General features: G+C 40.0%; 2 protein-coding genes across 3 annotated transcripts; one reads left to right on the top strand and one right to left on the bottom strand.

The window, feature by feature from the left end:
- Positions 1–93,672: 93,672 nt before the first annotated feature.
- On the top strand, positions 93,673–219,236 carry LOC119711757 (cytochrome P450 7B1). Of its 2 annotated transcripts, none has more exons than XM_038162296.1 (6): positions 93,673–94,221; positions 196,935–197,086; positions 203,380–203,976; positions 204,420–204,626; positions 210,664–210,842; positions 214,809–219,236. In XM_038162296.1, the coding sequence occupies exons 1-6, from the start codon at positions 93,770–93,772 to the stop codon at positions 215,103–215,105; spliced, it is 1,884 nt and encodes a 627-aa protein (XP_038018224.1). In that variant the 5' UTR covers positions 93,673–93,769; the 3' UTR covers positions 215,106–219,236. The 2 variants fall into 2 exon arrangements, with proteins under 2 accessions (XP_038018224.1, XP_038018229.1); XM_038162301.1 differs by having other exon boundaries at positions 93,743–94,221; positions 196,935–197,071.
- Positions 219,237–226,469: 7,233 nt separating this feature from the next.
- On the bottom strand, positions 226,470–227,654 carry BHLHE22 (basic helix-loop-helix family member e22). Its single transcript, XM_038129859.1, is given in 2 exon segments — positions 226,470–227,173; positions 227,175–227,654. Coding segments are annotated over 2 exon segments (900 nt in total). The 5' UTR covers positions 227,517–227,654; the 3' UTR covers positions 226,470–226,615.
- Between the last annotated feature and the right edge of the window lie 60,704 nt (positions 227,655–288,358).

Genomic DNA, 288,358 nt, shown 5'->3' with positions numbered 1-288,358 from the left:
GACTCCGTTTTTTGATGACACTTGAAAGTCAAAATATTTCAGGAATACTTCATCAGTCTATTGAGAATAGCTTATTTTTAAAGCAATCTCTATGGGTCAGTTACCTTGACTGAAGCCTGAGAAACTAGGCAACACCCTGGAAAAATAGAAAACCCTTTCCAGTGATATTGAACCCATGAGTTTTAGGGAATGAAAATAGGGATTTGTCACTGGAGTGTATTCCAGCAGTGCTCCCTTTCTGAATAGGAAAGTTATTTGGCTTAGCTTTAATTCAATCAGTATTTGTCTTTCAGGTACTTCATAGAAGTCAAGTGAGGGCTTGCAGCACTCTTAAATCACATTTTTGTTGTCTTTTGTCCCAGCATCCATGTGAGGCATGCGAGGAGCTGACACGTTGGTGTCTGTACTTTGACCTCTGCCATGGCCTGTTTTGAGGTCACGGACTCCCTGTTGGCAACATGTGGGACCACACCAAAGCCCAGCCATGCTCGCACTGGCAGCTGCACTCACTTTCCCATGAAACTTGGGGCGTTGGAGACAGCAATATGAGCATCTCTCCAGCATCAGGATGTAGAAAGAACATTCATTCGAACCCACAAGATCAGAAGCATTCCTGGTTTACTACATTTAGAGGTCAAATGCAAAAACATCCCGGGTTTAGGAAAAGGGATGAGCGGCAGTACCTTAATTAAAGACTTAGGGAACAGGATTGTGCTGGAAACTTTAGGCCAAGCAAGGCATCAAACTTGGTTTTCCACAATGGTGGGCTACTCCCTGACATGACATTTCTCCCTTGATTTACAAGTGATGTGTAAATAGAAGTAAAACAAAAAAAACCAGAAATGTTTATTTTTGAAATGCACACATCTTCACACCAAGGGGAATTCTCTGTTATTTCTTGTTCTTGGTTTTATAAATTTAGGGGGTAATAGCACCAAATTCTACCTTTTTTATCCATGAGAAAGTTATTGCTGGCTTCAGGTTCAGTATCCTTATCTCAAACTTTTACAAAGTGTGAGGCTAAGGAGGTAAAACTTAATACCAGAAAAGAAAAAAAAATTACTTTCCTGTAGACTCATGTGTTTGAAGCTACCAGAAATGTGGTATTTTTAATGTTCTTGAAGAGAGAGATTTCTGAGCAGAGGTAAGTGAGGTGCCAGAGGTGAGTTAGCTCCAAACTTGGTCCTGCATGGAGAAATCACCACTCCTTGCACAGTTGCATGTGTGGGTGCACACATGTGCATACACACATGTGCACACAGACACATATTGTGCATTTTTTCTCTTTCATATTTCAAGCCAAAGACCAGTTTGTTTTCATAAGTTTGTTTTCATAAGTTTTTTCATTAAAAATTAGTAATAAGTTCATTTAAAATGACAGTATCTGGATTTGGTGAGGCAAGGGTGAAGTGTACGCTCTCAGTCACAGAAGAAAGCCTTTTCATTAAAAATAACTGTAGTTATATTTGTCTCAGCCTTTTCCCTTTAGTAACAGTTTAAAAAAAAGAAAATGAAAACAATTCCTCTTGAAGACAATTGAACCTGACACAAAAGACTGTAAAAGCTTGAAAGATGGTCTGATGTGGAAATACATATTTCAACAAATTGTAAATTGTGCATTATACACTCAATGAATAATTGTGGTCTATTTACCAAATATGAATATAGACAATTGTTAATGTACTATCATGTCAGTCCATGTGACAGAGGCATTATATTGATACAAAAATGCACTTTGAAGAAACAGAACCGAAGAAAGAAATACTTGCTGCTGTTCAAGCATTAATAAGAGCTGTTTTAGTGTTGTTAGAGAATGGAAGAAGTCATGTTCTGAGATGACTGCAACTTTTCAGATTTCTTTCCCTAAATGTATATTATAAATCTTCCACATATGATGTGTTGTTATCTTGTCTGTCTCTTTTTCTAATTCTGTCTTTTGATGTCATTTTAAAATGGCTAGGGGAATGTTTTGAAGGCTTGCAAAAAAAAAAAAAAAAGACACTAAAAAAGAAAACAACAAACCTGCTCTCATTTCCAAGACAAGTCTTGCTATGAAGTCTCAGGAATCAGCTTGGGTGAGTTATTGCAAATCCTTTAAGAAAACGGGACTACATGGGCTACAATAGCTCTATTTAAAACAGAAAATCTACTCTGTGTGTGTGTATGTGTGTGTGTGTGTGTGTGTGTGTGTGTGTGTGCAGGCAAACATGGCATTCAGGAGAGTGAAATGAAATGAGCCAGAAACTTCTCACATTTTCCTGGCATCTGTGGCGTGTCGCCATATGAGAACCATATGACTGCTGGCAGATTGGCATGTCAGCTCAAGCATGTACAACTTGACCTCACGGAGCTCTGTGTTTATCAGTTTATAACAGGAATATTGATACAATTTTAGCTGCAGTCTTTCTGTGCAAGGACACTTCATCCTTTCACAGTCCTAATTCTCCTTTGCTAAAATGACAGCACCTTGTTTTTGAAGTTGCTTTTCCACTTGGGGAAAAAAAAAATCAAAGGCGGCAGAAGACAGCAGAAAGCTGTTCTGTGTGCCAGAATGATGTTTCATTCATTGTTTTGTTAACTGTGAAGTCCTTAGTGGAGTTTGTCACGGGATTGCCTGGCTGACTTGTGCTGTCTTTGAGGCTGAAAAGCACAGCAGTATTAGAAACAGAGGTGGAGGCAAAAATCTGGAATGTTGTTAAAGCTACAAGTTATTGCTGAAGTATATCTGCACAGAGCTGTCCCCGTGTTTATTCACTCAGAAGAAGGATAAAAGGATAGTACATAAAAATGTGTATGAGCAGTTTTTCACCTCAGATTTGCTTTCCCGATCTCCAAATGAGTGGAATGTAAGCATATATGTAGTTGTTGCATTACATATGTGCAATTAAATATTAGAATCATGTACATAATATAAAATCTGAGACAAACAGCTCTCCATCCAGAATGAGAAACTGGATATATGCGTAATCATAAATCTGAGTTTGCTGCAAAAATTCAGATGTCATACAAACTTATCTGGCTGTTTATGGCAGGTGAGAGCTGGTAACAGTGAAATGGTGTAGGTACAATCAAACCATGACCTAGATTGGAGACAGAAATAAGACGTACAGAGGGTACTCTTGACCGTATGATTTGGTTTAAACTACCTTGGTCACCACCATTTCCTTCAAGAATAAGAGTATATCTTACATCCTAAAGGACTTAAACATACACTTGCACTATGACTTGTTCCACTTAGCAGTGTGGAAAGATGATGTACTGAACATGCATCGCTTCACATTAGAGCCTGAAACTGCACTCACGCCATCCTTCAGAAACAGTGTTATTCATATCTGCTCAAGCTTCCTTGAAGGTCAAGCTTTAAACTGCTGTGATTTTCTAATTTTCTCTATACTGGCAACTTAATTAGAATCTCATCAGAGAAGATTCTAGGACTGACATTAAAACTTCCTCACCCACTGTCTTGATGGGAAACATTATAGAGACAAGTACTGCAATACTAGTTTTTTTTGTAAGGATTGGCACGAAGGGTAGGTGGAAAAGCAGTGAAGAACACCGTTAGATAATAAATTAGATAACATTCTGAAGACAAAAAAGAAAATGTAGGGTAATTTTACTTCTTTAATTTAAAAAAAACCCCTAGAAACAGAAAGAAAGTGAGATCTAAAATTTCACTTTCCCCAGAGACTAACTATAGGACTATATGACATACAAAGAAACATCCTGCCACATGCAGCTATATATTCCTGTAAGACTCTGTATAACTCAAATATGCAATTTGCAGTGATCAAAATTGCCATTTCTAATCTCCTTGAGAAAATCTATCAGAAAATCTAAAATATTTGGATGTATTTTCCAGAATACATTCAACAGTCTTTTCATGCTGATGGATTGGAAGAAAGACTAAAATAGAAATAAAAAAGGGAGGGAAAATGGCTGTGTTCTGCTGAAAATGGAGAGCCATTTATTTCTAGTTTGTTTTGGCAGGTGATGTTTGGCCAGCAAATCTAATATTGTGGTAAGGCCAAACGTTTTTGAGTTTACCCATCTGTAACCTCCACACAAGCTACAAAATTTAAAAAAATTCAAAGTTTCAGAATCTTTTATGCATGATGAACTCTGATTTAGTTTTCATTATCATCTGTAGTCTGAATCTCTGCTGATAGCTTGAGAAAACTTGCCATATCAAATTACCACAAAAAGATGTCCAGCCTATGGAAATGAACAATGAGCAGCATCCATTTGACAATTGTCTCTTACGTTGGTTGAGATATATTCTGTCAAAAGCACCACCAGAGATCAATGATGACATTTAAAGAGGCAAAGTGCATACTTGGAAAAGACTATTGAAAATAAAAGATTATCCCAAACTCTCATGGATGTGCCAGTTCATGAATTTATACACATGTTTTCACTGTTGCTCATTTATACTCAGAGTTGAACACATTGATGTTCATGGATGGGGTAAACTCTCCACAAAATATATATATATGGGTTAGGGATAATTTTCCTCTATTAGGCAAAAAAAAAAAAAAAAATCATCCGTATTTTCAGCCAGACGTATCATGCTTATTTTATGCATAATTTATCATTTTAAATGGTAGCAAAAATACTTAGAGAAGTAGAAAGAATCAGAAGTGTGTTTGTCATCCATGATGGTGGTATGCATGCTCAAGGAAAGGTAAATTCACTTCTGAGAATTGAGCTCATCTTAAGCCATGGGCAACAGCAATTAAATTGTCATCATCTGGAGAGAATAACATAAATCTGCACAAAACAATTTAATAGATCTTACTGTCATTACGGTATAAACTTGAATAAATGGTAGATTTATACATGAACAAGCAAAGCCTCTCATCATTAAATAGTAGTTAGTGTAAGTGGACCAGTCAAGCTGTTTGTGCCTTTTTGTTTCTTTTCAAAGAATTGTAGTGGGGGTGCCTAAGCATATGATTCAGAAGGGAGGGAAAATCATTTACTACAGCATGTGGACAGGTTTGAGTGAGAGCAGATTTCCATGCAGGAATGAAATACGAGCCAGGGAAAACACCCCTTTTTGAACACACTCACAAGGCCTGATTACATGGCCCACAGCTGGAGTTAATCCAGATTCCTGTTTAATTAAATAGTAGCAGGCATTCTGCTGCCTTACATCAAAATGCAAAAGGATGCAGGTGAAATGCAAGATGTGACACCCGCATCTTCTCATTGCTCCTGAGAAAATATAAGATTTATTTTAATGAAAATCTATTCACTGTGCAGGACAAATTTTAAGTGCACAGGGTGAATTCTAACTGCATAGAGAAATGGATGTGATAAAGTGATGGCTTGGTACTGACATATTATATTTTGTTATTGAATAAACTCCCTATGAAATAACCTGTTCTATAATTTGTTGTGAGACCATCCTGTTCTGGGCTTGCATTATTAACCTGTTTCTGAAATAGAATGATCTAAACTTTTTTTTTTCCTTTCATAGGGATAAGAATAAAACCTTCAGCTGAAGGATGTCCATATAAGAAATGATCTCATTATATACTGTGCCATTTTAAAGCTGGGAACTTAGTGTAGTATCTATCCTTTAGCATCTATATAACTAAATTCATTTTTTTTCACGGGTGAGAGTTGAAATTTCATCAGTCTTTGGGGAGCAGGAACTCATCCATATGCAGGTCAAGTGAGATGTAACAGGTAGCATCCAAGGTTAAAGGTGTGACAGAAGCAAACAGGTAACAACTTTCTTACAAACTTAAAATAATATGCATGTTGTACTTCTCCCTAAACAGATTTTCTTTATTATTCTGTAAATTTATGACACAAGTATACTGAATTCATTGGATGACAGAGGCTGTCTGATTCAAAAACAGAGATTCAGGGAAAGACAGAACATGTATATTTGCTGTCATTGAAGAATACATTTTTCTCCAGTGTATCATCTCGTGTAAGAAACAATAAAGATACACATTATGGGGTTCTGCATTTTTACAGCACCATATGGTAAATATGGATAACATCCTCAATGAAATAACAATGGCAACAACCACTACCCTCTTGGTTTTCTCCTGTCAAGAAACATAAGTGTTGAGTTGGCTTTGTTATTTGGCTGAAGTCAACAGCAAAGAAAACTGTTGACCATGGACAGCAAAGAGCTGCTGGCTCATTGGGGAGAAAGATGACTATTGGGGTGGTAGGCAAAAAGTGGAGGTTAGAGAAGCAACATTTTCCCCACAAACACAGTTGTTCCAGTCTTTAAAAAAATATATATTTCTATGCTTTTCTTTAAAAATATAAAATGGAAGCAATAAATGAACCTGAATTGCAGATAACCGTGATCAAAGTATAAAACATTTCTGTGCCTATTGAGGCAATTCCATCACATTATATTAGAATAAATTATTTTCTAACAGTATGAGTGCTACTATCTTAAAGAAGGAGCTACACTGATTGCCTGCTCATTTTGGCTAGCACATTATTTCCAGTGCAGGAGATGGCTTAATATGCATTTTTAAACCTTGCTGTAACATGTAAGAGGCCAACTAGATGGGCAGCTGGTCTGATGTAGCATGGTTATTCCTATATTCCTTATGATGGTTCTTAACTTTGTGTCTGTTTTACCATTATCCTTCTCATAATTTAGACACATTCTTGAGCACATAAAAATGCATTCTTTATTTCACACACCTTAGGTGCCCCTATCCCATTGCCCTCAGTGCCTCCTGTCACAGTCTGAACACACCTCCTCTCCCTAGAGTCCCTCCCTTAACTCTTGACACCTTTCAACTCTGTGAAACAACATTTAAAGATCAGCCTAAAGGATAAATTATTCATTCATTTTCATCATTCTCTGCACCTTAATTCCATGGGCTTGCCACTGTAGCAGACTTGGCAGGGATGCAAAGAATGCCAATAAATGTATTCAAAGTCTCCTAATATCTAGAAAACAGAGCAACAAACAATTCAGAGGAAGAAGACGGCTGCTCTAAATTCTGCTGAACATACTGCAAAAATCTTTCCAAGGTAGGTACCTGTCTGTTTTCACCCAGCCTTGATTGGCCTCTTTTTCTTCTCTGTTTTTTGACCCCAGGGTTATATCCCTCTTCACACACCTGGAAGAGAATCCTCAGAAGTGATGTTTTGCTTCAGGTTTCCTCTCCCAGGCAGCTCTTGGGGGCCAGGGTACAGCTGGCCTTAGCTTGCACTACCCCACTGCTCCTGGCTCCCATGCCAACCTCCCTGATGTTCCTGGCGATGGAGCTGTGTTGGAAACAGGCTTCTGGGCACTGTGCTCTGGGCAGTGTGTGCTAGGATACAAACCACAGGTAAATCATGTGCTCTATAAAATGAAGCACTTCCATCCAAGAGTAGAGGGACATCATCTCCATTTTCTTGCCAACCACATCGCAGCCTGTGCAATACATTTACTTTATGACATTTCAAAAGGGCAAGGATCTGCCATCACAGCTGCTTCATCTATATGCATTTTGTGTGTGTTCCATACATGCATAGCGGGTCTGCAGGGCTCCCAAGAAATCCTACAGGGCTCCCATGCTGGGATCATCACCCCTGCGAGATGGTGGGGTTTTTTGGCATAAGGATACAGATCACATCCCTCCTGCAGGAAGGCAGGAGAGGCTGGGATGCCCCAGACTGGTAAAGATGCTGTCCCATAGCTCAGTCCTACATCCTGGTGCTACTGGGATCACCCTGTCTAGTTTGTGTTTTCTCATTGCATCATAATTGTTTTATATTTAGGTTTTGTTCTCTCTCTCTCTGCTTTTTTTTTTTCTTGCTTCTTCAGACTATATTTGACCATCTTTACCTCTCTCCATGTATTACTTTTACTTGTTTCTTTTTCCTGCAATGGTCTTATTTTTCCAGATCTTTATAGCCACATTTCTGCCCAAAACAGAGAACCCAATTATTAAGGGAAACAAGCTCTAACTTGAAACCTAGTTTCTGTTTTTTTCAAAATGGACTTTCCACTTCTCATGGCAATTTCCTTCCTTCACTCAAATCCAGTATTAAAAATTGTTGGAAACATTAGCCAAACATGATTTAAAAGAAACGTTTTAATAAAATGTCATTTGGGTTTTGAATGACAGAGCAAGACTGTGTGTATGATATACTATAGAAAGCTTTAAACAGCAGTATATTATGCAAAAAAGTAACAGCTATTCTTTCTGAAGGTGCCATTTATCAGCATCTGAGGAGGTTATTTAAGTGAGTAGTTTAACAAACACGAACTAAATTGTAATGTTTATCAGCTGTCCTGTTTAACTCTAAACAACATAGAAGAAGATGGCTCTTAAAAATGAAATGGACATCAATCAATACACATTGCCAGTTTACACGAGAGGTGATATATAGCCCTGTAGAAACAATGCCTGTGAGAAGTGCTGCTGGGGGTCACTTTACCAGGCAAAGGAGAGAGGCTGAATCATACACCTTGGGCAGGCACAGACAAGCACTCTGTCATTTTAATAATGCTCTCATTGCAGAAAGTTTCACCAGTTATGGCCATGATGCTTAATTGCCCTCATTTATCTCCCTAATAAGTGATGTCATTGAGTTAGAGCTGTTGAACATATACAACTGGCAAGTCAGTAAGTAAACCTGCTATCCACACCCACTGAGGAGAGGGGGAGGATAAATGGGAGTAAGAAATGCAGCAAGCCCTTAAAACTATACATAGTGAAATTTAGAACAGCAAAGCAGATATTTTATTGTCTTATTTCTCTACATGTCTGAGACCATCCACATTTTTGAGAACTAAAAAGATGAAAATACATACACAGAAACCCCAAATTCTCTAAGTATAGAAGCAAAACTGTTTGTACTGACGGCTTGAGAGTTTAGGGGATGACAGCTCTCCTTTGGTCCTGCTGCATCTTCATATAGGTAGAAATAGCTGCAAGTCTGCACTGTGGATCAGTCACTGAATAGAAAAAAAAAAAGTGCTTTCAGCTCCATATTTTCATTCCTAGCAAGGTTTTAGTTTTGAATGATGTAGATGAATGAAAGCAATGAAAAGAAAAAAGCAAACAAAAAGCCCCCCAAATGGCTTTACTCAAGCTGAGTGGACAAATAGGCAAAAACCTCAGATACATTCTTAGCAGTGAGTCTGCGTTATCTCCATAGGGTACAAATCACTGCCATTTCCAAGTCTTTATCTCCCTTGCAGAGGTTACCACCTGCTGCATTTCCAGGAGGTCTGGATGGTGTTGCCGTGGCCTGGCCAGGGGCCGTCAGTACTGCTGTGCTTAGGCAGGATGATCTGTGAGCATGCAGGAAATGTGTCCAAGGTGGCTGCAGTTTTGTTTGTTTACTTGCTCGTTCTCCTATATTTCTAGGTGAGGAAACTTTCTCTGAAAGGAATCTGTTCTGACAGAGCTCATCTTTCGGGGCCAGTCTGGAGTTTCTTCTCATCTCAGATCTGCTCCTTAATGGGGGAAAAATATGAGAGGGCTGCTAATATCCTTCTTAGAATTCCTCTTTTACCAGTCTCAGGAATTAAAGGGCTGGAGTTTAACAATTAAGAAAAGTTGTTTAGTCTCTGTTAACCTCTGTGTCTACAAGGGCAGAGAGCAGCAGGACTTTACAAGTCTGAGCAGGCTAAAAGTGGTCATGCAAGATGATGGGAGTCTTGGGGAGTCCTGTGCTGCTTCATGCAGGAAATTAGGTGATTATTGGAAATAACTTCCTGGGAATTGCTAGGAAAGCATAAAGGGAGTGAGGGAGACTGAGCATGAGCAGGGAAAAGCCAAGGGGCTTCTGCAGGGCCAGAATTAGGTAAGAGCCTACAAGAGAAAATGAGAGATAGAGCAGGGGAAGACCAATGACCTGCAGCAAAGCCAGTCTCCTCAGGCTGCTCCTTTCTCAGAACAGTTTGTTTCTCTTTCTATTATTCCATCCTTTTCCAAACTGGGGAAAATGATTTTTAAAAATGCTTCCTGTTTATGGCATGGCTTTAGATTTTTTTTAAGGTCTTGCACCTCTATCTGGAGCACTTAAACTGCCTGTGGGCAGATAGCTTGCCACCGCAGCGCCGAGAGACTTCCTCAGCAGAGTTCACAACTGCGGCTAACAGTTTGGGTGGTTCTACTAAAAATACATTACACCTGGAGATACTTGATGACTCTTTTCCCAGAGCTGATGAAAATTACTGTTACTTTTTTGAAGGGAATTTTCAGGAAGTGTTAAATGTATCTATAATAAGAGGAGTTGGCTTTAAACGTAATATTCACCACAGCTTTGAACTGTTGGTAAATCCAGTTTGCTTCCTACAATATCCCCACATTTCTTTATGGAAATAACTTCACACTGTTGGAATCTGTGAGAAGGAAGGTGATATGGGTCATGAAATTATACCAGATTTTAATTTCTACTGTATGAAATTCATAGTGTGCAGGATCTCAAACAGCAGCTACCAAGTTAGATTGTATTCTTAATATAGACTCTCAAACTCTTTTATGATTAAATGTTGACTTTTCCTACATGAAAGCACAAAAGGTTGATGCTGTGTGGGAAGTTCAAGGTACACAGATTACAGGGTGTAAAAATAAGGATAAAAAGGATTTTTTTATTTATTTTAGAGTCCTTTAAAAATGTTGGAAAAATGTTCCAGGCCATTTCAAAACCAGTGTTTTTGAAATGTTGTTAGCATGATGAACTATTACAAAAATTATGGGATAAAATCTTTGTTTTCACTGGTGTTAAACAAAATTGTAAACCAAGAACTAATTATTACAAACCCACAAACTCAAATTTGTGTTTAAAAATGATGAAGAAAAATACTTCTGTTTGCTCCAGTATACCTTTAAAGCATTTTAATATTCCTAAATGAACAATTTGGTAAAAATAATGCAACTTAATGAAATGTTTGAATTTTACTGTCACAAATTTTTAAGAATTTCAAACAGTTGTCATTGGTAGGGACAGGCGCTTGGTCTGTGATGGGCTAGGGATTTACTAGGACCAGAAGACTACAGTAAAAATAGGAAATAAAGACAGGAAAGAAAAAACAAAAAACACCTCTACTGTGCAAGTCAGAAAGTAGTGGAAAATGGAAATGCCATGAAGATAGACTTGGGGCATTGACCACCTCTCTAGGACGCCTGTTCCAGTGTCTGACCACCCTCCCAGTAAAGAAATGCTTCCAGTGTCCAGTCTGACCCTCCCCATTGGCAGCTTTGAATCATTCCCGTGTCCTCTCTCACTGAAAAAAGGGATCCACGCTCCGCTCTTCACTTCCCCTCCTCAGGAAGCTGGAGGGAGCCACACCTCAGCCTCCTTTTGTCCTCCAAAGCAGACAAACCCAAAGTCTCAACTCTTCCTCATGGCCTTTCAACACTCACACCAGCTTGGCTGACCTCCTATGGGCTCATTCAGGAACCTTTACATCCTTCTTAAATTATGGAACCCAGAACTCCAGAGAGTATTCAAGGTTTCTCATGTCTGTGCCTTTTGGGTTTTTTTTTCTACTCAATTTGCTGATAATATAAAATAATAAAGGAGCAAATTTTTAATAAGCTATGATCAAGGTATGTTTTAAACTAAAGGACCTTTTAGAAATCAATAGGGTTTATTTGCTGAGTTTCAGTGAAGTTGTTCATGATGCCTAAGTAAATATCACACGGCAATATTAGTAAAACCAAGGAGGATATTATTTAAATCAAAATATAGATATATACCAAACAAAATGATTCAAAGAAAGCTGCTTTGAGTGATATCAGGGTAATGATGTTGTAAAACATTATTCCTGACTGGTAACCTTATCTTTCACACCCTTTGCAGATATCCAAGATGCCATATTAAGACAGTTTTAAAAATAAATAATTTTTTCTACTTCCTGATTTGAAGGGCTTTTCATCAGAGCATAAATTCAGTATAAAAAATTTAAAAAAAACTTTGCAATTTTTCTGCAAAATTAAACACTGCTATCTGAACCATTGAGAGAAATATATTTACATATTTCAGGCTAAAGATCTTTTGTAAATGTTTAGTTACCACATTCAAACCTTTCAACACTTCCCCCGAAATCACATTATTCTCATGAAGATACAACAAGAAGTCAAAGAATGAAATGTAAAAAGCTCCACTTCAGTAATATGAAGGTTGTGAAAAGAGCTGACAGCATCCAGGAAGCTCAAAGTTACAGCTGACAGCCTGTCCTTAACTCATGCTGTGTGAAAAAAGCAAATGGCTCTAATGCATATTAGCTGAGCCCAAAGTTTGAACCCCTAAGCCCATCCCTCCTTCTCTATTTGAGTTATGGGAGCTGTTGCTTTGAGGTCTGATTTTCAAACTTGGCTTCAGTGTTGCTGTTCGAAGTGCATGGCACTTAAACACACAGCATAAATCTTTGCTCAAAGGCTCTGTTTTGTCCAGGCACCTGCCACTGCAGCAGCCAGGATGCAAGGTGTTAGTTACAAAAACATCAGTGTGTTTCTGCAGGCTTTGAGGACTTCACCAAAGGCACAACAGCTTGCTGTACACCTTTTCAGAAAACATTTGTTTGACACGCCTTCTACCTTTTACCCTGGCTGTGGTTTATTGGCCTTGTATGCGTTTCTGACTTGTGACGCTCAAAAAGGGTAAATTTAACAAGTGCACCATGTATGTTTACAACCTCTGTGGAAAGCAGAGATGATCCATCTGCGAAATCTGTTTCTTTCTAGGAGGTGGTTGACACCTGGGACAGAGAGAACTCTTCCTACACTGGCTCCGTTCCCAAAGTCAGCACTGGTGACTCTGGTTGGGGGAAATAGCTGCATTTCAGCATGCTATGTAGCCAGCACAAAGGAAGCAGGACAGACTTCCACTCATGACTTAGGAATTTTTAGTGTAGAAACAGGTTCCTTGAAAACTGAGTAAAGCAGCTTTTGCAAGGACACAGCCTAAGAAATCTCTCTTGCCCTTCCTAATATACCACCAAGAACAGTTTCAGCTAAAAAAGAAACACATTTTCAATCTGTTTAAGTCCTGCTACACCTATTAAAAATAGAGCTCAAGACTAGACAAGATGGACAAAAGTCTGTGTTTATCTTCTAGAATTTCCTTTGTTCAAACCAGCGATCAAAAATTCAGTACCTGAAACCCATAAATCTGAAGGATTCCACGTAGGTCAGTATAAGTAAGGTGTCTATGGGATTCTGAGGATTACTTTCTCTGAATGCTCCTTTTCTTCAGTGTTGCTCCCAAGGTACTGTGCACTGGTGTTGCAGTGCACTTGTATTGCAGATTAATCTGAGCAGGTTCCATAAGAGTGAGCTTTGACAGTGTTCACGGGTTCTTGTTCACCTTCCTGCCTGTTCCTGACAATGTCTCCTTAGGAAGCCTGAGCTCAAACCACTAGTGGAAGGTGCTGGTAGAATAATAATAATAATAATAATAATAATAATAATAATAATAATAATAATAATAATAATAATAATAATAATTTTAAAAACCCAAACCAACCAGCCCCCAGACCAGAGAAGGTACTTAAAAGAATTAGAACATCTGAGATAAAAAGGTGTAGCAAACTTGACAGTCTGTCAGTAGAAGTCTGAGCTGATAAAGCCAGCAGTTTGTTGAAATGTAACGGCCTTCTACTAAAATGCTAGGAGAGTAACAAGGCACCCATGCAAGGAAAAAAAAGAAAAAAGCTGAATGAACATTTTAATTAACTCATGTGCAATTTTAATTAAAAACATAATGTGTCAGGAAAATGAATAATGCCTTGGGGCAATAAAATAGCTAGATTTTCTGTTCAGTCTTCTGCTTCATATCTTTTATGGAAGGAGGATATTATTGTTAAAATAAAAAAAAACACTCCTTCCAGCCTCCTGCCCCCTTCTCCACACACATCTAACAAGACCACTTATTGTAACAAAACCCAAAGGTGTGGACAAAAGGAGCAGGATTAAATCAGAGCATGGTAGAAGATATGCTGTGCTACCATCATGTTGGTTGTGTCACTCTTCTGGCTTTTAACAGAAAAATTTCGACCTTCAATTTCAAAGTCGCTGTTTTGGTCTTAATAAAATATGCTCAGAAAATGTGGATGCCCTTTTTTTTTTGTGTGAAAAATTGAAATATTTTAATATTATCAGGCTTGGATGAAAAGCAGCAATCTCCATCCTTAACAGATGAAGCATTTTAAGCCATTGGGATTCTATCACCTGAGATACCAATAATCACATGACTTTTTAAATGTGAAAAAATAAGGCTTTCAAATATTAGAAAGGAAAAGAAATAAAATAAAGCACCTGGAAAAAAAGTTGAGGAAAAGTTAACTTTCCCCAAATGGAAAATGTATAATGTCCAAACCCATTTATTTATTTTCTTTGCCCAGATACCACTCACTGAAAGAGATTTGAAATTCTAGCAGCTATAGCATAGCCTGGGGCAAAGGCAGGGTCACAAGCACCATCATGTAACACATTTTAAAGGCTGTCAGAGATGTTTCTTCAGTCTCTGTGTCCTCAGCAGTCCCAGAGTCACTGGTTTGCTGCAGGGACTTGCTACCTGGTCATACCTTTTCTGTGGCTCACATCATTCTGACCGTAAATCACATCTAAACTGTGAGAAGGCTGTTTGCCTTAATATGCTCTGAAAGCATATGAAGCATTGTGTGCAAAAACTCCTGGGCCACATCCAGTCTGCAGCATGTTTTGCACGACTCCGGTCTCATAGGCTTCCATGGGAAGTCCTGACAGCCAGGATCTCCTCTAACCCACCCCCCTGCCCACTGCCTGCTCCATGTGTATTCAAGACCCTCACAGGAAACAATTTTTTCCTAATATCTAATATAAACCTACCCTCTGCCCGTTTAAAGCTATTTCCTCTTGTCTTATCACTACACGTTCTTGTAAAATGTCCCTCTCCTGTTGGCTCATAGCCCCTTTAGATACTGGAAGGTACTAGGAAATCCCCAGCCTCTTCTCCAGGCTGAACAGCCCCAACTCTGCCAGCCTGTCCTCATAAGACAGGTGTTCCATCCCTCATGGCCCTTCTCCGAACTTGCTCCAACAGGTCTGCATCCTTCTGATGTTGGTTGCCCCAGAGCTGGACAGAGTCCTCCAAGTGGGGTCTTGCAAGAGCAGAATAGATGATGTTGATCATCTCCCTCGATGTGCTGGCCATGTAGAGGTGGTTTTAAGGTGTGTTTTAATTCTCATTTTCCTGTTTTGATTTTGATTCATAATGAGTTCCACTAATTTCCCCAAGCCAAGTCTGTTTTGCCCATGACAGTAAACAGTGAGTGATCTCTCCCTGCCCTAACCTCAACTCATGGGCCTTTTGTTATATTTTCTCTCACCTCTCCAGCTGAGGAGGGGAGCAACAGAACATCTTTGGTGGGTACCAGGCATCCAGCCAGAGTTAAACCACCAGATCGTGCTTCTTCTGGTGCAGCCCAGGAATGTTCAAGGACAAACAGATGCAGTTTATTTCCTCCCCAGGGCAGAGGGTGGTGGGAGGCTGGTCTTCTGCCTCTGGGGTTGCACTGGTGTCAGCTGCACCCTCAAGCATTAGCACATCACAGCTCACAGGCCAAACTCAAGAGAGATCAGCCAAGCTTTAGTTTTCAGTCATCCAGAAAATAGTGGAAGGCTTGCTGCAGCAGCATGCAGGAATTAGAAATTTAACAAACAGGAGGTAACAATCAGCCAAACAGGAGCCTCTGCCTCTGAGGTCATTTCATTTAGAGTGTGTATATGTTTACATTTCCATAAATCACTGAAATTCCTGAGTGCAATGCTGTAATGTTTTCCAGAGCCTGAGGGAAATATCTAAACTGATTTTAGCTCTACAGAGGATTCATTTTCAAGAATGTTTTTTAAATGCCTCCTCAGACCTGTTAATTGTCTTTTCCCCTTTTTGTTTCCCACCAAATTTTAGGCCTTAGCTAATAAATAAACAAACAATATAATTCCAGGTTGCATGCACTATTGCTGAACAAATGCATTTTAACAATATGCCTGCCATTTATCCTTGCTTCTCATAAACAAGCTTGCTTTTGTCATGGCAGGAGTGCCCACCATAAGAGTTAATTTATGCAAATTCTGGATAATATTCAAGTTGAATTCTCTTCTTTCCCTTTCTTTTTCCCCCAGTCATTCACTTGATTCTAAGACTGTCATTCACTGAAGGAATAATAAAACAGCATTTGATTTAGGAGAGCAATCACAGTTCATGTTTCAAATCCTGAATATTCACAATAAGCTGAGACAAATTATTACAGAATTATTCATTAAATTGCTTTGAATAACAAATATATGTTGTGGAATTACAGTCTAAATGCAGACTTTCACAAAAAAAGCAAATACAGTAAAATGATTTAAATAAGTTCTTCAGTGCTGACTAGGGTTTAGATTGCTGTACCCTTGGATCCTGTAAGCAGCAAGTTCCTTTGTAATCTATCCCCTTGGTTTCAAGGGGATGATCAGTACTGATTCAATCTGCAATATAAAAATTTTGCCATGAAAAGGCCCAACAATAGAAAAGAAGAATATTTTGACAGCTTGGTGCAGTACCTTTGTTTCTGGCCATAGGCAGAAGGACCTGAAAAGATGTGCTTACTCTCACGAGCTGTAAAGCAAATTTTTTCTTTGTATCTTGAGTCTGTTTATAGGCTTACACCAAGTGCTGTGAAGACTTACACCAAGACTGTGAAAACCATGTCCTTAGGTGAGCTGATCTGCGTATATAAGAGACATGCTACCTCTGGTAACAGCAGCTACAGGGATTTGTACAGCCTGAACTAAGCAGGCAGGGACTGAGCACAGGCTCCAGAAGGCTAATTCTAGATACTGCCTACCAGTTACTTTCTCTAAATTCCTACTTAAACCACTTTGGTTAAAAACTATTTAAACCATTTATTTGTATTTTGCTTAGTAAGGATTTGTTTGCATCAAAACTGGAGCCAAAATTCAGTTGGTCACATTTGTTTTGGTAGAAGTCCACATGGGGACACTGCTGCAATAAATCTGCCTGCTTTTGAGACAGATCAGGATTGAAATGTTATAAAAGTAGAGCTAGTTGCAAAATCAGGGTTTTTTACTCACCTCATGAAAAGGTAAAGGTATTTACAATTAGTCTGCAGCACAATGAAACACAGTGGTCTTGCAGGTTCCAGCAGCAAGCTCTGTCCATCCCTTTCAAATTTCCCTGTGTGACAAATACACATTGTCAAGAAAAAAAAAACAACAACAAAACTTTTCAAAAATTCAGAGGAATGAGGTTGGCATCGATCATTGATGATCTCTGTTGCAGATGCAAAGATAATTAATGTAATCTAGCACATCTTGAGGTAAACTAATGTGCATACAGATATAAACAACAATTCCAATCTTTTAAAGAGCGCAAAGCTGGTGCTTATTAAAACAGTTCATAATCATTCCTATTTCAAGTTCTGCATAAGAATGTGCTGTAATGAGGAATTTAAAATTTTCTAATTAGACATGATTTTATAAAACACACAGATAATTAAAATGGTGAGGATTACACAAAGAAGGATGAGAAAACACTGTAAACCAGACAGAAAAGAAGAAAAAGGGTGTAAATAAGGAAAAAAAAAACAACCATGAAACACCACTGTTGTATCAAATTTATCCTGCAAAATTTGTAGTGTACTGGAGTTTCAGGTTTCACAGTGCAAAAAGCTACTATCAAACATTTTTATAAGGTTATGCCAGCATAGGTAGATTCATACTGACAATTTTATTTGATTAAAGGATGCTTACTAAGCCTTGGAGTTTATTTTCATAAGTTTTAGCACTTCAGAACAGGAAATTGAGGTCTATAGACCACTGCTGTTAAAACTGATCAAAACACATAGATAATAGTTCCTAGCTGTAGAGCCATTGCAGAGCTATTTACCCTGATTTGTATTCAGTGAGAGATTGGAACAAATAAAAAAATGTTTTCAATATAATTTAAAGAAGGAGGGTGATGTTGTTCTGCTAAAAGACAGGAAAGGGGTAAGAAGTTAACTCTACAGTGAGCAATTCTTTCTCTTCCACTACCCAGTGTGGGTGCCAGGTGGGATGCTGAAGGCTTGTTTATTCCCCAGCAATGCACAGAAAACGCTCTACAAAACAGTCTGTTTCAGGATGAAGGTGACAGAAGATGACCAGCCCTTGTTAGCAGGATGCATTTGCACCCCAAGAGAAGAGTGGTCCTATTTCCTTCTTTTTAAGGCATTTAGGAAGATAAGTTCATTTTGCCTTTGTAGAGTTAACAGAGACATTTTTAAACACTTGGGAATGAAGCTTTAGCTGGGGCACTCATTTTGTTTTGTGTTGTCACTCAACCAGCTGATTTTCCACAACGGTTTAAGCAATTTCCAGATTGTAACAGGGGATGCCACACATGAGATAGATACTGAGCAAGTGCCTCTCCAAAGAGTCGCTGCATTTCCAAATGCTCCATACCAGTGGGAGAAATTCAAGGAAGTACATATGTTGCTTCTAGCTTCCACAATATTTTGGGTGTGACTGACTAGACTCATATGTTCCCATATTTCACCAGCAGATAAGTATTGGACTCAGAAACAATTCCACCCCATCAATATGAAAGTGATGTGTGAAGCCAAGAATGTTATTACTTAAGATCTTGCCAACTACCCTTGATCAATAGATGAAGGTCAAAAACATAAAACTATTTCTGATCAACCAGTTCTAGCTGCATAGCTGGGAAATTGTTTATTATTTAGGAGCTAATCTGCATGTATAAAGGCGCAGTGTTCCTTTTACTGATAAATAAATATCCATCAATGTTGCAAGTGATAATGTTTATTTTGTGAGGATTTATCGTCTTGACTAAATCTATGACTGATAGCAAACAGAAAGCATTCAAAACTCATCCCAAAGTCAACTTGCTGAGCAAAGAGATGTTAGTATGATGTTCTGTGGCGCTTGTTCAGCAAAAAACCCTGATATGTTGCAACAGATAAAAATCTTTCTCCTTCCTCTTGCAAATAAAGATAGAAAAGCTTGCTTTGAAAGAAGTCTGAAATTTGGCTAACAAAGACAATAATAGCTAAACTAGAACTTCTTGAAAGAAACTAAAATGATATGGAGGAAAAAATTCTTTCCTTTTTCAGACCATAGCCGATAAAAAGTAGAGACATTTGACATTACAACAATTTTACTTTTGACACGGATGTAGAATTTCATGAAGCAAAGCCACCTGCAAGTTACTACTGACTTGCCACTTTCTTTTCTCCTTTCTTTATCTATACACAGAAAGGATGTCTCTGGTTTCTGGCACTTTTATCTTAAGCTTCAACAAGAATATAGCTCCTTTAAGGATCTGGTACTGATGCTAGTTAAAGTGTAAGGAGTGGCAAAGACCACAGGTTTCTACATGTGCAGTTTGAAGGATTGATGTACATGTTCGAAGGATTGTCTCACTTGCAGTGGTCACATATTTTAGTTTGTCATAGTTTGTTTAGTTTAGTTTGTTATGTGTGTGACCACACCAAACTCCAGCACAGAGTGCAGAAATACCATCAGCTTCTGTTCCAGCATGATTTTATCAGGGATGCTTTCTCATGTCATCCGTCTTCCTCAGAGAAGGGAAGTAAAGTTTCAAAGAAAAAAATTGGATTGCCTGCTCTGCTTCTCTACTTGGCTCTGCAAATGCTGCAGCAGAGAAGATGGGAGTGTCCACACCATGGTCCTGTTAAAGTTGGTTTTGTGTCTTCACACTTCATTTGGGGTCAATCACACGTGCATGCTGGTGGACAGTGAGGCTTGCTCAGTCCTCAGGGTTAGAGGTAGGATTAGTTTGAACCAAAACGGCTCCATACAGACAACAAAGAATGATTTTTAGCAAATAATCAATGTCCAATTTTTTTCTGACAGCTTGGCAATGGGGGAGCTTTTGCTTTGAAGGCACAGAGCTGGAAATAGCATTATGCACATTTATGATGTATGGTTTTGATCAAAACTCAGATAAGAAAATCATTCCTTTACATAACCTTCATGACCTTCGGATTTGTCAAAATTGCAGGAATTTATGGACATTGAAATTTTCTGAGGTACTGAGGTAAGGTGATATTTGCCTTGGCTCAGCAGGCTTTGATATGAAGTAACTTGAGGTGTGGAAGAGTGGTCCAAGAATGCCGTAGTTCATTCTGTCATAGCATGTGGATTCTCATTTTTTATTTCTTTATTAACAGAGTCTTTCTGCCTAAAGGGGTAGAACAGACATCTGTATCATGTATCTACTTCCTCTTCTTGTTGCTGAGCTGTGTCTACAATGGCCTTTTAGCAATCCAGGCCAGGTTTCAGTGGCTTGCTATTTCAACATGCCTTGGTCTAAAAGCAAGTGCCAGAGAGCACCCCGAGAGCCATAGTTATATGCTCTCCAGCTTTCAAAACAAACACTAGAGGCTTTAATCCCTAGAACTGAGAGATGCCTCCCTTGAACAGTGGCCATCCAGTTTGACTTCTATGTACAGATGTGCAAGGCTGACAATGACAAAATCCTCCCTTTATCAAGAGATGCAAAATATCTCTATATCCAATTGATATTAGAAGCTGCTCAGAGATTTTTGACTGATGGATCAAGGAAAAAAACATCCTAAGATAGAAAATGGAAGATAGAAAAGGCAAAGATGTGTGATAAACTGCAGTTCTCATAACTTTATGGTTTATTATATTAAGCAGTGTGTGTTTATGTGGTAGGAAGAGCACAAAAATATCATCCCTCTGTAAAACATTGTTCTGAAATACTTTACCTGAGAATTTCATCAGGGTCGGTGAGACCTAAATAAACCCCAAGATGCAACCAGCTCATTTGTGTCTTGCACTTTAACATTACAACAGCAAGTGCTTTTGATAGTTTTATTTTTTAAAACAAAAGGTGAGTGAATTCTTGTTTCTTCTCATCCAAATGCCAAAGATTCATGAATCAAGCTTTGTTCAAGGTGAACAATAATTTCAAATTTGTTTTTTTCCTTAGTGCACATCTGATCTGTTCCCATCAAAATTCATTCTTCAGATGTCTCTTCCTGCTTTTTCCCAGTAGACAGCTTAATTTGGAATATGCTTTGAAAGGTTTTCACACTATAGATGGGCTATTGGGAGCTTTAGAAGGTAAGACCTGATTATTGAATATCCTTAGATAATGTGTCAGCTCTACATGGAGAAGAAGGAAAAAAATAGCAAAAATCTAATTTGTAAGTAGAGACACTGGCAAGGATTATCTAAAAAAATAAAAATGTTGAGTCTTGGACATCCAAAGTCCTAATTTCCCACTGTAAGCAAAACAGGACTCTGTTTTTCAGCAGAACAGAGAAGCTGGCTTTCACCACTGCTGCAGTCCCCAGCTGCAGAGGTGTGAAATGTTTACTTAGAAAGTGCAATTTTTCACAAACCACAATGTAAAAACATTCATACCTATGGGAAAACCCCATTTCCATACATGTGTGAATGTATCTAAACATCGTTAATTCCATCCACTGCATCAGCTGCAAGAATATTTCCTAGACTGACCTCTTTCCCTATGTCTCACTTTCAGCTTTGTCCTCATGGGTGAATTCTGATGTGGTTCCCTGTTGCTTCTGTTCCCATCAGGACCTCCTGGTCTTGCGTACCATCCCACCACAGTGTGGCCCTTCTCCTTCCCAGTTCCATCTACCCTGGGGCCATGAGGACTTTCTCCATCCCTAATTCAAATAGTTCTAAGTGCAGGCAAAAAGATTTTAAGAGGCAAAAACTGGTTCAAGTGCAGTAAAACCGGTGTCCTACTCATCTGTTTGCTTGAGACCTTTGGAGAGCAATGACAACCCAACTGGCCTTGGATTATCCCTTCAGAGCCACATTTCACCTGATAATTAAGTTAAACAACTAGTTATTCCTATAGCCAGAACACATGAACAGGATGATAAGGGAAGACTGATTTATGGTCACTTGGTATCTGAAAGGTGTAGCATTCTATTTAACAAATAGTATTCCTCTAGATTAGAAAACATCATAAACACATTGGAAAGCCTTCAGCCCAGACCCATCCACCACATGTATTTTTTTACCATTTTAATTTAGCTATCTGTTTTGGATTACATAAATAAAAAAAAATGAATTCAGTATTTTCTTTCTAAAATAAATCAATTCTGCTACATTGGAATTACCGATTAGATTGAGCATTAGGGAATGTATAAAACTGCATCTTTAACAGACACGACAACATTTCTCAATGAGAATCAAGCAGTTTGCAGTGACCTTCATGTTGATCAGTGGGGGGTCAGTACTGGCATTAAATCATTTTGATTCACAGATGAGATCAACATATTCATATTTGTTTGCCAAATGTGTATTTTAATTTAAGCTTCCTCTGATTGATGCATGTAATTTATGCTGCTTAGAACTAAGGCATCATATTTTTCTTTTTTCCTAACTAACCGGGGGAGACTTTCTTGGAAACAGATAAAGGAAAGAGTCCAGTAATTTGTAGCAATGTGACTACAGCCACACATGTTCTAGAATTAATGTTCTTCATTAGGGTGAGGAGTATCAGCTGTATATATACATCAGGATTTTAATTAACTTGGTCCCCACAACAGGACACATGATTCAAACTGTTTTTCCTTTATTTCATATTAGATAAAAAAAACCCCTAAAACCAACATGATGTAAAGTTAAAACAGAAAAACAACAAAAAAACCAACCCCATGCACATGCAACAATAAGAAACAAAATCTAAGAGTTTTAGTCAAGGTCAAGAATATTTCTGTAAGTCAGAGTTAATCCTCAGGAATAACTTGGCACTGACAATGCACAGAGCAGTGCTCTGACTGAGAGATTACCAGTTCTACCTACCCTGTGTAGCCTCACACAAGGGTAGTGACTCATTCATGGGATTGTTTACATCTTTTTAATGTATTTTTGGGATGGACACAATTTCATTTACAAGTGACTTGTAATTGGCTACAAAGACTGCAATCACCCTGTACGCTGACAGATGGGCTGCCTTTTAAGTGAGTCCTGAACACACTGTCCAGGGGAAAATGCTTCTTACACTGCAAATGGCTGGTTCACACTTCTCCTGACCTCTCTGTAGCCAGACTGATGACTAAAGCTGTCCCTGTGTTGGACAGGGACACCTTTCAGTAACCAGGTTGTTCAAGGCCCCATCCAACCTGGCCTTGAACATCTCCAGGGATGGGGCATCCACAACTTCTCTGGGCAATCTGTTTCAGTGCCTTACCACTCTCACAGTAAAGAATTTCTTCCTAATATTTTATCTGAACCTATGCTTGCTCATTTTAAAGCCCCTACCCTTTGTTTAGCTGCAGGCATGTTTGCATACATGGGTATTCAAGAGAGAGAAACAGATAAACTCACATGCAGTCCCATACGCGCCTCCCAGAGTGCACATACTGCTGGTTGGAGGAGACAAAGTCATGGAGAAGCTCCTTGGTCACCAAATGCAAGGATTTGCTTTTGAGGCTCTCTGGTCTTGTATCAGCACCAGAGAAGGCACTTTCTTCTCTGCAAAGATGATTTTTATCCTTTCAATAGAAATTGCTATTGTGCTAGAGGATTCTCACTAGCCAGGCACTAACATTGAATTAGCTTAATTTGCGCAATATGTGTAATATTGTTGGTTGGGAGCCAAGGCAAGGTAAGCTGAACTGTGGCACCTTTTATGATTTGTAAAACAGCCCATGTTTGAACACAAAAGTCAGCACCGGTGTGGCTGTGATCCTCACCTCTAAATAAACTGTGTTGGAATTGTATCCCAACACCATTTATTTAATTAAAGAAATTCAAAAGACATGGACAAAGTGTTCATGCAGCTCAATCTTTTGGAGTTAATTTTGGCATAATTTTTGCCTTCTGACACAAATTCAAACTGGAGTCTGAATTTTGATTACATACCTCCTACCCTATCTATTTTAGATATCCAAAATGTAGTATGAGCGACTAATATCCTAAATTCTTTATACAATCAACAGAAGAGCTATATTGCTGAAAAGAGACAGACCTAATGCTAAAATTAGGACAGATTCCCATAGGTCTGAACCAGTGGAAAATAGATACACTGCAGAGAAATGTGAAGGATCCTAATATGCTGACAAAATATCCTAGGGATCTTGGCAGAGAGTCTTAAAGAATATAATCCTGCTAAAATTCTTTGTTTGCTACTTTCCAGTAAATCTTTTTTATTTGTGTCTAGTATCTTAAATTGTCCTGTTAACCAGAATAATAGAAAAGACAATTTTTATCTGGTCTGGAGACTCTGGAGGCAGCTGATACTTTAAATCTTTGCATTTCGGATAAGATAACACATATTATAAGGACAACAAATTTCACACAATTATGTTTCACTATGTTACAGTGATTTAGAATATCATTTCAGATTATTAGCTTTTTTTTAATAATTAGGCATTTTGCTATTATAGCACACATTTTCAGTTGATAATAAAAGAAAAGCTATTTATTTTGGCTTTAACACAAAGATGTTTGAAGCCTCTATGAGAACACAACACTCTCCATTTTATTCTAGAGGAATAATGTTATTGTTTTGGTGGTAAGAAGAAAGGGGGTTATGTCTGTTATATAATAAATCAAAACGCTACAGTAAACCTACAGTACATCTAGAAATGTATGCCTGGAAGCAGATCTGGCAGACAAAATCCAGGTTGCACAGCCCCTTTGTTTATGAAAATCACAGGTCATCAAAATCATCACCTGCCTATTATCAAAGCCATTTATCAGCTGATTATTCCCATACCATTATTCCTTGCACCGTTCTATCCACCACTAATTTGGAGATCTTGACAAATATTTTTTTTAAAAAAAAGCTCACGCTGTCTCTGCAGGTTGGTCGGATGAGCTCTCTCTTGTACATCAGAAAGCTGACTACTTTCCAACAACTTGATTTCACAAATGGAGAAACAGCATCTGTTTTCCTGCAGCTCCACATATGGCTCTCACTGTTGCTGCGTGGAGCTAAAGCAGGTAGTCCCCACGAGCACAGCCTTTGGGAGCCCTGCAGCCCCCTGGGACCGGCCACCGCCGCTCGGCTGCCAGGGACATGGGTTCCCCAGGCACCTGGAACCCTGCACTTCCTCAGCATATGCAAAACATCCCTCCCAGCCTCAGCCTGTGGGGGAAAATACTCAAACACGTGTTTAGGACTCCTATGCTGGTCTGTTTGGTGTGGCGATTTCAGTGTGTTTAGTCCAAGGCATGATTGCTCAAGGACTTTAGAAAATGTCTAGCTGTCATCAGTGGAGCATGAGGGGACCTGAAATAATTTGCAGACAGAGGGGTCTGTGCATGTGGAGAAAGGAAACAGAGCAGCTATGCTAGAATTAAGATTAAATGCATGTACTTTTTTCTGCATGGCACACGAGTATTTTTGGCTCTGTAATATATCCAGCAGATCTTGATGGTCCATTCAGGAGTTTGAACCTGAAGTCAAATAAAAATATCAAGTTTTTTTTTTTTTGTTGTTTTTTTTTTCCTCCTTTTCAGAGGCTTTTTGTGCTTGTGAAGGTCAAGGGACTGGCAGTGTCAGAAATTGAATTTCTGAATACATCCACAGTCCAGGTATATTTCAGACAGATGCTCTCATTCTCAGACTGCCCTGCCAATGACCTTAACCCTGATTTGGAAGGACAACTCAATCTACTATAAAGAGGAGAGGTGATTTAGTCTCCAGCCATGCTGACAGAGTCTTGGACCTCTCTGAGCACAGTTTGTCATTTGTGCTGAAACATCAGATCATTTGGTAATGTGAACTATCTCCCACCAGCGATTAAACTGAGACTAATTACTCTTCTTTCCCTCTAAAATCTGGCTCTGAATAATCCCAGTGATAAAATTTTTCTCTCTGTATTTTCCATCTCCATAACAAAATGCAATGCATAACTATCTATTTAACCATCTATCTATACTATTGTTTCCAAGTATTCAAGGCCAGACACAAGAAAAGACAAGACAATTTTCTATGGCCATTGCTGGAGACTGCATTATATCAGGTTAGAGCTTAACAAAAATCTGATTTGTTCAAAACTGTCATTCCTTTCTTCAGAGCATTTATCCACGTCTCCAAACCTACCAACTGATCCTTAAAATCTGAAAAGCAATTTGGGTCAAATCTAACATGGGTAAATAATTGTAAACCCTCTGGTGAGGTGCCATCTCAGCTCGTGGCATAAGAAAATCATGGTCCAGGAGAAATGCTGGCATAAGGCAGCAGCAAAGCATCTTTAAAAGAAAATAGCACAAGCTTGGAAGCCAGATGCAGTCCATCTTTGGGGCAGGAGGAAGTAAAGGCCATGGTTATAGTCCCCACAGGAAAAGGACTGCCAGCAGCACCTCAGGAATGACCTCAGACAGGGCCAGCAGGTGGGGCTGGAGAAGGTGAATGTAGTCAAGTAAGAGATTAAGAAAGAGTGAACATGAAGAGAAAGTGGAAAGGAAAGGGAACACAGAAGAAAAAAGGAAAGCAGAGGACTTAAAGCCAGTGAGAGGATGGATACGGGGAAAGATAGTGTCAAATGAGCTATTTGGAAAATCAGACAACAACTCTGATCTCTTACATCAGCTGAAGGCCAAACAAAGCTCAACGTGATTTTGTTTGATGCAGGCAAAATAAACATCCCATTACTGAAATCTGTGACAGGCTACAGCATTATTCCACTCTCCTGTGGCAGGAAAGAGCTGCTAGTGTTTAGCCAGTCAGGGTAGACATCAGACTGTGAGGGACAGGGAGAAAGAGAAATGCCAGCTACGCTGCTATTTTGCAGGACAGTAAAACTCTTAATTTTCAGTAAGGTGAGGAGCTGAGAGAAAGTAGATCTTCCCATGGTTCCATGACAAAAAGACAGCTGTATTGATTTGCTTGACTTCTTGTGGCTTTAATCGTGCCCTAAATTAAATGTGTGTTGTGAAGAAAATGCATTCTCTGCAGAACTGAGGCAGGTGAAGAGTCCACTATTCCCTGAACTCAGAGGAAAAGACAAGTTCAGGTTTCAGGGGGGTCACACTCTCTTGTATTTAGGAGGTGTCAGAGTTTTCCTATCAGTATGTAGCTATCTGGGTACTTCATTTGGAAAAATACCAGGACCCACACTGAAACTGGAAGGTCAGGAGGGAAACAGAGTCCTGGCATGTTCTGTGCCTGCCACAGACAGGAGATGTGGCAATCAAGCCATGGGTGTCTGCTTCGCATGGCTGCTGAATATCTTCCAATGAACTGAAATACTGACACATGGAAAATTGTTGGAGCCATTGAATAGTTACCTTCAGCGCTTGGAAAGTCAATGCACTGTATAGTAAATACAGAAATCCAGTGCTTTCCAGAGAATTTGCAGAATGGCACAAATGATTGTTGTACTGCTGCCCTGTAAGTGCTGAAGTTTCTGTTTATTTAAAAACCTCCAATGTGAACATATTATTGAAGACACATTTTTATTTGCTTTGTGGTAGAGATGGAAAAGGGAGACCATTGTTTCCGTCAGGCTTGTTTCTTTTCCCTCTTTGAAAAGAAAATATCCAGGTCCAGTCAAATATAACAACAGCTTCTAGGAAAAACATTGACATATAAACCGTGTAAAAACAGGCACTGTGAAAATTTTAAAAATCTGATTCATCTTTCAGCACTGAGGTCTGTGTTTTCAGGTTGATTCAGGCTTAAATGTAACACTTCATTTCAGTTAGTGAAATGCTGTGGCTTTATTTGAAAAGAACAAAATTTCTCCCTTAGAGAGCAGTAAATTTTCAAAGTCCTTGCAGTTTGTTCTTTGCAGATGGATGAAAAAAGGAGGGAATCCACCTCAGAAATTATTAGAATACTGTCATAGTATCATTCATCTTGGCAAAAGTTGACTGAGCAGATGATGAAGATCCACTTAACTTGGACTCAATCAAAGGTTTTGCTATTTTCATTTCACAGGCCAGATGTAGCTCATCACCAGTTGGAGCTGATTTCAGAAGAGGTGTTAGAGTTTGCTGGTCCAAGAGACGATCTGATCCAGGCATCAAAGGGAGCCACGAGAGAAGCGTGTACTCTCCCCCTGCTTGCAATTGTCTGCGGTGCCGCCTGCTCACTCCTGGCAGCCCCACGCCACCATCCCAGGGCAAGGGCTCCTGCATGCCGCTCTGCAGCCTTCCCTCCTCACCCCAGTCACCGTCCTGCTGGCACACAGCTAAAGAGCACAGCCTTGGTGCCTGCGCAAAAGTCAGAAGGAATTGATAATAAACACAATCCTGTGTGCTGGGAAAATCAGGAGCCAGCTTCCCGCTGTGTGTTCGCTTGACTCACCCACACCCATACGCTGAGCAAGGAGGTAGCTCTCTCTCACTTCTCCTTTTAAACTTTTTCATTCTTTTGTGGGGAATGCATTCTACCTTATCTGGGCAGCATCTGTTGCTTGGTCTTTCTGACCTGTGCCAGAAGCTTTGCTAGTCAAAAATTACTGAAATGCTTTATTGTGATGCCCACAGCATTCAAGATGCAAAAGGTTGATCAGTACTCCAGCAGGATGAAAAAAGTGTGTGTCTTACCTTTTCTTAGTCCTAAAAGAAAGAGTGCACCTGAAACACATTATTTATTCCTACTCTCTCCTATTTCTATCACTGATTCTAATCAGAGTTCAGTACATTTCTTGAAAACAAAAGCCCTTGCAAGCAGTGATAAATAGAGAATGTCAATTGCTGTGCTATTCATGCAGGAGAGCTTTTTTTTTTTGACTGTCATTCAGCTTCATAAGGAGGGTCCTTCTAAGACACTGTGAACCTAACTAGAATTTCTGTGGGGTTTACATTTTTCCTGATGCTTCACACAGGGTGACTTTTATCTCTCTCATAGATTTTCTGTGAATGGGTCATGGGAGTCTGAGACCTCTTTATAAAACATTTATTAGGTGTTTATATAAAGCACTAGCGACCTAAAGCTTTCTATCGGATAATGTTTCTACTACTTCAGTCTCTGACTGGATAATCTTTAAAGGGCTCTAACCAGCAAAACAGGAAAACTTCATTAGGATGTTGCAATCAAAGCAGTTGAAATCATTGTTTGGGTTTTCCAGCATATTTCCAGCACAGATTTATGCTGGAGTCAAAAACTGTAGTCCAGCTGCAGACTTTAAAAAATTAAAACTTTGCCTGGTTATGAAAACAGGCTTAATAATTTTTTTTACAATAAAGACTATTCAAATCCACCTACTCCACATGTGTGAATGGGTGAACGAATTGAAATTCCCATTGTAACAATATATTATAGAGTATTAGAATAACAAATATATGTATCAATGTTAGAAAAGATAGGCTGTCACTTTTGTGCTTCTCTTTTCACATTTCTTCATTTTCTTCCTAATCATCATGCCAATGACAGCAACGAAAAAAATTAAAAAAAAAAACCAAAAAAAACCACCAAGCCACCGTTGCCCCAGCAATCACCATTTGGAACATTTTCATAAATGTTCTTTTCAAGACATGCCCTACTTAATGAAATAGATGCCTGAAATCATGCATACTTCAATGTATTTCCTTTTCACATTCCTTCTGGACGTGTATTTATATGCCAACTCGTCTTCATAAATTTCAGACTGGCCTTATAATAGCACAAATTAATGATGCCACTAGAAAAGAACTCAGCTGCTTTCAAAGGAGCAATAATCATGTCAGAGGTGCAGTTGGCATGAAGATGATTGAGTTGCACCTCTTCTCTGAGATATTTTCAGGGATGAATCATCCCTTACATAACGTATAGCAATGGACAAATTTTCCATGTTACTCTGATACCTCATGCCATCACATTTAATTGTGTAACAGTCAGTCACTACTGCATAAATTTGCCTCCTCAATGATTTGTTGTAAGACCATGGTAGACGTATTTTCAGTAAGCTGATCTGAGATTTCAGGAGACGCGTCTGACACTGCACTGGATTGCAGAAGCTGCAGGACAGTGATACACCTTTCTGGAGACAAACTCTCCTTCTGACTTTTTGATGTGAGCTAATTGGAACTCCTCTCTTGAACATTAACTCCTCCATTGTGAACAATTAAATGGGAAAATTAAAGACAATAAAAAGTCACTTTACTCTAAATAAAAGGTCCTTATTACACACTTTGCCTAACAGACTTTTTCATATCCTCATATATCAAAATTTTGCTTTACTGCTTGCGACATTTTCCAGGCTATGCCTTGCAGCTTTCTTTAAGAGAAGTTTAGATTAATTATTCATCTAATATTGCAAGCTAAATACACTCACCAAAAGCCAAATGCTCTTTCTGTACCACAGTGCAGCTACAGCATTCTGATGTGACACAGACTATTATCAGACTTACAAGTTGGTCTGCTAAAGCATTCTTTGGCTTACTGAATATTTAATAAGCCAGAGTTCATTTTACACAATGAATATTTTTACTGATCTTTTTCATTGTGGTCTCTGGTGAAGAATGAAAATACACAGAAGAAGTTTAAATCAATCATTTTATATTAATTAGCTGTTATTCAGGTGGGGTTCCATACCTGAAAAGGCCACAACTATTGACCTTCCTCAGAGAAATGTTTTTAAGAGGAAACTGTAGATCTGGCATGGTGCATCAGGCTGCTGTTTCACACAGTGCTTCACAGCGTATGGAATGCTCATCAAACACCTTCTCTTCAGGGCTGACAACGTCTCACATCAGCTCAGCCTGTGACACCCCAGTATGCCAGGGAGTTGTGATGTGTTTATATCTACATTGACTCTTACCTTACTGAGGCCAATTCATTCTGTTTAAGTTTGGATGTGTCACTGAAGTGCCTAAGTTAACAGCCTAGGTGCCCTACAACTTAGGTTGATCAAGTTTTGTGCTGGTGCATTGAGATTTCATGCCCTTGAACTCTTCCCTTCCCTTGTCTCTCTTGCCTCAGTGAGGTGCCAAAGGCTACATGGGATAAATGAAATTAAAATTTGATGACATTCTGAAAAATAAAAAAAATGTAAGACCCTGTAACTATTAAAGGAGAATACCTGCTAACAATTGAAATACCAGATAAAATCTCCTCTGATTAGGAGGACAATTGATTGGGTTTTACTAACTGATATTTCAAAATCTTCAACAGATACCTTTTATCAGAGGTATGGGGATACACAGATATGTTATCTAACATATTCCACCCTGTGGACACCTCCATGAGAGATCACAGGTATTAACTAGTTCTGGTAGACATTTACTCTGGGATAATGATTTTAACATAAGCCTTTGCTGAATGAGTTCTGCACAGAGTTCAAGAGAGGGCTTATCTAACCCACAGCAATGTTGAAGAAGGGAAAATATACAAAAGAGTTACACAAGATCTCAGCAAACCTAAGTTGTTTAATGTACATGGGACCATATGTCAAATATTTTTTATATTACTCTGGATTAGCAGAGAGCATCAAAGGTGAATGCTGGTTACAAAAGACATCTGACAGCAATTCAGGCTACATAAAATAAAATGCAATCAAGTAAACAGCTTCTTCACTTTTAAGTTGTTCCCAAAGTAATAGAAAATTGTCTCAGCTGGCCATATTCCTTTGGTAGTTTGCCCACAAAAACAATTTGATAACAATTGCTGCAAATGGTTGGACAATATTTTTCTAAAAAACTATTACTTGAAGAAAACGAATCACACTTCTACAAATTACCAAAATGACTTTACATTTTCTGTTTAAATAACTTGATATTCATTTCCCTGCTTTTCCTTCTTTCTCAGTGTCCTTCTAGTGCAGTCTGGTCCCAGCTGATGGAAGGATTGTGTATTCGCATACTTCTGTGAATAAAACTAATTTTTTAAAGCAATAAATTAGAACGGGGTTCTGGATTTTCACTGTAATGCTTTTGCCTCTGTACTGAGGTAGTGAAACTGAATAACTTTCTATTTTTATGTCTTAGTGGATGTTACTGTGCACAGAAAACTTTGTAACTTCTAAATAAAGTAAATGAATGAATGAATAAATAAATAAATAAAATGAATTTGCTGGCTTTTAGGGCATTTCTTGGCAATACAATCAATCTTCCATCCATTTTTCTTTTTAGAAAGAAATGGCAACTTTTTAAAAGAAAAATCAAAGAAAAGACAACATGATTTAAGGTCTGGATTCACACACAATTTTCTTTGGGGTAAGGATGAGGAAAGACACAGAGCCTGAATGACAGCTACATTATCAGATGTGTGAAATGGGCTCCTCTTGCTAGACTCTCTCAACCCAACTGTTAACCTCCCATTGCACAGAGATTCAAACTGGTATGTAAACAAAGCATGGGTTATTTGTTTCACGTATCCTCTCTTCTCGGACAATCTATTTCTTTGCTTTGGAATATATTTTTGATCTCTATAGTCTGTCAGTTTAACCAATATGTTAAAAGAAATTTGTAATAGCCTCTTTGCATAGAGTTACCAAAGTTTCAGGTGCTTTATTTCCTTTGTTTACAAATATTGTCATACTAAATCCAAATACACAGCACTGTGCCAGATGCTAAGAAGAAAATGAACTCTGTCCCGGACAAAACTAGAACATTCAATAAAAAGAACAAAACATAAGGCTCTTTGGCAATCCAGCCTCTTCACATGGCCTGAAAGACATCGAGTATTTCTACCCCCAGTTTGTGGAAGCCTGAACAAACTGGTAAGCTGGCATTGAGGATCTGATACAAAGGGCCCAGTGTTTATAATATTAATCAGGTTTTGAACATTCCAAACTTATTTTAGGGCCTTAAACTAGAATGTCTTCTTTTGGCAACATATCAGCTACATTTATTTAAGCAAAAGTGTATGTAAAATTGTTATTCGAGAATTGGAAAGGATTGCTTCTTTTTCTCTTTCCAAAGAAAATTTGCATTGAGTCTATAATGTGAGCCTTATTCAAATGAGCTGGTTTTATTTCCATGGAGAAATAAAATTTTCTGTGAATATTTGTCACAAAGTAGGTATTGTCCCCACTGTGGTGGACTGACCTTGGCTTGAGGTGCCCACCAAGTTGCTCTATCATTCTGCTCCCTGGCTGGGATGAAGGTGGGGAGAAAATAAGATGGAAAGTTTGTGGGTCAAGATAAGGACAAGGAGATTGCTCAGCAATTGCCATCATGGGCAAAACAGACTTGACTTGGGGAAAATTAATTTAATTTATTACCAGTCAAATCAGAGTTGGGTAATGAGAAATAAAAACTAAATCTTCAAACTCCTTCTCTCCACCCCTCCCTTCTCACCATGCTTAACTTCACTCCTGATTTCTTTGCCTCCTCCCCCTCAGTGACACAGGGGGATGGGAGCTGCAGTTAGTTTATCACACACTGTCTCTGCTCCTTCCTCCTCACTCTCTGCTCCTGCTCAAGCATGGCATCACTCCCATTGGAGACAGATCTCCCTGAACTTCTTCAACATCAGTCCTTCCCACAGGCTCTTCACAAACTGCTCCAGTGTGGGTCCTCAGGAGGTCTTGCCCATGAACCTGCTCCAGCATGGACTCCTCTCTCCACAGAGCTACAGGTCCTGCCAGTACCCTGCTCCAGTGGGGCTTCCCATGGGGTCACAGCCAAATCCGGGTACATCTGTTGGCTCCATGGTGGGGTCCTCTGTGAGCTGTAGGTGGATCTCTGCTACTCCATGGACCTCCATGTGCTGTGTGGGCACACCTTGCCTCACCATGGGCTGTCAGTGGGCTGCAGGGGAATCTCAGCTCCAGCACCTGGACACCTCCTGCCTCCCCTTCTTCACTAACCTTGGGGTCTGCAGAGATGTTACTCTCACATAATCTTACTCCTTACTCTCCAGCCGTTCCTACTCCGTGGTTTGCTTTTCCCCTTTGTTAAACAGGTTATCCCAGAGGTGCTGCCAACATCACTGATTGGCCTTGGCCAGCTGCAGGTCCATCCTGGCATTGGCTTCACTGGACATGAGGGAAGCTTCTAGCAGCTTCCCACAGAAGCCACCCCAGTAACCCCCTTGTAACCAAAACTTTGTCATGCAAACCCAATACATGCCCAGTACATGTCAAAATAAAACTGCTGCTATATAAGGCTTACAGGACTCAAAAACCACCCAGTTGTTTGAGTTTTTTTTCAATTGAAGGCTAGAACTCAGATAGTACGGCACCGAGTTTTTTGAATTAGGTTTTTGTTAGAGATATGACTCTAACAGCTGGGTAGATAGCTGCTTTTAATCATATTATTCTCACAACTTGTGTCAGCATTGCCTAGAGCCACAGAAAGCTGCTCAGTATTGTAGAGTTTCTAGTAAACAAAAATCAGTGTAAAATGTGAACAAAGCTACACCAATGCAGATTTAGGCAAAAGGAAATGGGCAAGGGTAAACTGCTACTTCCACTTTACCCTCTGGTCTGCAAATTAGAGAGGGCAATGGATGCAACATTGCAGGGGGCACCACTGATGGACAGAGGTGGATGTGATTTACAGAAGCAAAGGTAAATGGAGGTGGGGGAAATGTAGTAGCAGGGAAGATGAAGAAGCCAGATCCCAGCTGCTGTGTAACCATAGGCAACTACATGGACTCATAGGGAATTTCAAAGGTGCCAGCACAACAGTCTTTGGGGTCTGCCAAAGAGCCAGATGCTGGTGCAGAGTGAATATTTTAGACTGTTTGCCATACTGTTTTCAGAATTCTACCTGATCGTCTTCCCATCTCCTTTGGAAAACCCAGTGGTATGTTAATTATCAGCTTCATAAAAGAAAAAATACCCACAGTAAGTTAATGAGTTTACCGAACTTTTGCTTAAATGCAAGACAAAAAAAGGACACGGTTAGAGTGTGTTAAAATTCATAGGCAATGTATAATATTCATGGCCTCTTTGATTAAAAATGAAATTCCTTCTTTTTGTAACACCCAGGGATTTTCATTAAAGCAAAATGAAGATCTTAACTGCAGCAACTAAAAGCAGCAGCTGGCGCTGAAGCTGGTAGAGCTATATGGCCTGTGACGTGTTCTTTCCCTACTTCTCACCTCTAGTGAGGCAGCACATATCTTCCCCATCTTCCTTTCTTCTGAAAACCCTCTGACCACTGGAGAAATATGAGAGTCCTGTAATAATTTGTGGTTAAGTTGTTCTGATGGGAAGGGTAAACTGAAGGTATAGATTTAAAATTGGTAGATGCCTGTCTGTTGATTAGATATAACTGTGTTTTTATTTCCTTCTCTCCTCCAGAGGATATAAAACCAGTCACCTGTCAACCCAATCCAGCAATGAAATTCAGCAGCCTATTGTCCCAATCACTGCTTTCAATCACTCTAAACGGTCTCCAGAGACAATCATTATTATAGGACATGTTCCTAAGAGTAGATAAATGGAGCTCAACCTGCCAGCCTGCATAGGGAAAGATGGACAGTCTTGGCCAAAAATATGAAAGGGCCTGGAGCTTTATTGACATTTACATCAAAAATAGTTAGCAATGAAAGCAGCTGTTGTGGAGAGCTTTCACCACAACGTGTTTGGAATATGCTGTGAATTGAAATACAGACCTCCTGACAAGCAATTTACCTTCTGTCATTCTCCATGTGCTTGCAGCATTACTGGGTACTTGCTGTGATAGCCCACTTAAAGCTGCACATGTGTACAGTTTGGATGAAAGATTAACTGCAATTTGAGGCAGGAAGCAACGAATTGTGGAGTGTCATTCATAATGGCCGACATTGTCATCTGCAGGGTGACACCACAGCAAGAAGGTGCCTCTGTTGTGATGAGCTTATAGATTCAGATGTCATTCATCCTAATGAAGATCTGCCTACAGTTCTAATAAGCAGAGTGTGAGACAGCTCAGGATTATAAGCATTAATCTGCCTTGTTTGTTGACATTAACATGATGACTAAAATGCCATTATGCAAGAAATTCTTTCGAAAGCTATTAAAAAGGGGCAATCTTAAAAGGAGTATTACAGCCCAGAACAAAATATGTGCTAGGAGTTAATTTGCACGTTTACTGTTTTTATTTTCTACGCTGTATTGATTTCTTTTCTCCTCTAAATAGCTTAGGCTGCACAAAATTTTTTTGTATTTCAGGAGCATAGTACCACTTACTGTAGCTGAAATACAACCCACACACTGGTTTCCCCTAATGCAAAAAGTAAATCCATTAACCCCTGGAGCTGATGGCAGATTATGTTAAATACAAATAACAATGCAATCAATATTTACCTGATATTTTGTGAAAATAACAAACCCAAATCATGCCAAGCACACTTAAAAGGAAGACTTGTGATAATATTTAATTTAAATAATTGACCTAATATATAAGTAGATTGGATTTTCTTTTCAGGCACAGAAATAAGCCATTTCAAACTGATGTGGTGCTCTTGACTATGGGGGTCAATGGAGAACTGCCAAGGCTGATTTTTCCAAAGACATCAAAACTCTTACAAGTCATTATCAACTGGAATTGAAATAAATCTGTGTGTAAATCTCTGTTTAAGGAAGGCTAGAAGAAGGATATTAAGGATTTTGATCTTTATCCCTGCAGAAGTAGATGACATACATAAAAATGGATGTATGCCTGTCTTCTCAACTAAGCTTAAATGAAAACTGTATTCACTAGCAAAATCCAGACAGCAATTTAATATATGCAGATATGGCATAAGATATTTTCTTTCTAGCTGCACCTAAGAGACCCAGGGGACAGGTTTAAAAAGGACCATGATGCAGATGGGGGACCCCTTTGCACTTACAGATGCTTCAGCATTTTTTAAATTTACATCTAGTTCTTAAAATCAACTTGAAAATTCTTAATTTTTAATTTATCTAAGACACATTTCAACAGAACATATATATTTTTGCTGTCTGGATGTGGAACAAATTACACTCAGCAGTAGGAGATTTGGATTGGGGGTGGGTCAGTAAAAAATCTTCTAAAAAGGTTAATCGAAATCTACTGGCAGCTGTTACCTTTGTAAGGTGTCAGTGGAGGGTAAGGTGAAAGATTTATCTTGACATATGTTTGCCCATATATCAACGGATACAGGTGAAGCAATTTAAAAACCAGGAGGATCTGGGAGTCAAGCTGAGGGCCAAGGAAACTATGGACTCCATCTTCTCAGTCTTTTGTATCTTTTGAAATGGACAACACCAAATAGTCATATCTAGCAGAGTTTAAGAAGAGAAGAGTGGAAAGTGAATCCATGTTATGTATGGGACCACTGCTGGGAAGCTGCTTCTAATGAGAGCTGGGGCGTGGAAGGCTTATTGCAATTCTGTGAATTAGTGACTGAAAACGACATGCAACAGCATGGATTTTCATTTTCCCTTTGCACAAGGTTTTTTTTTTTTTTTTTGCTAATGAGTCAGGACAGCCTTAGAAAGGTCCTTTTGTTACACTAATCTAAGCACATCTAAACTGAAAACTACAATTACCTAAAGCTGCATTTATTTCATAGGAGATGCAGCTTCCTTTGGTAGGTAAAAGAAGTTTCTGTTTAAGGTGAAGGGTAAACTGCCCATTTGTGGTTTATAGTTTTTGGCCTGCAGGTCAAGTCTAGTATGGCATCTAAAAATCACAGAGGCCTTCAGGTAGGGAAGACACTGGGCTCCAAATGCAGTAAGTGGAATGAGTCAGAAGTCTTGGAGAGGGGCTTAAAAGGGACACAGCTCAAAGCAAGGAGCTGAGAGAAGTCATGGCACAACATTTTAAGCCCAGACAACTAAGGGAACACCATAGATAGAAATGATCTGAAGCATCAGGTTACAGAGGTCTGTAATGAAAGCAGGGATCTGATCTCCTTTCAAACAGTGAAACTTAGCACAGGTTTATTAAATTACAGGATCAAATGAAGGTGGCACTTACCTTCTCCCCTATTTCTGGGGAAGAGTAGAAGCTGGCAAATGTGAGGCTTAGGTCCATCACATTTCCTTCATTTGATGGATCCCTAAATTACCGCTTTTGTTTGGTCAGGGCTTTTGTTGTGGACTTCAGTCTCACTGTGCATGCTTGGGCTTTTTCTTAGCAGGTGAGACCACCATTTCAAATGAGGGGTTTGTGCTGTATGGGCTGAGCTGCCAGGCACAAAGATCCCTTGTGCCAGGGACTAGCAGGAGGACAATGGGGAGAGCCTAGGGGGAGACAGGGGCTGGCCCCTTTCTGCCCCCTCAAGGTCTAGGTGGGCTACTGAAGAGTCTGAAACACAGGGCTGCACTCATACAGAGGCATCCAGGGCTGCTCCTTGTCTTCTCCATCCCTACGCAGTGTGACTCCCCTGGCAGCACTGCCAGGCAGTCCCCACTGGCTGTTTCAGCAGGGTGGGACTTCTGGTTCAGCCGGAATAACTCCCTGACATATTTCTGACTAGAGATATGCTCAGTCCCGAGGGGAACGTACCTCGGAGAGCAGCTGCTTGCTGCTCATCCTACCCCCTGCACCAGCTGCACATCTCCAGAGCACCAGATGCACACAGAAGCTCTCATGGTGTCTATGCAGTGATCTGAACATTTTCAGTACTGAACAATTTTCCTGTTCTATTTGAACAGGACTACTATTCATTTCTTAAGCCTGTGTCAGGCTGATGAGGACAGCACACAGCTACAATTTCAAGTCTCCCTGAGAGAATCTCCCTCTTGCAAAACACTGTGTTCCTTCATGGTGGTTACTTGGCTGTTCAGTATCCCAGATGTAAGAGTGAAATACCAGCTGTAAGGGCACTTCTAGACCTTTTGAAAACTATCTCACAGAATTTTTAGGGTTGGAAAGGACCTCTGGAAATCATCTCATCCAAGCCTCCTACCAAGGCAGGGTCACCCAGAGCAGGTGACACAGGAATGCCTCCAAGTGGGACTTGAATATCTCCGGAGCGACATGACCACATTTCCACAACCTCCCTGGGCAGCTCATTCCAGTGCTCTGCCACCCTCAGTGTAAAGAAATTCTTCCTATTGAAATGGATCTTCTCATGATTTAGTTTTCTCATGATTTAGTTTTGCTCCTTGTCCTGTCACTGGGCACCACTGAAGAGAGGCTGGTACCATCCTATTCCCAACCACCTTTGAAATATTTATAGGCAGTGATGAGATCCTCTCTCAGTCTTCTATGGACTTAACAGGCCCTTCATCCAGCAGAGTCACAGGATCTCAATTCATTGTGAATAGTAGCTATAGATTCAAAAGATTCAGATATTTTCAGAACCACATGTTGGAAATTTTATTTTTAGTTTATCACATATTTGTAATCAAAAAAGCTTTTGAAATGTGTACACGCTTCACATTTGTTTGTTTATTTGCTTCCAAGGAACAAAAAGAAACATTCCAGCATTCCCAAAACAGCTGAGATCTGGAATGAAATGTTTCTCTTCTGGGAAGAAGTGACATTTTTTTATTTACTGGTAGAATCTAGCTGTCCAGAAATGTCCTCAAGTTTTAGGCATAGAAGAACTGAGTCTGCAAGAGCAGTATTCTGACTACACTTTTAATTCTGAACTCTGAGAGCAAAAACACAGCTGATTTATTAGACACTTCTAGAAATGTGAGTTAATTATTGGCAGCTAACTACAGATTTTGGCAGCATGAATTTCCCACAGATCAGACTGACTGAGGAGGTGTGAACAGGTTAATAATATCCAAATAATTGATTACTTTCCATATTTAAAATAAGAGAGTGGAACATTTCTATAAGGCAAAGAAAAATGATAGCTGAAAGTGTGAGGAGAATTTGAAGGAGAGATTAAAAAAAAGCTAAACGGAGCAGGACATTTTTAAAAATAAAAGTAGATAAAATATGAAAGTATATGTTTTTTAACAGACCCATGGTATTTTTAACTGAGAGTTTAATCTGTTTTGAATTAATTCACTGAATAAAATCATTGCCTTTTCTAAGCAAATCCTGATGCAGTTTTCACAGAGCTTGGCAAAATTTTGATCAGATCACTTGTGTCTTTAATTAGGTCTTGTGCTGGGAAGAAGCTGACTGTGACTTCAGGGGTCAAGATGAAGCATCTTATTTTTAAGAGAGAATAATAGTGGGTCATCGAACTGCTGGGTAAGTGTTCAAAAGGCAGGACTATTTGACTGCCCATGAAGTTTCTATTTGGATCTAGGAGTACATCAGAAAAAAATTCCATAAACCTGGATGAAAAATCATTAAAGTTTGTTGTAAGGTTAAGGGAGGGCTGCTTAACCAGATGACCTCCAGGAGTCCCTTCCAACCTCAGCCATTCTGTGGGTCTGTGAGTCTTTGAAGCAACCAAGAAAATTCTTCTGGTGAGCAGACTGATCTCACAGAAATTCTGCAAGGGCTTTCAGTCTCTATTTTAATTTTTTCACATTAGAGAAATGTACTGGCCTTGATAATGGCAGGGAAGAAAACCAAAACTAAGGGTTTGAAAATTGTTTATTTTCCCACAAGTATTAGGAGGACCAGCCAAATGAATGCACTAGAGAATTTTTTTTTCTCTTTTCAAACTGCATTAACTTTCAGCCAGAGCTATGTTGGATTATTTCTAGCTCAGAAGCTGGACCTACTTTTGCCTCTTCTAACACTGTCATTAAACAGTAACACTATCTGGCAGCAACAAACAGCACACAATAAGTCTAAGATTATCCAACAGCACACACAGCTGAGAACATTCAAAACCAGCTGGCAAATGTTTGGAGTAACTCCAGATTCTCATAGTTGTCTTCCTTAATGCAGGCAAAGGTAACAAATGTGTGAGAGGGGCCAAAGATCTCTGGTTTGCTCCCATGCTGTGTTTTAGCCATCAACTCAGAATATTCTGTAGTTCTGTGAAATTGATTATTGGGTTAGCTTTGCTGACAAGGACACACAGCAATTTTCTTTCCTTAAACTCCTTGAATTCTGTTGAATTTCAGCCAACGATTGAAGAAAGTTTGGAAAAACCAACATCGATGAGCACAGCGTGTGACAGAAAGGAAATGTTCTTCCTACGTATCTTATCAAAATCTTGCAAACTGTGTGTGACTTTTCTTCATTCTGCTCAAAGGACCACGTAAAACCAGTCCTCCAAACCTGAAGTCTTGGCTTATTGCCACAAGAAAAATCCAGACTCAGAAAAACAAGTCCTTAAGCAAAGGACTTGTCACTTTCATACAGTTCTTGCAGGAGAAGGGAAGACTTCAGACAGGCATTGCCTGACACTAAAACTTGTTTCTCTGCCTTGTGGTAAATCTGTGCTTGATACACAAATATGGGTGTCCCCATGCTTCCCTCTCACTTGAGACTGCTCATTGCTTGGAGCTGCAGCTCAAATCAGCAACTGGAAGAAAGGCTGGATTGCCTCAAACACACCAAGGACGGGCAGTCCCTGCTCTGTAGTGCAGCAGCTCGCTGCTCCACATGACACTGGTAAAAGAAAAATTGTGAATGGTGTATTATTATGTATTTCTACTATTTCTAATTGTCTTCTAAAGGAAGGCATGTTTTTGAGATCAAGCACAGCTGCTTCTCCCCCATCTCCCCAGCCTCACCAAGTTCCTCCCACAGACTTGGGAGAAGCAGGAATCACATACCCAGTGAAATATCAAGGTAATCAGGTATTGTGAGCATCTGCCCTTTGGTCAGTATGTTTTCTCTGCGAGTAGGTAGATGTGGACATAATTTTCTGGGTAAGTTCAGCAGTGAAATGTTAAGAAAGTGTAGGTGAAGTCCTGCAGCTCTTGTTCTCAGAGCTCTAAAGAGCAGATTTAAAATGTTCCCTGGTTAGGGAGGTCTTGCTGCTCTGAAGTGAGGTGTTCTGTTCAGCCTGGCTTCAGGCCCTTTGTGGAGACCATCTGTGTCCCTTTCTGAGGACAGTTTGGGCAGAAGCTGCTGATTTCTGTGGGGGTAACACCCCACTAGGAGTCATGGGGCAAAAGAAGAAGTGCTTCTTCTTTCGATTTGTGCTTTCTCTGGACTCTAAGTATGATCAAGAGCCTTAGCATCTCCACTGGCAAGGGCTCTGAGAGGAGCTGTGTGTTGCAAGACAGAGAAAAAGATAAACTACTGCTTAATATTCATAGTACGGCAGGACCCAGGAGCCTAAGTCAGCCTCAGGGCTCCCTTGTGCTAACCTTCATTCAAACACTCTTTGTCCTTTATCCTATTTACCTGTTAAAAGGTCTCCTCTCCTGTTTTTAGCTTTTTACAACTTTGTTTGATTTTTAAAAATTTCTTTCTCAGGGGCTTGTCACCTCTTTCTTTGTTTTGTTTCTGAAAATCAGTAGAGAAAATAGAAAAAAATATTTAAGGTAATGTGTTTCCTGGATTTTATTTGGTGACTAAGTTTCAAAGAACAAAAGAACACCCTCTGCTAGGGAAAATTTCCTTTGAGATCTTCCTTTTTTTTTTTTTTTTGTAATAGGAAACTGTTTGAATGAGCAGCGATTTTTGATTCTTTTTAAAGGCATTTTCTGAATAAACAATTTTAGTTGGAAATTTTTGCTTGACTCCCTTACGACATTGAGAGTATTGGTTGCAAAACTTACCCTCTGAACTAATGAATAACTTATTAATCTGTTTTGCAAACTTATCTTCATTCTCATTTTGTAACTTGGCTATGTCCATGGACAGCTGAGGGCTGCTTCATTGCAGGTATATGTTGCCCCAAGTCTGAGTAAGGAACTGGAGGAGACAAAACTGCAAGGTGAAAGGGCAAGTTATAAATTTGGCTGAGACATCCAAGGAAACATCATTTCCAGGCTTTCATCCCGAGGTACCGATGTGCAGACTGAGAAAAAACTTGATTGCAGTGAAACCAGCCAGCTCCACTGTGCTCCAATTTGATTATTGCCATAGATTGTCAAGTCTTTAGGAAGAAAACTGTAAAGTCCAGCACTGTTGAAGGAGCAGCTGACAGTCTGTACTGTCCATAACCCTGTCATGGCTGAGGAGCTGCAGGTCCCTGTTTGCATGCAGTGAGACAGAGATGACACTGCAGTGCCTCCTTCCGTGCCTGGCCCCTCCTGCTCTGGGGTCAGAGTTTGCTGCTATTTTATGAGTTGAGCAAACAGATTGAGCAGCAGCTCTGGATGGCAAGGAGCCACCAGGAGCCCACTCTCTGTGAGAACTGACCCAGTGAGGGCTGGAGGGCTGGGAAAACCCTTGTGATGAATCCACCAAAAGATTGACTTTCCAGCTGCATCATTCTCCTCCCCCTCAATCTTGTCCTGTGTCCCCTTTGATCCAGACCCCTGGTGTTTCAGAACAGGCTGGGTCTCTCCTGTACAATGAGGCAGAGCCAGGACCCAGGCATAAATGACTAATGACAGCAAATGGGGTGGGGCAGGATCTGGGTTTCAAAGTTAAGCTCTGAGATAAGGGAAGTTCTGGTCATTTAAGCAAACAAACTTTGGATGAGTAAGGAAAGTTCTGGGGTGAATAAATGGATGAATAAATAAACAGATAAAGAGCCTGTGTGAAGTTTTAAATATAGTCAGCTGCTCTATAAAAAACAGGAAGCCTTCAAAATATGGGAGAAAGAGGCATTTGTTTCTGGTATGCAGAAAAAAAAAGAGCCTTGACACTTTTATTTCCACTCCTGGTGCACAGGAGTGTAGGAGCAGGTTTTTGCTCTAATGAGACCAGGGTTCAATCTGTAGCCTGAGCAAGTCCTGGTGGATGAAGGGTAGAGCTCTGTGTGTGTTAAGATGAAGGCCAAATCAAGCCTCAGCACTACTGAGATCATTCCATTTCCTCTTCTTACCCCTTGCTTTTTTTTTTTTTTTTCTTAATTAACTTTTCTTGAACAGAAATACTTTCAAGCAGCAGGACTGACTAAAATAGCTCTGAGTGAAGGAGTTTGAAGGAGTATGGAAAAAGAGAGGTATCTACATTTATCTGCTTTTGCATTTCACTGGTCTGGTTCCAGTTCAAGTTCAAGTTCAGTGTTTCCCAGTTTCTCATCCATGTAAGAGAAGGCAGTCCTCACATAAAGATATTTTAAATATCTTATTGATATAGACCTGATATAGACATATAGATATGCCATTTCTGATATGAAATTACATATTTTTTGTTTGCTTATTTATTCACAAGAAGCGCAAATAAAAACCTAAATTGTAAGTGTACTGCACTAAGAAAGCCCAAGAATCTCTTTAACAATATTTGCAAGTGTTTCCATGTGAAGAAAAGTTTATGAAATGTGTTTAAATATTTATGGAATGTTAAAAATGAGGCATTAATTGGCAAACAACTTAATTAAAATGCTTTCTCGAGTAATTAGGAGCAAATACCTTCCTCTCTATTTTGCATACCATTTGTCTTATTCTCTGTTTGATAAAGCCTGCCTGTCAGTCAAACTTTGCTGCAGGTAATTTTTTAGCTCTGTGGGGAAAATCTTCAAAAATTACATCTGAATTTAAAATATTTTTATTATCATTTTTGTCTAACAAATTCTCCTTTTTACTTCATCTCCTATATGTCCCAGTAAAGCATCATCCTGGGAATTTAGGGCCTGAAGATGAAATTCTGCATCAAGGCATTACTGAGTTTCCAAAAATGCTCTCCTGAGAACAAACTGAATCAATCTAGAATCAACAAACAGTGCAGTTAATTAATGAGTACACCATAAGGGAGCTTTTTTAAACAATGTTGACTGCTGCTGCCTCAGGACCAATAGCACCAGAAGTTATTGCTGGTTTCAAAGAAGTGATTCTTAGGGTTCCCCCAAGGCACCTTTTGCTTACATTAGCTATTTACTACAACTTTTCCTCTTATTTGCACCCTAGGGAAAGTATACTTATTTGCTAAATTACTTTTTAAGTGATGCTTCTTCATGCCAGTAGCCTGAGGTATATGAGGGAAGATGCTACAGCATAAATAATAGCAGAAACTGAGCTGCTTTAAAGCAAAGTGCAAAGAAAACCCCTGAGCTGGACAACATCCAAGTTCTTCCAAGCCAAGCTGAACCTGGAGGGAGGGGTAGAGCCCCAGGGGCCAGCTGCACACCCAGCCAGCTGTGTGTCACCAGGGGTCACAAACCCACAGAAGTCCCCACGCGGAGCAGAGCACTTTGGAGAATCAGAATGGGATAATGGAGAAAATCCCCCAGATTTCCAGACGCTACAAACCAGAGCAGCTGAATCAGTCCTGGTAGATTGATGCAAGTTTGCACCAGGTGAAATCGTGGCCAGCAGATTGTCTCCAACAACAACCAAAATGAATGGAATATTCCAACTACAGCCTTCCACATTAAAAAATCCAAACAACAAAACATTAAAAGTGGGACTGCATTTTTTTGAGGTCACACTGCTACATTATGGTGAAGCAATGACAACTTTTCTTGTGCAACTTGTGGAATTTCCCTTTCAGGCCATTCCGTAGGAGGAGAAAAAAAAAATATCTAAAGTAGGAGGCTGTGTTTACCAAACACCCTTCAGAACATAAGCCGGGTAGATCATCATGTTCTTGCAAAATTATGTTTTCTTATCACAGCTATGTGATAAGAGCTTAAAATTGTTATTAAGTAGGGTCAAACTATCACTGGCCTGGGATAAAGTTGTATTTGTGTGTAGCCAGTTTCAGACATTGGATGAATTACTGAAACTCCTTTGTAAAGATGCTGGGTGGCAATTATCCTTACCCCAGCCATGGCTGGAGCTCTTATAAATGTAACAACATCTGTCATTCACACAGTTTAAAATGTCCCATGAAAACATTGTGTAGAAATATTAATCTGAATCTAAATGGAGGCATTATATATTAATAAGTCCAAGAGACTGTACAAGCATTGGTTATAGCAATAGTCAGTTGGTATTACTGATGGGATCTTGCTGGAAGGTATTTCCAGCCTTTTCATGCTTTTAGTAACATTTACTGACGAATTACCACCGCCATAAATATTTCAGTGGGGATTCACTGGTGTAATGTAATCTCTAAAAGTCAGGAATAACTGAAGTTCAGGTTTGTTCCTGCTATAGGATTTTGGCCAGATTTTTGCAGGACCAAGGAAAGTGTGATCATGAGCAGAATGGGGTGAAGTTTGAGAAACCTTTGTGTTTCTGGAGGGCTTGCTTTGCAAAGGATTCCAGCAGACTGGAAAAGAAAGGATCCTGAAAATTGCTGCCTTTGTTCCCAGAGAAGAAAAAATGAAGTCTGTGCCAGGAGGGCAAGTGCAATCTAAACCCAGGAAGTTAAACTCAGTCATTTAATTCTCTTATGTTTATGTCTGGTTTTGTTAATTTCCTGTAAATTTGAAGGGACTTTGCAGCACAGGCATCATGACGGGGTTTGACCCGAGCAAAAACTATCTGCTGGAAGGGAAAGACCTCTTGCCACAGAGGCTCAAGCACATGGCACGTGAGCCTTGTGCAGCTGGCAGCTGGGCATGGGGGTGCTGGGGATGCTGTTTCTTTGGAGCTCCTCCTGGCATTGCCATTTATTTATTCTTTGGGTTCCACTTTCCCCAAGTGAGCGGCTTCACCTAGGGACCGTGACCAGAGCTGGGGTGTGAGGTGGCCCCAGACTCTCATCTCAGTGGTGCTCCAGCAGATTTGGCTGCAGGGAAATGTTGACAAAATGTTGCCATTCCTTGATGCTGTTTTGGAGTTAATTTTGCTTACTTCAGATGGCAGTCACTTTGGTCTTGATATAAGGGAAAAATTTTAATTGTATTTTTGATGTTAAAAAATTATATCTGATTAAAAACAAAAACCATATCCATAGATTGTTTCAATGTGAAAGAAAAATGGATTCAAATGGATAGTGAGGTGGGAAGCTGAAGTCCTTCTATAAAAAACAAGCAGGAAAACCACATCAGATTTGTACTGTAACTAGTCAAAGTTCTGATTTCAGCAGGCTCTCAGAGCACCTTTATGAAGTAACTTGTGCATGCTGTTTTATATTTCTCAGTAATAAATGTTGCTCCTCACCCCAAAACTCAAATATAAATGTTTATCACACATAAAGGACATGACTTTAGATTAGGAGTGTTTATACAGAGCCTTTTCATAAACGACATTTTTTGTACCAAATAGAAACAACAGCAATTCACATTTGGCATTGATGCATTGAATACTACCCCAGTAAAAAAAACCAAACAAACAAACAAACAAAGCACTGGATCATTTCTATACCTGTTTCTTGATATGTAGTTAAAAATCTACCTAATACATATGTGTTAGATAGCAAAAAAATGGAGATATCTGAAAAGATTGGAGGGTTCCCAGTTATCTTGTGTAATATTGTATTAATATGAGCCCCTAAAATCCTGGGGCTGCTTTTTTCTCTTTTCCTTGCAAAAGTGATTGTTAATATCTGCTTTTTGTGCGTGTGTATGTCCTTGTATCCTTTTTGTTTGTGTTCTGTGTATCAGGTGAAGTACAGTACTGCCTGACTGTCGTGATGACCAAAACCCAGGACTGAGCTAACAAATGATGGTTCTTATTTCTACAGATTAAGTATTGTAACAACAACAGAAATGTCTGTTCATCTCATGATATAATTTCATAGAAGTAAGTCTAGGAAGTGGAACTCTGACAATATGAATCAAGATGGTGTGGTGAAGAAAATGTTGTATAATGACCTGTACATACACTACACATTTAGTTTTTTTAGTTTTTTCTATGGAGCAGCCAACCACCAGTGCAAGGCACTGGGCTTGATCCTTCAGAGTGGATGGGAAGGGGTCAGCTATATTCAGTTCAATTATCAAATTACTCAAAATTCCTAGTATGTGAAGAAAATGGTTAGAAACATTCTTTCTGGCATCCCCTGCTCTCCTGTCTAGTCTATTTATAACAGCATTCCCACCCCAACATGTCCAGCCTTCTGTAGTGAATATGATATACTCATGTTCCCAAATCCTTGCCTTCTCTCCTACTGGAGATGGGAGCCTGTCACCTCTTTTATAATGACTACAATAAGTTGGCTTTTGTCGGGGATGGGAGCGGGTACTTCAGACAAAGTTTGTCAGAGAAGCCCAGCCATTGAGCCATGAGTTGCAGAGTGGACCCCTTGCTTTCTAAATTCCTTCTCAGAGAGGAGTCTGGGGGCAGCTGGATCTAATCTTAGCTCCAAAGTTTGCTAATGGTTTAAGTAACCATGTTCTACCAGATTATAGATGGCAAATCATATATATTTATATAAAATTAATTGTTTATTATGGCAAATAATTATCCCAAATGTCTTAATCAGGACTATTTACAGCACAGTATAAAACCTAGAACTACTAATAGTGTATAGTATAGGATAGCATATTGCACTGTATCACAGCAATGATATTAAAGCTAGCAAAAAGAAACAAGTTTTAAGTAGAGATTGATGTAATTCATCATGCCAATGCTGGTGGACAGATGTCTTTTTCTTAACCTTGGGGAGAAAACATGTGGGGTATCCCCTACCCAAGGAAAGAATCTCTACACACTCCAAAGGGAAATAGGACATGGTCTGAGTTGCTTGAGCACATTCCAGGGCAGAGCATCCTGCTACATTTGTTCCCAGTGCTACAAGCGGCATTTTTGTGCTTCTGTCAGGCTGTGTTATTTGGCTTATGGTAATTGTAAAGCCTTGGAAAAGTTTTTACTTATCATGCATCTTGGACAGCTGATTCAAGTTAGTTTGTAGTAGATTTGGTTCTCAAAATTACCCCTCCTTTTACAGGGTTATTCTCCTCCCTGATGATCTTACTGACAAACTGTCTAACAACTACCAGTAGATCTTGCTTGCACCATCCACTCCAGAAATGTCTGTTCTCTGTCCCCACTAACTCTATCTGGCATACAAGATCCATCTAAGGGTTCTTGAAAAGTTTAGAATAAGACATTGTTATAACCCTGCATACCTACAGGCAGTTTCTGGGTATATTTCAGTACAAATACTTGGTAGGGCCTAATGATAGCTCTCTCTGGATAGCTCTACCTTCAAAACATTTAGAAAAGTGTGGCACTCTCCATATCTTCATGGTGAAGATCTCAGCCAGAAAAGAGAAAAACGTAGACTTTTGAATCTGCAGGCCAGGGATCCAAAAGTTAGGTATGATGCTGGATCCAGTTCCAGATTGATAGTGACTCACAACTTTTGGAGTGCCTAAGGATGTGGGTCTTGACTGAATGAAAACTTTGGGTACTCTAGAAGTACTGACGTAGTACGAACTCATTTAACCAGTTCAAAATCTCCAAAAATTTGTTGAAGAGTTGTCTTTGAACAGCAGGTTTTATGACAGATCAAGCACTGTCTATGCATGCAGCTTGATAAATCAGGCTTCATCTAGCCTCCCCCAGCTGCCACAGACCTTCATAAAAAATATGGACAAAATGAAATCTGTATTGTGACTAATTTGACAGGTGGTTGTGAATCCACACATCTCCTGGATCAAGCTTGTATAAAGGGTTGATTCTGTTGTGAAGATGGTTGTTGTGAAGGAATGTGCAGTCTCTGACCTGTTCATGGTAAAGTCTAGAAAAAATATTTTCACATTTTTTGATATCAGTTTGTCTGAATTCATGGAAGATGATGTCTACTTTAAGCTGTTAGGTGAAATATCATATTTGAATTACCAATGGAAGTGCATATGAGTATTGACACACAGCTCATCTCTAACTATGAAATTCCTGAAAAACCTGAGCTACCAAGCATCAAGATATTTCTGGAACATGTATCATCATTTCCTATATTGTGGAAAGGAGATTTACAATGCTGGATCTGTAGGGGATATTGTGCCAACAGAGTATGGGAATGCTAATTTCCATGTATTCCTCTGCTATATTCAAAGAGTTTGGGTGATGCTCTTGCTGTGTAAGCAGTTCTTTTTTTTTTTTTTTCCCTTGTACAATACCAGAATGCTTAAGCATTATAGCTGCAAGAGTTTGAAATGCTGTTTGCAAGTCTAACTGTTTCAAAGTAGCCCTGAGGGGATGGAAAACAAATATTCCCTTAACCTTCATTCTAATTATATCAGTCATTAAAATACAGGGAACAAAGAACAAGGTTTATTAAAATTCCCTTCTGTTGATAGCTCTTCTTTATAGTGTGGTTCATACCAGCAGATGTTTAGAGGAAGCATCTTTGTGGAAGAGAGGAATAGTATGCTTATGAATTGTGATCACTTAACCAAATATTTTAAAATATTCTGATACTCCCTATGATCTTTTATAGTATATGCTGAGGAGTTAAGAATGCATTTTCATTACAGTTATCTCTGTGGTTGTCCAGCTTTGCACAGTCCATTAAATATAAAATGCTGATGAAATAACAGTGTTTGATACTTGTTGATTAAGATCCAGAACTGGCATTGTATGCTCTGAAGATAAGCAGAAAGAATAGAAATGGCTGTTTTCAACTGAAGACCTAATATCCCTTTGCTATGAGAACTCTTGATTCTGTAATCATAAATTAATTAAGTTAATTCTGAGATTATTAATACAACTGGCATCTACTTCAAACGATGAAGCCATCTGCTTTTATAGGGGCTTTGGAGAGGTACAGACTTCTGCTCAACATAATTTACTTTCTTCATAGGACTTTTCTTCTTCCCTGCAGTGCAAGTTTCAGAGTGGGCTTCAGAGCATATGCCCCTATCCTGAGTTTGTGCCCAAGGTGACTGGTCCCCTGTGTTCAACATGCTCATACTCTGCCTTGGAAAGATTGGTCTCAGGTTGTCTGGTGATCAATAGAAATGAACAGAAGAACAGGAATATTCTGGTTTTTAGCCAAAATTTTAACCTGAGTGGATATTTTTCTGCAATTTAAGTGGTATTTTATGATGACAACTAGAACAGGAGGATGATGTCAATTTTTATTACAGAAATTTCATGTGGAACGATTTCTTGGATTCATCTTTCCCTTTTTACTTCCTAAATGATAATAGCTTTTTTATACTTAAGAGTTTTAAAAATCCTTAAACTTCAACATTTATTTTCAGGGTACTTTCTGTTTTCTTTCATTTTTGCATTCATAATTGACAGAAATGAAAATTGACTATCATAAAGCTCTAAAAACTGCTTAAATATTTTTAAGCAGTATGTTTTTCTGCAAAAATGGAAGCTTAGTATGGTGCTTCTAGTCTGATATAGAGAGTAACAGTTCATTTTTTTTCTTGTTGTTCATGCCACAAGGCCTCCAACTCATTTACAGGATGACTCTGGTACAAGCAAAATGAAGTAGTCAGAGCAATCAGCATGGGACCAAGGGGCTCCAGCTCTCAGAGAGGTGCTGCATTGCACATCCCTGCTGCACACCACTTGTCTACCTTTGTAGGGAAATACATGTTGCTTTTGATGGACATGATGATGATAGCATATGCTATTGATGCAGTCCTCCTAAGTTGGGGAATTCTAACACATAAACCAGGTTACTGTGGCTTGTATGAAATTCAGGTCACACCTGACACAAGAAAGACAAAGGAGATGACTTCTGGGAAGCTTCATGTCCCAGCAGTAAAAGAGAGAGCAAGAACAAGCTCCTTAAGTTGAGTTACCAAAGCTCCATGGCATGCAAGTGTCAGCTGGTATCCTGAACTCTGTCATGTTTCGTGGCTGTGAGGATGAAGACCATTCGGAGTGAAAAGAGTACAACAAGAGCAGCAAGCATAGGGCTGAAGGTATGAAAACAAATGTTCAGGGAGCAGGTGGGAAGCAATGGGGGCCAAGCACCTTAACCCCACTTAAGCATGTCAAATGCTCCAGCAGCAGAAGGCAGCTGTAACCAGAGTGGATCCTGAGGCAGCTCAGAGCTACTGCAGTGACAGGTAGATCCCTTATCACTGGGGTATATGCTATGACTGCCAGAGTATTTCTGTTACAATTGAAAAATCTGCTTTATTCAATAAAAAAAGTTTAAATCATTTCCTCAGTTGTGCCTATGCTACAGGTAAGGATTGAGCCGCTGAGCTACCTCCTACAGAGGTATATTGAAAGAGAAATGACCAGAAAGTAGTTTCAGTAGCTAACCCTACAGAGTTCTTGAGTAAATTTAACTTACTTCATTTAAGAGAATAGTGTTGACTGCTTCCTCTTTTATTTCTTCATCTGAACCTGCTTTCCTTTGGTAAAAGAAAGACAATAACTGAGTCTATATTTCTATTTTAAAGATAAAACAACGGATCAGGTAATACTAGTATGTCCAGAGGACTTGCTTCTGAAGAGTCTTTCATTGCCTTACAAGAGAGAATTCTCAATCATTCATGAGTAATGCCACCAGGCAAACCGGCTGGTTTGCAGCAGATCTGCTGGGCTTTGTGTCTTCTGCCTCTACAATCCACCCCTTGCTTTTTTCTAAGGAAAAAGTAAAAGAAAAAGCAGAGGAAAAAATTTGGTTCTGGCAGATTTCTATTTTGCTGAACTGCATATTTAGTATATAATACATGGAACAACACAAGTACCTTCCCACCAAAATCCATATGAAGTGCTCCTAACTTCCAAAAGTCAAAGTCTGAGTAAGTGGAAAAAGGTAAAAGCCCTACAGAAGCATCCAAAACTAAGGAAAAAGTGTCATGAAGACAAAATGCCTGAGCTCATCAATATACAAAATTTGCCTTCAGGAATAGGTTTTCACAACTTGTTGAATAACAAGGAAAGAATATTTGTTTTTTTTAAAAAATAAGTCTTAGATTATCCAAGTGATAACACAGACAGCAGTACCCTCAGTTCTAGATGGAGCAGAATAAACATGTTTACTCTGCACATTGCATTACAGAGGTTTACAGAGTGACTTGACCTTTCCAGTTGAGGAGGCTAATTCCTCAAAGGTAGATTTCCACAGACACATCCTTAATGATGAAAAAAACCACCCCAAGCCCCAAAAAATATATTTAAAAACCCTAAAGAAATTGTAACTATTTTTTCTCCTGAGGCTGTCATGCAAATAAGGTTTTCAGTGGGCTGCTATTTTACATTTAAGCTAAATATGTAAGGGTCACAAACCACTGGTTCAGATTTGGTTCTGTGATACTGTAAATGCATGTAAATGCTTTCTATTTACACTTGTACCAGGAAAAACAACAGAGGGGTTTGCTTCTTGCTCGATTTTATGGAAGCAACATGCAGGAAGTCATGAATAGTCTGCTTTTATTTCTGAAATGCACTTTCACTTTGCTTTGAGTCTTACATTAAAAAAAACCCACTTCGACAGTTAAAAAAATCATTAACAACCCCCAAATAGTCCAGTATTGCATGTATTTTGGAAAATGAATATGGCCTAATTAAAAATATAGAGGTAAAAGCACCAGTTGCATTCAGTATTTGCCAGCAGGCAATGTTATTGCATGCAGAAAATTGACTAGTATACCCAATATAAATTATTGATGCACTCATATTGACTTATTCTGACTCTGATGAATAGAAAATGTGACACTATTGTAATGTGCATATTGTATTAATAACATAACTAATCAAAGATAATTTTTAACAAACTATGACATAAGGCCCTAAATTATTGATGGAGAACAGTTTAGAGATGGTTAGTGCATTAGTTGAATGTGCTCATTTCACTGACCATTTGGCCTGGTCCCATCTGCCACAAGTTAGCTTCCTCAGCTCTCTAGTACCCATTCAGGTGCATTTGGAGCAGCTGGGATATTAGTTCTCTATGGAGAAATAAGATCTCACCATGACTCGCCAATGCTCCCTGCAGTTCCATGCTCCCCAGCAGCCTCTTCAACAATAGGACAAGGCCCTTCTCAGTTCCAGGTCTAATAATTTAATCCCATAAAACAATGTAACTTAGTCCCTGAGAGAGTCCAATCTTATTAATAAAAAATGCAGGCATACAATTTACATTGTTATGGTGACATTCCTCAATATTGCTTTTTTTTTCATTCTGTCAAAAGCTGCTTAATAAAGAAAAGACTTATTCAAGGAACTAATGTGGCCATTTGAGGTAATTGGCCTAGGGTTATGGCATGAAAATTAGGAAAAAAGTGGAGGCAGTGGTGGGAGGGATGTGAGAATTAGGGGAGTTACTCTATTAAAGGAGATTGTTTCTTTAATTCTTCACTTTGTGGAATAGTAACAACAACAACAAGAACAACAACAAACAAAACAAGCCAGCCCCAGAATACGGATTTCAAAACAATAAATGCTCACTTTTAATCCATTTACATTTAAACATGCTAGAATTAAAAAAGCCATGTACTATTACCATCTTTTAGCAATCCATTGACAGGGAACAAGGACAATATTGTGGCTCAAAGCACTGAAAGAAGTGTCTCCCCATGACTTTTATTGAAGTTTTGTGGTACAAATCAGCCATTGTATCATGCAGTATTGCAGACTGTGTCCATATCCACAGATGTTTTCAGTTAGAAGTTGCTCTTTGTTGTTAACACTGAAATACTATCTCATGAGGAATGTCAAGGAGAAGCAAATGGTTGGAAGCTTAAAGAAAACATTACCTGATGGCAAGAATCTTTTGAAAGAAAATACTTTTCATACCAACCTTCACCAGGGGTGGTGGGAAATGACACTTGCTAGCACACAGCTCTGTAAACCTTCCAGAGCTCCCTTCCACCCTGCTGATTTTCTGCTGTATAATGCCTGAGAAAGTCTACATTTTCTGAGATCAGTTTCTAGACTAGAAAAGTTCTCTTTGTGCTAGAAGATTTGCCATGCTCCCACATGGTCTTCCAGGCTGAATCAGCTGTCCCACCTAAGCAGCACTCTGTAATGCTTATAATGCCTCTCTGCCTTAGGTAATATCCTGAGGGCTAAGTGGGCTTCAGCAATTGCTAGCAGCAATCAAGGCATGAGTCAGAGGATGAAGCCAGCTTCTGAATGAACAAAAAGATATGTCAAAGCATTATTTGAATAATGTTGCCAAAATGTCCTTATTTTTGATTTTCCATAATCAGAGAGTGTACCACTTTATTTGTTTTTCCTTTAGGTAGACTGCAATTTACTGTCACCACTGAAACAGAATGAGGTAGGTCTGAAAAAGCAGGGGAATTTCAGGAAGTATTCATATAGCAAACCACTGTTTACTGTAATAACAGGGTCCTGGCAGACAGGGATGAAAAGTATCTGGATTTTTCATGTGGTTCCTGAAAATCAAGGGAGTGTTTCTGTCTCTACCCTCAGGTCACTTGCCTTATCTGTCTCTGAAAAAAGGTAAGAAAGACTTCTCCAGGGCTAAGTTTTTGGTCCTAGTCATAGGTGACATAATTAAGGACAACTGAGAAATATCACTTCCCTGCTCTGGTAGGATTTCTCTCATGTGACTGACATATAACAAGGGATGCTGTGATGAAGTTTCCAGCTCTGTGGCACACAGTGAGGATTTCTGTGGCTCTCCATCTCAGTCATTTGCTGGGGGAATGCTTGGGAACTTCCAAGAACCCAAACTAGTCTATTTCCCTTTTACTGATGAAAACACCACATTTGGTTTCCCATCCTTGCCCGACGTGACTAACCCTCAGGACTCAAAAAAGCACTTCTGAAGAACTGTTTTCTCCAAAGGATTTCAGGCATATAAAAAAGAGAAGTTTTTTTTTCCCCTGTCTTTTTAAATGATACAAGAAGACTGTGCCCATGAGAAAGCAGTAGCCTAAAATTTTTGCTCAATAATGTTCTCACAGGTTGAACACGGCTGTGATACCAGTATGTGATTTTTAGGAAACATAGCACGAAGTACAGAAGGGACAAAAACGTGTTTTCCTACTGCTGCTGGCAAAAGGAGTACTTATTTTGGTATTCTAACTGCTAGAGAGCATATGATCTCCAACTGTTTCTTCCAGAAGAATTAAAAATTGTCAAGTGGCATTCTGCCTTCTTTCTGCATTTCATGGAAACAGCTGGCTAAACTTCTGCGCTCCGTCATCCTTCTGCTGGAGCCTGGTTTTTAGTCACTGGCTTGCTTTTTTGCCCATCTATTTAAACATTGTTTACACCTTAATAATTAGGGCAGAGTAAGACATTCTTCAAGGTTTTGAAAATGGAGCACAAAAATTGTGCAGTAAATTTATCAAAACCCACTTTAAAAAAGACTGAGATCTGACACTCCTGGTGTAAGTCAAATGATTTATCCATATTAAATCCCTGTACAATTTAATCCCCGTAAAATTTCACAAATTCACAACATGAACAGTCTAATTCACAAAAAGAAGCCATAAAATAAGTTTGTAGAGTGTTTTTCCTGATCTATGCATTTTATGATAAATTTAGTTGTTCCCATGTCAGAGAAAATTGTGCCTCTGTCTGCATGCTGCATCCTCGCTGAGGAATTCAGTTAGCTTTGCACTGAGGACAGAAAGCAGAAGTTTACGTTGTACCATGCAACATCTCAGAGACTGCAGTGTTACAGGCCATAAAACATCATGAAAAAAAAGGTAAAGCGTAAGCAATGTCTCACCTATGTAGAGCAAACAATGCAGAGTTAAAGATATCCCAGGGAAGGATTTATTTACCCACAAAGACTGTCCAAATTAAGGCACCAGAACCTAATTAGAAACAATAGTTGAAGTGCTCTGCCCTGCCAGTATGGGGAATATGAGCAGTCAAAATTTCACTGGTGGTCTCAACTGCCCTTCCCACTCACACAGTGGTGGCAAAACCATCTTGCCCCTCAGCATTCCATTGCTTGAGGATGGTACATTAAAAAGGTATGACTAAAAGTCTGATGTGGTTTTATATGGAGATTTCTAAACCTCTCCAAATGTTTTCTGGAGGGACTTGGGTTTCATTGGCTATAGTTACATTATAATGAGCATATGGACACAAGCCCAGGCTGTGACATGCGCAATCCACGAGCTTCAGTGTTTGTGGAGAGAAAGCCTGATTCCACCTCCTCCTGTACAGAGAAGCCACGTCTCTCCTGCCTGCAGTGTGAAGTGCCTTTGTGCAGTTGTCCCAGTCACCAGCCTGGACACACAATGCCTTCCAGCGACAGCACCTTGCTGAATTTGGGAAGTGAAGCTGTGCTGGGGTCATTGAAAGAGCCAATACCATGGGTAGTAAGGACTGAAGAGGGGCAACAGGCAGCCCAAGGTGGCTGCAGGGAGGTGGGAAGGGTGCTGTGCCCTTGGTGATGCTCCGGCCCATGCCCTGCTGAGCCACTGTCTCTGGCTCCAGTGGAAGTGACACCTCCCACTAAGGTTGCTTGCTGCCAGACCTGCAAGTCAGAGTGCTAATAGCAGGGAGAAATACAGTTCCCTCTTTTCAAATTGATAAATGTGGTGTTTCCTCCTGCTAAGTAGCATACAATTATTTGAACTTCTACTTCAAAAGCTTTTGAAAATATGAAAGGGCCACCTATTTATTTGGTCAATAGAGGTGCAAACTTAAAAGGAAGTCAAGCTTTTGTTTGTGTGCTATGCCCAGTTTGCTCATCTAGAAAGGTGATGCATAGCTATTGAGGGTGTGTCTGAAGAATGGTTTCTTTGGCACTGCATAAAAATATATATATGCATGAAATGTATTGAAACAAGAATATATATACAGTTAGTGCAATCTCAAATGACTGATTTGTTTTAATGAAATCCAACTCCTCACAAGACTGCCCTAGAACTATATAATGATTTGAAGGGCTAATGCTTGCACTGGGATGTTTACATCAGCAAACAAATCTGGGAAATAAATGTATCCATTTGTCTGCCTTGCAGGGATATTCCTGAGGAGGCAGCTGCACACTGTTTGGTTTCATTGTGTTGTTTTGGTTTTAACCAGCTTGGCTTTCTTTTCAGCCATGCTGCAGGACAGGAAGGCTCCATTTCAGCAGTAAAAATGTTTCCTTTTAGCCAAAAAAATAAACATGTCAACTCCACAAGAGAATGTGCAAGACTACACAGTGCAGCTCTGTTTATAGTAGGATGGACTACAGCAGTTGAGACTTGGTCTTAACTTCCCTTCTGAGTTCCACCCTGAAAGCCCCCTGTAACACCAAGGTGGGTTTTGGTGTGGTAGCCTCGCTGAAGTCACTAAAAACCCATTTGCCAAGTTTAAGTTTCCCAAAAATATTAAACATGAGATCATCGTGTGGATATAAATTCTTCAGAGACAGCTGAAATTAACTGCTCAAATAAATCCTTCACTAATTTAAATACAACTGAGAAAATCAACACTCAAAATGACCAAATAAAAACATCGGGAAATCTTAAGTGGATGATGAGATACATTCAGCAGATAAATTATGTATGCCATTTAAGGACCAAGCTTCAGACTTTAGTGGGGAACAAGAAGGAAAGTATCAGAAATATAACAGGTAGAAATGTAAATTCATTTTTAAATTGAGATTATGTATTTGAAATTCAACAAATTTGATGGTTAGCCTCAAGAATCCCCCCTTTTAGGAATAGTTACACTGATCAGTCATATGCAACAAATGAAGGAAGCAAGAGCTATAGGCAGCTGAGAATGTTGCTATCTGACTTCCTTTTGATACCAGCTAAGGTGACTGAAACAACTTGGTTCCCAGAAAGGAGTCTAATAATAAATCCTACTTTCAAGTAGCTGTTTCACCAACCCCATATGAGGGCAAATCTTGGAAATGAGATTCCACATCTGTAAAGACACATATAACTGCTATTATATATATATATATCTCATCTTTTTGACTCCGTCAAATGATAAACCTTTCTCTCCTTTATCAGTCTTCCGAAATGGGTGAAATAAGTAGAGAAAAAGACAAACAAATTCTTACTTTTCACTTAGAAATTGGAGACTGCCCCCATTCTTTGCTTCCATTACTTCACATGAAGATGCACCTGTGCAAAAACTGTTAAATTTTCAAAGGATATCTAGGCTAGCAGGTGCTTAATCTAATTTTTATTTCAAATTTTAAGATGTTTTGAAGAGAGAGAGAGAGATCCTAAACCCCTTCTAAAACCACTCAAGATGGTGACAAGAAAGAGGCTTTTCTATAGAGCTAGCTTAGATATAGAATCTAACTTTTAGTGGCTTAAGTTAAATGAGATAAATCCCATCCCCTGCAAAGCTGTGCTGCCAATTGCAGCTAAATAAATACTCTGTCTAAAACCACCACTGTGAAGATGAACTGGTATTCGGAATATATAGGTCTCTTTACTGTTTCTTCTTCTCACAAATATAATCACTGTACCTGCCAACCTGGGAGATGTGTATGTGTATATATATATATATATATATATATATACATATATATATGTATTTCCCACTTTGTGTCTAACTACCATTACTGCTAGTAGGAGATGTACATGGTTATTGAGAGCACAATATACCTGAGTTTCAAGTACCTGAATTATTTTTACTTTGCATGGAAATATTATTAGCTGTAATGAGAATTCAGGATTCAATGAAATTGAGGTAGCTTAATGGTAAGAATTTTGTGCAGTTTTACAATCTGATTAACTTAAAGTATCTCAACTTATAGCTTTTTCAAGCAGACATAATGGACCTTATTCAATAGTTTGCTGAATCAGATGTTACTTTCAAAGAAATATTACCATTTTTCTAAAAATAAAAGGTTGTGTTTCTATGTGTTACTGTTGGGTTTATTCCTTTTCTTCCTGTGAAAGGAATTTCTGATACATCCCTGAAATTATTTTATTAATGTTTTTATTTCACTGAAATCAATATAGCCTGTAGAACTAGCTCCCCTGTGTTCAGGCTTTCATATGTATATTATGATAGTAGTAGTGCAGAAACATTTTAGCTCCCATAAACATGATCTGGCAAAAATAACATAATTTACAAACCATGGCTTTTTAGGAACCAGGAAAGCCATAATCTTGAGGGCTGAGGCACTGAAGAATGGACCTCCTAAACCTGCTTTGTCACTAACTCATCACATTGTTTCAAGCAGCTTGTCACTCCTTTGCTTCAGGGTTTTTATCTTTGAAATCCAGGCAGCGATACCCGTATGGCAGGACAAGCCTTGAGCTACCTGCTCGAAAAAGCTGTGGGAAAAAGCTTAGCTGGTGTTTCTCCAGTGCACTGTCCATGCCTCTCCCCATGAGAAGGGTGCAGTCTTTGTTTTGTGTGCAGAAGCGAGATGAAGTTTATGGAAATGGCCTTGGCATGGCTGTGTAAGGGCACACGCTGGGCATGCTTTGCTCCTCTGGGAGAGCTGCACCAAGCATAGCAAGGCAGATTTGGGAACACTCCATTTGGTGATTGTATTAATTCAGAGTTTTTCCTAGGTGCAGTTTTATGCTCAAAATGGGATTAAGCAGTCTCAAGTGAAAAAAAAAAAAAAAAACCAAACATAGTATTAGGAAGACCACTCAGGATTTTGATGTTTGGGTTTGGTTTTTTTTGGGTTTTTTTTTTCCACATATTGTGCATATGTATACACACACACATTTGTGTGTATTTGAAATACCTAATAAAGAAATCGTCCTTTCTCATTTCCATGTTAAATTTCAAACTCAATACTTGTCATGGTACCAATGTAGGAGGGTATGAGGAGCCAGGAAAGTGTCTTGCACATGTGATGACTTGTAGTATGCTGCATTCAGCTGCATAGTTGTCTATCTAGGTGAACTCAAGCAGCCTAAACAGTAATTTTCTAGTCCAAACCAGCTGAACCTGAACACAGCACTTCCTCTCTTCTGCAAAACATTGTTTAGGAAGGTGTAGAGTACTGTCCTTTGGAAATATTTATCTTTCCACAGAGTATACAGGGGTCTAAATGATCATTTTATTTTACAATTAAGGAATAAGTTACAGTAGCATTGACAAAATGAAACCAGTTTTTAGGTTGCTCAAAAATATTTAAAACATAAAAATTATGTGCAAGCTGTAAATATACAGAGAAGATCTAAATACATAATTAATTTTCAGCCCCATAAAAAACAAGGCTGTTAATGTTATGGAATAGCTGTGGTTAATTTTGAATGCCTGGTTTTTGATAGAAAACACAGATATTGCAGGTGCTGGCATGAAACACTGAGATTTATGATGGAGGGTGTGTCATGTATGAAACCTACAGTCACTGAACATACTGGTATCCTAAGCAGAAATACTAGGCCAAACAAATGACTAACATGTTAGGAATGACAAAAATCTGCCATCTCACCCTATCAGCATCTCACCACTTTTTTTAGTGCTGCTATTTCATATCAAACAGAAAGCCTATGGAATGTAGAAGATAAAAGAAAAAAAATTTGAAAGAATAAAATTATTCAGAAAACATCAGGACAGGGCAAACTTGTAGTGAAATTTCTACTCATTTTTCCAGCTGTGATAGAGCTACTTAAAAATCCAAAACCCACGTAACTGAAAAAAAAAAAATTGAGACGTTGTAACCCTTTCCTTCTTCTGCATTACCTGTACAAAAGACTGAATTCTGTAGTCCACACTCCAAGTTTTGTCTGGGTAAGTAGGAAGGATCACATGTGGACATCGCTCGCCAAGCAGCACTTTTTACTGATGAGTATAGAAGGTTGATTGTGCCATTTAAGTCTGTCAATTCTCAGACTATGTATCAGAAAGAAAAACTCACCTGGGACTGAAATGATAAAACCACTGAAATCCAATACAGAATGAAGAAGTTTGAAAAAAGCCAAGAAGAAAGTATTGTGGTGAGTGCTTTAACTGCAGCAAGTGCCAAACGGCAACATGACTGAAATAGTTTAGAGATCATTCCGTGACTCTTGGTGCTTGAACAAGTTTAGGGGTATTTTGGACTGTGATTCAGAAAGTCATGTCTTATTCATATCTAGAGAAGCCACCAGAGCTGTTCTGCCCTCACTTGCAATGCTGCTGTTAGCCCTACCTTTGGATTTCCTTCACTTGATTATGTGAGTTTTTCTTTGTCTCATTGCCACATATATTGAGAATTTTATTGTTGCAAACAGTTGTCATCAAAAATGATGATTTGTGGAATGTTTGGGTGATATTCAGGGTCCCCTTATGTTATTTGTGTCCATTTTGGAGTCGGCCATAGCCTGTGAAGCTTCATGCACGTTTGGAGAAAGTCACTTTCCTATTGTCCCTGTGCCATACATACATATAGATGTGTATATGTTTTTGAAAACTAGAGCTTTTAGTGATTGGCTCAGCTAACACCATCCTTAACAAGCTTGTTTTAGTCTATTACTTCAAATTAATTTTTTAAGACTAGAGCATTAGAGAGGATGTCTGCTGGGGCTACAGCTGGAAAGAGAAGTCTGAGGACTAGTTTATGAAATAAAAACAGCACATAAGGGAAGAAAATTGCCTAAAGGAAACATACTGCTGTTCGAGGCAGGCAAGAGGTGGGAGGCAACCTTGTTAAAAAAAAAAAAAAAAAAAAGCAAAAACAAATGAATAAACAAAACCCCCAAAACAAAACAAAAAATATGGGAAAAATATCCAGACCCTCTGAGAATTGCTGGTAAGAAACCCTCAAAATTTGCAAATGTTTTAGGGTTTGCATCCTTCCTGCTGACAGATATACACTGGGGAGGTGAGGCACAAAGGCTGCTGCTGTCATCTCTTTTGTACCTGCACCCTTTTAATGCATCTGGTATGGCACATGGCAGGGAAATACAATTTTGAGTTCAGCTTTGTGCACCCATTAAATTTTGCCAGTCAAATTGCAATTTCCTGAAACATTCCCCGAAATAGAGAAGTTCTATTTGTAAAATAGAAAAGACTAAAGAAGCAGATAGACAAGCAGGAGACTGTCATAAACACTCTAAGACTGTATATGCTGGTTCCTCCTCTTCCTCTTCCTCTTCCTCTTCCTCTTCCTCTTCCTCTTCCTCTTCCTCTTCCTCTTCCCCTTCCCCTTCCCCTTCCCCTTCCCCTTCATTTGCTTTTCTGTTTCCTCTTCCTTTCTTTTTTTGGACTTTGAAAGCTCACCTTTTAAGTAATATCTGCAAAGTAAATTATTTCTTAAAGAAAACAAAAATTCTTCTGTGTCTCAAAGTTCTGGAGCTTAATGGAAACACTGTTCAATATCATGAAGTTGTTGGGTTTTTTTAACTCTGTTGGGCACATTTCTGGTCATTTGCCAGGATTTGTTTAGATCTGAAATATCCAACTTTCAAATTTACACCTTCATCCTCATGCTAAATTTGTTTTCTGTCTTTAATAAGTTTCCCACTAATTTAGCTAATACGCATCAGGCATGTCATTCTTACCAGATTAAAACCACTAATTAAGACTGAACAACCATTAATATGCCCCTCCTGGGTAACTCTATTCTGAAGCAAATTACAGGCAGTTTGAACTTACACTGTCAAAAATTAGATATGAAATCTGATACCATCAAAAGGACCCAAAACTGGTAAGATTCCTATTTTACTCGGACAAAGAAGCACTCCTAGAAAAACAAAACCTGTGAAGCTAAAGAAATCCTTTGTGGGAGAATCAGACAATCTGAGGAATCCCATATTGGCTCCGTAGGTTTGTGCATACATGCACACATGTACAGTTACCTTAAATGTGTCCTACTCTCTCTCCCAAAAGTAAATTGGGAATAAGTCAAACAGTTTGCTGTCAATTGAATGATCTTTACATTTAACTTTTCCTCTTAAAAAATGCTGTGTTCAAAGCAGGACAGAAATATTATTTTCCTAAACATATTTAAGAAAAATAATGCTGAAAATTGCCACTTTATCAATTTTTTAGATTATGCTTGACAATGTAATTGCTACTAAACATCCTCTTTCCAGACACCCCCCCCCAAAAAGATGTACATTTGAGGATACAAAATGTCATTGAAATGCTGAGAACAAAAATATTTCAAACTGCTCTGTTGCTAGCAGAGTATGGCTATAGCAAAACACATACTAGTGAGTTGGAATCATATCATCCTGAGCATCTGCACTACTCCTCCTTGGAGAGTGCATACTAATCATCTCTCTTCATGGTCAGTAACCACATAAGGACAACACCAGACGATGCCAGTGGTTTTGGTCCTGTAGCATTTATATGCTTTCCTGCAAAGATAGTCATGCCAGATAATATTCGTCAACCTTGTCTTTGGTCTTCTCTCTTGATTGAGGCAGATGTTTATTTTCCATCTGCACTATATGTCAGTGCAACTGCAGCCTTCATCTGGCAAAGGGTGCCTGTAATATTATGAGGCCATCGCATAAGCTGCTGGAAAGATTACTCTTGTGAATAAAATCAGTTTATGGCTAAAAACATTTATTCTTCATTTTGATAAGCCCTTAACAAATGAAAATTTGCTTCCTTACACTTTTGCCAAGCATAGGACCATGTTTATTTCTAGCTATATGGGTCACGAAGGATTCCCAGCTGTTAGATAGAGTCAGTTGTGCATTGCTGCACTCAACAACATCTGTTTCACAAAAACAGTATCCAGCTTTTAGCGCTCAAATGGAGGTTATACCATATGCCAGCAGACCACTTAGTTTTTACCTTGGGAACCAACTTTACACTAGTCAAGGTAACAGAGGAAGTACTGAGTATTTAAATGCTACCAGGCTTCAGTCACATCTTCATGTGCTCTTGTCATTTCCAACTATATATAGTAAAATTAGTTCCAAGCATATACTGCAAGCTGTTCCTCTGTTTAATTATTAACTGGAAGAAAGTTTGTTTGCAAAACAGTTGAAATGTTTTTTGTGATAGACTCTGATGTTGAAAGTGGTGCCATAAGATGCTTCTGCAAATACAGAACCTTGTTAAAATGTCAAATAATATCAGCTATCAACAAAAGCAGATCAGGCTGAATACCCTTTAACTACTGAGCAGGATGTTAAAAAGCCATACTACCGTGGAACTCTTCAGAGCCTCACAAACCATTCAAAATGTCTGGCGGTGTTATACTACCAGGATGTTTTCGATTATGATTTATGTTGTGCTACCAACTGTCTGCTTTCCTCTCATTTGGTTTTAATCACTTAATGACTCTCTAGAAATAAAGTTTTAAAAATATGTATTTTTGACAGCAACAGATAAATTAGGTTAAAGGGAATGCTTCTGATGGGTGAATCACTCTCTCAGGAGAATACCAAATAATTTTATGCCTTTAATGGTAGCAGGAGGATGGTTATTCCTGGTAAAAATGGCATTACATTATATTGCATTCAGTGATACAGTAAAGCAGATTTGTTTGCTGATGATTCATTTCTATTATAAATGTTTTGTTGCAAAATACATTCCTTAATGCCCAGTAAGGTGTTTACAATAACACGTGGATTAAATTTGGTATGTACTCCAGACCAGCTACAATACTCCCATTATAACTGATTCTACCAAACCATGTCACTGAAAATGTGAATTATGCCAGTGAAATGAATTTGTTAGATTTTGTTAACACAGACAATATTTCCTTCTATGTAATTCAGTCGACTGCAGTGGAATTATTCTTTACTGAAATAATACAAAGAGCCAGTCATGGTGCTACAGATCAGTTTACTCCAAGTCCCACGCTTAGTTTGTAAAACTTCAGAATAAGTAGAATCAAGATGCACTAAGAAACTGCTTATATCTATCTCTCTGCCATGACACAAACAAGTAAGTGACAGATTCATATCACCAAATAGGTTGTGTTCTGACAACTTTCAGGAGAATAGTAATAAATTCACTTGATCCATTGTATCTCTTCTGTGAACATCACAGGTACACAGTACAAGTTGTATCTGTAGCCTGGCTTAGGCTTGTCTCTTTACTTACCTTCTGAGCTTTGCTATGAACATGCCTCAAGCCCCTTTGGTTCATTTCTGCCATTCATGCTTTTATTTTGGATGAAAATGATGTGGTGTTCACATGCTGATATGGAGTTTACATCCTGCTATGCAGCAAGGTATAGACAGAAAAGCAACCACCTCCAACAACAGATGCTCTAAGTTACATACTACAGAAAATGCAAGAACATGACAAATCCATGCTTTGGGAAATGGGTCAATAAATATACAAAAGAAAAACCAAAATTCTAGGTATGCCAAGACATAATTTATTCTTAGAATTCAGGGGATTTGTTCCCAAAAGGGACACCAACAAAGAAAGACTTCCAGGACAGATGACAACCTTGGAGGCTGCAGATTTATGAATGGGATGATGTAATCTCATGGTTTAATTTTCATATCATTTGCAAAAAACACATATTGATGCTTCGGAGAAATAGCATTGGAAGAAAAATAAGATTTCCTAGTTTTTAAATTCAGGCTAAGTACGTGATAGATTGAAATTTTCCCAGATAGCTAGGTCCAAAGTGGTTTAGCAAAATTAAAACCAGAGAAGTGACATCCACTTATATTGCATCAGGACTTGACCTCTAACCTACATTTTCTTTGTTGTTTCTTTTTGTTTATTTTGCTCACTGTGGTCAGGTGTCGAACTGATCTATACCTGCAAAAACATTTACTTAAATCATGGGTGGAAAATTGAGTTTTCAAACCTGTTTTCTGTTTCCAAACCTTTAAGAAATCATCCAACTAAGAATAATTTACTCAAAGGACAGTATGAAACACTTCATGCATTATAAAACCCCAACAAATCCTTGAAATGATCAGTTCTTTTCATTTATGATAGAAAAATTCCTCTTTCCTTATATTTTGAATATTCTTTTTCCTATCTTCATCAACATTTAGTTCTTTGGGACATTGATGCGCTTCTGCAAGTGCATTCATGCCTATGTTTGGCTAATTCTGTACTGCAAATAGTACCAGTTTAGTTTGTTTTTTCCCCAAGGGCTAAAAATTACTGAGGCTTTGGGTTTCTCATTTTCATCACCAGTAATTGTCTAAATAGTCACACCCTCCATAAATTACAACAAGGAGTTTATTTTAAAATAAAGCGACCTTTGCAGAAATGAATGGTACACTTTCATACTTTAGAGATTTCATCCTAGAATGCACCTTATCTTCCAAAGAAGATGAGAAATGCTAGTGTTTCTAGTTTTAAGTTTTCAGAAATGTAGAAGTTGCTGGAAAATTTTCCCTTCTATTTACTATTATTTGGCATCCAGCTGTTTTGAATTGTAGGCCCTTGCTCTTGGGAAGCAAGAGGATTCCTGGGTATGAAAATAAAATGGAAAATCTAGGGTGCTGTGAATATTGCTTTTCCAAATGAAACAAAACCAAAAATTGTTCACTCCTCAATTCATGACCTTATCACATTTCTTGCAATATTTCTGACCAATCATGTTGACCTTATAACAGTAACCCTGTACAGAGAATATACGGAGATGCTCTTGTGCCATTTGATTAGACATTAAAGCTGATTTATTCCAAACATTGAAACTTTGCACTTTCCTCCTAGTGAATCGTTGCCAGGAACAATACTCTGTGCCCCTTTTCAGACCCTTCATTTCCACAACACATCTGTACAGCCTTGCTCCACATGAGAAGAACTTCATGGGGACTTTGAAGGCCCATCTTTGGCCTGGAGTGTCTGCCCTGCTGCTGCTGTAAAGCCACAATGTCTTCACAGCTAGCAGCTATAAAGAGACACTTTTCATTTGTCATCAGTAGACACAAAATGTCCATGTTGAATCTGTGAGTCTCACCAAATCCTTGGTCCTAGACTCCCATTTTGCAGAGTCTACTTCCCACAGCTTCAGCAGGTTGGTAGAAGAGCAGCAGGTATGTAACATTTCCAGGTCAGAGTGGTAAGAAAAATTCTTTCTCAACCTTTTGGTGGTTCCACTGTCCCATTCTATTCTCTTTATACATTTCATCTACAAAATCAATGATGAGTGGCACCATCTGCTTCTGACTCCCCATTAACTCTTGGCCATCTATTCTTTTTTGGTTTTGTACTTCTGCTTCATGAACCTTTCCTCTTTCCCCCATTTAAAACTCTACATTGGTTTTATTTAAGCTCTCCCTAAGCCTACAAGTTTGGTAAGCAATTCTGAAAAAATATATTAAAAAAACCAAGCTGGTTTTCCAGGTGGGTTTTCCCAAGCTCTCACAGCTCCCATTCAAGTAAAGTTTTTACAGTTACATCTGTGCAAACACTGAAAACAAATACACTGTAATGGCACGGAGCTGAAGGAAGTTAAGTGCACCTCTCCACCTGCCAAGGCCCAGATGTGGGAAATAACACAGCACAAAGATCCCAAATACTAGGACACAGCAAAATTATAGCTACAGAAAGCTTTGGTACTACGTTAGTTTAATTTCTTAAAGCATAATCTTTTCTGCAACCATTGTTTTCCCATTCCTGCTGCAAGCAGTTTTAGCACCAAGCATGAAGTAAGATTTATAACATCACTAAAAATGGAAATGAGCAAAATGTTTGTCTGCAAAGAAGAATGTCCGTCATTAAGATAGACCATAAGGAGAGATGTTTGCATCTATTACCATAGATAGGTAGGACATAACTTACAGCAGGACTTACTGTCTTACAGAGTTTGGATGTTTATTAAGAGAGCAAAAAAATAAAAGTCTGTTTTCTGAAATTTTACAGATTTTCTAATCTCCATCCAATCCCCAAATGAGGCCAGTAACAGTCACTCTTAATGTTTTTCTCTTCATAAAAGCCTCTTCTTTACTATCACTAAGTGATCCCATGTGGCACATAAAGGCAGTGTAGTTTCTTAAAGATGTTTCTCAAATAGAGAAATCCCCAGTTAGTTCTAGATGCTTGTATCTACCAGACAGGCACCAACTGATATTAACTAGAGAAGGAGAAAGCCTGGAAGGCTTCTGGGATGTACTGGACTCTGTACATCGCCTCATACCAGGTCAGACCACAGTTCATTCTATCCAGTATGTGTTCTTTAATAATGCTAGAGCATGGACATCTCAACATTCCCTTCAAACACACTCCCATTTTGTACAGTATTACACACTTTACGGGCTGGACATGCCAGCCACATCTTTCCACTTTAACAACCCTATTTTTACACCTATGTACAGTCTCTGATATCCTTGAAATGAGCTCTACACCTTAAATACCATGCAAAAAAATCATGTCCTTTTGTTTTGCTGCCTGGTTATGCACTTTTTCTGATAATGGAGAGAGGCATCTACTAGTTGTTCCCAGTTCTTCATCTCCATGTTTGTGACTTTACAGACTCGTCCTCAAACTGTCCTTTTGGAAAAGGACAGAAAATTCCAGAAAATTCCAGACTGAGCGGACTTGAGTCTGTTTAATCTCTGTTCATGAAGGAATCCTTTCTATGTACTTCTGATCACACTCTTCTTCGGCTGTATCCTTCCTGATATGGAAGGAACCAGCAGCATGCAGAACTCATGGGACACACAGGGATTCAAAACTGCATAATGATCTTTCTGATTTGTTTTTGATTCCTTTCCCAATATTTTCTAACAATCTATAAGGTATTTTTTACTGCCTTTGACTAATAAGCTTAAATCTTCATACCCACAATGAGTGAGGATCTCTTTGCTGAGCAGTAATAGCTAAATGAAAGCCTCTCACTGTGTATGCATAGTTGATGATTGTTTTCCCATGTGCATTATTTGATGCTTATGGATATTGAATTTCCTATATTATTCTTAGTCATTCAGTACCACGAGACCCTTTTGTAACTCCTTGTAGACATTTACTGCCATAAATGACGTTGAATCATCTGCACTTCATCATCCCTCTTTCCAGATTATTTATAATTCCAACAGAAGAGGCCTCAGCCTCTTCTCCAGCCTCTAAAAGAGTCTCCCTGCAAGACTGCCATGGCATTCTCTCCTCATCGGGATTCTTGATACTTATTTCTACAACTTGTTCCTTGAACAGAAAAGTTCCTGTACAAGATCCTGTGTGTCCTCTTCTAGAGCAGCCATCAACACAGAGAATTCACCCAGATTTTTTCCTATAGCATTTTGATTCTTGACCACTCTATTCATATTTGAGTAATTTTGCAGCCCTCAGAAGTTGTTTCACAAATTTCTTCTCTGTTACAACAAACATTCTTGGTATTGCTTTTATACTTTTATCAGACTGTTTTCAATATTTTCTTTTGCTATCTTTATTAGTGTTTACATTCACAATGATAGAATTTATGCTTTAATTTTTTTCCCCTTTCTGGACCCTTGGTGAGAAGAATGATTCTTGCAACTTGAAAAATGTCTTCTATTCCTAACTGCCTTTCCTATCATGTTCTTCTTCCCTGATTCTTTTCCAGACCTTCAGGACAACTTATGTCTTGGTGCACATAAGTTTGTTTATAAGTTAACAATTATAATTATATAAAAAATAATTCAGAAAGGCAGGGAATCTGTAGAGCAATAGGAAAGTAATTGACTTATAAAATTACAAAATTGCAGATGTAAGTAAGAATGTAGATAGTACTACAATATACATGTTCCTTTTAGAGGCTACCAATCTCTGGATGAATGGAAAAGAGCAAATGAAAACATAAAAATGCCTTGCATTTACCTTGTGACAGCACAGACAGTTTACATCTGCCAAATTCTGATTGGTGATAAGGTCATGTATCCTTTGATTTCTGTAGGAAAAATTCTGTTTGATTTTTTTTTTAACTACACTTTAAGTATTATCAAGGGGAAATAATTTGTTGGGCTAGAAAGAATGAAATCCTGTGCTTAATATAAATAAGCATTTATAAGTATTTTTTTTCTTAATTTACAGTAGCTGGAAGAATTGGACACAACAGGTGCTTAGATTCCAAGTATAAGGCTTTGTTTCTGTTATGTTAATTTTTTTAAAGGAGATATTTATCAAGTTGCAATGTAGATTTCAATCATCTCTGTCAGTGGAGGATAGTGGAAATTGAGGAAATATGAACAGAAAATGTGTAGGAAAAGTACAGCAAATACCTTCCCATAGACACAGATGTGTCTGAGTTACACGACTCTTTAGTTTGCCCCAACAGCTGACTTACTGTGATGTTTTTTCTGTGTTTGTTCCTAACCACATTTTTTAACCTTTTGCTCTTTTCCTGTGACTACGTAAATGTTTCATATATGACAGAATAGTGTTGTAACTTATCAGCAAGAGATTAATATTGACATAGGACCATATTCCACAAATAACAAACTGATACAAGAAAGGCTATTTAATAGTGTACCATTAAATGTGCATTGAAATATGGCCTTATTTTAGTGGATACTGTAGAACCAGGCAAGTATTCTCCATTTGTATTTAGCTCAGAAGTTACCTGTCTTTGTTTGAAAAAGCAGAATGCTGTAGAGAAAGGGATTGTGTACCTAAAATCTTGTAATTTTCTCAATGACTTTCCTCAATGGCCATTTCTCAGCTGTTCTGATGGGAGATGTTACTGATGCCGGCAAACTGACTTGTGAAATCTCTGTAGGTAGTGATCAGCAATAATTCTGTCACTTGTTTTCTTGGCAATTTTGGAGGATGTTGGTCCTCCCACTGCCAAAAGACTTAAGACTATGTAATATTTTATTTGTCTTCATCTTCTCTGGAAAGTTTGAGACTGAGTTTTTCTTCCAGTCTTCATATTGCTGTTGTCATCTAAATGAACCTCTAAAGTCCATATTTAGTTGGTGAAAACTTTCTGTTTGGGTTTTATTGCTTAATGTTCTCCTGAATCCAGTTTTCCTGAACAATAACGTAATAAAAAATGTGGTCCTTGTTGCTTCTTAGGTGTAAGGGCTGTATAATCTCAAAAAATTTGGACATCTGCAGTAACTCATGGCTATATCTGGGATAGTTTTTCTTGGCTTCTTCAGTGATCAAGAGAAAAGGAGAATGTGTTTGACCATTCTCTGACATCTGCTTTATGATGGGATGGATCACAACTTGAAAGAGGACGTCCCTCTGTCAAAAACAAAGGGGTCAAAGCAAGGAACTCATTTATAGAGTCTCCTTGGCAGATATCTGTATGGTTGAAAGCATCCCACTCAGTGTGGGCTGCCACTTTTTTCAGAGTTGAAAAGTTTAAATTGTTGTAGAATTTCAGAGATGTAATACTTCAAGCCAGCTGAATCCTGGGCAGCATCAAAAGCAGCATGGCCAGCAGGACAGAGGAGGTGGTTCTCCCCCTCTATTCTGCTCTTGTGAGGTCTCACGTGAAGTTCTGAGCACAGTTCCAGTGACCCCAACATAAGGACACAAATATTGGAGCAACTCCAGAGGAGAGCCACAAAGTTGATAAGAGGACTGGAGCACCTCCCTTACAAAGGCTGAGGAAGTTTGGGCTCTTCAGCTTGGAGAAGAGAAGGTTGCATGAAGGCCTCACTGTTACCTTCCATTATCTAAAGCAGCCTACTGGGAAAGCAAAGAGGGACTCTTCTTCAGGAGCTGGAGCAATGGGACAAAGACCAATGGGTACAAATTGAAAGACGACAAATTTAGGTTCAATATTAGGAAGAAATTTCTCACTGTGAGGTTGGCTAGACAATGTACCAGGTTGCCCTGGGAGATGGTGGGTGTCCCAGCCCTAGCAATATTCAAAGACAGGTTGGATAAGACCTTGAGCAACCTGGTCTAGTGAGGCGTCCCTACACGTGGAAGTGGGGGGACTAGATGATCCTTAAAGTCCATTCCAATCCCTTAACATTCTATGTTTGTATGATTCTATGATTAACAAAAGCAGCTGAAGGAGAATATACAGTACTTGAAAATCTGTTCTCTTACCTCCAGCTCACTGATTTGAATGCAGACTGAGAGTGCTCACAGTCTAACAGCTGTTCAGTGACCTATGTGACATGCTTTGAATCTTCACATTTAGCTTTTGCAAAGTCCTAAAAATAACCTTCTTTTTGCTATCTGTTTGCTACATTGCCACTGCCTGGGTGCTTGGTGTGTCCGCTCAGGCATGTTAAACATGCTTATTTGTACCTCCTTGAAAACAAGCTCTTTAGGTAGTTATTATGTTAAATGCAGGAATAAGGGGAAGAATACAGATTTATCTGGTCATGACAGCAAACTCTGTTGTCTAGAGCTATTACCAACCAGTAAAGTACCAGTCAAAATAGTGGGAGACAGGAGCTTCCTAAACACAGAATTGCACTTCAGCTCTCCACTGTCCTGATATCATTTTTTAAAGCAAATTAAGACCTTTTTCCTAATTTTGAAAATATTTCATGGTTTAACCCCAAGTTGCATCAAATTTGTATCTATGAATCCTGCTGACAGCTAAGCTCTTGTGAGACTACACTGACCAGAAAGCTGAGAGTGAAGCTGGGGACACAGTGTTCTCTGTTCAGGACATCTGGCTAAAGAACAACATCTCAGAGGAAAACAACATTAGGAAATGTTTCAAAAGGCCACGGGAAATCCTTTCAGTCTCAAAAACTAAAATATACAATTTATCTTTGTTACATTTTCATTACACAAGAACACTTTCACTTTCTGCATGTCAAATTCTTATCTGAGAAAACCATACCCCAACACAGTTTTGGTCTCAGATGCTTTGGAGATTCCCTGAATACCTCTTTGCACTTTGCTACTGCAAATGCCTTCATATAATGCCAGGACTTCTGTGAGTGGTATAAAACTCTGAAACATACAGAACAGAGAGTGTTTTCCTTCTCAGGACCACAGCCATTGAGAGGGAAGGCGGTATGATTGTACCAGGACCTGCTGGTTGAGGCAGACATGAGTGAAAGTAAAGACAAGTGCCAGAGAAGTTAGTCAGATTTCTTTTTTCCTCATGGCAAGGCACATGCCAGCCCCTGGTGCCTCAGGTTATTTGGGGAAGACAGTAGTCTTGCTGCATCTTGAAGAGGTTTACATTAACCTCTCTTCAATTTCCAGGGGATGTTACTATGTGCCTGGCAGGACTAGAAGCCAGTAAAAGGATTAAAAATGCAACTTTCCTTGAAACATTAATGCAAAATCTGTATCTGCCTAGTTGAATGCCTAAATTACTTAGGCTTTCTGAGGATTATATAACTATACATTTTCCATATTCAGCACTGTTTCAAGATTTCCTGAAAAGGCTGGCTATCTGGAGCCCACAACACAGAAACATTAATATATTAATAGTATCTGTTTGTGCAACTGAGAAAGTAAGCTGCAGAGTGTTATTCAATCAAGTGATATTAGACAAGTCAGAAAACACTTGCAGTACCATTTTAAAATGCTTTGATTGTTAGTGTTTGTAATGCAATGGCATTGCCACTAAATCCCTGCTACATATTCACACCACTCACATACAGACAATCTGGGGACCCCGTAGGGGTTCAAGGGCTGTTTTCTGTAGGCAGTAAGACTTCACAGGTATTCACATTGGTTTTGTTGTCTTGGGTCTGCAACTGATTATTAAAGGAAAGAAAAAGGTCTCTTAAACCCCCCATTATTGGTGTTATGCCATTCACCACAGGTTCCCAGCCCTTTCATTAGTGCAGAGACTCACAAGCAGTGAATGTGAAGTTTGTAACAGCTGCAGGGGTAGATTTCACAGAGCAAAAGTAGGAAGGAGGAGATGACGGAAACTCCAGAAATCTATGTAATAAAAATGTTTCCAACCATAACCTTAAAATAATAACTATGCTGTTCATCAGGCATTACAGTCAATAGCTCATGCTCTGTCCCACTGCATCATACACTTGCATCCCACTGGTAATGACTTGTTCTTTGAATTGCAATTAACCTATTTAAGACCAATTAAGAAACAGATCTTGAATAGGCCTGCAGTATTACAGCTCAGTACTCACAGAAGATGACAATGATGTTTTAATTAAATATGGGAGCAAAAGGTCTCAAACTGAAGCTTACAGCTAACTAAGCAGCAGTCATTTGGTTAGTGAACAGGCAAGGAGCTTTATGGTCTCCTTCCACATGGTTCAGCCTCCATAGCTCTCAAGTTTGCTTAAGGCTAAATAGCTTTCCTAATCTATTATTGCACAGAAGAAGTCCCTCCCGCCCCCATTTTCCAGATCACAGTTTGGTATCTTTTAACAGGCTATGATAATCCTTTGGTTTTTGCAGGGCAAGAGTATTGCTGATAAAGTGATTTCATTTAGGCAAATTAACTCTGTTAGTTACATGAAAGATTGAACACTGTTATCTTATGCTAGTATGTGCAAAGTCTCATAAGTGCAAAATACACATTAAGGGCCAATTTTGCATGAAAAACTCCTGATAGTATAAGAGCTGGTTAATATTTCTGAATTATTAAGTCTGACAGCATAATCATGCTTTTTTGTTGTTTAGGCTGTTGATACCAGATGTTTAATGCACAATAAAATGTAATAGTGTAATAGGAGGCATTTTAAGGAAGTGCAATTTTGGAAAATGCAGAAACTACTTGGGGTAATTTAAAGCATAAAAACAGATGTTGGAATTTGGAGCTGTTTTAGTTCTACATAAAGTGGAAGCCTTCCTTTATAAACCTGTAGGTATTCCCAATCATTTGCTTTTCTCCCTGGCACGGCTGTGGCTGGGAAGTCAGGTCCGAGTGCTGAAGTGCTGGTTCTCACCCTCACACAATGTTCAACCCCGCGCCTTGGCTGCGGTCACCGAGAACCGGGTGGGGGGATTGCTCCCACTGGGACAGGGCTGATTGCTCTGCACCTGCTGGTTGTTTAGCACATGGAGACCGCACGACTGAATGAAAAGCTTGACTTCTGTGTTCTTCCCGGTGTAGTATTGGATTCTAAGAAAGTCTTGCAGGTGCTTTCTGGGACACCAGATTAGAATTTGAATGTGTTACCAAACTGGTTATAAAAACTGGCTGAATTTCGACCACATGATGCTTTTTGTTAACTAAATTGAGTTTATCAAAAAACCTGTACAATAGGTTAGAACACATATATTATTTAAAATATACTTCATTAAATATATGCATATTCAATGAGTTGCACATTAAATACTAACTTAATATAGAAACAACAGACAGTAATGAGTGCTGATCAGTATTTTGGGATTGTTGAGTCTAATAACATAACCATGCTTCCCTTCTCCTTGCTGCTTCTTTTGGCACCAGATGTTTTAAGCACAGTAAAATAGAACCTTAATATTCTCTGTAATTAATGGGTGAAAGCACAGGAATATATACAGGCACGTTGTGTTTCTATTAAGATGTTGTCACATAATTTATGAGACAAAACAGATGTTCCTTTAAACAATTTTAACTTGGTGTGCCTGGAATTCCCCTTGAGAAATGAGAAATTGTGGGAATTTTTCATGACATTAAAGAATGAGTTTCATACTTTAAAAATAATTGTTATCATACACAGCCAGAAACATTGTCCCAGCAAGAGCCATTCCAGTTTGATTATATATCTCCGTGTGCATTTCAGGATGTCCAGATCAAATGAGGGAAAGAGTTTACTTTCAGTAGATTAGGTCTGTTCTTATTTCTTACTATTTAACATCTTGTTTTGTTTTCTTTTCTCCTTTATCCTTTTTGTTTCTTTGTTTGTTTGTTTTGGTTTTGAAAGTCAGTGCTTCTTGTTGCCTCCAGTAAGCTCTGTCAGATCAGCTTTGACAACCATCTGAACACAACTGGTATTCCAAGTGTCTTCAGTGGCTCTGATTTTCAGAGAACAGCTGCTGAGAGCTCTCTAATGACTGGGGTTTTTGAGGGCTTCACAAGACAACCACCCAAAAGAAAGCAAGCAGATAGGCCTTTGTTCAAATAGGGTTTGGGGTCATTCACTTAATGGAACAGTGCATTACATCTTCAAAGACCTTGCAAGTATTTTTCAGCAGAATATCTTTCACAAGTGAAGAAATTATTTTCAACCCATGCAAAAGTGTGGAAAAAATGAAAGAAGGCAGTGAGAAGCTGCACAAATAGAAGCTAGGCTCAAATCGGAACTCAGGGCTCAGACATTCCATGAGACTCTTGAATCTTTTTTATTTATCTCATATGAGCTGAAGGGGAATATCCATCTGTGAATACATGCTTAGTCCATGACAAAGGAAAGTTTAATTACCCCACCTCATTCCATGGTGAAAAAAGAAGCTTAGATGGTGCACAACAATATTCCTCCTTGGAATGGTCTTTGAATCCCATGTTTAGGCCTCTCCATCACAATTTATAAAATACATAAGTAGCTAATCAATGTATTTGCTGTAATTTACTAAATTAGGATAAATTTCCATTGACCTATCTTTTCATCACTGGTGCCCCCAAGCTTCAAAGGACATGACCAAAGGCTGCTGCCATGTGGTCTAGATCATTAAGCAGGACAGTAGGAAGGGTTACTGAGGGTTACTTGGTCAGCACTGTTCCACAGCAAAGCAAAGATTCAGGGACAGATACTAGTTCTAAGATTGCTGCACCATCTAATTTCGAATTAAAACGAAGTTCCCTAATCTTTCATTGCACAATCTGGTAATATGTTTTGTAAACAGATGTGTAGTAGACAGATGTTTTGTTTCACAACCAACTGAGAAAACCAGACTCTGGCATGTAGTAAATAAACAGATGAAATATTAGCTTTTGAATTGCTTCTTTCAGGAATACCAGCCTGAAAGTATTGGTGGATCCTTGTGTCTTCTCCTTTCTCTTTTGGAAAACAGGTGAACTTCTCTGTTGCCAGCACATGCAAAAGGAAAGCAGAGGCCATCCACTCTCCAGTGTGTACACCACTAGTTTAGCTTGTACAAATATGATTTTAAAAAGAAAAAAATCAAAACTGTGGAGTTTTTGTGCAAAACAACACTAATTTGTAAACACGAATTTGTAAACATTAATTGCAGGGGGAAGTACAAAGAATAGTACCTTCATTTGGACCAATAACACTCACCTCTCAAAATCCTACTAATTCATCACAGGATTGCAACAGTTTTTCCTGTTTCCAGTCACTCAGCAGGGTCTGGTCAAGTTTTATGAGAATTTCAGTTGATACATTTGAGAAATTCTCTTTTTGATTTTTTCTGGGGGGAAAAAAATGAAAAATTAATTTGTGGATTTAACATTTGCTTCCCTCATTTTTAGTAATCCTGGATAGTTAGGATGTTGGAAACATCCTTCTGCTATGCCTCCATATGGCCAAAATTAAAAATGAACAGCTGTCAAAAGTAACTTACTATTTAATGAAGAACCAGAACACCAGAAGAAAAAAAATGTAATCTTTGTTCTTTTTTTATGCTACATACTTATTTCTCCTGGCAGACTGGTCAGCTGAGTAATGTTTGCATTAAATTGCATGACTCCCAAAGTGTCAGTGAATTACATGAAATTACCAAAACAGAGGAAATAAATATTTTTTGAAATTTGCACACATTCATATGTATATATTTATTTGCACAACATAGTAATTATTTAATATGATAAAGATTCCCTATCCAAAGTTCGGGACTGCTGGAAATAACTCACAGAGGGTTACTGTAATATGGAAAATTCTTGAAAAGCATGGAATTTTTTCAAGTGGTTTTCTCTCTTTTTAAAGAAAAAAAAAATTAAGAGAAAAAAACCAAACTAACAGTCTTATATCTAACAATAAGCCCCATGCAAATCAATGGGTTAGGATGGAAACTCCCCTCAGGAGCAAAGAACACTAAAAATACTTAGCCTGAAACTGAAGTGATGATGATCCCTTTGCTTGGAGAAGCATGTCAGTCTAACATAAGTGTTCTCTGCAGCTTCCCTAACCCCAGCTGTACTTTTCAAGGATACAGATGACTCTGATGATAAGCCAGGCTGGCTCTGCAGAGCACTTTGTTCATTCCCCAAAAGATCTGCTGCTCGAGGACTTGGTGTCAAGATAACTTACCTTGCTTTGCTTGCTATGCCCTGGGAGACTGAAAAGAACTCCTACTCCCAAGAGCTTTCATAAGAGATGTGTTTTTTAAAAGTCTGTTTAAAGTCAGGTGGTTTTGTCTGTTTCCCTGCAAGAGGACTGTTCCTGACAGTATTTATTTATTTCCAGAAGGTTTAGGTCAACTTGCCTACTGTATTGATCATACAGGCATATCCTGATCTCAGTTAGGCTGGAGTAAAGCAGTTTAAATCATTCCAGATTTAAACTAGCACAACGATGCTTAGAATACAGCATATAGTTTTGTTGTATGTGAGCTAGTTTCGTCACATTTGCTTGGAGAGCTACATCTGGGGAAATGTGAGAATTCTTCAGTGTTATCATCATAATTTGTGCATTGCACACAGATTCTGTTTCGCTGTTGTTGTGTTGTTCATATATGACACAGTCACAACCAACCATGGAGGAAACCCTTCACAAAAATTAAACTTCCACATTTCTCTTTGATTGTAAAGCGTTTAAAAATTAGCATGCTTGAGGATTATACATGTTAACAAGACTGTAGGCAGTGTTGGTTTAGAAATTGACAGCTAAAACACTAATCAGTTATTAAAAATTCACTTTTCTTTAACAGAACCAAAATTTAATGACAAATCTCCCTCCCTTGGAAAACAAGCAAACAAACAAACAAGCATGTTTGCACATTGAATATGAAGCTGAGGTGAGAGAATAAATGGTTTGCGTCAAACTTACTGTCAGGAGGAGGAAGACACTTTATCAGAGCGACAGTTCAACCAGCTACGAACAAAGGTTGTCTTGTTCAAGAGCAGATTTTGAACACGTTGTTCCAGAACAAATGATGCTACGAGACAACAAAACAAGGAATTAAACAAGACACATAGGAGCAAGGGGAGCAGGTAAACAAGTGAAATGGAAATACAAAAAGACTGAGTGACAATTTTGGGGAGAATGGAAAAGTACTGCTGGCAGTCAACCAGGGTGGGATTCAGTTCCATACTTAAATACCTTAAACTTCTTTTGCAGGCATTTACATCTGCTTTTCAGTGTCCACTTGGTGCTTACTGAAGAGCTATGCTGAGTGGAGCCCTGAACTAATGATGCTAGTGCCTGTTCATTCAAGGATAGTTGTTACCATTGACCATAGGGAGTTTAACTATCTGCCTTATCAGTAGACACCTACTGATATTCCCTTTTGCCCATTAAAACAACTTAAGTGTCCTGATCTTGAACACAATAGGCTATGTTGAACTGGCAGATGATGATGTGGCTCAGGAGCCACACTGAGATCTGACACTGGAAGCCCGGCAAACATTACATTAACTGGAGGAAAGAAGTGGATGGAGTAGGAAGCTTTAACCTTGAGAATGGCTGAAAGCACGTAGGAACTGTGTCTCCTTCTCTTCCTCTCCACCCTACACTGAATTGGGAGAAAAATCAGGTGAGGTAGCCCACACTAAAGACACTGAAAGGGATATCATAATGTCCATTTAGCGTGGTTTCAATTTACATAAGCAGATATATTCCAGTTCATATATATAGGCATGTCAACCCTTAGAAGTATTTGTGCTGCTAGGTATTAAGAAAACAACAACAACAACAACAAATCAAATCTAATATAATTAATATAGGGAAAAAAAGAGTAATTTTTAAATCTTAGTGGTATTCCTGTTTCTTATATCTCATCTGCAGCAGTGGCTGTGAGAATAAGGGAATGATACACATTCAGAGGCTGATGGTAAACAGAGAAGATAGTCCTCAAGGTTCTTCATTAGCAAAGAATACATCACATTTCCAGATAGCCCTTTTGCTGTACATGCTAGGCCATCTGCTCATGAGGCTTTTGGTTTCATTTCAGGCACAACTGGCTTCAGCCCACCTCTAGCAGTGAATAAAAAGAAAGTTTCTAAAAAATGAATTACTGTCCCAAAACACAAATCACTTTTTGCAAATGTTGTGATAAAGTTTCCAAGCAATGCAAAGTGGGCTACCATATGTGCAAACCTCTGTGGGCTGGTGAGGAGGGAGACATTCTCACTGTAGCTCTCTTGGCCATGTAAATTTTCATTTTAATATACCAGTATCAAAATCTATTTGTTCTTCATTTTTGTTAGTCACTACTGGAGAAATGCTTTTGTTCAGTTTAAATATCCAGGCTTAACAACTGTTTTTCTTTTTCAAATCAGAATGGTAATTTCAGTAATCCTAAGAATGCAGCAAAAAGGACACACATTGTATTACTTATTTAGTTATTTATGGACATTTTTTTCTGTGGCTTCTCACTTGAAACAGGACCATCATCAACTCAGGATCAGGCCAGACAGCTGCTCAAAATCTCCACGGGTGATAAACTGATTTCTCTCTACAACTTCTACCACTGCTGCATTACTCTTCTGCTTCGTGAAACCAACCCCAAGCCACAGCTTGAGTTTACTGTTTGCTTTCAATAAAACAAAACACAAAAGTGTTTTGTTTTGTATTATTGGAAGCAAAGCCTGTAAGAACAATTCAAGCATCAGATCACTTGATCAACAAAAGTCAGGTAGAACCTAAGGGACACAGACAGGCTCACTGGAACGAAAGACTTCTTCTGCATGCAGCACTTATTGATAATCCCATGCCACAAGCATTTCCATCCTGTGAATGGTATCAGAAGGGATTGTCAGAGACAATAAACTATCTGGTTTTGACCTGGTGTTAGTTACTGCTTTTCAAAATGCCATACATCTAAAAGAGAGGCTGACTGAGGCAGTGGAGATGTTTGGCATCAATACTCTGCCTGTCACAGGAAAGACAGCAGGGCACTGCTGGGTCCGTGCTGTTGAGTATTACCAGTAACCTGTCTTAAAAGGCATTTCCTGAGTGTTTTGGCAGTGTTAAGCAATCACTGCTTTATAAGTTTACACCAAAAAAATTGACATAGGTGATTTAAGCTACCCATATAGTAATCTGTACATAATTAAAAATGGCATTTGTGGTTCATCAGTGGCCTCCTGATACTGGAAGAGCAGGTGTTTTGTTGACATTTTAAGATCAGGATGATCTTTGAGTTTGTAATTCTCTCTCAGTGCTATAGCCTGCTGACTGCCGTGCCAAACTGCAGCACTCAGGAGCCTTTTAGCAAGGGAGGAGGACAGTGCAGGCTGGGCTTGGGAAAGACACTTGACTTGTTTTGACTGGTTTGAGTAATCTGGAATCTAGTTCCATGTTTTGTTGAACCTATATTACCTCTTGGTCAAAACAAGCACTATCTGTGCGAGGCAGCTGTTTATAGAGGTGTAACATCAAATAAATCAGTGGACTTGGACTGCTCAGTCTAAGCTGAAGAACTGAGGCTCTTGACCCTTTGGATCAATCTGAACAGCCCAGTGGCTGAAGCACTTTGTCAGGGAAGACAACTCCTTCTGGACAGCACTGTTTGCTGAGATGCGTGAAAAGTCTAGCATTGCTATGACCCATGATATTGCCTTTTCATGGAGAACTTCAGCCTTGGGTGACACTGATCTGGCATATTTCCCAAGCATAATGCTGGACCAGACCCAAAGATTTAAAGTGGAGCTGAGGCACCCAGCCCTCAGGCTGGAGCAGCTCTTTGCCAAGATGTTAGAGCCAAAATACAGGTACACTTTGGACTCACATGCTCAAAGCTAAGTGTGACGACAAAAAGGTCGTCACCTTTCAAGGTGAAGGCTAAGGGTCATGAGTTTAGCAGGATCAGATATTTCTAACTCCAGTCATTATTACACATTAACAGGACCTATAAATGCAAATGAAGGGGGGTTATCAATAGGGTAAAAATAACAACAATCAATTGGGTTGTAATCAATAGGGTAATAGTAAATCAATAGGGTAATAAATAATAATATCAATAGGGTAATAATAATAACTAAGTCCATAGTTAAAATACTAAATATTACAGTAAAATCAGGTGTTTGGGAAGGACCACATCTTCTCACTGTTCCAAGCAGAAGCACAATATCCCTTGGAAACAGGAGATAACCTTTACACAAATTATTCTGTAATCAACTTCTGCAAGGATCTAGTAGCTTACACTACAGCTTTTGATAGAAATGGCTTCCAAAAAACAAGAATAGGCCACTTGTGATAGCCAGCATGATGACATCTACTTTTCAGAGTTCTGGGTCATAGTCCCATCCTGGCAGAGCTGTATTGGAGAGAGAGAGAGAGAGAGAGAGACACTCCCATGCATACCAGATGATGAACAAAGTGATTGTTGCCTCACTCCATTTGCTGTCATCTAGAGATGATACATTAGTCAGAAAATGGAAAAGTTATTTGTGGACACTTTCAATACACTTTCCTTATTTTCATATCTGCAATAAAAAACACGAATTGTTAAGCAATGAAGGAGTGAGAAGTACCAGAGTTATTCACATCTAGGTGTAATTTCAGTGTCTTTCCTCCTGTCCACTTCAGGACACAAACAGCTCACTTGAAGCTCAACATGTTGCACTGCCAATAAATCACAACAGAAAATGCCTTGATTTAGTGTCAGTTAAATTTCTTTTTAAAATATAAGTGAATTGACACACTGAATTTTATATAGAAGGTTTTTTTCTATAATTTTCCATGTTTTTGCGTACAAAAACAGTGTAGAAAGATGGATACTACAGCATGGAGAAAATATTTGCCTAGTATTTGACTTTCTGTAAACTTTTAAGGGCAAAATTTTATGATTCAGAAAAGAAAAAAATACTTAACAATTCCTGCACATATTTTACTGCTTTCAAAATTATTCATATAGAAACTTACAAAGGTATCAATTTTAATAGGTGTTAGAATAGTATGCCATTTTCCAGAAGATGAATAATTATACTATTACACTTTTCTGCTTCATGGAGATTTCCCCTGACTTTGGTAGGAATTCTAAATGTGAAAGACATATAGGCTCAAGTCCTTGGTGTTGTTCTTAGTGCTGAAATAGTATCTGTTAGAAGAACAAAATTTCCAGCAGATGCCTCTCACTGTGTCATTTAACTTCAGGAATCTCTCAATTTGAGTTCAATGAGACCACTCAGGCTTTTGGAGATAATGATAGTGATATATGGAATGAAGACCAACTTTTTTCTAAAACATACATATAATGAAAAATATAACTTAATAATTCACAGAATGAATTATTTTATTGGGATATTTAAACAAGTAACCTAATATAAACAGATCCTTTAAGCAATTATTTTTTGTTCTCCTCCAAAGGCCAAGCACGGGGTTAGAAATCTAAATGGAAATAGAAGTAAACTCTAACTTTGAGAGAAACTCAAGAAGCACAAAATTATTCAGTACCACTAATTAGGTAGTTCCTTCACTTTTTAAAAGTAAATTGTAATTTACTTAGGAAAAAAATGCATAAAATTCTAAGGATAACTCCAATACAATACCACAGAAATGTAAATAGGTGTCATCAGAACAGAAGCTAACAATGAATTCAACAGAAAATTATCATGGTATCATTATATTTTCAACCAGCTTCTGGCATGTAATATAAAACTGGCGATAGAAAAGGTGACAATAAAAGTCTGTAAGTTTTCAGGAAAAAACAATGGGAAAGACTAGTTTTTCAATTAAATGGGACCTTTTCCAAAATAAGGAAAGCAATATGATAATTTGTATTCTGAACATATACAAGTTTGAAATTTATAAAGGCGTATTAAATATATACATTTCCATTTAGTGCTTGTGAATATAGTACAAGGGTATAATAGATGTTGGGATGGCACATCTTTGAAACTGATAGAACTGTTACTACTGACCTTCACAGGTTGTGCTCCTACAAATGCTGGAGCAGTGATGCTTCTATCTGGAGTAATGGGAGAGAAAGGAAGTCACAGCCCAAAACACAGATCACCCAGAAATTAAAACTGGGGAAAGTGAGCAGGAAGATACCATTGAGTTCTGGGTGTTTCTGGAAGCAGAGGCCAGCTGTGATCCCTCCAAGTGTTCAAGGCTGGGTTGGAGGGAGCTCTGAGCAACCTGGTCTAGTGAAAGGTGTCCTTGCTTACAGCAAGAGGGTTGGAACTAAATGATCTTTGAGGTCACTTCCTACCCTTTCTAAGATTCTATGATCTACAAATGAGAGACAGCCAGAACATCAAACAGAGAGCAAAGGCAGGGAACAGTGGACCTAGCAGGAGAAACACAATAATGGCTTGAGAAAGGTTTGGAAATACAAACAATGGAAGCACCCAATTTTAGTCTGAGCGGAAATCAGGCCTTTGCTCATTGTAGGGAAAAGGTTTCCATCAAGAAAATGTGACCCATTCACCATCAATTTTCCTTCTTATGAGGAAAAAAAGTCACAAGATTACATTTTTTTTTTAAGGCAAACATTTATTTTACTTTTTTAAATTCTTCTTTTCTGGTTTGGGCATTTTTATATTTATTCCCACTTGCTTACATTTACAGTAGCCATTTATTTGATTGGTGTTTGTGAGCTCCATTTTGGCCTGGTTTTCCACGCTCATGTGGGATATGAACTGAAGAGTCTGCTGCTTTGGTTAAAACACTGACTCTGCATCTGACAAGATATTATTTTGACTCCTCCAGCTTTTGCAGAGTATAACTCAAAGTTTGAAGTAGTCATTTGAATTAAAATGTGGGTAAATCCACAAAGCAGCTGTGACTGAAGGAAAGTCCAGGGGGTGAGATTGAGTTGTACAGGGGAGTTTCTCTGTTCAGGAAAACCTGCAGCAGCCCCCAGCCTTGCCAGGATTTGGAAGCCCTCAGCAGCCAATCAGGTGAGGATGGGGCAGTGCCAGGAGCAACCATGGGAGATTTAAATGGCTCCAGGGCACAGGAGCAAACTGGAGTAGGGGACATCAGTTTGCACAGCTGTTCACAAAGGAAGGGCTTCTCTCCAACCTTTTGTGTGGAGTCAATAGAGGCAGTAAATGGACTAAGTACCCGGTAAGGAAGAGCAAAGAGATCCTTTTAGCTCCAGTGTTTAGCTCCCTTCCTTAGTTGAGGTGTTGATATGCCATCAATCTTGATTTCCTGTAGCTGCCAGGGTCACTGGCTCGGCCAAGTCAGAGGCCTCCAGCTAGCCAGACCTGCTGATGGTAGGTGTAGCTCTCCAGGTCACAGCCTACCAGGAGTGCCTGAAGCTTCTTTCCAAGGCTGGGATGACAAAGAGTTGTTTTGCAGAAAGTGTGCTGTGTTTGAGGAGCTGTGTTGCAGGCGGACCTACAGGAAGAAGTGAACAGGCTACGCAGTATCCGAGTGAATGGGCAAGAGATGGACTGGTTATTTTCAGCAATGCTACAGTCTCAGACTCCCAGGAGTCTTGAAGCTCCATTGTGGTGAAGAAGCAGACAGACTCAGAGCCCTGCAGGGTAATTAGTCAAAGGACTGTTAGCAGGGGTCTGATAAAGGTGGAGGCTGGAGGCGCATCACAGCACGTACCAGCAAGAAGGTTCCTCTTTCTCTGAATTTGGCAAGTAGGACTGGTACCTTTTACAACAGGTGTGGGGCTCTGGACCTAGAAGACTAAACAACTGATGAGGTTGAGCAAGATCCTTCTGGGATGCTGAGGCCTCCTGAAACAACACCACCCGCACCCTGCATCAAGACCTCCTCTGGTGACAGGAAAAGAAGGGTAGTTGTGATGGGAGACACCCTTCCAAGGGGAGTGGAGGGGCCGATATGCAGACCTGACCCAACTCACAGGGAAGTCTGCTGTCTCCCAGGGGCTCAGATAAGGGATATTACTGGAAAACAATCCAGTCTAGTAAGGCCCTCTGATTACTATCAGTTGTTCACACTGGCAACAATGAAATAAAAAAAGAAACAAGTCTGAGGGCAATCAAAAGAGACTTCAGTAACAAGGTACACATGGCCTCAGTTTCCACTTAGCCTATAACAAACCTGGAAAATAACTGTGGGCATGGACTGGCTGCATACCTATTTCCAACTTCCCCTTTTAAAGAATCTGTGCTTGCTTCACTCTTTAGGGAGAAACTGAGATGAAGTAACTTCTGAGGTCCCATTTCAAACCTGCCAGAACTTAGTGTCTATCCACTCACTGGAACACTTAATTTAGCAAAAGTATCTATTTAGGATAAAGTCCAAAGTACAGACTCTACCCCATACTCCACCCAAATCCTCTAATCACAGCACCTCCCATAGGTGTGCCCCACGCACAGGGTGTCACACCTGTGAGCAACCAAAACAATTTTACTGACTTCAGGCTTTGACAGATTTGCAGCCCAAGATCACAATCTGAGCAACATAATGATGGGCCATTAGCCTATGCCCCAGGCCTGCTGTGAGGTTTCTGGCACAAGAATGTGCCTGCCCCATGAACAAGCTGAGCCTTGCTCATTTAATATCAAAGCAATCATTCCCATTTGGTTTACTTTGATATGGGCAACTGAAAATTGATGGATCAGTAGCTGATTCATGGGCAAATCAAAAGTATTCACCTCAAGAATGGGAGGGTCAGTCCAAAATGTCCCAGACAGGTAGAAGAAAGCAACTCCAGGTTTTAATCTGCTGGTGAGCTTTGAGATTTTGTATTGGCTTTGAATGAAGTCATTCCCGAGGAGAAGAAACAGTTAAAGTCATAAATATAGAGAATATTGGAAAAGAAAGAAGAAACATACAAGTCATCTTGAGGTACATTTGATTTGTTTTTTCAAGTTCAATCATGAAAAATGCTGGGTAATACCAAGTACCTTTGACTTAACTGATTGCACCTTAACTCTGAGCCACTGACTGCTAAGCCAAGTTTGGACTCTCCAGATATGTTTCAAATTTACTGTGCTACAATGTTTTTCCTTTTTGTTTTTTCACAAAGTTAGGCTTAATTCAAAATATTAACTACAATAAAATAGAAATCCAAATCTTTTAAATAATATCTTAATGATGTGACTGACCAGCAAGATCACTAACACCATGCAATATTAGAGGAACAAGCACTGTATAAGTTAACAGAACCCAAAGAACACCAATTTAAAGGCATGGTTTAAAAAGCTGTAGCAACAATATATTGATAAACTGTGGTCCAGAAATTATCAATAACACAAAAAACTGGTTGTGCAGGAGTATAGCTAGCACCTTGGGAATCATTGTCAGCTCTAGTCTAATATAGCAGGATTTAGAAATTGTGTGGCTGAGTCATATTACTCAAGTCACATTTAAGTCTAGGTGAGCTTTTCTTCCTTCAAACCTTATTTGTTAACTGCATTTCTTTGCAGTGTGAATGTTAAAACACAAACATGCATTTGGAACTGCTGCATATCTCCACTTTTTTACGTAACATGTAATTTTGCTTTTTTGAGTGTATTACTGATTTTATTTCAGTTTAGGAGATCTAGTCTCCTATTTAAACACTTACTTCTATTTTTTAAAATGTATGTGTCATATGTATCTTCCCTGTTTTGCAATGGCTAACATTCATTACATGAATGCATACTCATTTTAGGCAATACCCCAACCACTGACTTTATTTGGTTGGTGATCGAGTATTTCCTGCAATTCCGTGTGTGGGGTTTCAGAAATGTCAGTGGGTGGAATCACAGTTGGATGATCATTCTTGACAAACCTGATCATCATGACAAACTTGTCTGGATTTTACTGTTTCCTTTTTCACGGCTTCCATGTCTAACCATTTGACTCATATAATATTCTTACGTCACAGTCCATCAATACCACACTTTTTAATAGTTCTGGGATTTTTCATCTACAATCTTCAATCATTCATTCTTCTCACTTGGGTAACCATGTACTCTTTTGACTTTCTCTTGAACTGTTTCTGTTTGCAACCTACTATTCACCCTACTGCTGACTGTCTCTCTAATGGACAGGATTGTGAGAGATGCATCTTTTATGTTTTCTTTACATACATTCCTTTTTCTCTCCTCTCATCACCTCTCCTATCTTCCAATTGGAGCTATAGCTATGTTCAGTACTCCAGAGGAATGAAAAATGTCCAGATGTTGTTTATATACATACACCTGCCAGCTAACGAGTTAATACATGATATTTGTTTTTATAATAGTACAAACACTCTTTAGTTGTCCCAAATATTTGCTGCTAGCAAAGACTGCAGTATTCCCAAGGCAAATTAAACTGAATTTTAGCATTGAGAAATAAAAAGTGCATTTAGAAGGTTACAAAGCCATTAGAAAGTTAAAAAATCCCAGAATCGTAGGCCTTTAATCAAGGTAAATATAATGTAGTTATATTAATTTTTACCATAATTTTGCCGAAATCTGAATATATAATCTTGTGCAGGGAATACGGCATTCTTCAAAAATTTGTTAGATTACTCAGTGCATACAACTGAGTACCTTACTATATCGCAAATATAAATCCTGTTTAGGGTACACCAGCATTAATATTTTCATGGATGCTCATCAGCAGGGAATTTAAATGCTGGGGTTTTTTAAATGTTAAAAGTGCTTTACATGTTCAAAGGGGAAGTCCTTAATACACCACTGTTTTTGTTGCTAGATAATATAGATATGTATTGCTTTTGACGAGCTTAGCATTTTGGGAAGTCAGACCTAAGCTCTCAAATTGACCTGCAGAAAATGAGGGTCTATCAGACAATTAGCCATGGTATGATGGTATAGAAATAATCCACAGAAATAGATGGAATATAACTGTGAAGGAGAATCTTTAGTTAAGTTAGCCAGGACAGCCACTGCTCTAGCAGTCATCCCCTTGCCTTACTAGGTTTCTATCTACAACAAAGAAGAAGCACGGGTTCTCCAGTCTCTTTGCCTACATACCTAGGTTTATCTGTAAAGCTCATTCCTAAATTACTTCCTTGTAGATATATATATATATATATATCTATTCAAGTTTTCTGATTAAAAATCCAGAATGAAAATGTGAAAATTCTTCCACGTGGCATCTGTAATACAGCTCCCTTTTTATTTGGCTCCGAGAATAGGATGCCTCACTTTTCCATAGTTTACATCTTAGATTGCCCGTCTATTTTCTTGCAAAGGTAAAGACTCAACTTCAGAATGAGTGGAATCAATGGCTTTATCTGGTGACATGCTAGCTATTCCTTATTCTCCTTCAGTGAATGAGTTTTATGCCAGATTAGGAAATAACCAGATCTCACTGTGATAGCTATAACAGAAAGGAAAAGATGGGCTTGTATGACTTGTGGCACAGATGGCAGTACGGAGAAATAGGACCATGTTTTTTGAGGCTCTGCAATTATACAAAGTAAAATTGCAGCCAGAAAGATGTAGCATTTTCTGTTGGGCCCTTCTTATCTCGATCGTCTTACCCATCACTTTTATGTTTTCCTAGAGTCAATTTTTGATCCAAATCCCTTTCTTCTTTCCCAGTAAGACTCAGCCTGCAAACTGTAGGAACTATCTCAGAGGTTTTTTACCTAAGTCCTCTTGGCTTCTCCTCTCCCACACTGCCATTCCCACTCATTTCCCATTCCACTGCTGTTCTTGGATTTCATGTTTGAGTCATATCACAATTCCACATCTTAATCTCTACACTGAGACAGCTGCCAGTCTGTCACATACCTCCTCAAAATCTTTTCTATTCTTACTGTCATCTCCTTTCCTTTGGGTCCCAGATTTCATCTTGCCCATTCATCCTCAGTTTCCCCTCATATGTTTCTAATCATCCTTTCTTCCCCCTCCTGGCTCCCATTGATGATCTCTTTGTCTATTCAGTTCCTGCCCTTGTCCCTGTAGACTGCACAGCTTCTTTTTTCTTTTTCTTTTTTTTTTTCTGATGAGTCCATATGTTGCTGTATGTATCAAGTATGTATTTGGCATGGCATCCCACATGATAATGGGAAATGGGACCAAGACATTTGACATGCAGGGATGGATGAATGGGACTTCTCAGCCATCTCAGCGTGGGATCTTGTTCAGAGCTCAGGCTGATCAGCTGTGATTGACACAGGAGGCCATGGGAGAGATCCTGCAGTGCTGTCTTACAAAAGCATTAAATGCAGATTGGTGTGTACTTGAAGGAGAGAACACAAAGTGAGAATCAAGTTATTAGTCTTGAATCAAGCAAGATTTAAGAGGTCTGTAAGCCTTTTCGTCCTACACTTAAATCACTGCATTTCCCTTTGCCTGTATTCTAGCAGGAAGGGAGACGGAGAGCAGGGAACAAAAAGGCTTTTAGTTTCATTGCCCTGAATTCAGCCTGATCTCTATTAGCTCAGAGCTTCCCTTCCAGAGAAAACAGCTGCTGAGCTAAGAGCTGGAAGCAGACCCAGTTCCAGGGGCATCTTCAGAGAATGAAGCCCCAAAGGTCCAGCAGGTCATTAGAGTGTACAAAACCTCTTTTCTTGTGGGGCTTATAACCTAAATAAATTTGGACAGATTATCTTTGACACAGAGGTTAATTTGTTGACCCCATTTCAAAGTCTAATGCCACTGCCATTTCTCAAATCACTAAAAATGTTTCCATGGGTATTTTCTTTAGCATTGTTCACAAAAATACATCAATTTTTTTTTTGGTTGAAATAATTCACACACACTTGAACTGAAGGCAAGAATGGCCTTGCGGTATTGCAACTGCAATGGTTATAGCAGATCAAAGCTATAAGCTGTTGAAAATAACCTTTTAATGAGTAGTGCTGGGTGAGTGGAAAAGTAAGTAAGCCTTGTTCCCGCTGTTGCTTATAACACATATGTCACTGGTGTTTCAATGGTAGAGAATCTGCTCCTGTCTAAGACTGGGAGTTTAAATCCTTGTGCACATGAAAGCTACCCAGTAGAACAGGCATTTGTCCATGTGCTGCATATAGCAAAATCACACTGTGATGTGTAAAATACTGTACAGATTGCAGTATATACTGTTCAAAGTTTATTTTGAGTCTTCTGCATTTTCATAAGACAAAAAAATATGATCTATATCATCTTACAACATTGGCAGTATGAAACATACACACAGTATGCATTTTGAACTGTAGCATATGTACAGAATGTTCACAATTTAAACAGGAGAAATGTAGCTGAGCACGTATCATCTATCTATCTATCTATCTATCTATCTATCTATCTATCTATCTATCTAATCTATCTATCTCTACAGGCTTATTACCATAGTATTAGGAACCTCCCTGAAACCTTTACAACTGAAAAGCCCTCCAAGCTTACCTTAAAAATTCTCCATCCCTCCCCCGGCTCCTCCCCACCCCCCAACTCATAAGTACTTCAAAATGCTTTCACCTCTCTCCAGCCTGCAGCTGTTTCTGGAAGTTTTCTAATACATACAAAGGACACTTGAAGAAATTTGTAAAAGAGCCACTACTACCGTGATGGAACAACAGAAATTACACCCCACCAGTAAGGATAACAACTGGACACAGCTGTATCCAGCTGGAGAGTAACATTATCCATTTCCAAATATAACAGTATTTGCATTTTCTCTCCTCATTTATGTCCATGCTACAGCAAGAGCTCTATAAAGAGCTCATGCCAGCTTGAAACTGAAAATCCCTCCAATTCTTAATAAACTACTTTCCTAACAAGAGACAACATCGCTATAAGCCTAGGCTTGCACCTTCTGAAAATTAAGTTCCTCTTTCCTGCTAGAGCTGTATTAAAGGGAACTGTTCAGCCTCACCCTATTTCTCCAGTTAGCTGAGATGCCAATATCTGTGGATACATCTATGGATACATCTATTATAATTTTAACTGGTACGTTATGTGTAAATATCATCCAGTTGGATTTGCATTGACGTAATTCATTCTATGTATAAGACATCAAACTTAAATATGTTCTAGCTTCCAGCTCTTTGAGATGCCTCCACTAGTTTAGAATTTAATCCATCCATTTGGACTTTTTAAATGGTTGACACAGAACAGTACTCAGCATTCCTAAGGACTCAAGATGTTTCAGGGTTTGTTCCCTGTATTTTAAAGTGTTTGTGGTGTGGTTCAAAATGTTTTTTGGTGTGTGGGTGGGTTTTTTTTCGTCTCCAATTGACCTAAGACAGTAATTTTCAACAAACATGAAAAGTGCAAACTAAAAAAGACTGTTGTAACCCTCTTCACATCCTTTGGCAGAACTACAGTAATGCTGGTGTTTTGATGTTTTGATATTATGGGTGAGGGCTTACTCTAGCTGCTACAGCTACTTAATTGTATGTGGACAGTTATTTCTCACCAAACTGAACTGAAACACTAAATTTTCACAGAAGAGGTCACTTGTAAAATGAGTAATATTTTACTGTGTAATGTCTTACAGTGCAATGCTTTTCAGTTCTGAATAAGTCCTTTTCCATGAATTTACAGGACTAGTAGCTAAGAAACCCCTTGGGATTCCCAAGCTGGGGATTTCAAATACAGTCACTTGCAAGAAGTTCTAAAGAACTACAAGTGTAGCATTAGTTTCTCTTATGGTTTCCCTCCATGCATCATACTGCACAATAAGAGTGTCTGATTTTTTGGTCTCAGGAGGGATAGACAGCTGATGGTTTTAAGCAACATTGCTCAGATTTGGGTCACTTTTAATGTGGGACACACTACTTAGATTTTTCCTGGTTAACACAATGGCATTTTTAAATATTTCACCACAACTAAAAGGAATGTCTGAGGAAGAAGACACACAGCAAGCCCTCAGATATGCCCCAGGCTCTCAAAAGTAAAGAAATCTGCTAAGGAAGGTGCTTTGTTAACTGGCATTTTTATCTGCTAAGATACATTTGGGACTCTACAATTCTGAAAAAAAACTTGCAAGAGGACAAGTCAGAAGATGGGTGTTCTACAGTTTGTTTCTAAGATGAAAGGAATATATAAACCACCAAGCATTGCGAAACATACAACATACGATACTGCGTGTGGCTGAAAATGAGCATGAACTTGTCTGTCAGCATTCAACCGAACCACAATTCCAAAACCTGAAGGATGTTACTCCATCTCTCAGTGTAAATTCGCATTGAAGAGTATCTTACATCACAGCAACGTTTGAGTGTACCTTGTACCAAATGGCAGTGGAGCGATAAGGTACTGCTGCTGCTGCCCCGGTATTTTGTTAGTCCCTGCCCTGCCACGAAGTACTGAACTCCCTGGACCTCTTTGCCTCTCCACCTCATTCCAGCTTGTCCCGCTGGGGATCTCCCCATTGCCTCAGTTTTTTGTCTCTCACCTCCTCCTTCCTCTCTTGTACTCTCCGTAACACACCAGAGAGGCTGGCACAGTACAAGGACTTGTTTCTTCTCATACAGTGAGAAGAAACTGGACCCAGTTTCTTCTCATATATTGTTAAGAACCAATCCTCGCTATTTGTTATCATATCGCAGATTAAGTTTTATGAAGATGTGGGAAGTCGCCTTTCTTTTTAAGGGGACACATATCGGGTGTCCGCATCAAAACCAAGCGGAGGTCAGAAGGCTGCCAGAGCTGCTATCTGTCCTAATCTGGCACCGTTCGTACTGGGGACACGCCACGGCCACTCCGCCACCCGAGGCCACGTTTGCGGGGCACCGAGACCCTCCCAGGGTGCCGTGACGGCTGAAAGGGATCGAAGGAAGGGGGGCACTGAGATGCCCCCACCATTCCCGGGTCTTCGTCCTGGCACCTTCCCGCCGCATCGGAGCCTTTTCCCGGCAAGCCGAAGGCGGGGGCTCCCCCTCCGCCGCCGCCGGGAAGCCGCAGGGGCGGGCGGGCGCGACCCTCCCCGCGCTGGGCGCTCCCCGGGGAGGAGCCGGCCGGGTCGCACCGGGCCCGCTCGCCAAGTCCGGCTCCGAGCAGCCAAACCCAGCCCCCTGGGTTCGGGGTGGGCGGGGAGGGACGGCCGGCCGGGCGCCTCTCCTGCCGGGAGCGGGAGGACGGGCGAAACTTTCCTCCTCGGCGGCGGCGGCGGCGAGGCACCCGCAGCCGCCGAGGCGAGCGCCGCCAGCATGGGCCCCGACACGCTGCCGCTCGGCACCTACGGCGGGGCGGCCGCCGCCGCTCTGCTGCTCTGGGCCGTGTGCGTGCTCTGCAGGAGGAGAAGGTACCGGGGCGGGGGGCGGCCGCCGCATTCCTGCACGGCCGGGCCGGGGGAGCGGGGCTGCGGGCGGGCGCGGCGCCGCCGAGCCGCGCATTGGGCCGCGCCGCTCTCCGCCCGCCCCTCCGCTCAGGGCCGCCCTATCAGCGCCCGCCGGGCCGGGGGCGGCGGCCCCCGCGGGATGGCGGCCCCCGGGGGTGGCGGCTCCCGCTGCGGCCGGGGCCAGCGAGGGGGCCGCGGGCGGCAGCCGCGCCGCCGGGGGCGGGGGAGAGCCGGGGAGGCGCGGCGGGGGGCGGCGGCGGCGGCTCCTCGCCTGACCTCGGGCGGGGGCGGCCGCTGGCACGTGGGATCCTGGTCTCGCCTCCCGGGGGTGCGTGGAACGCCGTGCTCCGAAAGGGGCTGTGGACGTAGCACATCCTCGGGCAGTTCGGCGTGTGTGAGCGCACGCGACGCTGAGGTCTGCTGAGAACCTGCTGCTCCATGTAGCCGCCGAGACCCAGAGCGGCCCGCGGCAGCTGTCCCGCGGAGCCCGAGGTGCGCCTGCCGGACCTGCAGCCGCTGCTGCCGCGGGGTCGCGACACCGGCTCTCGCTGCCCTTCTCTGTGCCCGGTACCTTGGGTCATAGACGTTCTAGTGACTTCTGTTAGTGCTTCTCGTGCTGCTGCCATTAGTTTATTTCAAGTGTACAATCTATGAGCTCAGAGAAGGTACAGACGTGTTCTGGGACATTTCAAGAAGAACGTGCGGGGTTTTTTGAGGGAAAAACTGAACTATACTTTCTGAATACCTGTTATTTTATATGCTGACATTTTCCCAGGTATTTTTCACTTGATGAAGTGAAATAATTCGTGAAGCCAATACTCGATGCTCTTCAGTGTCTCTTCTGCAACTGGTGAATAAATGTGTGTAAAGGCTGACGGAGGAGGAGTGAAGAAGGGGAGGGATCAGTACTCATTGGATTGTTTGCTTATTTTTAATTCATAAAATGATATGCCTAGAAAATAATACATGTAATTCTGAAGAGTAAACTGTTTCTTTTCCTAGTAATTTTAAGTTATTTTGGAAGATGTAGACAAGCAAATGCAAAAATTAAATTTCACTACTAGGTTCTAAATAAAGTTAGAAGGGCAGTCTGGCAATTTCTAGACCAATACCCCTAACCTTGGGACCATGCATAGAATGAATTGAAAAACAGTGAAAATTCGTGGTTTGATCCCAGAAGGCGTCTGTAAACAGAGATGGGGTATTTCGATGGTGTCTGTTTTGGAACCATTATTACATGTGATTTGACTTAGAGAGCCCAATCCATTCCTTAAGTGAGACATCCATCCCAGTGTTTGAGTGGGGCCATCCCATAACACAAACTGCTTGACAGAGTAGTCTGCGATGATGCTTAATGCTTCAGCTCAATTATAAAATGGACAGATGCTGCTCGAGAGGTCACTCCTCCTCATCATCATCATCCATGTTGCTCCTCTGACCCTCTCTGAGCTTATTCTGGGAGTTAAACACATAAAAACTATTTAATTTTTTTGGTAGGTTTAGTTAACTGCCAGTCTAGCTCTCTAAAGAACATCAGCACAGAAAACAAAAGGGGAGCAGGAAGGCAAATGGGATTGGGTGTCTTTTTAAGGCTAGAAGATACTATACTGCCTCAGCCATATTATAAATTGTGCCTGTCATTAGTTTAAATTCTAGTACAATTGTAAAAGAATTTTTGAAAATGGAAACAGGCAAAGCTGTTGCTTGTAAAGTTTTCAGCAGGATGTGAGTGGTAGGGAAAAAAGGATGAAAGAACCCATTCTGAATCATTTTTATACCCCTTACGGCTGAAGAGTTTTTTAAGTGCAGTTTAGAGTCTACAGCAAAATGGTTTGTGTCACAGCAGTATGATGTTACACAGAAGACCTCACAAGAAGATGTACTGTCTTGTCCCAAAAACCAAACTGCTGTTTGATTAATTACCTACTTGAAAGCCTGTGCTGTTTCTCAGAGAACTGTACGAAGCACTAGCTAGCAAGCAACTGCAAATAACAAAAGGTAAAACCCATCAACCTCTGTGTGGTACAGCCCTCAGCAGAAGGTGCTGATGTTGAGGTACTATCCTGCTCCATTAAAATGTGCAATTCATTTTCTTTCTTTTAGCATAAAGAAAGAAAAGAAGTTATGAATGGTCTGTAGAGATGCCTAGCAGCAGCCTGCTGATGTTCAACAACCATTTCTGATCTGTGGGAAGAAAAGCCGTTCTGAGGGTGCAGTGGAAGATGGGGTTAGAGCTTAGTTCATGCTTCTCAAACTTGGTGCAAGTCTGTGATCTCCCTTTGCTCATCAGACCCTTATCAGTTTATCCATCCCAATGTGTCCTCCACTTGTCAGATTTCTTCTTTCCCTTTCTTCTATTTGAATCTAACAAACCTTGCAGCAGGTGGGCTACCCCCTACCCTCCCTCAGGAATCCATTGTAAACATTTGTGAACCTGTTGACATAGGGAGTGTTGGCAAATTACTCCACAGATAAATGCTAGAGTCAAGGCTATATTCCTGGTCATGGATCAAAGCCATTTTGGACAGGAGAGCAGACAATGTGGAGCTTGCCTATGCTAGAGGAAATGTTGGTACTTCAGGCTCTTACATAAGTTAATATGTTGCCTTCATGTTGGTATGCTTGTAGCAGTGTGCAAAGCCTGTATAAGGGACTTGTTGTGTTTAAGGTACCAAGATAAACTTTTCCAGAATGATCAAATTTGACATCTTAACAAAAGCCCTGCATGGATTCCATCAAGATCACAACAGTAGGCAAGTGTGTGTATATATATAAATGAAGAGCTTAAGTAAGTAAATAAACATCACTAACTTGCACTTCAGAGTTCTGTGTGTTTGTTTTGCTGGGTGATGACTCTGTCCTGCTTGACTGAGGTGAAGCACAACCACCTTTGTGGCTCTTGAGAGTTACACATCTAGGAGCATAATGAGGGTTTGTATATCCTGGAGAAGAGAACTTCCTAAATCCACCACTGATGCTCCTTAAGCAGATGTTACAGGATTTCACCTTTTTTGGTATAAGATGCTTCCTCTCTGTTTCCTCTCAGGCTGAGGTGCTTGTTACTGGAGCAGGAAAGGTGTTGTATTGACTTAATCTACTGTTGCTTTTTTCTGTAATGCAGTTGATGTAACCTGGCATTACAAGATTTGAGGGTGAATTCAGTACCAGTTTTCTCAGAGATAGAGTAGAAAGGAAGAGGAATTTCCTTTTGTATAAATGCTTATCATTTGAGTGCTTGTGGCAGTAATAACACAAAGGAAACTAATTGGAGTCTTTGCCAGGTTTTGTATCACAGATGGTGAAGAAACAGAAGTAGAACAAAAGTTTCTGTAATCACAGAAAAAATTAATTTGAGTTAAACTCGATGTCAAATGAGTGTCAGTGCCTTCCATGCTAAGAGAGGTCTCCCTCTTACTGGTTAGTGAAGAAAAGCCTATCTAGGCTGTTTGCTGGGGAATGTGTTTTCTCCAGAGGGCACTTCCTTCTTGCTGCTGTACGAAAGCATTTAAGCTGTGGCAAAAGCTGATGATTTCCTAGCCTGGAGACTGTACCGATTATATTCTCTTTTGCCTTCATGTTTTACCTCAGCCCCAGCTTCACATGGTTTTCTTTGGTGTTTTCAAACTGCTTTTCCACTAGCTGTACACAGTCTCAAGGAGCAGGAGGTGAGATGTCAGGTGAAGCTGACTCCCATTTGTCTTCCAGGAGTGATGCTGCCCAAGTCAGAGAAGGGCTCTTGAGATTTTCAGGGGCTGTGTCTCCTGCTAACTTCCATAGGTGTAGTACTATTCCACTTTTTCTTGCTCAAATTGATGCATATTTTTGGTTGCTAGTGTTCACTGCATGTCCATGACTGAAAATGGTCACGCATTGTAACCAAGAATTTGTGTAAAAGGCTGGGGTATTCTCTGACTACCCCCTTGAAGAGCAGATGCTGCAAATTACTAGGAAGAAAGAGCTTAGGCTAACCACCACTGCCTTAGGGGAAGAGGACAGTGGAGAGAAGTGGAACAAGAATTGTTGTGTCCCTATTTGTCTATTGAAACTGAATCCTTCTTCTAAGGTTTGCATCCCAAAGTTTTTCAGATAAAGAAAATGTAGACCAAACCTGGAAAAAGGTTCCTCATCAGAGGTTTGTAACTGCGTGGAAAGTTAACACACCTCTGATGTGAGCTGCATCAATGACAGGGTTTGTAAAAGCTATTCCCTCTACAATTCTTTGCTTTAAAATAAAAGAAGGTAGATTTACATTATATAATAGGCAGAAATTCTTTATGGTGACGATGATGAGACACTAGAAGAGGTTTCCCAGAGGAGTTGTGGCTGCCCCATCCCTGGAAGTGTTCCAGGCCTGGTTGGATGGGGCTTTAAATTACCTCATGGTAGGGATTTGGAACTAGATGATCCTTAAGGTCCCTTCTAACCCATACCATTCCATGATTTTGTAGGTTTGTAGGGTTGGTATTTTAATTATTAGGAATGGTCTTCATGTCAGGACTGCATGTGAGGAACACTATGATACGTGGCACATGTTGTGGGTTCTACTTTACAGCAGTATAGGAATTTCTGTGTTGCATTTGATGGGACATGTACCTTCTAATATATTGTTTCTGACCAGTTTCTAATGCATCAGAATGCATGGTATTATAAAACCTCCAAACTTATACAGTGTAATTGTAGATTGAAGTCAACATAAGAAGAATTGCATGATACATTTCTCAGAAAGGATTTTGCTGTGGCCTGGCTTATGGATTTAAAGCCTTGTTGAAGCAAACTGTCTTGCATTTTCTCTTTTATTCTATATTTTAAAATACCTCTGATCTATACAATTACATTAATATAAGATACTTTTCCCCAAAATTGCTCTCTTGAACCCAGACCGATATTGTTGAAAAGAATATAGATTTTGTCTTTGCCTTCAAGAACATCTTATCCTTCTCTGTGACAAGCTGTGAGCTTGCTAACAGCTCTCTTACCAAGTGAATTGTAGTTCACAAGATGTCATCAGCCTGTCTTTTTTACCACTTCTGCTAATTTAGGCAATATGTTAAGGTAGTTTTCAGTTGGAGGGAACATCAGGAAGGACAGATAGAAGGATACCAGAAAAATCTGGCCTCTTCCTTCTTACCTTGGCCTTCTGCAGAGGCCTTTTTCTCCATTCTGTTGATTGGACCTCTAGGAAGTGCACGTGTCTTCATGACCTCCTTTTGTTTACTGTCATTGTCCGCTCTTACTCCGCTCTGAAAAGGACTGAAGACTGAAACTGTTTAAGGCAGAAAAGTAACAGTTCTGTTTCTTAAGTAGCCTTAGGAAACCTTTCTTTCTCACCATCACACTTGGGTTTTCTGTCAACTGTTCACTGCTGTGCCAAGTTGTGGTGGAAGCTTATTTCTTTGCTTGCTTCCACTGGTCAGAGCTTAAGTGAGGGTAGAATAAAATGAAGTCAGCAAAACCATAACCTTCTCAAACTGTACAAGTCTCCATTCGCAGGCTGTTGGTTTTTCTTATGGCTCTAATAGACCTGGAGAGCCATTATATCACGGGTCTTGCACAGTAGTGTGTTTCAAGAAAGGTTTTTCTTTTTCTCTATTTTTTTTTTTGTGCTGCTCCTCATCCTTCTGATGTGTAGCGTGTTTGTCATGCATATTTTGAGTTCCACTTCCTACCAGTACTTTGAAGATGACACCTCTTTTAGAAGATAAGGAACCTTCCCCAGTGATCTCTGATTTACAGAATTCTTTGCTTAAGGTACACTGCCACCTAGCAACAGTTTCCCTTCCCTCCCAGTTTTCTTGACCTACTTTGTTGGGGGTTGTTCAGCTTTATAGTTTATACCTGGTCTGGCCTTGATCAGCATCCAGAACCCATCAGTAGATGCCATCCTGGTAAATGTATATGTGTGAGAGGTGGAGATATTTTTAGTGGCAATAAGAACTGCTAGCTTCCGGTTTCTGACTAAAATACAATAGTTTATACTTTCATGGGGTTTTTTCCTCCTCATGTTTCTGTGGGAAGGGCCTATAATTTTTTTTTTTCCCTTGGAATTACTGATTTTGCTTTCTTCTGTTCTTTATTCTTTGGTGCAAATAAAATAAAAGGGTGAGAATTAAAGAGAATCGCTTTCAGCTCTTTTTATTATTCCAGTGCAACGTGAAGCATGGAGTGTCCATCTAGAGCACTGTACGCAAATACACAGAGCTTACAGAAAGTTCTGAACAGTTAACCCTTCTGCTCCTCTTCCAAGCTGATAGTCCCAAAGGTATGAATGAGGACAACCTACATGAATACATAGTGCTTCAAAAATTATATTCATTCTTACCACTATATTTAGAGGAAGAAAACAAGCTGGTTGGCAAATCTTAGCTGAAGCATTACAAATAAAGGCTGGTGTGAAGGAAGACAAAAAGGGGCAAATCCTAATCCTGGTGTCCCCTGACATGAGCTATGAACTACTTCTCCTTCAAGCATGGTGGCAAAATTTGCCCCCCTAATGTGTTTAATAATTGGTGATGTAACTAGAGAGCTACTTCTTCAGGTGACTGCAGGACTTCCTGGAGTCTTGACTCACAAAGCTACCTGGAGCTTAGCACCCTGAGGAAGGAGTCACTGGGATGCAGGGACTTAGCCAAATCCCAAACTTGCAGTCTTGCTTGTGGACTCCTCCTCAGTTCCCCTGCTGTAAATTGGAGGTCAGTGTGGTCTCTTGATTTACAGGTAACACAGACAAATGTTTCACTGGGCACTCAGAGAGTTGTCCGAGATGCTGAAAAGAATTTTTGCATGGTGTAACTGCTCAGCATATGCTGAGGAACTGTTGCCTGTCCATCCCTTTCTCCTATATGCTGAAATACAATTTTAGGTATTGTATTTTTGCAATACCTAAAATTGGATTGTGCCAGCAGTTTTAGTGTTTTGCTCAGTTATGAGAATTATGGTCCCATATAAAATTGTTGGGATTTTTTTGTTTCTTTGGTTGGTTTTGGTTTTTTGGTGATGTTTTTTTTTTTTTCTGGTGTGTGTTTTTGATTTTTGTTTTTTTTTTCCAGTCAAGTGTTTTCATTAAGAAGTTGGGCGGGGCTTGTTTGGATAAAGTAATATAACTGTTCTTAGCACTCCATCTAGTCACTTATTTAACTTAGTGCATTGTAATGCCAGAGAGTGGGGGAAATACAGAAGCTAAAGGAAACAGCATACGTGCAATGTTAATACACTATATGAAGTTAAGGAAAATCTCAATGTTAAGTTGGCAGGCTTTTTCTCTTTTATCCAAGTTTTATAGATCTCCTTGGTATTGGAGCCAGACTTGGAACACATTTTCCTGACTTCTAGTTTTGTGCTTTAACTTGCTGCCTTTTCTTTCCAAGACATTTACCATATATGTATGACATTATAGCTGTCTGGTAAACTAACTTTTTCAACCATGAGGCAGATTTTGAATTCTGATTTCAAACTTCAGTAGTGTTCTTTTTCTTTCCCCATCATTTACTGATCTTTTTACAAGAAGCATGTGGGATTTTAGGCTAATATCCATTTGCATGCCGTCTGGGTGAATTTTGGCTGACTGAGAGTCCCATAAAACAAAAGTTTCCTCTTTACAAACCACATGGATCTTGGCTGTAGATATTCAGTCCCTTTCTCCACAAACTGTTTTTAATGGTGCCAGATTCTTCTGTTTCTTCTCCTTGTTTGGCACATGTCAGGGAAAAAAAATCTTGGCTCTTGTATAGAACATATCTTGTTTCCTCTTAACTGCTCGTACTTTCTATTCGTAATTCAAATCAGCACAAAAATGCTATGGTTGTGCTTCTCATGATTTAATCTTGTGGTTTCCTAAGCAATATTCCAATTCTCTTAAAAAAATAATGCTCTCTCATACTGTAGGCCTAGAGGTAGGAGGTTCTAGCTGAATGCAATGGATGCGTTCCTGTTGATTTTGGAGAATATGCATGGAGTCCTGGCAAAGTGGCCTGCTCAAGCCTGTGGAGGCACGTGAAGAAAGAACAGATGAGCAAAATTAAGCTAAACTGGGGTGTTACAGGAGTATCCTCTCCACCATCCATCCAGTTTCCCCTTTCTGACGCTGCAGTGAAAACCTGGACTCCAATACTTTGTAGACTCATGTCCATAGCAGGCAGTTGAAGAAGTATCTCCTTCCTGGCCCATGGCAGCCTAGGGATCTGTCAGAGAGCCTGGGTGTGTTTGTCACAAGCTACACATTTTCCTTGCTGACAGCCTTACTCTGCACCCTTTGAGCTCTTGTATGAGTCAGTGTGCTTCTGATGGCTAAGGCAGAGTGCAGCGCTGTGAAGTGTGGCTGTCTGTTTTATTGTGACTCCCCAAAAAATCAGCAAACTGCTTAGTGGCCTGCTCTTATCCCATTGTCTTGCTTCTCATAAGATTGTTTCCCAGATTTCTCTTGAGTGGTCATTACAAATTTTTGTGTAACTTGCCTTGTCTAAAACGATTTGGACAAAATTATAAATTTTTCAGTGATATGTTGAAAAAATGATCATAGAAAATTGCCACATTACTTTTTGAAGTGATAAAGTATTTTTAAAAACATTGTAGTCCAGTTTCAGCTTGGTGTGAGAATGCAGAAGTTTTGCAATTATTAGCTCTGGCAGCTCTGTTTATTTAAAAAACCAAAACCAACCCATATATTCCTTAATATGAGAAAACTATTGCTGTTAAAACACAGTGGGCAGAACTGATGGAGTCAGTTTTTCAGTCTTTTTGTCCTCTTACTTTCCCTTTGTATGCATGCCAGCAAAAGGGTGGTTCTGCCCCTTTGTTACAGTGTGCTGCTGTAGTCTCTGAAGGCTTCAGAGGGATGTTCTCCAGCTTTCTAAAAAAACCCCAAGGCAAACCAAAAAATATATTTAGAAACGCCCATTCAAGCAGGTTAACAAAAGCAGGATGCTTTGGAAAGAAGGACAATTGCACTGGTATCTCCTTGGAGAGAGTTTGAGTGACTTCCATTGCTGGTCTACTCACCTGATGCTACAGTAGTGTTTGGTCATCATCCCTACCTGGAAAGTACTGCTCTGTGTTTTCTTCTTCAGTGCTGGCATGGTTTTTCAGGTTGCAATAGCTTGTCTTCAGAGCTTCTGGTGTGAGATAGATCATAGCCATGCTAATTCTCTCCAGCTGGTTTTTCAGCTTGGGGAGCTTTGGTAGTCACATTTGGGAAGCTTCTCTAAAAATAGCTCAAAAAGTGGATTGATGGCAAAGCATAATTTTTTCCTTCAGTTGTTCAGGAACTGATCTGCCATATTTACTTAGCTCAGACTTATACTTCATTAAGACAGAAAAATGTTCATGGAAGATTTGTTTTGGTAGGTACCAGTATTTGTAATTTTTTTCCAGTGCATAATGTGTTTCCTCCATATCCCTCTCAAAAAATTCTCTTATTCTATTGGAGCAGATTTTTTTTTAATGTTTTTAAAAGCTTTTAAGATGACTAGGTTAGTTTCAGCATAACCATTTTGCTTAAATAGCAAATTTCCTAGACCTACAGCTGAGGGCGAGGCGTGTTGCCAGAGCCCGCACTGCAACATTCATCTGTGATTCCTGTTTAAAAAGTAGCAGCTGTGTAGCTGTACCAGAAGTGAAAATGTCTCAGTTCAGGAGTCATCCAAGAACCAATTGTAAAACATGATGAACCCACTGAATTGGTATTTGGGAGGAAAAATGAAAGTACTGTGAGAGCTGGCTTGTATGTGGTACTCTTTTTAACCTTAAGTACATGCCTGAAAGATTCTGATTGAACAGCAGTAGGACTTAGATGTGTGTATCTGATGATGAAATGGAGCCCATAGTGCATGACTACACAGAAGATGTTTAGGCCTCTCAGTGACAGTTGCCATCACAGTATCTGTGACTGATGGTGATTCATTTCTAGGCCCTGGAACAAGGGCAACAAGCTGGGGTCAGAGCCTGGGCTCCTTCTGGGGACCAAATGAGGGAGACTTGGAGTTTGTGTCCTAGCAGCTTGCACGTAATATCCTTTAAAGCCAGGTTAAATTATCTGTCATTGTTAAGGCTCGACACAGAATTGTTCACAGCAGGACTGGAGAGGTTCCCCCTGTATGTCAGCGCTCAGTGGCTTGGGAAACAGCTGCTTGCGCAGTGTCTGGTTTTGTGGTTGAACAGACAGCTCAATTTCTGGCATTGCTGCTTTAAGAGACGAAAATTATAATCAAGCTTCAAAGAAATCCTGCATATGTGAATGAGTCAGAATTATTTTTTCTTCTATAAGATGTTTAGTTTCTTGCATCTTTATGTAGTGAAAACGCTGCTAGATCCTACTTGGTATTACCACCTTATGAGTGAAGGGACTTTTTTCACAACCTTTGGACTTCCTTACATAGAACCACATCAGCTATAATAAATTCAGAGCCTTAAAAACCTGTTGTTATGAAGACTTTAAAATAAAACTGTGCGGGCTGTGTCTGTTCAGTGGTAAGAAGCTAAAATAAGACAATGCTGAGATCTGTTGGGCTCAAAAGAAAGTTCAGGTTTCCTGCTTTCGTGATCTCCATTCCAGAAGGAAAGCTTTGTGTTTCTATCTTGGAAACCCGAGTCTAATAAAGCTCAGTTATTGTGACCCATCCAGTCTTACTTCCCACATAGTCTAGTCCTTTGCAATGTCTCCTGCATTTGCTATATTAAATTGTGTTTGAATGCAACTGAGCATGGAAGGATGTCCTGCCTTTGGTTTATTTTTTACTTTGAGGGATGTTCTTACCATTCTGTTTTCACTTTTAGAGAAGAGGGTGGTTTCACTCTCATTAGTGGATGTATATATCCTTTTAAACATTGAAAAGATTTAAGCAAAAGTTATGAAAAATGTCCTGAGATGTCATCCAGTGCAAGCAAACAAGTTCATCTCCTGTTCAGAGTATTAAGTACTGCTGTTGCAAATAAATGCCTACTTAAAGACAGATGTATATTTAAAGGCATGGGCATGTTCATCTGAGTAATCTTTACTTGTGTCTCAATGGCAATTTAGTGTGGACTGAAGCAACTTGCTTTTTATGCTTTCTCCTCCACTGCCAAGAATGTTTGGGTGGACCAATTTATGTGTGCTGCCTGCTGCTACTCTGTAGTCTCTGCATTTCATGCTTGCTTCATTGTTTTGAGAAAAAGATCAGCCAGTTGTTTTAACGAAGACTGTGAAAGCCAGAGATAATTCAAATGGGACCAGATGAACCGGTGCCTCATTTTTTTGCTTTGACATAAAGAAAATCTTGTTTGTTTTGTTTTGCACACTATTTCAGCATATTTTGTTATTAATAATATCTCTGAGACTATTGTTTAGGAGAGAGGCATATGTGTTATCTCATGCCTCCAAATTGTGTTGCAGCAGTTCCAGATGCACTGTTCTCAAATGCACTGTACCTGGTAGAAATGTGAAGAATAGAGCTGTTTAAACTGTAGTGATACAGTTGGTTTCATCAGAATGAAAGCCCAGGAAGATTTTTCTTGTAATTGTTTTTAGCACAAGTACTATGTGCTGATTTGGAACATCAGATAGTTTCTGTTATTAGACCATGTGAAAAAATCCTTCCATATGTGCATATAGTTGCAACTTTGTAGGTAATTGGTGCTGTTGGAAATGTCCTGCAGGGATAAGGTTTTGATCCCTTGGTCATTGGATTGAAGACTGCACACGTGGCTCAGTTCTCAGTCAATGACTGTGGCGTTGGAGGTAACTGGGAGATGGAAATCCCCATGTGTGCTATGATGGTGGGGAATTCCAAATGCCTTAGGATTCCTACATTAGCAGGGCATTTTCACCCCCACAGCTTTTGTTCAGTGGTCAGGATCCAAGGCTCTGGGTGACAAAACCCCTGCTGCTGCCATGTGTGACCATTTATACCTCTGGTATCCTATTTAGTCCCAGGTGCAGTGATCATTTACAGCTGTCTTCAGCTCTGCTGTCAGATCCTCCTTTTTACTTTTTGTGGCAAATATCAAATCATCTCCTTAAAGGCAGCAGGGTGCTGGAAGGTCTCTCCTGCTCATGGCAGTCAGTAGTTTTCTTGAGATTGTGGAAAGGGTAGATTGGTTAATTGCCTGCTGAAGTACGAATTTTACTGCAAGTCAGCATGAAATAACATAGAATCATAGAACCATAGGTTGGTTTAGGTTGGAATGGGCCTTAAAGATCATCTATTCCAGCTCCCCTGTTATGGACAGGGACACCTTTACTAGATAGGGTTGCTCAAACCCCCATCCAGCCTGGCTTTGGACACTTCCAGGGATGGAATCTTGCCCATCCTTGGGCAGTCTGTTTCAGTGGACATCTCTTTCATTTTCCAGGGTTGGATTGGTCAAAGCAGCCTCAATAAATAAGAGTTTACATGCTAAATTTCTCAGAACTGCTCTGTTTAGGGGGAAGCAAAAGGCACATTTGGATTGCATCCTACATGTAAGGTTCTTAGGCTCTTTTGCAATCTTTTCACAACGATTGCAACCTGATTGCAGAGTTTGGCTGCTGCATAGCACTAGAATTATGTCATTAAAGGATAACGTCTTTATTTCTCACTCCTCACTTTTTCAGCAGGCCTTATATTTTGTATCATGCATTTTGTTCCTTTAGATATTAGAGTACTTTTTTTGGTCTGATCTCTCAGTTCACTTTTTTTACTGTCCACAAAATCCATTGTGCTCTTTAGTAATTGTCTTTGTGAATTCTCATTTCTATGCTCAGAGGGTAAGCTAGGCTAATGAGACCCTTTTTTTTCATTTGAATGAGTTTTGCTAATTGCTTTTATCACACTGGAACCTGTAAGGGGATTTTCTGTGGACAAAATGACAACAAAAAAATGAAGCGCTTTTGTTGGTAAGTCACCTGGCAGTTCCTCATGGATCCTCAATGTAGCTGTCAGCTAACATGAGTGACTCCTTAACGCCCAGTGCCTCTAATTGCCCTTTATTTCCTCTCTGTTTTCCTTGTGTGTGATTTCTCAATTGATGGGATGAAACTTGAAAGCAGGTTGTGATGGAGGGCATCTCCAGTCAGCAGTAGAAAGAATAAAAGAATGAAATTAGAATGGTCAACATGCATGAGGAAGAGAAATTTCATCCAGCCTCCTGTCCTGTCCTGTGGTTGTGGCTCATCCCTTGCCATCTCAATTCATAAGTTGTATTGTTTCTTCCCTAACAGCTCAGCTCACGCCAGGACCCTGTCACTAAGGGTGCAGACCTAAGGGGCGAGGAATTCAACACTTATGCTATTCAAAGGCTCTCTGCTTTCCCAGTTACCAATTTGTCTCCATCTCCTTCCTCAAGTCTTGCTTGCTGTAGTGAACATCACCCTTAGCACTCATGTACCCCAGAATCATATAATTATTTTCAGCATGAGACTAGCATAAGGTTTTGTGAAATTCCTCAGAAAGTATAATTGAATGAATTTCAAATGCCAGAAATGAGATGGCAGCTATTAGCTGAATGTATCTAAAAGGTGACAGCCTCCTTGAGTCTTGGGTTTACCTGTGTTCTAGCTTTTGAAGAAAATTTACATTGAACTTAATAGAGTTTATTAAGCAATAATTTAAATTATTGATGTTTACAAATTTTGCTAGGTTTATCTTAAATCAAGATATATTGGGATTATTTTTTTTGGTCTTGCTTGAAGTTTTCCCCTTGAGCTCTACTGTAGTCCTTTATTATCTTTGACTTTGTCAAGAGTAGCTTGAAAGCTTCTTGCCTTTTCTGCCATACCTGTCTTGTGCAGGACTCCTTGTAGGAAGGAATTAGAGCCATTGCTATTCTCTTCATTTATATAATTTTGTCATTGCCTTGACATCAGCGTAATCTTCTTGACTGGCTGATCAAACTGATTTTCAACAGTTTTAGACAGAGTAAAAAATTAGTGCATTTAGGTCTTCCTTGATTTTTCTGGCAGTTTTCTCTGTCATTCAGACTAGCAGTTTTTTCTTTTTCTTAAGTCCCTTTTGTTTCTTCCTGTGCTTATCTCCTTTCTTATAAAATATCTACTACAGCTGGAATTTTCTAACTTTTAGATCTTTAATTCTTCTAATCTTATGTCAAAACAGTTAACAGGTGATAACAGACCCTTATCAGACTTTGTATTATTTCAGCATTCAACATGAATTTTTTTGCCTTACTTTAGACATTTGAGATTTTGCACAAATTTAGATAAACCCAGGATTTTATTTTAGATATTTACTCACAGCATAGAGCTTCAATGGTAGCTGCATCTTAATCATATAGCCAAATGAAATCTCTTCTGTAAGTGGTGTATGTAGATTTAACCTTTTTGTGGTTCATAGCACATCAATAACAACTGAAATACTATTGCAGCAAGAAAATCTGTTCAAAATCACAGCAAATCCTGCTGCTGTAGGCTTCAGAAAAGGGAGAAATGCTCTGGTTTGCAGTCCTGTTTCTCCATGAAATAGCTTTGGATTTTGTTACCGAGGAATGGTTTGCAATTTTGCTCTGCAGGATGAAAATCCACAGCAGTTGAGGGTGCCTTTGGGATAGCTGCAGACTCTGGATCGTTTGGTGACATGTTAAACACCAGCAAAAATTTTCCAACCCAGCTGCTTTAGATGGGTTTGTGGTTTGTCCTCCCACCAGGGCTGTGCCTGCAGAGGCCCTCCGGCAGTGGCAGCAGAACCCGGGCATACAGGGGGTTGCCGTGGTAGCTATTTCTGGTTGAGGAGCCACCTTTGCATGTCTGTTTGAGACATGTTTGCTCACATGGAATTTACTGATGATTAGGGCAGACCAGGCCATACAGAAAGGAGTGGAAACCTTAATGGTAAAGACATGCAGCCTGACCATGCACAAGTTCTTTGCTTTTCCTGGAATTCACCATCTCACCATACTTATATGTGGAGACTTGCCTTGCCATGTAAAGGATAATACTTGGCAAGTTTAGTTTGGATTCACAAAGTCCCCTTGCATTCTGATTCATCAAATTGATGAAGTGATGGCTCTTTATAAGTCTTTGAATAGTTTTGGTTTTAGTGGGACTTGAGCTTCTAAGTGAAGCAGAAGCTCAAGTGTTTTGACATATCAGCACTTTCTTGCTGAGGCAAATGTGAATTTCTTGTTTGATGGTATGATACAGATTATACAGCAGTATTTCCTTGCCTTAGTGCTACTAATTTCTTGGCTGGGGGGGGGGGAGAATGTGGTTCTAATGTTATGCTTTGAACAGAATTTCAAAGTTCATTGAGGATGAGACCACTTCTTGTTGGTAACTGAGGTTACTTAAAAATAACACTTTCACTTCCATCTGCATACCCATGCAGGATGATAGCTTTGAAGACTGGGGCTGGTTCTAGGTTCCGTTTATATGCCACACCACTTATGTTTGAATGTGTGGATTGTATGGACTTGTAATGGCCACATGGCCCTGATCATGAGGCACCCTCTTTTCTTATTCCCAAAAATGTGAGGCAGTGACATGTTTCTCAAACTCCCTCCTGGGTCTGTAATGCTATTAGCTGCCTGTGGCTAGACAGAGCTGGTACTTCTGCTAAACCCACCCCTTATTTTTGTTTCCATGGGCTGGCACGCTCGTACTTAACCACACTGGCTAATGAGTCTGAGCTGGTGTTTCCCAGTGGGATACTAGCTTTTTAAAAGCAATCTGAAGCTTGTTCCCCTTTCATGAAAAATATGGGGAGGTCTAATTCTGTTGACTTACACAGAACAAAAGTAGTCTGAGTTGTTGAGAAGGCTGAAGTCTTTAGAGCCTTTTTGCAATTGCAAACAATAAGATGCACAGTCAAGGACTTTAATCTTCTGGCTCTGAACCAATCAGATGTGAATTTTCTGTAATAATGATGATGAAACTAATAACATAGTTGCTAAATCTCACAAGATGGCTTTTGAGCCACAAAGTTTCTCTGATGTTATAGCTTTTTTTTTTTTTTTGGGGGGGGGCATTTAGAAACTAAGATAGAACTTCTTCAGCAAAATCCATACTGAGTTTGTGAGAGCTTCCCTGGAGAAGTTCTTCATTTAGCTTCCAGCTGAACAGATTGTTACTATCAAATTTTTAAGAATTTCTTGTAGTCATTTTAGTACAATATAGTTCCTTCTAGAATGACCAAAAGTCTGTGGGTAGTAAAAATAATGGGCTTTTCCTATTGTGAAATGTGCCTGTGTTTCTGTGCACGTCTTCCCACAGAAACCAGCTGTGAGGGGAAAAGGCTGGCGGGAATCCCAGCGTACTCATGGGCTGAGTCACAGGACCCAGTCAGTGTCCGGGAAGCAATCTTTGTCCTACTCTGCAGACAGAGCCACATGAGGCTTAATTATTAATTTATTTTTTTCCAAAAGAAACAGCGTTTGCCTCATCTGTGATCAGGTTCATGCCATTGCAATCATGAAGAGTGTGAGTGCTCTGCTCTGTTTTTCCTTACCATCAGGAATATCACTTCTCCTAAACCTGATGTTCAATCCTTAGCTAGCAGTTTCTACTTCAAATTCAAAATCATTCCTTTTTTAGGTGTTTTTTCCTAAAATAATGAGGATTGAAATAAATGGGAAGACAACTCCAGGGTAAAATGAGAAAGGTGTAGAATAGGTATTTTTATTCGTGTGGGATAGGTGGTAAAGCTTTTGGAAACAAAAGAGAGCTCATGAGAAGAGAATTGCAGACTGAAAACCCCTACTCTCTTTTGACTGCTATCAGACTCAAACATTGCTGCAGTCTTAGCCTGCTAATTAACCACAACTTATACATTATGGATGCTTGTAAATAAGCAGTTTTCCTTTAACTCCTGAGGATATTATTTTAGGTGGTTTTTTTAATCTAAGCTTTGCATTCGTTTACCTATACTGTTTGGTGTCAAAAATATTGATAAAAGTTTCATAGGATATATCTTTTATAAAGTATCAAAACATAGGTCTTGTCAGCCTATAGCTTTATGACAATGATTTTTAAAAGGAAAAGATCTCTTCTTCTTTTTTCCATAAAATTGATTTCCATCGCTTGCTATTTTCTTTAGTGTCAATTATCATTTGTTATCAATTCAGGTACTTGGAGATGTTGAAACTGAAAGCGCAGTACAACTTCTCTAAAGTGAGTTTGTTTCGTATAAATGTGTTGAAATGCATGTGTTTTCAGAGTTCACTTACGATATTCTGAGCTTGCATTTTTCCCTTTTTTTTCCTTAAACCACAAAACATGTTAGGCAACCAAACTGTAACCAATCTTTGGCTTTTTTCAGATTTATTATTTGACTCTCCAGCATGACCATGGGGCTGCAGCTTTGGTAGTGCTGGAATGGTGCTGTTTGTGTGCTGTATTGATGATCTCTAAATTATGTCATCTGTGGTGGGCTGTGCTGATTCTTGGTACCCGGAGGTCATCTCGACTTTGCTACTGCAGTGATGCCACACTGGGGCTCAAATCACTTTTACTTCAACACTGAAATAAAAATGCTGAGTGTTCAGCACTAAATTTCATGGCAAAATTTAGTTCATTATTGCACTATCATATAGTGCTGTCAGAAACGTTAACCTCTTTTTACAAGCAGATTAGTGAAGAGTTCAGTGAGTAGTTAGTTCATCCACACTTGGGATTCCACACTTTGTGTCATCTGCTGTTTCTCAGCTTTGTGTGTGAGAGCACCTGACATACACATCTCCCTAGAAAGCCTAGCTAGTTCCTCACCCTCATGCTCATGCCAGGGGTGCTGTGAGGATCCAGTCTGGTTTTCATGTCCTTTGCTTACTGTTTTTGGACTGATGGACTTTGCAGGCTTCATTGAAGTTGCCCATTTACAGCAGAGATTTGGTGTATGCTGGGTGCATCTCACAGAGCAAGGAGTGCCTCCGTTGCTCAGCAGGGAGCATCCTGTTGCGTAAGGAGGTTTTAAAAATTTTTTTCAAAAAAAGTAATTAGAAACTTATCAGGGGGAAACTTGTGTACAAGATAGGATGGCTTGGATTTTCTCATGGATGAAAAGTAATGGCTCTCTCATAAGCAGGAGTAACAGAAGAAGGTTGATACAGTACTAAGAATACAGTCATTTCATCTGGTCTTATTAAAACTGATGACTGCAACAATAATTTATACATTTTTTAATCAGGAAAGAATATGGAATAAAGATCTTCAGGCAACTTGTTTGTAATTCCCCTAAATGTACTCTGCCTCACATAAAATTACTGCAAGAAGTTGATAAGTCTTTTTTGCTCTGCAAAATCAAAATGAAAATTGCTTTCCGTTTTTTCAACCTGGTTCTTCTGCCAGATTTGTTATGTTGGGAACATGATGTGGTGAAAAAGGCATCTGTAACCTCAGGCTCTCAAGAAAAGGCCCATGTTTTATACATTATTCTCTTCTTTTCGATGGATACCTTCTAGGAAATGTCTTTGTTAGTTGTTCTTTTTTTCCAGTACAGAAATACTGCTTCAACATGTTCTGTGCTGAAATGTCAGCGTTGTGCTGTTGTGTAGGTGGTAGTATGTATTATACACAGTTTTGAAAACCTGAATAATCAGTGATGTGCATGACTTTGCCAGGGAAAACAAATGGCTGTGTCATTTTGATTTCGGTATATCAAGAAAATGTAACCTATAAAAGTTAATTAGCATTCTTCCAGAAGGGGGTTGTTTAACTAACATCTTTATTTCCATGTTTTCAGTTTTGTCAGAAGTTGGAGGGGAGTGTTTTATTCTGTTGCTAATGTATACCCATAGATTTGCAGAGTATTTCACAGAGTTTTATCTACCATGCATCTGTCCTTCATTTCAGCAAACGGATAGAATTTTTCACTCACTTGAACAACCACTTAAATCCACTGAAAAATTTTATTCATGTGATTTTTTTTTACATAGTTTTTATAAATAAAATTCCTTGAGGCTGGTAGTGTTCATGTTATCTGTCAAAATGAGGTTTTGCCAGTGATTCTAACAGAAGAAATCCTATAATTTGTCCCTGAAATCCTGACCATCTGCATCACTGGTCACTGCAGGGAGTTGATGTATCTCCACCTCTCATGAATTTGGTTCCCTGGTAAGTTCAGTTTTTCCCATTATCCTGTCTGTTACTGTCCTTGCATGCACAAAAGTTTCTGTTCTGACACAAAACTGAAGTTTGGGCACCCATGATACTGAATGAAGTAATCTCATTTTATTTCCCTGTATAACTTCAATTCATTAGCCTTCCTCCACCACTTTAAAAACTAACTGAGAGAAGGTGTAGCTATTTGCACACCAGCATTACATAACTCTGTGCTAAGATAAGTTACAAAAATTTGAGATCAGGTTTCTCACACACTGGCTTCTTTTCCACTGTCTGTAAATCCACACTTGAGACTTTAATTTTGGAGTCAACTGTGATCTTGTCTGTATATTGAAATGTTTGGTGTCCTTTAATGCAAAACATGGATGGTGGCTGGAACCTGTGCAGAGACTTCAGCATTGTAACTGCCCATGAAACCACCTCTCATCCTTGCTTAACCTAGCCACAGGGAACTGGAGAGCCCTAGGGTTGGCTGAAAAAGTGATCAGGAGCAAATATGGGGAAGATAGTGGGATTTATTAGTCAAAGTGAGGGACAACTGAACAAATGGTCGCTGGGGGGGACTGGGGGCAAAGGAATTTGACAATTAACAGTGCATGGAAGACTGAGTGGTAAATAAAGTGCTGTTGTTTCTGGATTACTGTTCTTCAGAAGACATTTCTGTGTTGCCTGGTTATGATTAGGCCTCTTAGGAGTATAAGGTGTTTGATTTTGTCATCTTTTTGTTTGTCTGGATTCAGACACTATGCAATCCAATGCATCTACTCTGACCCTTTTCTAGAAATGGGCCTTAGCATTTCACTTGGTGGTCCAATACCATCATGTCTTTGGAGAGTATACATCTTCCAGACCATCCCTGTGCTTTCCTGGAAGCCAGATCCTTTTCTTCCTCATCCTCTTGTTTAAAATACCATGTTCATAACAAGGATTTGTTGTTTCCCTGTCACTGGTGGTTGCTATGTGTTTCTCCAAGATGAAAGCCTGCTCAGTTTTTGCATTTGTCTGAATTTTTGCAAGCTTCTTCATTTACCTGTGTGGTAGTTGATTCCCTTCCCTCTTCAGAGATAGTGTCTTTGTAAGAGTTTTTTTGGGCTAAAGCCTTGTTTATGTAGGATTGAATTCAAGCCCCCCTTGGCTGATAACTAATACCCTTACCCATGTTTCCAAGCCAGTATGCTTTCATAGAAAGTTTAGCTTTCCTTTTATATTTTTCACTGTTTCCAATATGCTTCCTCTAATTTTTAGTCTTACCAACCATTACCATGTTTTGAATTTTTTCCTGTGAGGGCTCCAAATGCCCATTTGCAATAAACTGACTCTGGGGCTGAGAGATGTAGTTACAGAGGATTATTAAGTGCAAAAGAGAATACCCATTAGAAGTAAAGTGTGGATAGTATAATCTTTAAAGTAAGACTATGTGTTTTATATATCATATCCATAGAATATCCCTTTCTGACCTAAGTTTTCGTTAGTAAATGTTGTTTTCAGTTCTTTACTGACCCAAGTTGTATTGTTTTCCAGCCTTTGGCACTTTGGTTAATAGAAATCCAAATTCTCTCGAAGAATTCTAAATTTCATTTGCATTTTCTCTTTGTAATTTTGCCCTCCTGAGTTACAACTGTTAGGCTTTCCTGTAGCATTTGGAAACTGTTCTTTAAAGCTGTTGACTTTGGAACTGTCCATGTTGGACATAATCCAGAACATGGTTACTGCTTACTGCAACACCAGCTTCCAGCCCAGTGATTCATTACATCTCTGCATAGTTACTGTATCTTGAGCACGGTATCTCTACTGATGGTAAGAGGTCTGGCACTCAAAGAAAAGCCCCTTCACAGCAGAATAATTTTATTTCACATACTGGATGTGCATGAGGATGAGTGCATCCCTACAGTGTGAGAGCAACTTTATTAACGATGCACAGTTTCTTTGTCACCCCTTCATTCCCAAGCCACTCAGGTGCAGAGCTGTAGCTGTGAAACTGCAGTGAAACTGGGCAGCACTGTGGCTTCGTTGGGCCATGGGATCTGCAAACTCTACACAGCCATGACCCTCCACCCCTCTGTGCTTCTGATGCAGAGTTCAGCTTGAAGAACCATCTTGGGAACCCAGCTGGGTGTTGAGGGCACAGAGCAAGCACTGAGACAGCCTTCAGGAGCTCTCAGACATGTCAGCATCTGCCCTGCTGATTGCCAGAGCCCGTTCTGAGCTGTGCAGTTCCAGTGCTTTGCACTGCCCTCCAGCTTCTTTGGTCTTCAGTGGTGGGAGTCAGGGGAACTGTAGTTCTTGTAAATGAGACCTGCTTTTCTGTGGATACTGTATAATGTACGTAATTTAACCATCTATTTCAATCTCTTTTGAACTTTCAGCTCTGAGGAATAGGTGACGTTGGAAAAGCACTCAGAGCACTGTATTTTTGACTGCTTTGCCGCTGTAGTATGCAAATGCCAGTTATAATTGGAACAATTTTAAGGCAAACTCAGTAATTTCATTTAAGATCTTTTATGATGTGGAGATCTGGTGTGGAAGAGATGGAAAGACTGTTTCCAAGGTCTGGAACTGGGAATGGGTGTGAAGATGGGGAGTGTGCCAGAGCCAGGATAGGCAGGCAGGAGGAGAGTGTGGTGCACCTTATGAGATGGACCAATTCTTTATGGGCATGGACAGGTTTAGTAAAGATTTGAACAGTTGCAAAGTTGAAAAAGAGTGTGTCATATGCACAAGTATCTCTGAAGATGGGGTAGACTTTTGTGCATGGTTTTGGGTGAAGGTGGAGGACCTGGAGGTGAGAGGAAGATAAACATTTAGTCATCAGCTCAGACAGCCTTGGGTTGTGTAAAAGTACTCTGGAAAAGCCCAAACAGGCAAATATTTGTGTGGTGAAGACATGGGATGGACAGAAACATGTTTCCAAAGACCTGAGAAGATTTATGCTCAGTTTAGTATCCTCTTCTTAAAATGGTGAATTACGAAGGAAAAATTTGCAGCAGAATATTACTGTGGGGAGGCCATGGAAATTTGGTTGCTTTTGCATTAGCACAGAATATGTTTAAACTTTCTGTCTCTCTAGATACATTTTCACATTCTGGGGTATTGCTGTGTTAGAGGAGAAGATGCGATCTTGCTGTATTTGAGTTCAAATGAAGAATTATAAAGAAGATATCAGGGAGGAAAATTATAGAGGAATTTCAATAATATAGTGAGCACTTTTTCTGGGCTAAATGTTCTATCATATTCAGTTAGTGACCTCACAAAAAAAAACCCCAAATTTCACATTTCCTTTGCCAAATAGGAAAAAAAACCCACATTACTTCTACCTAAATAAATATTCATTACAGTATTTAATGCAATTCATAAGGTTATTTTACCTCAAATAATGATTAAAAATGGAGAGATAATATATATGTGTATTAATGCCAAATGACATGGGCTTTCATTTAAAAAGTTTTCTTGGAAAAACCAGCAGACTTCATCCCCTCCAGTACTGAAAGAACTGGAGCTATTGCTCTATATAGAAATTATAAATGACTATAAAACCTGTATATCTGTATTAACTGCATGAAATTAATTCCATGAGAAAGGGTTAATATGTCATTATTACAATAATTACAAGTCTTGGAAAAAGAAGCATTGCTAAGTGAGAAAAAAAAGTGTTGCATTCAGTTCAAGCTCTTTTTGAGAGGTTGCATTTATTTTTTTTTAAACTATTCTACATTTTGCTTCTGTAGTTCTGTATTTCAGTGTGAGAATGAAAAACATACCTTCCACAACGAACCCCTACTGTAATAAGAATTACAGAAATGGGCAATAGTGCTTTTATACTTCTATAGAAGTGTAACATTTATTTTTATCTACCTATATATATATAATATTTAAAACTAGTCCTTTCTCTCTTGTCAGTGTGCAGTGCCATATGGTGCCGAGCAACATGCCAGATGATAAAAATATTCCTAGAACATATGATATCATCAGTCAATTCAAGAGGGGTGAAACTTCTTGACCAAAGCATTTGTGGCTTTGATACATTTTCTTAGGTGTAAAGTGTATATTTTGAAATGATGAAGTGTGTCCAAGAGGTCTCCTTTGAATTTGCATAAGCAAATTCTAAAATACCATCTTAGAACATTTTGCTTGTTAAAAACATGGAAACTAAATAAATTTTGTTTTAACAAAGGAATTCATGGCAAAGTAGCACTTCTTTTCACAGCAAAAAATGATTCACTACCTTCCTTTCAATATATATTGGTGATTGCTCTGGTATTGGAACCATGCCATGAAGAATGGCATTTCTCTGTCTCCCTTCTCCACTTGTGGAGAAGTCAGAACACAGTGCTTGGTCAGAGGATGTTGGTGTTTGGTGCAGACAGCTATCTGTGCAAAATTGGGAAGAGACCATGTGTCCCCCCAAAAAAAACCCCAAACCATGACAATATTAACTATTACGCTTTTCTATCAGAATAACTGAAGTAACTGAAATTACTCCGATGTTAATTCTGGGGTTTACTTACTTTATGTTGAACCTCTTTCTTGTTTTCATTTGTGTGCACAAAACACTGAGAAAAGAGAAAATTAAGTGTTTTCCCTTGGCAGTAGGAATTGTGGTCAAGTGGCCAGCACCAGGGACTTTCTTCAGAAAATACTCCCAGGGAAAAGACAAAGCAAATACGAGACATTTTGAGCTTTAGGGACAATGCTGCAGGAAAAGTGGCCTTTGTAATGGGGCTGAGCAATAAATGCTGCAAATAACAAACTTACAGGCCAGAAGTGCCTACACAGCCTGTGTCTAGCTGCCTGTTCATTTTGTTGTTGTCATGGGATGAACATTCAGGAGAAAAGTCTCGGCCTTGAGTTAGGACCTAAAAACTGTGCTAGTTGATTAATTGCTATCACATCTGTGTCACTGGACTCTTCTTCGTGCTTGTCTTCCTTCATCTATTTCCTTACACTGTTTGCATTATATGTGAGAATCTCCTCAGCTGTCAGGTCTGGGGTTCCTGGGTCAGTATTTATTTTTGACTCACCTTAAAACTTAAGTGTGTATTGCAGCATTCTCATTTTTATTCCCTGTTTTTAGATTTCCAGTCCTTAAGTCATCCTCACTTCCCCTCCAGTCAAATATGTGTTAGAGAATTGACTGACCTTTTTGTGGTAAAAAAAATGCCTTACCAGAATTCTCGAATATCCCAGAATAAAGATCTCAGTTATATAAGGCGTAGTTTAACAGGAAGTGTCTGGTCTGATTGTAAAAATCTAATTTGTAGAATGAATGAATTAATTGGGCCTGAGCGAAAAGTAGCATTCAGAAGTGTGGTTAGAAATCTGTTTTGCACATTGGTGAGGCTCAAACCTCTGATGTTACAGTCTAACCAATTTTCCAGTCATCCATTAAGTTCTCAGAGAGAAAGGATGTGTATTTATACCTAAAGCCATGAAAAAATGTGTATGTGATAAAAAGGAAGGTGGGATTTTTCTGCACAATTTGAAGAGGGAAAAAAGGGCTAAGTAAAATTTATAAAACAGGGAACAAAATGCAAATGCTATCATAAATGATTGTCTTCTGTACCAGCAAGTGTGCTGTTGATGTTATGGAAAAAAATGCAGTCTGTACTTCCAGTCTATACTTTTCAGCTTTTTCTTATTGTGAGTACCCTTTTACATATTTAATGGTTCTCCCTAACAAGGTCTTTAAACCCATTAACCCATCATCAATTTGCTTTTACAGGTTAATATACTTACAAATTATTTTGTAATAGACTATCCTTATTAAAGGGCAGATTTATTAACAACTCCCTCTCCACAACTCCCGATTTTTTTCTTTGAAAGCACGACTTACCTAGTGCTTTTACATTGACCAATTAGTGTGGCAAAAGAAGTGCTTTGCCTGCCTGTGCTTGAGCTGTAACCTTTGGAGTGTCTCCGGAGGTACATCACACCACAGACATTTTAATAACTCAGACGCTTTACGGTTGTTTAGATTTTGTATATTTAATGCATAACTAAATGGGGTGCAGATCCAGGACCAGCTAGATAATATCACCTTTTAGGATTTGTTGTTCTCTTCTGGAGACCTGTATTTACCATGCTGACATAATTTGCTCAGAGCTGCTGCTTAAAGCTGTTCTTTTCTTAGAGTCAGACTTGTGCTCATCATTTGTGGAACAGACCACATGACTTTTCCATGTCTGCATTTGACACCTGCAGAATCACAGAATCAGACAGGTTGGAAGGGACCACAGTGGGTAATCTGGTCCATCCTCTTTGCTCAAGTGGGGTAAGCCCAGAGCACGTGGCACAGGATTGTGTCCAGGCAGTTCTTGAGTATCTCCAGTGATGGAGACCCCACAGCCTTCTTGGGTAATCTGTTCCATTTCTCATCTGCACAGTAAAGATGTTCAGGTGGAACTCCATGTTAAGGTGAAACTGCTGTGCGTCAGTTTCTGCCTGTTGCCTCTTGTCTTTTTGCTTGTCAGCTACTCTTTAGATATTTACACACATTAAGGAGATCCCCTCTCCGTCACTGGGCCTGGTCCAGGAGCTCCATGGCTCTCTTGTACTGTGGATCCCAGAACTGCACACAATACTCCAACTGTGGCCTCACCAGGACTGAGTAGCAAGCTACTAATTCAAATTTTGAAAATGCAGCCAACCCTCTTGTATTATTTCTTCTCCAAACCAAGATCAGAGGTGCAGATTCTGTGTAAGCCTGTGGTTCAGCTATGGGTATGAACTTGTCCTTTGCCTGCAACGTCTGAATACCGTTGCTGAGGTCTTCTAAGCCAAGGTGATCAGAGACAAACCATGTTGCAAATGTGATCCACTCCTTGCAGGAAAAACAGAAGCAGCTGTCTATATTTAAAAGCAAAAGACCGTAAATGGTTTCTTAGTGGCATTTAAATACCTAAAAATATTCTTTATCACTAACTTTAGTCTGAACTAGGCCAGTATGTCAGAGCAAAAGACATGTATGTGATTAAAGTGCTAACATGATCTGTGCTCCATCTACTTCAAAAAAGAATAAAGCAGTACTTAGTAATGGTATACAATCATCTTTCACCTCCTTTCTGAGGATCTCATTGTCACAGTAATTTGGGGCTAGACAGCATTATTGTCCATAACCCACTGATGAGGGGAATGAGGCATGGATTGTGACTTTAAAGATGCTGTTAAAGGAAGTGAATGTGTTCTGGACTAGCATGGAGCTCAGCTGTGCAGTCACAGTCAGGTACTGGAGCCATGTCTGAGCCATTGCCAATCCATGGCAATCCCACACATTGGATCAGATAATGGGCACTGGCCTCTGCATCCTAACATTTATTAGCTTGCTGTCTTATTATTGTAACCTGCAGACCATCTCAATTAATTCTCAGGAATAACCAACACAATGGGAAGAGAACCACTGTCTAAACAAGTAGGAGCTAGAGGCCATGCGATGCCCCGTGCAGCTCTGGGACAGTCTACAGGGCCTGTAGACCGTCTTGGCAGGTGCCCCTTTTGTATAAACTCATCTAGGCTGCCTCTGGGCTGCAGCTGTATTGTTTGCTGTATAATGCACCTAAAGAAAGCAAATCAGGGACAGTTTGCCATGGTATTATTATTTGTTAATGTTTGTGAAACAGTTAATAAACCTTAGCTAACCACATGAAATATGTTCAGTGGGGCTCTACAGTCTCCTAAGTGGTGAAAGTAACTGGAGACAGAAAAGCTCAGAAGTTATAGGCAGTGGTGAAAGGGATTTGTGGGCCCTTATAACCTTGAATACTCATTCTCATAAGAGATCACATTTTTAGAAGGTAGAGAAACACAGTTATGAGCGCAGAAATAAGCAGGTTTGTATGGGTTAGTGCACTTGGTTCACTACACAAGCAAATGCATATTTCAGTACCTAATTACCTCTCTTGAAGTGTAGTTATGCAATGCATCCACCCACTTGCTATAAACCTGAATGAAGATATAAGCTGCATATAGGTTGTTTACATTGCAAATCTCGGCCTCTTTTAGAAAACCCAGCTTTTACTCGCTTCATATGAGCAGCTCAGAGGATTTTAAAAATTCATCTTAACAGAAAGCAGATGGTTTCAGAAAGCTGAAATGAAGAAGAAAAAGGAAGAAGTTGAACATCAAAACTAAAATGTATAACATTAAGTGAAAGCTACCATGATAGATCTTTTTGGTTTTGAAGACAGGGCATTACACCAATTAGTTTTGTGTCCTGTTATGGCAGGAAAATGGAAGTGCTAAAGATGGTTTTAAAGAGACAACTTTATTATTTTTTTAATCTGGGAAATGTTCAACAATAAATTGCAGAGGTTAGTGCTCCTTCTTTGATTGTCTGTCGCATTAGGAGATGGTGTCTGGTTGCTGTACCTGAGTTTTCCCTAGCACCTCCACTTGCAAAACCCCATGTCTCCTGACTGTGCAAGACCCCAGGGGCTCTTGTCTTTGTAATAAGGTGAGAGGCCTTTACCTCCAAGACAAGGGAATGCGAAATGCTCTAGTGTCAGCAAGAGAGCTGTGTCTTTCTGCTCAGTTCAGCCTCCATCTCCAAAGATATGTCCTGTTTCTGTGAGGCTCTGTGGATTAAGAACTTCAAAAGGACACTTAACAGTCCTACTGCGAAAATCAACAGACTGTTTTAAATTATCAGGAAGAGTAATTTTCTCTCTCAGTATCAATATTTCCTTATTAAAAGGAGAGGACAAGATTTAAATATAGCATAAAACTTCCAATACTGTGTAGTATTTCTTGGAGGACTGTGTTTGCTATGTTTATTTGCCTCAGGGGTAACACTTTTTTATGTACATTGTGAGGCTCAATAGTCTGGCAGCGGCAGCGCTCAGAGTGCTTTTCTTGATACTGTGCATCTGTCTCTGTTATGGTATCTATAGCAAAGTTGGTAGGGAAGAAATAGATATTTGAGATGTCCCTGGACTCAGTTTTTCAGTGTTGCTGTAGTTAGGGTTTTTAAAGGGTTTTGATTAATTTTTGTGAAAGGGAAAATACCAACCTTTTTTGCTTGTGGCTGTTCTTAAAGAAAGAGTGATGAAAAATTCCCAGAGGAAATTTTGCTGTAAATACTGTGAGGATTAAATACTGCCTCTTGCTTCTACATGAATAAATAATCTTTCTGGGCTTGTGTGGGAAGGATCATATATGCTTTATCTATGATCACCATTTGGTCGACATGACTTTTTTATTATTTAAAGCATATTGTGTCATGAACTGTTAGTCTTAAGAACCAGTGGTAATTAATATGAGTATAACCTATGTTGTTCATATTTGACAATGTCACTACTGTCATTATGATTTTTTTACTGAAAGTTCATATTTAAGTAGATGATAGAAGTATTGTGAGCGTGTCTTCTCCTTTCCACATTCATTTCTACAGATACTAACTTCTAGTGGCTACATGATGCTGCTGTGGCCATGTGTGCTGTGTGGACTTCCAGAGCAGAGCCTCAGCCTTCCCAGCAGAAAAAGATTTCAAAACAGGGCAGTGATGACAAAAATATTCAAATGCCCAGATAGGTGGAAAGTCGATTGTGAAAGAAAGCTTTTGTTCTTTAAACTTCTACTCATGAGCAGGTCTAGCAGCAGTAGCCGAAGCACCATCCATGTGCATCTCCATAAAATTGTAGCTATTGATTATTATTGGGAAATATATATACCTGGGGAAATATATGTATATCTATACATATTCTCTATATCTTTTTGTGCTATATAGAGAATGAGATATTCAGAAAAGGGATAGCTTTCCACATGGTTTATGTTGCCATGTAGCTATCCACCTATGCCTTCTGTTGCTTTTCTTCTTCATAGGTTAACTAGGGATATAAATAGGAAAAGAAAACTATTTACTCAATGGAAGTTTTTTTCAGATTCTCCACTAATCTATTTATATACTGGTTCAGGGTTTTATGCCTGTAGCTATTCTGCAGTTTCTGAAGATGGCAACTTGCTTCAAAGGCTGATGAAAACTTGGACTGGAATGTTTCCAAGCTGGAAAGTCACTTTCTGGTGACTACAGGAAGTCAGCATTATTGAAGAAGATAAAGTATAGTAAGCCTTGCATTAGCACAGGACTGTACCTAGTGAATATATATTTTCAGTGGCAAGAGCAATGGTTTAATTTTGTATTAAGTCTGGCTCTTAGGAGCACTTAAGAGTTGGTCTGGGTACGTTTTCACTGAAATCACTGCTAAAATCAGTGTCAAGACTGGACAGCCTGACCCTTAGGTCCACCTGTGAGTTCAGGTGGGAAGCTTATGCTCTGGATGCTTTCCTGTCCTTAAGTGCCCACACGGAGAACTAAACAGGAATAATTGATCCGTGTAGAGTTTATAGCCTAATTTGTTCATATTGACTGTACGCAGACGAGTTCTGAAAGCCTTTGAAAACAGCAGCAGTTAGCACTGGCTTATGCTGGGGTCAGTACTGGTCCCACCTAGCCCAAAAGGAATGGTAGTAACTTCATTGTCTGGAATGCCATTCATACCCAGAGTCCAAGGGTAAAATCCACTCTGGACTGAACTCCTCTTCTTGCACTTTGAAGCTGTTTGTGTCCTTGGATTTGCCAGGAGAGGAGCTTTTGCTTTGTTCCTTTCATTCCTCCTTGGGGGCTGTGTTTGCTGGTGGTTTGCTGGTGGTTTGCTGGTGTTCTCTGTAAACAATACAGAGAACCTTCCCCAAGATTCATCTGACTGCATGTACAATACGGGGAGGGGAGCGCTTCTAAAGCATGGTTCATCTCAGTTTAAGTAAGTCTAAAACAAATTAAACAAATTGCAACTCAAAAGGAGACAGCTAATCCAGATGTGCCTTGATGTGTCTCTGGCAGAAGTGGCCACATGTATCTAGCCAGGAATTTGTTTTTATTGCTACTCTTAAAAACTGTACGTTCTGATAGCACATGTGCACAGTGTTTCAAACTGAATTAAAATTACCCTGGAAATTTGGTATCCAATGAATTTTGCAAACACTTTTGTGTTTTTCTAAGCTCTCCTGAGGATAAAATTCATTTTGTGTGAATGTCCCAGGTACAATTGCTTCTTGATTTATAACAGCTGCTGAAAAAAAAGGAGTCTTTTACATTAGCAATTCTGGGCAGACACTCAGATTTTAAACTCTGGATTACTCCATTCTTTCTTCTCAACTTTCTCAAGGGACCAGTGAATGAAAAAAAAAAAAAAAAGAAAATATCTGAATACGTGTAACATATTGTGCAAACCAACAGGCTTTGAGGGCTTTGAGCTTTCTGGAGGGATGCAACAAGTACATGGAGATTGGAAATCTAATTTGGAAACATGATGTTATGAGATAGTTTAAATGAGGAAAGAAATTTAAAATTTCCTTTAAAATTTTACTGGTACAAATATTATTTAAAAAAAAGAGTTTCTTAGATGGTCAGTAGAGGGCAGGCATATTTTATTTCTGAAGAACCTTTGCCCGCTACTTTTGTGCAAAGAATATTTGTTCTATCTTCAGATTTGAGGAGTGTAAGTCTACTTTGTCATATCACCATGTTATAAATCAGCAGTAGTAATTTAAAAAGACATTGTCAACCCCTTTGAGGAGCTAAATGTCCATTTTAAAGCAATTGGAGGATATGAGTTATGACTACAGGCATTTAATTTCTGTGTTTAGATTGTAAAAACCATGGCATAAAAAACCTGAAATATTGCCTCTACCAAGTACTAGATAAGAATCATTTCTCTGCTGAATTCTGTAAAATGCAGTCGTTCTTTCTGATGTGAACTACTATATCACTAATGGTGTGGAAACACACTCTTGAAAGTCACGATTGTTTAAATCTTCAACTCAGTAACAGAGATTCTTCTTGAAGATCTGACTAGCCAAGCGACTTTAAACCTAAAGGAGCAATGCCTCTTTTAATTTCTACCTGCCTTCCTCTGTAATTGAAACAGTGTTTGTATTTCAGCTGGACAGAATACCTAACAGGTTCTGAGTACAGGGTAAAATCAGTGTCATATCTGATTAGCTCAACAGAAAAAATTAAAGTGGATTTAAAGAAGCATTTATCTTGAATGAGCTCATTTTCCCCCAGATACATTTTAGCCCTGAAACAAAATGTAGACAGGGTATTTTCTGGAAACACATAAACATGTCACTAATATTGTTATGATATATCACTTTTAAAACCTTGTAATGAGATTTATTCTTAAAGATAATGAATGCTAAAAAAGTACATGTTGATTCTGTGAAAGACTAGATTTTTTTTTTGCCTGTAAGTGTGCATACTCATATATGAACTCTTACTTATATTTATAATCAAATTTGCTACAGTGAAGCTACACATGTAAGAAGCAGCAACATGAGACAAAGGTCATGGCATCTACCATTTCTTTCTCTGACTTGACAGTTCCATTTTTCTCTGGTAAGGCTGATGTTCACATAGACACCTTTAATTAGGATGAAAAATAGTTTGAAGATTTGTCCCAAAATATGTGGTTTGCATTCACTTTGTCCTCTCTGTATCCATCATTAGAAAGTCTTTGTTAGATTCCAGAACTACTCCAGCTAGAAGATGTGAATGCTCTGGAAGATGCTGGCTACCCACTCCAACTTCATGGGCTTTGGAATTCTGAGTTTGGGTGCCGCGTTGCCTTTGTTATGAGCGAGAGGTGTGTGAATGAGATGTCGAGGTCTTTGAGTCACACCTGCAGCTGAAAATGAAACCAAGTTTCTCGGATTACTTTTTGTTCTTTTTAAAGAAAAGCTGTGGCCTTACAGACAAGAAGATGAATTTTCATGCTACTCATGCCTTCCAGATGGTCTCTGGGATTAGTTTCAATTTTTCGTTCTAGAAATTAATGGAGGTCCATATTTTTGTGCAATCCAGCTAGATACTAAGATGATGAATCTCTGTAAGAAATGAAAGCTGATTGAAGAGATGCAAATGTTAGAACCCTCAAATGATTTCAATCAAAATTGGACTTGCTATCATGTGGGTACATGTTACTAAATTAACTTCAATTTTATCTACTTGTGTCTTTGTTGAAGTCATTTAGGCAGATGGAAGAACTGTCCATATGCGGCCTATACCATATACAAAATTTACAGGATATACTTTATTCTAATCTTATGCTTAACTCCTAAATGATCCAGTGTTATGTTTCCTAAGAAGTACTAAGTATAAAATCTGAACCTTCTGCTTCATGCTTTTAGGTTCCTGGATTTCACAGTACTTAGACTGGGTAGAAAATATAATACTTCATTCTGTATTGTTCTGTAACAGTGATGACACTGCAGCAAAATATTTGAAACCATATGGGTCTTCATTTAATTTTTTTTTCTGTCTATAATGAAATAACCTTAATCAAGCCAGCAAATATGTTTCAACATTTTAATGCATAAGCTTTCAAAAATGACTTTTTCCTTTAATTTTTTTGTCTTTGACTTGAGACAGTGAAGCTACTGTAGTGTAAATTTCAAGATTACTTGCACTGACAATGTCAACTTGAAACCTAGTAATTTCATAAAAAACCAGAGCTAGTAGTTTCAGGAAATGTTTCTATTTCTATGTTACCTTGCCAGTTTCTGTAGTTCTGCTGTTATATTTTCCTCTTTAATGACTTTTATATCCTGTGTTGGACTACAAGGCTGTCATAAAAGCAGTGGAAAATCTATTTATGCAATTTACACTGAGACAGACTTTAAACAAAATGATACTTTTGTACAAAAACTCCTAAGTGAATTTTTTACATTAATTATTTTTCTTCACAAAGTAAACAGAGATTAGAGAATCTATTTTTCTAAGTGTTGCCTCTAAATGCAAACCTATTTATTATTATATAAGTGCTGAGCATGGTAAAAGCCCTAAATACTTTCTCCTGCAAGAAACTGCATCATGAAAACAAGACAAACAGATGGCCATAGAGGAAACAGAGAAGAACAGGAACGGACTGCTCTACAGAAGGTCAAAGATTTTCATCAAGGAGTACTGAAACAAGGTCTTACTGAATGTTTTCAGTACCACCTTAAAAAAACTAGAAGCGCTGTTTTAGCTTATTTGGGTTTTTTTTTTCTTTAAGACTGAGGGCCCTGGTACATGTAGGCTGCCATGTAGCATACGTTACCTGTCCACCATATCCTCCCTAGAAACGGTATTTGGACCACCTGGGGTCTCCAGCCATTGCAAAATCACTCATCTGAACAAGGCTGAGGAAAGCCGTGGCCAGAGTCAAGTGTGAGCTGTCCTCCAGGGCTGTGGAGGCTCCTGGTGAAGCCCCGTCCAGTGCTGTGTGTTCTCGTGCTTGGTGCTCTCCGTCTGGGCTCAGAGGTGTTGACACAACCACTTCCATGGCCCTGTCCCATTGCTCCTCTCCGATGCCCTGTAACCCCTACGATGCAGGGAGTGAGATGGGTTGTAGCAGGCCTGAATGGAAACAGCATCCTGGGAAGCTGAATTGAGATATCCCGGACATAGCTGCAGAAGGATGTGCAACACTTAGTTTAATACCTGTATGGAAACCTGTATGGTTAAAAAGACTTAGGGAAGGGAACTGAGAAATAGTTCCTATACAGTAAGACAGGAAAAAAAAAAGGCGTGACAGGGGATGAGAGATGAGTCTGTGGGGGAGGATGGATGTGTTGGAAACTGAGAGGAGTAAATAGGAAAAAAAGTAAGAGGAAGGCTGAAAAGAAGCGATAGAAAGGAGGAAGAAAAGAATTTCTTGTTTATCTCTTGGGTAAAAATATGTGCATGAGAAAGAGCTCACTTGAATATTAGGAAAATGTAAAGAATTGGGAAAGGTGACCAGAGAAACATTAAACTGGAAAGGAGAAAACAGAGAGGGAAAGGGCTTTCTTGTTTGGGTTTTGTTTTGTGATTTTTTTTTCTTTTTTTTTTTTTTTTTTGGCAACAGAATGCTCCCAGATTGCTGCTCTCCCCAACCCCCCCCCCCCCCCCCCCCCCTTTTTTTTTTTTTCTTTTTCTGGCTAAATATCCCCTGATTTCACAACATATTCTCATTCTCTAAACTGAGGTGGGATTTATGACTTTCCCATAATATTTATTACTCTTATTGCAGTACCACTCAAAATCTCAAACAAGGTCAGGACCTTTCTGGGAAAGAGGTTGTGAAAACAAAGAAAGATGATAAATTTTGTGTTCTGAAGCCTTGTTCAAAGGCTGTTTGAAGCCTGATTCAAAGGCTCTTACAAGCAATGTGAAGACTCCTTTTAATGTGACTGAGCGGGTAACATTTTAAATGTGCTAGAAAACTAAGTATTTGTCTGCATATTGCAATAATGTGTCACTAGGAGACATAAAGCCAGCCTTGAAAGTCTGAGCAGCTGAAGTCTGAGGTAATTCATCCCAAAATGCCAGACCAAGTCCTGGCCTTGTTGAAGAGAATGGGAATAGGATTTCAGCCCTGAAGTTTCTTGGACAGGAATTAGATTAAATTATTCTTCTAGATCTAAATGATTCTTGCACTGTAGCAATGTAATGTGAGTGTTCAGCTGAAAGAGGGTCCTACTGTAGAAGTTGGCCAGGTTTGTTGGTTTGATCTTAAGTTGTAAGCTATGTTTAATGTATGTTTAATGTTTTAATGTAAACAGAATGGCTGGGCTGAAGAAAGTCAGGCTTGTCACTAATTTCCTGGATACTCCTTTTTCCAGTTGCCAAGTCCAGTTTAGCCCTGGTTTGATCCCCCAGAGAAATGTTAGGACAATTCATAAGCACCTAGACAATAATCAGGTGATAAAAAACAGCCAGCATGAATTTGTCAAGAACAAATTGTGTCAAACCAATCTCATTTCCTTCTTTGACAGAGTAACTGGCCTAGTGGATAGCAGAGAACTAGGAGATGTGATGTGTCTTGACTTGTGAGGCTTTTGACACTGTCCAACATGACATTCTTATAAGCAAGCTTGAAAAATATGGCCTAGATGAAATCGCTAGAAGTGCCTGCAAAACAGTTGAAAAGTGTTCTCAAAGAGAAGTTACTGGTGGTGCCCTTCCCAGCTGCTGCAGGGGCCCCTCACCTGACTTTGCTGAGTGGGCTTTTCCACAGAAAGTTCTGCTCTCTGGTCCATCTAATGCATCATTCAGAATGCTAATGAGAAAATACACTTTCTTTCTTTCATAGAGTTGGGTAGGGGCAGGCAGGGAGGTTTGCAACACTTTGGAGTAATGAATTAGTTCAGAAGCATCTATGTAAAAATTGACCCAGGTGAATTTTTGTTAAAGAAGGACAAAATACTGCCCACAATACAGTAAATGCATAAAGACAAAAGGTAGAAGTAAATGGAAGGCAGAAAAGTGTCTGGGGCTTTAGGAGATCACAAGTGAAATACAACTCACAAAGGACATGCTTTTGCAAATAAAGCACCTCTTTTTTCGGGATTCTTTAACAGGAGTGTCATGTGTAAGACATGGGAAGTAATTATTTTGTACCATATGGTGCTGGTGAGGCCTCAGCTGGAGTATTGATTCCAGTTTTGGGGACTGCATATAAAGAAAGATGTAGATAAATTGGAGAGTTTCCAAAAGAAATCATGAGGAAATCAAGAATTTTCAAAGTATGATTTAAAATGAAAGGTTCAAGGAGTTAGTTTTTTCTGCCCCTTGCCCGTTTTTATGCAGCAGAGGGGTTAAACAATCTCCTGAGGTGTCTGGGAGTTCAGATTTTGTAGTCCTAACTGTAACATTGTCAATCCGAGGAACATGCTCACCTCAGTAACAGGTAGCTGATGTTATAGCAGAGGTATGGGAGAAGTTCTGAAAGAGGAAGCAGACACTAGAAGTGGCTTCAGAGGGTCTCTTTGTGCAAGCTCAGCAGTAAGGGAGAGTTTATCGGGAAAATACAAGCCCATGTTCAAAACTGACATCATTAGTAGTGTAGAGAAAAGCTACTTTATACATGATGACTATATTTGTGTATGGCCACATGAAATAAAATATCTTCATTTTTACATGTTGGTACCATCTCTCATCACTCAGGGATTTCCTTCAGTAAAGTTTTCATTGCTGGAGATTTCTGATTGAATTCAGAATATCATTTCCCTGAGCTGAAAGCAATAGATTAGGCACAATGTTTTTAGAAAACAAGCATTTTTAGGAAGAAAATAAGTTCACAATCACAGTATATAGTCAGATTTGTCTTTCTATTATGACTGTTTTTCAATTCTAAAATACATCTGCTGAGTTGTATCTTTTAGACATTGAGGCATTGGCAAAGATGATTGCTGACCCTTTCTTTCTATTTCTTTGCTTTTCTTTAGAGCTGTGTGACACATACTTGCATACAGCTGCCAGAAAGTTCCTAGCATTTCCAAGATTCTGTCCCACGTGCTCCACTGAAAAGCAGAGTTAGAGTGAGCATGACTGTGCAGCAGCTCAGCTCATTGGACTAATGCAGTGCCAGGTATGGCCTTTATCTTTGCTGTGGAAAAATCATGTGGTCCAACAAATTAATAGATCAGTAATAATTAATCTTTTTTAAATGTTAAGTGAGGAATAATAAATATAATGCCATTTTTTTCACAGAAGCCAAATCCTTCTATCCACCTTCAAGAAGAGTTAGACTTTCTGGTGTGACTTAAAGGAATTTAAGTTTCCCCGAAGTTGTAGGGATTTGTGGAGCAAACTGGAGTAATGCATCCTATGAAAGATAACACTGCCCAGACAGCCCAGAAGGATAATACTTCCCATTTCCCATCTCTAGGTCAGGCTTTGTGGCTCATGGAGCTGAGGAGCCATTGTTCTTCATGTCCCTCCACACAAGTGTGGCACAGCCATGTTCAAGGGAGCACAGACCCTCAGCTTTTTAATAGCACAGCTTCTTTGCCCTGGAGGTTGCTTAATACTGGTGACTTAGTTGGAAGTGATGTGATTGTCCATAGGTATGAGCAGAATTTATATCATAGTGCAGCCTGTGCCCTTCTCAATACAATACCTCAAAAGCATTTGTGGTTTAGCCTGAAAAAAAAACAAGCAAAAATATCTCTGTTTCTTAGATACACACAAGCAAAAAAAGGAAAAAAAAAAGAGAAAAAAAGAAAAAAATAGCAGGACCTGATTTAATACACAGCAAACCTCAGGCAGCTCAAAGTTAAACTTCCCATTCAATTACTAATTCATTGCTTTTGTTTGTGGGTTTTGCAGTATATGTGGTTGGTGAGATTACCCACTGATTGTCATTTTTCATAGTGGTGCCTCTATTCCACAGAAGGAATTAAGACTGAAGCTTCCTTTAGTCCTTGCACTTTGCAGTGTTACAGGGCACGGGGAAGTTGTTTTGTGTATGTGCAAGAGGGGCTGCACGTGGGTGCGAATTAATAGAGTTTTTAAATGTATTTTTAATTTTTATCTCCAAGCAGTGCTCTATTATCAGCTAGATGATAAAATGTCTTGAATAGTTGACTCTAGGGCTTTCACTAAACTGCCCATGAATGCTGAAACCATCTGTTTTTCTGGACGTTTGTCAGGGTGAGTGTGGCAGAGGCAGCTGTTTGAAAAGGGACGCTTTGGATGATGAACCAGCCCATTGTCTCTGAGCGATGCGCTTGCATTCAGCAGCTCTACCCAAGCGTACTATAGAGCAATCAAAATCAAACTATTGTTTGTCCCAATCATATTGATCTGAAAAGAAGGTGGTGGGATGACCGCATTGTAGATGCAAATAGTTGTTTAGAGCAGCTGTATGCTGGCCAATATGTACCACAGTAGGAATCCCACATGGAAGCTAGAGGGCTCCCTGCACCCTACTGGGGACAGAGAAAAGATGATGCCAGATTGAACTTCAGTCTACAGCAAAAAGGAAGGATCTGGACTGTTGGTATTGCTAGCAATTTGCTTTTTACAGTAATGGTTGACATTAACCCTGTAGTGCCTTAGTAGCTAAAGCCAATTGTTTGTTGGTTTGTTTTTTTATTTTTTTTTCCTGAAAGCACATTGTGAAGAGAGATTATCAAGAAGATAATTACCTAAAGCTACTGCGATGAAATATAGAAGCAATTGGATTGCTTGGATGTCAACTATCAATTTTCTCTTCTATAAAAATTAATTGCATTTTTGTTGTTGTTTTCTATGCGGAATCATTCATGCACTGTTTCAAGTTTTCATAATTTATTTATGATGATGAAAATATAGCAGCTGAATCGAAACATATTGTGGTGTTCGTTTCTCTGTTAAATATAGCTATCTTATCTCTGCAGAAAGCAGAGGAAAATATGATCTTTAGTGCATGTAATGAAGATTATAGCTTTTAGTTTGGAGTAACTGAGAAAGCTGCACTTCATCCATTAACATTTTAAGCTTTTTAGTTGTCCTTGTCACTTCATTGCATGCATGCTAATATCTCCTCATATAAAATTTAATCTGTCGAAGTAAATGAAGGAATTAGTATCTGAAAGACATCTTTCATTAAGCAATTAACGAATCTTTCTAACAAATCTACAAAAGCATATGTGTTTATATTTAATAAGTATTTGTATGATCAGCCAATTACAATACATAGATACATCTTTTTTTGTTTATTTGTGATATTACTAAATTTAAACTTACAATTAAGTTGTGATTATGCTGTAGAAAGTGTAATTGTCAACAACTGTGGTTAGGGGACTGCTGTCTTTAAGAATCATATCACAGTGACATAAAGCTTAATATTAGTTTCTTTGTGTAAGAATCTTCTTTTCCTTTCATTTTGTGATCCATGCATGGAAATGATGAGGTAGTAAAGAATCTGCCGAGGGAACACATTCAAGGATATGTCTTTTTAAAATTAACAATGATGTATATGTGCATGTAGGAAGGAGGCAAACAAGAAGAGGATGGCAGCCTGGATGAAAAGATGATCACCTGCACCAGCTGCAACATGTTTCTTTTCACTTCTCAGAGCAGCTTTTCATACGTACTCTCTATTCAGACTGCTTGCATAATTTAATGAAGAGACACCCCAGCCTAACTTAAACTGTTACTAAACCACTGTCAGCCTCTGTGTAAAAAGTGAAAAACATGAGTAAAAATAGCAACATTGTCCTTTTGCTCTGGCACCATCATTAACGTATTTGGGAGTCGTTTTCTTAGCAGTATATGTGAGTGCATCCTTCCCGGGCTTCCTTCTTGTTTAAATTAATAGTTTCTAGAACACTCCATGTGATGTATAAATGTCCAGTTGCTGCAACACTTTGAATTCTCAATTGACTAGAATTGACTATTAACTCTTATACAAAGAAAAAGAAACCTACTTGATTTCTTTAAATAAGATGAGTATTGCTGTTATTGCTCTAGATTTGGCCCACTTTTGTAGTTTTTTGGGTTTTGGGGTGGTTTTTTTTTTTGTAAATGAAATCTTCAATCATGTGGTTGCTTGGAGAAAAAAACTGTGGTAAAGCAGATGAGCAGTAAATTATACTAGCTTCAAGAAGTGTCTCTTGTGTGAGGACAAAATTCTGCATTACTGGTTCCTTTTCACATACAGTGTATACAACAATTCCCAGCATTTCCTTCTCCTAAATATTGAAGAGTAATATTCTTCAGAAACTTTTGCCCTTCTAAGTGCATGTAGGTTCATGGCTGTTGGCAGGAAAATTCCACTGAGAGAAACTGGAGGTGAGTAGAAGAAATAAAACCTCTAGTACGTAAAAAAATACTGCACCTGCAGTTATCTCCAGGGGAGAGACCTGTGAGTGAGTGAGTCAGTGAATTATAAGAAGGCACTTGGGTGTTATAAAAATGTATTTGGCCAGTAGAAAGACTTGTTTTTCTTTCTGGATGTCCAAGCAACATTAAGACAGACAGTGCAGCATACTTGATTTGACTCATTTGCTTATCTTTTTCATTAGCATTTTGCTACCTGTTTCAGAGCCAGTTCTCCAAGTGTTGAAATAACTCACCAGTTTGACAGCTATCATATATGTCTGGCAGTATTAACAAAGTGCAATCCCTGCCATGAAGTTAAAAAAAATGTATCAGACACCTACTTGCTGGTTGCCAGAGGACCAAACCTCTGAGCAAGAGAGAGACAGAGGGAATGCTGCACCACCAGCGAAGTTCAGGGATGGTGAGGAGCCAAGACACCTGCTATTTGCACCTCCTGGAAAGGGTGGAGTGGAGGAATCCTGGAAATCTTTGTTTACTTTCAGGGACTTCTTTGTCACATCTCTGAAAGTTTCACTCTTTGTGTCAGACTCAGAGCTGTGTTTGCCTCATCCTGTGTTGTAGAATCTGAAGTCATCTGCCCAAGGATGCTTTTTAGCTGTGTGCTGCACAAAGTACTGCTAAGGCCCATTCCTTTGCTGAAAGAGCCCCAGCCTCTCTCAAGCAGTAGCAGATTCCTTCTGCTTTTAATATTTTTTTTGATCTCACACAGTTTTCTGGACATGGGCTTGTATTGCAGTCCTTTTGTTATATGCCTTGAGCGATTAACCCCAGTGCCTACTTCCAATGGTATTTGATGAATATTGGTGTAATGAAATTACAGTTCAGTTAAACACAGATTTACCGAGTGCAATTCCTTGATCTGCTTTACTTCGAATGGGATTGCACAAAGAGGTCCTGCACGGTATCAGTGGTTATAGTTCTTCTGATCAAGAGCAGTACAAATACATAGATGGAAAAAAATCAGAGCCTTGGAAAAGTAATATGTCACTAGTGTATTGCACTTTAACCTTTTCTCATTACCAGTTTTCATCAGAAAAACTGTGGAGATGCAGTTGGGTGAAGTTGTAGGGTTGTGATTTTATGCTGCAGTTAATGAAGGGAATCATTCACCTGTGGTCTCAAGTTGGCTTAGATTCTGCTTGATCAACCCAATGCCCACATGTCTACCATGCATTAAAATCAAGTGTGAACATGTGTTGCAAAAGAGATGCAAACAACCATAATGCAGAACTATTAGTACTGTGTGTCTGTAGGGGAAAAATGGGAATTTCTTCTTTAGATCAAGTGAAGACTCAAGATTCTCTGCATCCTATAGGACACAGGGAAATAGTCTGATATTCATAATATTTCTTTAGGATGGGCCCACAGAAACAAAACTTCTTTGACTTTGTTTCCTTTCAGATTATAGTTTGCATTAGTATAAAAATATGAATCTGCATGGTTTTGGGTTTTTTAGGGGCTTTTTGTTGGTTTTTTGGGCTTTTTGTTTGTTTGTTTGTTTGCTGTTTAGTTTTTGATTGTTGGGGTTTTTTGGTTTTGTTTTTGTTTTAGGACATGTTGTTATATCCCTTAAAATGCTTTTTAAGCAGTCTCCTTTTCCTGGTGGAAATTTTTCTTCCCAGAGAAACATTTTGACAATGATACTGATTAACATCCTTTCACAAGGTGAATAATATGTTAGGCAAAAATCTAGTAGAGTTAGAGAATTTGGCACAAAATTGGAATAAGGACAAAATGTTGTCAGAATTGGGTGCTGGAAGCCATATGCTTCTTTTTTGAAGGTGGGTCACGTTTTTAGCTGTCAGATGGCTAAGAATTCTCACATTGCCCGTGGACTTCAGGCAGAGACAGGTTTTCACCACGGTGGGAAGGCAGACCTGCCTGCTACCCCCAGTTTGGCACATGAATTCAAAACTTGTATGACAAGGCATCTGATTTATCAAGCCTAATTTGTGACGTGGAAGGACTTCTCTTACAGAGATTTGTTTTCCACTCTTCCTGGGGCAAGCTGTCATTTTACTACAAATTTTAGAAAATGGGAAAGATTTGGTTTGCTGGTTTATATCTTCCTCCAGATAATTCATCTTGCAAAGTGAACTGCTTGAATAGCTATTTCATCTTAATAAGGACAAAAACAAGTTTCTTGACTAGTGGTTGAGACAAAAGAAAGACAAAGATGAAAAAAATCTAGTAAAACCTATAAAATTAGACTTCTTGTCTCAACCGCAAATACGCTAATCGGTAACGCCCAGAATTTTTTGCCTACACTTTCATACAAGCTTAAATAAATCTGCTGTTTTTACTTTCCAGTTCTTCTCAGTGTATTTTTAGGAAGCTGCAGTTTTACTATGATGAGTAAGTATAAGTCCTTGTCCAAAGAATTGGTCTCACTCCTATACTATATCAATCAATCAGTTGAATTATTTATTTATTTATTTATTTATTTATTTATTTATTGTCCACTAAATTATTTTTTAAATTTTAGATGAGGCTTCATCAGAGATTTTTTTGGGGGTGATACAAGTATTTCTGATTGACAGTACTATTGTGTCTGTGGGTCTCATTAGTAGAAAAAATTGACATCTCTTGGTCCTTGGCCCCCTCTGTGTTTTCAGCTGTGGAAGCACAGCACCCAGCAGTTCTTGTCCCTGTCCTGAACTGCACCACCTCTCAACTAAGGCTAACAGATCTTTCATTATTCATGTCCTACATTCCATCTTTGTGATTTCTGGTCCTTCTTTCTGTTGCCAGTGAGTTGACTTCACATTCACATTTATATTTAGTATTTTGTTGGTGGAAATTTTAAACCTAACTAACCTTGAAGCCAGTCCCTAAAGTACTCCACTAATATCCTCCTTCGCATAGGAATAATTCTTTTTAGTGTTTAAACTACTGGCATTGGCAGCTGCTTCCAGAACTGCTCGTGACTATTGGAATACTCTGCTGAGTTCCAGATAGATTAAGAATTTCTGGTTTTGCTGATTTAGTTTTTTAATATAAAATATTGGTCCACAGAATCATAGAATGATAGAAGGTTTGGGTTAGAAGGGATTTAAAGATAATCTAGTTCCAGCCCCCCAACGTCACAGGCAAGGACACCTTCCACTAGACCAGGTTGCTCGGAGCCCAATCCAACCTTGGCCTTGAACTTTCCAGGGATGGGGCAGCCACAACTTTTTTGGGCAAACTGCTCCTATGCCTCACTGCCCTCACAGTAAGGGAATTTCTTCCTAATAGCTAAATTAGGAGGAAAGAGACATAATTATATTGTGGGACTCATGATTTGTATGAAGAGTGTATTTATATCAATAAGAATTAGTACAGTGAGTTTTTTTTTTTTTTCAAAGCAGACTATTCTTGAGTTTTAATCCTTTTTTTCAGTGTTTGGAAATTAAGTTTCATTGTGCTTTATGGATGTTGTATGGAGTTTTATGCAGCAATTTATCATGCAAAATTTCCATTTCTGATTTTTATTCAGAAACTTGTTTGTCTTGAAAAGTGTCTTTCTAACTTTCCAAGTAGAAGCCAACAAGTATGAACCCATTCACACTGAGAGAAAAATTATCTTACTTTCTTGCAAATGAATTTTAAAAAAGGAAACTGCTTCTGGTTATTAGGACATCCTATAGAAAGCTTTGTCCTGGCATGTTCATCCAATTCTTTAGTTACTTCCAAGTCATGTATCCTAGTCATCTGAGAAAATACCTTTCCCTTACTAATGTTTGTTTTAGGTTTCATTTGATGATGCAGTCTTTATTTTATCTCCTCATCTGTCCTTTGTTTAATTCCAAACTGGTGAAAGTGGTTTCTGAGTGGCTGCACTGCTGTGGCTCTCGTAACTTGGTGGCATTAGCCCTTAAAACAGAGCTGGCCACCAGCAAAATGAAAGCTGTTTCTGTTTTCCTCAAGTGAGGGTGGCTCTCTGGTAACTTGTTTAATTAGGAACAGTCTATGCCCTTTCAGTTCCTATCTGTTTGGGAAAGTAGATGATATTTCTAAAGACATGGAAACTTCTGCGTATAAATTTCTTGAACTAATTTTTATATTTAGTACTGACTGCAGACAATTACTGCATGTTCGGTCCTCAATATGCATAGTGATAATCAGTATCAAAAGAGGAATGTGTTCTCTGCCTTCAGCTAAGAAGTAAAGGCTTCCTTCTTAAACATATCATCTTTCTAATTCCAGCATTGCATGAATTAAAGTTTAATTTTAGTACCACAGTTAAATTAACAGAGTTCATGCATTAAATAAATAAAAAAGTATCAAAACAGTTCCAGAATATGAAAGATTTTAGGTCAAAAGCTTTCTGTTACCATCACTTTGTTTTTAACTTATGAATATTTACCTCCACTAATATTTAATAGCAATTTTCTCTCCTGCACTGAATACACAAATATAAAGTACTGATGAAGAATGCTGTAATAACAGTAGTTACCAATGGATTGTAGCTATAGTAAAATAAAGACTTGGCATAATTAAAAAGAAAAAAGTACAGGGTTTTTTAGCCTCGTTTAAATAGGCTTAGCAGTAACATTTACTGTTTCCTTTATTCGATGAGAAATTTTGCTATAGTTGATTGGATTGATTTATGCTGCCAGTGTAGGAAAAACATTAAATGAGTTTAACTTCAAGACTTCCCATGCCCAGCTGAACTGAGATACACTTTTTGATCAGACTGGACAATTTGCCTTTCAGAGAATCTCCTTGTTATGGTATGTACTAAGGAAGAGTTAAAAATGGTTGCCACAGTTGCAGTAACTTTTCCAAAAATGGGCATTGACATTATTTAGCTACTGCCAGAAAATGGGGCAGAGTGTTTGATTTATTAAAGGATAAAATCAGTGCTGCCATATAAGTGGGAGGGCTCTGCTGCTCCTTACAGTCTATATGTGATGTCCAGTTCTCAGCATGACCCCTGCCTGGGGCTTGGTGGGTTACATGCACAGACTCCCTTTTTGAGTGTGGTGATTTTTGTACCTCAGAACACTTTGAGCTTCTGGCACATCTAAATGGGCAATGAGACCAGTTCCAGTGTATTTGTACTCTGCTTTTTTCTCTCCCTGGTCACCTCTCCGGAGATACTGTTAATGTTTTTGTGGAAATCATTTGTGATGCAGGGACACACTTGTAATGAAGACATAAAGGGCACCATTCATTCTCCTAAACAGAGATGTCCATCTTGTGACGCCTCCAGCTGTGGGCCCAGGAGGATGTAATTCTCCATCCATGGCAGTGTCAGACCTGCCACTATATGTGAATGTGGAATAAATACCATGGAGCATCTCACAGTCCTAGATAGACCCCTATCTTGAGGCAGCTGAATTGAGCCCTGCTTTTTTACTTCAGGTGAAATAAATCAGTTTGAGCTCCACTGATGGTACTGATTTGGATACAGGGAGATAAGCAATTTTAGATACCTACATTCTGGTACCTAAAATTTTATCTGAAACCAACATACAGCCAAAAGCAGAATACTTACTGTCTTCATTGGTATATGGGATGGAGGGTGGAAACTTGTCGTCATGTCACTACCAGCCTAAAGCCATTGTGGTGCAAGCTCAACTTTAAATAAAATGTGAAATTCTGATAAGTGAAGTGTAAGATACATTCACCCATATTAAGTTCATGCACCTGACCACAATGAAGTGAAGACTGCAGTTGTCCCTCTGCTGTGGAGGTAAGATGGGTATCTCTAGAGAGGTATTCATAGCACTCACACTAAGAACTGCACTTTCCATGTGCTGTATAGGATATGCAGGGGAATGAGGATCATTACTGATTGCTTTAATTTAAGACAGATAAATCAGGGTCTGAATTTTTTCTTGTTACAGCTTCAGAGAGAATCCCTGAAATGTAAAACAACTATAATAAAGAGTCTGCAAGAAGGTTGGAGTGATATCTCAGTGGTGTTAGGGAGACAGGCAAATATCAAACAGATTTGGTGGTTAGCTGGCTCAGATGTTGGGCTGAGTGTTGAATTTGAGTTAGGAATTACTTTCTTGCTCATCTTTTTCAAAAGCATGACCTGGTGGTTAGTTGTGAGGTATGGGATTAACAATGGTTTATTCCAGCTGTCACCATGTCCTGCAGCCTGAGTCTTGCCCATGCAGAATTCCTAAAAGAAATGGTGGCAGACAGTTGTAATTATTCCAGGGGAGAGGAAACTACTGATCAATTCCCAGGAAAACCAAAGTGTTCCTAGAATAAAATAATGTTCTTTAGGAGCAATTCCTGGTAACACTTTTTATCATCTAACAGTGATATCTGTTCATGGGACAAACTTTACTCTTTATTTAATCATGTGCTAAGGAACATAAAAGATAAGGAGGTAATCCAAGGCACCACTCATTTACCACTCATTTACCAACGGCATATTGTGCCTGGCAAATAAGGTGACCATTTATAATGGAGTGATGCCAGTGGTTGATGAAGAAAGTCTGACAGATCTAATTTATTTAGATTTCCATAAGGCCTTTGATATGGTCTCACACAGCATCCTTATCTCCAAACTGGAGACAGATGAATTTGGTGCATGGACTACTAAGTGGATAAGGATTTGTATGGATCGTTGCAGCCAGAGTTGAGGTCTGTGGCTCTGTGTCCAGGCGGAGGCTGGGGATGAGTGGTGTCCTTCAGGGATATGTCTTGGAACTGGTGTTCTTCAGTATCTTCCCGATGACGGAGATGGATTGAGTGCACCCTCAGCAAGTTTGCAGATTATATGAAGCTGTGTGGTGCAGGTGACACCAGAGAAAGATGGGATGCCATCCAGAGGGACCTGGACAAACTTGATAAATGCGACACGGGAAACTCTTGAAGTTCAATAAGTTCGAGTGCAAGGTGCTGCACCTGGGTTAGGGTAAGTCCTAGGCATGAGTACAGACTGGGAGAAGCCATTGAGAACAGCTTATCAGAGGAGGACTTGGGTTCCTATGGATGAAAAGCTGGGCATGAGCCTGCAGTGTGCACTTACAAACCCAGTAAGGCAACCTTATCTTGGGCTGCATCCAAAGAAGCGTGGCCAGCATGTTGAGGAAGGGGGTTCTACGCATCTGCTCTGCACTTGTGAGGCCCCACCTGGAGTGCTGGGTCCAGGTCTGGGAGTCCTCAACACAAAAAAAGATGCAAATCTGTTAAAGTGAGTCCAGAGGAGGGCCACAAAGGTGATAGAGGGATAGAGCATCTCTCTGGCAAACACAGGCTGAGATGGGGTTGTTCCACCTGAAGAGATGTAAGCCTCATTGGAAACCTCAATGCAGCCTTCCAGTGCCTTAGGGGACATATAAAAAGGAGGGAAAGGGGCTTTTTATACAGGCACATAGAGACTGCACAAGGGAAAATAGCTTTAAACTGAAAGAGGGTGGGTTTAGATTAGTTGTTAGGAAAAGATTCTTTACTCGGAGGGTGGTGAAGCACTGGAGTGAGTTGCCCAGGGAGGATATGGATGTCCCATCCCTGGATGTGTTCAAGACAAGGTTGGATGATGTCCTGAGCAACCTGGTCTAGTGGAAGCTGCTCCTGACTGTGGCAGCGGGGTGGAAACTCAATGTGTTTAAGGCCCCTTCCAGCCCAAGCCATTCTTTGATTCTATGACCTTGACAGAAAGTCTGTATAAAAATACAAGTTTAACTTCTACCCATGTTTCAAGGCAGAATCATCCTTGCTTATGTTTCTGAACAGGATGGTCTGAGGTGAATTCCTGCAGGATACTCAGCTTCATGACTTACAGGGTTCTTCCACCCTATGTTCTCTCTTTGCTGTTTGAGTTTCTGTAACCTTAATTAAGGTTGCCTTCTTACAGTATTTTTTTTTAAATGTTCTTGGAAGTGTTGAACTGCTTGTGAGTTTAAAGCAAATTAACAATACTTCTTTTTTTTCCCTTTGAAAAGCTGTTTTACAATATGTCTCTTGTAAACTTGCAGCTTTCTAAGTTTCTGTATCAGAATTTGAATTGATTATGGGATTTGACGGATTGTATCCCATTAGCTCTTTGGCTTGTAGGAAACAGCCCTTGACCTGTTTTTTAAGCTTTATTTCATAACTGTTTTCAAAACTGTCTGAAGATCAAAAAAGCAGGGTCATTCATTTAAATTTACTTTAAAGACCAGTGGTTCATGGCTAATGAATGTATGGTTTATTAATCAAATGTATGTAGCTGAAAGAAGCCAACTACAATTCACTTACAATTGTGATTTTACCCTATTTTAACGTTATTTTAATGAGCTACAGATTTGAATGTGGGCTTTGTTCATCTGTTGCTTCCACTCAATTGCAGTTTCACCCTAAGAAGACACAAGACAGATTGATCAGGCTTCCAGTCATTGTGAGACTTAAATGAAGTGAACAGGGCCTTATGTTTCAAAACCAAATGAGAGGATTAAAGCAGCAAAAAAAAAAAAAAATTCTCCTATGTTATCTGTCTGCTGTTCTTAAATTTGATTAAGCTACTTGCCACTAAGCACTTTTGGTTTTACTGTAAATACAGCCTAGAAATAAATTTTCATGGCCGCAGGCACCAATCAGCAAGTGATACCATGAATAATTAGCACTTAGAAACACTTGTTCATGTTAGAATATTTCTTTGATTGCCATTTCCAAAAACACACTCAGATAATAGGACAGTACATTTCCTTAAGGTCTAATTGGGATAGAGCTCCGTGCCAGCAGTTACAATAGCAGTATAAGCAAACTTTTCAGAATATTTGGATTTTGTGTGCATGTGTGTGTGTAGTGCAAGTTTATATTTTATGAGAAAAGAAAAAAAATAGTTTCAAGTTAAACTATAACAATTTGATGCATTCATATTTTATTTTTTAAACTACAGCATTCAGTTTTGGGCTATAAAAGGCACTTTTGAACCTGAAAATGACCATATCTAATATTTCCTTTGCAAAATATATGCAGATTGCAATGACCTGTAAAACAATTATATGGCCTGTGAAGACAATGTAAGCAAGAATTCTCTATCCTACTTTATTCTTTTCTGCTTTATTCTTATAAGCTCTCCGATTCGCTTGAGAATATCTGATAGGGAGTAGCAATCCTTGTGAGTTATACTGAACATAAACTCTAGGAACAGCAATGTAGAAGCATAGCTCAGTTTTATAGACTTTTGCTTTCGTTTGAATGTTTAACTTTTGACATAAGTGTTTTTGAACTGTGAAGTCCATCAAGAAATACTTTGAAAATATTCATCATTCCAGTAATAATGTTCTATTTTTCAAATATGTTTAATTTGCTTGTTCTGTATTTGATTTTGATGCAGATTGCACGTCCGTATTTGATGTACGCCTTTTTTGTTCTTAATTGCCTTTTGAGTTTCTCATTAAAAAACTATTTAGTAGCATAGTAATCTAACCTATCTGCAGTTGATCCCACATTTCTTGTATACCCAAACTCCCACCCTCCTCTAGTGTGACTTTCTGTGCAGAAAATCCATGACTGCAGATTCTGCCTGACTAATGTGAGGTTGTTCTCTTAAATGACTTTACAGATTGAGATTTTAAATAAGAAATACATTTTGTTGATGCTGAGACATTTTGCAGGTAGAAAAAATGCTTTTTAGAGTGAAAAACAGCTATTTAATCCCTTGAAAAAAATGTTTTTGGAAAATGTTCTTTATATAGTGTTTTGCCTACATTAAGTACAAGCACCGGCCAATTAGTGCAGGATCTCCATGGAGCAGGTTAAATTTACAGCTGGTGAAACTGAGGCAGAGGTGGAAAAACTCGACTTTCTGGGGTGGTTAAGCATGTATCTCCAGTGACTGGCATCTCTATGGGACAACTGAAGCATAGGCTGCCATAAGAGTGCACTTTTAATTTAGCTGCAGTGAAGGGTGGGGAGGCTGTGGCAGTGCAGTGGTGTGCACTGGCACATGGACTTGGGGCAGCCTAGGTAAATCTTCGCTGATGATGTCTCTAGCACCAAGTTGAAAGCTGACTGGGGTTTGCCTCACTAGACTGTGAGCTTTACCTTCATTCAGTATCCAAAGGACAAATGCAATCTAGAAATTGTAAGATTACAATCAGATTTGGGAGTCCCAGACTCCCAGATTTGCATGGCTTTCTCTTGCGTATTCAGACTCTCCTTGTCTTGTTTAAGTGTTAGACTAATGTCTATCAGCCTCAGGAATTAAATGTGCGAGAATGAACACATTGATAAGAAAAACTAATTTATAATCAACACTGACTCTTTATGCAAAAATTTAGAATAATACAGGTCTTAAATCTGTCTGATTCCCACACATTGTTTGTTTTTAAATAATGTGCTGCATGAAGTACATTTTTTGTGTTCCAGGGAGGTGTTCGTTAATAGACCTTTGTGTTTTCTCAGTCTTTGTGTGACCATATGTAAACTTGAGGAACCGAGTTCTGTTGTGTGCATCTGTGTCTAGCTGAAATCAAAGGTGATTAGACATTTTTCACCCCAAATGATAATTTAGTTGAAAAAAATATTGGTGGTGAATTTGAAACACAAACATATTTGCCTTCTGTATGCTAATCTTTATGCAAGCCATGTGATATTATTTAAGAAGAAGGCTCTAAAAATATCTGCATATATTTTAAATAGAGTTAGATTACTTTATATTTCATAAAAAGTATGTATGAAGGCAAAAGCACATAGTGTGATAAAATTTTGTAAAGCATTTGTGGGCTCGTTTTCTGCAATTCAGGGTGTTTGGTGGCATAGTCAGTGAATATTTCTGTATAGCTTTGCAGTGTAAAACAAATTTCTCTTGACATTCAGTATATGTAAGTAACCAAGAATACAGTTCATTTCACTTAGTGTTCAGTAATCTAAAATCAAAGCATTTGGAATATTAATACTTAGCTTTGATATAAATGAGTAATCTACCATGTATTAAGCTTCCTCTGTTTAAAGTGAAGTTTCCAGATAGCACAGGATACCATCTGTATTTTTTCATATTATTATTGTCCTCATAATAAGTTCAAGGTGAGATTTTCAGGCAGTAAGCTGCAAGTCAGTTTTCATATAAACACTTTAGAAAAGCCATCTTGACATCAGCGGCTTATGCAGTCTTCCATCTATAATGTAAATGACTACACCTGCGTTATTTTTATTTCTTCATTATTTTTTGTCCACTCATTTAAAAATGCTTAAAGCATTAAAAACCTTTCTGCAAATATGTGTGAAAGGAGACAATTGTTCTTTTAGGAAAGGCCAGGAAAACACACAAAAGAGGCCACAGAGAGACGATAAACATAAAGGTCCAGGAGGTATTATGATGAGGTTCACAGATACTGTGTTCCAATCAAGCTCAATAAGCTCTGAATTCCTATTATGTTTCTCAAGCCTCCAAAAAGACATGGGAAGAAACCAAAAGTTTAAGTCAAATAAAAAGCACTTAAGCCATGAGCACATGAATGTATAGCTGGGTAATGGAGCTTTCATCTCTGAAATAAAAACAGTTCAATTCAATTGGAACTGAAGTTTCTTCCCCCTTTGAAAAAGTTTATTTTAATGAGTTTCCATTTTATGCGTGGGCTGTTCTTTAATCGATGCTGCTCCATTGAAGTTTTACCCAATGAAGACACAAGACAGATTGTCCAAGCTTGCGGCTATTGTTGGGAGTTGATGAAGTGTATGGGCCCTTATGGTTGATAACAGAAGTAGATGGTCAGAGCCAATAAATAAAACTTTAACTCTGATTGTTGGGTGTTTTATGCTGAAAAGCTTTCTGTTACCATGAATCTTCGGTTTTGAAGGACTTGTGAACCCAAAGGCAGCTTGTAGCTCTGTCACACAGACTAAGTTGGTCAGACAAGCAGCAATCTGTCCTATCCAATAAACCCAGTTTTGTCTTTTAAATTCTAGACTTCTCTTCAGGAATCAACATTGTTAATATCTTGACAGACCATTAACTTCATAATACATGTATCTGCTGCCCTGTTGATTTATCATAAGAAATTGATGTTTGCAGAAGTTAAATTGCGCTGTCCTTGATAGTGTTTTTACAAAGCACGTATCAGAAAGGAAAATTTTAACAACTGAAAGCCTGTGCTAATGTTTGAGGACATTAATAAAATATTTTTGTGACTCTCATCACTGAGAGTCACAAATGCAAAAGAACCCCAAGATGATTCATATTCTGTATGTTAAGGAAAGAGGATGTTAACTTAGAGGTTTGAGTTTTTTCAATGATAAATGAGACTTGTTTAACAGATAGAGCAGTCTTAGAGCCAGATATGTTTGTTGCTTGGTCCAAAGAGGACAGTGAACAGAAGAGCAAATAAAATTTCAATTAAAGTACTCTGCATATTTACTGGAGAAATGTCATTCATTTCAATTTTAAGAAGAAAATCTGTTCAAAATTTGTGTTACAACTGGTTTTGTCCCAACAGTACTTGGAGAGTGGCAGCTAGTGGCTGGAGGTGTCATGCTGATGCAGTGGATGATATTTGGCCTTAGAGGCATTGTGTTTTCTGGAATTTCCTGATTCTTGGAGTGAAAGGGAAGGAGAGGGGGTGAGAAATCCTGACTGCCTAGGAAAATGCAGGGAGTTCAGGTGTGGGCACCATTGCAATGGATTGAAATAGGGAAAGGGTAAGATTTTTGGAAGCAGGAGGGAGGTTTCTCTGGGAATATCAGTTGTCTACTTGCAAGAAGGTCAGTTAAGATCAGCCCCTCCTAACCTTCCAAGATTATTACTCTTCTTCATCATCTAGTTATCAGAACATCTTTCATGAAGTAGCATGGCTAATATTTTTCACATGTGGTCTGTTCAGTTACTCCTTACATCTGAGCACAAGGAAATACCTTTTTAATATCAAGGAAATACCCCTTTGTGAGGGTGGCCAGACATTGGAACAGGTTGCTCAGGTAGGTTATGGAGTCCCTATCTATCAATACACAGTCCTGGATAACCAGCTATAAATGACCCTGCTTGAGCAGGTGGGTAGGACTGTACAATTTTAGAAGGTCCCTCCCAACCTAAACAATGGCAAGTTTTTGTGTACTGTGCAGTATTTTGTTCTGGTAGGCATGTTTCTTGGGTTCTAGTACTCCTTGTTGTTGGCATGTGTTTCAGGAAAGAGAGGAGAAAGATGTAGCTTGCATATGGAATAGGAGGTCAGATTGGCTGCCAAAAACTCCTCTTCTGTAATCATGATCTTTTAAACTGCAATGGTAACTAAAGCAACATCCCCTCATATACAAGACATGGAGAAAGTGGGAAAATATTTTTGGTGCATACTTATTATGCCTTAAAAAAATTATGCCTTAAATTAATGTTAATACAGTCATGATAATATTTAGACAATTTCTTTACTAGGTTTCACTGCACTGAATGCTGTTGATCATTCTTCTTTTGTACATTTGATGGGGACAAAAATTCCATCTTCATCATTATTTTCTTTCATTAGATGTTGTGTGTTTTGTGCATCTCCTGGAGGAAGTTGGCCTTATGAAAAGAAGTGGCACGGGAAAATAATGTACAAGGTGTGGGAGGTCAAAAGGATGCATTTAGTGTACATCAAGGAATTCCTGACTGTAGCTCTGGTGCTCCTAAATTTTGCACCAGTATGTGTTTAAGGACAGGCTTTTGATGATGTATAAAAACCCTTTATTGTACATGCAGTACAGTAGCCACAACTGCTATGCAGTATTTTGACCCTGGTCTTCATAGCCATAAAGATCTTACATCTTTCGTGTGCTAAATAATACATTGTGTGCTAAATGGTATTACCATGCTCTTGAAAACCATGTGTTAACTCAAAGTGTGTTAGATGTTGTAGTGGAATAAAATGTTTTGTGTATAACTGCTGGCATGTGGGTAGCTGAAAAGGCTGAATTTAGAGTAAGAAGCTCTGCAATACTTGGAGGAAAGCCAGCTACTAAAATGTCTGTGAAGAGTGGACACAGATGAAGCCAATTCTATGGCAAATTGAAGATTAGGCTAATTTAGTGTTAACCAAATTTTAGCACCTAAGATGAGTTGCTCAGGCCCTTGTGACAGGGAGTGTGCTAATTGCACAAATCACAAATAACTTAACCATCATTTATACTGTACAGGATCTGTTTTGCCTCTCACAAAGCCACTAACTGAAAGGATCCTAAGGCTTTCTAACATCCTACTCCGACTGATGGCACTTCTATCCATATTGCATTTATCTGTCCATTGCTGTGCAAAAAATACTGTCTTCTAGGCTCTGGCGGTAGCATGACCTGTTAGTAAAACAGAGATCATCCATTTCCATGAACCAGACATTCTTACTGCTTTCTGTGTCCTGTCTGTAATATGCTTAGAAATTTAAACAGGAATAGTGATACAAAACTCTGGACATTATTGTATTGTGTTGAGTGGCTTTGGGCAAGCAGATCTCCTTGCTGGGGAATATGCAGTGTGGACTCCTGCGGATGAGATTCATTCCCTTGCCATTGCCCATCCTTACACAGAAGCTTCATTGCCAGCTCTTTCCCTGAGAGGGGCTGTGACTGTACAGATATCCTAAATAAGACCAGAATGGACACCCCAAAGAACCCACTGAGTGTGAGACAGCCACAGCCAGCAAACAGTGACTCACTTTGCCATTCCTGGTTAGCATAAAGAGAATTCTCTGGCAAGTTTCAGATTCCAGAGCTCGCTCAGAGCAGGGAGAGTGATTCTCCTTCCTAAGGCATCTAATTATGAGTCTGTTCCTGGGTATTACCTGGTACAGGGAGATGTGCTTGCATTTTCCTCATGAGATAAAATTATTTCTCTCCCTCTAATTACTTGTGGTAGGAATTTATTCTTTTTACATTTAAATCAGTCTTATATCAAGTTTCTTTTGCCTTCTAATATACCTCAGGTTATAGAATTCCTTTAATTAATTTACTAATGGAATCAGAGAGTCTGAAGGTTGTTTTCTCAAAGATGCTCTGAAGGATGGGTATCTGTATCCATGCTTTGCCTTGGATAGACTAATGCATTTGGGGATTTTACCAGTTTCAGTAGTTACACATTGGGCAAAAGGGTCCTCACCAGTTAGAGTCTGCTGGTACCCCAAGTTACTTCCTTCCTAAAAAAAAAAAAAAAAAAATGCTCCCTTCTCTGATACAGCATCAGTAGAGCTTGGTGCCAAGTATCAAAAAGGAGAAGTGTAACTTGAGTTGGGTTTTGTATGTCCTGGTTTAACAAAGGGGAGGGTTGTTGGAGGACTGCTGTTCATCATATAAGATAATTTAAAATGTGCAGCTATATTTTGAATAAATTTTCAGCCGTACTTGCTTTTGCATGCTTCACCTGCAGCTGTGACACTTGGGAACTATGGAATATATTAGGAGCAAGCACGTAGGAAAGGACAGCACTGTATGCAAACCCCTGTTGAGGCTGCATCTCAGATCCCGAATCATGCTCCAAGCTCCAGCTTCATCTGGGAGCTGCACAGCCATTTAGTAACAGGCTTTGGCTTTTCTGGTCAAACTGGAACAGTTATTGACGGGAAGTCTGAATCCCCATGTTGCATCAAGCAAGATGATGGGTTTTGTCAGGTCATTGAAGCACTGACAGTCTGACTTCTAAGTCGTTGGAACATAAAGCAGCACCCAGTAGGAAAACTGTACCTGCTAAAGTAAACTTCTTTTGCCAGAAGATAAAGAGGATTAGAATTCGCTTTATATGATAAAAGTACTGGCTAGAGGCTGTAATCGCTGGCTGTCCTTTATTGTAATCCCCCAATTGCCAGATACGGGTCAGAAAGGTAAGATGTACTCTTTTGTACCAAAGCAGTGGAGTAATGAGGACATCTGTTTTCATATGGTACTTGACACACACTACCAGAAATTTGATGTCATGCTGTCCAAACTTGTACATCATTGCAGAATTGCATTAGCTTTTCTGATTGATTCTGACAAGTCACTGACAGTTTTTGAGGTGAAACACAGACATGACAAAGGGCAAGCAGAGGCTGCATATGTCAGCTGGAACACTCCCTTGTTGACTCAAAAGGGTGAAAATCTCTCAGTCTTGTCTCTATGTGCCCCTTGCTGCTGTTTAAGCTCCCCAGACTTGCAGCTTTAGAAATTATGTGATTACAGGAGTAGGTCCTTCTGAGATTTCACTTCAAAGAATTATAGCACTAAGGAATAATGTTTTTTCATGGGTTAATGTGTGTACCCGTAAGTTAAAAAGTGTAGTTCAGTAAATTTATTCATCGTGAATCATGAAAGGTTGATTTCCTTTATTGTATCGCACCATAAACATAGTAATTTTTGAGTTGTATTTATACATCTATAAACTTCATTTACCCTCATGGTGTCAAGCAAGACCATTTCCTTTCCAGAAAGTGCCAACATATAAGTATGAACACATAGTGTTTTAAAATAACAATGCTATGAAAAAAAAAATTGTTAGCTTGCTTGTAATGTAGGGGCTTGGGATAATTGATTTTTAAGAAAAATAAGGACAAATTGCACAGTGATGATATATACAGTTTTACCAGTTCTGAAACAACACAGGATTCCCTCTGGTGCTACTGTCAGTAAGGTCAAATGCACCATTTGTTCTCAATATATGTATTTCTAGGTATAGCAAAAGAGCAAATGATGTGCTGTAGCAGAGCAGGTCAGAATCCCATTCTATATTACCATTTCCCAATCTGTGTTCTGCTCCAAACCTTCTGTTTGAGATGGATGATAATTTTTTGGCCATGGCTTGTTTTGTCCATTTCTTGAGAATAAGCTGATCAGCAGATGGAGACCAGTTATATTGTGAGTTTGTGGAGCTGAGACACTTAGTGTTCAAAAAAAGTAGTGAAAGAAGAATGTAGCATAAATGGGAGAATAGTGTATTGCATTTGGTTCATCATGCTAGACTAGGACACTGGTCTCAGGAAGGATCAGCTCACATATGCATTGGTTTTGCAGATAGGTGTGTGTTACACTTGTTTGGCTAATTTACACTTTTTTCATAAGAAAACAAAAATGCAGTGACCCATTTTAAGTGAGATACTGATGTTGGAATTTATTATTTGAATTTAAAGATAGGTTCAACCTGTATGTCCTTATTAGTAAAAGAGAGTTCCCCTTTCATAGTTCGTTTTGTTTTGTTTTGTTTTGTTTTAATTAAATAGACTTGGTCTTTTTGGAGTGAGTCCAGAGGAGGGTCACAAAGATGACCAGAAGGCTGGAGCATCTCTCCTAAGAAGACTTGAGTTTGTTCAGCCTTGAGAAGTCCTAAACAACAAATTATATTAATGTTGTTTGGATCAGTCTTTTTCATGAGTTTAAACATTTCATTTTGAAAAGCTTGTGGTCTCTCAGCTAATTAAGTGGAAGGCACTTACAGATGAGCCATAGACAGCATTAACAACTCTTCCTATGGAGGAATATGTCAAAAAAACTAATTTGTGAAGCAAAACACCAAACTTCCTCACATTATTGTCATGTAAATTCCAAGAGCCCTTTTTATCTTAGTGCCCTTTTCCCTACTTGGCTCTGCGAAATTGAGCCAGTTAGACCATTTCAATGTGTTTGATGTGTGGTCACCTATCTTCTTTTTCCTTTGGGGATGCAGGCATCTCCTGGTTGCAAGAGACTTGCTTTTCTCAATAAACCATTGTGGACACCTGAGATGCAAATCACTGATTGGCAAAGATTCAGGGATTATACTTTGAAAGCTCCTGAAATTTGGAGTCCAGTGTCATCTTATTTTACATGCTGTTTGAGCTGCCACTGCTTTCCTGATTGTGCAGTGGTCATGGTGGTGTTTACAGATGAGGTTGGTATTTCTGTGGCTGTAAAGAACTATGGAGGAATAGGCAGGCACACCAGAAACTGCATTGCTGCTTAAGTTCTGTCATAGGACTGTCAGACTTCATATGGACAAAGCTGGCTCAAGCAAGAGAGTAAACACAACTTCCTCCATCTCCCACTTGGAAGAAGAAGCAGAAGCACGTCATGATCATCTTTGATTGTTTCAGATTCTAGGCTGAATCATTCATATTCAAGAATGATTTTGTTCTGTTTTGGACACCAAAGAGACTTGCACAAGTTATGCTCTTTCTTGGGAAGCCTTGCGGTGACCAGTTTGAGCTGGGTACCCCTAGAGGAGGGCAATAACAAAACAAACAGCAATACAATAGCTGAGATACAAAAAATGTTGACTTGTTGCTGCATTTCGCATCCTTAGTGCATCCTTGTGCACTCATTTTGTATTTACAGTGCAAGTTTGCATATAAAACCATACATCACTATCGAACTTGCAGTGTTTGGGACAGATAAACCGAGAAGGGTGATCAGCATATTCCTTAAAGCATCTTTGGTTTTGCTTAAATGCTGTTGACTTGAATATCCATTGTATTTTTTGTGATGAAACTTAGAGATATATAAAAAAGTATTCTCTGTTGGTTGTGCATACATAATTTGAGCTCACCAGCTGGAATCACATTTATATGTAAATGATGGCAGATTTGGGCTCATAATTGTTCAAATTGGCTATGGCATTTGTTATGTCAACCCTGTGTTCTCAGTGCTGACACTTTAGATTTCAATCAAAATTTTGTTAGGCAGAAATCATAGAAAACTCCATTCTTTTAAGCGGGTGACTTTCTCATGATACAGTCTGGAGCTAGCATACACTCAAAGAATTATTTTAGCAAATGGCAGTCTTTTAATAGCTTAGTCTGTGGCATAGCCTTAACAGGTTATATTCTTCAGAGACTTCCAAGCTGACCATCAAGATAGTGTCCATAACTAATTATGAATATTTTTCTTCTGTGAAAGTAAAATATAATGCCTTTCTTGTTTTTCAAATCTCTGTTGCTGTTTTGGCCTCCTTATCTGCATGGGCATGCTGTATATATGGATTATTTGGGACAATTGCTAGCTGCAATGCCAATTATGAAATAAGGATCTGTATTACATTACTTTTAGAATCATAGAATCATTAAGATTGGAAAATACCTCCAAGATCATAGAGTCCAACCTTTGACCACATCTAAACACCGCTGTGTTTAAACCACTAAGTACCACATCCAGTCCTTCCTTGAACACTTCCAAAGACGGTGATTCCACCACCTCCTTGGGTGGCCAATTCCAGTGCTTAACCACCCTTTCAGTGAAAAAAATCTCCCAGATGTCCAACCTGAACTTCCTCTCGTGCAGCTTGAATCCATTTCCTCCTGTCCTGTTGCTTGTGGCCTGAGGGAAGAGCCTGATCCCCGCATAGTTAAACCCTCCTTTCAGGCAGGCATTGTAGAGAGCAATAAGGTCCCCTCTGAGCTTCCTTTTCTTCTGTCTAAACAACTCTAGCTCCCTCAACTCCTCCTAGGACTTGCTCCCTAGACCCATGGGGTTGCTGTGACCCAAGTGCAGGACCTGCCAGTTTGCCTTATTGAACCTCACACTGATGGACCTCAGCCCATCGATCCAGCTTGTGCAGATCCCTCTGCAAGGGCCTGCTCAGCCCACAACATACTTCTGGTGTTTGGCTTTTCCAAATTGTTGGCTGTTTCATTGACATATGCTGTGATTTTTCTGGTATGCCTAGAAAAATCCCTCTCCCTTCTCAAGCCTCTGAAGATGTCAGGTTTCTGTCCATCCGAGGCTTGATCTCTGGAAGTTTGTGGCTTGAAAAAAAACAACTGTGGTTATTTTTCCCTCCTTAGAAGTTCTGTAGCTGTAGCTGTCATTATTTTTTTAAGCTTTCCTTTATTTACTTGCTGTTGTAGTTCCTTTGATTCTGAGCACAATCACACAGATTAACAGGCATCAGAGCAAACCTGGGCAGGCAAATGGCTGCTCTCATAATATTTATAAAAGATAATGCCAACAGTTTCTCTGTTTACCACAGTCCTGATTCTTCATTAAAAAGAATTGAAAATGCCGAGCTGTCAGCCTTAAAATCAGGGAGTGACTAGAACAGAAACATTAACTGATCTGGACTGTCATAAAGTACATTTTGGTGTCTTAGTTAGGTAGGGCTCAAGCAGAGTAGAAGTGCCTTAAGGCACAGACCAATTCTGCACTTTATGTTCAGAAGCACTTTACAGCCATGATAATGTAGATCTGAAATTAAGCATCCTAAGCATGGCTGATTGTCTTTTAGTTAATTTATCACTGTGGAGTACCTATATAGTCACTAACAATGACAGGCTGTAGTATGGACAGTAAACCTTTCCCATGGCAGACTGCATCTGCAGGCTTTGTCTGGGCCTGTGATATAAATGTTCCTGATAGGCCTTGTTTTCCTACCAGACAAGGATGGTTATTGTTGCCGTTTGTGCATATACATGTGAGGGAAACAAGGAAACACGCTGATTAAAGCTGGAACTTCTCCAATTCCTCCTTACCCACCCCAATGTCCTCCTGTCCCCCAGCTTATCTCAGCAGATACGTCTAACTCGTGTCCCCACCTCACAGCACATCAGCTCCTGCGCTAGGCACTCCTCTGTTAGAGACACACAGATTTTTATCATTGACCTTCTCAGGAAAAGTGTGTTTTAGACATCCTCAATGTAAATACATAGCTGCACTTCTGACTAGATAGGTGCTTGGTTTTACCATCGGCAAAATCTAAATTTCATGCAGTGGTTGTAGGTCTGATGCATTGGTTGCAATATCTTGGTTTCTTGGTGTTCCTGTGGAACTGCAAGTCTGGGGTGTATATTTTAAATTGCCTTTATGGTGGTAAGTAGTCATTGGTAGGATCATGTTTGAATTTGTATGCTCCAGTACCTATGAGGTCAATATGTGTTGACATCCTGAACTCCACATTCGTGTATTCCATTCAAACTGTTGATTATGGCCTGATGGGTAGCCTGTTAATATGGAGCTTAGCTCCAGTACCTCTATGCCACTGGTTTTAGTATGCTGCTTAAAGGAAAGCGGTACATTCTGCTTTCTCCCCTCCCACTCAGCTCTAATGTGGGCTTTTTAAAAATAACAATTTCTAGCATGGTCTGGATTTCATTGCAAGCTACTGCAGAAACAAATACTGATACATTCTAACATTTCAAAAACATTACTGCGTATTTGCCATTCTGGTTGAGTATGGTAGCACCATTTCAGCATTAAGTTAATTGTAAGGAAAGTGTTCCTGGGCATGGCAGCTTAGTTTCTGTACCAAGATCTGTATTTCTAAAACCTTGCTGATTTATACCCTATTAGATCCAAATGTTTTTATGCTATCAAAAGATTTGTAAGTACACCTTTTGTTTAGAATGCTTGTTAGGGTGTAAATTATAGTTAGTGCCGAGAAAAAATAGAAAAATATTTCCCTGGAAAGGTAATTGTGGAGGCTTTTCACCTGAAAGCAATTCTTTGTCAGCTTGAGAGGTCTAAGGAAGTAAAAGGTAGGATATGCTATAGGGGGACCAAACACAGAAACAGGATAGGCAGACACATTCACTGATCCAGTGGTGAAAAGGAGTTATTCCTCAAAGTTCAGGACAAATCCCACATTTCCTGTGTTTTCTTCCCTTAAAAAGAAGGGCTTAGTTCCTCTATGAAAATGTTATTTATGGGCAAAACAACCTGCCCATTAAATTTTCTGTCTGGAAATTAAAAATGCTTTGATGAGGAATGATAAGGCTACAGTGGAAGGAGTTACATTGTGTTTGTCTTCCAGAAACAAGCAAGGTTTTGAGCATCCTCTTAAGCCTTAATTTCATCTAGGCAGTGTCTCATTTCAGAGACTGACAGGTAAAATGATTGGCGTCAGGAAGGCAGTTTTCTCTTGGCTCCTGGCACCCTTCCAGTGCTGTGATTCGTGCCCCAGCACCGTGCTGCACCGTTTTAGTTGCTCTGCAATGGTTTTCTGCTCACAGCAGAATTGAAGATGCACATACAGAGGTCTCAGCAGTGGAGCTTTGAGAAGAATGGATTTGTATGTAGGGGAGTAACCATTCATTATCAGTTTGAATGCAACAATTGCATAGCTGATATGAGAGAAGACAAAGCCCAAAGGCACAGAGAAGTTTGAAGCTTAGCAAACTACAAGGGTTCAAAATGTGAGGATGGCAGTATTGTTTAAGACAGATATAGATGATATAGATATATCTCAGCTTTTATTTTGGACCCTCTGCTTTCAAAATACTACAACTTCCTTTTTAAAAGGAGGGATAGTTTTTATCCCCCCAAAATGCAGCATACAAGATTTGGCTCAGTGGAAATTGATACAAGGGGTTTTGATTTCTTTGATTCAGTAGCAGCAAAACCACACATGTTAAAATAGGGGAGGGGGATTGGTGGGGCTTCACTCATTTTTGAGCAGACAGATGTTTCCTGAGATATTAAAATAAATTCATTTGGTTGTAGGTAAGATAATATTTCAAATGCAAGCCCGCGGTGTAATGTTGTAACTGACATCCATGGAGCCATTCTTTCATCTGTTACAGCTCCTTCAATCATGGAAGGTGACAGGAGTACTTCTGAGTGCTGTAGGAACTCTTTCTTCAAGCTTTGGTGTCCCTGCTGTTTCAGAACAGTGACTTATCCACATTTTCTGTGCATGTTTGAGAGTACACAAGTGGCCTCACATACCAAATAGCTTCTCAGTTACTGGCACTTGGTACAAAACCAAATCCAGTGACAAGATTTCTCTTCAGCAGACCTTATATCATGAACTTTCAGTATGTACTGAAAGGAAGATACCAAATCAAAGCAAGTTTTCCTTCAAAGAAGCCAAGATAGCTTCCCACTGAGAGAAATTTTCTTGCCAAATGCTGGCTCTCCAACTGTGGCCATCTTGACTAGGGAGCTATTTAAAGCAAGGATGCAATGATTTTTTTTTTTTCATTATGGCAAGACTTGCTTTCACTTCTCATGGATGGCTGAGATGTTGATGCTCAAACTTTCCTTTAAAAGTATGTTCAGACAGAAATCAATATCAGGAAATTTCAAAAGGAAAATGGGATGAACTGAAAGTAGAATTAAAATGGACCCTGTTAACATGAATATCTGTGTTGTTTCTGCTGCTATAATAATATTTATTTCTATTTATCAGACATATTCTATCCTTATTTAAGTCAGAGCACACCCCACATGGCTGTTGCATCCACTTGAATGTACACTGTCTCTTATACTCTCTGACATGGTTTATAGCAGGTAAAGAAGGGGCATCGTAGGGGTGGTTCAGAAACTGGGCCCAGATATGCCAGTATTGTTTAAGATAAATGACATTGCGTTGGACGAGAAACTGTCCCTTGTCTGATCCCTTGGACACAAAACATGGATGTGGCATTATGTGCATTAGGAGGCATCTTGTATGAATTTGGTTTTCCAAGTTCACGGCAAGGTTACTTGCCATGGAATAAGTACTTGGTGCTTCACTGCTTATTACTGTTGCCCTTATGATGAACAGCTAGTGGTTTTTTGACAGAAAAGAGTTACCTTTTCCAAAAACTTGCATCACATAATCATCTAGGTTAGGTAGGCAAATACAGCTCCTCACTGCCTAAACACCAGCCATAGAACTGAACTTGTTTATTTAAGAGCATGAATATGCACGTGCCTGGTTTTAATTGGGATACCTTATTTTCTGATTTCTGCCCTTGTTATGCAAAAAAGGTTTACATTCATCTAACCTTCCTTCCAACCACACTGTTCTTGTTGCTGTTTTCTCCATTGCTGTACCCCCTGCCACCAGTCTTCTGGTGAATCAGGTGTATGATGAATACATGATTATCATCTGCTCGTGTCTTCTAGCCAGACTATGCCAGATCTCCCAGATTATTTTGCATAATGTCTTTAAGAGACCACCTTTCTTCTCCGTCTGTGTATCTCACATGCTTGTTGGGTTCCCTGCTCTGTTATGCCTTAGTTATTGCACCTCAGCATATGACCACTGGGGATGAATCCATCAAATGCAACATGCTTAGTTGCATTTTTGCAGTCTCTCATGGTCTGGCTTCTCACTGGTTCAAGTAACCTTTCATACAGTATCCAAGTATTTACACACTCTTCCTTATCAGCCCAGAATGCCAGTTCATCTTTGAGGATATTGAGGATATTGCCCTTGAGAAATGACTTTCAGAACTTCCATTCCTTGTGACTACACAGAAAATAGTTTATCTGCTTATGTGCCAAGATGACTGCTAATTGATGTTAACTAAATGCTTTTCCTATGCTAATTCCTTCTGTCTTTAAACAGCTGTTGTCTATTGTCTGAACTAAGATCTTTGAGGAAGTAAATGCCTTTTTCATTTGCTTTGGTTTTGTGCAGTACCTAATGCATTGGGCTTCTGATCCATGATTTAAGTTATAGACACAGTTCGAAAAATAATAAAGTACAACTGGTTTGTTCTAGTGATTACCCCTAATAGCGCTGTTTATGTCTTGTCCTTTTTATTGTTTTTACTTACAAGCAGTACCTTTTAAAGTTCTGTAAATTTCAAAGTCAGAACAAATCATTCTGAGATTATAAAGTAGCAGTATCCCTAGCTAAAACCTTCCATAAATATTCAGGGCTACTGAACACAAAAATAAAGAACACCAGCAATATAGACTGCATTTCTGTTGTTATTCCAAGGCAGTTTACTGTCTTGGAAAAAAGGAAAATATTTTTTCTCCATGTGCTTATGTTTTATAGTACTTTGTTTATAAACTGTTAGACTGTTTCCCTGAAGGAAATCGTGAGAATGAATTCAAAGCCTGTTGAAGCTAGTGAAGCATTAGTCAGATTTAACATTTGTTTATTTGTGCGTTTTATACAGAAGGAAGATTGGGTGTATTTTTTTAAGAAAAATACACAAATCTGATTGCAGAGCTACAAAATTGGTAAATTGTCTTGAGGGCAGATCTGCCCCGTGAAACTGATTTTAAATCACATTCTTAATTGACTGAATGTAAAGATGACTCCTCCTTGAACAACCTCATATGGATAACAAAGAGAAATCCCAAATTCATTTATTGTTGGTTTGGACTTTTTCTGATTGATACGCCAGACTTTGTTTGACAAGAAAGGCATCACTAGAATAGTTACCTAGAAAATGAGTTCATAGTTTCTTATAGAGAGATTTTTGTTTTGACTCAAAAAATAGTGGCCTCTTTGCCAGAGGGAAATTGTAATCTGGCAGGCACACAAGGCCCTAAAGACTTCAGAGGAGCTGAGCAGAATGGCCCATATATCTCGTTTTAAAGCTCCCTGCAATAGCTTTGAGTCCAATGAGGATCTGTGTGTTGGAAAGATCTGCCTCTTGACACAGCAACAGAGGAAGAAAGATTAGGCAGGCACTGTATTCCCTGTGTCGAGGCCCAATTTCTTTCTTTATCAGAATGACCTTAGTAATGGGCTGCTGGATATGATAAATGTTTTTTTTAGCTAAATCAAGATGATGATGCTTCTGATGGTCCTCACTGTGTCATCACAATTTTGTGCTGCAAATCATCAAATAGAGGTTGGGGAGATTCTTAAAATCTTGTAAGAGGAAAGAGAACATGTGTATTACCTGCAAAGCTTTTAAATTTCCTAAATCTGATGAGTGTGCTGTGTTTTTTTGAAACCACTGATTACTTTTTGGAGGGACTGAGTAAGATGATGAGCTTTAGAATGTGTGTCACTTCTCTGCTGATGTGTGTTTATGTAAGGCATGCACATGGAATAAATGTACATGTAAAGAGATTGCCTTAGACCCATTCACACTTTCACATGGATGTGCAGCTGAGATAACTGTGTGCAAAATTCAGATGCGGTAAGCTTTCAGATAAATGGGACAGGACTTCTGTTGCTGAAAATTAGCAGAGCTCCTTTGACATCAAGGAGTGTAAATCCACAGATTATCCCTGCCCATCCTGCCTCAATTTGCATATACCACTCTTTTCCATTCTGTTGATGAACTGGATACCTCTTTCTTTCTCCCCATGCAGAAGGGGGTTAGTCCAAAGTCTGGGATTAGTCTGGGAATCCCAGCTTCTGTCCAGCTCCAGCTGTTTAGCAAAAACCCTCTGGACTGAAATTGTCTTTCTCCACCACTTCAGGGGCTTGCCTGCTCAGAGAAGTGATTGTGCTGGAATAAACTGTAGGTCCAGAAAATTGTCATCTCCGGTGACTCTTCTCTTTGTGCAGTAACACCTCGTACACTGTTTCCAGTGCCATTTGTCCTCTAGATGGCCGGGAAACCAAGAGATTACATGCTTTTTAAAGGTGTTTGTTTTGACTTCAGTATGACCCAAATGTCCCCAAAAGAATTCAGTCATCTTTCCATACAGTAAAAAAAAAAAAAAAAAAAAAAAAAAAAAAAATCTGGTATCAAAACAAACCACAGGTGATGGTTTAAAGAAGAAAGTGTACTGAAGATAGGCCAGGTGAAATGTTTGCTGCATCCTTGGTGTGCTGCAGGATGTTTCTACTGCTCCTTCTTTTTACAAGGTTAGGAACTTCTTGAACTGATATAATGATTTATTGGAACTGAGCACAAGACAACTTGTCATCAGAAATCACCATAAAGCTTGGGGAGAAACACAAAGCATTCCTTCACATTTCTATACTGTGGTGTTAAAACTCACTATGTATATATATTATATATTGATTTATATATATATATATATTTATATATATATATATATATATATATATATATATATATATATATATATATACTATACCTATATATTTATGAAGGTATATGGATACTTTTTAAAGTAAAGCAAAAAACATAAGATGGTTTGCATCTTAAGGAAAAGATACCCTGATAGTTCTCTCTAAAGAAGTAGGCTCCACTTTATTTTTTTCCCTTTAACATGAATGCTCACAGGTTGTATGTTAGGCTTGTTTTGGAGGGAGCTGGTTACTGAAGGAGCCTAGTTCTGAGAGCATAGGATTCATCCTTCAGGATTCAGAAGTCCTGAGGGGCACAGCTGTCAGGAGTCATTGACATTTAAAGGAGAGGAGGCTGTCTTCTGTGAACACTATGCAAGTCTCTCAAAGGTTTTGAAAACATGGAGTAAATGCAAACTATATATAAAGACTTGAAGGCAAGGTGCTCCTGGTAACCTGCATAACTGTAGATGTGAGCTGCTACACCACCCTCGATTTGGATACAGAGGATGAAATTCACTGTTATCACAGGAACACAGCTGATGTTGACATCTATTCAGACCCCTTTTGTTTACAGAGGAAGAACAGAGATCTTCACTGATAGTAAAAGCTGTTGTTGAATATGTTGGGATAAGAGAAAAAAATTACAAAGACATTCAAATTAATTTGGAGTCACAAAAGGGAGACTAGGAGGCATTTCAGTGATGTAGTAAATTAGTACAGAGATCTTTCACCTCCAGCCACTGGGTTCAAACTCATGCCAAGCTGCAGGCTGATAACAAACGAGTGATTTAAACTGTGTCCTTACTAGGGCACGGCCATGGTTTCTTGGGTATGCCTCTCCTCAGCTGGAAAGTGTTTCTTTTATATTAAATGTCAGAGTGTGGGATTATTGCTTTGTAAAATACATATTTTGTAATTTCAACATTAATCATGATATTTAAAAAAATAGCTTTGTCCTGATTAAATTAAACTATTTCTAAACACAGCTATTGACATTAATGCAACTGTTTTATATGAGCATTCTCACAGGAATATGGAAGCTCTTTATTCTCTTATTTATGTGTGAAGAGTTAATGTGTGTATGCATATACTCATAGTCATTTTGTAAAAATAATAAAAATACTAGGAAAGGGAATTGTCTGTTTTTAAAAACCTTAAACCCTTAATCTTTCCTTTTTACATAGTAGCTAGACTTGGATGTAGCTAATGTCATTTGGATGTTCAGTACAACATATGCTCAAAAGCACAGCCAGCTATATTGATAAGATAACCCTACTTCTCCACATACTATGGGTACAGATTTGAATTTAACACTGTTAAGCTGTGGAGGTGAAATGAGAGATCATGTGAGGCCTTTTTCAAAGATCCAACCATAAAGCACACATTCAAATGATACCAAGTGATAAATTCATAAAAGTGGAACAGCTCCATGTTTATGTTTCTCTCACGCTCCATAACTCAGACATTTTTGCAGATATGTTTGGTTGTACCATACGGTCTTCTTCTATCAGAAATTTACAAAGATCTGAATAATGTTATATAAAAACTGGGAGAAAAGCCCTGGTATTTTTCATTGTTGCGATTATGATCTGGTGCATGGTATAGGTGACAGAACACCTATATCCTAGACAAGATGAGATACAACTTTCAGTAGGTATCTCAAACTGCGTGAAATAAATATTATTTTATGTATTTATTTTATTTTGGAAATGTATTATAATCTCTAATTTCTGAGGCAATATTTTATTAATCGTTCTCTCCTGGAGGAAAAATAATATCCCACTAGTCAGCTGGGAATTCTTACAGTTCTGGAAGCTGCATAAGACAGCTTTTATCAAGAAAATTACCTTTTAAAGAATTAGAGAAGGATAGATATTTGTTAATAAAAACCCAAATGTATAGCCTAAATGTGCCATTCTTGCTCACTAGAGTAATTCTGTTTACTTCAGGAGAAAGAACTATTCCCGTGACAGTATAAACCACCCGGTGAAATTTTAATTTCCTAAATAATTCATCTCTGGGGATGGATAATGCATATTTGAACATTTTAATTGTAGTGTATTATATTCTATTTTCAGACTGGGAGCTAGCATATACAGCAATTTTGAGTGGTATTGTATAATGAGTAATGTCTCTGATTAAAGATTATTTATGTGCTAGGTTTTTATTATTATTATTATTTTTATTTACTTCATAGACATACTTCACAAAATATCATGGGCTGGCATCTCTACAGTAGCTCGGAGCTGCTCTTTAAAATGTCCTTGACTTTAAATAAGTATATAGCCAGAATAGGCATATTCTTGGCTTCAATGTAATTTGCCTTAGTCCACTCTCTGACAAGGCTGTTTAGGAGGGAGGATGCCAGTGGTTTCTAAGAGGAAAATTTATACTGGGGGAAATTCAGTGTTTGACAGTAACACAAAAGGACATGAGAAGCAGGTATGAAGGCACCTACTGCAAGGGACTCCAAATTTTAATTGGACTTTTCTTTACTTCTGCAATGTAAACAGTTGGAGAATTTATTAATAATTAAATAAAAACAGTGGAATCCTTCTGACATCATTCAGCTTAGGGGGAGATATTAATGCACTGCATTATTTTAACAATGAGTTGTATGTTCTGCTTGGGCTGTATACTGGGAAGAGTGTGACTTTGCAAAGAGGTACATGAAAGGATAGCAGTATCCTTCCTCTCCATTGCATTTTCTTGTTTTTTCACATGCTGAGTTTAGGGAATGGGACAGCTAAGAATATTTCTTTTTACCTCTACAAAAAAAAAAAAAAAAAAAAACAAACCAAAAACAAACCTGCAGTTTGAATATTCTGTTTTAAATATAAGAAAACCAGCCTAAATCTTGGTATATCTTTCCAGTAAAGATAGAGGGTAGAGTACCTTTACAGCTTTACCTGTCTGGGCTTTCAAGTTACCACTGCTAGAATACACCATCAGCTCATGGGTGCTGCCTTCCTTCCCTTTCATGTCATGTTAAAGGCAGGGCTAACAGGCCAGAGGGCCCTGTGAGCCTCCCAGGGCCCTCCTGACCCTCTTCAATTCAAGACAGGTAGTCCTGAAGGTTAGATGCAAAGCAATAATGAACTTTTTATTGCCACGTGATAGCTGTCTGATTTCCTATTTTCAGGTAATTGGTTGGTTTGTGATAGAAGAGGTGAGGATGATTTAAGAACTTCTTGGAAACATGCCTCACTGCATTAGCAACTGAAACCAACCCAACTTAGCAGAGGTTTTTTCATACTTTTCAGTAGAGTATTTTAGAGATCATTAAATGTGAAATTAATTAATCCTTATGATTCCTTTGGGAGATGGAGGATTTTTATTAGTCCTGTTTTACAGACGGGGAAACTGAAATAGTTTCAGGTAACTCACTTCTATGTGGTGAGCCACTAGTGGAGCAAGAATGACAGCAGAGCACCTCCTAACTGGTACCTTGGCTTCTTCCTCAGCACAAACCATGTTGTTTTACTGCTGGACTACTGCATTTCCCAACTCTTTTATACATATGCCCGTTGTTAGTGCCTTAAGGCTCCTTAAGTTCAAGCTCCAGGTGTCACAAATTCTGTATCCAGTGAATGAGACCTCTTGTTAAGATGTCTGCCAAAATTTTAATTTAATAGCCTTGCCACTCATTACATAAGAATTCTGGGAGAGCGTGAAGTGCAGGGCTGTTTTTGGTGTGCCATTCATTTCCTTTGACCACACCAGTGCTTCTCTTCAGTTCCCCAACACAATTTCTTTCATCTCTCTGTTGCTGGAAAATCTCTGACCCTGAGAGCCATTTAGAGGCAGAAGCCTTGCTGAAAACACTCTCATTTACTGCATAGTCTTAATTTGCTCACTGAAAAATGTCTACTACTATGAGACACTGAGGCTGTGGAAGAAGAAAACAAGCCTGCAGGTGAGGCTGGATCCTAACATAAAAAGAAAGTAAAAGGGATACACCGACACTGGACATCTTTAATTCTGATACTTCCCAATTTTATGCTGGATAAAACAAGGTGTCTTTAATTTTAGATTTAAAGTGTCATTCCTTGGGTTAGTTTGTTTCCCTTGTATTCTCAGTGGGCCCAAAGGAAGCATGCTGCTTGCCATTGTAGCAACAACTTCCCATGTAGGTGATGATCGCCCTTCCAACCCCAGCCTCCGAGGCTATGGCACATGCTGTTTCAGCTTGTTAGGGGATTAACAACTTTAGCTGAAAGCGTAATAAGCCTTTTATCCTTTAGGCACCAGCTATTACAGGGGTATGCACATCACGTTTGAACAGCGCCCTATCAAGCAGGATTGGAAAAGAAACAAAGGAGGAGTGCAGGACAGTCGAGGGGAGAGACCGCAGCAGCCTAGGACAGGGTGTATTGAGCTCCGGATGGTTTTGCTTTCTGACTGATTTGGCTGCTCACGGGGTTGATACACAGTCTGCAAAGAAGAGGGCTCTGCTGGGATGGTGGCTCCTGGGGACTCTGCCTCTGTCTGCCTTTAGCCAGGCTGTATTTCCTTTTTATTGCACCTGCAAGCAGTACTCGGGAGCAAGGCACTAAATTTTGTATACCGTCTGGATGTCAGCAAGCATTGCAAAGAGGGGGGTTGTATTCCAGTTAGGATGCTGTTTTGGCTTTGCAGATAATGCCAGCAGGACAGAGTAGCTCCGGGTTTGTTTTGCTCACTCCAGCATGCTGAGCTAGGTTAAAAAACATTTTCATTTTCACCTCATTTCTCAGAGAAAAAAAATTTCCCATTAACTTTCTGTCCCACTCCAAGAAACTGTTTTATTTTATTGAAACAGACAGAAAAAATCCTTTGTTTCTAAATTCTTGTTTCTCTAAACCTCATCCTGATTTTAAATCCAGGAGGAGCAGTGTTTTGAGCCATGGTGTTATTACTGTATGGTGGACACAGAAACCTGCCTTAGATATGTTTTTTCGGTTTTGATTTCACAAGAAATATGTAATATTTCTGTATTGGTAACATGTTGTTAAATTTATAAGACAGATCACCAGAATTATGGTTATTGGCTGAGTTCATGATATATTTCTGATGAGTCCATCCTTGGGATCCAACACTGACTTCAGTAGAGACTTTCACCCTCCTGGCTTTGGGCTGTCAGCATATGGTAAAAACACAACTTTCAGCAGCCCAAATGCTACCCCATGTCTGCTGATCTCCTGGGTCCTGGATATTGAAATATGATGGTCGAAAGACTCATGTCAGAAAGCAGGGAGTGAGAGGATGATGGGACAAGGTGAGGGGTGGCTGCAGCCATACGGATGTCAGCGAAGTGCAAAGCAATACCACATGCCAGAAAATACTGCAACTACCTCTTGCATTTTGTATAAGCAATTTTCCAGTCTGTTGTCTTCTGTCAAATGCAATGTTCTGAGACATTTAAATAAAATAAATACTGCTGTTGAGTTATATTTAGAACCATGTGAAATTTCTCTTGTGAAACTCCCAGCTAGGCAAAACATGCCGGCTTTCAGGTTTCTGTACCACTTGAAGCTTCATCAGGGTTTGTCAAAGAGGTTGCTCATGAAATCTGATGGTGAAGGAGGCTGCTTTCCAAAAGGGGCTCTGCCTGCCGCTATGGACGCTTCTGGAAGGCTTGGGCAAGCCAGGGCTGGGTCTGGGTGAGCCTCGGCAGAGAGCTGAGTTTCTCACAGGTGGAAGGTCAAAAAAGCAAATGATGAGACGGGCTGCTAATGGAAATTGAAATGAAGGTTTGCATAAACCTCCCACCCCTGCTCGTTTTAATCATTGAGCTCTCACATTTGCCTATCTTCCCAGACATGCATCGCTTATCTAATGAGGATGGGTGTTGGTGTAATGAGTACCAGCACATGTGGGGGCTGGCCAGGGCAAGAGTAGGTGTGTGGAAATCCCTCCAGAGGTGGGGTGAGAGCCCACTGGGATGGGGGCCATGGTGAGGCCCTGGGGTCTGCCCCTGATTTGAGCACCCATCTCCCTCCCTCTCCTCTAGCCTGCACAGGGTTGCTCCCAGCACACCACCTCTGCCCTGGGGAGTCACCCTCACCCTAAAGTGCACCATTTTGTCCCCTGGGATGCAGCTGAATGGAGCACACTACTCAGCTCTAGCCCCGTTTTGAGACTTCTTGAGCATGGAGTGTCAGGTGTGTACATCCCTCTGGTTTTAGGGAGTAAGGGAAGGAGGCTGGCAGTGCAACAGTTTGTAAGGGTAGGGCCACTGGTGCCACACAGGCTCCAGTTGGTGCCACAGGGGCTCCAGTGCACGTTTCACTGCACTTTTCCCCCAGTATTTACATGCAGTCAAATGGATTTTGATAAAGCAGTGTGATGTTCTCTTTCCCTTTTCCTCATGAGATGGGGAGAGGAGGGGAGGGAAGGGGGACCTGAGCATACCTTTAAATCACTGTGTTTTTTCTTCATAAGAATCCCCCAAACAATTTCAAAATACACAAAAGCTTTATTGTAAAATATACATTTGTGAGGAAGCAGGCATATTTGTTCATCACAGTTGTGGTTTAGCTGTGGAGGTTATGGAATGAAATGAAATTTTAAACAGCATTTAAAATAATTGCATAAATTGTTTAACAGCTTGTTTTATTATTATTTTTAACTCAATAGGACCCTTTTTCATTCATTTAAGTGTTAACCTTGTTTGATAATGTGCTAGGAAGTGGTACAGAAACCTTTATTCTTCCAGAGGGTTGGATTCTTTTGTGAGATACGATAGACAAAGCTGGCATCCCTTGTAGAGGATATGTAAAGCTTGTCTCCAGACATTGTGACATTGCTACAGACAGAGTTTGTCATCCATAAATTTACAGCTTATTTCAGTCTATTCATAAATTGACTAAATTTTTTTTTGAAAGAAAAAAATATATATAGGTGTATAAAATACCCAGTTACAGGTTGTGTTCTATTTAGCCCTTGATTGAAACGTATTGCTCCTCAGTATCTTTTAGCTATGAAAATTATAATATGGAACAGAGATTAGAATGAAATTATCATGGCTAGAAGGCATTTACTCAGTGGTGGCAGCCACATAAACCTGAGCCCTGAGAATGATGATAATGCATTAGGTTCTGCATGCCCGATATTATTGCTGTACATTATGTATGTTTCATTTATACTATTTCGCACACACCAGCAACGCTGACAGATAGGTAATTACTCTCTGCGCCAATGAACACTTATCAGCCCCGCCGCTGTTTATTGCTGGGATGAAGTGCGCTTGTCAGTCAAGGTCACTTGTTTGTGTGTCCTTTTTAATAGTTCTTTCACAGTTGTTGAACTTTGCGGGTGCTTCTTATGGCAAACTTTCGGCAGGTTGCTTTACTACGTCACCCACCTTATTAAAGTAATTTGTATTCATGGCTTTAATTGACAAACAACCAAGTTGCAGGAAGCAGGACTGGAAAGAGGAAGGGGCATATTTTGCTGGTCAGCTGATCCATGGGTATGTTGGGTCATGGATGACCTCAAAAGCAGTGTGTTACAGAGACCCTCAGACCTTGCTGTGCCACCAGCATAAGCTGGTGAAATCTCTTGTGATAAAGGCAAACATGAATTAAATGGTAGTGGATACCAACACAATCTGCAGATTGCTGTAGGGCTACTACTTGTGCTTTTTGGTAGAATATTTGCAAGTTCTGAACAGAGCTCTTATTGTTTGCACCCTCAGGACATGCATGTTAAAGACCAAGCCACTTTGTTTGTCTTCAAATCAGTGTTTTCTTTTCTGCAAGAAGCCTCACAGAAACTCTGTATTATTGCATAAAATATGCTTTCCAGGCTATGTGTGCGCCTCTAACTTTTTTTTCTATTCTTAAAACTAATAGTGTCAAAGGTGTTATGGCAAGTCCACAATTTCTTGGGTTGCAAAGAAAAAAAACAGAAGTTTTCTCTTTTCCTTCCTTCCTTCCTTCCTTCCTTCCTTCCTTCCTTCCTTCCTTCCTTCCTTCCTTCCTTCCTTCCTTCCTTCCTTCCTTCCTTCCTTCCTTCCTTCCTTCCTTCCTTCCTTCCTTCCTTCCTTCCTTCCTTCCTTCCTTCCTTCCCTTTATTACAAAAAACAGAATAACCTCCAGGATATAACAAGTTATCCAGTCAAGATAACTGGAGCTATATCCTTAAGCCTGTAATCACCCCGATTTTGTGTGTTGTGAGATTTATACTGCAGTTCCTTATTACCAAAGAAACAGTTAAAAAGGATTTATGTAGTGTGTGCAGTGTGTGTGTCTGGAATTTCTGTATGCTCCAACTTCTGCACTCTGGTGCCTCCTTGGTCCTTTTTGTAGAGGACACTATTTTGAAGTGTAGACTGAACATTCAATTAAATGCAAATTTTATTCAGACATTAAAGCAGAATCACATTCATTCATTAAACTCAAATGATGCTTTTATTTAGGAAAATATATCAGCACATGGTAGCACCACATGCTGCTTATAAATAACTATGGTGATCTGGTTGTGCAAAAGTATATAATTTCATTATTAAAGGATTTAAACTCCTTACAAGGTGCATGGTGTCCATGAATGTTTCACTTAATTTGATTACATCCATAGAAAAAGCATTTCACTTACATGGGTAGCAGTGGGTCTCCTGTCTTACAGCACCGTTCTAATGCATTATGATCCCAATCTCACACTTGTAAGTTCTGACTTGGCTGGCTGTGTTTAATATTTTGGGTACGTAAATGCAGATTTGAGCAATTTGATTTGTTTCTGAATCTAGCCTACCAAGCTTCCACATTTTCAAACCACTTCCTTTTCTTAGTTCTTAGTTACCAGAGTGTTACAAAGAAAGGGGTTTGATCTCATGTAGATAGCATAGCATTAATTACCCTGACACTAATTAAACTGCATCAAACAAATACCACCGTGTTCCTCAGGGGGACAACAGAAGGCAGTTTAAAATAATTACTGGAGCTTCATGCATGTGTGAAGTTTTCATTACTCTTAGGACACAAGCAAAAGAGATTTGATATCATTAAAATTCCCCCCTTTAGTGTTTGCAAAAAAATGACTAAAATTTCCTCGGAGCATATTGATGTCTAAATAGTAGTGATTTCAGTTCTTGAGAATAGTAACTTTTCTTTAAGAATTGTAAGCCTGTGAAGCAGGAACAGGTGTTCCAGTCCACATTCTGGTATGATTATGTATTAGCTTATGTTTGTCAGACCATTTCATTAACCACCCACTGCTATCACATATACATATACTTTGTTCTTTCTGAACCATGAAATGAAATGCATATATCTTCACTAATGCTTGCTATCAATGTAAATGAGAAAAGGAGGCTTATTACCAATCACTGCTGCTGTGAAGCACACACCTCTGTACAGTTACAGGTAATAAACATCTTTTTGTAAGTAGGAAGCAAGATATATTGAGTTCTGCATACAGTAAGCAGCAGACGTGCCTTCCACTGTACTCCAGTGTTAATTCCCAGCCATGTACACATTCAACAGGATGTCCCGAAGCACCTTCCTGAACCAGAAGGTGCTATTCCTCTTCATGCTCATTTATATCTTGCAAATGTTTTGAAGATAGCGAAACTTTGCTGGCCAGTGGTTAATGGGCATCTTCTCCAAGGAAAACTGGAGCATGTTTGTGCCAGTGAGCAAGTGCGAGTTTCTGGATCAGCTGTCACTCATGTCAGACCCAGCAGTAGCTTTATAGGCCCTTTGAAAAAGTGGATTGAAGAATGATGTCCCTGCCCGGGTTGGGTGCTTGGACCAGACAGCCTTTGAAAGGTCCCTTCCAACCCGTCCCATTCCATGCAGTTCCACAAGCAGACTGGCAAGCAAAGATGACACTGAGACAGTCAAGGCAGACAATGCAGATTTCCAAACTTGCTGCAAGTTCTGTACTTTGCTAATGCTCACTTGATCACGCATGAAGTGCCACTTTACATTTCCCAAGTTGATGAGTGTGTGTGCTTTGTGTTTCCCAATGCTCTAAAAGCCACCAAGCTCGTTGTACAGGGTCATTTAGCCTCTTGATTGTTAAAGGTCAATACAGCATCAGTAAACTTCATTGAATTTAATACTGATGGCAGGGGCCTATGGTGAAAGGTATGTGAGACAGAAAGCATCTCTAGCTCTGCACTATTCCTAATATTCTGTGTGTGATTCTTTCTCAAAATTTGATTATGTATAATTTAAATGTATATAGTCATGTATCATAAACTGCTTATTTTCTGGAACCTTTGAGGAACGATTTAAAATATTTCTCTGTAATGGAAGGTTTGATTATGCTGATGGTGCTCCTTTTTTTAAATTACAGTATTGTCTTGATATTACTAAATCTGCTGCCTGCAATATAACAGTGAATTAGGGTTGTGCAATTGACAGACTAAGTAGAGATGATCAAAACTGATTCGAGAGGAAATACAAAATTAATCCAGTTGTAGGATTCTGTGAACCCAACAAACACGCACAGCAGAATACTTTTATTTCTTTGGAGCCAGATGGTTTGTCCTATTTTAAGCTGATGGATTCTTCATGCATTTCTTTTGGATGTCATTGGTTTTAACTGCCAGACAGTATCTACTGTTAGAAGTTTCCTTATTCCTGGATTATTTAAAGAGTATTTTTGGCACATTCAAATGATCATACTGTACACCAAGTTAATTTTTCCTTACACTTAGCTCATACGTGAAAAAAGTGTTTATATAATGAAAAAAACCCTCTAAAATGAACAGTTCTTTTTTTCCTTCTTTTGACATGATGTTGACAGAAGTCGCTTTGATGTAGTTTAGAGTCATGAATTTTCTATCTGTTCTGTTTTTCCTGGGGCTCCATCTATTCAGACATCCTGATCTGTCATTTTGCAACACTTTGTGAAGTGCTTGACAGATAGCGGTTTTGACAAGTGCTGGACATCAGCAGCAATTCAGAATAAGCAGTGTATATTTCTCCAGGTAAAGTGACAAAACGTCTAAAAGCGTAAGAAGAACTGTACAGTCTTCAATCACATTTAATGTTACAAAGCAAGACTTTTTCTGCTTTCTCCATTTGTTCTAGTAATGTGCAGTGGCTCAGACTTGAGTATCTGCTGGAATTTTGGATTGATGACTTTCTCTTTTCCTTTTGTGTTTCCTAGTACGTGACTAATTTCTTCAGTCGGATTAAAAAATGGAAGTGCTTGCTGAGACAGATCTAGAAAATTGCAGCACAGCTAAAGTTACATGAAATAATAATTTCCAGGGTCTTCTAGTATTTGACAAAACCAACATGTATATGATCAATTATCTCTGCATTTGTTGTTGTTGATTTGTTGGGGTTTGTGGTTTTGTTTTTGTTTTTGTAATGTCATTTTAATTCTACAAATACAGAATGTATGAAGAACATAATTTAGGAAAGTCACCATTATTGATTAATTATTCTATTTCCTATTCCACATCCCAAACCCTTTCTTGATGGTTGTTTATATTATATCACCCATAGGTAATAACAGATTACATATTTACATGATGTAGTATATTGAAAATGTAAAACATTTCGTATAATTATTCTGCATCTGTATTCACTCAAGAAACAGCTGTTGAAAGTTGAGGGGGATGCAAAATGGCACAGCCTGAAGATGTTCTTGTTCATTCAGCTAACTCCTTTTTGATGTGATACCTACTGGCAGGGTTGTGTGGTGAATTCAACTTCTTTGACAGCCATCAGCCCCACTGACCAGTAGTTTCAGTTTTTATAGTTAGGGGAAAGATGAGAAAAAATATTTCCATAATTTAGAATTTTTTTTTCAGCTGCTGGATCGAAAGCCCCTGCCAACAGCTATCTAAATCAACACCATGCCAACATGTTCTGTAGTCCGAAGGTCACTCAAACATCTGGCCCCACAGTCTTGTTCTTTAAGGTTTGTCACTGGGCAGCATCTGTTTATAGATTCTTTCTCAACCTCTCTTTGATCACTTTGACAGCAAAAAGAAGCTTCTATCACCCTTGATGTGTTAAGATAAAAATATCAGGAACATCAGACCATTGTAAAATTTCATATAATACTGTATCTGCATTTTTAATTTCTTCTTAAGTTTGTTTTCTTTTTTTTTCTTGACTGAGTTAGAGGGAATTATGTATTACTTTCTGCTGCAGAGATTAAAAAAAAATATTGTCAGAGCTGATATGTTCAGTGGGAATGTGAAAATGACTGCACTAAGCAGGTCTTGCCCAGCTGAGCTTGGTCAGCATTTAAAAAAAAAGTTTGGAAAGTGAGCAGTGCCGGCATATTTAGCTCTGGTCTATTTTGGGTGACATGTTATCTAACTCCCTTTACTATGTCCTGTGTACTCCTACAAAGAGCTACCTATTTCGTAAAGGTTTATATATGCTCTTACATGTTTAGATATTTTTCCTATAAATAACCATTGGGGATGTGGAAATATCATAGCTTCCATGTTTGATTTTACTTACTTCCAGTGAATTTTTAGGTCTACTGTTTCCAAACAATTTGGAATTTCTTGCTTTTTTCTAGACAAGAATAAATACGTTCTCTTTGCCCTGGGTCTTTTGCTTTTAAAAAACATTTGGTAGTCTTTGACAATGTTAGAAGAATCATATTTACGAGCACCACAGAAGTCTGGTTTGTACCATAATGGAAAAGATCTTAGGTTACATGTTTTATGGAATCGTGTGGTCCTACCCTCAGCAAAGACACTTTGTTTGATGTGTAACCCAGGGGTGGACACAATTGTAATGTGAATGGATAAAATTATGGGTATGTGAAGGTAATTTTTGTTCATGCACCTCCAGAGTTTGTGGCAAATTATGCAGACAGCCTGAGTCCTTTGTTACTCCACAGAACTGCTGCAGCTTGGTATCAGTTATTCACAGCTACTCACGTTCAGCAGAGGGAGGTCTCTTCATGAAAGCCTTATTGCATGTGCACATAAAGGACATAGTCCTGAACATCTGCCATGAAGAGTCACCTCTGTTCTGTGGTGGTGGGCTTATGGATGTATATATCCATCTCTTAGATAAAAATAAGCTGCAAATCAATTTTGTCTTGGCTAATGACAGCCAATAGGTCACTAAAATTTTTGACCATTATCAGACGAGACTGTGACCTTATGTAGAAATCAGCAGTAGACTGATCTTAGTTGGGCTCTGTCTAGCTTTATAAAATGAAATATATGGAGTGGCCCAAGTGAGGGGGCTACATCCCCACTGTTCTCTGAGGTGTAACCATGAGGGCCTTGGAGCATGGAGCAGTCTCCTCTCAACTGCTGGTAGTGTAACAAGAAAGGGATGCCTGAGCAGTGAGGGGTGGTACTGCTGGCAGATTGGAGCTTTAGTTGAAAATTCTGTTTTCCACAAGAATACAGGAAAGTCATAAAGAATCTTAGTGGAGAAGCTTAAGTTTGCACCCAACACAGATGAGAGAAGAAATACAAAATGCAGGTATGGCCTTCTTGCCCACCAGAACATCCCACCTCAGGGGTGCTCAGAATCAAGAACACCCTAGTAAACCATGTCCAGTGGCTGTGAGGCGCAGGATGACATGGCCCCTTAATGAGATTTCTTGATGTAGGAAAGAAGGGAAAGGTCAGTTTTTAGAGATATTTTTGGGAAGAAGTGACAACATTTTGTTATAATCTAATATGCAAAGAAGGCCAAGTCTAAGATTGTAGATCTGAAATATACAGAGGGTAGGCGCTTCCATAGTAACTGTGAAAGAGATGTAGGCTTTGAATTTAAATTCCAGCTAGCACATTTAATAGTGTACAAACTGTTTTGGATAGATACTTCAGAGTAATTCTGACCAGGATCTTGCTTTTTATTAAAACAGCCGTGTGAAATGGATCCATTGCACAATCCTACAGTTCACCTATCTTGTACTTCATGTCAAGATGCTTTCTTTGCAGTTTCTCTTTCTGGGTAATCTTTCAAGTTCATTTGAAAGTATGAGCCATACTCCTTTTCATGTACCTTACTGCTTTTAACTGCTCAATCCCCATTGTCCTTCCTCCTATAGCTCTCCTTTCCTTTGTAGCAATATTTTATCTATTCTCTTTGTCTGCTTGAAGAAAAGCTCATTGCTGAAGATCTGAATTAGTTAAAACAAGCCTTACCTACAGCAGATTTGACTCAGGAAATAGCTGAAGGAGATGACATAAGAAAGCAAAGGCTGGTCAGTGGGAATTCTGCCTCATAAACTTTTTTAGAACAGCTGCAGATGGTGTCACCTGCAAGAATCAGAAGTTTCATCCTGTGCTGAGAGAGACATAGGCATTTTCTGAGGAAAAATATTGCAGTTTGCACAAGACAAACCTTGCTGTACCTTCTGAGGTGAGTTGTGGAGAGTTGTTCTTGGAGGTGGTACAGGTTTGAGCAGTGGGAAGGCTACATGTTTGTGCTAATCGAACCAAAAAGATGGTACTAGATGGAAAAGTCTTTATATAACCCACAATTGCTTATGTTTAAGATGAGCAAGTAAGGAATTGCACAGAAGCTGTCCAGGAATACAAAAACCTGAAAGAAAGAGAGGAATCGGGTAAATTCAGTTCCTTGTGTAAGGCTTAAATGGGGTTAAAACTTCAGTCAAAACTTGAACTGATGAAGTAAAAAGCTAGACAGGAATGAGTTTATATAAATATTCACACTGTGAGCAGTGCTGTAAGCACACACATGAAAGCAGTATAGTTTCAGCACCATGGCTGCAAGATGAGACCTCTGCTTCACTAATCGCAGAAAAGCTTATATTAGCTTGTGCTTTCTTATCTACTGTTTTTTCTTTCACAAGTAGATTTTAAATAATGTATTAATACAGAATGAACGATCTTTTGGTCTGGGAGTACATGTGAATGAAAACTGTATTCTCTTGTGTCTGCTTCTGGCTTCCTTCCTCCACTCCCCAAATCAGAAATGTGTTTTATTAATATTTTGTGTTCGTCATATTATGTTTAAAGAAAAGAGTAGTCAAGGTGAGACTGACAGCTCCCAGAGCTGGATTTCCTGTTGACTCTAGGGCCAGCAGCAGGTGTGCCAGGAAGTGCATGGCAGGAGAAGTATGCACAGACAAATGTCTTTTGCCTCTTGCACTTTCTGTGAATCAGAGACTTAGGTTTTCTGGCCTATGAGCAGTATTTTTATAATTTTAAACTTTCCATTGATGGATTTTGCTGCATGGCTAACACTTCAAACATAATTTCTACATTAGTTTCCATGGGCACCCTTCCAGGCTCTAGTTAAAGGCCAGCTCTTAAAAATCTATGAGGTCATGACCAACTTGGTTAAGATACTGCTGCCTTGTTCACTGGAGTTCAGCATTTTTCTTAATCTTGTTTTCTGTCTTCCAAGGTCTTTGGGTGACTTCTTAATCTATTCCTTTCTTTTTCAGCTCGATGTTCCTCTTTGTTTTGTTCTTGATCCTGTTCTCCCTTCTCCCTCTCCTTTTACCTTCCTCCCTCTCCAGGAACTTACCTCAGGCAGCTGAGCCCAGCTGGCTGGCTGGGAATGTCTGCTGTGCTCTCACACTGTGGAGATGGGACCCATGAGCTGAGCACAGGGTGTTGCAGGCATGCAGTGGAGAGAGCCAGTGCAAGCATGTCTCGGGTGGACCAAGGATGTTCTGGTGGTTAGAAAACAGGCATTTTAGTGGGATTATCAGGTCCATTTTTGAGTCAAGAAGTGCTTCTAATTAAGGATCATGGGCCTTTAATGTGTCAGTTACATCTCGAAAATGAGATGCTGGCATTGTTCTGTGTTGTCTGGGAGCACAACTGGTTTAAAGCCCCTAGGAAGACATCCCTGACTCACTGGCTGCAAGGCAGATTTGAACTGATGGCTGATGTTTGTTTTCCGTGGTGAAACTTCCCACAGATAGTAGTGATGGCTGAAGAGCCTTTCCAAGGCAGACTGGAATATTTTATGTAAATAAGAAAGCAGACTGATTTCAGTGCAAAAAAGCATATTACAGAAGATATAGGTATTTTGCCACATTTCTTGCACTGTTTATGCCACCTGTAATTAAAAATGAGATAATCCCAGCAATTTGAGAAAGTCTTATATGATTAATATCCATTTCCTTGTTGCTTGCTGCAGTGAAAGATAATTAATTGTAAAGACATTTTTAGAAGCAGTACAATAATCCTCTCTAACCAAAAGCAAATGTTTAAAAAGTAAGAAAATTGATAATGCAATTAATTATGTGGATAATACAATAATCTAACCTCCTTGGTAGAAATTTGGTGCCTAGGGACAGTATTATCCACACATTAAATTGAAATGAACAATAACATCCTCTTTATCATTGCAGTCTAGCACATGGCAGATGAAACATAACTGCAGCCCATGAGAGTTGCCTAGGTTGAGATTTCAGAGCAGTTCTTGAAAATGCAGATCTGTTCACAGAAGGTCTTTCTCTAAATATCCTAAAAGGTGTTTCAGATAGAAATGTTAAGACTTATCCTAAATGTATTCAAAGGCTTTGCATATAAAATGCTTCCAAAGGCTTCCTAATTTCACAGGTGGATTTGTATCTGGATGATGGGTTAATTATGCTGTGTCCACCTGCTTTTGAGCTTTAACCTGTGTTTTGAATACATTAGCTCCACAGGTAAGCATTCACTGAACGTGGAGTTTTGTTAACTGTAAATGTTGTATTTCAAACTTAGCCATGTTATTTCCAAAACAAACCTTAATGAAGGAAAAAATAAACATAAACACTTATTTTTAAAATGCTAATGTACAAGAAAATAAATAAAAGATATTGTTGATAGTATGTATGGAAAATAATACAGAGTTATTGCAAGCTGTTTTGCTGAATGTTTTCTTGAAGGACAGTAAACTCTTAACCAATTGGGTATATGGTTATGATTTACATACAATGTTTTCCTAATATTACAGATGGCAGTAGAAGCTCAAGATTAAATTACTTATCTGGTATTCAATTAGACACCAACAGGTTGCTTATAATGTAACAAGAAAATGAGCATTTAGAGTCATATGAGTTACCACAGTAAAATGATAATGTACAAGTAGGTAAAATACAGCGCATAAGGAAATGGCAAGAATTTAATTAGCTCAGTATAGGTGTGTGTAATAATGTGTTATTTGTAATATGAATGTTTGCTTTCTTGCTTATTCATTATAAAGGAGAGGGGTCAGCATTGTCTTTATTAGTAAAAAAGAAACAATGTATCTGTTGCAAGTAGTGGGAAAAACCCTTAAAATCATGACATGTAGAGGGATAAATAGATTTTTTTGTGTTTGATGAGTTGGTTGTTGTTTTATTTGTATTTATATAAACATAGACATATATTTCTCTAATCTTCAGAAGTCTCTACAGCAAACCATGAAGTTCTGACATGTGTTTCCCATTTTTATGGAGAATCAATATGCTCTTTGCAGGAGCAGCACAATGTGCCAGGTGGTGCCCTGTTGTTGGGATGCAGAGCAGCAGGGGCTCAGAAGCTGAAGGCAACATAAAGGAGTGGAGATTTATGAAATAGTTGCTCTGTAAAAACTTTGCTGTACAAGTTTGAATTTGGTATCTGATTTCTGCTGCCTTCCATCTGACTTCACCTTGGGGCACGCAGAGTATCTCCTGGGTTCTGCCTCTACCTAGGAGAAATATGAACTTGGAGAAGCTCCTGTGGGTTTCAGCAGGTATTGCTCAAGGGCACCTGTGATTCTTCTTGTATAAATGGAGCCCAAACTAAAAAAGGGGTAATTTTTTTTTACCTGAATTTTCTTATTTGGAAATTAGTGGGTTAAGTAAACTACATCAAGCTTGTTCTTAGATTGTATGTCTGGTCTGTATGTGACCTGGCCCTGGGCTTGAGTCAAGAAGACTTGAGCTAAGAGAGCTGTAGCAAGACTTGGCAGTGTGGGCAGAGTCTATGTTTCAGACAGTGCTGTCCATCAGTTGCATCAGGAGGTCCTCACCTGCCGCAGGCAATTCAGAGGGGGCTACATTTTATGTAATTTTGCTTATAAACACACTTAGAGCAGGAGCTCTTAAAGCTACACAAGCATCAAATCAAGCATGAAAATAAAACTAAAACAAACAACAACTCCCCCCCTAAACAAAACAAAACCAAACCCCACAAACAAACTAACAATGCCTCTCATCCAAATAACAAAAATCCATCTTTGGACATGTAGATCCATAATCTGTATATAGCTACACACTTAATTCTGCTCTGTGGTTTGAATTAAGCATTTGCTTGTGATCTGCAGGGTTTGGAGCTCTATACTGCATAGTGCTTAAATTTGTTGCTGGCATGGTAAGACCATGGTATTCTAATGTACGTGTCCTGAATTATATAATACTACTGAGCACCCTTTCTAATTTTCTTAATGCTGTGAGTCATTCAGCTTCTGGGCATTAGTTAAGTTGTTACATAGATGATTTCCCTCATAATTATAGAGAGTTTTGCTGCCTTGTTTTTCTCTTCTTCTTTGGCAAACAGGATTGTTTCAGTAGTGGTAATAGGGTTGCCTGTTGCTATTGTGAGTTTAGTCAGCTGTGAAGCTGCACTTATGTTTGTTATTACCCTGCAATTCGTTATGAAATGCAGCCTATTAATTATTTCACTAAAATGTAGCTGCTGGACCTGTGGGACATTCCACTTTCTCCTGTTGCTTTACATTTCCATTCTTTTTAATGGCAGTTCAGGCAATTTCTTTACATTTATATGTAATTTCCCTAGACTGTCACTGCCTGCTCCTTCTAGATACTTCAGTCAATATTTTCCACTGTTGGTTAAATTCATGTTTCTGCTCCAGAGCTGTCAATGTAACTCCCAATTCCTTATTACCTCCTCGATGCTATAGTTGAACATTGAGACATAGAGGCATGGAGGTCAGGGGTATAACGCTTCTGATTCACTGTAGAGCGGCTTTCCAGAATAATACTCATTTTTAAGCACTAAAACGTTTGACCTGTAACCCTCCTTGGTTGCTGCATTTGCCTTAATAGCTCCATTTTTTTTCCCCTTTGGCTCTGTTTGGTATTGCAGTGGACTTGTTGGGAAGTTAATAGCTATCACAATTTTTATTTTCTAAATGAAACAATGCCCCCTGGTGCTCTAGGATTCGAGAGGTCTGATTTTACAGTCAAAATAAAAATAAAACCAAATAAAATCTTTTCAGACAGATACTTACTGTTCCTAAATCTGCCAGCTACCACTCAAATGCTGTCACTGTCACTCACAGGGGATGGGGAAGAACACTTGTCAGCACTGAGCAACAAAGAGTAGTCACAAGGAGAGTAACAGGGAATAAAAGCAAATTACAAAAGAGACAAGTCCATTAGGCAGGTTAAAAGCAAATTACAAAAGAGAAAAATAAAATGAAAGACTTAAGAAATAGTCTAATGAAAGAACAGTTGAAGAAATGGAAAATTAAAACTGTCTGCTCAATGAAATGTTAAATCTAGATAGTGATAGAGAAGAAGCAATAATATTAAAAAATGGAAGTACTTTTTTAAAAAAAGATTTAATTTAATAAAGGTATTATAGAAGAAAAGGACAAAGAGGGTAAGTGTGAAAAATTTGCAATGAAGAGCATTAAATTAAAATGGGAAATATAAAAAGAAAGAGAATATTGAAGGTATATGTAAGTGCATGAGTGCTACAGGAATTAGTAGAATAAATGTAGTTTGATATTTTCTGTGCCTAACAAAACAGATTATCGATGCAGAAATTTAATCCAAAGTACCATTGGAGTTAAAATGCAAGCAAAGCTGATAAGCAATGAGATGAAACAGTTGATCTCTCTTCAGTTGAGCTTGTCACTAGCATTTGATTCTGTAAAAATTAGGATGCTGAAGTACAAAATTATTCTTGATGGGCATGGCACGCATGGGAACCTCAAGAATGTTGCTTGTCCTGGTTGCAGACAGCAAACTCCTGCACAGCATGCCTTCCCACAGCCTTGCAGCTGACGGGAGCCTCAGCTTTGGAAGACCAATCAATAGAGCAGAGACTGCCATAAATCACCGTCTCAGATGGAGTGCGGGGCTATGAACACTACCAGAGCTGTCTATACAGCCAAAACAGACACAAAAAAAACCCCAACAAATAGAGCCAGAAGAAAGGCAAAGGAAACCACCACTTGCTGCAGCTGCAAGATGTATAAACAACCCACACTCTCCGGTTTTTTTCAGTCACAGGCAAGGATAAAATAGCGCAACTCAGAAGCAGGGATGACTGAAATGGCTTTAAGGTAGCTTTATGTTCCCACAGTCCTGGAGCAGCAATGAGTCAGTCAAGTCCCTCACTGTAAGTTAGAATAGCCTGAAGGCTGCTCTAAATCATTCTGGCTGCCAGTGACCCTGCAACAGCAGAGAGGGGCTGCTGGGGCATAGCAAAGTCTTGGCTGCGCTTCCCTTCCTTTGGCCATGTCCTCTGGCCCATCCAGAGGAGCTGTTGGGAGGGGGGTGAGGGGGAGTCGGGGGACAAGAAAGGGAGAAGCACGGAAGTGGCTGTGATGCCGGTTCTACTGGAAGACCAGTGCTTCTGCTGTGGCTGGCAGAGGTCCAGTGCCTGGCTGTGGTCAGAATTGATCCCAGCACAGACAAGAAGAATTCAGTGTCTGGGCCATGGACAGGTGCAGTGATAGGGTTTGATTTTATTAATCTGATTTTCAAAGGCGTTTTTTGAGAGCTCTTCAGATTATATAGAGTCCTTTTTCCCTGGGAATCTCGTCTGTTAGTGACTGGTTTGTAAGTCCTACACGTGTGCAGGTGTTCGTATTCTGTGACCACCATTGCCAATTTTGTTAGTGTATCAGTGTTAATGAGATATTATCTCTACCAAGTACTGTCTGGCCTAGCAATAGCAGTATTTAAGTTAATACTGCTATGTGGATTTATACTTCTGATTGTAATTTGTTTTTATTTACCTGCTAAATGAAATAAACTAAAAACATTCCCCAGTTTGTAAGAAGAACATGAGGCTGAGTTTCAATGTGCTTACTTCCTTTTTTGTTATTTTAAGATGAAAATTCTAAATAATATTAAGAACAAATAACAGCAGTCAATAATCCTAACTCCAGATATTTGCATTTTGTACTGGGATGATTTGATGTTGTTGTCAGTCACCTCTGAATGATCCTGTATGTGAGGGAAGCTGCAGTTTAGAGTGTAATTTGTTTCCAAACTCTTATGTAAATATCTCAATCTTCCTACTTCAGTGTGAGCAAAATGTTTGTGGCTTAAAAGATGACCATGACATTCTTAAAAGAGCCTTTTCAAGCCAAAGGGCTGAAACCTTCCCTTTCTCTCTCTAAACAGAGAAGAGCCCAGCCTTACTAGTGGGTAGTCAAACTGGAAATTTACACTGATTAGTCACAGCAGGTTATTGAGTGGACTCTTAGAGGACATCTTGCAGCAGAGGAAAAATTATTATCACTTTTATTAATTCCTTAGAACCATTCCCAAAATTTTGTCTTCAGTCATCTGGGTATTTCATGATGTGCAACAGAAGTAGAGTGGTGTTCTGAAGTACTGAGCAAGACCATTGATCTTACAAGTAATGGACATCTCCATAAGTTATCCAGACATGTATTCTCAACCTGCATATATGCACTACAAAGGCTATGGTGCTATAGTTTATACTTGCAGATTTATTTTTTTTTTTTTTTTTTAGCAAAAGTGCGAGGAGCTCCCTTCCCCCATGGACTAAACCTCCATTCCATTCACTGCCTGTAGTTTATCTGAGACAAAAGTGTATGATCCCTTGATCAGCAAATGGTAAAAGAATGGTAGTTTGCAGCCAGAGGTGTGATGTGCATATGAGGGAGCACAGAAGCTATAACTACATTTAATGCCATTGAAACAATAGCTTATAATGTTTTGGCTTTTTCTGATAATTTAGAACAGAAATTTTTAGAGAAAAAGAGGAAAGATGTATGTGTTCATTGGATGTATGCCAACACTGGTTGACACAGTCAGCAGCTGAAGACTAAATCTTCAGGGTGTAAATTCTTTTAGCTCAGTTGATGCCAGGAGAGTTGTGTCAGACTGCAGTACTTTAAGCTCTGTCCTGAGGACACCCGGTACCATCAGCAGGAACTGCAAACATGGAATCAGTTGAGTTCCTTGGAAAGGATTCAGTGCTTTCCTGCCAGGAGCTCAGCACCAGTAGTGGTCTTGAAGATCTAGTGCTGCCAGAAGAGACACATAACCTCTGTCTCTTGCCTTTGATCAGAACTGAGGGGAAAACTGTTTTGTGTTATCTTTGAGTCTGAAAACTGCTACCATCCCAAAATATTGAAGACAGTCTGACTCTGTGGGATTTCCCTGTCTCTGTCTTTTCCATGGCCTTTTTAAGTTAGGGCAGATTGCAGCAATTCATGCTGGTGTGTGGGAGACTGTTCCAGAGTCTTACCTGTGACAATCCAAACACAGAGACCTACCTACAATGGTAAGCTTTTCATCCCTCCACAGTATTGTCTTAAAAGAGCCTACTGAGTAGGTGTCTCTGATTTAGCAGCAGGATGGAGCTGAAATCATGTCCTGACATGCAAGCATTTTGGATTATTTAATAACTTAATTTTTCGTTGAGGATTGATAGCTTAGTCTGTCATTTATTTGTTTGATATTTTATGATCTGATGATTTCTCCTCACATATTTTAGTCAGGCATATTATCTATCACTGTTGCTTTATGTTTTCTATTACTGGGAATTAATTTTTCACACAGTATCTTCATTTAATTATATAATACAATCACATGTGCATCTGCATGAATATGAAGAATCTGTTCTAATTTAGCCATTATATATTATGCTATCTTGGGTTTTCCAGTAAAAATTCCCAAGTTTTTTTGTTTTAGCATAACAATAGTCGTATTCATTGCTTCTTACATTTTAACAAAAGCACTCAGATGCCAGTTCATAGATTGACATAATCAGCTTTGTCTCTTAATTAGAAAAGAGAATAAAGCTGTTTAGGGGTGTCAATAAAATGACAGATGCATCATTAACAGAAGGCTACATTGTATCAGAATGGTGCAAATCTTTGGAATTGAAATGTTAAAAATTTTTACTGGTAACCTTTTGTTTCTAATTTTCATTTTCTTATATTTTTTCATAATTGAAAAATAGCAAAGGTACATAATACAGCATATATACAGAACAGTTATTGGTGGTAGAGAACTCAAGTTTATAACCCCAGTTGAGCTATAGCTAGGAAAATTTAGTACTTAGGATTTCTGCCTACCCTCAATATAAAATTCAGCATGGTCAGTGCACCCTTTGGCCATGCCTTTGATGCACTCCTCATCACCCCTATGATGTTACCAGTTGTTCATGAGCAGTGGGATAGCATGTAGATTATGAAATTGAGGACTCACCCTATGCCTGACTTCTTAGTGCAGCACAGGGTGTGAATTCTTTCCACAATCGGTCTGAATATTCAGTCTAGTATTCAGTGAGTCCATATTTCTCCAGCAGTTTATGATGCTGTTGATACCCACTTATCCTTTGGAATAAAGGAAGTTTTTACATTGTGCTTTTAACACACAATAGCTTTCAGTCAAAACAAACAAAAACTGCAGAAAGTGACAAAACTGCAAATATTTAAACACAGGGACAATGGGAATGCATGTTTTGGGATTTGGTCATACAGATAGAAATAAGATTGCATGTTGCATATATGATCAGTCAGATGTGGCTTTGTCCCAGCAGAGTCTGATGCCCAGGGCATCCACAAGACTCAACATCTCATATCAGCTTTACTGACAAACTGAGCTGGAGGATTTTCAGATTTCTTACAGATCCAGCTGTCTCCTGGAAAGCAGTATTGAGGTTCTTTCTCAGAAGAAATCCGGGCTGTTTTTTCAGTTCGGCCCCAGTCATATGACACAGTTTGGGGTGCTAATGGTCTGGCTCCTAGGTCACATAGCAAGACACATGGGAGTCCATCCTTGAATGTACTCAAAACACCCACACCTACAGACTACAGACTTCTGTGCTAGATGAGTGCTGTGCAGCCATTCTTGAAACCTTTTAAGCAAAGGGAATGATGATTGGGTGAATTACCACTCTGTAGTCCTGAGCTTGCATCCATGGATTAACATGGATGAGGTGTTCTAAATCTTAGTCTCCTTCTTTGTCTGTATCTACACTCTTTTCATTAAAACCTGTAAAGCTCATTATCTCCTCAACAGAAGAGATGCTTTAAACTTTTAAGGTTTCATGAAGTTCTGACACTTCTGTGAATTTTGTGTCCCATATATAGACAGGTGCCTCATCTGATGTTTGGGAATCAGCATTTAGTTATGTGGGGTTTCAAAACAATTGCAGTGGTACCCAGTTGAAGCAGCTGCTTGAAAAATATTGAACACTTTATTAATAAAATTTTAAATTCGAATGAGACAAGGATGAGCAGGTTGAGGAGCATCAGGGAGTATGATAGACAGACAGACAAACAGAAAGACTACTGGAATCTCATCCTGTCTTCCTTGAGACAGGCCCATTAGATGTGGAGGACTCCCTCTCCTCTCTGAACACAGTGACTTACAGGATAGGGAGCAATGGGGATAAATTCGTGCCCAGTGCAGCAGGAGCATCACCTGTGTGACTGCCCCACCTCCCCAGGTGTAACAGGGTTGAGGCTCTGTGAGTGTAGCTGGACAGTGGTCAGGGTGAGGGCTCATCTAGCATAGAGGTGTCACCAGGGTCAAGTCAGACCACACCCTCTGTCAAAGCCACTTCCAGAAAGCAAGAAGACAGGTCACTGTCATAGGAAACTCTCTTCTGATGGGAACAGAAGGCCCAACATGCAGACTGGTCACACCTGTTTGGGAAGTCTGCTGCCTCCTCGGTCCAGCTTAAAGACGTTAAGAGAAACCTTTCCACGCTGTTATGGCTTTCAGATAATCATCCATTATTGATTTTTGAGGTAGCAGTCTGAAAGTCCCAACAAGAAGTCTGAGGGCAGTCAAGAGAGACCTCAGGGCTTGGAACGACTGGCTAAAGGATCAGTTGCACAAATAGTGTTCTCCTCCATTTGCAGGGAATGATGGGGACAAAAATAGGAAGAGCCAGCAGATCAATACCTGGTTCTAACCCTGGTGTTCAGTCTTTTTTTCATCATGGGTTGGCTGAGTTTTGTGCTCTAGTATTGAGTTTACGGGAAAGACAGGGAGGCGCTGGAGCATGTCCAGAGAAGGAGAAGGAAGAAGGTGAAGGTTCTGGAGCACAAGTCCTATGAGGAGTGGCTGATGGAGCTGAGGTGGAGAAAAGAAGGCTCAGGAGTGATCTAATTATTCTACAACTCCCTGAAACTGGGTCAGTCTATTCTCCTGAGTACCAATAGGTAGGACAAGAGGAAGTGGCCTCAAGTTGCACACAGGTATAGATTGGATGTCAGGAAAATTTCTGCGTCAAAAGGGTGGTCAAGCATTGGAACATGCTTCCCAGGAAAGTGGTTGAGTCCCCAGTCCCTGTTGTGTGGAGCTAACACCTGGGGACATGGTTTAGTGGTGGACTTGTCAGTGCTAGGGCGGTGGTTGGGTGTGATGATCTTAAAGGTCTTTTCCAGCCTAAATGACTCCATTATTCTATGAAATTACTCAGTAGGATGGTATCTGGTTTTGAAAAAAAAAAAAAAAGGATAATATATTTTCATATATAACCATCTTGGATTCTTCAGAAAGATGATCCTTTATAACCTTAATACTATTTTGTGCAGAAATCAAATGAGGAAAAAAATGAAACAAGTATTCATTTGAAATTCTAATGTCTCTGATTACAGTCCCCAAGTTGACATTTGCTCACTTTAATTTAAAAAAAAATGAGAATTTTATTTATGTTTTCTACTTCTTTTTTCATAGCAGAGGGATTTAAAACATGTTCAGACCTACAGTGTCCCAGTCACTGTTCCGTCTGACAATCTACAGTTAGTAATATCTTACTTTCTGTGACTGCAAAATGAAAATGTATTCTTCATTTACCTAACACTGGAATTAGTTAGCCTAAAACTGACAGAGATTACATTTGAGAGAACTCACACAAGTACAAGGCTTCATTTAGGTTTAACCCTTATGCCCTTGAACACAATAGAGTTTACATAAATATTTAAGAAGGGCAGCCACAGACCAATTAAAGGAATATATTTTCCAAGCATCAAACCATTGTTTTCAGGCAATGCACTGATGCTCCTAAATTAATACATATTAAATCTGTTATGGGCTTAGCAGAGTTTTAGGCTCAGAAGAGGGAAAAGCAGATGAGAGCACCCCAGGGGGAGGTCGGGCAGAGATTGCCTGTGAGACACACGACCCACGCTCTCAGAGTCTGTGTGGCTGAGGGTGGCTGCAAGCTGCTCTGAAAATCTGCCCGAGGAGGACAGGGCACCACCATCCCCGTTGTTAAGTCCTTTCAGCATCCTAGGAAAAGCTGTGGGCAAGCTGAGAAGGCTGTGACTGGCTTCATTTTGATATTTGCTAAATAAAATTGAGGAGCAGCTGTTTAGTGGGAAATATATTTAAGGGCTATTTTTTTTTAAATATAAAAATAAAAATGTTTTAAGATACTTCAGAATTCCCCTCATATTGAGAGATCTAGTTTCAGTCTAGTCCTACCCAAGATTGCTTGGTAAAAGACTGCCCTTTTCATATCCACTCACTTCAGACCCAAGAGTCCATCAGATTGCTGTTTCATAGTGCATGGTATGAATTATAGAAAGGTGCTGCTCAAACGTACATTTACGTGAAAAGTATCACTACACAGACCTAGAAAAATACATTTGCAAGTAATTGGATTTGTGGCTCCCTAATTGTGGCAGCTTGTTAAGTCAGGCATAAGACTTATCCAGTGTGAACTATGAGAAAGTCTGATTTGAAAAAGACCCATATGCTCTTGAGTGCAGGGGCAGAGCTGGAGCAGAGCTCAGGGTGAGAAAAGGAGGGAAAGGTACAAGCGAAATGGAAAAGAAGTTTTGGAAGAAGAGTAAAGAATGCACAAGCACATCTAGGAAGGGGAAAAAGAGGAGAGACTTGTTGCAGCTAGTAAAAAGCCAAAGATAAAGAGTGCAGATTGCTGCATGCTTTCTGCTGAAATAGATCACCTGCAGTTTCTGCTGAGAGAAGGAAAATCAGTTCAGATGAAGAAACGGAGATGTTAATCTAGGTTGGTGGCAGAAGGAGATGAAGCAGGAGAGAATTAATGTTTGTGGGGAATCCCGTTACAAGACTGTTTCTCTTAACATGTGCAATAGACTTGTAGCACTGGAAGGAAGAGAGAAAAAAAAGTATCTGGAAAGAAAATGTGAATAATTTAATAATCTTTGGAAGAGAAGAAGACCTACTAATACAGTGTTCATCTTACAGACTTTAAAGCTTTTGAAAGGTTCACCTAAGTACAGTATTCAAATGCTGTTTTCTTGTGATACATGCCTTGCTGACAGGATTAGTTACCTTCTCTCATTATATCAACTTCGAGTTTATTTGCAAATAAAGGAGAACTAAATAAGGTACCTGGGGTATTTTTGTGTTTATTCAACTGTTGAGACTACACTTTGGAGTTTTTCAATACATTTTTGAGCAAAATATGTCCTGACTGTTAATTCTGTAATACAATTTGTGAAATGTCTGACATCTGAAGCTCATGGGGGAGAGGAGGGAAATTGCTTGCAGATCGCCATGTGCTTCTGTGCTTCCACTTGGGGAATGCATGGCCATAACTGTGGGAGTCATGAAATTGTTAATTAAAAATCTTCTTAGCTGTATTTCATCTTCTTTTAAATAGATAAAATGCAAAATCTTTTCTTCTTCTAAAGCTATGCACATGGAGATGTTTAGACAGAGTACGTGGCCCCGTTTCCTAGTTAATTACCTCAATAAATTAGGAGTGGGTTGCTGGTATTTGAAAATTCTGTGCATGGCAGACAGAGTAAGGGACAGAGCAGTTTTCTGCAGTGGTCTGTTGCTGGTCAGTAAAGGTATATAATGCACTCAGGTCAAAAGGGTGGTACTGATACTGACAATGTCAGCATGGCTATAACATCAGAAGCTTACTGGTAAAACCCAAAATATTACAATAAAACTGTTTGTGTTACAACATAGAAAGTGTTTGTGTTACTCCTACCAAAAAAATGAAATTATGGCACCACTCAGTTTTTCTAATGATGTGATCTTTGTTTGCATAAATGTGTGTGCATATAGAAGTAAGCTTATATACACATAATCTGTATTGATATGCATAATCTGATTGATATATACACATAATTGATAAATACATGTGTACACAATCACAAGCATCTTGAATGAATTGTATTTGCTTCTTGAAAATGGCTAATACTTCCTGAAAGGGGAGATGGAGAGAGAGAGAGTGATTTTATTGGTACTGGTCGATCTCAGAGCTGAGGATCAGTTTTGCAGTGAACGATGCAGACATGCACTGTAGAAAGGCTGTTCCTGTCTCTGCCTAAGACAGAAGTCAACAGATGGGTGCAGGAAGACAGGAGAGCACAATGGGGAAACTGGACAAGACTCACCAACAGCCTTGCTTCTTCTCTGTGCCACTGCAGTGTGTGTGTGGTTCACAGGGGTGTTAGTAGTGGTCAGGATTCATAAAGGGGTTTGGCTGAGGGTGAACTGGAAGTGAAAGCAGGTGGACAATACCTGGACTAAGAACATATTGCAAGAGATGTGAGCAAAGGCTCCTCAGATCTGAACAGGAGAAGAAAGATCTGGTTTGAGAAGAAGGTTAACAGTGGGTGGAAAAGGGGCTCAATGGTCATGGCAGATTCATGGAGGCATCCCAAGAGGGTTTAAGTATGCAGAGGAATCAGGGGCAGGAGAAAAACATTTTCATATGAGTGGGTCAGGAAAACTGACATCAAAAAACAAATATGAGAAAAGACAAGACAGAATTAGAGGAAATCTAGTGGAGCTACCTTGATGAGCAATTCTAATCTATCTCTATTATTAATAATAACCTATACCTCCAAAAATCTCCTTTTGTCTCTGGTGATTATAGAGATGGCTGGTTAACCAAGATTCCAAACTTCTGGATGGCTCAGTTACATTAAATGAAAGGTCTATTCTCATGACCCTTTTTATTCTAATGATCATCCTGCATTATTTAGAATGCAGTTTTATAGAAAACAATACTTGATTTTTGCAGTAATACTAAGAATTCTTCTGAAATTCTTCTGAAATTATATACTACATTCTCAAAGAAAACACTGTAGCTGCATACAGAAGCAGCAATATTTTTTCATCTAGCATTCTCCCCTCTTCCCTTGTTACCAGGGTTTTTAAAATGTGATAATGTCCCACCACTGTTTCTGAGATTTCCTGAATTTATTTGTTTGCTCTTTATTACGTAAGGAATGATTTCTGCCTGTTTGAATATATTTCTGTGGGGAGTGCTGACATTCTTATCCACACTTCACTTGTCACTTCCAGGCCAGACGGTTAATATGATTTTCCTACTATGAGCTACTTACTGTGTACAGTTTTAACATGTGTTAAATGCAGCAAAGCAGTATATTGAAGTGCAGAAATGAATTAAGGAAGAGAGGGATATCAGACAAAAGTCATTGGGTTTTCTTCGGTAAAAAGTCAGTTAATGTGCAGCATAAATATGTTCCTAATAGGAGTAAAAGGAAATACAGGTGGATCTTCTGATCCCAACCTTCTCACAGGAATATGAGGAAAAAAAAGTGTTTGTGTTTGTGGATAATACCTAAAGAGGAGTGTCTGCGAGCCTGCAAAGGAGGGATTAGCATTCCAAATGGCGAACTGGAAAACACAGAGGACTAATCAGCAGCATCTGGATGGGAGCACAATCTTTTCTCTGGGAAAAGGCTGAGACCTGTAATGGTTCCCAAGTTGGATTTTTATCAACTGGTGGTGATTTTGCACAGAAAGCTGAGGTTGTGCTTGGAAGCAAACCGTGTCACCCTTGAGATGGAATAGGTAATTGCACTTCTGTGCTCAGTGCAGGACACTGCCGTAGAGAAAGGTGTTAAAATCAAGAAAGAAATTATACAAGTATGTAGAGGTCTAGAAAATAGTTATGAGGAAACACTGGAAGAAATTGAGGTTGTTTAACCTAAAGAAAACTAAATGAGAACATAATAAGTACCTTTAAATACATAAAGTGTTCCTGCAGAAGTGAAGGGAGGCATTTATTCTCTTATCCTTTGCAGACGGAGTGAGAAGTAGTGGGCTTGAGGTACATGACGATAAAGGTTAGATGTGAGGAGAAGCAGATTGCTTGGGGAGACTGAAAAGACTCTGTTACTGACTGTCTTCAAGAAGGGCATAGAAAAATGTATGGAAGATAACAGTGCACAACATCCTACCTGGGGTACCAGGTATGAAATCAGTAATCTTTCATCATCTCTGCCTAGCCTATTTTTCTTTGATTAAAGCTGAATTAAGAAAGGAAAAGTCCTGGACTGGACAAATAACCTCAAGTGTAAAATGTAATAGAATAACCTTGGGCTTAGTCAGGGAAAGCGTTGAGTAGCCATGGCTGCTCTCACAGACTTTACCCAGAGCAGAAGCAAAGAGGGATTGCAAAATGAAGGCTATGAGCACTAAATTTGTATTAATTTTTAATACTAATGAATTATTGTCGCATTGACCAGGTCTTGTCTTCACCATGACTCCTATCCTGGCTGTTATGAAACTTCACATTACATTTGGTATTGTAAAATTTCTCAGAATTTTCAGCCTCTGATAAAGCCTGAGCCACAAGCTCTTTCTTTGTGGGTTTCTATTTTAAAACTGTTCAGATTACTTTCCCACAATGGTATTTACTTGCCTTTTGGCTTTTTAGGCAATGTCCCAACTGGTAACTAGAAATAGAGGTAGAATTTATAGATGTGTCCTTCAGCACAGTGTGCAGTGTGAAGAATTGCTATCTACAATGTCAACATACAATTCTTGATGTAATTTAACCTAAACTGCAAGGAATAAGATTTCTTAGAGAGTGCTATTTCAGAGTTACTGAATGAGTTATTGAGTCTTGGTATTTTTGGGTATTTGGGGATTACCTAAATTAAATTGCTAGAAGAGAGAGAAAAGAAGATGATCCTGTGGTGAACGGATTACAGTTGGAGATCTTAGCAATAAAACCTTGTATGGTTTTAAAGGAGAAAAAATGTATTTTTTTTATTAAAATCACAGAAATTTTTGACATAAAAAACTTTCAACAAAAGGATTGCATTTCTCTGGGTGAAAAAAATTACTATAAAAATTCACTAGTTAGTTGATTTGCTTTTCTCAGCATTTCTTCCAGTTTGTCTCACATTACCACTAGAGTCTGTTTTGCTGTACTGCTCTTTTTGGGAGTGCAGATAAACTCTTCTCTCCTTGGAGCGCTCAAAATTGTTTTTGCTACTTTTTTCCGAGTCTTTGTCCTTTTCTTTTATGAGTGTTTTTTATCCTAATGAAAAAGAGATGGTGATCAGTACTGCAGTGAAACCACTTTACCTAGGCATGAGTATAGGCAGTAGCAGTATGAGGTTCTTCTGTCCAGGACTCGCACTTCTTCCTCGAGTCAATCCATGTCTCTCTCAAGATGATGCATCCATTTACTCCCCACAAACCTGAAAGCAGTGACCAGATAGGAGCAATGCCTTTACCTCCACAGGAAGTATGTAAGCTGAGAATTCAAGGGTAAAAGATTGTATATTGCTAAAATATACAATGTAGCAGCTGTTTTTTCTATAAAACAGCTGTATATTGTGTATGTACAATATACAACTCTCATCTGGCTTGTTCTGCAGGGAATGTTTTTTTGTGCTGCATGTATTCAACCTGGAAGATTGAGAGTTCCAGGAGATCACTGAGTCAGATAATTTGGGTGAGGATTTAAGACATGCATAATTTTATAACTGTCAAAATTTGCATTGTGGCCAAATATTTGAAAGAAAATTTTATTTTCTGTCCTCATAGATGTAGAACACCTATAAGTAGGTCTAGGGAAAAACTGTAACTGCTAAATTAAAAAAAAAAAAAAAAAGAAAAACTCACTGGCTTCCTCCTGTCCTAAGTTTCCTGTGTTTTCTCTCTCATAATACAAGAAGACATTCCAGACACCACATTTCTGGGGATTACCTTTCTTGGGGTTGAAGCCTTTGGCCTCATTCTTTTCCTCACAGTTAGAGTGTTCATAAGCCCCTGGAAAGACACTGTCTGTCATGTCTTGTTGCTTAAATATTGTGATCGAGCCTGTGAATAATCTCTAACTGCTTTGACATGTTCATAATAGCTTTTGTTCTACTCTGTACCAATCCATTTCCATTCCTTAAAGTCCCCTGACATGGTGTGTTCCAGCTTGGACATGGTATTATGACGGTTTGTCCAAAGATACTATGGAAAATTCAGAGCACTAACTTTAACTTTTGTGAATGGTAATGATGGTGTGGAAAGTGAAAAAGACCACTCTGTGGCAAAAGATATTGTTAGTCCTTTTTCTCCTTGGCTTGTGGGTTTTTTCTCTTTGCCTTTGGTGGAAGTTGTTGTGAAAAGCGGTCAGCTGAACCGGCGTTGCCCTGCAGAGTGACGTGTTCCTGTCGGGCTTCTTCAGCTGTGCTGTGTGCACTGAAGGCTGCGTTAACACCAGATGCCAATCATACACCACCAGTGGATTTGCAAGATTATAGGACAGGAAAAAAAGATGAAGGTTAAGCATGGGGCACAATAGAGATTACTTATGGTAATGAATTGTATAATTTTTCTAGACAGATCTGGATTAATGTTTATCCCAGGCAAAAGATTACTGTATGTCTGATTCTAGTTGTAAACAGACATTATTAAACAGAAGGTTTATGTTCATGAAATGCGACTATGGGTGTTAAAGCACTTATGATTTATTATGTGCAAAAAGAAAAATTAACCTGTTCATCTGCTATAGTACAAGATGCGCTGTGGGTTTTTGCATAATTTGAAAGGCATCTGCTCCTTTGGAATACAAATAACCAGTGAGATGAGAAAGATTCTCCTCTCATTTACACGGGTTCAATGCCTCACAGTGCAGTGATGTTGAAATGGTGTAACCAAGAAAAGAATAGTCTTGTGTGCTTTTATAAAGCAACAATATTTCTATGAGAGATCATGTTGGCAAAGTCTGTTTACTTGTGAATCTTCAGGGTATTTTCTTTATAACTGAAAAAAAAAGAAAAAGAAAAAAAAAAAGAAAAAAAAAAGTCGTGTTTAGAGACCTTTACAAATTACCTTACTGGGGTTTCCAAAATAAATCCCTTTCACTACATGAAAGCATAATGTTTAGAGACATTGAATTTAATTTTTTTATTGAACATTTTCCGAAATACTTATGTTGAAGCTCATTTTTCTCCTGTTTTATTGCATCACTGCTGCTTAGCATAAGTGAGACATAGATACAGCATCCACATTTTTTAGTATTGCCTTACCTCAGTAGCTAAATAATCACACCTGAGTGAATGCCTTCTGTGTTTTAGGTGAGCTGATAAATATTCCCTTAAGGAAACTGTAAATAAACTCCAAAACTTTGCTTTTTTGGTAAAAAAATGATGTTGCAACTCTATTACTTGCTAACAAGATCTTTTCTCTGTGAAAGCAACAAAAATTTCCAGTTATCAAAATCAGTTCGTTCTATTTATGGGCTGTATTTGTAGCCAGCTGATTTTTGCATAATGCCATTTGAAATTATCCATTTAACAATGATGGATGATACAACTGTGTTGCTCTTCCTCCACTTTGTAACTGATCCGTCTACTTATAGATTGCATTGGACATGTTGCTGATGCTTTATTTGTAAAATTCACTCACATATGTGAGAAATTTGTTCGTTAAGTCTTACTGACTTCACAGAGGCTTCTCAGACAAGTAAAGATATTCCTCTATATAAGCAAAACCAGCCCAATATGTGGAGTGAAAAGACCTGGGAATATCATGAGATTTGTTAAGTGAATGAGAATTTAAGCAGTTAGACTAGACCTGAATAAAATGTAATCTGTAAGACATTCTGAATGTTTAAATTTAAAAAGTTGCAGTCCTAAATTTCCATCAAAACACTTCATAGTGCTCTTTTATATTTCTTAGTTGTATTTTGCATTTGGTACAACAAAATATTTTTCATGAGTAAAATATAACTCTAACGCTTGTAATGTTTTCCCTAATTATCAAATTTTACAACTTCTGTGAAGCTTGAGTCCAGAGTTAAGGTTCATGAGCAAATTAATTAAGCAGTAAAAGTTTCTGTGGGTTTTGTTAATGGTTCCGTTCAGCAGAAGAAGTTGATGAAGACTTCTGGAGATACTTGGAATGCAAGTAAGGGTCCCTCAGGAAATGGGGTTGGCTGCACTTCTCTACTTGAAGGTTTGTGCAGAAAGGCACTGGATTTGGGGTGACACTGAAATTCGAGCGGCCGCTCTTTTCTGTGCCGTGTGTTAGCAGACATTGGTAAGTCGTGGAGATGACCTCCATCTCCCAAAGAGACAGAAAGCTAGAAATGAAGACACATTTCTGTTATCAGTCTGCTGTGGGTCGTAAGTTGAACTGGTGTTATATTTTTCTCTGAAAGCCACGTAGCTTTGACACAGTGTTTAACAGTGTTAAGCTTATTGCTGCTGAGCTAAACATGTCTGAAGTGAACGATGACCCTCATGTCTTTGCAATAGCAAAATGTCTCCCTGATGTGATCCCGAAGACTTGGAGCATTAAGTTAATTTTCCCCTGGATTTGTGAGCTGCCTTCTTTTTACCCGGCGGAGAGCTCGTGAAGAATACAGCTTCTGACCGAATGACAGAACATGGAGGGTGAAATTAGATGCATTCAATTAGAAGATGACAAAAAGCCTATCTAAATATTTGTCAGGGTGCTACTTACAGGACGTAGTCTCCAGCCAGGGAAGTGAAAGGCGGACACTTGCAGGACTTAATAGTCTGGGGGGAAAAAAATGGGTAAATCATCCAGATTCTTTACGGGCTTGGAAGGGATAATTGAGGGTATCAAGTTGGCTGCTATGCTTCCAGGGCTAGTGATCCCTCTCATGTAATCTCAGATTAGTTCTTTGCTTTTATTCACTTAATACAAAATTAAACATTACAAAGTTTTCTGGACTATTTGAGTAAATAATGTTGTTATTTGACTACAAGAGGATGATTCATGCAGTGGTTTCTGGGAGGTATTGAAGAAAGAGGAGCTTCACCTTCTCCTTAATATAAAAAACACACTACAAAACAACCAAAGAAAATGCCAAAGTCACAAAACTTAAGGAAATGAAAAAGGCACAGCAAACTGTTGGCTGTGAGACTGTCAGACAAGAAGATGTACTGGTTTTCAGAGGACAAAGGATGTTCTTGGAAACTTAAATCTGAAGTTAGTAGTCAGTTAAACAGAGATCAAAATATGCAGCTTCGTTTAGCCACATCTGTTTATCTGTAAATTAAATTTATAATAACTTTTTTTAAGTAAGTGAGCAAATCTCTGGCTTGTATTTTCCTGTCCAAAAATTTTTAATTATGAAAGTAAAATTAAAAGTAAATACAGCATACCATGGTTATTTTATTTTTTTTATTTTTGTTACATCAGTTCAAGGGGGAATGTGACTGTGATAGGGTTAATCCAGCTACATAAAAATCCATGCTGTGTATGATAGTAGTAAAGCTTGTGATCCCTTGATCTTTGATTAGATCCAAGCTAGTAAATATCTTGTGTTTAATCAGAATGGGTTGTTCTGCATGTAGTATAAGTCACCTTCACAGATGGGATGTAGCAGCAGAGTTGTTTGTGAATATTTGTTTTAATCCCTTCCAGAACAAGCACGCTTTATGTTTCTTTGTTGTAAATCAGATTCAAGCAACTAAAGACCAGCATGAAGGAAAGATATTTACTTGCAGTCAGGAGTAGGACAGTGTGGGAACCTTTTTTCCTTTTAAAGAAAAATGTAACTTAGTAGATTCTTAAAAGGTATTTTATACTATTCTGTAAAGATAACTAACACACCATGACTGCTTTTTTAAACTGGGATGTTAACATCAATACCTGGACTTTCTTCTTAAACTGTCCAGATACATTTCTGTCTTAGACTATAAATATAAAGAGAGTAAAATTTATTATAGTTAATGTTCAGCCTGTATTATTATCCTATATTTTAAAGATATTTAGTTAGAAGGGCTGTTCTCTGTGCTGGTAAGCTGAAATTTCTAAAATGTTATCTGTAAGGATACTTGTTTTGTGTGGTGTGTCGGCGTCCTATTTACCTAAATCTGTCATAATTGCCTTCCAATACATCTTCCTCTGACACACCAAATATTGAAAATGAGATGACTCTTTGCTGGGATCTTTTCTACCAAATGTCATTTTTTCTGTGTTCATAACTTGATGGTAATAACTGGACGACCTGCAGTTAAATGCGTCTCAATTTCTCTCACTTATTTTTCCTAATCACCACATGGAGCCTTCAGTGCTCAGAGGTGTGATTAGATTTAACCTGCCATCATATCTGAAGAACTTTCTGTACAACATATTATGCATTGCAGGAATTATAGATGTAAATGGTGGGTCTAAGTGTAATATATAAATAGATATAAAGATGAGTTGTTCTAATGCCAAAGTTAACTCCTGTTTATTTTTTCTTCTGCTTTTAACAGAAAGACTGGAGAGCCCCCACTAATAAATGGCTGGATTCCTTACCTTGGGAAAGCTCTGATTTTTAGAAAAGATGCTTACAAATTCTTATTGGATCAGCAAAAGAAATTTGGAGATATTTTCACTGTACATATTGCTGGTGAGAAATATTTTAGTATGTATCTTGATTTTTTCCATCAGTGAAGTTAAATACTAATCCAAATGTTTAGTTTAGAATCTTCCTTAACCCAAAACATTTTTCTCTAGCATAGACCCATAAAAATCCCTCAAATTTACATATATTGTAAGCATAATAGTTATCTATAAAATATCACCATCAATGTGTGGATTTATTTGCATCTCTAAGTATATATATATTTTGACAGATTTTGTAGGTATGTACTGTATGAACATAGATTTTGCCATCACATTAAATTGTGTATTGGTGGGTTTTTTTCCTAAAGAAAGGAGAACTAACATCATCTTGACACTGCACAGAAAAATATCAGATTAAATTTAGAAAACACTTAAGAAAAAAAGTGCAGAATTTGTTCTCACACATTTTACAACTGGTTGACAGGAACACAAGGGAATGAATGACACATTGACTCAGTGATACAATCGAGACTGGAACACAGAAACTTCCCGTTGCCAGCCTCTCACTCTGATCATGCTTGCTGAAAATAACAATATAATAAAGTATGATATAACCTTGCTGTTTCCTGTATTTATAACTGTATTACTAAGCCAGATTGAATACAAACATTTGAGTGATTTCACATAGGCACTTAGCTGTGGAAGAAAAACACAGAATAAAACTAAAATCCTGAATGAAAGTTATATATATAAATTTACATCTATCAATAGAGATCTACTTTTTTACTAAAGTCAGTATAAAATCCAGTATTTTCTTGTGTTCAGAAAGGCAAACTCTTATTAATATAGATGGTTATAATCATCTTCTGCACCTTTACATACTGATATCCTTGTTCAAATTATCAGCTTTAGTCTATATAATTTTTAGTTATTCCTGTAGCTTTAGGGAGTTTGAAACAAAAATGTTCAGTGTAAAGTATAAAGTTTTCTTTTTTTCCTAGAGTAGTAGCATTAGCTTTATGTTTCCACAGAGGCAATATTTTGGACTGAATTTTTTTAAAGTCAATTAATTTAATTGCAAACTGTGTGTTAATTAATAAAAATTTTCCTCCTTTTAAAAAATCTGTACTTTTGTTCCTTTGGAAGAGAATTTTTATTGTATTAAATATGTTATTTTTTAAAAATTTCATTTGGGATGGGGTTTTTTTTGAAAACTGGTATAATCAGATCTTTTGCAACCTGAAAGTGATTTTGGCACAGTACAACACCAACTCTTGTTGAAATACAGTCTTTTTTATTTTTAATTTGAATTCACACTATAATACAGTTTTGGCTTCTTACAAATATCAATTAATAGCTGTAATTCAGATTATTATTCATAAATACAGTCATAAAACTGGATACATTCATACTTCAGAATCTTAAAAGTGTTTAATCAAATATTTATTTCTTTTGCCTCTTTGTTATTTTATGCAAGACTATGTTTAGAAGTTTGTTTTTAACCAATCTAAGAGTGTAATTTAGTTTCAGAAATTCCTATTTCCATGATAAATGAAATTCCATTTCAGATAATCCCCTATGTTCAAGTGTTTTGAGCAAAGCCTCCCATGATAAACACTGAGGTAAATGGAGTTAGTTCTGGATATAATTTCAGTCTTGTGCAGGGAAATATTTGATTTTGTGAATTCATCATAACAGAGACACCACTTTAGGTTCTCTTTTTCGGTATAAAAGTGCTGACCATCAGGACTTCACTAAAGAGAAATAGTTTGTCATCCCCAAGTCAGGGAGGAAACCAAAGCTAGTTAGTGTCTCCTATCGTGTCCTGATCCGAAGGCATACAGGATTTCTGTATGTCTTACTGATATGACAAAGAGGATGTTTCTGTGCTCGGCAAACATAGCGTAGCCAGCTGTATGTGGACTATCATTACTTTACCCCCCTGGTGGATGTCTAAAGGTCCTGTCAAAAAATTCTATCAATATATATTTTTATAATTATTGGTTCTCAAACTAGTTCATTTGGAAAATGCGGAACGATGCTTGGAGTTTCTGGCATTGCCCCGTACTGGTAATGCGATTTTGCTGATTGTAGTTTCTCATGTGATGAGCAAATGATTGTCATCCCTAAAAGTCGCAAGGGACATGGATGTCATCTTAATAAAGAAATTAAAAAGCACATCTTTCTATGAGAAACAATGTAAATTCCTGACCTGTCGCAGAAAATAGTTCTCTAATTGGTTTTGTGTGGTGGTGCAGCAGAATCGTTTTCCCCAAACGTCATGCCAGCGCAGCACCACTGTACATCATTGTCAGCAGTTCAGCAGAATCTCCCTAATAAGAGGACGATTACGTAAATGCGATAGTCTTGGGGAAAAAAAAAAAAAAAAAAAAGGAAAAGATCAGAAAATAAAATAATAGGGAGGGAAAAGAGAGAGAGACTCTGTGGCATTGAGATGATCATACTTCCTCAGCCCCTCTGTTTGTTAAGGGTCAGCAGCATAGGCAGACGGCTAGGTAAGGTAAGAACTTAAAGAGCTTGAAACAGTTTTGTCGTTGTTTCTCAGGATTAAACTTTGTGTCCTTTTCCTCTCAAGTTGATAGGAGTGATAATGAACCCTGCAACATTCTCTCTGAGACTAACTCACCTTTAATAAAATAATCTTCGTGGTTTTTACTAAGCACATTTGCCTTTCTGAATACTGCTGCTAAGTCATTCTTTTCTTTAAAGCATGATACACCTACAGTAGCATATCACATTTTTCTCTCATAGGCAAAAGGTAATTTACATTAACTCCTTACCAGGCTGAAGCCTGCTCCAAGCATTACTGAAATAACATCCATCATTAGATGCCATCTGAAATGCTTGTCTTTCATCATTAGCATTAAAAAGGTCCAGAATGCATTATTAGAGTAATTTCTTAACTATCGTACAAATACTGGCTTCTGTGCTCAGATTTACCAAAGTTGACAATTTTCATATTTTCCACATCAATCTTCTATTTCTCGGAGATCGTAGAAACTAAATGGAGATAACCAGGCTATTTGCAGCATGGGTGTAATGCAGACTGAAGAACTGGACAGTGAAGTATGAACTCTCTGTAGCCATTAAAAATAAAAAATCAGAGGGCTTTTTGCAGAAAGAAGGATACATCTCTTGTTTTGACTTGTTTTTACTGTATAAAATAAAACAGCTCAGTGACTTAAACTATTGTGAATTGGAGTGTGACATTTCTATACGTACATGTCTACTTAGCTTTGGTGTTGAAGGGTTCTTTTTGCAAACTAACAGGGAAAGGCTTAGTCTCTAGTGGTTTCTATATGAATGCCGTCAATATTTTAGGCTACCTGATTTGTGGAGATAGTAGTATGCCTTCATTTTTGGCTGATTTGGCATTACCTTTTTTAGTACTCTGATGGAAACTCATGAATATCAAGATTTTGGATTGATTTCAGAAAAGGTTACTTGCCAAAGATTATCTTAGCATTAGCTGCAGTGGAAAGACATGGGAGTAGAGGGGGAAACTGCACTTTGAAATACCAAATGATAACTGAAAACTTTATGAAAGGTTTTAATGTATTGGTCTCTGACACCACCAGGGACAATCAGTGGGAAGAGACCTCACTGGGGACAAGGACAGGATTTTAAAAGCAAAACTAAGGACCATATTGGCACTTTAAAAATTTAAAATCATAACTTGAGGTGAGAAAGTTTGTTCCACTTAGGATGTTTGCTGTTCAGGGTGTAGAGGAGGTGTTGGGGCACGATTTTGTAATTAGCAATCTGTTCCTCTATGGATGAGACCGGGGTAAGCAGTGTAGCCATGTAGTGCATCTGTGTGCAAGGATGACTGTAATTGTTAAAGGCTCCCATACCCACTCTCACAACTTTCTAACTGCCATTAATTAGCCCAGGTTTTAGTACTTTTCTAATTAAGAGATCTAAAATTAGATTCTCAATGGCATACATAGACAAGCTGCCTTTGTTATAGGGGGGTTCCACTTTTCTGATTATCTAGACCCTTACTAAATGTAGCAACAAGAAATGTTTTGGTTTATGTGTTTATATATGTTGTTGACTTGAAGTGATATGGTCTGGAGCCTGAATTGATTCTACAAAATGAATTATATTTTGTTACATACTTACTTTTTGCTACCAGGAACCTGATGAGAATAATAAAACCAGGATCTGTAATACTCTTTTTCTCAGGGGCTTTTTTTTCAAAGTATGTGCTAGTGGCGAGTGAGTTTTGATTTAAAATTATTACTAAAATTGTTTGTCTGAAAACTCATTTGCTGAAAAACATTTTCTTACTTAAAAATGATAAGAATTGATGTGCGTTTGCTAAGTGTCTGATTAAAGATCACAAAGAAACTCATATTTTGCATCAGAAATAAGCAGATGGTGGACAGATGGTTTAAATTAATATTAATTAAAAATCTTAACTTAAATTGTTTACCCTGTAAATGCAAAGTTAAGAAGCCAGCTTTCATCTTTAGGGTTAATAACACTCCAAATCTATTTATTAAAAATTGCTCCAATGGACATTCTTTCCAAGCTTTGATCACAAAGATGGGAGCCTCAATAAAGAGCATGAAAGTAGGTGAAAGCTGGAAAGAGAGGGTAATTCTAGGACTCTTAACAAAGATCCTGCAAGAACAAAGTCAAGTCAAGACTAAAAATTCCTGTTAGCTTCTGTAGTCAGAGAAGGTCTAAAAAGGGGACTGAGAATTCAGGATCTCTCTTTCATGCTGGTTTCTCAATATACTCATTCTTTAAAATTAAATTTACAGCTATGGTTGATTATGTTGCATTGAAACAAAATCCGTGAGTATCGTAGAAACGTTCACACACTGTTGACAAAAAAGAAAAAGGGTTTAAATTCTGTCTTGATATATCCTTTACATTTCCTTACAAGCTCACTGGGATTGCAGTTGATGTAATTGGGAGGGGAATTATGACAGCTGGTAGTTGTAGAGGAAGTCCAGAGTGTACCCAGATACCATAGAGCACTGTGTGTGTATATAAATCAGAATATGAAATAACTATGATAATTCAGATATCACTATATGGTAACCATGGATACTTGACATTTTTAGTGGTAGTGACTACTTTATCTCTGGACATCTGTCACGGAGCCAAATTTGGTCCGCAGTTAAGCATGTAGTGTTCCCATTAAAATCAAAGGAGATTTGTCCCTTTAGTGAGACAGAATTAGACTGTAAGTGCTGGAAGCTTTGCTCTTTCCCTGAGTTTGTGACTGGGATATTTCACAGGGAAAGTGTACATTTTAATAGGTACCCTTTTTCCCTAATGCACCTCTTCATTCAAGGTAAGAATCAGGAATTCTAAATTTAGAACCATCTATAAAGAGCTAAGATTTAAGTGAGCTTTGGGAGTGTTGGCATTTTGATTCATGGTACTTCCTCCAAATGCTTTTTTTCAGCAGTTGTCTTGAAGTTTGGAGAGAAATTGCAGGACTTCTCTGGCAGGGGCAATTTGAAAAAGCATTTAACTTGATGCATTCCTATCCCTCTGTACAAGGAGCTGAAGGCATCACTGTGTCACCTCATTAGGGACCCTGGGAAGGGTAGGAAGTTGGTGGTGCACTCTGACACAATGGATCCTAGCACTGGGGCAGTGTGTATCCCAAAGTGGAGCCCATGCTAAAAAGGGTGCCTGCTACATCACAGGCTGTGACTTCACATTCATAAGCTAAGGTAGTCATGTTATGGATACTGAGCACATTCTTAACAAAGAGTTAGCAAAGCTTCAGGGAAAAAGAGCCAGATGTGAGAAAAGCTTTAAATGTTGGGGGTTTGCAGCGTGCAGTTAAAGCTGTAACTGGCAGATCATGAGTTCCTGTGTCATCTGCTTGGAAAAAGCTGCCTAGGTGGCATGTTTTCCACTCCAGCCCTTGTCATTCACTTTCCTCTGTGCAGGTGAAATGTCTGTGTTTCTTGCTTTCTGCTAGTGAAAACCTACAGTTTCCAAATGTTGCTGTGACTCCACACTGTATTTTCATGAATTAGACCTGAGCAGAAAATTATTTATTTCAGAACACCACATTTGAAGAGATCACACACAACTGTTGGCACAGTTGATCCGTCTACATGGAAATGGCTTCACAAGGATTTTAGAAGAGCCTGCAAAGTGCTCACTGATGAAATCTGCATCCTGACAAAGAAAATCTATATAATATTTGTTTCTTTTTTTTTTCTTTGCAGATTTTTTCACATATCTTTACTTCGGGGGTTTTTTCTGCATTCTTTTTTCACAGTCTTTGGCTTATTTTCAGTTATTGCTTCTAGAAGTGTCACCAGATTTACAAAAGTGCAAGTGTCACTAATTTTTTTCTGTTCTTCTATTCAGGTAGATATATTACCTTTATCATGGACCCATTTCAATATGTCTATGTCATCCGAAATAGCAAGCAACTTGAATTTCATGAATTCGCTAATAAAATGGCATCTAAAACTTTTGACTACCCAGCCTTGTCAAAAGGAAAATTCCCTGAACTCAAGGAAAACCTGCACAGAATCTACCAGTATCTACAAGGCAAGCCTTTGGATATCATTTCTGACCACATGATGAAAAATCTCCAGGATATATTTGAATGGAAATGCTCACAAGCAACAGATTGGGAAACAGAAAAAATGTACAAATTCTGCTGCTCTGTAATGTTTGAAGCCAGTTTTGTAACACTATATGGAAGAGTTCCTGCTGCAGATGGCCACAAAGTTATTAGTGAAATCAGAGACAAATTTATCAAGTTTGATGCCAGCTTTCCCTATTTAGCTGCAAACATACCAATTGAGTTGCTAGGAGCTACCAAGAAGGTTCGGAAGGAGCTTATACATCATTTTTTACTTCAGAACATGACAAAATGGCTGGGAGGGTCAAAAGTGGTCCAAGCCAGACAAGATATATTTGAGAAATATGAGCTGCTTGGAGATTATGACAAAGCAGGTAGGAAACTTATGAATGATTGCTTGTCTAAAATAAAATAATTTACTATAGACCTTTGAAATAAAAAGGCAAAATGGCGACCTTGAAATTTTTTTATGTTCTTTCTAATTGGCTAATGATAAAATGTTTTACTCTGAAACAACCCTCTATGATAATTGATTTTTTTTTTGTGCTGAGGTGGTAAAACAAGATACTTAATGGTGATAATGAGAAAGATTATAACTGAGCTGCATTTCCTCCCCTTATTCCCCCCACCCCCCCGACATTACATTTCAAACTATTCTCATTAAGCAGAAAATTAGACTTCAGAAGCCTATTGGTCCTCATTAGCATTCACTGATCCTTGGCTGGGTCTGTGTCCTAACATCTTTTAATTAGCACACTGCAAATCTAATCAGTGTAATAAACGCTATTAATCTTCCTTTTCACTTATTTTCTCCCAGCACATCATTTTGCCTTCCTGTGGGCCTCTGTGGGAAACACGATTCCAGCTACATTCTGGGCCATGTATTATCTTCTGCGGCACCCAGAAGCTCTTGCAGCGGTGCGTGACGAGATTGACCATTTGCTGCAGTCAACAGGTCAAAAGAGAGGGCCCACATATAACATCCACCTCACCAGAGAACAATTGGACAACCTGGTCTACCTAGGTAATTTATTTTTATCTGTTAGGAAGAGGAGAGGGGCTCTCCCGGCAAACTCGGTTTATCACTCATTTCTGTTTACTGAGAAGGTGGAGGACACAGCTGCCTAATTGACATAATAACACCCATTTACATCAATTATAAATTATGTAGTTTATAGCTGTAGATACTCTCATTGCATGTAAACATTAAAGCCTAGGTAATTAACTATGCAAGGTATGCAAAAGGCTAAATCGAAGCTTTGCAATTATTTGAAAAAAAGTTGATGCCTATTAAGTTGTTTGATTCTGAGCATCTGCCGAAGTGTTAATGCATTTCAAATACTTCTGTATGGTACTGCCAAGAAAGACCCTTTTCTGAAATTAAAGTGGGATTGTATATTTAAACTGCAAATATATTTTATCCGCAAGCAATTCCTTTCTTTCTCTTTTTATCAAAACAAAAAAAGGCTTCTAAAGGAGGCTTCTGTTGGGCAATGCCTCCAAATAAAATATAAGATAAATATTTGCAGAGGAGAAATGGTGGTTTTAGTACTTTATTCAAAAGAGGGAGCTTTAAGGGAGCTACACATCTTCCAGTTCTGGATCCAGGGTTCAGAGGGAGACCTTTGCCAGTGATCATTGGAAGTTGTTGAATCAGGAGCTGTATAGGCCTTCAGAGCATCAGCTCTTGGTTTCACTTCATTTGGTAGTGCATAGACACTGGCAAGAGAAATGGTGAAAATAGCCCAAGAGATGAAAGACAGTGTGGCAGGTAGGTACCTAACTTTTAATCATCTGTGAGTCTCCACAAGTAGTGTTACAAGGGCAGACAACAGCTGAACAAAAGATTAAAGGTTCAATAATCCTCTGTTTTTAAATATCAAAACCAATCCTGTGTTCAGAACAAGCTCATGTCCATAGGTCTTGGTAGCTCATGACCTGAACTCATGCTCTACTCTTAAACAAAGCTGTGTGAAGGGATGATGGTGGAGCAGTGCATTCTGTGCCTGGTTTGGATCCTTATAATAGCTGCCATTCTCTAAGATCATTCAGTGTGGCACATTTCAAGAATCTGTGTGCAAACTTGATGTGATTAGTACAAATACAAAATTGAGTCCGATCCATTTCCTTTGTGTTAGAGCATTAATATTAATCTTACATATCATGAGTCTACAAAGTTGGTTACATCCAGAGTCATGGCTGTTTTGATGCAGATTTATCTCTAACCAATGGAGAATGTTTTTTAAAGTAGAGGAGGTATTGGGTGACAATTCTGGTGAGTAACATGATTTCTAAGCATTTAATGGACTTCTAAGGAGCACAAGTAAAACTACTTCACATCAGAACTAGCATACACCAATAAATAAGTTACCAAGCATCAAGGAGATCAAAAGAGAACTTGGTTTATATTTATAGACTGAGATTGGAATGACCAATGAAAAAAAGGGGGAAGAAAAAGGCTCCCCAAAAATGTAGGAATAAGGAAAATAAAACCATGTAGTTCACTAAAACCATCTGGTGCAAAACAGTATGAACATTTTAAAAACATTAACTGTGTCATTCCTCTGCTTCTTGAAATCTTGAAGTACCTTGGTAGCATTTGATTTATGTGTTGAGAGGGAAGTGCCACATCCTACTTTGTAGTATTCTTGTAACACTTTTGTTAAATTTCATAATCATGTTAAACATAATGTGATATGAACAGAAGCTAGATTTCAATTCTTCTGGCACTTAAGTCATAAAGGGCTGGATACTGTCCCATAAAATAATAATATAGAAAAAAAATCTGTACCATAAGAGAAATAGAGTCATGCTTCAGTGGAAAGGGAAAAGGGATGTTTTGTTAATAAATGTGGAGGAGGGACAAAGGTCCCAAATTGCACTGCTTGCATGCCAAGACCTCCCCTCTTGCAGGAAGGCCACTGACCCCAAACCTCCAAGACTGAGCTTTTCCTCTTTCCATTCCCTCTGTGACAAGCCGGAGCGTAGGAAACTGGGATTGTGTCCCTGCTCTCAAATGAGGCAGACAGGTGGGATGCTTGCATGTTCATCACCTTGTCATCTCACTCTCCTGTTTTAAGCACTCTGATTCTCCGTCCTCTTTTTGGCCTACTATAACAAGTCCTTTTGATTCTTCATGCTATGGAGAAGAAGCACAAATTGCTAAATGTCTTTCTCCAGAAGAGCATTGTTATTATGGTCAGAGTGTTTGGTCTAGGGAACAACATGGCTTGATTTACTCCTAAATTCTAAGCTCAGGTACATGATTATTTTATTTGGAAATAAAAACCAACCAAACAAACAAAACCAAAATGCAAAACACATTAAACCCAAAATCAAAGTAGCAAATTTTGGCCCTGATTATCTTCTTCTGATGGCATTTCTGGGGCAGCACCCTTTGTATTGTCTGCATAACACAATACAATCCCAAAATCCAAACGTGTATTTGTGTGCACAGAGTAACATACATTATTAGATATTATGGCTCACAACAGAGCTCAAATATAGTAAAGGACACATGAAAATGGTGTGTCAGTTAAACTGGTTATAATGGAAATGCCAAGGGTAAAGCAGAGATGTATTTAGTGCATGTTTAATGCTAGGCATGTTTAGTCAGTTCGTTTATTTAATATTAGCCCATTCATTTATATGGTGAAGTATTCTTGCCCCAGGTCATTGCTGAATCCCAGATATTCCTGCAAAAAGAGCACAGCTTGAAAAATTGTTTTGTACACAAGAAAGGGTAGGGACTCAAAAGGAGCTAATACAGAGTGTGTAGTCATAACACAAATGCTAAGCATTAAAATCAGTGGTTGAATTGAAAGGAGTAAATATATTTTTCGAGAATGGGCTGGGCAGCACCATTTAGTTCTGAGTAAGATGCAAATATACTTGTTTCAGATTATCGTTTGTGTTGGCACACCGTGATACCCGTGGGTAAATGACCCCCCCAAATATTTGCGTACTCAATAGCTATTTTCCTACAATACACTCTAATAATTATTGCACCCTATTACCTGCTCTGTGTTAGTGTACAATTAACAATGCATTACTGCACAATAAGTTTTATAAAACATTTACAGATAGAGATCATGTTTAATTAAAATTAACTTGCCTACGAAAGCCAAATGCACTTATGATTCGCAATGACCTTTTATTACCTGCAGTCCCTTGTTTTGGCTGGATGATTGACAGCTTGCTGTTTGGCTACCATGTTGTATTTCAGCTGACAAGACTTTTCATTTTAACTCAATTTGCCTGCCTATCACAAGCTGGTGGCAGGCCAGGCTCAAGTCACCCAGCTTTGCCTCAGCAGCTTGCTCTATTTCTCATTAGTACGCATTTATTCAGTGGAAATTGGAAGACAAATGCTTGAAGGCATGTGAACTAAGTATAGCAAATTAGGGTTTAAAGACTGAATATTTATAAGTATATTGAAACAGTTTTTTAAAAAAAAAAGTCTAGAATGAATTGGAAGCTGAGTGCTAGCTTTAGTATAAGAGAAATGAAGAGAGAAGTGGGAGGATTCTAAGAATAACAATACTATGAGATATATCTCTGTCTTCCCCCCTCCTTCTCTCTCTAGAAAAGATGTAAAATCTCTCTGACAACACCTTATCAAACAACAGCCTGGCTTCTTTATGTAGCGCTTGCACAGTGAAGTTTAGCATCTCATGTGTGTAAGAAGGGGGGAAAAAATGAGGGTCATGTTCATTTGCTGCTTGGTTATCCCTTGGTATGCTTTAAATTGCCTTGTTTGTTCGGCACAAGCACAGAAACAGATGTTGCTCTACCGTGCTGGATAATTTACTGTACCTCACGGTGCAGAATGGAAGGCCTCCCAAGCTACCCAGCTGGTCTGTCAGCGGCGATGGCTGGTGTCTGCTGAACTATGACAACTGCAAGTAAAGGCTGCAGTTTTATTGTGCAGTTGTCATTCCTCTCAATGTATAGCTCTGGCATTTGTGGAAAGCTGACTGTCTATTTTTTTAATGTGAGCCTGCAAAGCTATATAAGCTCCATTCTCCTTTGTTGATCATAATGTGACTCATTACTTTTGTCATCTAATGATTATCGGCATGATCGCTCAGAGCAAGAGCCAAGCTCGCCTTCCACACATAACTGGTACTAGAAGGTAAAACAGATTTGTCATTTACGATCTGACCGCTAAGCCACACTTTGTGCTCCATTATTGTGATTAACTTCTGCATAAGATATGCTGCCCAATTGTCATTTGAGATCCGGCAGCGGGCAGGGACTGCCGCGCTTTCTGGGAGGATGTCCGCCGATAGGATGTGACCGCGTTGCTTGGGTGGTTAAACGTGCTGCTATTTTGCCGCGGCACTTTGTAATTATTTCTCTCTTTTTTTTCCCCTCCTTCCCTCTTCCTCATTTGATTTCTGCTGTCTCCACGTATGTCACCACCATTTCCAAATGGTGGACTGGTACAAAGCTACCAGCTTCATTTTCTGCAGGTTGAAGGCAGTCTGGAGCCGAGGCTGGACCCTTCCTTTGTACCGCGTAAAGTTTTGTTGCCAGAGCGCTGCCAGTTGAAATCTATCGTGTCAGGTGCCTTGTGGCTATCCGCAGTAGAGGCCATCTTCTGGAACCAGGGTTCTTTTCTGGCTTCGTCACCAACAAGCCGATTTGACTCTGCCTGATTATAGTAACGAAGGCAGTCCAAAAGAATATGCACAGACTCACTGTACGTCACATTGAATCATGGCACTGGCCACACAAAGCTGACCGCAGCCTCATTTCTTTAGACAAATGCATGCTTAAGGAAAAACCTCCTGCAAGAAAGCATCCAGGGCCACTTTATTTGCTATGCATGCTGCACCAGATTTAATTTTTAGTGAAAGAACGTTTGTTATTATTTTTTTCAGAGGCATCTACACTGGGTAGCTACTGTCTCTAATAAACTAACCTTTTGGGTGCAGCAATTGCAGTGCCTTGGTGAACACTTAGAGAAGGCTTATTTGATATCACAAAACATAAAGGCAGACACAAATGGATTATTACATGCAAATGAAAACCCAATTTTAGGCTATTTTTCACACTAATGATTAGAAGGAATCAAGTCACATATAACAGTACCCATACACACTGGTGGAAAAATAGTCAGTTTTGATTACAAAGTGAGAGATGCAGCCCTAGACAGGAGCTACATGCTGATATACATGCTATCAGAATGATTTATGCAAATTATGCATATTATTCCCAAAGGAATTCCTCCTCAAACTGCCAGGATAAATTGCCGGAAATTAGCCATAAAATCTGTCGTGCTAGGAGCAAAAGGTGAAGGCCACTGGGAAAGCAAGGACATTCAGCTTCTGGAGCCTTCCAGGATGTGATGGTGGAGACAGAAATCTTGCTTTCCCCAAACCTGAAAGGACTATGTTTTGCTTCCTCTAGGCCAATTAGAAGTGTCTTTCTCTCTTAAAATTACTAGGCAAATAATGAATTGCTTTCATTCACTCTGACCACAACAGACACCATAATTTGGCAGCATAGTGCATTGAAAAGAAAATGCATTTAAAAATTCTCAGAGTGACTACAGAATTTACAAGCAAAATGATTTCTAATGTATAGTCCTACCATTAAATCCAACAACTTTCAAAAGGCAAGCTAAACAGCTCCATCGATGCTTTCGCTGGTACTTGTTTGCAACCACCAAAATATATGTAAATGCATAAAGCGTTCATGTCTTTTGATTGCGTTGTTTTCAACACGATGCCTGAATAATGACTTTCCACCCAAAACCTGGTGCTGCTTACAACTGACAGGATTTCTCATCACCATCAGGGAGAGTCACTTCGGGAGGTTCAGCATCCCTGACTGCACTCACCCCAACCCTGCGGGGTTGTGTATTGCCTCCTCCTGGTCTCTGCTTTATGTTTGGTTTTGCTTGTGTGGTTTTTTCCTTTCTTTTTTTTTTTTTTTTTTCCCTTTAGCCTGCCCTGCTAAACTCCTGGAGAATCAGCAGCTGTAGCCATGTATAACTTCCAGTCATCTCCCATATTTCTGATGCTTCCCCCCTCCCCCCTTTTGTTTAATCGCAGAGAGTGCTTTAAACGAGAGTTTAAGAATGTGCTCGTCCTCTATGAACATCCGCATCAGCCAAGAGGATTTTGTTCTCAAGCTTGAAGGGGAACAAGAAGTCGTTTTGAGGAAAGGAGACTGGATAGCCCTTTACCCGCAGATTTTGCACATGGACCCTGAGGTCTATGAAGATCCTAAGGTAAACATTCAGCTGGTGCTACTCTTCCTACTCCAGGCACATCGAAGCAGCCAAGCCTTTTGTGATCTGTGGGTTGTTGTTTTTTTTGTGGGTTTTTTTTTAACTGCTGTTCTTTCTTGTGGAACAAATCTTCCTAGTTTCAGATGTATTTTCTAGGGCCCTGCAGGTCAAAGGATTCATGGCCTGAAGAGAGAAATATGGTGATGAGACTGACTGCGACTGCTTTCAAAGGAATTGACAATTGCACATTGACTACCATAAACTTTAGGCTAAATGTGGGCTTTGTTTGGCAGTGGATCATTTGATACCCAAGGAGGGCTGAATAATAGAAGGTGGTTTAAATAGCAAATAATGTGGGCCATTTAGCTAAGTGCCCGCAAAGCATCATTGACTCTCTGAAGCCCTATAATAGCAGTGCCTTACTTGAGCCTTATGCTTTTTCACCTCCCTTCGTAGGGATTCACCCCTTCTTGATCAATTAGAGTGTTGTGAACTTGAGACTGTAAAGCTGTTGCTCTGCAGCGAAGCTCGGAGGGTAATTGTGTCATCTCCTTGTATTTTTCTCTGACGCTCAAGTTAATGAATATCAAAGACTCAAAATTAATCCACCCTGCCTCAGCTGTAATACAGCTTCAGAAGTTCAGCACCTGCATGCAAATTGAATAGTCCTCCTCTCGGCTAGGTTGCTCCCCAGATTGCTGTCCCCAGCCCAGGGTGCCACAGAGGAAGAGCAAGAAAGAGCAAGGGTGCACTCTGAGGCTGTTAAATGGCTCGTCTGCCTGAGAGGCAAGAGCTTGTACCTCATCCGTTCCTCACCCCTATTTTCCTAAGCAAATGGCTGTCTCCTAGCCATGCTCATTTCCATCCTTGGCATTTGAGCCAAAGAAGAAAGGAACTGGGTTTTTTACATGTTTATAGAAAGCCCGTGTTAGAGACGTTGCTCCGTGAAGCTCTTCGTTTCAGGAATTTAAAGATGAGAGCTTGCAAAGAAAAGATGAGATTCAAGTGCCTCGTTGGTGCAGGACAGCATTTCGTTGTGTAGGAGCTCTGCCAGCCTCAGTGAGAGGAGGTGTGGAGCATGTTGGAGTCAGCAGGAGTAAGGTATAGTCACTGGGATGAACATTGGAGCCACAAGAATAAAAATTACATTCATGGTAGCTCTGCTGGCTGTCCCCACCCCAAAATGAAGATAAAGCCTGCAGAGAAAATCAGGGTTTTAAAAATAATTAATCTATTGGCAAATAGTTGATTAATATTTTTATCCTTAAAAAGGATAGATAACAGCTAACAAATCAGCTATTTTTTTTTAAACTTTATCCTTAACACTTTATTTTGGAGAACGTTATTGATTTGTCAAAAGTCCATCTGTTTGTTTAGGTCCTAGACCAAAAGCATCAGTGTGGAAACTGATCTCCTCCCTTATCCAATAATTGCCAGAATATATTACCATATTTCCATTGCTTGAATATATCTGCTTAGTATCAGCTCTGCTCAGCTTTCACAGTACAGCTTTAGTTCATATATTTTATCTTTTTGATAGTGAATGAGCAATCCACACATTGCAGTACATTGATTTCAGCACATGGGCCCCTCTCGAAAAGTGGGGAAATCACTGTTCTGTTTGGTTCTTAAAATATGCAGTGTGCTTTCAACAATAACTGCTGAGGATCAGATAGAGATGGAGAATGAATTTTTTGAAAGGTGCAGTCTTGAGCTTGTCATGTATTTAGGGAAAACTTTTCCTGGGAAAACAGGCAGCTTGATGAGATAATTTTGTAGCAATGCTTTTTCTCCTGGATACATAAATTTAAGTTCAAGCTATCTTGTGCTTTGGCACCATATTGTGTAAGTGTAAGCATGTATTTCTGACCACTTTCTCCACCCATTAAGGCCTAAATAAATTAGTCAGTTTTCAGTAAAGTGTGTAAGTGAAACCCTAAATTCTAACTCAGCTAGTTATAGAGCTCAGTAAATGAACTCTGCAAAACCCATAGAGTAAGTATCAGGAAACCCTGCAGGAAACCCTCTATGGTGACTTCCCAAACAAAGCTAAATACAGCATGTGACAGAAGGAGACTTAGATCAATCACAGGAGATTGCTCAGTTTTCATAATACTTGTAGCAGCTCATCCACACAGAACTTCATTGCCTGCTTTCGCTCAGCGTCCTGACCTTTTCCTTGCTGTCAGCCACCACGTCTCCTTCAGGACACCTTGTGCATGGCTGAAAATTCCTTCACATTTGAAAATTAGTCTTTATTTAGTCAGTGAACTAGCTTTTAAGGAAACACTACTCAACCCAAGGGGCTTCAGCAGCCCTAAGTTTGATGTCACTGTCATTGGCTGCATTCCTGTCTCTCACTTGTTTTCTGTTTTTCCTGTTCCTTAGATAGCAATTTATTTTTTGTTAAAAGCAATTGCCAGTCCCAGAAAGCTCTTAATATGACAAAGAAAGCATAAGGTTTGACCCAGTGTGTCTGTGTGTTCAATAGCATTGTGTTCAATTCCTCCAGACACCAGAAGTGCACCTTGTGAAAACGTTTGAGCGGATTGAAGAGCTCTGGGTTGGGTTTTTAAGCTATTGCAGTTCATATTTAGCAGTGCTTTTTTAGACCAGCAGGATTTAGAATTCAGGAAGTAAATCTTATGGTATTCTGGGCTTTCATTTGTTACTGTGCTGCTTCAAATGAAGCAATAACTTCCTGGCAGAAAAAAAATAAAGGCATGCTTCCTTTTGTCTGTGGTGTTCTAAGAGACTGAAGAGAATTACCTGTCAGGGAAAGCAGACATAGAATCACCTTTATATTTGTGGAAAATCCAGGCCTCTGCCATCTCCAGTGCACCTAGAATGTGTTCCCTTTCTCACTGACCACCTCCCCTGACATTTGTTTCTCAACAGCAAGACCTGGAGTGCATGATTTTCAGAGCCTTTAATCTAATGGGTAGATCAGTATCAGTGTATTTTTAATGGTGGTGTGGGGTTTTTTAATCAGTTGAGGTCGGTTTCTGTCTGACTGACTTGTTCCCAGCCAGCTCCAAATGGCTGCTGCTATAGCAGATGTATGCAAAGCAGGACAAATGCTAATGAGTGACCATAAGCAAGAAGTGCCTGTCATTTTTATTCAAAGCATGCAGGAGGGTTTTGTAAGTGGTTAATTTGCCATTGACTGAGTGAGGATGCCAGATCTCCTTCATTCAAAAACACAAATTATCTCTAAACAGGGATCTTGCTACTCAGAAATAGTCAGAAATATGTTCAATTTATGGAATGCAGGTTACAAGTGTAACCTCAAGCCTTACTTGAAAACATCCTCTTTGTAATGGTCAGTCACTGGCATTGTCCTGCTTTGCTCACAGCTTCTGCAGCAAAATATTTGAAGGTAAGATGTGGCAAATTAAGCAGCAACCATCCCCAACTGAAAGGAAAACTGACTGCAAAGCGCTGGGGTTTTCGAATAATCTGTGCCATTCGGTGCAAAAGAGGGATGGACTTTGCTCTGGCTTGCAAGAGCAAAATTGGTGCAATGCATTAATTTATTCATAGGCATTTGCAGAATTTGGCAGATTATCCTTATTCATGATGTATGTACCACGCTGAGTGTGTATGATGCTTTACAAGAAAATTGTCCTTCCACTAAGGTTCATTGTCCCTGCTACAAAGCGGTCAAAATCTAATTACAATCAATATAGGCCAGACACTCAGTGGATGAGATGAGGAAGTTGAAGGAGCTTGATGTAAAAGGACTAAGCTAAATAAGTGGATTTAAAGAGTGTTCTTTGCAGGAGAGATAAAGTGAGTTAATGAAACTTGAGGGAACCAACTAAAAAGAAGAAGCTGTCAGCTCCTTGTCTTCCTCTTTATCTTATTTTCTGGGTTTCAGACGCGTTACCATTGTGCAAAGAAAGCAGCTCATGTAACTGCCTTGTTAGATATCACGCTGTCTCTCTCTTTCTCTTTCATTTTCAGGAGTATAAGTTCGATCGATACATAGAGGATGGCAAGAAGAAAACCACATTCTACAAGGCAGGAAGAAAACTGAAGTATTTCCTAATGCCCTTTGGCTCTGGGATCAGCATGTGTCCGGGGAGGTTCCTCGCAATGAATGAGATGAAGATGTTTCTTTTCATACTATTGTCTCATTTTGATGTAGAACTAGCAGAAAACAAAGCTGTCAGACTTGATAACAGTCGCATGGGCCTTGGTATCCTCCTGCCAGACGTTGATATTGCCTTTCGTTACAAGCTAAGGTCCTTAAGAAATTGAGCAGCTGCCTATATGCCTTCCACTAATCTCCATGTTTGCTCTGTTTCATCACTCAGCTTTATATTTTCGGAAACGTTTGCTTTTCTCTCTCTGCTTTTACCTCCTTCCTCTTTGTTTCTAAGGAGAAAAGCTGTTGGGCTGGAGGTAGAGACCAGATGCAGGGATGTGCAACCTCAATTTGTCCTGCTTGAGTTGTGAGAAGCAAGGTGACGTGACAAGAGTCTGGCCAAGTAAACAGCCCAGCATCTCTACAAGGTGCATCTCCATACTCTTGGTTGTAAGATGAGCACGGTTTACAGGGAGGATGAATCCAGGCCACTTACATGAATATCAGCATCTGCTCATAGAAGCATAATAACAAGAAAGAGGGAGCTTCTTATCCTAACTTATTATTATCCTAACTTTATATTTACTTTATTTCTTTCATGGTCTTGAGAGTCTTACCCCTTAATTTGGGAGATGTGATGGAAGTTGTGTGGGGTGGTGAGGATGATTTGCAAGAATGTCTTACTGACAACACATTTCTAACTTCAGGTTTATGTACTGAGGGTGAATGCTTTGCTTTCTTGCTACTTTTTTTTTTTTTCTGCAGTGCAAGAATTTAAAATATGTGATTTCTTTCCTGCAATCATTTAAAGTCAGAAGAGAAGTTCTGTTGATTTTAATAGGCTCTTGATCAAGCCTAAATTATCTGTTTTGGCTTTTGAGCCATCCCCCCACCCAAAGCATATTGTTCAGGGAGAAAATACATAAGCCCATTTGAAATTATTCTATCACCTCGAAAATTAGCTTCTCTTTCTCTCACTGTTTCTTAGTAACATGTTCATGCGTTTATTTTGACCGTTTCTTATGTTTGTTCATTTCTCCCAAAAGGCAAAAGAGGAAGAGGGTTTCAAGGGCAAGTGTGGTATCTAAAAATGCTTTTTAACATTGTTTTACCTTGCCTAAATTGTGCATAGGCAAAGTAGTGTGACCTGTGTTTGGAAACTGACTTGTCCATCTGCAAATTGGAAAACAGGCTCTTCCCTGGGGCCAAAATTTGAGCAAGTGAAAACCCTGGGCAGCCACAGAAGTTTATACTGGCTGCCCAACCTGCTTCACTGGGTGCCCAGCTCTTGTTTGGAAAATTAATTTGCTAGTGCACAAAACCTGAGAGTTTAGACCCTGTCTCTCTTCCCAGCCATCACTTCAGAGATTGATGAGGATTCCCGTTGCTGTCCAGTCTCAATTTGCCAGGATGATAATTGTAATGGCAGAATAGCCACATCTGTGGGCCTTGCCTTGTGTTCCTAAAAAAACATCTCTCTTTGGGATGTGCCAGAGTAAGTCTTTCAAAATCAGAAATTTTACTAATCCAAATGGCACTTGATGGCCTGTGGATGAAAACTATTACCTACGTACTAAGAATTATTTACTGTTATTTTTGTAGAAGCCTGTTCAGTTATTTGTGTAAAGCACATACCCTAAATAAGCGCCAGCATCCGTAGCAAGACTTTCAGAGATTGGTACAGCCACCTTCCAAATCCTCCAAGGAGGAAATTGTGGTTTTGTGAGATATATCAGATAAACATTTTCTCCTCATGTATAGTATCAATAATGTCTACAAATTTGGAGTACACTTACATTAAATGGGCTTTGCAGATAATTAAATGCTTTATCTTTACTCCAATATTTAATCAACAGCAAAAGCTGATTATTGCTTTGTGCCACAGAGTAAAATTGGTTTTTATGGTGACATTCTTGTACTCAGGTTACTTACACCTGTGGTTACTCTGTAGAAGCTATTCTATACTCAGCTGTGGCTCACAATCCAGTTTAGACATTAGAGCCTGGCTTATTGAGAGAGGGAATGTTGATATCATTACACTGTTGACTGTATTCCATTATTGCTTATATGTAAGCTGTAAAATGTCTCATGCTACAATTATGATGAATCCTTCTTTGGCATCCAACTTTAAAACAAACCTGAAGCAACTGCGAAAAAAACAGTGGGTATTTGTTTTAAACAGAGGCCCCTTTTTTATAACTGTATTCTATTTTTAGGATGTTGAATTAAAGGATCACTGGCTGCTGTGTAATTTGATAGGGCATAATAGGACTGTGCCAAAAGTACATGCAAGTCATTAGTAGTTTCAGATTAATTGCTGATCAATTTGTACAGTATCTATTCTGAAATTAAAAGAAGAACTAGATTGTCTCCAAAGTAGCAAATTAAATCTGCATCGTATGCTCCATTTAAAAAAAAAAAAAGAAAAGAAAAAAAAGGAAAAAGGGTCAGAATCTTTCCCAGGAGTTGGATGAAACTTCTATGAAGACCTTGCATCAGTTAAAGAGCACCATGCAAGAGGCCACTATTCTGCTGAGATAAAAGTTGCCTGCTCTGTTCACTCAAGAACCAAAATAATCAAGTGCAAAGCAGGGTCTGCTCAGCCTGGCCTGGAATTGTGACCCTGGTAACCCAGGCTCCTGGTGGATTGGTTTGGCTGGTAAGCACTGCATCACTACCTTGGCACACCTTGGCTGCTGAGGAAGAAAGCCTCACCCCATGTAAAGCCATGAGAGCTGGCACCGGACAGGGAGGTTAAGCCCTTCTGCTCCATGTATTCAGCAGCTGAGGAGGGGACATACTGACAGTCAGCAGCTGGTCTGACCAGGAGTGACTAAGTCTCCATGGAGCAGGACTGAAAGGCCCATGGTGTTGGTATTCCTGGTCAATAAGCTGAGAGCACAACAGCGTGTAGCATCCCCAAAAGTCCCAGCTGGAGCCAAGCTAGCTGCAGGGTGCTGTGCCAAGAAGAGGGTGTTTCATTGCATAGAGCACAACACCCTTTTTGATGACCTCCTTGGCTGCAGGACCCAGGATTGTGCAGCTCTGAGTGTCTGTCGCTGGAGCACAAAGAGGCAAAATCATCTAAGCAGAAAGAGCAGTGCTCTTTGCCAGCATTCAGGTGCTGGTGGGGCTGCAGGGTAGGGTGGGAGGAGGCAGACCTGGGCTTCCCTCTCCCACCTCTCCACTTCAGCAGAGGGGTCTGCCCTGCCACCCAAGCAGTGGCTTCTGGGGGCATCCACAGACCTGGCAGGTGCAGGATCAGGCAGGAGGAGCACATGGGTACCCCCTGAATTCCTCTGCTGTTCCTTGATGAATTGGTGCCCTCACCCATCAGTTTGGGATGTGACTTGGCTGGTCACTGTCAGCCTCTGACTGTAAGTTGTTGATGTCTATAGCTGTATCAATAGTATCTTCTGCTATTAAAAATACATGTAAGCACCTTTTTTCTCACAAAAAAAAATAGGTTTATTAAGTCAGTCTGGCCCTTTATAACACCCAAGAAAAAAAGTTAATTTATCATGAACTAATGTGAATGCTAAAACATAGCTTTTTAATTATTCTTCTTATTTTAATTTGCAGATTTAATGTTCTCCCTTTTCATGCTGGCACTTAGTACTGCTAGATGCTATTGTAAACTTTTTAAAATGTTCCATTATTTAGGAAACCATCTAGTATATGTGTACTTGTTTGCAAATTAGATTTTCATATCTCTGTCAGTATGTCCTAATGTAATAATATAAAACCATGTGAGAGTTGTTCCTTATGCTTTTAAGCCAGCTGCATGTCACTATTTTTGGCATTGCTATTTTTATGAATAATTACTGGTCTGTGAATTTTTCTTGCAGAATTTTACATGATCTTTTACTTTGTCATTATTGAATGGTCATTCAAGAGATTGTGAAGTGCTCTTAATATTGCAAACTCACGATTTGTATATAGATGAGCAATGGCTAGGTTCTACTTTAACAGTTAATATCCATTGTTCCAGTTCCTAGATCAACTACGGTACTTCTGAGCAAGAAAATAGAAATTTCATTATTTTAGTAATCTAACATCTTAAAGGAATTTTGTATTTCAAGGGCACAATAAAAAGGAATATATCTATTTTAATATTGAATGATTGTCTGTGGTATTTTTTCCAGCTTATGTTTATACTTTTCTCACAGATTCACAACTATTGCTTTAATTTTTTAATTATTATTTCAACATACTACCTTTTTCTGTTACTGGATCTTGACAGATATTTCTGTAATGAAAAAAAAGCCTTTAATTCAGCAGTGAAATACAGAAACTCCTTTGAATATTGGAAAGTATTGTGTCTTTTTTTATCACACCCCCCCACCAGGAAACATGAGCCAATTCTCATCAGGTGAGATAAAAAAGTAGTACTTCTGACATTCTTAGGACATTATTCAAAATTAATATAAAGATCTGCAGTCTACTAGTGATTACTAAGTACAACTCCTAGGCTTTTACTTTTGCAAACCTCCATGTAGTACAAGATGTACTACCTAAAGTAAAATATTCTGTCTTCACAGATCATTCATTTTAAAAGGGGACATGAATGAAATTGTTACGATGCACAGCACTGCAGCAGCAAAGCCCAGCTTGGCTTTTCTAGGTATCACTGTAGCTGCTGAGTTCTACAGGTATTTAATAGGAATGTTGTACCCTAAAGACATTGGTGTTTCTCCATTCCTTCATGCAGAAATGCTTGTCAGGTATGTCTGCGGGGGTTATTGAAGATGCTTCCTAGAGAAGACAGACCTGCAGCATTTTGTGGATTTGGTAAATGTGTGTGTAGCTGTGCAATTGTTCTAACTCCAGGTTGCATTAGAAGTTATTGAAATTTATAAATTAAAAAGTGACATTGTTTGAGATTTCTTAAAGGGTGTATTTCTGAATAAGCTTTCCATAATGGTCTGAAAGATAGCTTGAAAGGAAGGAGTTAGTGAGACCCCCTAACACTGTATTTTATCTAGTATTTAATTTGATACTAGGTACTGTCTTGATGTTACTTGTATAGCACTGTATTTTAAAACTGTTCAAGGTATCAAATTATGCATGTGCTTAACTCATATGAATAGAGCTATTCTAACTGCCAAACCATAGAAAGTGAAGTATTTTCCTGTCTACTACCTAAACCAGCCTATGTACCCTTTCTAGTCATGTCCCCATACTTACTACAAAATAGAAAAATTATCTCATTACAAAAACACCTCTCAAAGGTATGTTTATGAAAGCTTTGTGATCCTTAAGTTATTGTCTATGTTTATAATTAGCAATAAATATGAAGAAATATATAAAAGCATATAAAAAAAAGTAGACAACGTTCCATTTTAAAGTGAAAGCAAGGAAGCTGTGGTGGGATGTTGATCCTCATATAAACCAGTTCTGTGTTTCTTCCATGCATCAGGCTTTCCTGGGATCTCATGTACTGAGGTCGTATGAGTACATCATTTATAATAGTAGAAATGTGCTCATCTTCAAAACTATTTACACCAAAATAAATAATCAAAAGTAGCCTAAGCTTCAGCTGTTCTTGCTAGAACCCTTCCGGGATTCTTTCTATCTTCAAAGATTTGTTAAAGCCATTTTGACACTTATGTGTCGGTTTAATTTCTTTTCCCCAAAACCAGCAGCTGTGAGTACAGGAAAGTTAAATAAAAGTCCAAGTTCTGGCTACCGGGAGAGTAAAAGTCAGTAGGCAAACACCCTGTGATGACTTTTGACAGCGACTTCTTCCCCATCAGCTCATCTTTCCAACTACCTCTTTCTTCCAAACAGTTTAGTCGCTCGCTAATCTCCTACAGGCAGCAAGTCTTTCCCTGTCTAATTTCCATCTTGCGAGCCAGTGAATCGCCTCTCTTCACAACGTATCTTTCAGTTGCCTTTAAAAAATGAATTCTTTACAGCAGCCTCTTGCAAAATCGGCTTCGCAGGTGGCTGCAGCTGGGAGAAGTGCCGCCTCGCTAAAGCTTTGAACCTGAAAAGCGGATGGGCATTAGTTGTGCTGGTGGTGGAAGCACCGGGGGATGCTGCCGCTCCGGGATGCCCCCGGCCCGCGGCGGCGGCGGCGGCGGCGGCGGGGACCCGCACCCTCGCCCGCCCGCATCCCCGCATCCCCGTCCGCTGCCCGCTGCCCGCCGGGCTCCCGCCGCCGGCTTGTGCTCCCTGCGCTCCCACCTCCCCCGGCCCGCGACAAAAATCAGGGGAGAGGGGGGCTGAGGAAAGACCCCTGCATGCCCCTTCCTAAAAGCATCACGAGCTTCCAGGGATGCTGCAGTGGGACAAGGGGACGGGACCCCCCAGGGAGGTTCCTAGGGAAGCGGTCTGGGTGTTCGGTGAGTTTGGATGGCTTCGGCTGGTGGAGAGCAGGTTTACTCTGGAAAGGCGATTGTTTTTCCCTAATCCTCAATTATGAAGATTTAAAAATAGTATTAAAGGGGCAATCTGTTCTGCAACTTCTCGGAAGAAATAATTGTTGATTTAGATAAGCACTGATCCCTTCAGTGTTTGATGAAGACGTTAATTTATGGCTGTCTAGCAGTTTATGGCTGTCATTAGATTTTCAGCTTTGTCTCTCTTCGAAATGTATCTTTATTTTTTTATTTTAATCCGAGACAATTACGTAAGAAAACGGTTATGTTTGATCTAAAATACATCATTTTCCTATAGCATTTCAAATTATTCACAGATCATAGTTCTTATATGTGCATATATGAATTTAAAAATACAGCAGTAAAGTGCTTGAAACAGACCATAAATTTGCTTCCTATTTTATTACACGTCTCTGAATCGGGTTGAGAGGACAAGGGCAACTAGGGGCTTGGGGAAGGATTTAACCCTTCCCGAGGCTGGAGAACGAGCCGAACCAGACCAAATTCCCCTCCGGAGCGCTTCGGGGGCGGGTGTGGGCGGGCTGGGTGACACCGAGCTGATGAGTGACCAGGGGTAAATGGGGCTGGCTGCAGCTCTGTGCTCATTTAGCACATGTCCTCTCTGCGACGTGGAGGGCTGCTAGGAGCCCCCGGATGGGGCTGGGGGCCGGGGCAACCGCGCCGGCTCCGGCTCCCGGCAGCGGCTCCCGCCTTTGCCCCCGCTCCGGCGGGATGGCAGCGCAGGAGCGGGCACAATCGGCTTAACCCCTGCGGCGCCTGCCTAAGCCACGCGCAACGCTTCAGGGAGAACCTGCCCGACGCCCTCCATGGGCTCCGCTAGTGCCGGAGCTTTTCCAGGCTTTGCCCGGGCCCCGACGGGCAGCAGCGGCCCCGCGGAGCGGGCGGGCGGCAGGGGCCGGGGCCGGCGCGGGGCCCAGAGCGACTTCCCCAAACTTTTGTCCCGCTCCGACTAGGAGCTCTTCCGCTGTTTGCTTAGAGCCTCAGGATCAGCCTGGCCTGTGGGCAGGGGCGGTGCGATCACAGTTACAAATGACCATGGAGAGAGTCGCGGAGTCCCGGCTCGTTTGTTTTATCCCCCGCCAGCCTCCCACCACACCACCACAAAAAAAAAAAAAAAAAAAAAAAAAAAAAAAAAAAAAAAAAAAGTGTTAATTGCTGTAAAGTTTCCGAGCACGTGGATAATTTACTTTGACTGCTGAGTTTTAATTAAAAGCAAACTTATTTATGTTTCTGATGTTTATATTACGCGATTTAATTACGTTTAGAGGAAGCGTCGCACTTTTTTCCCCCTTCCACCCTAAATCACATTTTCATTAAAGGTTTTAATAAGAAAACTCACTTGACCACTATTCATTATCTAGTCCCCTCCATGCACACAAGTTCACTTACCCATTCATTTATTCACTTACTCATTCCAGCAGATCCGCTGCAACTGCTGCTAGCAGGGATGTGAACACTCATAATTATTTGTCAAAGTCTGGAAAGTGTATTATCCCTTCTTCTAGTGGTAATTAGTTACCATAGCATCTAATACGTAAATGTGCCCAGAGCACACCATTAACAGTTAAGCGGAGGATTCAATTTAACACATGATTATATCTTTCATAAGTCATTACATTAGGAAAGCCAATGTCACTCATGCTGGGACAATCTAGGCTCCGAGCCGGGGTAAGGGGCTGGGAAAGGGAGCCAGGCTGGGCGGCGGGGGCAGAGGGAGCTCCGGATGAGGCTGAGGAAGATCCCGGTTCGGTGGGGCGATTGGAAACGGGGAAGAAGCTCTTTTGAAAGGGTACATGTTGGTTTCTGGCTAAGCGATCTTTCAAGCTTTAAGGCGGGAGGGGGAGCCTCTCTCCTCCCCCCAGCCCGGCACACATTACGCTCGCATTGGCAAGACCTGCTCAGGGACTGGCCCAGTGGCTTCGCGCCGCTTCCCAGGGAGGATGCCCGGCGCAGCGCGACAGGAGAGTGGGCCAGGAGTGCCAGCACCTCTGCCTGGCACGGACCCCATGCCCGCTCCGAAGCAATGGACGAGGAAGCAAGACAGCCCAAAGTCGGGCGGCAGCGGTAGCCAGGAATGACAGAGATTTTCATTCCGCTGTCCCGTCGCTCCGAGGCAGAGGCGGGCGAGAGAGCGGTGAGCGAACAAATCGCTCCATGTGCCACAGACCCCGCTCCCCAGAGCCGGCGGGGAGCACGCCAGGCCCGGCCCGCACACTTCGGACGCTGCCCCCGGCCACGGGAGCCGGGAGGCAGGGCGTGGGCCTGCCCCAGCCCCATGCCTTCTTCCCACTTTAGGTCCCGGCCGCTCCAGGAGTTTGCTGGGACCTGGCGTGTCCCCCACCCCACGGCCGGGCAAAGCCGAGCGGCGCCCGCGCCTTCCAAGGGAACCTCTCCGGGAAGGAAGCTCGCTCGGTAGCCAGAGACATTAAGCGGTAAATATTGCAGCAAATGTGTCCTGCGATGTTATATGCACGAACACACACTCACACAGACACACACACAGGCACGCACCACGCCAAGCTGGTGGCGGTGGTTAATTCCTAATCAGAATGATGGACAGCAGAGACAGAACAATACAAACTAATGGCTGTGTTGCTGATCACTTTACCCCTTGATTAAAGACACCCAATTATGGCGCAGAACAGTGTCGTAATTATGTTCCTTAATCACATCCAGGAGGTTTAATTGCCTTAACGATGTGTTTCATTAAATGAATTTAGGTATTATAGTCGACAGTTTTCATACACAGTTGTTTTCAAATTAACATAATATTAGACATCGTCATGGAAATTGTTTTAATAATCATAATTAGACGCACCCAGCCTTTGTCTAGTAAATGCTGAGAGACGCTTCTCCTTGCGCCTGGGGGCTGATCTGCCCACCCTCTCTGGGCTGCCTTCCCACAGCTCCGTGGCACTTTACAGTTATGTTTCCTGAAAAGTTACAGGTTCTGATTAATCTTTTTTGATGGGAAGTGGAGCAGAAAATATTTATACCCTTCCCCCGCCTGTGGTGCTGCCGTTGGGAGAGGCGGCTTCGCGGACACCCGGCGCCGGCCCGGGCCGCCCGGGGGGAGGGGGGAGCCGCAGGACCGGGACCACCGGCCCGGACTTAGGGCCGACCAGACAGCCGGGGGGGCTGCCTGCTTCCCCTGCCCTAGGGTTTGGGGCAGCGTGGAGGGTCTATGAGGGGAGGGGCGGCTCCCAAACTCGGCGGACTGGGAGGAGGCGGGGGGGCGGTCCTGCGGCGTACCCCGCGGCGCATCCAGCCCCGCGGCTCGGGGCGGGCGTGGAGCCGCGGGACGGGAGGGCAGGGCAGGGCAGGGCCGGGCCCGGCTCTGTCGGGGGCCGCCTGCCACGGGAGCGGGAGAAAAGCAGCCAGGGAGGAACTTCTCGCTTCCCTGCTTGGGACACCCGGAGCCGGGAGTGGGGTGACGGGGAGGGTCCTGGGGCGCGCTCAGAGCAAGGCAAAGGAAAGAAAACGACCCACCCCCACCATCCACCTGCTTTAATCTGGATGGATATGCTTAACAAAGCACAGCGTAATACAAGCGTTTGTTCAAAATATTTTAATAAAGATTCTTTCCGACATAGATACACATACAAACGATCGTACATTGCTGTCATAATCTGATTGACCTATTTAATATATATCACTCTTTACACATCCGTGACCTGCCAACAGATCCATCATGGCTCCTATTTTGCCATCCAACCTGACAGTCCGAATTTGTATTATCTGCAAGTAGTGGAAAAAAGCAGGACTCGTTTTTGAAAATAAAATAAAAAAAAAAAAAGAAAAAGAAAAAAAATCTTGTTTTACAAATGGCAGAGAGACAGCCACCCAGCCATGCAAACTCAAACTGAAGGCTCACTTTGGGTAAATAGCTACTTCTTGCTTTTCATCTCTCATTTTTCTTAAAAAAAAAAATCAAAGAAAAAAATCAAAACCCGCCCCCCACATCCCCTGAAAAAGGAAGAGAAGGATTCCACGCGTTCTGTAAATTAGCCTAAAGTATTTAAAGTATTTCAACTTAAATAATTATCCACAGTCAGAATAATTTACATACACATTAAAAGCGGTTTAAATTATACCTTCGAAAACACAGCGCCTGGGAAAACATTGGCTTGGCAAGTGTTCTTGTAGCAGCTATTGCTCTGATGCCTTGTAAAAGTAAATAGTTATTACCTGTTATAATGCAAAGAATACCCTTTCAAAAATCAGTTGGTTGAGCAATTAAGAATACACTTTTCCTGTAATTTTTGGACTGAAGCAATTTATTAAAGCTCAATTTAAATACAGGGATGATGCAACTTAAAATCCAGATGACCTTTCATAAACCTAAGCAGCTCGGTACATCAACATTTCTGGTTATATGTTGTTGGCAAAGAAATGTTTTAAACACTTGGCACACAGTTTAAGTTAATCCATAAACAGAATTTTAGAAGCATTTAAAGTAACTGCACATAAGACCCATGACCTTAACACATGATAAATATTGTTGGCGTGGAAGGGTCATTTTAAAGAATAACAAATAAATAGCATGTCTTGTTTATACAGCATTGCAAAGTGGAAAGAAACAAGGTGCACATAAATATTTATTTTAAAAATGCGATACTTTCAGCGACACGGAGTAGGGGTTTTGATCGGTTATTTTTTGTCTTTTTTTTTTTTAACTCTCTCGGTTTTTTAAATCACTCTCACCAAACTTTGCGCATTTTCACAGGATCAAAGTTTAGAGACGATAAAAAATACAAAGTCTTCCATAGCAATGGTCCAGTCTCTTTGTTTCTGCGAGTCACTTAAATAATAAGTTTACATTTCAAGTTTGTTTGTTTGTTTCCTGGCTCAGAATAATAATAATACTGCTAATAATTAATTTAAAAAAAAAAATCTATGTTCAAGTGCCCTCTCTGATTTGTCCCCGGCGATAGCCCCGGCTCCCAGCCCGGCCTGCTATTTCCCGGCCTCTCCTTTGTCCGGACGCGCAGCGAGCCCCCCCGGCGCCCCCCGGGCCGGGCCTTCCTTCCTCCCCGCGGCACCCCCGGCCCCGCGCCCCCTCCCCGCCGCCGCACGCACGCTGCCTCCCGTCGCGGTCCCGTCTCGGCGGCACCCGAGGAGAAGAGCGAGGCGAGGCGAGTCCGGGCAGAGGGCGGCGAGGGCCGGGCAGCGGTCAGTCTCTCCGCCGCCTCCGCGCCCCCCGGCCCGGGACCGCGCCGCCGGCTGTCGCCGCTCCCCGGGGCCGCGGCGGCGGCGGGGGGCGGCCACGGCGGCGGCGCTTAAGGCTTCTCCGTGCACTGTTTGCAGAGGCTGGAGGAGACGCTGTTGAAGATGGCACATTTCTCCGGGCAGGAGGTGGCGGGGGGCAGCCCGGCGCTGAAGGGGTAGCCGGCCGCCTGCTCGTAGGCGCCGAGGGCGGGGTGCAGCGCCGCCGCCGCTGCCGCCGCCGCCGCGGCGGAGCTGGGCAGGGAGGCGGCCGAGATGGCCTGGCCCTGGTTGAGATAAGCCACCAAGCGCCGCATCTCCTCCAGGGCCTGCGCCTGCATCAGGATGTAGTTCTTGGCCAGGAGGAGCGTGGCGATCTTGGAGAGCTTCCGCACCGAGGGACTGTGCGCGTAGGGGATGACCGCCCGCAGCTCGTCCAGCGCGTCGTTCAGGTCGTGCATCCGCCGCCGCTCCCGCGCGTTGATGTTGAGCCGCAGCGCCTTCTGCTCCTTGGACTTCTTGCTGCCGCCGTGCCCGTGGCTGTTGGAGCAGCTGCCCTCGGCCGCCTTCAGCCCCCCGCCCCCCCCTCCGCCGCCGCCCGCCGCCGGCGAGGCCACGCGCGGGTCCCCCCCCGGCGCCGCGCAGCACCAGCTCGCAGCGGCCGTCGCTGTCGTCGTCGGGGCTCTGCTCGCCGCCGCTGCTCTCGGCCACCGAGCTGCGGCTGGCGCTCTCGCCGTACTTGACGCAGACGGAGCCCGGCGGCAGCGCCAGCGGGTCGCCGCCGACTCCGGGCTGCAGCAGCGCCTCGGGCTCCGACGCCTCGTAGCAGGCGAGCGGCGAGGGCTGGCGGTCGCGGGGGTGGGAAAGGTCGAGCCCCGGGGGCGAGCGGAAGGCGGACTCCATGCGCTTGGCCGAGGCGGCGAGGCTCTTGTGGAAGAGGTCCTCTTCTGCGGGCAGCCCCAGCGCCCGCTCCATCGGCGCCCCGCTCGCCTCCGCCTCCTCCGCCCCCCTCAGTTCCCGGCCCGCTCCTCCAAGGCTCCGCGCCGCGGCGGGCGGCTCCCCGGCGTCCCGCTGGCAGAAATCGTTCCCCGGCTCCCGCCGGAGCTGCGTCGTGCCCGGCGCCGCGGCTGCCCCTTCTCTGGCTCCGGCGGCGGCTCGGACTGCGGCTCCGGCGGCTCCGGCGGCGGCTCCGGCTGTGGCTCCGGCTCGGGCGGCGGCTCCGGCTCGGGCTGAGGCTCCGGCAGCGGCTGTGGCTCGGGCTGTGGCTGTGGCTCCGGCTGCGGCTCCGGCTCGCCCTCAGCAGGCGCCGCGCTGGGGCATTGTGCGCTGCCAGTGGAGCCGCTTCCACCGTTTATCTTGCTTGGATTCACCTTCAAGAGATTTCCGGACCCATCAACCAGCAGCCGCCGCAGACGGGGGAGTCTTTTACATCATTATCTCTGAGAGTAGGTTATTATGAAGAAGACTCGCCTGTTGGGACAGAGCTTTCTACCCAATCAGGTTAACGTTTTAATTAATAGGATTAAAACGGTAACAAACAATCCCAGGCGCTATCTGGCCCTGAGTCTGAATAGTTTCTTTTCCCAGGTCTGAAGACAGGCAGCAGCTAGAGCTTTATAAGAGGCGCCTGCTCCATTATTCTCCCTGCCATCTGTATACACAGCTTAACGCATATGTTTGCAAGACGTTGTGTCCTGTTAGTAACCCAACAACTGCCTTTAGCTTGACATGTGTGGCGACTTTCACTCATCAATGAGCACACTAAAAGCCCTACTTAGATCGAAGGATGTTCTTTGCCTCCTTCAGCAAATTACAGCCCTGCACTGCAGAAAAGCCCACTTCAACACTTCTCCTTCCGAGTGCTGCCAGCAGACTTCTGCTAACTTAGCCGTGGAGTCGGGAGTGACACCCTCTCCCCCCAGCCCACCCACCCCCTGCATTTACATTAACTTATAGCTCCCTCCCACCCCCACCCGTCTTCCCGAAAAGCATCGCCTGGGAAAGAAAAACATTAAATTAAGAACCCCCGGAGCAACCCCAGCCGCCATGCCCACTCCTGCCCACCGCCAAAGTCCACCTTGCTTCCTTGGGAGGCGGGTGGTCCCCAGTCCTCCCTCTCCCCAACCCCCCCTCCAACAAACGGAGACCAAAGGGAGGTTCCCCTCCTCCTTCCCTTATCCCTTTTCAAGTAGCAGATTGCTGCTTGCGAGTGATTATCCCCCGTGTCCCTATAAAAAACATAAAGCCCCATCAGTTACCTTGAAAATGAACGGATCTGGGGAAGAGAGAGGGCGGGAAGAGAAAGGGCAAAACCCACCAAACTTTTTAAAATTTATTTTTTACTGTGACTGACCAGCTCTTTACAGGTCCGTGCCCTCCTGCCTCCCTCCAGCGAGCCCGACTCGGCCGGAGCACCCCCACTCTTCTCCCCAACGCCGGGATGCCGCCGCCGGTGTCAGGGCGAGGCGGCCTCAGTCATCCGGTTACTCCGACCCCCTGCTCCTCTCTCGGGGCTTCTCCTCGGAGCCGGGGACGCTCTCCTCTGCACTCTTCCAAAAGCTGAAGTGGAAACCCGAGGGTCGGTCAGAATTTTGTCCCACCACTCCTCTGATTCTTGAAGCGAGCAGCTCGCTCTCGCCTTTCTGTTAGCACTCAGAGTATTTAGTGGCAGGTTTTCATTCTTGTGACATCAGTAAAAAAAAAAGCAATATTTCCCAACACTTCCAAATCATTCTTATGTGGCAGGATTACTGAAGGCTATGAAAATTTTTTGGTTTCTCTGGTTTCATTAAAAACCTTTTAATTGTGTCTTTCGGAGTTGGCCCCAGGTGTTGGACTCTTTTCATTACATTTTGCTCTAATGTGATGAAATTCTAATTCTCTCCTTACCATATGGTTAAATTTCCCCACTGAGAATTAGTTGAAAAAGGAGAAATAATCTATTAATCTCTGTAATAGATTCACAAATGAGGTTTGCCACAGAACCCGTTTTTGAATGGTAATATCAGAACAGTTGGGTGCCTTGTTTCAGGAAAGAAAGGACCAGGCGACAACAGAAAACGTTTGAATTTTCACCTGGAAAGAATGAAAAGAAGCCAAGCTGCAGATTTCAGAGTAATTGACTGAGATTTCATCTAGCGAGGACATGACTACAATACAGACCTTCCTCACCTCGTGTCTCCGGATCAGAGGCGAACATACAAGCCGAGCCCTCCGAAGAGGGAGGGTCTCACCCCCCGCCCCCCAGCCCCATTTGGCTGCTGCGCCTGTCCCTGGTCGCCGTCCAAGCGCACAGTCACCGAGCGCCTCGCTCCCCTCCCCCTTTCCAAGGGATGGATGTCACCGTTAACCTCTATCATTATTAATCCAAAGGCATTTTAGGTTTATTGTTTTTCAATTAGCAACTTCATTTTCCCCGGGATCATAAACAAAGGACTTTATGTTCGCAACAGGGATTTGGGTTTTTTTATTATTATTATTTAATCTGCTTAATATCCAACCTGTAAAACTCGTGTGGTCACTTAAGGATGACGGATACTGTTATTATAATTTGATGGCTAGTGGGAACATTTCATTCCCCTCATCTTATTTCTTCGAAGACAGAGGGCTCCGGCTTGATCTCTCCCGCTGATCTGTGGGTTCACTTGCACTGTCTAGTTTTTTCTGCAACTTTGGGGACGACGTACACTGCCTCTCCGCAGGCGGCGGGTCCCGTTGTCCCGGGTTGCGGCCGCCGCAGTTGCCCGGATCGGCGCGGGGCGCTTGCCGGGCCGCGCCGTCGGGGCGGGGGAACGGGGGCACCGCGGCGACCTCCGCGGCAGCCTCCTTTCCCCCTCAACTGTGCTCGCTTACATTTGCGCTCTGAGCCTGAAATCTCCCTCCCCGTCTAAGCTTTTTCTGCTCTTCCCTGTCCACCGGTCAGTCTGCATGATCTGCCCCTAGATCTGCTCGTATTCTTTCTACCTGCTTCATCCCGTCTTTTCGACAACCTCTCCTTTCCTTTCATTTCTCTTCATTCTTTCCTTTCTCTCTCTCCTGGGTCTGTCCTCTGTTCTTGAGGCATGAATATATCCCTTCATCTTGCCGATGTGCTCATCTGTGACTTGTCGTGCTCTAAAGATGCCAACTTTCTTACAAACTTTACCTTGTGGGAGGTGTGGGAGGGAGTTGGGGGAACAAAGTGGACGGGACGAAAAGAGAACCCCTCTCGCCTTCCCTGGGACGAAAAGAGAGCCCCTCTCGCCTCCCCTGGACCCGCCTGTTGTGATCTGCCTCTCCCCACCTCACGAAGAAGTGGCTGTTTAATAGTCTACGGGAACTTTAGTTTGGAAGCAAGCAGAAGAATTTATAGAAGCTTTAAATGCGGCGCTTATAAAAATACCGAGGAATGGTCTTTGAGGTTTATGCACTCGTAAACTTTTGCTGATTGCTTCTGGGAAGTTGTCAGGCATTTAACACGGCGTTTATCTTACAGCGCAATGAAAACACATCTGCCCAGCGTCTCGTTACCTGGTTTAATTGTACCGCAGCCCTCTGCCACCAGCTCCTCCACACTTGGGTCATTATTTCGGGAGATGAGCAGCCCGGAGCCGAGCTGCAGAAGGGCTGCGCCCGCCGCCCCGGAGCATCCCCCAGGCTCCGCAGTGAGCGGCCGGGCACGGGCCGCCCTGGGCGGGGCAGGAGGCAGGGGCAGGGCGGCAAGGACGCTGGAAGGTCCCAGGGTACAGATGAGATCGGACAGCACAGTGATTGCTGATTTTCTGTGGCGTCTTTAGCAAGGTCTGCTCGAGAGTTACTTTGTTCCGCTCCCCACCCGTGAGAGAAGTAAAATCCCTTTTCCCCCTCTTCCCAGGGTAGGGTCTGCAGAAAAGTTTCCGTGATGGAAGATACTTTCCAAATTTTGCCGTCAGACGCCCAAGAGCTGAATGCAGACAGATTTTAGTCAGGTGGTTAGTCTCTCCCTGCCTGCTGTGAGCAGAGGGACGGCGTGTGCCTGCTGCAGCCGGACGGCTCCGCAGCAAGAGGAGGGCTTGGGATCTTCCTCAACTTTCCAAGGTCCTTCTTCCAGCGGCTCAGCCCGAAGTCTCTTCTTCCTCTGACACTCTGAGCCTGGGGGAGATCAGAGCCGAGCGCCGAGTGCAGCAGGGTGAGCCCCCCATGAAAATATTGCATGGGGGGCTGACCCTGCTGCACTGCTGCAGCTCACTCTGCTGCACTGACCCAGCTTTTCCAGCCCTGAGTCAGGCTTTGGAGAGCGCTTTCGTTCGCCCTCACTGCAGACAACTGCGCTGTCTTCTCTGCGAAGATAACTTTATTTAAGTTCAAGGCGTAGAAAAAAAAAACCAGTAAAAAGAAATAAAATTACCCTCCCCTCTGCATCCTGTCGTGGTGCAAGCGCCCTCAGAGGCGCCTGTCCGCTCAGGGCCAGCCCCAGGAGGCTGGGAGCTGCTCGCTGGGAGCTGCTCCAGCCGCAGGCAGGGCCCGGCAGCCCGCCGGGGGCTGCGGGCGGCGGGAGGAGGCCTGTGGGGGATGAGGAGGGGGCGATGCTCTCATCCCCGGGACGCCCGGCGCAGCTCCCCGGTGCCGGGGAGAGCGGGTAGGGCGGGGGGACATGTGTGTACAGCCGGGCTTGGGGGACTTTAGTGTGACGAGGGGCCGCGAGGCGGAGGTAAGCACTCCCTCCGTTCGTGGTCCTTAGCGGGGGTACAAAAATGGCATTGGTGAGCTTGAGCCACCGCGCAGCGAGGCTGAGGCTTCTCGGGGTGAGGAGCGACACCCCGATAGCCCGGCCCTGCGCCTCTGAGGTGACTGCTGGAGGTGTAAAGGCAATTCTGGAGGGCTGCAGAGAGATCAAGGGCACCTGAGGATTCCCGTGGAGACACGCCGGGTGTCCACGGGGTCCCCTTGGAGCTCCGCGGGGACCCACCGGCCCCGGCCCCGGCCCCGGCCGCTGAGCTCCCGATCCAAAATCCACAGCACCATCTCCTGGGTATCGGGAGAAGTGCATGGCCCTCCTCGGAGACGGCGGGGCTGGTGGCAGTGGTGGAGGGAACGGATGAAGCCGTCGTAACTACATGAAAATGTAAAAAGAAATTGCATTGAAACGTAAAAGACCCCTTCAGCGTTTTTCGGCATGGAAAGATAACTAGTTATTCCTTGGTGTCCCTTCTGAAGCTGAATCCTGTGGGCTGTGTGTGCTTGGACAGGAGTCAGGAGACTCTCAGGTAGTGTTTTCTGTTCAATTATATAGACATGTTAGAAAATCCATGTACTTGAAACTGATTAGGAAGGAAAAGCCTGATGCTATCCCCGTTTCAGGGACGATGCAGGGCATATCGGCAGTGACAAACTCACTGAGCCATTACACTGAAGTTTGTGGAGAAAGACCACTGGAAGGTCCTAACATAAAGCAATATGCTCTGCTTTGGTTTGGAGAAGGTGGAGATCCTTCCTTCCTGCCTTCCTTCCTTCCTTCCTTCCTGCCTTCCTGCCTTCCTGCCTTTCTTCCTGCCTTCCTGCTTTCCTGCCTTCCTGCCTTCCTGCCTTCCCCCCCACCCCCTGTTTTTCTCTTTCCTTTCTCTTTTCTCTCCAGTCCCCAGAGAAGCTCCTTTAGGCCTTCCAAGCCATTTCTTTCCTCATGATCACAGTTCCCCATTCATGTGCACTTCTGCACCCCAATAACTGCCAGGCTGAGTCTCAGCAGGAGCAGGGGCCGGAGCTCTGGCCATATACAGTTAATATTTACTCCCTGTCTGGCTTTCCCTTTCAGTCTTGACCCCATTTTCTTTGAAAACCTTCCACTGTAAGGAACGTGGCACTGAGCTTATTCTTCCCACCCTTGTCTGACTAGGCTATAGATGTCTATTTGCAGTTAATATTTCATCACCAAACACTTTCTATAGGCTTTTGCTTTACCTTCCATGCCTCTTGAACTCCATCCAGTTCACTTTTATTGGTACTGAAAGTACTTAAATCTGAAAGCAGTAGTCGAGATGCTATCTCATCAGTATTGTATACTGAGAGAGGCATCTATCACTTCCCGGGTACGTGACACGATGTCTCTGTGTTAGAAGCCCAAAAATTGCATTGGATTTTTTTTTGGTCACGCTGCTAGGTCCTATTTAATTTACTGGAGCCCATACATACAAATCTATATGTTAGTAGGCATGTATATTACACCTACTGTATTCCCTTCAGTCACCACTTTGCAATTATAGGAAGAAAAAAATACTTTTGCGTGCCTTCTTTCCATTCCTTATAAATCCATGCTGTTTACTGGTTGTGGATACATTCTCCCCTAAGTGCTTAAGATTTTTACCTTTTAATATTTTTTCCACTATATTACTGCAGACTGAAGTTAGGCTTACCAGATGGTAGATGACAGGTTCACTCTTTCTCTTCCTCTTCCCTTGCCATTTTAAAAGATCAGTAACCTTCTCCTCTTTCTTTTCATACATCTTAGAGCTCACTAATTCTCCAGGAATGCTAAAATATTGTCAGTATTTTGGGTACATTCATTAGTTAATTCCCCTTCTTCCCCATGCTGCACATCAGAAGGATATGCTCAGTTTCACATCCTTAGTTTTCTCTCCCTCAACCTTCCCTATGACATTCTCTCAACAATCCTAACTACAAGGTTGTTTTTCCTTACTGGGCTTTCTTTTTCATAAAAATTGCAATTAGTACTTTTTAAAATTTAGAATCATCACTCCTTTTTTCCCCTTCTTTCTAGAATAACAAATCTCTTTTATTTCTAGCAATTCCCTTCTTCCCCTTGTAATTAAAAGATCATTTAAAATCTATACACATCTAGGTCGTTGCTACATTGAAAAATGGAGGCACTATGACTTGCAGTGCTCTTTTACTCTATAAATAAGGCAATTTTATATGTTTAATGAGTTATCATGGGCATAAAATAAAAATGTGTTGAAATACAGTTCAGTAAGAGTCAAAATTCTTATATTTAACAGTGAAAAATAATTATGTTCTTAATCTCTTCCTATATTTCAAGTATTTCTGAAGTAAAGTATAAGCTCATTTCCCATTATATCCCTTTAGTTGCCATGATAAGCAACAAGAAAGAACAAAGAATTTCCTTCCTGGATTACTTTGCTAAATTCATACTTTAATCTTTTGGTAGATGATGTTTTTCAAACACACTCAGATGTCTGATTGTCAGCTTTATGTCTCAGCAAGTATTCCCAGCAATTCAGGTACAGTAAAGTATCTACCTCTAGCAAGCCTCTGTGTACTATATAACTTTTATGGTCATTATAAAAAGTAATTTATTGAAAAAACTTAAACCTTTTCCAACTCAACTGACTTTTGATTTAAAGGTGTGTGATCCTGGTTATGGTAATCAGGTGTGGTAGGTGCTTTTCTCAGAATTAGGTTTGCTGTTTATGTCACAAAGTTTAGAAGCTCTGAGAGTAACATCCTCTAAAACATAGCGTGTTCAGAGAAACAGAGATATCAGCTCATGTTTCACTGTTACAGTGCCTGGAATTGCACATAATACAAGGTAGGAGAACTTTTCCCATTTTTAGATCACATTTTTTTTCTCCTGGGTATTATTTCTCTTTGCCTTCACTGAAGTACAATACAATTCTGGCTACAGACTGGCTCTGGGGAAACAGCTTATAATAAAAAGGGGGAAGTAACATTGCCTTTCTTTCTTTCTTTCTTTCTTTCTTTCTTTCTTTCTTTCTTTCTTTCTTTCTTTCTTTCTTTCTTTCTTTCTTTCTTTCTTTCTTTCTTTCTTTCTTTCTTTCTTTCTTTCTTTCTTTCTTTCTTTCTTTCTTTCTTTCTTTCTTTCTTTCTTCTCTGTCTCTCTCTCTCTCTCTTTCTTTCTCTCTCTCTTTCTTTTCTCTCTCTTTTTTCTCTCTCTCCCCCCTTCATCTTTCTCTTTTGGCTTGCTGGCTTTCTTTCTGTCTTTCTCTCTGTGTCTTTTTCTTCATTACATTTTCTTCTTTCTCTTGCTTTCTTACTTTTGTTTGGTTGGTTTTTTGCTTCATATACCATATGGCCTTGCTTCATTTTAAAAGTGACAGGATCCTTTAATGACAACAGTGATCATGACCAACAGGAAAGCTCCTTGTAACAGTGCCTAGCTCTGATTATCACTGCAACACTCACAATATTTTTGAGCCAAACCATTGGCTCAAAAAGGGATTTGAACTTGTTTTTCCATCCAGAGACGAGAATGCTGCCAGCTATGGTCCCAGCACTTTGCTGACTGTGTGGGCAGAGGCCTGCTGGTGCAAGCTAAAGGAGTCTACTTCACTGCATCCTCAAAGACCAAGGAAGAAAAATCAGGGAAGCATCAGCAGGTGAAGTATGGACCCTGCTGAGCTCCTGAGAGGTCCAGCTGCTGAGCTCTGATATCTGGGGCAGCCTTGGTGTTGCTCAGTTAGTTCTTTATTCAAACCCATGCATAGCTCATCCACTGAAGAGCTGAGCCAGACACCAAGGTGGGGTAAAGACAGAGGCCATATGCTATCCATGGAGAAAAAACCCCATACAGTTCAGTTTTGTGAGGAACTTTGTCTTTCAGAGTATTTTGCAACATAGCCTCAGTTGCCAAGATCAGTCCAAGTACCACTAATCTTACACACAACTTCCTTTCTGAGGGTAAGATTGAGTGACCAGAGAATGGTTGAGGCCTGACAAAAGCTCTTAGCATCCTTAGTCCTGTCTTAGGCTGTCACAGAGACTTACCGGTGTTTCCTTTGCAGACTAATTTGATTATTCCAGGAGAGGACTGCTGGAGGCAAGGAATTCTGCGCACCTGCAGGCTGAATCCACCAAGGTGACAGTCAGTTGTGCAAAGGCACATTTGCACGGAGATCTGAACATATTTCAAACTGATTTGCTTCATAATTGTCCCATTTCTCTCACCGGTGAACTGCTTGGAAAACAGATTTATTTGAGTTTAAATGGGCATGAAAAGAAGTGGCGAGGCTGGAGGCAAGACGAGACGCATCTGATCTACAAAACATGTAAGATTACTTCTGGGAACTTGTGAGCTGGGGCGCTGTCAGGGAAAGGGCATGGAGCATTTTCACATCCCTGACCCTGTACACAGCTACACATAATATCTGACCTTGCTAGCACAGGAAAGAAACCCACCACTAATGTAGGGGTTGGTTCCTGAGTTCTTGTCTATAATCCTGAAATAAAGACCTTAGTGAAAAAGGCATGCAGTTTTTCTGAGACGTCACTGAGGTCAGCCTTATGCCAGTCTGATTGGCGATCAGACTTGGAGAGGTGTGTGCTTGAACAGCCAGAGGTTCCCTGAGACACATTTCTTTAGACTACCAAATAGGTCATGGGAGATTCCCTGCCTTTCTCTCTTAACTGTGGTCATAGGAAGTTTTGCAGGAATTATCCAGTGTAATAGCAGAAGAATGGGAAGAATCTGGACCCAAGTGCTCACACGTTACAAGACTTGGGCCCCATTTTTGGCGATAAACTCAGAATTATTCCATCAGCATGAGACCAGGCACAGTGAAAAGCGTGGACCCCACAACACATTGTTATCATATTCACGCTGTTGATTCTGATTCTCTGATAAAGTTAATTGACTGAGTCAGGGCAAATTTGCTCCACACCTGCTCTGGACAGAGCAAGCTCAACCAGCTCTCATCAATCACTCCCACCAGGAAACTGGCACAAACAGTGCTTGTTCAGCTGGTGCCAGCGGCTGAACTTGATGGCACTGGTACAATCCCAGGGTGTAAGACTGTGGGGCGTGCAAATGACCCTGGGGAAACCACATCAGTATCATACACTAAGCCCCTTTATTTTTTACCCTTAAAGTACATTTCCTGAACCTTTCTAGTAAACTCTGTTAGTCTCAATGTCATTCACTTAGAGCTCTGGCAGCATTTCCTTCCCATGAAGTGCAATTTATTGCATTTGTGATCTGTCCGCTATCAAATTGGTTCTAGGATGGACCAAGGGTGTCTATGTTCAACATCATTATCTGGGGGCCTTCAGCAGGAGACATGGCCACAGTTTTCTGTGTGGGTAGGAATCCTGCAATCCAGGAGTCCAAGAAACTCTGCCTTGCATTTGCTGGGTTCATGCATCAAGAGGTTCACCCCAGATAGGGCTTGTTTAGAAAGGGCTATTAGACACACCACGCCTGCCTCATCCTTTGTTTATGAATATTTCTGAGCCTTTTAGCCTGTTTTGCCCTGCCCTCCTGTCTGTACACAAAGCACTCCATCCAAAACCCATGCCTCTTCACAAAGGGAGTATGTCTCTAAAAGCTCTGGCACAAGCCTATGGTAGCCTGTGGCTGTCCTGCACAGTGGTTGCATGGAATGAGAAGCAGTTGGACATAAGCCCTGAGAGGAGCACAGTTCTGCCAGCCCCCTGTAACATGGTTATGACAAGGATTTTGGCAGCCTTGGCAAACCCAGGACCTTGGGTCAGGCAGAAAACTGGTTAAGAGCTGAAACTCTTCCCAGTGCAGCTGCAGAAGGTTAAACTCTATATCTGCAGACAGTAGGTGGCAGGAGAAAGGGAGGCAGACAACACCAAACCTTATAAATCATGTCTGCTTTTGAATCCCTTAAGTGTGTTACTGGCTTTTCATCAGCAGAGACAGGATCCTGACCACGACCCTTCCTTTGGAGACAAATTAGACCACACAAAAAACTGAGCAGAGGAGGGATGTGTGTTGAACTCTAAGATAATTTGACAAGAACAGCAGCAGCAGCAGCAGCAGCAGCAGCAACAGCAGCTGCAAACATCCTAAAGCCTTAAGTGGGCAACTACTTAGCAGGCGGCAAATAGACTGTAAAGTAAAATATATTGTATGGAATGCACATTTAAACATTTGAATCCTTTCAATTCTGTTTACAGGCTGTAGCTACGGACCCTCATCCTGTATCAAATGCTAAATAACTCTCTATGCAGTTTGGGATCAGGAGCTTCAACCAGGACCAGGTGGCACTCAAGGGGTTACGGTGATTTGCACTCTGTCTCGTGATAACTTGCTTGTGTGCCCAGAAGTCAAATCAGAAATCAAGGAGCACATTGAAGATTTCTGACTGGATGCTGACAAACAAACCTGGGCATGGGCAGAAATAATGCTATCAGCCCTCTTGTCCTCACCCCAGCCTTCATGGGCACAGTGGTGGTGTGCTTCTCTCTGAGCTGGGCTCTGAAGACTCTCATGCTGGAGTTCAGCTGTCCCAGTGAATTTAATTCCTCAAACATCTGGTCTCCGTCCGCTACAGGAAAGATGGTGGGCCAGATGGGAAATCCTAGTGGCTGCAGAAAGCCTGGGGGGCACCTACTACGTCGTTCTCAAAGATTATTTGAGAATGATAGATCACAGGACCTAAAGAGCTTTCATATAGAAGGGCTAATATTACTACAAATAAAGTGCCTTTTCGTTTTTGGGGTTCCCCCCTCCCCCCAATTATTTTGTAAGGGAAAGATATTGATACATCTAAGATGCAAAAGATATGTTCACTAGACATTTAGGAGGCCAACCATGCTTCCAGGAAAAGGAAAATAAAAAGCAGGCATTGAGCCTGAACTGTACACACAGTGTAGTCAGTACACACCCTGCTTCTGCTGTCAATCATTCCAGATAGCCACTTCCACACCAGTTTGGGAAGAGACAGGCTTGAGGTGTGGGCCCATGTGAACCTCATGAAGTTCAACAAGGCCAAATGCAAGTTTTTGCACCTGGGTCAGGACAATCTGAAGGGATTGAGAACCACCCTGTGGAGAAGGGCTTGGGGATCCTGGTGGACAGGACTGAAAAAAGAGCACTTGCAGCCCAAGAAGTCAGCTATAGCCTGGGCTGTATCACAAGAAGTGTGTCAAACAGGTTGAAATTTAAAGAGGGTAGATTTAGATTGGACATAAGGAAGAATTTTTGTGAAGAGTGTGATGAGACATTGGAACTGGTTTCCCAGAGGTTTTGTGGGTTCCTCTGGAAATGTTTAAGGCTAGATTCAATGAGCTTTTGAGCAATTTGATCTAGTGAAAGATGTCCCTGTCTGAGGCAGAGAGGGTTGGATTAGCTGATCTTTAGAGGTCTCTTCTGACCCAAACTAATCTGTGGTTCTAAGGGTCCGATAGCAGCTCCTGCCAGTTGATGCCCAAAGGGTAATATGGCCTGCAAACAGGTTTGGCTCCTTTCGTGCTGGATAGTCATCCCAGACCATCCTGGAAAGCTTTGTCTTTCCAGATGCCAGACCTGCCAGCATGCTCTGTTTTTTTCTTAGTGTGATGATGGACATGCTGTGCCTGTTGCCTATACTGCCTCTCTGATATTATTTTAGGTTTTGTGAACTGGCAAAAGAAACACAAAGTAGCAATTACATTTTAGGGCTACCAGGAGCTCAAGGAGACAGAGGCCAAGTGCTCAGGGCCCTGGGTGAAGCCATCCTGTTGAAGCTGGGTTTGGCCCTAGCAGTGTGGGTATCCATCAGTCTGTGCCACTTTGTCTGGGGGACTAGGGACTCCCAGTCTCTTTACTTAAGAGTGCAGATACAGTCTAAAAGCTTGAACCTTCATCACGGGATAATCTCAGCTGACAAGTGAAGGTTGCACAACTTCCTCAAGATGTGAAATGATGAAGGAAACTTTGTTCTCCTGAACTGGACAAACCAGACAGTACAGAGGGTCATCAAATTTAGGGACAAACAGAGACTCAATGTTATTGGTTTCAGCCCTTGGATTTTTTTTTTTTTTTTTTAACCTTTCCAATCAATGATCATCAGAGACTGACCATGCATCCTTTACTGTCATCACTAGGAAGGATCTGGAGCTTCTACTTTGGGATTATAAAAATGGTTCTTTCAGCTCCAAATCAGTGAATGTGCAGTTTGAATACAAACCTGACTGAGGTTCAGTAGTTAATAGAAATGCAGTGTAACAAAGTCTAGTGCTAGATCATGTTTATGTTATGCTGTCAGAAAAACAGAAATCAATCCAATTTCAAACGGAAGGTGGACAACAGCTGCCAGAACTGCTGCTGGAATGAAACCCTGGAAGAAAAAAAGAAAGGGTATTAGCATAGAGTAGTCAGAACAGTCTATTTACAAAAATTATTGTCAGTGGAAGGAAGGGACCAAAGCAGGAAGGATTTTATTTCACAATATTCACAATATTTAATTCACAATTTCACAGGATTTTATTTCAGCCTGTATTGTGATTCTTAAGCAGTTACAGAAAAAGATTTATCAAAATTTTAGAAAAAACACACGAAGAAATAATCTTGGAACTGGAAAATACAGGAGAAAGATGAGAGGGATATTTTAATGATTGCCAAGAAATTTTGAGTGTTCAAGCAGTTAAGGAATTTCTATAAAACATAAAGACTAATTAAAACAAAAGGACATAAAGGCTATCCCCATAGGGGACACAGCTAGTGCAGAGATTTATCCCTTTAGATTAAACTTGACACAGATTATTCACTGAAGTATTTGAGAAACCTCCCTGTTCCCCATCTCTGAGACAGCCTTGCTACAACTAAACAGGAGATTTTGGTATTTCAGGTAATTTTTGCTAGTTTGTCTGAAACAGAAGGCACATTTTAGAGTCTCAGTCTCAGCTATGTGGACATGGCTTTATCAATTTGCAGTAAAGTTCAGGTTTAGGTGAGCACTCTTCTTCTTCAGTCCATTTGTTGTGAACTATCACTCAAGTAATACATACCTATTGGTAGAAAAGGGCTACAGAGCCATTTTATTACTATGTTTAGTATTTCTATTACAGAATAGTGGCAATGAAACAGGGCTAATACTACCTTAGATTTTGCTTGCAAGAACAACACAGAAAAATCTGCTATAAACCAAGGGAGATTGATACTTAAAAAAATAAAAGAGGGAGATAAGGCAAAACCAGAATGCCCTAGGAGCTGCCACCACTTGATAAAAACTGTCTGTGTATATGTGAGGTTATTGGTTGTGTCATGAGAGGTAGCCTGGTGGTCATAGGAGGTTGTAAATCCAGATGGACACATGCTCTGCCAAGAGGAGAGCAGACAAGAGGCATTAAGTCAATTGTTTTGCACAAGACATTTTCAGGCAACGACCAGCAGGTAGAGTTGACTGAGTCCCAAAATACAGCACAGTCAGGAAAAGGCTGTGTCAGGGTAGACCCAGAGTTTGAAATTACAAATATGCAGCTCTAATTCAGCATCGATTCTGTTAATTAAGTTACTAGCTCATTTGCAAGCATTTGAAGGTGTTTGCTGTGTTAGCCATAGGACAATCATGAAGATGGTGATGGTGTGTGCTGTCTAAGGGAAGGTGAGGGGAAGTGTGTTGTAGATGGTGCTGGCACATGCCTTTTGGAAACAACTGTTGGGTTGTGCTCCCGTAGCGCCGTACCGATCCGCTCCCACACAGGCAGTGCGTGGAACAGACCTCTGTTGGGCTCCTTGGCTCTTAATGAGTCTAAACAACAGCTGTTCTCTCTTTCTTTGGGCCAAAGTCAAATGCTGAAGCATAAAACATGTGGGTTACAGTGCCATGGAGGGAGTGTGCAATTCATCCTCCTGTAGCTGTGGCAGGCATGTGTACTTGTGTGAGCAGCATATGACAGTCTTGGGGAGGGCAGGAGAGTCACAAACTACAGATTACAGTTAAAAAGCTCAAAGGAACCACTGCAAGCATTTAAGAGGACCTCCTGTGCAATGCATAAGACTGCAGTGAATTAATTTGTTTAAACTAGATCATGTATGTGGGAAAGAAAATCCTAATGTTTTGATTTTCTGTTAATGCAGGCTAAGCTTAGAGAAATTGCTCCAATGATAGCTGTTCTCACTTTTTAAAACATGTCACTTTCTGCTGGTTTGAGGCTGGTTGGTTTCAGCTCCTTAGCGTTGCATTATTGCATTTCTCTTGGCCAGACTGAAGACCATTCTTACTTATGTTAATTGGGTTGTCAACTTCCCACTTGTTAAAGTCAAACCCTTCAGTTTGTCATAATAAAACACACTTCAGGGAGTTTTCTGGTTAGTTGCTGAACTCTTTCTGTATTGTTAGCTGCCTTCTTGAGAAGGAGGAGCAGAACTGAAGTCTGTGCTCCAACTGCACTCCTTCAGGGGATCAATAGTTGACTGGCTGTTTGAATGCTGAGCCTGAATACCAGGTTCTTCTCCCCTGCTTGATTTTCCTTGTTTATGTATCCAAAGATTACAGTAGACCCTAAATTGTACTTGGAACAGTGTTCAGCTCTCTGGCCATTTTTTCCCTTAATAAAACTATCCCTTTTTCTTTGTCAAGCTGACAGAGTTACAATCAACTCAGCACTTTTGTTTAAGATGATGTGGGCAGGGTATTACCATGGTTTTAGTAATCTTGAACTTTTCCAGTATTTTACAGGCTGTAGAAATACTTTTCCAGTATTTACGGACTATAGAATAGAGTAAGCTTCTTTGTCAGCTCTTGAAATTCTTTTATCCAAAATGTCTTGCAGTGTAACCCTCATCTACATTGTGTCAGGGAATTCATATTCATTTAAATGCACCTGCTAAATCTACAGGGATTTGCATATGCACTTTAAATATGCTGCAAGTTATACTTAAATGTGCATTGCAGACCAGAGAATTGGTGTTCAGCTGCTCACAGAGTTTAAAAGCAGAAAACACTATTATCATAATTTAATCCATGTTAGTCTATGAGGATTCTAGAACAGGTTCAGTTCAAGGAGCAAAGAGAAGCAGCCTTACATTTATTTCTGAAGCTGTACATTTTGGTCTAAATTTGCATGACTTAGACTACAGATTTCCTTTTCTGTATTTGTTAGAAATAACATTTAATTCCTGTGTGATCTGAAGTAGCTTTTTCAAGATTACATTTTCACCTAATTCAGAGGTTTCAACTGCTGAGACGGTATCAGAGTAACTGAAAAATTTCAAAAAAGGCTAATTATCTTCACCATTAACATTTTAAACACGTTCTAAATGAACTGTTTCAGTGTCTATAGCTAGCTATTGTGCAAATCAGACAATAGTTGAGGTTGGAAGTGACCTCTGGAGGTCATCAGGACCAAACTCCCTGCTCAAGCAGGATCTGTTATAGGAGCTTTCCCAAGACCATTTAGAATTGCCTTCTGAGTAGCCTCACAGGTAGAGACTCCACAGTGTCTCTTGGCAAATTATTTCAGTCTGTGACTAGCCTCACAGTAAAAAAATGTGTGGGCTTTTTTTGTGTTTAGATGGAGTTTCATGTTTTCAATTTCTAACTATTGCCTCTTGCCCTATCTGTGGCTATTGCTGAAATGAGTCTGGCTCTCTCTTTGTTTTTGTTGTTGGTTTTTTTTTTTTTTTGTTTTGTTTTGTTTTGGTTGTTTTTCTGGATTCTTTTCCCCATCAGATATTTATAAATGTTGATAAGATCCCTTCTCCAGACTGACAGTCCTAGCACTTTCAGCTTCTCCTCATACAAGAGATGTTCTAGACCCTTGACCATCTTTGTTGGCCCTGCAATGGATTCACTCCTGTAAGTTCATCTCTCTCTCATACTGGGGAGCTTAGATCTGGACAGATTACTACATATGTGTCATACCAGTGTTCAGTGGAGGAGAAAGATCAACTCCCTCAACTAACTGCCAACATTTTTTCTAATGTTGTCCAGGATAATGTTGGCTTGTTTTGCTTCACTAGTGATTCATACTCAATTTGCTTTCCAAGGACCCCAAGATCCTTCTTTACAGAGTTGCTTTCCTGAAGGTTGTCCCCAGCATGTGCTGGTCCCTGGGGTTATTCCTTTCTAGGTACAAGAATTTGTGTTTCTCCTTGTTGAATTTCAACAGTTTCCTCTCTGCCCAATTTTCCAGCCTGTCCAGGTCCCTCTGAAAGGTAAAACTGATGTACGAGACATACCTCACAGTTTTTTGTCATCTGTGAATCTGATGAGTGCACTCTCTTACAGTGTCCAGGTCAGTAGTGAGGCTAAACAATATTGGCACCAGTGTGGTGTACCCTGTGGTATACCACCAATAATTTGACCACAAATGAAATTTATGCTGCCAATCATAACTCTCTGGCCCCAGTTATTTACTCAATTTCCATTTCATCTCGCTTTCTACTTTCCTAACTTTTAGTTTATCAGTTGGTCTATGACGATGCAATGAGACAGTGTGAAAAGCTTTACTAAAATCAAGGTAGACCACAGCAACTTCTCTTCCCTCATCCATCAACCAGCTGGCTCATTATGGAAGACCATCACACTGGTTGAACATGATTTCCGCTTCATAATTCTATGCTTATGGCTTCCAATTGCTCTCTTCTTTGAAAAGGGCTTCCAGGCAGATCTTCATCATCTTCTCGGTGACTGAAGTGAGGTTGACCAGCCTGTAGTTCCCCAGCTCTTTGTTTTGCCCTCCTTGAGTGACACTTCCATTCTTCAGGAACTTCACCTACATGACCTTGCAAAGACAATCAAGAGTGACCTTGTGATGAAATCAGCTGGTTCTTGCAGGACTCATAGTGTCTGTTTAATTTGTTTAAGTGTTCCCTAACCTGTTCTTCCTTCACCAAGAGTGAGTCTTCCTTGTTCTGACTTTTCTCTCTTGTTGAACAGGCCTGGGGTTCCCGAAGACTTTGTTCCTTTGGGGAGGCTGAAACAGCCCCTTCTGTGTGTCCACTGACATGAGATCACCTGCTTCATTCAGAAATAGACTCATATTTTCCTTGTTTGACCTTTTATTACTATAAAACAGTGGCAGGGCATCTTCTGGTTGCCTTGACATCCCTCAGGAAGGCCAATTTTAGGGGAGCTTTGGCTTTCCTAACATCATCCCTACATGTCCAGGCAACATTTATAGATTTCTCCTTTGTAGTCTGTCCTAGACTCCACGTCTCATATACTGCCTTTATGCTTTGGAGCTCTGTGATACGTTCCTTGTTTAGCCAAGCCTGTATCCGAACACATCTACCTTTTTTTCCCCCCCTGAATATTGGTGTGAAGCATTGTTCCCAGAGGATCCTGCCCTTAAAGACCTGCTACCTCTCTGAGCTGCTTTAGCCTCCAGAGCTACCACCCATGGGATCCTACCTGTAAGATATCGGAATAAATTAAGTCTGCTCTTCTGAAGAACAGACTTTATTCTGCTGGTCATTTTCCCCAATGAGTGTGAATTCCTATGGAGATTCACCAAATTTACATTCACTTAGTATAGTTTAGGGGAATGAAAGACCAAGATTCAGTAATTGCTTAAGGAAGTAATTTTGGGTTTTGGGCTACAAGCATATATTTTGTGTTTATGCGAAAGTAGAAATTCTTTAAAATCAACTTAAGACAGATAATAAAATGCCTTTTGCAAAGGAAGCGCAAAAAAAGATCCATTTTGTCATCTATCATGTTTTAGACGAAAAAAGGGATACTTCATCCTTCTCTCTGAGGTCACTGCACGGAACAGGTTTCTTGTAGCCAATGTCTAGCATCTCTTGGCAGGTGGCAATGACTCTCAATAAGCAATGTGGATGTACCACCTCATTTTGGATAGAGTTTGGGCATATTGATACAAACTGCGCTATTCCATTTGCTTTCAGGGTCATCAAATGGCCATGGTTTATTTTATTTACTGTCACAGATACCGTACATCTGACACTAGTAAAATTTATTTTTGCCAAGGTCTATATTATTATTATTATTATTATTATTATTATTATTAGTATTAGTATTAGTATTAGTATTAGTATAAGTCTTTAAATTAGGTTTTCCAATGTTTTAGAGGCCTTTCCACGTATTTTCTGGTGTTCTGCAGTGGTGATCATGGTATGGACTCCTCATAGGGCTAAATTCCATTCATAGTCGTAGAGAAGATAAAAGAGAATGGGACTGGAAAAACAAAAGATTTGCATGTTATTTTTGTCTTCTTTTTTTTTTTAATTGAAGTGAATTGCAAAAGCTGTTCTTAGGTCACTTTAAACCAGCTTGTAAAATAGTGGGGTGCAGTTTTCTGTGGTGTTACTTGGGATCAAATGAACATGGAGTAAAATTTGCAGTACCTAGAGGTATGGTGTTTCACTAATTTATTAGAGCAGTGTCAGGACACTAGCACTGCAAAGGCCTGTGCTATATATGTGGTTTGAATAAACAACATTTCTCTCCTAAAAATCTAGCAATCTCACTCTTTTTAAAAGCCCTGAAATTATCTAAGATATAAATTATTTGCATTAAAATATTAGAAGCTGAAAAAAATCCAAGAAATATATATTGACTAAATAGGGGCTATTCCTGTGCCTCAGAGAGGTATGAATTTTATAGCCCCATATAAACAATTACAAAATGCACTATGCTTTAGAGAAATACACCAAAAGAGTAAAAAGGTGTTATTAAACTGGCAAAAAAATCAGTGAAATGAAAAACGAATTAAACCTTACTCTGACCTTAGTGTTTTGAAAACTCGAGGTTTCTGGAATTTGCAGGTTTAATTTTTGTATCTTTTATTTCCTTTTTTGGAAATGAACAGTTGACAGTCTGCTTTATATGCAGCATGCATAGCACATAAATAGCATTCAAATTAAATTCTACACCAGCTGTACATACCCCATACATGTGGTTTGCGAATGTTGCTGACTGCAAATGGTGCATATTTTGATTTTCAGTTGATATCTAAAACTGTGAATTATCTTCTGAATATGTAGTGTTTTGCTTTCAATCCCTAGATTACATTTATATCAAGCAAAATAAATACAACTGTCTGATAATCACAACCTGGTTTTCTTCAACTAAGGTAAAGATTAGTTCCTGGCAAAGTGACCCCAAGTCTCATCTTCTTCAAGGTGAGAGTCCCATTTTGGGTGTGAAAGGGAAGTTTGAAATGAACAGTAGCCACAGAGGAGAAAACCCAGCGTGCTGCAGCCTGTTAACCTGAAGTCTCTTGAATAAGGTTCTGCTTTTACTGCTGTCAAGTCCCAGTGTGCCTTTAATCTAGTAAGGTTTGGTACTCAGCTATTAGCTCTTTCAGGCATGTTCACACTGCTTGACATTTATATAACACTGACTCCCAGAAACCTGTTCCAGCATCCACTGGGCCCAGTATAAAACCTGTGAGGATTTTTTTGGATGTGGCCTGTGTCTGGTTCTTCCAATATCCTGGTCAGGAATATGGCAGGGAGCCATTGGAGGGAGGAGAAGTAGCCAGATGGCACCAGTACACTGTTGCTTTGGCATTTTTTTCTGGCCAGCTGACTGGCGCGATCTCTAAGGAGGATTTTTGTTTGTTTGTTCATTTGTTTTGTATCTTTTCTTCCAGGTAGCCTGTGGACCTGAGTTAAACTCACTGGTAGCTTGATCACCTTACAGATTCTCCACCTTTTCTTTTATCTTTTTATTTGTTGTACACAGTGTTGGAGGAAATTTACTTTGGTATACTAAAATCTTGCCCTGATTTCATATTCATCTTTCATACAAAAGCCTTGTTGGCTCTAAGGAGTGCCATATGCTTGAAAGACATGCAACACTGATATTTTTTTTTCTATCAGCATGTCTATGAACATTGTAAAAATTCAAGACAAACCTCAAAGGGAGCTAAGACGTATATAGATATTTATGTCCACACACCTCAGAGGAAGATAAGGCTTATGTAGATATTTATCCCCACAGTAAAGACTTTATTTTAAATTCTGTCTGAGTTTGAAAATACCCTCTTTCACTGGCTGTATCTCAGATGTTCGCATCTTCCTTAACAAGTTGAGGGGGTTGAGGAGAATCTATGGGTGCTCCCTCCTGAGAGTGGACGCAGATGTAAGATTTGTCTCCTCATCCTCTGATCTGGCCAGACATGAGCCATTTCTGGTCTATATAAGTGTGTTAACATTGCTCTGTGCTCAAGTCAGTAAGGCCTGGTGACAGGCTGTGTATATTGCTGGTTTGTGTCTAAACAGCTTCGAGACTAGAGCTGGCTGGGATCCAGCCTTTTGATAGCACCGACCAAGCCGCCTGCGTGTATCTGCACCTGTCCACGTGGACACATTATAAACTGCACACCATGCAATATAACTCGCTGTTTATAAGTGACATATTGTGACACCTCCTCCTTGAAACACATTTTTCCTGCACCTAAGTCTTTCAGCAATAATCTAATGCAGAAACAACGTGGCTAAGAGAATAAGTGCATCGCTGGGAGTTACCACTTCTCCTTTGTGTTTGAACCCTGTGATCTGCCTAATTGAGAGATTGATCTTGATTAGTTGTGAGCACCCACGGTTCCTTCTGATGGGAGCATATGGTATTGTACTGTATGTGCTTTGAGCCAGGAAACAGATCTCTCACTACCGCCTTTACACATAGGGCTGACATTACTATGAAGACAGGCAGCAGTAGTATAATGCCTTCCAGCAACTGTGAAAAGTGTCTGTGTGATTCAGATGCTTTTCTGCTTACTGATAATTTCGTTCTAATAGTACCTAAAAAATGGTTAGTCAGCCTCCCCAAAACAAACACTTTTGGGTCATCTGTCTACTTACACCCTTACAGGTGACGATGTTCCTTCTGGTTTAGCATATCAATGGTGAATGAGTGACTTCCATATAAAATGTAACTGTCAAAACATTCAACTAAAGCTGCTTTAGGCAAATATCTTTTCAACACTTCAGTTACTGGTTCTTAAATACTCTGTTCAGACTTAGGTGGTTGATACTACACCCATTTTGATGACTGATTTTTGTAGGAGACAGCAGCGTCAGCTTGGTTGTTCTATGGGGTGGAGAAGATAGGAAGCAGCTGCATTTGTGGTCTGCAGATGTTCAAGACACCACCAGTCAGGAAACTGCTAACTACCTTTAATTGATCAGCTCACCAAAGTGGGGAAGTGAGCGCTCACATCTGTGGCCCATTCTTATAACATGTTTCCTCCTCACTAATTCTTGCTACTGTCTGGAAGCTTTCCAGACTGCTGCTAGTGAACAGAAGACAATTCTTTCATAAAGAAGCAGGCATTTCCAGCTCCTGAAGGGCTTTAAACAACTAAGCCGAGATGTTTTCTGTTATAATAACTAGTTAAAGTGAATAAACTGGACTTAGACAGGATTTTAATTTGATTTCAAGGTTCGCTGCTTCTGTAGGACCACATGAGCCTCGGTGTTTCACTTGCTATGCCGAAAATCAAGTGGGGTTAAAAGTTAAAGGTCTTGCAAAAACTGAAATGATATTATCTAGCAGACCACTATAAGTCACAGGCAAGAAGAAGGAAGGCAAGTTATGTTTAGTCTGCAGGGCCAAATGCAAACGATCTTTCTTCATCTCTTTATTCAGCAATGAACCTGTGAATGCTTTTCTAAATGCACACCTGTGCCTCCAGGTAGCAGAGAGAAGAGCCCTGACTTGGGAAAGTAAGCTTGGCTTCAGCTGCTGGTCCCTCCACGGGGCTTCCGTGGGTCCCATTCAGATTCAAATCTTCTGCGTCTCTTTACCCCCAGGGCTTCCTAATTCTTAGATCTACCAGGGAGGAGCTTCGTCTCAGCAGCCCAGGGCTGCCTCTGCCGTGGAAACGCTAATGTCCCCTGGGCATGGCTGGCGGTGATTAAGAGCATCCCAGCGCTCAACTGGAAATTGGCTAATCCCCAAACAGTTTGCTAGCCCATGGCTCAGGCTGAGTGAGGTTCAAATCATAGACTCATCCCATATTCTGCACCTCTAAGCATTCTTTAAGCCCTCATAGGTTGGGAGAGATGCGTATAAAACCTGACTGCCTTTGGGGTGATAATGTGGCTGCTCCTTACCTTGATACTGACAGTTTCCATGATGACAGTCACTTTAGAAAGGTAAAGATGGATTTAGAAATCAGAATCTATTCTGTGAATCTGCGAGGTGAAAAGTTCAATAGAAATAATAGGTAACAGACTGTAGAACTTGTAATTGGATGTTGCTGAGACTAGGAACTTAACTAGGATTGGATATTTATAGAAGTAATAATATTCAGACTTATAAACAGTAAAAGCCCCAAGATTTGGTGTGAAGTTGGTTATTTTTCTTGGAGACTTTTTTGTCACTTGGTGAAGTTAAACTTTGTTTCTTTATATTGCATTGACATCTGGAAGCAAAGTTTTATCCCTATCTGAAATTGAGCAGCCTTGCAAGACCTCTGACCAATGTAACTGCATAAAAGCACATTGACTGGAATCAGCATGGAAAAAGTTTACTGTTGTGTTATTCCAATATGTTAATTGCCTTCATCTGGACATCAGTATAATGAATCAAGATACAATGTGAAAAAAGATTACCTAAGCTAGGCAAAACAAATTGATGTAATCTATGATGCAAAGTAAAAACCTTAGTTATTTATCTCAAGTATAAATATTCTTCAGTTTGGAACACAAGTTTCTATAAACTTCTGAATTACCAGAAAAAGAAGAAATATTGTATTCCTAGTTTTCTAACAGAGGTGTAGAAGGTATGAAGCTAGAACTTGAACAAGAAAAGGGAGAAAAATTACTTTTTGTCTTCAAAAATGTGTAACTGCTAAACATGGAATATTGGTCTAAAATGTCACTTATCTGAGAGGAGCTAATGAGAAACTGCTGGAATTCTCTGTCACAGCCTGAGGATAAGGGTTCTTCTGGGGCTCCAGATTGGGTATGAAGTCTCTGAGGGATAGAGCTGACTTCTGAGGGGTAGAGCCACTGCACATTCAGCTGATGCAGAGTGTGGGAGCTCATGTCATTTTGATATGCAACGGCAAACAGAAGGATGTGGAAAAAAACCCCCATCTTTTGGCAAAACCTTGTTTAAGCCATGCCTTTGCTACTGCTGAAAAATAGTCCAGGACAGGCTTCTGGCAGTGAGGCCACACAACATGATACATTCTCTTCCACATGCCTGAATTCTTGTCCCCCTTGAAACAGGGGGTGGCTATATCCAACCCACCACCCGGGCATGCATCCTGGCTAGTGCTGTGCTCTGAGCCATACCCAGGCAGTGCAGGCTGCTGCTGCTGGGCACAGACCAAAAGTGTACCAAGGAACGTGCTAACACAGTGACTGATCATGGGCTTGAGCCTTTGCTTTATTTGTGCAGTATAGAGTCAGGCTGAAAGAGCATGATGGAGCTCTTAAGCTGTGTCTCTTACACAGGTTCTCCTCAGGTGTTACTATTCTTCCCATAGACCTCACCCTTTATGTCTTCTTTATGTGTCTCCTCAACTTTTGGTTAGTCTTTAAACCAAAATAAATTCTCCTGGGGACATTTTGAGGGGCAATTGTAATCCACAGTGTGGAAGTGGCACATTGGACAAAGAATACCACAGCTACTGCTCCATGCATTGTTCAGTCTCCAAGGATTCATTGAGCTTTCTGCCTGGGAGCCTCCAATTTTGCAGTTCAAGGTCTAAGGCTGCTTCTGTCTATATGTATAAATAGGTTGTATATGTGATCGATTGACTACCTGGCTGTTTGACTGACCAACTGTGTCTGTTCACAGCAAGAGGAGATTTTGGTATCCAGGGTGCTGCTTGAACCTGTCTGTCACTTACACCACTTTGCTGAAAATATGGGATAAATGCTGTAGAATTTGCCCAGCTGATCAACTGACAATGTCATGTGCTGAGAAACATCTTAGATATTATGAATGTTCTGCATATTTCTCTATTCTTAATGATCCTGTGTTAAGGTAATTATTCATTCTTTTGTTAATACTGATGAGTACTGCAAGTATTTCCCATGCATATGCTAAGTGATGTTCATGACAAAATGCCTTTTCCTTGAATGCAGTGTGTACAAAATGTGCCTAAATGCACTTTCATGGTAAATTGCACACATTGAGGAGTAAGTTTTTACAGCATTTGACATCCTTGTGGTGTGGGGTTTTTTTCTCCTGAAAGCAGAAGACTTCACGTGTGTGATCTCCCTTCTGAACAGTTGTTTCTCATTATTTCTTAGTTTTACTTTGGACATATCCAGTTTGACTGCCCACTGCCTGCAACTGCATAATTCCATGGGATATTCTGGTTTTAGAGCTCTGAGTTGGAGGGTTGATCTATAAATCTGGTCAAGAAATCTCCAGAAGGTCAGTGTGGAATAAATAGCAGCAGTGAAATGTTCTCCCACTGTTTCATTATTAGTAGATGGCCTGATTCTGCACTTTCATTGGGACAAATTCGGCATTGACATAATTCAGAAGAAGTTCAGTTTTTATGGACTGATGATAAAGCTGGACTGATACCAATGTCAGGCTGGCATAAGAGGTTTAAAGATGGGGATAAGAGGCATAAGCCAAGAGTTATATGCCAGTTTTTGATTTCTCCATAATGTGATCCCACTCTGCCCTTGATTCTGAGTCAACTATAATCCACCTAACTGAATTAGCCAGAGACTATAAATTATCTCACGTCTCTGGCTTGGTAGCTGGGGGTCAGTGTTGTGTCATCAATAGTCACAAGGTTTGGCATCACCTAGGAGAGCAGAGGGCAAAAACATCCTTCTTTTTTGTGCCTGCAGGCACCACCCCTGTGGCATTGGGTTACTTTGGCATAGAGTGGTTCTGTGCAGTCACTAAAAATAGTTAGGAAGGTTAAAAAGAAGAAAGAGTGGGCAAAAGCATTTAATGTGTGATAAAGTAAGTGATTTTATAACTGATTTTATTACTTAAAGTTCAAACATTATTTTCACTAGCCTTTGTCAGGTGTAAATGAAGATGAAAGAAGTTGGACAGGGGGAGACTTGAGTACTGCAGGATGCTTCAGGAATCATGTCTTTAAGGGTTATTAAACACAATTTGTTTTTGTCAGATTTCCATTTGTCTGTGTTTCAGCAAATCCTAGAAACTTGAGCTCTGACATTTTGTATATCCCTATTAATTATTCATTTCTGAGAATCTGTACTTGTTTGACCTTAAGAGTTATTGCCTGTTTACATTGAAGAAGACCCAGTAAGACTTGGCATACATTGTCCTTCACAAAAAATAAAAAAATATAAGAGTCTTTCTCCCTGGGTAAATGAGGAAATAAAACAACCTGGGCTGGGTCAATGGTTTTAATACTGGTGGGAAACTCTTAACATGCTGCAGAGGCAGCATCTGAGGAATCTGCTGAGATAGCTGGATCTGCAGTTCCAGGTTAAACTTAGGGATACAAGACCACACTTTGTCAATGCTATGTGGGATGAGCTGACCCTTGTGCAGAGTGCCACCACCACCAGAGGACTCATGCATCACTTATGTCTGACAAAGTGTCCTAAGTGGAATTTTGGTGTTTTGTGAGGTTAAGATGGATATTCTTCACAGGACCTAGGTTTTAACCACTATGGGTAAAGTTTATACAACCTTTGTCTCAATAAAAATGAAATGTCAACAAAGAGAAACTGCCACTGAAATCAGCATGGTATTGTGTTGCACAAACCCCACTGACTTCAGCAGTTTGAGAGCATATCTGGCTGCAGATTTCCAGTTAAAACAAGTTTTTGCTTTAAGATCTCACCTCTATGAAGGATTTCAAGGAAACAATTTACTTTTGGTGATGTCAGTGGTTTTTGCATAGGCTGTGTGGAAGTCTGGACTTCCCAGGAACTGAATATCTGTAGCAGCCTTACAGATCAAATCACCATGGAACTGACAATCCCAGGGTTTTGCAACCTTAGTGCAGCCCAGTCAGCTCATCTTTCTACAAATGGTGAGGGAACAAGAATAGCACTACAGGTCCTGGAATAAAAGTGTTTAGACAGGACCCATGTGTAGCCTCTGCAGCAGGATTCTGGGACACAATTTTCACATGAGACAGAGATTCTGGTGTTTCTCTCACTGGACTGAGGACAAATAGTGGTCTTCACAGCTCCAGCCTTTCTGCAATGCAATGGTGAAGAGGACTTGCAAGTATGATAGTATTAAATGTTCTCTGGTTTGGGGTTGAGTTTGGCTTGGACACTGAAGAACTCATTGGAATGTTAGGCTTTCTTAGAAATAGCCAAAAGTTTGGCTGATGAAAGAGTGCTATGCCTTTATCTCCAAGAAAAACACCTTATTGAAATATGAATTTTTTAATATTAATTACTTTTATTATTTTCCCTCATTGTACCAACATTTACAGTTTTCATTTCAGATTAGAAAAAAAACCCCTCAATTTCAACATAGAGATTTTTCTCATAGAAAGACCTTGTGATGGAATTGAGGACTACAGCTCTGAGGTTCATCAGCACTTGTCTCTCCTTGAATGGCCAATGAGCCATTAAAACTCAGCACTGTACTGCAACTATGAAAGATTCCAACTCCCCAAAGGGGAATGGAAGACAAGGGCTTATCAGGGAGCTCAGGAGGTGTCAAATCCCCACCATGAGGCCTAATCACATATTTCCTCCTCTGTAAACTGTGACTCCTTTATGACAACAATTTTAGTGTTAAATAATACAAAACCTATTAAGGTGAAAAACATGTATTTTTTCTTAGGAACAAAGACCTCAGTTGCTGATATGCCATTGCTGATGAATGAATATCTGCCATCATAGCTAGCTTCTTGGTTTTTTTTTTGGCCTGCCTTGGAAATAATAGCTGAATTAGACCATGGGTTTACCTGTTGTATTTCCTAAAAAGGTGAAGACATGAGGCAAAAGCTGTCTTGCTATTTTTGTCAAATTGTGCTTTTTCTTTGGATTTGTTTATAATTCTTAATTTTTATGTGCTTGGAGAGGCACTATGAACTTCCTAAAGTAGGTGGAGAGCAGTTCTGTTGTAGAGATTGTAATTCAGGAAAAGCATTGAAACAGGGCCTGGACCAAAAGAATAGAGAGGCAGAAAGTAGATTTTTTTTGTCTCATTTATTAGCAGAGATCCTTGCACAGCTCTGAATTAAATGTGAACATCTTGACTTCTCTTAGGCCTTTGACTCAGTCCCATACAACATAATAATCATTAAATTCTCTTGCTTTTTTTCCCCCATGACTTCTCTTCTGCCAAGCTGCAGCTATTAAAATGTTCACCCTTGGCTGTCACCCTAAGTTTTTCTCTTTTAGTTCCTGACAAATTTCTCTTCCTAATATGTCATTCTTTGCCCTTCTAATATATTCAGATTAAATCCTAGTTCCCTCTCTCAGCCTTTGGGTTTCCTCAAGGGTCACCATCCTACAAACTCTCAGGAAAACACTAGATATATTTGTCCCTCTTGTGGCTGCCATATGCCAGAGAGGTATATATTTCTGTAAAGTTTAAAAGAAGAAAAAAACTTCATGCTGAGAGTTGGCTGCTGCCTAAACTGATGGTAAGAATGTGATAATAGAGCACCTAAGGCACTGCCAAGCACTAACTGGCTGACTTTGTTTAGCCAGTGGCAAAAAAAAACAACCCAAAAAAACATGCCCAGGGCACCAGTTTTCCAAGGCAGAAGAGGATATGTGATAATCTGTTGTGAGCAAGACTAAAACTCCTTCCTGACTGAATTAAGGATTCAGAAGTCCTTCTGAGCTGAAAGATGCAGGGAAGAGGAAGGATTGAAACTGGCTAGTCTCCAAAGGAGGAGCATAGAAGAAAGTGATGTCCTCAGGATCCATGGGAAAGAGCAGAGTGGAAAGTGGATCATCTGCCAGGAGACTGTGAACATGTTACACCTTGTTTTCTCTACCATGGAGGTCACTTTGGAGCTAAGATGAAAAATGTAGAGATGTACATGGCTTTTGTTTCATGGCTTGTTTATCAACTTCTGTGAACTGCATACTGTGAGAGGCTGAGCAAATGCCTGGTGTTCTGTGATAATACTCTGGCTCTTTGGCCAGTGTTAACCAACCAGTGGATTGAGGCTTCTGCACTCAATTGATGAATATTCAATTGCATTGAATGTCATCCAATGCTGGTGAAATGAAAGACAGTTTTTCTTGCTCACAATTCATTTGTTTGCCAAACATTTCTGTATAAGAATTTTCATCTTTTTAGTATTAAGTATTGATGATAATTATGTATTCTCCTCTGTCTGATTAAATTTAAACCTCCCTATTTGATATTAAAAGCTGTATGAAAAGGTACAAGGCAAAAGGTACAAGGCAAAAAAAATCCTCAAATACGTTAGTATCTCTGTGAATATGTAATGGATGCTTACATATTTTCAGTATTAGACAAGAGACAGTGTTCTCTGTCATATACTCCCTGTTCTTTGTGGCACCAATGCATCCAGTAAAAGGCATTAAAGTCTGGACCAGATTCTGGGGATGTCAGGATACATAGATACATACACAGACAGATCATGTTCCATTGAACACCTCCTTACACCTGGTAAAAAAGTTGTTCTCAAAAATGCAGCTGGGGCTTAAGGTGACAAGGTTGATTCTGACTCTCAATGTGCTAAAGAAAATTGGCAGAGATTTCCAAACAAATGGTAGAGAGACTTGACTAAAACTAAAGCCTGTATATTGAGAACTAAGAGACTCAGTTCCTGTTGGTACCTCCATATTGGTAAGTAAAGCAGAGCCTCATTTAGAGAGTTTTGTTGCATCTAAAGGTCACAAGGAATGGAACCTGGATTTCTGTGAGGTAGTTTGGGAGGCTTTTCTTAGCCACCTTTGAATGGGCTTTTGAATTGAGTGGAAAGATGTCATGGCTTCTGTTTGGGGAGTGATCCTCCTTACTGCAGACAGGTACAAGGTGAGGATGGATTTTTTGTGATTGCAGGTGGTAAGCAGGGAAGAGGGTGGTAGGAAATGCTCTGAACCTGGAGGAAGGACTGTGATCTGTGGAGACAGGTGGAAGAAAACCAAGGGCTTCCTGATAGAAAAAATGGTTCTGTGGGTTTGTACTTGAGTGCTGGGCTGTGGCTGTTAGAGGGGTTTAAATAAAATGAGCCAGACTGATTAGATTATGAAACTAGGAGGCAGCAGATCTAATTTTTATTTCTAACTTGCTGTATGATTAGTGCCAACTCATCTAATTTCTCAGGGCATCAGTTTTTCCATCTGTGAAATGTGGATGATGTGACCATCATCAATAAATTGTACAATGCAAGTACAACGTGATACTTACCCCCAGTGCCTTATGGACAGATTTTTATTTAGATACTTCACCACCTTTGAAATTACATTGAATAGGCGATTTGAAAGCCTTGTCGTAAATCTAAACATCGCTGACACATTAAGAAGAATGAGGTGATCAGATGATGAACTGCATTAACAAAAGAAGCATGTTTAAATGTGGTATAAATGAGTTTGAACTGCAGTGGTATGAAGGGATTTTTATTTCGGCATTCTGCCAAAATGTGAGGCATTCACATTTTTATACTCTTCATGGATTTTCTTGGAACATAAACAACATATATATTATTGTTACAACTTTGCAGAAGTCTGAGACTCAAATACAATTTGACTATTATTGATGAACTGTGTAAATAAGATTTGTTGTAGAGGAAGTAATTTTGTGAATGTAAAATGGAATAAAAAGAAGAGCTGTATGAGACATCTATCACAGAATGCATTTTTTGCTTTCTCACAATAAAAGATCAAAGGAAATGCATTTATTTTGTAGAAGACTGTGCACTGATTTGAGGATAGTCTTTGCACCAGTAATGGCTGTCACCATCCAGACTTTTCCAAAGTGTCCCAACTTCATAATTTCAGGAGTTGAGTATGTCTTTCAAAGAGAAGGTAAAAGAAGATTCAGAAAGAAGCGTAGCTTAATCTTTTCCATATAAACCATTTGTGAGTTTTGTGGAAGAAAAGCTATGAGATTAGTCCTAAATTGCACTGAATTGCAACTTCAGTTTCAGTGCTGTAATAGAAACCATGCATTTTAATGTGTACATCGTACTTGCAGCAGTATGATAATACAGAAGCAGAGCAATTACATCAGTAGAATGAACACATTTCTAATGGTATTTGTGTTATATGGATATATGGCTGTTGGCCTCTATGCTGATACTTTCATTGCTGCCATATACATGCAATCTACTTATGGTTAAGGTTGCCAGGCAAGTAATTACCAGAATGGAGTGCAAAGCAAGCAGTCCTGGTGTCAAAGAATCTGACCTTGTGAAGATAATGAGACAAGGAGAATTCAGAACAGATGAAAGCCAAGAGCACCTACTTTATCTACTGACAGCCAGAGAACACCTTCATGCTCAATCAGTTCCTGCTAATGAGACAAGATGGGGCAAGATGGTAAAACAGCAGTAACGGGCAAACTTTTTTTCAGCTTAATGATCTATAACTTAGTCAGATAAAATTGTCTTTTAAACCAGACAGTAACATAAGTATGAACAGAGAAAAATGAAGAATGTATTGAATAAATTTTGGTTTTGTTTACATTATAATGGGGAATGATTAATGGGCGGGGAAATATGCCCTGTAGTGTGGCTGGGGGAAGCTTAATCCATTTAACTTATCAAAGGGAAGGCAAAAGGGCAATGCAATCACTCTGAGAGTCCACATCAGGAGAGGAGCACGGTAATGGAGGGCTTTTCAGCCTAGCTGGCAAACAGACACAGCATATACTGTCTGGAAGATGAAACCAGAGAAATCCATGTGAGAAAAGGAGAGCTTTTATGCATGAGGATCATTTCTTAAACAACATTGGGAAGGACTCCTTCTACCTCAACTTAAAATTTTCATTTATTTTATTTTAAATTAGGATTAGATGCTTTTAGAAAGATATATGTGTTTATGGTTTTGGTTTTTTTTTTGTGGTTTTGGGGTTTTTTAAAACGTGTTTAACGTGTTTATTGTAAACACTTGGTGGTCCAGGGGTGACTGTGAAGGGATCTTGGAGAGGTAACTCAGACGTGAATGTTGCTTGTCATCTGCACCCAACATCTTCAAATCTATTGGAAAGTTTAAAGGTATGCAAATCGTAAAAGGTTGAAAACTAATGGACTAGCTAAATTGACTCTTGGATTTGTATCAAGAATTAATGTAGGGGAATGTTCAAATCTCTCTTAAACAGAGTATCAGACTAAAAAAATCACTCTGGTCTATTCTAATTTTGCAATCTATAAATAGGACTACTATTGTGGAGCCAGACCAAGATTAGGAAATTCTGGCATATGTTGTAGATTACCTCTTCCAGTACATGTTAACTAGGCAGCCTTACGAGATGTTTGCAGGGCAGCTAGCTGATTTTCCATGTTATATTCCTGCATTTTCCTTTCCTTGCCATTCTAAAGCTACACAGGCATTACAAACTGTTCCTTATGCTTTCACAAAGTTGCAGCCTCATTCTTTCCATTCTCTGTTGTAAACCACTGCATTTATTCAGAAGATCATTAAAGTTCAACAAGACCTATAAGACTATTGAATTCAACCATTAACCTAACACTGCCATGCCCACCAGTAAACCATGTCCTTAAGCACCACATCTATGTGTTTTTTTAACAATTCCAGAGGTAAGGATTCCACCATTTCCCTGGGCAGCCTGTTCTAAAAGGCCAGATTCTTCAAAGCCTATTCTCTAAAGGCCACAGCTTGGTGAGAAGCTGGGGAGATAACGGACCCTGAAAAATAGTTCACTGTAGTCTGAGTCTTACTTGGATCTCCGGACAAAATTATAATTAAGGAGCGTCTGTGGTAGGTTGATGGCAGAGGAAATATAAGCTCAATACCTGAGTCACTGTTTGAAATCCTTTTCCTCTATTATTTGTGGCAAAGAATTTAAGCCACCCAGCATGAACAAAACCACATGTAAAGCACAGATCAGAGTTTCTGAGGGGCATTTTCCTCTAGGTGCATAGAGAAGGACACTGTCCTCTTCCGTAGCTCCAGTGGTGGGAGGCTGAGAGGTTATAGAACCTCAGTTTTCCCAACCCCTTTTCCCTTAAGAGTTGTTTTAATTCCAAATAGAAAGGCCTTTCAGTGACTGATGCTCAAGCTGAGACCCATCTCTTCAGTTGGAGGAAAGGCCAAGTTCTCCTTTATGGAAGCTGCTGGACAGAAGTTCTTTTATTTCTGTGCTGGGAAAGAACTAAAGCAGAAATCCAGAAGCCAAGATCAAGAAGGAAAGGAGCAGAGGCACTAGGGACTCTTCAGAATCAGTTTATCTGGCCAGCTCAGAATTTCACCAAGTAGTTTCTTTCCTGATCAATGGTTGGACTTTCTTTAAATAAACCCACCATCTACACTTGATTCAGTGTTTCATTTCAGAGCAACCACATCATTCTTGGGGACTTGAGTGGCTCTTATTTTATGCAAAAATCTAATGGTAGTTCCCAAATGCAAGTCATTCCTGAAGCTTGAATAAGCTGCATCTCCTGTTGCAAATGCTTCCCTCCTGTTCTTATCCCCTCTAATAAGCAATGCAATACCTTGCAAGGGGAAGACCCCACACAGATGGTGAGTGATGCTGATTAATTCACAGGCCTGTCAGATCACGTTCCTAGCTCCTGTTTTGTCATGCTCCTAGCTCCATGAACTACCAAGGTGTAGTCTTGCCCTACCCCTTGGTGGTTCATGATGGTGCCTGGTGGCCCTGTTCTGTCTGTGGCTTGGGGTGCCTGGTGCCCTGGCTTCCTGGCACTGGTGAGTTAGTGGCCCCACAGGGCTTGGTGTTCAGGCTCACTGTGTGGGATAGCAATTGCAGAGCCCCAGGGAAGTGCTGCTGTTGCAGGTTTGCTCTCAGAAGACCTTCACTGGAAGTCACATCTTCCAGCCACAACTTCTGCCTCTGGACCCTTTCACCTCTGTTTTGCATAACATGTCCTATATGTCCAGAGAGGAGACACTGAAAAGATCTGGAAGCAGTGCTTCTCCTCCTAACTTGTCAAAACTGGGGACTGCAACTCTTTGCGCCTAGAGCTATTCAATAAACTGTAAGGGTTTTATTTGTTTATTTGTTTCAATTGTCCAGCTTAAAAGCAAAGTCATACAAGCTGGTGTGAGGGTTTCTTTTTTCCAGAAAAAGAGATAATTGTCTCTATTCACTTTGTTCTGCCCTGTTTTTCTGCTCCCTCTGCTGCTGTTCCAGTTTCATCTGACACAGCAGCCCTGGGCACCACTACCTCAGATCTTCAGAGTTTATAATTTAAATCTGGTAAGAGTGAAAAGTGAGCTGTAAGGGCCCATATTAGCACAGCTAGAAAAACAGACCAGTTTTTTTGCTCTCACAAGCCTGTCTGCATGTGAGCAAACCAGACTCACAGCGGCACAGTGAGCATGGGGAAGGCCCATTGCTGACCTGTGCTCCTGCTGACCCACGCCTTGCTTTCCCCATCTCCAAAAATGAGATAATAACTCCTGTGCAGAGCAGTGTAAAAGCCAGGTATTAAGATGAGCAAGAGCTAGGAAAGGGACATGGACTGAAAACCACTTCCATCTCCCTGACAACAGTAGCTCAGCTGACCAGAAAAGCACCAGTTCACAGCAAGACTGTTGTATTCACCAAAGCTCTGCTGCAAACTGGTTCTATGTTAGGTGGTTTGGGTTTTTATTCCAAAGGCATTCCAGGAGGGCTCTTAGCATTTTCCATTGCACCCGTTTTCTTTAAGGTGAAAATAATTAAACAGACCTTCACTCATAGATCAAGTATAATTTCAGTGTAGATCAAGTATGGATTTTTCATCAGCTTCAGGTTCTGCTGCTTTCCCACCCAGGGAATTGCTGCGAGTTTCCTGCTATTCCAGGGAATTGCTGAGACTTTTCTGCTTTTCACTCTCTTGTACAAGAGTCAGAGTACTGCAGCTGACAAGTCTGGGCCTTTTTTCTAACCCTGCTCCTGCATGGTTGTCCTGTCCCCAGTGTGGCAAACACATTATTTTACGTGATTGGATCACACCTGCCCAGCCCTGACTTGTCCCATTCTGGTCCCATGTGTGAACTGCCTGCACCCCTGCTGCCCTATGGAATTTGTGAGATGAAGTCAAATGTGAATATTTGTGCCTGTGGGAAAAACTGTTGAAAAAAAAAGTAAGTTGATATTTCCTTGTCTATCAGGTATTTTAAGGTTTTTCCCATCACATTTAAAAGAGGGGGGAAAATGTGATTTAAGGAAGAGTGAGAGACAATTTCTACACCCACTCATACACACCAGAAAAAAATATTTTCCTCAACTTTAGCCTTACTTTTCTCTGTTGAAAGAGATTTAAAAAAAAAAAAGGCAAACAATGCCTTGGCACCGGTATGATTTTTATTGCAGCTGTCATTCTTTTGTTAGAAAAATTTTGAGCAAATGTAACTAAACACTGAAAATGGGCCCTCTCCTGTTATTTCAGACAACTTCTGAAATAATGACATCAAAATTATATTTGGAGATACGGAATTATTACTTTTCTTATAACTGAGCCACTTTTAGGAAAGAATAATTCCAATGTTAGTGTAGAATTAAGCAGAGAGATTTCAGGGGTTAGAGAAGAATTTCTGTGTCTTTTAATTCCCCTGTGCTGTGGAAGACAAATTTGTCTTACAATTTCTTTCTTTTTAAATACTTAATGACCAATTTGCAGAAATAATCTGATATTTCACAGTCTTAAAAGAAACTGGAAGATGTGTATGTGTGCATGGGTGCATATGCACACTGAGATATAAAAAGAAAATTAAAAAACACATTTTTGCATCTTGACTTTAGATTGTAGTAGATATAAAGTAGATATAAGGAGAACAAGCTTGCAGTGTTGTCCTGTTTTTCTGCGTGGCCTTTTTTTTTCCCTTCCTGCCAATATCTCTCTTTGTGTCTGATCAGCAGCCAAATAAAACCTACTTGTTAAAAACAGAGAGCAACACACATTTCTTGAGTCAGTCAGGAATCACTTGATAAGGTGGCATAGCAGGGCCATTTTGGACTTCATTGGCACAAGAAGCCAATAATTTGTGGTGGCTTTTGTGGCATGTAGCTAGACTTGATACTGAAGATTTTTAGTGCAAATAAATGCTTAGAACCCACACCTATTTTCTGCAAGTTGCAAAAGAAGATTGTTTTGTCTCAAAGACAAAAGTAGTGTTTTTCAAATAATTGGACTATGCTGCAAATAGTTGCTTAGAGTATTCTCTTCATTGTGATATCATCTTTCATTTCATACTGTACCTTTTTAAAAGCTGTCTTGAGCTCTACAAAATGTATTATGTCAGGTCACTGTGACATACAGCTCCAAGATAATGCAGAGAGGGTGGCACGGCTGGGTGCTTAGTCCTGGCAGTGTTTGGAGGGACAAAGATGAAATCTGTGCACCCATTCACAGAGCTGAGGTAACAAGGAGTCCCATGGGGGGGAAAGGGAAGCTGGTACCCAGGGATCTAGGAGTGGAATAAGATCCTCTGTCAGCAGCTTGTGCTGTTCCATCCTTCACTGCACTGCTGGCCCTCACTGCAACCTGCATTTTTCCATCACCAGGCAGCTTAAAGCCCCCAGGGTGTGAGCCTGATCTGGGGGAGAAGCAGGTTGGCAGCACACTGGGGCAGTCAGATGCACACACTGCAGGACGCCTGTCAGTCAGGGCCATGGGGATGAGACACAGACGGAGTGAAATTCAGCCTCCTGACAGCTGATGCAGAGCTGACAGCTCTGCAACAGACACCAAAAGTAATTGTTAGGTGCAGCTTTGTGGAAGAAAATGATCTAAGGCTGAATGAGGCACAAACTGTCACATGAGGACTAGCGACGGCAGCATCAGCTGTCCTGCTGTACAGATCCCTTCTGAAAACTTTACCTCAAATTCTATCTTTTATTTTTAAACCCACAGCAGATAGTATAAATTGGGACGTAGGTTCCAGGCAAACCTGAGTTCATCTGCTGGAGGTTGAATTGTAGCTGAAGGACTGTCAGCTGAAGAGGTGGGTGGAAGAAGCCTTGACAGCCCAAATTTTGTACCTGCTTAGAAAGACAGAACAACTTGTTTGTGCTGAGGGTGGTCCTGGGCAATAGTGGGAAGGGAAAAGCAACCCCCAGGCTTGAGAGGTATGGGAAAAATGTGAAAACCAGGGGAAGCTTCTATTTGCAGCTATTTTACTAACAAAATGGAATGTGTGAATGTCCAGTAACAGCAACAGTAAAATCATTACAGACAGGAGAAATTTAAGTATAGTTTTCATTGAAGAACTTGAATTAGTATGTTGTTCAGCTCGATTTCTCTTTCTTCTTATCCAGTGACATCCTTTTTCATCACTTTGTGACACATTTCACCTTGGTCAGATGTTTTCAAATACATTGAATAAAATATTTCAATTGACATTAGCTGAGCAAATAATACAAGTCCATGATGCTTCCATGACCTCTAAAGGAATGGGCAACTAACCCACTTAAGAATCAATATTTTAGGCTGAAGTTCCTACACAGTCAATATCCTCGGGTTTTTCCAAGTCCACATTTTCTAGAGGCAAATTTCTGAAGTTGCACAAAGAAGAACAGAATTAAGGTATTGGATGTAAATTCCATGATTTGCCTACTAACAATTTAGATTTGGAATAACTATTTTACTACCTCAGAACAGGAGGAGTGAGAAGTTGACAAAATCTGTGTAGTGTAGTGTGATGATCTAACTTCAGATAATATTCAGGTCTGCAATCCTGGTCTAGGTAACTTGGCTGATATGGAGGTTTTTTTTGGATGTACTCAAATTGGGAATTTTGAATAAAAGCACAGAACGTGTAACTTCTCGTAAGAATCTGTTAAACCTTATGGTTATTGATCTATTGCAGTTTTGTTTAAAATAGAATTATATATAAAGGCAATACTTATGTGCAAACAAAAAAAATAGGGTTTTTCAAAACAATAAATCTCAATTGAATTTATAAATATCCATTAACAAAATGACACAATTTTCATAGAAGTCTCCCAAGTCTTCTGAATGTTTATCCTTTCTCTAATCACTGAAAGAGTGTCTGCAGACTGTATTTATTTTATTTTCAAAATATGATGAGATTAAGAAGTTTACAAGCAGAGTAGCTATTTAGAATATCTTTCAAATTCAGCACATTTGTAAGCTTCATACAAAACAAAGAGTTCTCCAATCAGTAAGAGGGAAATAAAATGGGAGAAACGGGATGGCTTATGTTTTTGGTAAAGAACTAAAGCTGAATTATGCTGTTCATTCTGTAATTCTTGAGCTTATCACATCTTCCTATGTGTTTTCTGTCTTGATAGATAGATGAATGACAGATAACAACTGCCTGCATCTGAGCACAATGTTAAAACACACAGAGGGCACTCAGGAAGGATCCATTGTCCCAGTGAGGTGCCAGCTCTAGAAAACCTAACCAAAAAACAAAACAAAACAAAAACAAACAAACAAACAAAACCCCAAAACCCACAAAAAAAGCCCAAACAAACTAACACAAACCCTGGGGCTAAAACCAAAGCTTGTGTTTTAGGGGGGCTTCTTTCTGTCCTTGTGTGTATGTGGGATTTTTTTTTGGGGGTTTTTTTTTTGGTTTTTTGTTGTTTGTTTTTTTTGTTTATTGTTTGGTTGGTTGTTTTGTTTTGTTTTGTTTTCATGTTGGTTTTTTTGTTACTGAAATATCTGAAGATATTAAATTATAGAAGTTATGTATCTGCATAAAGCAATTTTTGATATGTTTTGCCTGATAATTAAATATTCTGGAATGACTGGATGCATTGCCAAAGATTTAGCATAGTCTTTTTTACATCTATTTGTTTAAGTGTTTCTCACCACTCTTTTATCTGAAGCTCATTATCGTTGCTTGATTTCCCTTACCACTTTTCTCCCCTAAAAAATTGCAACTGTTTTATTCTTTATCTCTTGCACTTCAGCCTTACATGTTCTTTCTCTCTTACTTCATTATTTTTCATGGCATTTACTTTCTGTCTTCTGCTTTGACCATGTTTTCAAAGCAAAAAAAAAACCCAACCAACCAAAATTACTCAAACCCTACACCTTTTTACAGAATCACAGAATTGTCAGGGTTGGAAGGCACCTCTGGAGATCTGCCCAGGCAGGGTGACCCCGAGCAGGTGACACAGGACTGTGTCCAGGTAGGTTTGGAATGGCCTCCCTGGGCAGCCTGTTCCAGTGCTCTGCCACCCTCAATATAAGGAAGTTCTTTTTCATGCTGAGGTGGAACTGCTTGTGGTTTTGTTTATGCCCATTGCTCTTTGTCCTGTCACTGGGTATCGCTGAAGAGAATCTAACACCTTCCATTTTCAGCCATCAGAAATCTCCATGTGCTCAATGGAAGTTGCTGTGGCATTATTGTTCTGAAATGGTGATAGGATGGCTGCTAGGGAATGACCCTATTGGATAATTTAATCTTGTATCATCCCAAGATTTTCAAGACCAAGATCTCTGCTGCCAAATGTCTGAAATTGAATGGATGTATTTTCTACACAGAATAAACTTTCTCTTTAATTGTCCATTTTAAGTCCTATGACATTAACAGAATTTGCATTATTAAATGATTATGGATGCCAGACTCATAATTAAATGATTATCATGGACTAGATGAAGGGAGACAACGACATGCACCCTCTTCTTTTAGCCCTATTTTCTATGATTATGCAATCCGTGCAAATCAGGTAGAACATTATTAAGGATAGAGAAGAAAACATAAGGTTTCTATGCTAAATGTTAATTGTTGATCTGGGTGCAAGATATCTTTTAAAATAAAGTCAAAGTATCAGGAATGTGGGAAAAAACACCTGAAGATCATCCAGTCCAACTTGTTCCTCAAGACATTTTTCTAGAACTAAACAAAATGGTTAGTTGCTGTTTCCCTGGTGACCCAGGCAAATATATATATAAAAAAACCCCTAGATAGTTACTTCATTATTTCAGACAATTTTTTCTAGTTATGAGGCAAACCTTAATACAGCATGCTTCCAATACACCTGGGCAGACATCAAGCTGATTAAGAGAATTTCTTCAGATTTTGGAGGCATTCAAAGGTTTAAATGAATACTAAAGTTAAAAGTAGACCAATATTGCCTCATTTGCAAAAAAAATTAGCCTCTTTCTTCCCTTATGATAAGACGGTGATCTGATTTTCACCTGCACAACCATATTTGATATTCAGGAATATTCATCACATTTCTCTTCAATTATCTTTTGCTCTGTTGTTGATTCACATCACCTGGTGCTGCAAACATTCTTTTTAGCACAACTGAAAACCAAAGCTAGGAAAGTACATTGCGAAGAAAACTTAATGCCACATGGTACAGTCAAGTTAAGGATTCTGAGATAAGACTACACCATACAATATTTGGTCAACTACCTAAGAATTCCAAGGACCTCTTGAGCTCTTTAAAACATCTTTACCATACCTGAAGACAGAAATGTTTGACAGTTACCTAGCCCAAATCTCAGGTTTGCTGCTCTCTAGGTTGTACGTGATGGAGCTTTTAATGTCTTAATATTCTCTTATAGGGCTAATTTAAATTGAAAACAGATAGAAAAAAACTACTGCTATTTTTTAGATAGATGTCCCAAAAAATTTTACAGTAAATCTCCCAAAGTCTTTGGCTCAGTACCAAAGAGTAAAGACTCTTATGGATGTTGACAGAGTTGCTTAGCTTTCTACAAAATAATCCAGTGACTTAAACCTCACATATGCTCAATGAAAGAAGAACAACCACAGTAATGGGCCTAAATTGACCTGAAGCAATTCCAAAAGTTACCAGTTTCCTAAGAATTCTCTTTTGTTTTAATCATGAGAAAAAAAAAGAAATCCATGTACTGTGTTTGCTTGAAAAAGAAGGACTCCTGATTGAGGTATTAAAAGTCAGTAATAGTTCATAGTGAACTTGAAAAAAAAATTTTAGTGGTTTTGTTTTACAAATTCTTCAGAACATTAATTTCACATCCTGTTCTTTAAAACGTGTTCGCTTTTGTGGCGATAATTATTGAGGATGTGAGTGAATCAGAGTCTGAATCATTTAAGACCTCTACATCCATGAATAATGTTCACCAGTGACTATTTCTCAGGTCCATATTTATTCAGTAATTCCAACAATGAAGTCTTGTTGCGTTACAAGAAAATAAACATTAAAGTAAACAGCTTGTTCTGTATTGAGATGATTAGAGGAGGAATTCAACAAAGACTAGACTTCTGTCAGTCCAGTTAGGAGTTTATTATCCAAAGCTGTTGTGATAACAGTGTTATTTCAGTGGATACAGGCTGTTCAAGTTTCCTGGGATTTTAAGGGGAATTCAGGTCATTCATTACTTTTGTTGGCACTATAAATCTGTAGCATTAGAAAGGAGGGGAAAGAGATAAGTATGCTACAAATAGTACAAATAAATATGGAAGAGATCACTTTAACTCCCTAATTCTTCCTATATGAGAATGTCTCTGCCTTCTTGATAGGAGCACAAAAATAAGATGGAAGAAAAGACCACCAAATTTCCTTTTCCAGCCGTACAGTGTACACTTTCTTATGCATGCAGGACATCCTCTGAAGCCCTCAAGCTTTCGTGCTCTGCAGGCGCTCTTGGTTCTTTGAATGGTGGAGTTCAACACCACCAGTGAAAGCAGCAGAAACTGTGGACTTGCCTAATTAACTACTTCCTGTAGAATGTGATTTAAAATCACTGTAATATATACTGTAAACACCACCCAATTTATATGTGGAAGAAGCTGTGTTGAAGTTTGTGGTTCAGTGCAATTGTAGTAGATCTTCTCAGCACCTTTGCATTGATTATAGCCGGACATTTTTCTTCACCTTGACTACATTCCTCTCCTTTTTATTCCTAAAGGAGTTGAAGGAACAAAAAAAGGCCAGACATGCCCCCAGGTTTTCCAAACTGATAGTAGGATCTTCCTATTTCCAATTTATTGCCCTCAGATGAAATTTTCCATTTTGCCATTAAAAATGCAGAAAATTCATTTCCTGTTACATAGCACCTAAACAAACTCACTTCTTGATTGCAATAATTTCTCTGCTTTGTTAATACCTTTATAGTTAGTCTACTTTTAATTATAGAACGAAACCTTTTTATTCCTTTTCCTCTGATAGAGGAAAAGCCGTGGTAGAGGCCTTACACATTGTATTCTCTGTATCAGGAGGACTTCTGGTGGTTATCTTACTGCCTTGGGTGTTTATGGCGAGTGAAAAGCTGCAGGACCTAACTCACTGGAAATTTCATTCATGGGGAGGAAAGCTAAGCTACTGTCTGGAACAATGTTAGAACAACATCTCTGGTTTGGGGTCTCATCAAGCATCCTCAGATATACAAGTGGTCAAACGTGAGTCTTATGAGGAATGGATCTGAGTTGTGTTATAAAGGATTTGAGTTGCAGCTCTTGCTTTTCAAAACTGGAAATCAACTTGAACCTTTTAAGTAGTTTTTCAGGATTTTGAGGTTTACTACCATCAGTACTAAAGTTTTACTTAGAAATCTTGAAATGATCATCCCAGTTATTCCTGCTTAAATGTGCAAGCTCAAAACATCTTGCCCTTTTGGGACATATATAGTGTTTTCATTATCAGATTTTGATGTCCAATGATCTATTTAGAAAAGACACTAATAAAAACATGAAGAATTTGTCCAAGTAGAGAGAAAATAGATGGATACTTACAAAAACATTAGAACACAATCCTACAATGTCCTGCAATCCTTTCTGTCCTGAGCTGTTTTAAATGAGTATCCTTTCTAGAGGGGAATACTCTTCTATTTGCAGGACCTGATTTGCAAACTGTTTGAGACCTTAATTTTACCATTCTATCTCCTGTCTTTAGAATCTGTCTTCTAAATCAAAACAAGGTGCTGAGATGAGGTGAGGTGAGATGAGATGAGATAAGATATGAGGTGATGCAGCCAGTCACCCTCAGGTAGTTACCAGGGGACACATTTTGGATGCTCAGATCTCTTCTATTCCATGTGTACAGAGTCCGGCAGATGACACAAACACTCAGCCCTGCACTTACTATTAAAAACCTTTCAACAAACACAGGCAAAACCACTTTACCATAGTTACACTAACTCCTACTTCCAGTGGAAGGCTCTTGCAGTTATGGGGAGGGGAAGCATCAGCTGTGTGGGGAGCAGCACGTCCTCCTCTGAGCCTCGCTGCTGTCAGGACAGCTCCGTGTCTCACTCGGGTGCTGGTGGGGCTGCATTGCAGCACAGCTGGGAGTCCTGCTGCCCACCGAGCCCATCCAACTGCACAGCATAGGCTGACTGACACCCTTTGAGGCAAATGTAGAAAGTTTGCTGTAAAACCTGATATAGTTTCTGACATTGATGGATATGAATAGTGAGAAATGTCAGTGCAAGATGAAAAGCTACTGGTGAAAGAGCATCCTCCGAACATATTCCCGTGATACCACTGCAGACTTCAGCAGCCTTGATTTTCTTGACACAGAAGCTGGTAACCAGTGGTCTAGATGGAACTTCAGTTACATTATTTTTAAACATTATTTTGGAAAGGCTGTAGCCTGATTTGCAGAGTGGATTTTCACTCCTAATGTGGGCGCATCCTGCCAGATCTCATGCAAGTTCCACTTTGTTTAAATATTCCCCAACCTGACCCTTCTCTACAAGTGTAAGTCTGCCTTCTCTGGACTTCACTCAGGAGTCTGGGATTCCAGAAGGCTGATCTTACTGGTGAAAGGGTGAGACAAAGATTTGTTCAGTACCTTGGCCTTTTCCCTCTCCTTTGTCACCAGGTCCCCTGCCCCCCTCACCAGTAAGCCAGCATTTTTCCCAGTTTTTCTTTTGCTGTTTCTATACTCATAGAAACATTTCCTGCTGCCATTGACATCCCTCAGCAGATTTAACTCCAATGGATTTTTGGCTTTCCCAACCCAATCACATGCTGAGACAGTGTCCCAATACTTCTGCATAACTTGACCCTACTTCAACCTCATATGTTTCCTTTTTGAGCCTGAGTTTAATCAGGAACTCCTTGCTCAACCATGCAGGTCTTTTGCCACCTTCATTTGACCTCCCAGCCATGGGAATAATAATTGGGATAATTTCCAAACCTGTAGGTGGTGGTCCCCCAAAACCACCAAGTACTCCTGCGCATCTCTTCTCTCCAGAGCATTATCCCATGGGATTATCCAAGCAGTTCCCTGAACAGGTCCTAGGACTGCTCTCCTGAGGTCCAGGGCTGGAAATTCTATTTGTGCTGCTTTCTCCCCTCAGGATCCTTAACTCCAGCATCCTGTGATAGCTGCAGCCAAAGCTGCTCCCAGCCTTCACATGCCGAACAAGCTCTCTCTTGTTTGTAAGCATGAGGTGCAACAGAGTGAGTCCCCTTGTTGGCTCTGTGATCAGCTGCTTTAGGAAATTATTATCAATACCTTTCAGAAACCTCCTGGATTTTTTGTGCACTGCTGTGTTGGCCTTTCAACAGCAAATGGGATATTTAGGAAAATCAGGGCCTGTGAATGTGAGAATTCTTCTTTGAAGGAATGACCATCCTATGCTTTCTAACAGTGTGGTTGCACAGTCTCACTTTTTAGGTCAAGGCATGTCTGCAAAATATTCTGGGTTCAAGACAGCATATTTTTTTTTGCCAAAAATATCATGCCTGTCCATCTCTGTATCTGGGATAATAAAGTTCTTGTTGTGTAAAGAAATGTAGCTTTTGGAAAGATACACAGAAGTATTTCCAGCATACATGGCTGGCTTTCATAACCAAGCCATCAGTGCTCTGGAGGTAATCTAGAATATTTTAGTCCATAAATTCAAGGAGTGAAGGACAAAACTTATCTCTGATTTTGAGTTCCCATTTGATACCTCTTATGTCTTTATTGGAATGTCTCTCCTGGACAACATCATTCACCTCTGCTCAAACCTTGTCCTTTGCTAAGGAAAAGGATTTTGTAAGAATTTACCTGAATCTCCTCCATTTAGTTACAACCCCTCCCTTTTTTTTTTTTTTTCTTGGATAGCTTCCATCCCCTAAATGAAATGGGATGAGAGAAGGTATGGACCGTCTCTTTTGTGTTGCTATTTTCTTGGAGTAGTTCACGAGTCCTTTAATCTGCAGGATTAAACCTGCATTTCTTCTGCCTACCACCCCAGGCAAGGCTACTTCCTGGGACAGAGTTTTTGGGTCACACCACTTTTTCTAGCAGGTGTGGCAGTGCAGCCAACACTCAGGACATGATGTGCTCAACCCTGCCACCTCTTGCTGGGGTTCAGCACCGGTCTGGCTTGGATTTCAGTCAAATTTTTTTACATTTCTGTAAATGCAATGCAAAGCCTATATGTAACATGCAGTGTTAACATGCAGTTAGGGGTTTTTTGAGGACATCTTTTTTTTAATATTATTTTAGAATTTTTTTCATTGTGTTATTTCATTGCCTACCTTGCAGCAATGTAATGTGGCCTTATGATTTCTCTTGCAGCAAGTTAAATATCTTTGTGAAATTTATTTGTAATTCTTAACTGTCTATTAATTTTGATTTAAGGTTTATTTTGAAATAAGATTAATTCAGAGATTTCATGTGAATATTTTTTCAGGGGATTAAATTGCATTTTCTTTTTTTTTTTTTCTAAAATTTTCCAAAGCTTAAACTGCCATTAAATTTCATTAAAATGTGCCAGTAGTGTGACTGGCGTTTTTAAAGACACAGAAATTCAGAAATAAAAATCTATCTGTCCTCAGTAGTCAATGATCAAATAGAAATAATCTCATTGATTCTGAAATAACTAAAGTAGAGTCTTTGGATTTTGTGCCCTCTATTCAGATTCAATTATCTGTAATTTAAACACTGCTTTTAATTCTCACTGTGTTGATCTCATGGCTTAAAAGCACATGCTAATAAAATACAAAAATGGGAGATTATGCATCCTTTAATATTTCTATTGATGCATTGGATGGGGTCACTTTTGAGCTGGGTCACTTTTGATGCAGTTCTGATTTCTGTAGCTGCAGTACTAGATTTTGACCACTGAGTGTCAGACACTGAATAATCTTTTGACATTTTTTACCTTTTTGTTTCACCCCTTTCCCTCTGCAGCACAGTGTTAAAAAGAAAAAAAGTTGTGGCAGATCTTCCTAGCTCTGCTTCAACCAGAAAAAACTAACCTGATTGTTTGATAGATTAAATTCCATCTCTCAGACAGAAAGAGAACAAATTTGGGCTTGCTAAAAAGCTTTACAGCACACACTACATGTGCTTCACTATATTTGTTACTAGTGGCACACCATTGCAGAAAGTTGTATTTTACTGATAGGAATTTGTGTGGGCAGCTAAACTCCTGTTCATGATGCTTCTGTTACTTACTGTTTATTCTTCCTCAAAAACAGAGAGTAGACATCACCCTAAATTACTTCTCAGGTTTTTTCTGGGGTTTATTATCTGGGACTGTGAGATGAGGATACCCCCATGTCTGTCTCTGTTATATGCTGAGGGTGTGTTTATCTGTGCTAGACAGACTTGGTGGGGGCTTTGAGAACTTTCTTGGTGGAGACACAATTTAAACAAAGCAGAAACTTCCTAGTTAGCACATTCAGTTTCCTGTTCCTCTGACCTTTAAACTATTGCAAATACACAGATGAAACATTGACACATAAGCCCAACCTTATGGCACTGTTGTTGCTGCCTTGGCAAATCCATGGCCAGAGACATAACTGAGGCAAGAGCTTGGTATCAGTGAGATAATAGTTATTTTTATTTTTATTTTTATTTTTATTTTTATTTTTATTTTTATTTTTATTTTTATTTTTATTATAGATAATAGCTAGTGTCGTGTTGAAGGACACAGTTGAGGCAGCCACCAAACAGAGCTGCTACTGAAGTCTACTTCAGCTTCTCTAATGCTTTTTGTTGTAGGTCTCTGGCTTTCAGCTCATCATGTCTGCTGAATTTACACATCTGCCTTGCTCTCTTGGTGTTTTCCCTTAATGTGTCTGCTTGATAAAAAGAGGGGTCTCTCACAGTGGATTGCAGAAGAAATAGAAAGGCTGAAAAAACATGGAAGAATTGGTAAGGACTGAAAATCTGAGCTAACCTGCAGCAAGAGATGCCAATGACTGTGTCTGGGAGTGAAGGGAGAATCTCAGGGGACACAGGGCAGAAGTAGGGGCTACAGGGGCAGGGGACATAATTGTTAGGTGTGTCTGCAGTGGATGTAAATTCCTCGGCTTTGTTTCAACTTTCGCAGAAGAAAGAAATTACAGTTCTGTGCAATGAACCTTAACTACAGGGAAACACCTAAATCAATATTACCTTTGCAACCTTCAGTCACTAATGGATGTTGAGAAGTCGTGGTAATGGCCACATAATGGTTTTTTTGTAAGATCACCTCAGGAATTTGGAGAACTAGGTGGAATCTCTATTTTTGCTACAGAGCTAAGATGCTATGCTCCCAGAGTTATGCGTATGATTTTTTCTGGGTTTCTCTGCTACATGATGTTGTAAAGTGTTAAACCCTTCTTGGAAAACCACTTGAAAGGTAATCAACTAAACTGGACCCAAAAGTCTCTGTGCCTCAGCTTCCTTCCCTGCTGCAAAGTGTCTTTGCTCTCATCTCTCAGGCATACTAGAGAGATAAATTCATAATGAGTTTGGATCAGTTGCTGTGAAATGACATCATCAGAAAAAATTTCAAGAGGTAATGAATAACTTCATACTTGATATAACATTGATCTGTGATGCTGCAAATAAAGTCTGAGCCATCCCTTGAAAAGAAGTACATGAAAGGTGGAATAAAAGTTTGCACATCAGCTGTTTTGTACATTAAATGAGCCTGGGATATGACTCTATGGCCATATCACATTGTGTACTCTGCCACACAGCAGTGTATTTCACCTCACATTGCTTATAGACAAAAGGATTGGATAAAATTGAGAAGACAGGGTTTTTTTTCCCTCTCATTTTCTAACTTATCTTAAAGTTTTCTTTTAACATGATTTTTAATCTCACAGCCCAACTGTGAAAAGGCAGCTCCTGCTTTCCCAGGAACAGGGTGTTGGTCAATTCATGGTCCACTGAGAAAAAAATGTTTCTGACAATGCTCTCCTCAGTAGTGGTCTCTCTTATTTTTTCCTTTTCTTCATCTATCAAACACTAGGAAAATTGCTTTTAGAAATGCAGCTTTCAGTTTTAAACTGGTTTATGCAGCACTTTCATCACAATTCAGTCCTTTGTAATCAGATCTTTTATAAAATTGCCCAAGGAGGAACATTGTTTCCAAGAAGTATGAGTAAGATGCCATTATGAGGATCTAATAACAAAACCAAGAGTTTCCACTCAAAAGGAATAGTCTGACCTGGCCTGGGAACACTGTAGTAAATAGTTAAAATTAGTCTATTGAGTTTAAGGCTTCAAGGTAGTAGGAGAGAACAGAGAGAAATGCTGGACTGCAGGTCTGTCTCCCTAGTGAGAAGAGTTTTCCATATTGCCTGCTGCTCACATGGAGGCTTAATGTGCTTATTTCATTCAGGTGATTTTGTGGCTGTCAGCTCTATGAGACAGTTTGTATTTTGCCTTGCTACTCTTTGTAAAAGATTCCTGCACAGTGCAAGGCAGACTTCAAAATACCCTGGGCAGTCCCCATGAGGAGACTGACCCTCTGTCACAAGCACTATCTAGCTTTTTTCTCTTCAAGACAAAGAGGAGAGCTGAGGCAAAATATAAACCTTACAATGAAGAGAGTAGTTAATTGAAAATTTAATTAGACATGAGCAGGACCTTAATGGTGAAAGTCTTGCCTGCTAGCATGTCTTCTGTCTTGGGTGGTGCTGCAGCCCACGTCTCTGGCTGTAACAGGTACAAACAAGAAGTCCAAAGGTAGAAGCAGATCACATAGATTTTAATATCTGAAAATGAATTAAAATGCTTGATGTCACAGGATCCAGTGTGTTTTCAGAATGGGCTATAGAGATAACAACAGGAAACTTGCATTTTGCTCCTGGTTGTACTAAGCAGGGCTCAGAATTATGCAGATGCAGGTGGCTTTTGGCTCAAGTCTGCAACCTGCTGGATCCCACTGAGCTTTATTTATCTCAAGGTTTTGGTGGCCTGAAAAAGACAAGTCAGACCGCTCTCCAGAGGGTGGCACACTTAAATAGGTGGTAGAGAGAATCTCCTTCCCTTGCTGCTCCATCCCTTGAACGCCACACCTGGCTAGAAGTTCTGCTGCTCTCTGCAGGTTTGTCTGGGTCTGCGAGCAGAGGTAGTAGCTCTTGGGAGACAGGAAGGCAAATAGTTGAAACAGTGAACACAATAAACTCTAATCAATTTAGACAAGACACTGCTGGTCTCTGTGGACTATTTTGAAGAGATCTCAAAGGAGAGCTTAAAAAGGCAGCTTTTTTGCCTGGAGGCTTGACAGAAGTTAACACTTCTCCTTGAAAAGCGCAAGTCAAAATGGATGAAAATTGCTATATCTAAAGCATGGATGAGTTTGGGGGATGAATCACTAGGAAAAAACTTTACAAACTGTTTTGCAAGAGGACAAGCCTAGAGAGCTCCCTACTGGTCTTTAAGTACCTATGAAGATGTTTTTTCAGCATTGCAGTAATTGTGAAAACCAGAACAATGGTGTTGAGCCAGTTACACATTTTGCTTTGTTATAAAAGCCATGTAAATCTTTGATACTGGGGTACTATGGAATGCCAAAATCTCCTCCAGAAAAGCAAAAAAAGGTAGTTAGCATCAGGTCAATTAAAATGTGCTTGGATGTTGTTTTTTTTTAAAACTTTTACATTCTTTGTAGCATAAATAAAACCAAGAAATTCTCTTTAACTTGGGAATACAATTATTTTACTTTAAACCCCATATAAATCAGATCTTGGAGCAGTTTCAAGATTAGCATTCTTTCTGAGATCAGAAAATGTATAAAATAATCTCAGGTTCAGTTTTGACTAATCAATATTTTAGAACAAAAAAAAAAAAAAAAAAAAAAAAAAAAAAAAAAAAAAAAGACTTAACTGCCTCTCAACTACCTCTGCTCATCCTTAGCAGCCAGGATGATTTTATTTCTCCTAGTAAGTCTTGCAGTTGAAGGTGAGATACTATTAAGCTGCAGGCAGATGTGCATTGTGGCTCACAAAAGTTTTTATTAATATGAAGCTCCTACGTAGGGAGAGTACAAAATGCATCCTTCCAGTTTCCATAACAGAACCCCCTTCTGAGCAAAGGTAACAGACAGAAACACCACTGTTTCATATGGGGCACAATCAGCCAGACAGACCAGACAAAAAGGGCTTATCTTGCAGTAGGTTAATTTGAACAGAAAACTATTTTGGATTGCAATCTAATCAAGTGTTTGAGACAGTTCTGTTTGGAAAGGGCAGATGATTTTCACTTTGAATTGCTTCATTGCAAAATCTCTGCCAAATTATCTCGCTGGCAAGATGGAGCCACCTGGCATTTTTGAATGGCTGCTGGGAGTGGCTGCATGCCAACAATTTGCCAGACTGTGGTGATTAGTTTCAAAGAACTTGGCCTATGTTGTTCTTTCTCTGTGCAATGTCCTTGGGTCCCTTGATCCAGGCAGATTCCTGCACACTTATCAGGAAGGATGTGGAGCTTTTGGAGTTAGAGAGGAGGCTCTTGCATCTGCAGTTTTGGTCACCATACGGTAACATGGCAGATTTCTGGTGTTTCCAAGAATCTCCTTTCCTTTTGCCTTCAATCTTCTGCTGGGAAGTATTTGTTGAAAGGCAAAGGTTGTGCATAGCTGCCTTTCAGTTTTGTGGAGTAATTAAGCTTCTGGAAATGAGAAGGTTGCTAAGCTGAGTGGCTACAATGGAAGGCACAGGCATTCTTGGCTCTATATCCATTGTGAACATCCACAAAGAGGCTCCTGCACCACTGATTAGGAGTGACCTTTGTTACAGGACATTTTTTCCTTAGCAAATATGTAGGTTTGATAAAGCTCCCACATGCTGAATAATGACCCAAAGCCAAGCACAATTAATAATCTAGTTTATAAATTGAGAGGGAAACAGAATCTGCCTTTTAGCCTTTGAATAGCAAGCCTGTTTTGAACAGCTTGACTGTCATCTCTTTAAATTCACCTAGAAGATCTGTGGGCTTTAGCTCATTGCCTCTGTGGATCTCTGCACTCCCGGGCAAGTTTTCCAGGACCTTGGTGTAAAAGAAGCTTAGGCCTGCTATTTGTGTATTACTGAAACTTCTTTCAAAACTGCTGTGACAAGTAGAACAGAACCATTATAAAGCAAGAATTTTGGGAAATGTGCCTTTGGAACTTTTTAGGAAGGAGGAGGAGAGACCATCTGTTTTGCTTGTCACAATTCTTGTTTGTTTAAGATGTGAATTGCCAGAAATGTGGAAAGATTGGGTACAACGACAAGTGATAGAGTAATTTTCACACTGGACTTATGGGAAGCATGTGTTGTCCATCTGTGTGATTCTCATTTTATGCAAATTTAGGAAATATAGTCTTATGTCTAATTGTCCAAAGGTAGTTCTGAACATTGAAATAGAGGAAAGATACCCCGCCATATCGTCAGCAGGCCTTCCTTTGGCTCCATACCACGCCAGTGCAGAATGCTGCTTGTTTGAAACTACAAATCATAATAAACATTTATATTTAGAATCCCATAAAATAATGTTTCAGGGTCTGCAAAACACTTCAGACCCATGCTTGGGTTTTCCTGGAAGCGGGACAGGATGCCACAATTTTCCTGACCTTCCTAAGCAGGTGTTACCAACCTGCCCTGAGTCATGTGCTGATGCCTGCTGGATCCTGGTGCTGGGGGAATACCAGGAGAGGCTGGTGAGGGTCTGCAGGCTAAAAAGCACATAGCTGTATATGGTTAAAGCTTAAACAAGGCATATCTGAGCTTCTGGGAAGAAGCTTTAATTTAAGGTTTGTTTTGGGGGAGGAAAGTGTTTATTTGCCTTCTTAAAAAAGAAATCACACTCCACGGAGGGTGATGGAAGTTTTACCTGGAGCATATTGCATTTTTCAGAGCTCGTGAAAATGATACTTCCCCTTATCTACCCTGAGCAGTTTCATTGAATAGGTCCCAAAAGATACATTTTCCCCCTCTTTTTTCCTTTTTATCATTTCATGGTTTGTCTACAAACTGCAAACCACTCTGTATTTTTTTTTTTTTTGCTCAGTGTGACATCTGGAAATGTGACTAGAAATAATTCTGAATTCTATTGTCATTGAAGTGCAAGCATTCCCAATCTAAAATACACTTTTTTGGGAGTGTCCAGTCAAGGATTGATTCAGTGCTTGATCTTGTAGAAAGACAAAAGAGATCCACATGCAGTGAATATGAGATTCAGCTTGGAATTTCTATTGGAAGTTCCCATAAGATATTTTCCTTTGTTGGTGATTCTTTAAATGGTACAACCCCAGCAGTACCAAATATTTAGGTTTGTGCCTTGTTGCTTACTGAACCCTCTTTAGACGGACACCTTGGTTCTACATACTGGCTTTTAGGACTTTTTAACTGTCTATTGTTGACCTTTGGATGATTTCAAGGTGAGTCCCATTTGTGATTTTAAAAATATTCTATTTATAATATTGTGTATCATTAAATAAGAAAAACCAACCACGCGAGAAGACAATTTTAAAAAATAAATAGCAACATAGTGATGTTAATTTTTAAACATGCTGATTCTGACACCTTGCAGTCTGTCTGGCTTTTGAGGAGAGCTCTGTGGTATTGGTGAGCAGAATGGAAATCTTGTTTATGATGCCTGTGGGTCAGTCCTGTGATATCTGATGTCAGAAAGGCTGTCAATGAATATAGGAAAGACAGTGTAGCAGGACTCCAGGTTTTGGCTGGGTCAGCAATGCTGCTATATATAATAAATCTCAGACACCTTTAGGCATATGAAGCAAGGTATATAGTGTAGGAGAAACTGGCTTACTAAAGGGAAAATAGGGGCCTTTGCACTCAAAGAAAATGAGGGATTAAGCAGAGTCTTAGCTTGCTGTGAATGTCACATAGTGAAGGGACAAAACTAGACAAATTTGGTCTTCTGTATCCAGCAGCAGAAGAAAAAGTAGCAGGGAAAAGATAGAAATCCATATTACATTTACTGAGGTAGAAATCCATATTTCATAGAGCAGCTCATCATTCAGAGAGGACTCTGAGAGAAGGTGAATGGAACATGGTTTTTTATCCAGCAGGATTATTTAATAAGTAGGTTTGTTGTTTTTCAGCAAAAGTGGGAGAGGCTGGGGAGATGTTTCAAGTCTCTTTTGGGAGCAATATCAAGCTCCTGGTTTTGGTGGAGGTGGGAATCAAAGATGGAGGAGGACAAAAGGAAAGGGAAAATTTAAGGTGACTGAAGAGAGATGCTCCTGTGCAACTCAAGATGAATGGACTCAAAAGTGAGGAACTGCAGCCTTGTGAAACACAATCTTTTTTTTTTTTTTTTCTGTGCATCTGTCTCAAAGGCTGAGCTCTGTGTCAGCCTTCTACTGAAATGTGCCTTACCTTGAGGAGAGACTGCTCCAGATTTAATTGTCTTAGAAAACTGGAAGCCCTTTTTTTTCCTCTGTCCTAGAGTACCTGTTGAATGCATCACCATGGTGGATGAGTACAATAAAGCTTATAAAATTCTTAGATATGTGTACTTTGAGCTATAAGTAGTAAGTTATCTGAGTATGGTACAATTGTCTGTTTAAAAATTTTAAATGGAAAAATCAAGTGTATTTTATAGATGGCTGCCCAATAGAAGCTGCTTCATACTTAAGGTTTTTCTCTTGTCAGTGTATGCAAAATACATTTAGAAAACACTTAAATGTGATTTTATAGATTCTAGGTTTGAAGAGAAATTTACATCTTTAAGACAAACACAGCAGCCAATTTGCAGCAAGCAATAATTTATTCATCTTTTGATACTGGAAACTTGGTGTCTGAACAAGTGAACTGCAATACTAGTTCTGCTTCCTCTTTCTTTGGATTATGTGAGGATGTGTTTTAACTCTAGCTGATTTGCTGAAACCTCTATGTTTTTTCTTGATGCTTTCATGAAGAAAAAAAATCATCAAGAAAAATTACCTTATTCATGCAAAACAAGGAATGCAGGAGATTTGAATAAACAACTTGTAGCTGTCCATGTTTTCTGCTAGTATGTTTTAATCAAACAGTGTTGAGCTATATGCTGCTCTGTTTCTGCTTTGTCTTTGTCTTTGCTTGCCTTCAACAGAAATAATTTTTCCCAGAGCTGCACCATGCTCCTGCCACACTGCAGTGTGCTATATAGATGTGTCCTATAAGCAAGTTAGCTGAAGTATCTCTGTATTGTAAGCTGACTTAAGGAAGCAAGAAAGAAGAGGTACACCTCCTCTCTTCCACACCCAAAATATTGTGGAATCTGCAACAACTTCAGAAATTCTTCCATGTTGCTGGAGGTGGTTTTAGTTTTCACACCAGAAGTAATTTAATTTCAGCACTTAAAGCCCAAAAAGCTCCAACATATTGCTAGCGTGCAAAAATTCCATGTGTGCTAAAAAACAACAGCATATGGTTGGGTGGGGTGTGACCAAAATGAACATAGTTATCACATTGTGAACTTTCTTTTTACAGACTTGATTAAATAAGGAAGAGGGGGGCAAAAAGGGGGCATCTAGGACAAGAACCTGGAATCCTCTTAGAGTCTGTCCTTTCAAGTGCTGTGTAGTGAATGGGAAGGTTCATCTTGCATAAACTGGTTTAAAATAGGAGACTGACATTTCCTCTGAACATGAACATGGAGACAAAGGAAAGGTGGAAAGAAGGCAGCATGTCTCTGGGGTGAATCATTAGGGGAGAATGGTAGGACATGCAGGCCAGAGGAGAACTTCAACCCCCTCTGTTTGCTCTTAGAAATTAGGCAGATTGGGATTATTTGGTTTGAATTGGTAGAACAAGTTTTAAGAAGGTTCATTTGCTGGGACTATGTGTTTCAGGTTGTTTAAAACTTACCATCAGTTCTTCTCAGCAAAATTGTTTGCTGAGGTAATTGTAGAAACAAATAACTTAAGCAATCTCTGTGACTGTATGTACATCTACAGTCTTTTTTTTTTTTTTTTTTTATTCAGTTGAATGTTAGAGGCCTTATTAGGTCCCCATATAGGAATATCTAAAAACTGTGCAAATCAAAACCACAAATATTTCTGGAAACTTGGGTCCAGATACTTGAATTATCCTTCTGAATGCTTGGTGGCAAGGTTGAAACCCTTTAAGACAGTAATATCAAAAAGCTCAGGTGACTAATATTAATATGCAGTTGTTTTGTGGGATCATGTGGCTGCACCTAAAACCCCTCAACTGTGTGTATCTCTCTTGAGTTGTTGTTAGTGTAGGATGCCTGCCTAGTTTATTTTGCTCCTTTCTGCCTTTTCTGTGCCCTTCTGGGTGTAAATATATCAGCAGAAGCCAAATCTTTATTTTCTGGCACATCACATACTATTCTGCCTGGTTTTCAAGTGTGAATAAGATGGCAGCCCACCTTTGCCAGGTAGTGGCAAGGTAAAATGACCTGCAAAATAACTTTGCAGGTTATTTTACTGCCCAGTGCTTGGCTCTCTGCACAACCAGCACTGTTGTCCTCTGGGTGGCCGGGGAAGATGCCTTCAATTCATATTCCCAGTCAAACATGTAATTTCTGCTGCAGAGGCCAAACACCATCACTGGGCCAAATGAGCTATACAACGCAAAATGTATCTTTATTTTCTCCAGGCAAGTCTGTCAGATGGTTAAAAGTTAAAAGCAGTCCTAGTTTGGCTCTATTGTTGAATAATTGGTGATTTTTGTGAACTCTGTAATCTACTCTGGTTTCTAATGGTGAATTTTTTCATGCTTTTTGTTGTTCTCTTTGTCTTCTCAAGTGAATGATCATCCTTAAGCAGCCTTAGATATTAGAGTTTTCTGTATGTTCTTGCAAATGACAAAACAACAATTCGCATAAAAGTCTATTCTTCCAATTTCAAAGCTAAGAACAGAAAATTACTTCGGATGACTTTGCAACTTTGGAAAGCCTTTGATTTTTGCCCAGAAAGGCCATTGCTCATGTTAATTATGTTGGCTGAGATAAAGTATCTTTTTCAGAAAAAAGCCCAGGTTATTCTGTGGAACAATGGGGTCTGTCAACATGTGACAGGGCTTCCACATCTCGAGGGGAGGATCCAGCTGATGCAACAAAGTGTCAGTCAGGATGTGGAGCTGCAGGAAGTTAACTCATGCGTATTCCAGGGTTGTCCACATCAGATGAAGAAAGTGCCAAAAGAGCTTACCCATCATAACCAGCTGAGAGATGAGCTGAATATGAAAGACAGGACAGCTTGAAGGGCCCTGAGTGGTGCTCTCAGGAGATGCGTCCCTCAAGGGACAGAGACATGCTTCATGTCCTTGTACAGTCACTTGAAGCAACTTGACGTGAAAATACTAAATAAAACATACAGAACCCCCAAGAGGGCATTTCACCAAAGAGCCCGAATGGGAATTATCCAGCCTTTTAGCAGGTGTAGATCCCTGCCTGAAAGTGGCATCATAGATGTCTCCTGAGTCTTCCCAGTAAGCCAGTAATGGATCTGCAGCTTGCCAGATAGTCTGTCATAGGCTGTCAGCCACGGCTGGGAGGAGGGACGGCAGCCTCTTTTGTTCCCATGTCAAGCATGCAGAGAAGGGACTCCTAAGCAGATAATTCAAGGGGAAACAGCTGCTGAGTTCTCAATTCTCCATGACTCTCTAATTTTGCTTTCTTCTCTTAATGTACTTGCCTGCTGCTGGACGAACGCTGTGTGCTGACAGTCCAACAAATAAAGAAATGCTATAAACTTCCTTGAAAAACTACTGTGAAGTGTAGCTATTTTGATGCTTATGGGAGAACAAGTTGAAAGGCTTTCTTGAATATGTGAGGCTATGGAAGGATAATTTTAAACTTCTGTAAAAGGGCACACTCACTTCGCTTCCCTAGTCCTGTTTTTTTAAGCCAAATGGAGTATTACAAACTCTTCTGGTTTTGTGATTGTGAAGGAAGCTTTTTTTTCTTTTAAAAAGCCTCAGCAATTGACGTCACTTGAATATATGAATATGTAATATTTCACTTAAATAAACGCTTGAATTGTGGCTGGAAAATGCAAATCCTGTAGACATAAAAAGGCAGACTGCTGGTAAACAACCCTTCCCACCTGATTAATGTCACTTAACTTTTAGGCTCATATCAGGCTTCTCACTAGTAAGTGTCGGATATTTTTGTTGAGAGTACTTGGGTGTTTGTATCACTTAGCAAACTGCAAAAGTGGTGAACTCCAGTAAGAAAAACTTGTCTTGGACAGTTTGTCTCTGTGAGAAACTGATTGGCTTAGCCAGGGCTATGTAAACATAAACTCCTCTTACCTTCTCCTGCACCATTGCTTCAATCCTGCCTCTGAGTGTGTAAAATTTGTGATTTTGCAGTTTGTAATTGCTCTGAGCCTGGCTAGCCTTGGAGCTGGGGTGTTTCTGGGGCTCTCTTTTAGGGTACTTTTGTGTGTTTTCTCGGTGTCTTTCCCTGCGCGCGGGCTGTTTTTGGGGTGCCCCCGCGCGGTTTCGGTGCCGCGGCCGGGGCCGCGCCGCGGGTGCAGTTGTGCGCGGCGCTCAGCAGATGGCGCCATTGCACCGGGCAGCGCCAGTCTCACAGCGGGATCACCGCCCCGGGAATGTCCCGCAGCGGGATCACCGCCCCGGGAATGTCCCACAGCGGGATCACCGCCCCGGGAATGTACCGCAGGGGGATCACCGCACCGGGAATGTCCCACAGCGGGATCACCGCCCCGGGAATGTCCCACAGCGGGAACACCGCCCCGGGAATGTACCGCAGGGGGAACACCGCCCCGGGAATGTACCGCAGGGGGATCACCGCCCCGGGAATGCCCCACAGGGGGATCATCGCCCCGGGAATGTCCCACAGCGGGATCACCGCACCGGGAATGTCCCGCAGCGAGATCACCGCCCCGGGAATGTCCCACAGCGGGAACACCGCCCCGGGAATGTACCGCAGGGGGATCACCGCCCCGGGAATGTCCCACAGTGGGATCACCGCACCGGGAATGTCCCGCAGCGGGATCACCGCCCCGGGAATGTCCCGCAGCGGGATCACCGCACCGGGAATGCCCCACAGGGGGATCACCGCACCGGGAATGTCCCGCAGCGGGAACACCGCCCCGGGAATGTACCGCAGGGGGATCACCGCCCCGGGAATGTCCCACAGTGTGATCACCGCACCGGGAATGTCCCGCAGCGGGATCACCGCCCCGGGAATGTCCCGCAGCGGGATCACCGCACCGGGAATGCCCCACAGGGGGATCACCGCCCCGGGAATGTCCCACAGCGGGATCACCCGCCCCGGGAATGTCCCACAGCGGGATCACCGCACCGGGATCACCCGCTGGAGTGCGGGCCGTGCCCGAGCACCGTGTGCCTGGCCTTGGGACAGCCCGTCAGAAACTTCCCACAGGACAAAGCGTGCTTCTTTCATCCCCCTACACACCCGTCACAAAGGTGAGGACGGGCACAGCGTTAGCTGGTTTATTCATGTATGTATGCTTCAGAGGAATGAAGGTCGAAGGCCAGAGAGTATGCTTGTGTTGTCAAAAAGCTTTCTTGTTTGCCCCTCCTGACAGGCTGCAGGACAGGAGCCTCTGTTCCAGTATTTAAGATTGAATCGAGAATGATGTTATGACCCAAGCGCCACAGGGTGGTCTCAGAGCACACAAAATTGTTTTCTTTAGGAGGAGATCAAGAAATCCATATGCAAGAAGCACAGAAGAAAGTCACACTCCAAACACATCTGCTACAAGTGTTAAGGCCCTCTGACCCCAAGCTAAGATTTGAGACTTGACTGAAGAAATATCCCCCAAAGCTTGCAGTGTGGATACTCTTGGCTCCAACTGTTCCACTGCATGGATCCACTCCTTTCAGACTGTGATAATTGTTAATTTTCACATAGCCTAAATGTTGCGTCACTGTAGTGTAAGCTGATGGAGATAGTGGCCCACTGGGGAAAATGAATCCTCCGGTTTTGATACCTGCCTTTGCATCAATAGGTGATGTGGATAAGCCCCATAGTGATGAAAGGCTGCTGGTTTCCATACACACGGAGGCAGTGTGGGCATCTTGCTGACTGTGCCACTTGTAATTTGCACTACTGGCTGTTCAGAGAAAAGATTCAGGAAATAAATTCTGTTTTTTCTTTGTTGTTTCACTTTTATGGCATGGTCTCAGGCTTCCCACAGACCCAGGCAGGTGTTTCTGTGTGAATTATGCTGAGTTATGCCAGTTTTGAAGGCTTTTTTCACCCCCACCTTAAGCTTGTTACCATTCCTCTTTTAAATCCAAAGCAAAAGCTGTGGAGACACATTGAGAAATTTGTTCTCATCTGCACTCCTTTGAAAAAAAGCCCTCAGAGATCTAGAAAATGGTGGCGCTTTCATTCTCCAAGTTGGCATCACTTACTAACACTGATATTTTTTGTTATAGTCAACCCTCAAATACGATATTTCTGGAAATGAAAGTTTTAGTTGCTGGGTAGAAGGGAGTTAATAATCCTGAATTTATTTAAAGGTTATGTTTTCTATATTCATGTAAAATTATACTCAGTGGTGCATAGAGATGAGTGTAAAATCTGTGAAGCCTCCAACAACTTGGTGAGTGGGCATCCAACACCTCCTTGCTAGAACATATTCCAGGATCATTGCAAAATACATTTAAGGTAATTTGCAAAATCTAAAATCCTGGGAGCAGGAACTACCAAATTTGGGCTTCCTGTGTTACTTTCTCTCTTGCTGAGCTGTTTGCTGCAGTCATGGCTGGGTAAAGGGTTTAATGTGATTTTTCTGTGACTGTGCTGCCATTGCTGCAAGGAGGATGCAGTGATGTTTCCCAGAAAACTGTGATTCCAGCCTACTCCAACTTCTTCAGGTGTCTGACTTCTTTACTGTAGCTCTTAATCCTTCAGCTAAGGGTCTTTGGGTGAGATGTCATTGTGCTTTTATGGAAAAATTGAAATAAGGAGTAAACCAAGAATTTCCGTAAGAATTCCCCAGGATTACTCATGTGCTGAAAAACAATAATGTTCATAAAACATTGTTGAATTTAACCTTGTTTTTATTCTGTGAACAAGATTTTTATTTGAAACAATATTGAATGAAATTTGATCAAATGATGGTTTCATTTAACTATTACTCTGCTTTCCTATCTAGGTATTTTGAAGGACTGCAGAAAACCTGGAAAGGAGTCCAGTGTTAAAAATTTTACTTAAATAGTTGTGTTTCATTATCTAAATGGGTATCTTAGCAAGATGGCTTTGAATTGCTGGAAAAATAAGTAAAAATACTGTCATTTTTCAAAATGCTTTGTTTTTAGTGAATATAAGTTGCCAATGAAATGTTACCCTCTGAACCTAATTTGTAATAGTTAAGGATATGTGACAAAGAGCTTATTTAAAAAAAACCGGTTTTTATGTTTTATTCTTAAAGATGGATTGAAGGAAATATGTTGAAGGCAAGTTGTGCTAGCACTGCTTAACCTGCTAGTATCTTGGAGATTATTTCAGCTGGCTTTGTGGGCCTTTTCAGTGTGATCCTTGAAAATGCTAATTAATTTCAGGATTGCTGTGTGTGTGATATGCTTTGACATACACAGCAAATTAATAATAATATAATAATCTTTCTAAAAGAATTTTGAGAGCAATTTATAGTTCATGCCAGATGTCAGTTGACTGAGTAATTTAACACACTTGTGTAACTGAAAAGTAATAGCTTTTGCGAGCCTGCCATGCTGCTTATGGATATGAATGACAAAATTTATGGGTTTTTAGCTATGTGCATAATCCGAAAACATTCCCTCCCTCTTGCAGGGAATAAGCAGTACCAGAAGTGAATGTGTTTTAATCATCTGAAACATATAGCCCAAATGCTATTTTATTTGTTCAAACTAGGAAAAGACACAATTCCTCTAAAGGAAGTGCTGTGAATGCAAGACCAAGAAAATTGTTCTTATCCTATCAGTAGCTGCAGAGACCACATCTCCATAAAAGTCCTTAAAGCAGCAAAGACAGCGCTGTCAGCTTAGAAATTGTGCTAGAAGATACACTAAGCCTCTGGCCCTGGAATCTAAAGTGCTTCTTCCTATGTTTGTGCCC

This window comes from Motacilla alba, chromosome 2 (assembly GCF_015832195.1).
Source record: "Motacilla alba alba isolate MOTALB_02 chromosome 2, Motacilla_alba_V1.0_pri, whole genome shotgun sequence".
Classification (NCBI taxonomy): Eukaryota; Metazoa; Chordata; class Aves; order Passeriformes; family Motacillidae; genus Motacilla; species Motacilla alba.
The sequence above is the reverse complement of the archived record's forward strand: the minus strand, read 5'-3'. Positions and strand labels throughout refer to the sequence as shown.

Excerpts from the sequence above, each read along its gene's own strand:
- LOC119711757 (XM_038162296.1), top strand. The coding sequence starts at position 93,770 with ATGCCCCCACCATTCCCGGGTCTTCGTCCTGGCACCTTCCCGCCGCAT. Across the intron at positions 204,627-210,663 it reads GGACAACCTGGTCTACCTAG|AGAGTGCTTTAAACGAGAGT; the intron begins GTAATTTATTTT and ends GTTTAATCGCAG. Across the intron at positions 210,843-214,808 it reads AGGTCTATGAAGATCCTAAG|GAGTATAAGTTCGATCGATA; the intron begins GTAAACATTCAG and ends TTTCATTTTCAG.